This window comes from Rhinolophus sinicus, linkage group LG04 (assembly GCF_036562045.2).
Source record: "Rhinolophus sinicus isolate RSC01 linkage group LG04, ASM3656204v1, whole genome shotgun sequence".
Taxonomy (NCBI): domain Eukaryota; kingdom Metazoa; phylum Chordata; class Mammalia; order Chiroptera; family Rhinolophidae; genus Rhinolophus; species Rhinolophus sinicus.
The window spans coordinates 140,544,542-140,801,645 of NC_133754.1; the positions used below are offsets into that span (position 1 = coordinate 140,544,542).

The 257,104-nt window shown below is 41.4% G+C and overlaps 1 protein-coding gene, 2 non-coding genes and 1 pseudogene across 9 annotated transcripts; 1 reads left to right on the plus strand and 3 right to left on the minus strand.

Moving 5' to 3' along the window:
• Window positions 1-3,079: 3,079 nt before the first annotated feature.
• LOC109446319 (protein SET) lies at window positions 3,080-40,567 on the minus strand (annotated as a pseudogene).
• Window positions 19,821-19,927, plus strand: LOC141571466 (U6 spliceosomal RNA). The gene has a single exon (XR_012496194.1). It is a non-coding gene; the product is annotated as a U6 spliceosomal RNA (small nuclear RNA).
• On the minus strand, window positions 39,721-225,358 carry KANK1 (KN motif and ankyrin repeat domains 1). 7 transcript variants are annotated; one of them, XM_074330512.1, is made up of 14 exons: window positions 225,206-225,273; window positions 211,918-212,007; window positions 163,601-163,726; window positions 95,578-95,697; window positions 64,718-67,393; window positions 53,088-53,285; window positions 52,340-52,448; window positions 50,796-51,038; window positions 49,290-49,377; window positions 46,796-47,015; window positions 44,318-44,460; window positions 43,467-43,667; window positions 41,346-41,444; window positions 39,721-40,750 (listed from the first exon to the last, which is right to left on the minus strand). In XM_074330512.1, the coding sequence occupies exons 4-14, from the start codon at window positions 95,612-95,614 to the stop codon at window positions 40,688-40,690; spliced, it is 4,077 nt and encodes a 1,358-aa protein (XP_074186613.1). In that variant the 5' UTR covers window positions 95,615-95,697; window positions 163,601-163,726; window positions 211,918-212,007; window positions 225,206-225,273; the 3' UTR covers window positions 39,721-40,687. The 7 variants fall into 7 exon arrangements, with proteins under 7 accessions (XP_074186613.1, XP_019585743.2, XP_019585764.2 ...); XM_019730184.2 differs by lacking the exon at window positions 211,918-212,007 and having other exon boundaries at window positions 225,206-225,358; XM_019730205.2 differs by lacking the exons at window positions 50,796-51,038; window positions 211,918-212,007 and having other exon boundaries at window positions 225,206-225,358.
• TRNAI-AAU (transfer RNA isoleucine (anticodon AAU)) lies at window positions 213,659-213,732 on the minus strand. The gene has a single exon. It is a non-coding gene; the product is annotated as a tRNA-Ile (tRNA).
• Window positions 225,359-257,104: the final 31,746 nt, after the last annotated feature.

Consider the following 257,104-nt stretch of genomic DNA (forward strand, 5'->3'; position numbering starts at 1 on the left):
GATGATTAGTGATGTTGAGCATTTTTTCATATGTCTATTTGCCATTTGTATGTCCTCTTTGGAGAAATGTCTCTTCAGGTCCTCTGCCTATTTTTCAATTGGGTTGTTTGTTTTTTTGTTGTTGAGTTTCATGAGTTCCTTGTATATTTTGGATATTAGGCCCTTATCGAAGGCACTGTTTGCAAAAATCTTCTCCCATTCAGTTGGTTGCCTCTTTATTTTGTCGATGGTTTCTTTTGCTGTGCAGAAGCTTTTAAGTTTCATATAGTCCTATTCATTTATTTTAGCTTTTACTTCCATTGCCTTTGGAGTCAAATTCATAAAATGCTCTTTGAACCCAAGGTCCATAAGTTTAGTACATATGTTTTCTTCTATGCAGTTTATTGTGTCAGGTCTTATGCTTTGATCCATTTTGAATTAATTTTGGTACATGGTGACAGATAGCAGTCGTTTCATTCTTTTGCACGTGGCTATCCAATTCTCCCAGCACCATTTATTGAAGAGGCTGTCTTTCCTCCATTGTATATTTTTAGCTTCTTTGTCAAAAATTATCTGTCCATATTTATGTGGTTTTGTTTCTGGGTTCTCAATTCTATTCCATTGGTCTATGTGTCTGTTTTTCTGCCAATACCATGCTGTTTTGATTATTGTAGCCCTGTAGAACAAGCTAAAGTCAGGGAGTGTGATACCTCCAGTATTGTTCTTTTTTTTTAAGATTGCTTTGGCTATTCGGGGTCTTTTGTGGTTCCAAACAAATCTGATGATTTTTTGTTCTACTTCTTTAAAAAATGCCATTGGGATTTTAATGGGGATTGCATTAAATCTGTATATTGCTTTGGGTAATATGGCCATTTTAACTATGTTGATTCTTCCAATCCATAAGCATGGAATGTCTTTCCATTTCTTTGTGTCTTCTTCAATTTCTTTCAAAAATGTCTTACAGCTTTCAGCATATAGGTCCTTTACATCCTTGGTTAAGTTTATTCCTAGGTATTTAATTCTTTTTGCTGCAATCGCAAAAGGAATTGTTTTTTTGTATTTCTTTTTCTGAAATTTCACTGTTAGTATATAGGAATGCAATGGACTTTTGCACGTTGATTTTGTAGCCAGCAACTTTACTGTATTCGTTGATTGTTTCCCCGAGAATAAGACCTAGCCAGATAATCAGCTCTAATGCATCTTTTGTAGTAAAAATTAACATAAGACCCAGTTTTATTTTACTATAAGACTGGGTCTTATATAATATAACATAATATCATATATCATATCATATCATATCATATCATATCATATCATATCATATATAATACTCTGTCTTATTTTACTATAATATAAGACCCGGTCTTATATTAATTTTTGCTCCAAAATATGCATTAGAGCTGATTGTCCAGCTAGGTCTTATTTTCAGGGAAACACGGTGACAACCAGTTTGTACTTCTTAATCCCTTCCCCTTTCATCCATCCTTAATCCCCCTCCCATTTTAAGATTCCTTGTAATACTGGCTTGATGGTATGAACTCCTTCAGCTTTTTCTTGTCTAGGAAGCTCGTTATCAGTCCATCAATTCTAAACGATAGCTCTGCTGGGTAATCTTGGTTGTATGTTGTTGCTTTTCATCACTTGGAGTATTTCCTGCCACTCCCTTCTTGTCTGCAAAATTTCTGTTGAGAAGTCAGCTGCCAGTCCTATGGAGGCTCCCTTACAGGTAACTAATTGCTTTTCTCTTGCTGCTTTTAAGATTCTCGCTTTGTCTTTAACCTTTGGCATTTTAATTATGAAGTGTCTTGGTGTTGGCCTCTTTGCGTTTATCTTGTTTGGGACTCTCTGTGCTTCCTGGGCTTGTATGTCTATTTCCTTTACCACATGAGGGAAATTTTCTGTCATTATCTTCAAATGGGTTTTCAATTACTTGCTCTGTCTCTTCTCCTTCTGCTACCCCTATAATGCTTGATATTGTTCCAGAGGCCCCTTAAACTCTCCTAAATTTTTTGGATTCTTTTTTCTTTTTGCTGTTCTGGTTGGGTATTTTCTGCTACCTTATCTTCTACATCACTGATTGGATCCTCTGCTTCATCTAATCTACTGTTGGTTCCCTAGAATATATTCTTCATTTCTGTTATTGTATCCTTTATTACTGACTGGTTCTTTTTCATGGTTTCCATCTCCATTTTTATGCTTCCTATCTCTCTGTTGAAGTTCTCCCTGAGATCAGTGAGTATTCTTTTGTGTGTGTGTGTACACATTTAGTTTTATTGTAGCAAAGCCACTTGTACATTTTTAACGTTTAAAACTGAGCATCATCTTTCCTTTCCAGTGAAACAAAAAGAAAATTTAAAAATAAAGAGGAACAAAATTATAATAGAGGATGTCAATTCCGAATAAGATCCTACAGCTTCTGCTGATTCTCCCATCGAGTGGCAGGGCTCAAGTCATCATTAGGAGAAAATTTTATTTTAAAAGTGTCATCTTAAACTGCAAGGATATCTGTTAAACATCACAATTAAACATGCCAAAGGAGAAGCCATGTTGTCAAAATGCCCACTTAACCCACCCAAACATCTCAAACTCACCCTTTGCTGACCTTCTATAACCCCATTTTGTTTGTTTTTTGTTTTCTTTTTTTAAACAAGAGAAAGCAGACAGATACATGTTGGTAAATGCTAACTGTCCATATTCACATAGAGACACAGTGTAATCTCTGAGCCCAATATACAGAGAAAGGAGGAAAAAAGCTAGAATTCTATGAACTACTACACAGGGGCCTAGCACCCTCCAGCTTCCAGCAGAGCTAAGGGAGCCGCAGGTTTTTCTTTTTCTCACAGAGCACAGTGGTGTTGATTCCATAAAGACAGGAAGGGATAAAAATGAATTTGGAACAGAAAGGGACAGAGATTCTTTTCCCAATGTATTCTGCTGAAGTTATTTCCCCCCAAATAAGGTGAGAACCTTGGTGTAAAGGAGAGAAAAGAGACCTCAAAAACAGGGTGACTGAGCACAAGTGGGAAAAAAAACAAAAGACTGCAACTTGCTCCCAGGGACTGGAGAAAATTTAAAAAGGTTGGAATCTATCAATGTTCTATTAGTCATCTTCTCCTTCATCTTCCTCTCCCTCATCATCATCTTCATCTTCTTCACCTTCCAACCTTCTTCAATATCTTCCAACCCTTCCTCTTCTTCATCATCATCATCTTCTTCTCCTTCCTCTTCTTCATCATCCATGCCAGGAACCAAGTAGTACTGTAGCGGATTTGGCCAAATATCATCTTCGATGACTTCTCCTCACTCATCTGCACCTGCCTCAGCATGATCAGTAAACCAGGTAAAGAAGCTCTCTGCTTTCTCATGCTGTCTCTTCCTGCTGGCTTTATTCTGTTTTTGACTTGAACGTTTCGTCAAATCCTTTCCAGATTTCCATTTGATTTCAGTGGACTTTGAAGATGGATCACCACTCTCATTCAGATGAAATTCTTTGGAGAGAACTTTATTTTCGAAGTAAGGATTTTCGTCAAAATAAAAATCTGTTCTGTAACCTGATTTTATATCTTCAAATTCTGTCACTTCAACTCTTGTCAAATAATGCAGTGCTTCTTCGTCTTCTTCCCCAAGCAGTGCAGACACTTATGGTTGACAAATGTTGTTACCCCAAAATTTGGGATTTTGGCAACCAATTCGGACCTCTTCTGAAAAAATGGTTGGCAGAGTTTGTTATATTTCTGTTCTACTTTCAAAATCTCCTCACTGGCTTGTTCATTAAGTCTGTCTGTTTCATTTTGTACTTCATCAATATGTTCAATTGCTTCTTGCTGTTCTTTTTCTCCCTTCAGCAAGTCCAGAGAGGTCGATGTCTTCTCTGGCTTGGGGGCAGGAGGCAGTCTTGGTTTCTTCATTTGAGGTGGGAGTGAAGATTGGCGTTTGGGGGCTATACTGAGGAAAGTCAGAGAATGAGATCAAAGGAGGATGAACGTCAGGAAGAAGCTGAGAACTCAGTGAGCATTCCCATTACCAGTGTTTGAAACTCTGCATGTGATAGATTGCTTATCTCCGTTTTGCTTAGTTCTTTTTCTGGAGCTTTGTTCTGTTCTTCCATTTGGGACATGTTTCTTTGTCTCCCCATTTTGGCTGCCTCCCTGTGTTTGTTTCTATGTATTAGGTAGGGCTGCTATGTCTTCCGGTCTTAGTAGCGTGGCCTCATATAGTAGGTGTGCTGTGGGGTTCAGTGGCGCAGTCTTTCTGGTCCCTTGAGACATGCACTCTAAGGGTGTCCCTTGTGTTGGTTGTGTGTGCCCTCCTCTTGTAGTTGAGCCTTGGTTGATAACTGCACAACAATATGAGGGACTGACCCTTGGGCTCACTGGTTGTAAGGACTGGGCTTGACTACAGTGGAAGGGTTGTTGTGCAGGGATTGATCTATGGAGCAGGATCTGCCTCAGCAGGACTCTGGTAAATGCCCAATCTGTCCTTTGGGTGTGTCATACTTGGAGGCAGCTGGGTTATGCTCCAGCTCGTTTTGAAGCTGGCCACTGGGGGCACCAGCCCCAGGACCACCTTGGAGGGGATCCGCTGTAGGTCAAGTTCAGCCACAGCCCGTGCCCAACCCAGGGTCACCCAGCAGGAGCCACAAAGAAATCTGCAGGTGGCTGCCATCGCGCTGTGCTTGGAAGTGCCTTGAGAGGCCAAGCTGTGAACCAAGGCTGGCTGCTGCTAGTGCCGACTCAGGGCTGCTCAGCTAGGGCAGCTCAAGCCAGATGCTACTTGTCTGGGTTCCTCAATCCTTTCAGAGACCCTAGGAAAGTCTGCAGCTTGAACCAAGACAGGCAGTCTGCACAAAAAAAGCCACCGAAAGTGGCCTGGGTATGCCACTTTCGGGCAGGGTTGTGTCTCGAATCCCCAAGGTGTGATGAACGAAGGGCGGAGACTCAGATATGGTGGCCGCCTGTGTCCCCATACAGGGAAGGGGGAGGACTCAGCAAAGAAATAATGGCCTCCCCTGTCCAGGAGAAAGCTGCCTCTCCAGCCCCTGTCCCAAGCCAGACAGTTCAATTCTCCACCAAAAATCCCTGCCACCTTTCCAGCTGCTGCCCCAGCCCTGGAGCTCAGAGCCAGTGATTCCGTTGGTGGGTAAGTCTGTGCAGTCCCTTTAAGAGGAGTGCCTGTGAGTGCAGCTGCATTCAGTGTCACTCAGTCACAATCTCCGCTGGTTTTCACAACCAGAAATTATAGGGACTTCTCTCTCCAGTACTGGAATCCTGGTCTGGGTGGGACTGGGATCTCTCGCTCCTCTGAGGAATGGGGGGCAGACCCCCACAGCTGAAATATCTGTCCCAATTGTTACTGGTCATACGTGGGTGTGGGACCAGCCCGTTCCCATCTCTGCCCCTCCTACCAGTCTGGAGGTGGCTTCTTCTGTGTGTCCTTAGTTGAAAGGCTTCAGTTCAGCTTGATTTTAGGCAATTCTCAATAATGGTTATTTTGTAGATTAGTTGTAATTTTGATGTGGTTGTGAGAGAAGATAAGCACAGCGTTTACCTACTATGCCATCTTGGTTGTCCCCTCCCTCATTGTGATTTTAATTTGCATTTCCCCAATGACTAATCATGTTGACCATGTTTTTATGTGCTAATTAATTATGCCTTCACCATCTTTGGTGAAATATCTATTCAACTAATTTGCTCATTTTTTAATGGGCTTGTTTATCTTTTTATTATTGAGTTTTAAGAGTTCTTATTCTGAAGACAAGTCCTTTATCAAACACATGATATGCAAATACTTTCACCCAGTCTGTGACTTGTTTTTTATTTTCTTAATGGTGTCTATGGAAGCATAAAATTTTTGAATTTTGATCAAGTACAATTTATCAAATTTTTTCTGTTACGGATGGTGCTTTTAGGGTGTTGCAGCTTAGAACTCTTTGCCAAGCCAAGGGAAGACCTGCTTCATACAGTTGGAGAAGGGAAGATAAGTTGCTTGCTATAGGAGGTGACATTTCTATGTATTGATGTGATTTTAGAAATAGCTTTCTGAATGCTGTTTGAGGTATTTGACTATATATCTGATGAGAAATCATTTAGATTTGGTAATCAGTTTATAATGAGAATAAGGCTCTCCTGATGCAAGTACAAGCCTCCTAATTCTCACCTACTTCCTGGTAGCCAGCTAACTGTAGGATCAAGAAGTCTTACGTGATTTTTAGGGGCACAGAGAAGGTCCTGCCTGTACAAAAGTTTTCTTCACTAGCTCCTTACGGTACCTGAAATTTTTACCTTTGAGAGTCATATGTTTTGGGTTGAAGCAATTGCTCTGCAAAGTGCTTGGTGAAATTGATCTTGCATAACATTTCATTGAATACGTACCTTGTTTTTCTAAAGGATTGTAAACTCCAAGATGGCTGAAATCATATTTTATTTGTGCATGAGTTTTGAAATTTGGGCCTCTGTGTTCATAGTCTGTAGAGCTCTATCTGTGGGAAACGCAACCTGGGTTGATGGTATGTTCTTGCTTCTGCTAGACACCACCAAGGGTGTTGACAGCCCAGAAACACTTCTTGGTATTAATATATATGAATGGGGGTTCCCAGCCCTTACAGCTAGTATAAATTACAACACCAAAACTCTGTGAGGACAGGTTTGTGGTTACAAATGTTCATGGAAGATATTTTCCTTACACCTTACCCCTGCCTCCAAAACCAAGGCCCAGGTACACAGGCTTCCTTGTCATCTTGGCCAAGGGGTGTGATTTTTCTAGTCCATACTTTATTCAGGTGTATCCTTTTAAAAGCTCCAGCTTTCTGCTGGGGTATCAATTCCAACTCAGTTTTCAGGGAGAACCAAAAGGCTGGTGTCCTAGTCCTGTGACAGTCTTAAAAGACAAGCCCCTGGGTCACAAAAATAGGTACAACCCACACCAGGATACGCAAAGAACCCCTTCTCTTACTCTCAGTTTTTTAGCTTCTTCTTTGTTTTTGACCTCTGGGGAAACGTGCATACTACCCAAAGCAACCTAAAGATTCAATATAGTTCATATCAAAATACCAACGGTAGTTTTCACAGAACTAGAACAATGAATCCTAAAATTTATATGGAACCACAAAAGAGTCTGAATAGCCACAGCAATCTTGAGAGAGAAGGACAAAGTTGGAGGTCTCACACTACCTGATATTAAACTATCCTACAAGGCCATAGTAATCAAAAGAGCGTGGTACTGGCATAAAAATTGACACATAGATCAATGGAACAGCATAGAGAGCCCAGAAATAAATCCACACCTATAGGATCAATTAATCTATGACAAAGGAGGCAAAATATACAATGGGGTAAAGACAATCTATTCAATAAATGGTGTTGGGAAAACTGGACAGATACATGCAAAAAAATGAAACTAGACCATTTTCTTACTTCCTTATTATCTTGTCAGCTATGAATTTATAGGATATTTATAACATATTATCCAGAATTTATAAGTCTTTTGTTGTGGGAAGTTGTTCAAAGCATCTATCCTGCCATTCTTTGGGGAAATGGAAATCAGTCAAGAACCATGTTTTTATCAGCCTTTGGATTTTCCTCAATATCCAACACAATACTTTTATACAGAGGCTAGTGGCTTAATCATAAATAATGGTTGTATGAATGTCTGTACTATTCTCAAGGGAAAACATATGATCACGTGAAAATGGATTTGTGTATCACAGCTCAATTTCAAACTGAAGCCAAATTCGATCTCCTAAAAGAAGCAACGCATGACAGGGGAGTTTTAATGGAGATTAGGGAAGCAATGGAGGAGCGGCAAGATTGAAAAGCAAGGGGAGATGCTCAGGAAAGCCCCCAGGGGCGGGGGTGGGGTTGTCAGAAGACCATCACTGGAATTCAAGGTCACTATAGTTCTAGAGAGGAGCTTCTGTCAACCCTGTCCCAACTTTTGTAATTTGGAAAGTTTCTTGAGTATCACTTTTCCATTCATAAAATCTCTAAAAGGTTGGATAAAAAGATTTAGCCATGTGTAAACAGAAGTTAAGCTCTCTTTTCTCTACTTTTTTTTTTTTTTTAAAGAGAAAAGAGTCCTTTGGGGAAAATAGGAAGAAAAATAAATCCCAGATCTTTTCTCCATATTTTGGGGAAGAGAGTCTTAGAAAAGACAGCCATGTTTATTCACTTTTAATAAATATTTGTTGGATGCCTACTAGGTGCTGGGCTCTGTGCTGAACACTAAGGCTATAGCTGTGAAACATGGCAGACAGAGAACTTGCTCTCATGACACATAATCATAGAAATAAATGTGTATGTACAGATTGTAAGGAGTGTTAAGAATGAAAGTCCATTAAAAGATGTGGTGACAGATTATGACCAGGGCTCAAGGAGGTTTTCTCTAGGGAAGTAACTCTATGTAAAGACCTGAATGATGAAGCCAGGTAGTCAGGCTCAGAGTGTGCAAAGAATAAACGGTTACAGGGAACAGCATGTGTGGTTTCTCATTAGTAACACTCTTAGTAATATTTGCAGAAAATACTGGAGCTTTTGCTTCATTATAATAAGACTTGACATTGGGTGGCATTTTGTGGTTTACTGAATGTTTTCCTGAAGTGGGGCAGTCTTGCGTCATTATTCCTACTTTTAAGATGAAGGAACCAAGGCTTTGAGTTGTCCAGTTACCTGCCCAGCTCACATATTTTAAAGAGGGATAGAGCTGGAGGCAGTGTTCTGGTTGTTTAAGTAGCTCATGTTTAAAAGGAAACTTTCAAAGTTCCCCATAAACAAGCGGGTTTATTTCAGGCAGCAGTCTGGCAGCTCATTTGACGCGCAACAGAAATAACTAGCAGTTTCTTGAAATAAATGGTGTTTTGAATAGGACAGAGGCTCAGAAGGAAGAGGTCCTGGCTGTAGATTTAACTGTAAGTCATCATCATAAATATAACTTGTTTCATCAAGGCTGTAATAAGGTTCTTCGGGGCAGGATGAACTAAGGGGCGGCTGTGGAGGGAGCGTGCAGGTTTGGCTGTCAGAAATTGAGTAATGCAATGTTAGTGCTACAGCTATTGACAACAGAACACATTTCTATGGAAATTACTTTTAATGTTGAGTTACTACAACTTAATGGACACATTTTTTTTTTTTTAAAGATTGGCTAAAACCAAGAACACAAACTCCTCTTATCGTTCATAAAATTAAAGATGGGACAGCAAAAAGGCTGGAAACCAACCTAATCAATATAAAACACTGTGTTGTGTCTTTCCTCTTGTTGCTAGAGATGCTTAAATATGTTCTGCACAAGGGCCTAAAGAGTGCTCCTCACCTTTTTTTGTTCATTATCACCCCCTAGGAGAATATTTTAATAAATTTAAACCAATTAATTAAGATTTAAAAAACAAATTATATAATATAAAATATATAATATATCATTTCATTTCATTTCATTTCTTCTTAATGAGAGAAATTAAATATGAAGGGATAAGATTTTATCAGATAGGCTTTGAGTTTAGAGTACCACAAGCCATTGTAATACCTAGGATATTTTTGTCACCCAAGAACCAATTTTCACCTGTTCTCCTATTGAAAATTCATGACCTAAAAGAGACACAAAGAAAACACACACACACACACACACCATAAAGCTAAGTTATCCCATGGTCTTTAAAGGATTATACTAAATGGAACTCAAATGGTCATCGTGCTGGTTAATTTTATATGTCATCTTGGCTGGGTTATGAGGCCCAGTTGTTTGGTCAAAGACTAGTCTCGATGTTGCTGTGAAAGTATTTTGTAGATGTAATTAATATTTACAATCAGTTGACTTTAAGTAGATTACCTTCCTCAATGTGAGTGGTTCTCATCCAATCAGTTGAGGGGCATAAAAGCAAACACAGTTTTCCCTAAGAAGGAATTCTGTTTAAAGGGTATAACACAGCGATACTGTGGAAGTCTCCAGCCTGTTGGCCTGCTGTACAGATTTCAGGCTCTCCAACTCCCACAGTTGCATTGGTCTCTCTCTGTCTCTCTATCTCTCTGTCTCTCTCTCTATCTCTAGCTCTATCTCTAGCTCTATTATCTCTATCTCTCTCCCTCTCATTCTCTCCCTCAGCAATATATATGTTCAAAATCATCTTGATTTAAAAGCAGAAAAATAAAATTGAGTATCTTTTATGTGATGGTTATTTACTATCATTTGACCCTTATAATAATGCTGTGAGATAGGTAAAATCGCCTCCATTTCATGGATGAGGAAACTGAAACATGAAAAGTTTAAGTAAAACTTGCCCAAGTTCAGGTAATTATGAATTGACAGGACCAAGATTTGAATCCAGGACTTCCTGACTTCAGAGCTCGCTGCTTTCCATACAGCACTTGCCCTCAGTGGACTTCACATAGCTCACTGATTGCAAAGTACATGGTTTCAGCGGGGCTCACAAACCAAAATGCTTCCTTAATATAATCTATAAGTGCTAATGATCACAGAACACTTGGCCAATACCGCAAGAAGTGTTTTGCTTGCATTATTCAACTAATCTTCATTAACAACCTTATGAAACAGATACTATTACTGTTCACCCTTTATAAATTAAGAGGCTCTGAGAGGTTAAGTGCACTCAGCTTTTAAGTAACAGAGCTGTGATTCTCACCTGTCTCTGTCCCCTCCAGTACTCGACTGTCACCATCGCAGGAGAGAGCTTTCTCTGAAGTTGTCCTTAGGGTCTAGGCAGAGTTTGTCCTTGGGCCCATATTATCTCCCTTTCTCCTTCTGTTCCCCTCCTGGCTTATTCTTCCCAACTCCTTTGTTCCCATTCCTCACTGCAAAACCCAAATTTCCTGGCTAAGGGCTGGGAAGCAATTTAATAAACAGCTGTTATTGGTTTGGAATTCCTATCATTTGCCTTTCAACAAAGAATACCTGGAAACCCAAAACCATGACCCACAAGACAATTCCACTGGGGGTGGGGGAATTTCAGCTGGTGAGGGAGGTGTTTGGAGGCTGAATTAGGGCACTGATAGGAAGCGGATGACAGCCTCAGGTGGGGAATGGAGGGGAAGGAACAAAGGGACAATTTACAGAGGTGTGAGGAGGGCTAAGAGACAACAGTTTGAAGTGATGCAGCACTTCAGGGCTGCCAGCAGGAGTCATTACCACCTTGAAGAAACAAGGGGAGGAACCCAAGAGAGTTGCTGCAGCTGTGGAGAGGGCTGGTAGGGGCTGTGCCTTCAGCAGAGACCCACTCACAGCCAGCCTCTGGTCACCCAACAGGGAGAAAACCAGGGAAATGAATTCTCCTTCTTGCCTTTCTGCTGCCCTCCACGGTGGTATGAGTGCTTCCCATGGACCACACCCGAACTGAAGCCAGAGGGTAAGGGGGCCTGCTCATGCTGTCCTTCTAGGCCAGAATCCCAGGACACAGAGCAGAGCGGGGCCGAGAGGACAGGGGTCCTGGAGGGCAGTGCTAAGACCTAGCATAGTGACCCTCTGTGACAGGTGAACACAGGGCCAGTTTCATAAATGAAGTGCACAAGACACCACATTGTTCTCTGAGTGGCTGACAGAACAGCGAAGGGCCCAGGCCATGGAGCTAGACTGCCTACCACTTCCTACCTTGGTGGCCTTGGACAAGTTACCTGAGCTCTCTGTGCCTTAGTTTCTGTATCTATAAAACGGGGATACTAATACCTACTCACAGGGTTGTTGTGAGGATTAAATGAATTCTAGCTCTTGAATAAAGTCAGCCTCAATTAGCACCACCCTTCTCACATTCCAGGGTATAGTCAGGTGGAAGGAAGCAATGTGCCCCCAGGATCCTCAAACGCAAGAGGGGGAGACAGGCACACCAGCCCTTAACAACACAAAAGTGAAGTTAGCTGTCAACCAGGAAGGACTCCGCAGAAGAGGCTAAGTCTGCACCTGGGGTTGGTCAGAGGCGGAGCCTTGAGCAAGTTCTTGCAGAAGAGATGATTTTCAGAAGGTCCTTTTTACTAATAGAACCACAGCTCACGGCCAGTGAGTATCAGTTGATAGTCCCAGGCCTGGAAGGAAGGAAAGGAGGAAGGAAGGAGAGAAAGGAAGGAAGGTAGTCCAATTGAGGATTAAAGAGATGAGATTTGTAGACTGCCAGAGGCCAGGAATCAACCCACCTTGAAATCGGCACATGACTAAGCAGTGCAACAACAATCCAGTAGGTGGCATGAAAGGCCATTCATTTGGAGGAACTTCCATTCCTCATTGTCTTTTTTGATACTCAGGGAATGGTTTTTTTTTCCTTTTCACTCCCCTCATTTAACTACAAAACCTTATCAAAAGGTAAATCCTTATCAAAAGACACACTGAACAATGAAAACATCATTTTTCTTCTCCCTTTTCCCTCAGGGTTTTCTGGTCAAAATTCATGGCTTCCAGACATTTCTGTGTACCTACCATCCATGTTACCAAATATATGATAGCCATTTCACTAATAGAGTCATGAGAAGTTTTATACAATGTTAGATTTTTTTATATGAGATTAGTTTTTTAAAAAAATATCAAAGCAAGCTACTTACAATTGATAACAATAACTAAGCCCTTTCTTCAAAGCCAAATGCAAGTATGAGCCCAGCGTATTTACAGAAAGGTTGATTTACGTTGAGATGAACCTTCTAAACACAATTTTCATCACATAGTTTTCCAGAAGAAAGATAAAAAATAGGATACTTTTCCATGATTTAATGTGATCAGTTTCTCTTTGAATGAGGTCTAAAGTTTCCCAAAGCAGATGCAAATGTTCTTACTTTCTTTAAGATCTATGGAGTTGGTTTACTAAGGAAACAAATGATGAATTTATCACAGTTTGGAGTATACAATAGGACTGGTCTTTTCATGTTCATGTGAGCATGTTGAAAGGAAAGGTAAATAATTTAATTGTTTTTCATTATGAAATAGAATAATACTATAGAAAACATAAAAAAAATATTAAAAAGAAGAGAAAAAAGTCACTCTTAACCCATACTATTGCCTTCCTTTTTGATGTATTGCCGTCCTTTTTCTTATGCATATTTTCATTCGTTTGTAGAACAGATATTCCCTAAGTTCTATTCTGGGATCTGGGGATATCATTTTAAACAATAAGCAAAGCTTCTGATATCATAAACAAGAAAAGCCATAAAGGAGTAAGTGAAATAAGGATAACTTCCACCCTTCACCAGCACTAGGGAGAAAATAAAACCAACCGATAAGGAGACAGGAGGTCTCTTCTCTAGATCAGGTGCTCAGGGAAAGGCTCCCAATGAGGTGACGTGGAGCGATGACCTGACTGTCCAGGAGGGAGCGAGCAGGTGAAGAGAGGGGAAAGCACATTCCAGGCAGAGAGGAGCATGAGCAAAAGCCCTGAAAACCAGCTGGCTGTGTGAGGGACCAGAGGGGGCGCTGGGTGCCTGGAGCACAGTGCCAGACGGGAGAGAGAGAGACAGATGTGGTCAGAGAGGTAGGCAGGGGGCCACATCAGGAGGCGTGGGCAAGAGCGAGGGACTTGCTGCTGTTAATCCTTGTACACACATTTGTAAGAACACGTTTATCAGCCTGATTTTTCCCTGTGACATTACTAATATACTTTTCCTCACGTCATTACATAGACTTCAAAACCTTCACTTAAAATCAATACATAAAATTCCATCAGGCAGATCTTTAATAATTTACTAGTTTCCCCGTGAACAGCATATCCTCTTAACAAATACCCCCGGGTGGCAATATGTCCTTATTGCAAAATTATCTCCTTTGAAATAAGTTGTTTGATTGATATTGGTTGCAGTTGTTATTGATTTAAGGTAGACCTTCTTGTTTCTCTTAAAGAAGTGCATTTGCAGACACTATGTAACTCAGGACTGGGCTTATTTACATTTTAATGAAGTAAAGCAGAAGCAAAGGTAGACACTTCTGTCATTTTAAGACTAAGCATAGTGACGAGGAGCAATGCAAGAAATTCATAGTGATCTAGTCTTTCAGTTTCTCCCCATCTGAGATGACATTTCTTCACAAAAGGCTAAGATCAGGAACACTGTTGTCCCAGAGGCAGGCAAAATAACATTCGGAAGCCAGTGAGATTTGATCTATACTTCTACTCAGCATTGAAACCAAGGACACCTAGCAGTGCTTTGCTTAGAAGTAGAAGAAAAGAGTAAAAAGTGGTTTCTCTGGTCTGCTCATGTTCTGTTAGGTGATTAAAAATAATGCTGCTACTATAGATGCTGGTATTTTCACAGTCCTGTGAACACAATTGTTTTAGAGAACTTCTATCAGGAGCTTAATTAGTGACCTGTAAGAAAGAGCCGGGTTTTTGGCATTTGGACATGTAAGTATTTTGCACCCTATCTGAGAGCTGACCCCTGTCTAGAAATGACCTGTGCTTTTGTTATTAGCTTTGATTTAGTTGTTATTTCTGACCATGGTCACCCCAGGGCTACTTAGCTGATATGGTAGCCGTACAGAGAGCCCAAGAAAGCAAATGTGTCCATCATGGAGCCAAAAATTCTTTGCAACTTAGGACCACTCACTGAATAATTGTGTGCACAGGACACCTGCAGAAGCGAGTCTGCTTGTTTTAGCAGCTGCACAGCACCTATTTTACATTTTTGGGATATGTCTTTACTATCTGACAATAAGCTCATAAGCTCATTGTAAAACTATATCTAGCATTTTATTGTTAATATAAATTATAAATTCTCCTCTATGCCATTTGGGCTTCAAGTTCGAGTACTGGAAAAGATGTGATAGCTTCTCCGAAACTGTTCATTTTTATAGGTGAGGGAACAGAATCCAGAGAGATTAAAGGACTCACCCAAAGTTACTCAGCTAGTTAGTAGTTAGAGTTTTGTTTTGTTTTTTAACATATCTGATATTATTTGTCTTTATTTATAAATCAGCTTTGTGTAGAACCAAGGCCAGGTTCATACTAGCAAATTTCAATGAGCCATCCAACCATTTTCCCCTAAAATAAAGCAAAAATATCTCTTATGCGTTGAACTGTGACCCTCAAGAATTCATGTGTTGGATGTCTAACCCCTCTAGCCTCTAAAGGTGGCCTTCTTTGGAAACGGGGTCATTACAGGTATAATTAGTTAAGATGACGTCACACTAGATTAGGGTGGTCCCTAATCCAATAGGACTGATGTCCTTATCAAAGGGGGAAATGTGGACGCAGACATGCACACAGAGAGAGCGCCATGTGAAGACAAAGTCGGGGGGGGGGGGGCGGATGCTTCTACCTGCCAGGGAACAGCAAAAATCGCTAGCCAACCCACAGGAGGTGCAGCGAGTGGCGTGGGACAGAGCCTTCCCTCACAGTCCCTAGGGGGACTGACCCCGCCTCTGTGTGCCCTCTCTTGATCTTGGACTTTCAGCCTCGAGAACTGTCAGGCAATATATTTCTGCTATTTAAGCCTCCTACTTTGTATGCAACTCTGCAAACTAACACCATACCTATGCCTGATGGTTGTCTAATGAATTAGAGGAGCTAAAAAGAATGTGATTGTCCCTTTGGAAAATGTACAAGAACCCTCATTAAGTCCAGAAACACATGATATTTATATCAAACCAGTTTGTGGCTACGGACCTGAGTGTCACAAATCGCCAAATGACAGATTATGGTTTTCTAAAATCCTATTATTAAAGCCTGTGGGGTTTCTGGAGACTTTGAATTGTCTGACCTGACCCCACCATGGTGTCCAGACAACTTGTGCTACCCCATATGATGCTGTCGAAAGAAGGTAGGGGCTGAATTTAAGCATCCTGGTTAATTCTTTGTATTTTTATAGGTTTTTCAAGTTCTCACTTGACTTCTATGTGGTCAAGTCCATGATAACAATTTTAAATTTTGTTTCTTTTCTTTCTTGAGAGCTATTCCTTTGTATTATGGGGAAAGTCGTATTTCTGTTCAATTATTTTACATCCTTCTTGCCTAAGTTATCATTTCCTTTGGTTGTCCTCAACTCATCACTGTATAACCATGCGTAGTGGTGTTATGGAGGGAAGTGAGAGGTGGGCAGCAACGGGGACACTCACCCTGAAGGGAGGAAAGCACCACTTGCAGGAGCAGATAAACCATCCTTCCCTTTCTCAAGGCACTACAAGGAGGTGACCCTTAGGGGAGACTGACGCTTGGTTTACATGACAAAATCTCTCTTCTGAGGACTCAACCTGAAAGTACAAAGTCTCAGCACAAAGTCAAGTACAGTATAATCTCTCAAAGCCTTTGTTCTATTAAAGGCTATTTACCCGAGTTGGCAGGTAAAAGTATGGCCTGGAGGTAAAAACACTGAGGGCAGCAAACGAAAGAATTAGTGCATTGTTAAAATTAGATTTGTTGTTCAAGCAAGCGGACCACTGCCTGTTGGGGCTGTTGAGGGCAACTTCAGAGGTCTCCAGCCAAGAATGTGGAAAGGGCCAGGGAGGGGGTGAGGGGCCTTACTGCATTTCAGCAAGAGCCCTTCTGGCACCCAACTCCGTGTTCTGCTTTGGCAATAGCTCAGGAAGGGGTGGATTCACTGTGAGCGTGGCAGCTCCAGTCCCTGTGCCCATTGCCTCACCTTTTGTTTTTTTTTCTCTTGTTTGGCTGTGAAAATGATTCTGGTTATCAGACCGCCTCAGGATTTGGTCCCTGGAATGCCTTTGCTTCTCAGAAAGCAAGGAAATTACCAAGAATTACAAAAAGGCAAGTCAGAACCATGGCATTTAGAAAACAACCATATTACTCTGCCCAGTGTGGCCTTTGGAGGGGAGGAAATAATTGAATCAGTGACTTTGAATACTGCACCGCTTTGCATGACTCATTAAACTGCTATTTCCAACACTTTTGCCTCATGCGGTAAGAATGATAGAATCCTACAACAATCTATACATTTAAATTCTTTATATATCTGAAAAGCCTTGTGATACAACTGCCTTCAGATGTGAGCACAAACATCAATTGAAATACAAGACAGTCATAATAGAGCTAAATTTGATAAGCCACTCAAGCACGACCCAGGCGGCCCAGACTCTTAAATCAGAAAGCACAATTAATTGCTACTCTTTTATTTATTATCTTTAATCCCTGATTGGATACAGTTGACTTATTACTTCCTGGGATGAGGCCACCGCATAGGCGGGAATGAATAATTTTTGTGAAGCAATTTCTTTGTTACAAACCTGGGCTCAGACAATGTAAATTCTAATCATTTCTTTCACAGCACAGCGCCCTCTGAACTTGGAAAAGGCATTTATTTCTCCTTCCTCCTACCCATAGTGGGCAGAAAGTCAGGCGTTATCTAGATTTTGGAAGTCACTGGTCTTTTTCTTGCCCTTACTAAGGAATTGACATAATCCCCAGGGACTCTTTCTCAACTCCCTAATGGCTCATTAAAGACCTATATTATATTCAAAATAGTACAACTCTTTCCTGCGTGAATGAACTCTTTCCATAGCCCTCTTCCATGCCACCGCCAACATGGTTTATTCATTCCTATTTGTTGATCAAGGTCCATACCTCTTTCGAGATAAGGATTTTTCACTTTGAACTGTTTGTGGTTTTGAGCTAGGCCAACCTAATGAACCAACGGGATTTGACTGGAGGGGCACTAGGAACCATTTTCCTTCCTGTTTATTCAACGGCTTCCTCCATTGTTTTGATGTTGCCTAAAATTCCACTGTTAGGGATTTTATCCTTTGTCTTGGTTCCCTGGTAACACATGTATTCTCATGGGAAGCGTAACACTTTAAGCATTAACAGTCTTTCACAGTGGAGCCTGAATCAGTTCATAGAAATCTATTCTGAGAGGAGGCCATGCAAAGGAATGAGGAGAGGAGTATGAAGACTGAGGGCAGCAGTGGTGGGGGAAGGGCCACACGTACTGGAGAGGCCCAGAGAGCCCACAAACAACCCTTAACCTCTGATTGAGACAGAATTGGCTCTCATGTTGGGAGAACAGGATGAGCACAGTTTGGGGGGGATATATATATATGTATATATATATGTATATGTATATGTGTATGTATACGTATACGTATATGTGTATATATAGATATAGATATAAATATTTCCCAAGATGCTTTTTTATTAAAAAGAAACTATTCTTGATTATAAAAGTCATTGACGCTTGTTATACAAAACCTCATAAAATATGTAAAAATATAAAAATGTTCATAATCTTAGTTAGCTCTATCTAATATTTTGCTGCAATTGTATGTAATTCATATCATGTTTTATGTAAAGTTGTTTTTTATTCTTTCTCAATTAACATTATGTTGTGAGCATTTTTCCATGGTATTATTTGTGGTTATATAATATTCTGTTATTTATTCAAGCACTTTCCCATCAGTCTTTGCTGTTACAAATGCTCATAGCCAATATTTACAAATCTTTCTAGGTCCTTTTCTAAATGGCTTATGTCAGTTAATTCATTCCATCTTCACAAGACCCCAGTGAGGAGGCACAGGTATTATTCCCATTTTAGAGATGAGGGAACAGGCACTGAGAGGTAACGTGTCCGAAGTCACACACTAGTAAAGAGAGGATCCAGGATTCAAACTCTGGTGCTTGGCTCTTAATATTTGGCTGTGGGGCTGGGGCTGTTAATATTTCTGCACAAATCGGATTCTTTTCTTAGGCTAGGTTGCCTAGGTGTAGCATCTCTTGGTCAAAGGTTCAGGAATATTTTTAAAGCTCTTGAAACATTGCTAAGTTGCTTTCTGCAAAATTCACTCTTTGGCAATGAGTTTCTATTTCCTTTCCTTCCTTGATGTTTAAAACAAACAAACAAAAACAAACAAAAAAGCAAAAAAACAAAAAAAACAAACCTCAAAACAAAAAGCACCTGTGTGGCTGTAGCTGAATGGCTCTATTTACATTTTGTCTCCCATCCCTGAGCAGCCAGCAGGAGGATCCTGGGAAACAAAGGTTAGTCTGCACAGGAGAGCTGAAGTCCTTGAATTATGGCAGCTTTGGGGATTTCTGAAAGCACATTTAGATCAGGCTCATCCTGGGCCTGGCCTCCCCGTTCCCGTTCTTTGAGTTGCCTTGGATATGAGGTGAATTATCAGAGTCACTCCTTGTGGGATGGTATTTTTTTTTTTTTACCACGGGTCAGGGAGTCAATGACAGGAGTATCCCCCCAGCCACTCTATCTTCAGGGCACTGTGTGTGCACTGGGACACTGGCATTGGGAGGCGCGCTTCAGAGTGTCCTCCCGGGCTGGCCTGGAGCCTGAGCTAGGAATCCTGGACATTCACTTGGTTAGTTATGTGTATGTTTATTTGTTTTTGATAGAAAAGGCTTTTCAATGATTCAGGAGGAGATTGGTTAACTGAATTTTGGAATATACATTCAATGGAACGGTATAAATGAGGTAGATTGGTATGTACTGGCATGGAAAGATGCCCAAAACATTCTTTTAAGTAGGAAAAAGAAAAAAAGAAGAAATTACAGAACTGTACCCATCATATAATCCCATTTTAGAAGATGAATAGAAAAAAGATTTCTCTAGAAACTGAGATGGAGAGGGTTTAGTGCCTTCCATTTTCTATACCGTGCATGTTTATATTCCTTGAAATTTTCAGTGCATATATATTAATTTTAAAATCACAATTGACCCTTGAACAACATGGGTTTGAATTGTGTGGGTCCACTTACACATTGGTTGTTTTTTTATTCAATAAATACCTGGTCTGTTTTGACCCGAGGATGGGTATCCAAGGATGTGGAGGACTGACTGTATGCATCGTTCTGTGCCATTTTATATAGGGGATTTGAGCATCCTGGATTTTGGTGTCCTAGGGGGTCCTGGTACCAATCCCCCACAGATAATGAGGATCAACTAAGTTTTGGGGGAGTCAAAAGTTATATGTGGGTGCTCACTTCGGCAGCACATATACTAAAATTGGAATGATACAGAGAAGATGAGCATCGCCCCTGCACAAGGATGACACGCAAATTCGTGAAGCGTTCCATATGTTTTTAAAAATCTTAAAAAAAAAAAAAAAGACAAAAATCCTTTGAAAAAAAAGCAGTTATATGTGGACTTTCAACTAAGCAGCGGGTAGGAGCCCCTAACCCCCACATTGTTCAAGGGTCAGCTATAATATAAAAGCAACAGAGATTTTATAGTAAGGTAGAATACTTGAAATATAAAATTTTAAAATATACAAACATATAAACTCATATTTACAAATATGGAAAATATAAAGAGAAGCAAACGGAATCTAAGGGAATCTAGTACAATTAGTACAACAGTACTAATTGAACACGTATTTGGGGAATGGACATATATTTCTCCCCTTGTGTTTTCTAAATGTTTGGTAATTTATAACTACTGTACACTATTTATAAAATTTAAGTGAAGATGTAATGAAAGAAAGTATGAAGTCCTATTAAAAGTAAACCCCAAGGCAAGTCTGAAAGGAAAGGATAGAATGTGGAGTGGCAGTTAAGAGTGAATCCTGGGATCCAGATACCTGGGTTCTCCTCTAGGCTTACTGTGCGATCTTGGGCGAGTCACTTGGCCTCCCTGGGCTTCAGATTATTCAGCATGGAGGTTCTCCACCCTGAGTGCACATCAGAATCACCTGGGGAGCTTTGAGAACACTCTGTGTCCTAGCTTCACCAGAGTGAGGCCTAGACAGCCTCCCAGGTGATTGTGGGGAGCAGAGAAGCGTGAGGACACTGACCAGCATGAGCTCAGGGAGGGTCAGTTCACCTTGCCTGGCAAGTCTCTCAACAAGGCTCTGAAGCGACTAGTCATTTCAACAAGTTAAGTCGATGTTTATGTAGCTCTTGGAGAAGAAAAGTTTGAAAGACACCATGTGGCCAGACCACCTCTTGGTTTTGAAAAGTGGTTGCTCTTTGCTCATAATAACCACTTTCCATGGGGATTTTCACTCGGCATTTGGGTGTAAAGAGTATGCATTTTTAAAGCTGTCCAAATGCCTATTTATGCAGCAGAGCATAACTCCTCTCTGGATAGGCTGCTATGCTTTATCAAATAAATGATACACATTTAAAAAACTGTCTGAAGGGGCATTTACCTGAGGGACTGTTATTGTGTTTGGTTTATTTATTTATTATTATTTTTTGAGCCCTTATGGTTCATTGGGTAAATAATATCTTAAACAATTTTTAAATAAACATGCCTAGCGAGATGCTATTTTATCAATCTTATCCACTCTCATATCCTTCAAAGAGGGCTCTTTTAGGTTGTTTTTATTTAAAATTTCACATTAAGATACTTTACCCCCCCAAAAAAAAAAAAAAAAAATCAACTCTTTAAAAAACTGAGTATGAAGCAGACATCTGTCATCTAACTTTTTTTCCCCTTTGGTAGATAAAGACTTTCTTACAATTTTACTTTTTCTTCTATGGGGCTACTTCAGTTTCAGTGCTAAATTCAAGACATTTTTGCCTTTGCAGCAATAGACCCTAACCCTGTTCTGCAGTGAACATTCCTGGTTTGATTATTTTTGGAGAAGGTGGGGAGATTGGGACTGTTGCAAAACAAAGGGGAGTTACTTAGATAGGATTGTGAAATGGAAGTACATCTGGTAGGACCGGTGTGTGTCGGCATGAGTCATGTGACTCCTCTAAGACATAAAGCAGGAAAAACAAAACATGATGAAAAAAAAAAAAGGGAAGGAAAGAAAGAAAGCCAGGGACAGAGACTTGACATGGAGATCTCAACTGAGAGAGGGGAAAGACTTACAAGAACGTTTAGTGCATAGGTACATAAGACCAAAAACCTAAATGGATCCGGGTCCTTTGTTGCAGACAACAGAATCCACTCAAGCTACTTTAAGCAAAAAGGGGTTCACCAAAGGGTGTTACCTGATTCACAGAGTCTCCATGAAGGCCATACAGGCTTGGAAATTATACACAGGAACAATGCAGCCATAGATAGTGCAGCCGGGAGACATGAGGAATCAGGCCTTAAAAGAGTGGTTCTCAAAGTGTGTTCCCAGACCAGCAGCATTTACATCACCTGGGCATGTAGTAGACATGCAAATTCTCTGGCTTCACCACAGACCCGCTGAATGAGCAACTCTAGGGAGGAGGCCCAGCAATCTGTGCTTTAACACATTTCCTAGGTGATGCTGATAGACAACGAAGTTTGAAAAGCACTGGCTTTTGTATGATTCCAGCAGACGAACCATGGCTGCTGCTTTCCACTCTCTAGCACCTGGGAAACTAGGGACTGGATGCCACAGCAGCCCCAGAAGAACCAGAGGCATCTGCTAATGTGTTTGCCAGAAAGTCTCAACCCCTTGAACCCTGCCTCACATTGCTCACTTCCAGCTCAGGGACTCCTGTAAGTCAACCTCCAGGTAGAACCAGAACCACATTACATGCTAGCACCCTACCTGCAAAGGACATGGAAAATGTAATTTAGCTTTCCAGACTACAGTGCGGGAATAACACAGAGGCGACTGCAACAGATGTTGGGAGAGCCAACCTTTGTTATCTGCATTAACCTGCTGCTCCTGTGGATGCCCAGTGACTCTCCACATTAGCTAGCCTTTTCCAGCAGAGAGGGGAACCGCAGCTCTGGCAACTCCACTCTAGCCACTGCCTGCAATCCAGACTTTCCCCAAGGTTCAGAGAGCCTTAACTCAAATATAGTCTGGGCTCACTGTAACTGTTATAGAAGAATGACAGAAGTGGCCTTTGGTTGAAAGAAAATAATTTCTGAGTGGGATCCAAGACAGCAGACTAGATAAATGCTGTGCTTGTCTCATCCCATGAATACATCAAAATTACAACTAAATTACAGAACAAACAACCTGGAGAACCATTTGAAGTCTGGCTGAACAGAAGTCTTATAACTAAGGATATAAAGAAGCCACAATGAAACTGGTAGGAGGGGCAGAGATGCGAAATGGGGTGGCCCCAAATCTCCGTGTGGTGGATGAAAATTGGGAGGGATATCTCGGCCATAGAGATTACCCACGGAGGAGCAAGGAACCCCAGCCTCACAACAGGCTCCCCAGCCAGGAGTACTGGTGCCAGGAACAGGAGCCCCCACATCTGTCTGTGAAAAACAGTGGGGATTCTGACCATCTGGGTGGGACCAAAGGTTGCGGGAAACCCAGGTGTCCTCTTAAAGGGCCCAGACTCGCTTACAGGCACTCACCCTGGGCTCCAGCAGAGAGATGGTGACTCAGGGGACATTGGAGACACACAGGGAAAGACTGAGTTGTGTTGCTTCAGGGCAAGGACTGGAGGGACAGTTGCCATTTTCCCTGTGTGAGGTCTTCCTCCTGTGCAGCCAGCAGGCAGGCGCCATCTTTCCTGTGTTGAGCCCACCCCCACAAGAGCCAACTATGAATCTGATTGGTCTGGTGAGCTCTGCTGGGATTCCGCCCTACCCAACTCCCCTAATGCCTGAGGCACTTTCTTGGGAGCAGCCGGCCCCGCCCACATTGCACTCTTTCTTAGAATACTATCCGAGTCCGAGGATGCCTGGCAGGCAGTGACTGGCCTCCGTGTGCGCTGAGACTTTTGCTGAATAGCTCCAGGCTCAACCTGGCACCAAACCAGAGTATACATTCACCTGGTGACCACAACTCTTCCTACTCTAGTGACTCCCTGAGACTCTGCTCCCCCAACTCGCATACCACATGAGGCTTTATCAGTGGCTGAAACTTAAAAGAGCTGGCAGGTGGCAGCCAGCCTGGGTGTCCTGGCTTTTTGCAGAGCTGCACCAGGTCTGGTACTGGTGGCAGTCATCCTCTGTTCGCAGTGTGGCCTCTCCCATTGCCTCCAACTTTAGCACAGGCAGCGAACATCCAAGGATCACTTTGTAGCACTTACCAGGTAGTCCCTGGCCAATCACAGGCAGTGGCTGACCTGGGTCTGCACTGGAGCTCTTTCCAAGATACCCTAGAATCAATATACCTGGAGGTTGGCTTCAGACCACAGCAGAGCACTGACCAATTAGCTTCACAAGTGGACACACAAAGGGTGGTCTCAAGAGGCCAATCACAGGCAGTGGCTGACTTGGGTCTGCACTGTTGTGACAAATCCCACTCAGTGGGGTAAGCCTCCTGCACAGCAGCCCATAAGCTGTGGATGTGGCCAAACCCCACAGCCAGTCAGCTTGAGGGCCAATCCTACCACGGACATGCCAATGGCAATCAAGGCTGAACTACAACAGGAGGGAACACACAACCCACACAAAGGATACTCCTGGAACACCAGAGCAGGTGACCAGGGAGACTATGCCAGGGCACCTACTACATAAGGCCACCTGGCCAAGACTGGGAGACAGAGCAAATGTACCTAACATATACACATATAAACAAACACAGAGAGGCAGCCAAAATGAGGAAACACAGCCCAAATGAAAGAACAGGAGAAAACTCCAGAAAAAGAATTAAACAAAATGGAGGCAAGTAACCAACCAGAGACAAAGTTCAAAACACTGGTTATAAGGATGTTCAAGGAACTTAGTGAGAACTTCAACAGAAAGATAGCAAGCATAAAAAGAGGACATAGGAATGATAAAAAAGAGCCAGTCAGCAATGAAAAATATAATAACTGAAATGAAGAATGCACTAGAAGGAATCACCAGCAGACTAGACAGAGGATCAAATCAGTGATTTGGAAGACAAGGTAGCAGAAAACACCCAATCAGAACAGCTAAAAAGAATCCAAAAAAATGAGGATAATTTTAGAGACCTCTGGGACAACATCAAGCATAACAGCATTCACATCATAGGAGCACCAGAAGGAGAAGAGAGAAAGCAAGGGAGTGAGAACCTATTTGAAGAAATAATGACTGAAAACTTTCCTAACCTGGAGAAGGAAATAGACATAAAAGTCCAGGAAGCACAGATTTCCAAACAGGATGAACCCAAACAGAGCCACACCAAGACACATTATAATTAAAATGGCAAAGATTAAAGACAAAGAGAGAATCCTAAAAGCAGCAAGAGAAAGGCAACTAGTAACTTATAAGGGAGGCCCCATAAGACTGTCAGCTGATTTCTTAACAGAAGCTTTGCAGGCCAGAAGGGATTGGCACAAAATAGTCAACGTGATGAAAAGCAAGGACCTACAACCAATATTGTTCTACCTAGCAAGGCTATCATTTAAAATTGAAGGACAGATAAAGAGCTTCCCAGACAAGAAAAAGCTAAAGGAATTAATCATCACCAAATTAGTATTATAAGTAATGTTAGAGGGATTTAAGATGGGGGTGGGGGAAGATCAAAATTATAAATAAAATAGCAATAGCTACATATCAATCAACAATTACTTTCAATGTAAATGGATTAAATGCTCCAATCAAAAGACATAGGAGGACTGAATGGAAAACAAAACAAAACTCTTACAGATACTGCCTATAAGAGACTCATTTCAGATCGAAAGACACACACAGATGGAGAGTAAAGGGATGGAAAAATTTATTTCATGAAAATGGAAATGAAAAAACAAAAACAATAAAGTCTGGAGTAACAATAATTATACCAGACAAAATAGACTTTAAAACAAAGGTTATAACAATAGACAATGAAGGACCCAGTAATCCCACTTCTGGGTATTTGTCCAAAAAAACCCAAAATGTTACTTTGAGGGGACTGTGCATCCATACGTTCATTGTAGAGTTGTTTACAATGGCCAAGACATGGAGACATCCTGGGTATCTGTCAATGGAAGAATGGATAAAGAGGAGGTGGTACATATATACAGTGGAGTATTGCTCGGCCAGGGAAGGGAATAGTTTCTTGCCATCTGCAGCGGCATGGATTGACCTGGAGGGTACTGTGCTGAGTAGAGTATGTCAGACAGAGAAAAGCAGATGCAATATGATTTCACTTATATGTGGAATCTAAAGGACAAAATAAACAAAAAAAAACAGAAACTCACAGATACATAAAACATGTTGATGGTTGCCAGATGGGAGGGGGGTTGGGAGAGTGGGTGAAAAAAGGGGAAGGGATTATGAAGTACAAATTGGTTGTTACAATGTAGTTATGGGGATGTAGAGTATAGCATGAGGAATATAGTCAATAATATTGTAATAACTATGTATGGTGTCAGATGGGAACTAGACCAGTCAGGGGATCACTTCTTAAATTATATAAATGTCTACCCACTATGCTACACACCTGAAATTAATATAAAATAATATTGAATGTCACCTGTAATTGAAAAAATTTAAAAGGGGGGAAAAGAAGAAGGGAAATAAGAGGTTTAAATTTCCAGGTATAAAACAAATTAAGTCTTGGGGATATAATATACAACATAGGAAATATAGTCAATAATATTGTGATAGCATAGTATGGTGTCAGATGGTTGCTGGATTTATCGTGGTGATCTTTAGGTATATAAATGTTGAATAGCTATGGCGTACCCCTGAAACTAATATAATATTGTATGTTAGCTATATTTTTAATAAAAATCTTTTAAAAATTATAGAAATGAGAAGGATTAAGGTAACCCTCAAAGCAAAATTCATCCTGAAATGTAAATAAATGTTTAAATTTAAAAAACGAGTATGGTTGTTTAGATGAAACATTGCAAAAATTTCTTACTAAACGATATTTTAATTTCCACCTTTTGGGGGGTAAAGAAATGAGACCTCTTTAAATTCTGTTTTTTAAAATTTACCGGAGGGTAAAATATCTGTCTTCTAATTATGGAACAGGAAGGAAATGCAAACTCATTTTATAGGAAAGAAGTCTACTTGGATGGTGTTCTATTTTAGCCTCACAGTATTTTAGAATGCTAGTACTAACACTCGAAATCATGTTGTGTTTCTAAACTGTAGGCTAAAAATAGGTTCATCTTGATACTGCCAATGGAGTGAATAAAGTTAAGGCAAGAGTACAATCTCGTGTAGCTGGTCCAGGGACTCCTCTTTGGTCCCTCACGTTACTCAATATGCAGCATGGTGTGTCCAGTGGCCTACAAGAGGAAATAATTTTGCCATTTTCCGAAGTGTAGAACGTGCTTTCAAAGATGAAAAATCTCCCACTTTAACCATAATGAAGTCGGAAGCATTCTGCTTTGTGTGCCATCACAACTGGTCATTTACAGTTTCTTAGTGGAAAGAAACACTCAGCAGAGCAGGAGTCAAGCTTTTGGTCTAGTGAGCAATGAGGAAGAGACTGAAGTTGTCAGCAACATTATGGAAAGGGGGCCCTGTGACAGTGAAATACTTTCCTGCCCTGAAACTCAGACCAGCAAGGGAGGTCAGTGTTTTGCCTGTTTAGCCCCTTATTAAGCTGATTAAATCTCCATATCGATTGGCTTCTCTCCAGATGAGTGGAAATATTAAGGATGAATTATCCTGATGAATCCCGACTGTCTACTGATATATCTACTGATCTGGACGAGGCCATCCATTGTAACCCTTGTGGGGGATGGGGCATGCTTCCCTGCATCATACACACATTTCCTTGGCGAAGAGACCAGTGTTTGATGATCAGACATGGGAGAACCCAAGGAGCTTGAGCTCTCTGTGGAACACACGGGGAGAAGTTATGAGTAATAAAGAGGTGCCATGGGTGCTTAAGGTTAAGAACCCTTGTGGCAGTTTGGTTTGGCTTAGTTGGAGAGTATGAAGGAATGGGATGGACTGAAACCAAAGGACAGAGGAACCTGCATCATGTCAGATCATGGAGGATGTCAGGGGGCCATCAGGTAGCTTTCAACAGGCAATAATATGACCACACTGAACGGGGGTGGAGAGACCAATTAGGACACTCTCTCAGGAATCCAGGAGTGGTGCCCTGAACAAGGCGACTAGCAGTGGGAGAAGGGGATGGACACGAGAGCTGCTAGGGAGGTGGAACTGGTGGACGTGGTGACCACCTACCGGTAGCTAATGGGATTGGATGATGTCATGCATGTGACCTGCTTAGGTCAATATCGGGCCCACAGGAAGGAACTGATAACTATCAGGGGCTACTGTATAGGAGGGCAAGAGCGGAAGCTGTTATAGAGGAGGGGAGTGTGAAATACATGGGAATGAGCGGAGCCTTGAACATTCTACAGTGCAACCCGGGGCAGTGGTGGCATCAGTTAGTCCAACACTCAGAGGAACACAGAAGCGAATGAAGCCCCGCACTGCCTCCCAGCAGATCCTAATTCCTGAGAAGACCTCCTTCCTCCTCACGCCCCAAAGAGAGACGCTGTCAATTCCTCAGAAAAACCTTCCCACTATCCAATGGGCTTCTTTTTTCTTTTTTCCCCAACAGAGCAACGTGCTGAGGTTCAGCACTGTAGCAGACAATCCAATCTGAATCTGGACATTTACAGCCTGTCACCCACTGGCCCAACTGTTGTCCATACTCATGGGGCAGCTTGGAAGACACAGTTTTTGTGTGAGTGCTTGTGTGCTCTGGGGAGAGATGCCAGTGAGTGAAACTTAGAATGAAAAACAACTCTGACCTCAAGAAAAAATGACCTGACCCTTAGCAAAATAGCTAACACTTCTAGAGAGTACCTGTACAAGTTTACGGAAAGGTTTCACAAGCATGAGCTCATGTGATTTCATCATCATTTGCTTTTCCAACTATAACAGGATTGGAGAAAGTAGCTGTGGAATCTCTTTTGCTTCCATTCCAGAAGTTTCTCTCTCCCTGGTCAACACATCACATGACATGAATGTAACTAGGACAGGGTTGTTTGGTGTTTATGTGACTCTTCTGAGGTCTGCACATAACTGGCAGAGTGCTGTAACCTGCAGGTTTTGCAAGGTTCCCCTTTTCACGGATACTTTCTTGCCCTAGTTCTGGACAGGGTCTTGGGTTTCACTAGAACTCAAGGATGCCCATCTATGAAGACTTCTGGGCAAGGGAGAGTATCATGGGAGCTACTTACAGAGGTGGGTTGAAAGGTGTTTTATTGAGTGAAGAGAATGCTTCTGGAACTGTAGTCTTCGATCTGTGGCAGAAAAGCAGTCCCTCTGTTGACTGTATCCCCCTGATTTCTGTGGTACCTTACTTCTGATGTAGGAGACATTGGTTAATACTGGTAAGGATGAAGGGAAAACATTGAAAATGGCTAGACACACAAAAAAGCAGTACGTGTGTGCCCTGTGCCCTTTCTTGCTATTTTAGTAGCCTGCGGCTTCCCCAATGAAGAGGCAGAAGCCAGCAAATCTGTCGCTTTAGAAGCACACCTTGAGAGAACCTTAATAAAGCTACAGCCCAATGTGCTGTGGCAGGTAAATAACTTCTGTTCTTGTTAACGGATCAACTTAAGTCCTTAAGACTTACTGGCTGAAACTACAACCTGGAGAACTCAGACAGCCACACCACAAGGACAGAGCGCCTAGGGCTCAGACTTTCTAATAATACATTGTCTCAGTGGTGCCTGGAAATTAAATGTCCTTGTTTGTTTTACTGGAGACAGCAGACCTCCCTCCGATTTCTCCCTTCTTTAGGGTAGGAGTGATTTCCTCATCACTTGCTTTTCCAAGCATAACTGGCTTGGAGAAAGCAGTTGTGGATTCTTTTTGGCTCTTATTCTAGAAGGTTCTATCTTCCTAGTCGATGAGTCAAATGACCTAAATATAAGTTAGGCAGTCTTGCTGGGTGCTTGTGTGTCCTGGGGCCTGCAGGTTACTAGCTTAACCCTAACTGTAGTGGCTGGTGGCCTGGAGTGCGAGACTCTGAAGCATATGGAAAACTAAGCAATTGTACTTTCAGTAGCAAGGGCATCCCGAGTCAGACTTCTGTGTCTCTAATTGATAAGAGTCTATAATGTTTTAGGGAACCGATTCTGGTCCTGAAGGATTTTCATTTACCTGTAGTTATTAGATGATCCTGGTCAGGGGAGATGTCCCACGAGACCCATGCAGTTTAGGGGCCATGGATGTTTGCATACAAGACAGGGGAAACTCAACTTGCAGTTTTTTTTCCCCCTAGAATAAACTTGTCTTCCTGAGTTAATCTCAGAGACTGATTTCCTGTCTGGAACTCATATCTCTAACATTAAAAACATAATCCCACTGTGCAGTGTGGCTTTGGTGAAGACTGCCCTTCTCCCTACAAGAGGAACAGTATGGCAGACTGAAAAGTGCAGGGGCTCTGGAGCTGGCTTCTTGGCCCGGTTTTATCACTCAACAGCTGTGTGACCTTCAGCAAGTTACTTACCCTCTCTATGCTTCTGTTTTTCTCATCTGTAAAAAGCAGAACGTGATGGCGTAGAACTACCTTGTAAATTTGTTGAGGAGACAGTGAGTTAACATGTGTAAAGCACTCAAAAGAGTACCTGGTATGTAGTGCTATACAAGGATTTATTATTTTTCACTATTTGAAACCAGAGCAGAATGTGAGGTAAAAGGGTGTCGTGGCAAAGCAGGATCTCAGTCGCCTGGAGTAGTGACGAGAAGGCTTGGCCTAAGAGGCAGGAGACCTGGTCTCTCTCATCAGGCTTCCTACTAAGTAACAAGGCAACTCTGAGCCTCTCAGAGCTTAGTTCCTTCATTTTAAAATGAGGTGGTGATAAACCAAGTGTCCATCAAGAGATGAGTGGACAAACAAAATATGGCATATACATCCAATATTATTCAGCCATAAAAAGGAATGAAGTTCCAACACATGCTACAGCATGGGTGAAACTTGAAGACATTGTGCTAAATGAAATAAACCAGACACAACAGGACAAATATGCACGATTTCACTTATGTGAGATATCTAGGAAGACAAATTTATAGAGACAGAAAGTAGAGCTGAGGTTATCAGGGGCGAGAGGGAATGGGAAATGAGTAGTTATTGCTTGATGGTTGCTGTATGTTTCAGTTTATGAAAAGTGTTGGTAATGGATAGTGGTGATGGTTCCTTAACAATGTGACTACTTAATGCCACGGAATTGTACACTTAAAAAGTTAAAATGGCAAACTCCATGTTATATATATTTTATCACAATGAAACATAATAAGGAGAAGTCAGAAAAAGATAGGGAGAAATAAGCTAACTTTGAAAGAGAAAGGTACTTGCAATGAACTTGGAAACTTTTATAGTCCATGGGGTCATAAATAGGGGTTACCAGAAGAAAAAAATGAGGTGGTGACATTAACCTGAGTCCTTGCCAGCTCCAGTCTGCTGAGGTAAACATCCCTTTTCCTTTAGAACTTTCATGCCCTTTGTTTCCTTCTTGGCACAGCTCAGGATAAATCTCCCCAGCCCCTGCTGTGCCCACAGCACCTACCTACCCTTAGCTCTACCTGCCCGGCTTTCCCAGGTGACTGCATCTCTACTTGCTTTTCTTGTGTGTGGCTGTTTGTTAACTCTGTCATTAGCCCCTCAAGAACAGAGACTTTATCTTCTGCTTTTGCGCTGTCCCCTCCCCCCAAGTCCCTGGCTCAGAATGAGTCCAAATAGGTGTTTGAAGATGATTCCTTGCCCTGAGGACCTACAACTACAAAGGACCTGGTTGCGTCACGTTCTGGACCTGGGTTTTGCAAACTTTTTAAAACTTCTACTGTACCCACTGATCAAATACACCTTATCTTGTGACCCAGAACACACACACGCACACACACGTCAAGTTTCATGAAATGACATCATCACTATATGTGGTATAATCTAAGATTTCCGATTTATTTGATTTTTAAAATTTTAAAAGTGCTTGTAGTTACATTGATTTTGTAACCCATGACTTCCTGTTTGAAAAAACACTGGTATTTGATGACTGGCTCGCCCTTGGGTGTGTTCACTGCTGGCCGCAAGGGGGAGCTGATAGGTCAGGCTGTGCGGAGGAACCAAGTGAACTGTCAAAGTGCTTAGAGGAATTGGAGGAAGCAGTCAGTGCTAGAGGGGACTTCAAGATGCCCGTAGAAGGCCCCTCACAGAGGGACCAGCGGTGCTCATTCAGAGACTATATGTTTCCTGGTTCATTCTCTACTGAGGGAACCATTTAAATGCGGTGTTGTGTGCTGATCGTTGGATTTTGGGCTCAGTACTTGGACCCTCTTCCTTGGAAGCAGCAGAACTCATCCATTTTTGCACAACTGCCCTTCGGATGTGACTGACCACCTCGGGACTTGCCGTGGACACCTTGTAGAATCTGCCTCACTGTGCAGAAAACCCTACTCTGTGCCAGGCACCCTCCTCTCCATCTCAGTAAATGAGGCTGGTTCTACTTGTTAGTTTGGTGAGGGGCAAAGTGGAGTCCCTAGAAGGGAACTGAAGCAGCAGCAGAGCCTGGTGATCTTGAAACCCACGCACAGAGGAAATCTCCGTGGCGTCGAAAGCCAGAGCCGTGGCCTGCCCTGGGCTCTCTCCCTGAAGTAAATGCCAGAAGTTGTCTATTTTAGCCCAGCATCGCTTTGGTGTCTGTCAGGGACAGACGTGGCAGGGAGACACCACAGGCCATCAGGCGTCTCAGCCTTCCTCTGTGAGCACAGGAGGATCAGGCCACAGGCTCATTAACAGCACCAGCTTCAGCGCTTCACAAACTGTTTGGTAGTTAACATAGTCCTGACCCATGTTCTTCCCATTCACTCCACCTATTCTCCCATCAGCACATTTCTCAGGCTTGACTGAAGTGATGACTGCAGTCTGCTTCACCTTTCCAGTAGGATCCGGGAATATATGCCTCAGGAGTTTGAGATTTCAGTAGACAGCAAGCCAGAAGGGTTATTATGTCCTCAAGCAATGACGAATCCTTTCATTTCATCAGCAAGTGGCAAGTAAAGCGCTCCATTCTGCCGATGCCCACACCCCCAAGCTCAGCATTCATACCCCTCAGCACGGCACAAGCAATGTCCAGGCTGCATGAGCCTCACTGACCACCTAGACATGGGAGCAGTAAGTGCTTACTGTTATGTCACAGAGGCTTTGAGGGATGTGTGTTACACAGCATTATTGTAGCCGTAGATAGCTGACATGCCCACTTAAATATCAGAGAATGATACACCTCTGAAAGAAATGACTAGAAGCAACTTTCACCTTCAAATAAAATGGGTTCCTGCAGATTGCTTCTTCATTGGCATTGCCTGGAGCTGAGAGCTAAATATCTTACACTCATCTTCAACTCTAGATGTATTTAATATCATGGTAGAAACCAGAAATTGAGCACAAGAATTGAAAAGTTATTTTTCATTAGGTTGGTACAAAAGTAATTGTGGCTTAAAAGGTTAAAAATAATTGCAAAAACCACAATTACTTTTGCACCAACCTAATATTAGGCATTAAATGAACAGGTGGGAGAAGCAAAGCCAAGAAGTGATGCCTATCTATATTTCCATTGACTTCAAATCCAGGACGTCCCTACCCAGATGGAATGGGTTGTTTGTACCAGTTAATATTTCTCATATTGGCATCTGCATAAAACTCCTATACATGTATAGGTCAATGTATGTACAGATCATTGAAAGGTCATCTCTATAAGACTTACTGGTGGGTGATCACACTGTTTGGCTTCCCTAATTTCAATGTGGATTAGAAGCACAGATAAGATTCTGCAAAACAAATTCACAAATCCAAGTCTGTTGTGTTCTAGCAATTGTAGGATTACTGGCCTCCTAAACTGGAGTCCTTAAACTCTGACACATAATGGTAAATAAAAGTACTCTGTTTTACCTACTCAAATATGACACAGCATACGGCAAGTTTTTAAGATAGGCAGCAAACTTCTGGCTATTTGGTAGTATATTTGGTCATATATCCTGACGATGATTGAATGAAGCATGTTGAGGGACTTCATTAAAGTTCTTCGGTCATTCAAGGTCTGCCATCGATCAGTGTCGGCAAGTGTGCTCTCTGAAAGTGAGTCTTGTCTCTCAGAGATTAATTTATAGGTGGGGGAGGATATAATCAAGTTGCTTCCAATTTCCCTGTGAAACACTGATGGCCCCTCCCTTTTCTCACTCATCTCAGTTCACTCTCTGACTCCAGAGTCATGGACATGCCCTACTTGCCTTTAGGTAGGAGAGCCCCCAAGTTGGTTTCTGGTCCTATGGGCCCGGGGCCTTCCCTCACAGATGCCTCTGTCTCTTGGATGTTGGCATGAGCATCCAGAATGACCACTGTCCTGGCTCTGTAAAGGGAAGCCACTGTGTGCCTCTGCCCGATGGCAGAATAAGAACATAGAGACGGAATTCAGAGGCAGCACAGCTGAGAGGATGGCAAGGCACCACACCCTCTCCTCTGTGCCTCACAAGGGTTTCAGAGCTCAATTTTTAAATAAGTATTCAGGAGAGAGTGAGCAGACACAAAGAGAGACTCAGTGGGATTGGCATGAATAAAGATTTCTTTCTTTCTAAGTATAATATGTGGGTCATTTTTCTTACAAGACTGCTATGATTCAAGTCAAGTCCTCTGGCCAAATTCTAAAACCCAATTATGGGTAAATACAGGATTTATAAACACTTGATATATTATACAAGCTGTAGAAAGAAAGATTTGCCATTAAACAATTGCATCTTTGTAAAACTCAGTTTTTAAACTGGGGAGCAGAAGGTCCACAGTGAACAGGCTAACTGTAAGTTTTAATCACTGGATACTGCAAACAAACAAACAAACAAACAAACAAAACCCCACAAAGATGAAAGAATACAGACACTAAGTATATCCACCCATCAGGTACTTGTAGTTGAGATGAGATAAAGTCTATTTGTAATACTCCTTACGATCAAGCAGTACTAGTTCTCAAAGTGTGGTCCGTGGACCAGCAGCATCAGCATCACACCTGGAAACTTGTTAGAAATGCCAATTCTTGGGCCTCTCCCCAGACCTAGGGAATCAGAAACTCTGGGGAGGGGCCCAGTAACCTATGTCACCACAAGCCCTCCAGGGGATTCTGATGTACACTCAAGTTTGAGAACTACAAGTTGACAAGATACAATCTGCCTCACAAAGCACATAGGAAATGGATTTCCTTCCCAATGAGATTCAGTCCTTAGTGCCTTAAGGCATATATGTAAAGGATTACCTTCTCTCCTGTGCATCTAGGACGGAACTGATATGTACCATCCCTGAGAAAATTAAGAAAAGTGTCATTCAAATACTTTTCTATGTTCTGTGATGGAGTCCCCAATGCCACTGTTCTTGCTGTCCACAAATCACCTACTAAGCCATTTGTTTATAGCAGCACCCACTACCTAGAATCAATTTCTATATCAATAAAGAAAACCTACATTATGCCATGGTAACAAATCACCTGCAAAATTCCCCAATTTAACATAATAAATGTTTATTTCTTGTTCATAATACACCTGTAACATTGGTCTGCAAGGGAACTCTACTCCATGCAGTCACTCAGGAACCCAGGCTGATGGAAAGTCCATCTCATCACTTGCTTTCATGATTGCCATGATGGGGGAAGAGGATGGTGAACTGCACACTGGTTTTTAAAGCTCCTACAGGGAACTGATACATGTCACTTCCACTAATGTTTCATTGGCAAAGCAAGTCATATGGCTAAGCCTAACTTCAGAAGTAGGGAATAGTACCCAGAAATAGAACTGTGGAGTATCTGAGAACAGCTGAATGACTATTATCCAGCCATGGCCACAATACCCATCACGTGCAAAGCTATTAACATTGAAAAAAAAAAAAAAAAAAAAAGGCAGGGCCAAGAGTTCCAGTTTTACATTTTTTTTCGTTCCTATTGACCTTCAAATCAACAAAATCTAAACCTTCCACGCAAGAAAGTCCTCTTTGATCAAATGTTTTCATTTTTTAAATGAAAAAAATGGAAGTTAAAATACACAGGAAAGTGCACAAATCCTGAGTATACAATGTAATGAATTATCACAGAGTGAACACAACAGTGTAGCTACCTCAATATTAAGAAACAGATCACTATCAGGCACTCACCAGCCCCTCGGGCTCCCTTCCAGTCATCTCCTCCTGCTTTCCTAATGGTAACATTCTCCTGACTTCCAATACCATACTTCAATTATGTTTTTACACTCATTCATTCTACTATGTTTCCCCGAAAATAAGACCTAACCGGAAAATAAGCCCTAACATGATTTTTCAGTATGACATCCCCTGAACATAAGCCCTAATGTGTCTTTTGGAGCAAAAATTAACATAAAACCTGGTCTTATTTCTGAGGAAACATGGTACTAGTATGTTTCCGCCAGGCACCAGAACTTCTCAGTCTTGGCAGGTGATATTACAAATCCAAGCATGAAAGCTGACCTTAGTGAGCTTCGTATCAGAATATTGGCTTTTCTCAGGTGTGCAGGTGTGTATGTGTTTGTGTGTATGTGTGTGTGATATTTTGGACAAAGTTGGGTCATGAGCTCTCTGAACTCTCAGGCTCTCAACCAAATTAATGAATATTCTCTTTATTACCTGTTTATTTAAGCACATTCAGTATTTCATAACAGAGCAGATGGGATCATAGCCAGGATATCTTTGCTCCCTGATACATAAGAAAGAAGTAGCCTGCCCGGCTGGCACTTGGTCTCCTACGGCCAACCTTTATATAGCGTTCACACCATGGGCAGCAAAGCACCTCCTGCCCACCTGAAGCTCTGGTGTTTTCTCTATCTCCCTATCATATAGCCTCACCCTTTCAGGTGGGTCTAGGACTAGGTTAGCTGGGTCTTCCTGAGCTAGGGAATAAAGAATAAGTATAAAATGTATTTTGGCCCACATACAAGATTGGCATTTGGTCTTAGGAATATTCCTTTGCAGCTTCCATTATCTGAAAATTAGGATTATAGTTCTCATTTCTTTACCTATTAAATCATCAAAGATTTTTATGGAGAGGCAGTGGTCAGCTGGTTTCCTTAAATGCTAGCTCCTCCCTAAATGTCCTGAAAATCAGACATATCTGTACAGTCATGCACCCATAAAACACGGTATTTTGCTTTCCGGCATCTCTACAAAATCCCTGCCAGAATCAGGCCAGGTGTCTTGGGACACTGTTAGAAGTGCTGACTAACTCTATCTGTCCCATGTAAAGCGCTGATTGTGACTTCCCACTTCCTGCCCTCAGGAAACGGGCAGAGTCTTCGGCTGGGAGGGAGTGCGAGTGTGTGTAACTCTAGGACACTGGCCAGCGACTCGGCCACAGCCTTTTGTGGTAATCATCTTCAGCAAAAAATATATTTTTATAATCAGCTGGCTTCTAAATTACAGCCATGCTGAATAAGAACAGGGTAAACATATGATCAGTAATTTCCTTATGGCAGGAAGTAGAATTAAACAGTCGTTGGCCAAGGCCCAGGGCTTTAAAAAATTGTACTTTCAGTAAAACATAAAATAGAAAACTATCTTTATTCCAAAGCCAAAGCAATGGGTCATGACCTTCTTCCTTCATGAGGAAGTGGGGAAAGAAAAGATTAACCTAGGAAAACACTCCAAGAGTTGTCTGCCTGCTCCACCTCTGTCACTCACGTACTGGCCCACCTCCTCCTCCCGTCCCCATAAACATAGAAAAATGGATCTGTGGTAGCCATGGTTCTTAGCCTTCTAGAAACGACTACTCCAGGAGATGCAGCAATGTCACCGAATATGGATAATTACTACACAAAGATTATGTTGGCTCCTTATACATCAAAGGTAAAAGACTATGTTTCTTGTTTTGTTATAGTTCCCACCACACCTCACTTATTTAGAAAAGAACATAAGGGTAGTGTCTCATAATTCGGGAGTAATAAAATTCTCAGTGTGGACTGAAGGCTGGGGGTGCTCCTTAATGACACAGGTTCCCAGACCTTAGGAACCAGAATCTGTAGGGTGGGGCCCAGAATTCTCACCAGCTCCCTCAGGAAATTCCTATGCGTGCTGTGAAGGGAAAAGCTCACACAAAAGTATCACAAACATAAACATCTGTGCTTGCAGCAGGCTTCCCTCAAAAAGACCCAAGAGGATTTCCAGAAAGATTATCATTAGTGTGCTCATTATTTCGAGGGAAAAAAATTCAGTTTTCTTACCAGTCAGGGAGAAAATTGTTACATCGGAGTATCGGTAATTTACAGGTAAGGACCCAACTTTTCATTTATTTGGGGGATTAGTGCTAGATGGTGTGTTCTGGGTAATTTTTTCCAGAAGCAAGACCCCACCCCCTGTGATAAGTACAGAGTTTAGTCCATTTAGTCATAACAGGGGCAGGACAAGTTGTCAGTTTTACTTTCTTAATATTAAAGCCTCAAAGTTCCCACTACTTTATTCCTTTTGACTAGGGGTGGATTTTGGCCTTCAGCTTCTTAATTTCCAGAGAAAGGGTGTCTGGAAAAGTGGCTCTCTGTTACTTAAAGGTTTAGCCTTCTCTTCACATAAGCTGAAAATAAAACAAGGAGGCTCCAGCCCTCTGCTGGCCTCTCTGGGGACCTTGCCCAAGCATCCTGCCACAAATCCCTTTATGGATGTGTGCTTCAATAAATTGCAGCTGTACATGGGGAGAATCAGGCTGGTTTATATAGTGTGCCAAGATCCCAAGATAAAAAGCATTCAAAGTGCCCAGTGTCAGCAGAGCAAACAAGGCACAAGGCAGCATAGGTTACCCAGAAGTTAGATGCGTATTGAAGAAGACCTCACTCCACGGTAAAACAAGCACTTGTCTTCTTTTGCAAAATTTAGCACCAGAAATCTGAAATGCAGCATGCAGATGTAGGAATTCATTTTTGTCACGCCCAACAATAGCAATGCCTTCCTTTCTCCAATGGAACAAAGCCAATTCCCAGGATCACAAACCACCTGAGGTACAGGCCTCCTTACTCAAAAGGCATGCCATGCCACTCAGGAGCAGAAAACTCACAGCCCTGCTTTTTTGCACACACAAACACTCTTCTGCTTTAATTTATGGTGCTCTTTCAGATCTGAAGGAACTTGGGCTCGAATAACTATCTGAACTGAAATTTGGCCCAAATCCCAGAGCTAGCAGATCTGTCCTAGGGTGAAGGGTGAGGGGCGGTAGGCGGGGAGGGCCCAGGGTGGGGGGGAGTGGGATGCCCATGATGCCAGGTAGCTGTGACCTCACTTTCATGGTTCATAGAAGAGGATGGCCCTTCTGCCCCAGAGGCCCCCGGCTTGTACTGGGAGAGCATCGGTTACTGCTCCAAGTTGGCCAGAATTGCAAGTGCTGCTTTTCACAGCTCCTCCAAAATTCTCTAAAAGATGCAAACCTGTGAGCCTGTGAAACAGGCTTTCCAGTGCAAGCATTGTGATGACACACACACCTGCTCGAAAAACCTAGTCTCTGGCCTTTTCCTTGAGCTCAATAATGAATGAATTAATGAAAGGCAAGGAGAGGAATAAGGGAAAGAAAGAAAGGTTTAAAAAAGCCTCAGTGATTTTTCCAAAGCACCTGGCTGGCACAAATGACCTGGGTTAAAATCCACCATCAGCAACTCTGCTGAAACACCTACTATGCATTTTGGCACTGTGCTTCTTCATTTTAACGATATTGACTCAATCCCCTTTACTTTTTAAAAAGGACTTGAAAACAGGTGCTACTGGGCCAACTATCTGGCTTCACCTCTCCTTTCTCATCACTACAGGTTTCAACCAGTTACCCAACCATTGCACCCAAAATTAGAATCAAGGACTGCTGCTTCTGCACATGAGAAAAGTTCACTCATTGCCTCCCCTTGGAGATTACCTGTCTGACGAATGGTTTGCCTAATTAACTTCAGACTCATGGTGTGCAGCCTGAGTGATGAGCAGAGCTGTGGAAACAAAGCAGTGCTCTCAGAAGATGTCTCCTCTTGTCGGAGCACAAGACCAGCAGGCCGGGCAGTCACCCTCCCTGTGCAATCCATCCATCACCTCATGCGGCCACTGCTGTAAGGCCTAATAGGACGGGGGCAGATAGCTGCCAGAGATGAAGCGGGGACAAGTAAAGAGCTTAATGAAAGTTTATTTTGAAAATATGGCAAGAGTCTAAGGCACTTCAAACATTTAAATACATGTAAGACCAAAGTAAGTGTGACACGGTATAAAGGAATCCATAAATATGTGGAGAACTACACTATGCTTCTCTAGAGGCAAACACATAGCCGATTCCTCTAACACAATTCAACCTTTACCGTTAGAGTTGTGCAATTATTAATAAAAATATGGTACTATGACATGTAGTTCTTCATGTCTTTTATTACCATGGAATATAAAAGTTGAAAATACTGTTGTCAATTTTATATAGATACCTTTTATATAAAAAAAAAAAATCATGTAATACATCCACCTAAATAAAACCAACTGAAGAGATTTCCTTTTGTAAGTTTATACTTCTTTAGAGTCCCATCTTTTATTTTTAAACCAGAAACCTACCAGCCCAGGCCTAAGTTGCTGAGCATCAAAGTCACCTCAACTTACTTACTTTAAAATAATAAAGACAAAAGAAAAACCGACAAAACCATCCTGGAATGGAATTTTCGAAGAGCTTTCCAATGGTTCCACATTAGCAAATGTAAATACTTGTGGAAAATTTGAAAACACCATGCCAGCGAGAACCTGACACTTCTCAGAGTGGTGGCGGGGGAGAGAGGAGGAATAGAAGTTGCCCGTTCAGGTTAGATTACAGTTTCCTACAACTGTACATAACGGAGCAGAGACTCAACAGCAACAGCGACTGGGGTCAAGTGCCCTCCACACAGAGGGAAGATGGCCAGAGCGAGGCGGTGTGTGCCCACCGGCCATCTCCTGCTGGCTCAGCTTCCACTGTGACAGCACCAGCCTTCAGCCTTGGCATTGCGCATTCTGTTTGCTGGTGAGCTCAGGCACAACACATATACATTCAGTATCTGTCACCCCAACAGGAACAATTAGCAGCTTAATGGTGGCATGGAAATGGACGGCTATTTGCACATAATCAATCAAATGAACCTCGGTGGGTGGGACCAGGAGATGTCTTCCTTCCAAGCCTAGGGGTGCCCTAGAGACCAGGAAAGGAAAAAAATTGGGGGTTAATAAGAGATCTCAGGCAGATGTGTCCTCTGTGACCTAGGAACTCTGTCCACCATAGCTGACAACCACCCACGAGTGACAGCGAGGAGAGCTGGAACACAGGACACAGGCCCACCAAGCAGGAGCAGCTCAGGTCAGCTGGGCTCAGCAGTGCCACGTCCAGCTGTCCTGCGAAATCAACTTCCCACTAAGTGTGGACTCTGGGGCCACAGGGTCCTGCTAACACTATCTGCGTTAGGAAAAATGCTAGGAATGTGGCGATATGTATTCATGGGCTCAGGATGCGCCATTTGGATAATTCTGCCCAGAATAAACCCTTCATGGGCGCGTCTGAGTGTCTGTCTCCTGAGGACAAGTCAGGCATCAAGTCTCTGCTGCTCTAACCATTAGCACTCCTGGCCTTCTGGGTGGGGTAAAGATCGTGAACTCTGAAGTTCCAGACTAAAACTTCCGTTTTCAAAATCATCACAAAACCCGCGTCTCCCATCAATTCTCAGAGGAAGGGGGCCCCCCAGTCTGGTGGACCGCAGCCTGTTCACCAACGCCAAAAGCACGACACTGACCGGAGATTGGGCCTTTGCAAAGTTGACGTGGGCATACAGAAGGACAGCGATGTCCTTGTGTCCTGCTTCCAGGGCGATCGAGAGCGCGGTGCTGCCATCCTTAAGACAAGAAGAATACGCCAGGTTGGTTAGATCTGTCAAACTTCCAGAGAACCAAAAGGTGAAAAAGCAAAACACCCTCCAGTAATGGACAAGGTTCCCTGAATCTGGCCATTTGCTCAGTCCTTTAGGGAACTTTTCTGGACCTCTATGTACTAAGCCCTAAATACAAGGATGGATGAGGCACAGCCTCCACTGTAAGGAAATCACAGTCAAGAAAAGCATCACCCATTCGTTTTGACTTTGCCTCGCAGGGTTAGTGCGCAGGTCTGCAAACGGCACATTTCCCACAGAGGAAGGCTGGCTGCTGGTGAAGAACTTTTATTCAACCACTGTGCCCACCAGCAGGGGGCAGCAGATGACGGGGGGGGGTACGGACGGACAATTTTCATTCTTATCATTACAAATGAGCAGGCAAGTCATGGTCTATGCTTTGAAGTCCTGCCATTTGCCAAAGATCTCTTAACCTTTCTCTTGGGGAGGGAGCTGATCCTACAGCCATAACCACCCCTGCGAAATGCCATGAGGAACACTGATGTAGAAGCATAGGGACGCACTAAACCTGGGAAAGAAAAATTTTCAGTTAAATGTTTGGTTTCCATTAAACTGCAGGGATTTAGATAGATATAAAGGCGCATCAAGGCAAAAACTTATTTTCTGTCTTGGAATAAGGACTCCGGTTCTGTCACTAGCAGCAGGAAACAATTTGCATGTGGTTTGAATTTTATGGTCCCTCTCTCCCACTCTGTGAATTCTGGGAGGCCAGTTTTCTTCCGGAGGCCACTTGGATGCCCTCCTACTCCTTTAAGAATAAGGAAGCAGGCAATTAACGGAGGTGACCAGGATTTCTGGAAGTCACTGTGGCTCTCTGGCCTCTTATTACTATATCTGCAAGCTGTTCATTGCTGAGAGAGGAGAAAAGCAAACAAACAAGAAAACAAGACACACGAAACACAAACTATTCTTAAGGAAAGATAGGAAAGGTAGGTGGAAAACTCCCTCCGCTCCAGAGAAAGGAAGGACATCTGGTACAACCGCAGCTCACATGCGCCTGGGGAAGTCGTGGCACTTGCAGAAGCCATCAGTCCCTTTGTGCCAGCAAATCCCTGCACTGGTTTGCTCTTCCTGTTGGCATGGACTCACAGGGCTCTGAAGTGTGGTGCAAAGGAGGACGTTTTCCCTCTACCTTTTTAGTATTTTGAGCTGAAGGAAGCTCTGGTTCAAAGCCGTGTTCCACTTTCAAAACTTTCAAAAACAGAACCAACCCAGCCCGACCTTTACGACCTTTGGACTTTGGAACCATATCACCATCACTCCAGTGTTAGTTCCTGTGGCTTCACCTATCAGTGCTGCTCCACTTTGGCCTGGAGACAGCAGAAGGAGCAGCTTTCCTTAGAATGTTTCCCAGTCAAGGGGATTATTTGGGAATGGGGACAGACTGGGAACTGGGAGAGGAAATTAAGAGTCTCAGCAGGAGTGGGAAGAAGCCATGACAATCTGGATGCCCTCACTGATGAAACATCACAAATTAGTCACTCCAATGACCTCTAGTGAAGGGGTGGGAAAGTGCTTCGCTGCAATAACAACGCTTCTAGACACCCAATAATAACCCCAGTTTGTAACGGCTAGTAATCCAGATTTCCTGTGGACCAGACCTGGCCCTCTCCTTAGCGGATTCAGAAGCTGCCTACACTGAATTTGAATCTGTACTGTAAATCTGTTTATTCCCCTTTAGTCTGCTGGTTCTCGTACATGCCCATCACCTTCTTCCTTTAGTAAGTTTTGGGCTGAGGCCTATGTATCTTTCTGTCTTTGGCTTTAGTTAACGGGAGTGTTAGCTGGCACACAGTAGATACTGCCAAGCTGTGCCATGACGGGAGGTGGCCTGGATGACAACACAAATCCTCAAAGAGAATCAAGGAAGATTTGATCCCTCCCATCCCCTTGCCAAGCAGCACTCGCAGAGCTCCCTCCCTGTGTCCCTGCAGGCCCTGGCGTGGCGGCCCTATGGAGACAGCTTACGTTGTCCTCCAGGTGGCCGTTGCAGCCTGGCTGGGCCAGCAGCAGCTTGACGATCTCCACATGCCCGTGCTCGCTGGCACACATCAGGGCGGTGGAGCCCTCATCGTCCTGGATGTTGACATCAGCCCCACAGGCCAGCAGGCCCTTAACCATGTCTATCCGCCCATGACTGACCGCCAGCATGAGGGCCGTCTGTCCCGCCTGTGGGAAGAAACGAGAGCCGACTTAGAAGCACATAACAGGCTGGCAAGGTGTGGCCCGTAGTGGGGCTGTGCTGGGGGGAGGAGAGCAGGGAGCGTGATGACAGAGGGAAAAGGGGGACAGGGAAGTACTTGGGGCCGGGTGCTGGTAGGCACAGAGCAACCAGTTCCTTGTGAGCCATGAGCTAAGTCAGAGCATCAAGCCATGAGTCAACGTCTCCCTTTAGCTTGGAGGATTTGTCTCATTATATCAAGGGGCTGGAAAGTTCAGAAGATGGTTAAAAGTCAAACTGAACCCATGTGGGGCACTCGGTGCATGAGGACACTATGTACAGAGACAGTCAGGCAGCACCTGTCACCTTGGAGATGCTGGGGACTCCCAGTCACTTACACGCAGGCTGACCTGCAGTTTCTGTGCACACTGCTCCACACGGAGGCGACACAGGGCAAAGGACGGAGAAGTTCCCAGTGCGAAGGTAAAGCCAGTATTGCGTCAGTGTGTGTGGTCGCCTAGGATGGCCAGGTAGCCACACGGACCTGGCTGGGCCAGTGAGTAGGTGTTCAGTGGTGGGAAGGGTGGTGTGGGAAGCTGCGCAGGGCAGAGCCGCGTTAGCGAGCCTGAGCGTGAGCCTGGGGAGCAGGCGCACTCACCTGGCTGGCCTTGGCGTTTACGTCCCCACAGGCGAACAGTTCTTCCACCACACGCATGTCCTTCTCTGCTTCCACGGCGGCGAGCGCTGCCAGCATGATGGGGGTATACCCTGCCTTGTTCTGATGATCCACGTTACACACGTCTGCAAAGACACGAGTCTCCTTAGGGAGAAGCCAGCTCCTAACACGAGCGGAAGGTATGGTGTTTGGAAGAACCCAGTGAAGTGGCCTTAGGCGGTCCAAGTATGGGAGTGACTTGGAAGGAAATGTGCGAGATGTTACTATACCAAACAAACAAAAAGCAAGAGGTGTTTTGTTTTGTTTTGGTTGTTTTCTAGTTCATGAGGCGAGAAGCAACAGTGAGTTTTCATAGCATGTCTTATTTGCAACTGGTGGTTCAATTGCAATAGTTGGTTGGCCTAGGAGGTTGCTCTATGTAATGGTTGCTGTGAAGAATAAACAGTAACGTGGGATTTAGACATTAATCTGTGTTTAGGAAATCACTGTTTTGAAGTAAAGAAGGCAGTGAGAGCTACAAGTGAAAGAGATTTGAAAAGGCTTGTGTATGGAACTCTGATATGGCGTTATCTACTTATAAACCATTACTTAATCTGAGACCCTGTGGTTACTAATCTGACGTGTTTCAGGCCCTCATAAGCAGAATTTCAATCACATGACACCTACTCTAGGAATTGCGGTTTGAGAACAAATGCAGTAAAGTCCCCTAAGAAACTGCCAGGGACTAACAGACCCTTACAAACCTAACCTTTTCTATTCCTGTAATTTTTAAGAGGTTTTCCGGGGCTAAATTATCCTCCAGGTATTTTTAAATTCCTTCAGCACTTTCTAATGAAATGAAAGGAATGGAGAGTGCAGGAAAGAGTCTTTTTATGTGTGATCAAGTACAATTAAGATGTTCAGGATGTTTCCATCATCAAGAACGAGAATAGAAGGTAACGTGAAAACTTTCCTTTAGTTTTAAAACAACTGTACACAGGGACATACGGCATTAACAACAGTGCATATTTTTTAATGTTAAAAAGGAAAAAAAAGAAAACGCCGTGTGATGTAGAAGCAGACATCTGTGACGTTCAGTTCTTCACAGATACTGCAGTATTACAGATTCACAAACACACTATATTGAGTCACCATCTCAGCCTAGAATGGTGAGCAGTAAAAAGCTGAGTAAATCCAGAAAAGTGATTAACCAAAGCTATCCAACAATGGAATGAAAATCATTTAATTGACCCAAATATCTTGCCCACACAATTTTTCCAAGGATAGATTAAATTGCTACTTTCAGGAATAATCCTGAAATCTTGTTTTTAGCTTTCCTGGATATTACCCACGTCTCTCTTTACACAATAACTTGAACTGACAGTATCACCAACTTTGTTTATAGTCTGAAAAATGTGAAGGGAAGGAGATTTGGAATTCCTTCCTGAAAGATGGAAGCAGTTTTACTCTGACACAGCACCTACACAGGGAACAAGCAAACTTAGAAGAGAAAAAAGAATAAATCTGCTTGGTTTCTTCTCTGCATTAATCCAACATCCCCAAAACAGAGTAGAAAATATTGGACAGTTGGGTCAAGAAGCAGTATGGGAAAACTGCACAATTTTATCTTTATATTCTAAATTAGGTGTTCTCATTAATTAGACAGTGGTAAATTCTGTATCAGTCATATACTAGAAGTGAAAATAGGCTATTTCAAAAATAAATGTGATTTGGGGACTCTATGGACCGCTCCATTTTAATAAAAAGTTGAAAGCTCACTATTTTGCAAAGTGACCCTTGTATGTACCACTCCCTCACTTCATGTTAAATACATCCATTTACTATATTCTGGGATGGCAGGTCCAATTATCCGCAACAATTTTCACTATTGTCAATGCTATGGTTCAGCTATAAGAATAGTACTTTCTTCGCTCTATGCTGATTTCCCAATAACTGGGTGTAATTCTGGCGGGAATGGGGATGAGCCTACCATCACCTGTTACAGTGGCTTTGCTTGGTCCCCGTCTTGACTAACTGCACAGCTCCATGAGACCGTTGGATGGAGGTCGCGGAACAAGCACAAATGGAGCAGCCCACAAACACCAAAGCTATGACTCCGGCCCCACACACAGTCCTCTGCCTCCTGAGAGCGAACCCACCAAGCCTGCTTGATTCAGCTGAGGAGGGAGCATGAGTCATGCTTATTACCAGGGATACACCTCACTTGAGTGCAGCTGAACTGGAGCAAGAATATCCTCTAAGTCTCCTTTCAAAACAGATCTGGAATCTGTGTCACCCAGTTTTGTTTAAATGTCAAGCCTCCCACGATGAGTCAGGAACGATATCCTTGCCACATCATGTGGAAAAGCAATGAGAAGGATTTTAGGACTGTCACAGAGTGAGGAGTGGATTGACCCAGCATCTTCGAGGTGAGTCACCACTTGAGTGCTGTTAGAGAAGAGACCGGGACAGCCAACGTACCAGCGTCCAAGAGCAGCTTCACAATCTCGAAGTTGGAGTGCGACACGCTGTAATGGAGGGCCGTGTTGCCGTTGCCATCAGCCATGTTGATGATGTGACGGAGGACATCTGGGGAGATGGCCTCAAAGGCAGCTATGTAGTCCCCCACCATGGCCGGAATGGCTGACTTCTGACTGGACACGCGGAACCACTCGTGCTGGAGGGTGTTCAGACAGAACCTCTGCCAAAACACCGAGCAAGTGGCCATTAGTTTTTCTATTTATAGACTTTCTGAGACCTAGCCGAAAGCCCAAGAAACCAGGCCTTTTATAGTCAAAGTGTATGCAGTCAGAATTGGCTCTCAAAAACAAGTAACAAAATCCAGAGCTCTCAGAGAAGCCTCACACTCCACACTGGACCATCTCTCCTGACTCTAAGCCACAAACATATTCTAACTTCTCAAAAAGAAGCCACGTAGCGCTGTGCAAGAGCTCTACCACGGAGGTTCAAAGTCTGGCTCTGCTACTTATGAGCTGTATGACTCTGGGGAAGATATTTATTCTGGGCCTCAGTGTCATCAGCTGCAAAATGGGGACAATAAAAATACCTTTCCTTCACAGCGTTTGTGGTGAGAACAATGAGGCCAATACATGTAAAACCCTTAAGCATAGCTCTCTTACTGAACTATTACTATTATGTAGTTATGCTGGTCTTGCAAACGATTTTCATAGTAATTGGGACAGAAGAAAATACTCAACCCACACTTAATTATGTTGTTTCCACCCTATCCAGACCAACCTCAACTGCTTCAACATTTCCACAGCACTAGGCTAGGGAGACCATAAGCATGTAACCAACTCAATTCCCACTCCTATCCCAAATACAAATGTTCAGTCATGGAGAGGGAATAAATAGCACAAATTACATTTCCCATTAGGATTATCTGCCTTCCATTGCCAGCCCTACTTGCTTTCCCTAAGGGTGTGGACACATGAACATGGCATGTGTTTTATGGATGATCAGGTCAAACTTGGACCATGTGGAGGGAAAGGCAGGTTGGGCATAGCCAGTGCTGGTGATGGGGTAACTACCATGTTTTTTTAAGGGCTATCTTTTATATGAGTTTACCATTTATTTGTGCTTTGCTTGCTCTTTAAAAGTTTAAGAATATATCAGAGAAAGATGCAAAGCCTATGTCAAAAGCATCAGAACCCAAGAAGTCCTCTGTCTATAGAGAGGTGGGATTGGGACTGTAGAGCGTCTATCTCTATTTTCCTTCTACTGATTATTCAGTTTCAGCCCACTCCATTTTATTTTTGGTCACTCATGAAAAGGGTCCTGATCAAGAAAATAATTCATCTGTTTTATTTTCTTCTGCTCACTCTTGTACATATTCAGATTTCGATTTCTATGGAGTTTTCAGATGGAAGGAAGGGAAATTATGTTATCTGGGTGCCCTACCTCTGTTACTGCTAAACAGTCAATGTCCTGTAGTGTTATATGGCCCCGACGTTCTGACCATTCACATGATCACTACTCTTCACAGCACAAAACTTTAAATACTTTTTCACTGAATGAATACTCAATTAACAAAAATGTTTGGTTTCGTAACTCTATAACCTTGTGAGCCTGATAAACCAACTTTCTCACTAGCTGCTGACTTCAGTTACTCAGCATAAAACTTCATATTAAATCTACTGCTAATATGCAAAACTTCAGATGCACAATACTATCTAAAATAGCGTGAAAAGCTACATATCCTCAGTGAATTTTCTCAATGCACTGAACAGAGTTGCCAAGCACAGCGTTGGTCTGACCTGTGAAAGAAATCACCCATCGAAACTTCACCAGTGCATGAGAAAGCGACATACTTGGCAATGGTGTCAGATTCACCACTGTCAGAGAAATACTTGTCTGTCCTATGTTGTGCCATTCATGCTTACTATGGCAACCATGTAATGTCTTTGCTGTTTGCTTCTGAATCTCTCAAACTGTGAGAAGATGACAAGTGCAATTATTTCCATGTTTAAAAATAGTGGCTGCCTGCATTCCACATCAGAACATAATATGCAGTTTCATAATTAAAACAAATGCTGACCTTGGCCCAGATAAGTTTCTTTTAAAAACATATGCTAACTTAAAAAACAAAAGGGATTCTGCTCCCTGGATCACAAGGTTTTGTAAGCTGAAGCAGAACATGTAGAAAGGTCACAAATGACTGCAATTAGCCCTCTCTTCCATGTGCAAGTCAAAGCCTCATAGAGGCACCACCCCCGAGAAAAGTACAGGGTGGGGAAAGGCTATCTGAAGTTGGGCCTGAGGGAAAGGGTCACAGTGTGACCCAGTGAGTGGGGCAGCTCGCTGCCCACTCTGCCCACACAGGCTAGAAATAGTTTGGGGGAGGAGGCGAGCATGCTGACAACAACAGCTCAGAGGCAGGCTAGAGCTGCCTTGACAATGGTGCTCACTCAGGCATTTTGCACAGATTGGGGCAGTGTCCGTAGGTCAGACTCACCATATCCTTGCTGGTCAAAGCTTTTGGGTCATGTATATTATTTTTCAGTAAGTTGCATGCAGACAACATCTTTTCACTTAACTCATACCTAAAGGGGGGAAAAAGATAAAAAGAAAGAGCTCATGATCAGCCACAAAAGGAAAGGTATTTTTATTCCAAACTCTATAGCCCCTTCAAAGACAAAAGGCCCCAAGTCGACCTCAGCAGGTGGTACAAGGTGATCGCTGGAGGTAGTCCAGGAGCCCCTGGGCATCCAAGGACTGGTGCTACCACGCAGAGCCCACGCCTCCAGCCTCAGAGCTCAGGTATTTTCATGAGCATAGCTTTTGGCTTCACCAGTTTGACCTTTATGACATTATGGACATTTATAACATCTGGAGATTTTTCATTCCTTTTGCTCTAAGTTCTTAAAAATATTTTTTACTTTTAAGGGGTTGAAGAGGTCTGCATTACCACATAGCTGTTATGCTGACCCGTAAACCACACATCTGAACTCACATTTGGTGACTCAGGAAGTGTTTGTTTAACCCACATACAAATAGAAACTTAAAAACCAGATGACATATGATATATAAATTATATTTCAATAAAGCTGTTAGAAAACCCAGATGACAAGATATTGAGCCATTTAAAAATACTTGGAAACATAAACTAAAAACACTTACCTGTGTTAATGCAGTTAAACTTTCATTTGCCAAATTAAATAGAGGTAAGTTTTCTCAAATGTTCTATTTATACTTCACACAGTGAAAAAACATACTGAAATTTCCATCTGTTCTATTCTCTCTTGTTTTATAAGCATCGATTCCATATTCGCTAAAAGTCTTTAAAATTTATTTCATTTTTAGGTAGATGTTTCAGCCAACCAGAGTGCTTATTGGATATTTCAGCTGTTGTTTACGATATTCCCAAATCCATTCTTACGGTGTTCCCACTTACTCAGTGAGCAACAAAATATAGACATGTGACTGATTACATCGTTTTTTACAGTAAATGTGATCTTTGGTTGAGACCAAAAAACGGTTCCTCTCACACACAATGATCTTGTAATAACAGTACTCACACCTGTATCAAGATGAATCGCTAATAGTAAAATCTGAAAACTTAAAAGGAATGTGCTGGTCACAAAACATTCTACCATGACTTCAAACATAAGGTGGGTTGTTCAAACAAGGGACACTTTAGTGGCACTTGAACAGTTCTGTGGATGGTGGCTCCACATATACCATTAGATAGCAAATAGTTAAAGAAAATAAAGGTGATCAGATATCAAGCCTTTCTTTTCGCCACTGTAAGAGATGTAGGCGTTACCCCCATCTGCATCTGTACTTATCTGCATGACTACAAGGTGTACATATCTCTGAGGAACAGAGTTTAGCTTTCCTTTGGAGATTGGAAAGACCAAACAAATGGATAAAACTGTAAAATCTCCTAACTGGCCAAATATATTCCCAAAGTACAATAAATGTGGGAGGGGTCAGGGGAGGGAAGGGGAATGTACCACACCTCTCTCTGATTTCCACCTTCTCAGGTTCACATTCTTGAACCTGCATTTCATCTTCCACCCTGGCAGACTTGCAACCTTCCATATTAACTGCATGGTGCCCTTCCGCCATTCCCCGAGTGTCTTCGTCCTCCTCTTCCTCCTCCTCTTCCTCAGGAGGATACTCAATGACATCACACTCATCATCTGACTCGGAAGAAGAGCTTTCCTCTGAGCTGGAATCATCACTTGAAGTTGTTTCATACCTAGGTGGCAATTGGGAGTTCAGGAGATGCAAGGTGTGCCCATAGAGACCCAGTGACAGAAATGTTTATGAAGGGAAAGCGGCTGACTGACTCCAGAAATTTCACCAGTGGTTTCAGACCCTGCACTTAGAAGTTCAAAGTAAAGTCTATTTAAAAGCCTGGTGGTTTTGAATGGGTTCTGAGTTAAGAGCGATAACCTGGATTGTCAATTGGTATCATGTACCACTTACAAAAAGGTATATACTGGGGGTGCCAAAAAAAATGTATACACATGACTTGTATTCATTTTTTGATATTGGTATATATTGAGAATTACAATTTTAATACAGTTTTTTCCTTTCTTAAAATGTGTATACATTTTTTTTGGCACCCTCTGTATATATACTATACAGAGAGAGCACCTCCTCTGGATTAGTATAAATCAGAGGAAACATCTTATAAACCAGGTCTGCAGTTGTTTACTTTTTTCTGTTCCTTTCCCCCCCCTTTCATTCTTCCTATTTTGTTCTATTAATTCTCCCAGGGTCAAAGTGAACAGATTATATAAGTAACCAATAGCTCCTCTTGTACATGTCCTGCAAAAGCTTCTGGGCCACATCACCCAATAAAACTTAAAATATCTGGAAAACAGTCAGTGTTAAGTTACATCTCTGTGGTACACTTTACTGTAAACATGATCTCAACTAACTTTGTCCTCTTGCTTTCTTGCTGAGGCCATGTATCGGGTGAATACATTGCTTTGATTTAATTGTAGGAGGACAAACAGGCCTAGCTCTTCACCTGACCCAAGCAGAAGAGAAGGAACAAAGAACTAATACACATTCTATTTAAAAAGCAAAGAACTGGTGGCATGGCTAGGCTACTCTTTGTGTGAAAAACCCTAAAATTTTGTAAACATGAAGAGCCAAGCAAAACAACCCATTGGATGACTACCACTGGCCCATGAAGTTGTGCTCTCAGTCTTTCTGTTTGTGTCTGAGTTCTGCTACAGGTAAGTATAAGTTGTCCAACGTGCAGGAAACCTGCTGCTTTTGTTGAAGACTACTTTTTTCAGATCAGAGGTGAGAAGATGTAAGTGGTTCAGCTTCATCAGGTATCCTTTCAAGAGTGACACATCCTTAAAGACAGCAAGAAGAGGAGAGAAGAGAAGCCCAAATGCACCTTTCTGAGGAGGCAATCTTCCATCACCAAGATGTGCAGCATCCCACACTAGGCACCTTTAAATATAACTTGAGTAGGCAGGAGGCAAAGGAGATATAGACAGATCATGTATAAACACTAGGAACACCATCTTTCCTTACCCTCCATTAATGCCAACAAACTGAAGATTCTTTTTTGCTCCATTTGAATCTTTGTTGCCATCTTTCTTCTTCATGATGGACTTCAATGTACTTTCATTATTCGTACATACTGTGAAAGAGTAAATCAAGGTGATCAAAATTAACATAACTCATACAAGTTAAGTGAATAGGTAAGCTTTCTTCATGTACATTTTTTTTCATTCATGTAAGTATAGATCTTGGTATGCGTATATGAGGAACTTGCAAAAAATCCATTGGAAAATCGCGTGCATGCAAAGAAAAATAATTCAAAGTTCCGTTACTAACGTTCTTTAACTGGAAAAGAAAAACGCTTAGTACTCCCAGACATAACAGCAGTGACACCTAGCATTTGCATCAGACTTTACTGTTTATAAAGTGATGCCGTGTCTCATTTGATCTTCAAAAACCATTTAGGCACTGAAATAGGAATTATTTTTGTTTTTCTTCAGTTGAGATAATCTGGAAAAAAATTATGCCTACGAGACAGTGGAAGAGTGAAACGCTGTTTAAAATATTTCATAATTCACAAAACCAGGTGAGCTTTATTAAGGGGATTGCACAGCACTTTCTTTAGTATAATCTTAATAAGGCTCCTCTAGGTCTCCCTCTAACAACTGTATATTGTTCTTCCAGGTCAATGTATAAGGCACATTGACATTAGACCGAAATACCGGCAAATGCTGCTCCCAGAATCCCGATGCTGAGGACTGTGAGTGAGGAAAGTTACCGTAGAGGCCAGAGGCTATCTGGTCATCTGTCAGGTTCACTGGCGACAGCGTGCTTTCCTGCGATGGGCAGGTATCTTGGCTGTTGATGGGCTCCCCTTCAGTGGACCCCACCTCTTGCTCATGATGGGATGTATGGGTGTTTAACGGTCCTCCTAACTGAAGGCCTCCACACTTACAGGTGAACGCCAGATGATTTCCTGTCAGGAAGGAGAAGGGTGTAGAAGTGTGTGATGCTAGGACAAACAAAATGAGCTAAACGGTTTGAAAAAAAAAAAAAAAAAAAAGATTCTTGCAACTCATCCTTTTCTCAAGTACTCTCCCTACCCCCGCGCCCAGTGTTTTCTTTTTGTGTAAACGGCACTATTATCAAAGACACCCAAACTCAAACCCTCAAGGCCTCCTTGACTTTATTACCACATCGGTTCTGCCAAGGCTTGTCATTCTCACCCCACAGGGCCTCTCTCTGTTCTGGCTGCTGTAGCTCGTCCGGACCACCAGCGGAGCACCCTGACTGCCCTGCTTCCTTCCCTCTTCCAGGGCTCAAACACTGCTGCCGAGCAACACTCCTGCTCAGCTTACATCCTAGCCTTACTCCGACAAACACAACACCTGAACCATCTAAAAAGCTCCCCCCACTCAGGAAACAGAGTCCACACTGCTTAGCCAGATATTCTAGATCACCTGCAATCCTGCTCCGATTTACCTCTCCACTTTTATTTCCCACCATGCCTGTGGTCCTTTTCCATCCCAATAGATGGAACGACTCCTGTTCCTGACAGCTCACCTTAGCTTACGCCCTTTCCTATCCGGCTTGCTCCTCCTTCCCAGCTTCACATGGTCAAACCTTCCCATCATTCCCTCTTCCGAGCCTTCCCTCACCTCCCTAACTACAAATAACTTGCCTTTCTCTGAGCTCTCACAGCCCTTCCTTCATACCCTCTCACAGGATCTATAATACAAGGTACTAGATGATGTGTGTGACCACATTAGACTCCCTTTTACTCTGTAAATATTTTAAGGGCACCAGTTTTAATCAACTTTGTTTCTCTCACCACATTTACATTGCTTTGTTTCTCTCACCACACAAGATTGCTTTTTCACATATTAGGTACTTAATATTTGTTCACTGACTGAAACAGAAAAATTGGACTAAGTATTATGCAATTAATGTATGTAGGTATATACAAATTTTCAATGTGGCTGACATGGAAAGATCTTTACAATATATGGTTAAATGAGAAAAACAGATAATAAAATTCTATGTATGGTATGGCTCCATCAAAAACACTTTGATATGCATATACACATACATAAAAAAGTTATATGGAAGTTAGGTGATTTTAAATTTTCCTTGTATTTGTCTTTTTTTTTCTGTGGTGAATATTGATTTAACTGTGTTCAAAATCACTTTTTAAAAATGAATAAAAACTCTTTGACTTAATTTGATTTCTAGAAATTTAATCCTGAGGATATACAAAAAGATATAGAAGGATGCTCATTGTTTCCATGGGTAAAACAATAAAAGTGGGCAGATATCACAGAGTGACAGTAAGAAAATGGTGAAATAAGCTCTGGTACATTTATTCAAAGGAATTCCATGCAGCCATTAAAAATGTTGATATAGGTGGACATTTATTAACATAGAAAGATGAACTTACTGTATTAGTGAATTTTAAAAATAGGTTATAAAATAGTATGGACAAAACAAATTTATTTTGTAAATAATTATATTTATATGCATACATATTAGAAAAAGTCTGGAAGGATATAAAACAAACCTGTTTAATACTGTTTTTCTAAGACTAAAAAAATATAGGTTGCTATAATGTTTTTCTTCTTTACATCTCTATTATTTTTTAAATTACGCATTATAAGCATAAGTTACCAATACAAAAAAAAAAAAAAAAAAATTAAACCTACCCACAATAATGTGATAAGAATTTGACCACAATTTTCTTTTAAAGAAAAGCTTTGAAATCCCTCGTATCCTTAGAAGAAATGTAAGTACTGATTATATTTTGAGGCAATCAGAAGAAAAAGAACTGTTGACAGCCTCTAAAACTGTTCTCTTCAAACTGTTCATAAGAATCATCTGGAATATTTGTTAAAATGCAGAATCCTGGCACTTGCTGCCAGAAAATCATTCTATAGATCTGAGCTAGGCATTTCTGACATCTCCCACTGACCCATTCACAAGAGAATTTGATGCAGATAGTTCACTTTGGAAACTACTGGTCTTAAACAATGACACCGTAATAAAAAGGGTAAAGGGAGGAAAAAACGGTCCAAGTGAGGCATTAGAGATCATCTGAGTTTTCTCATATATCCAAGCTAAAGATTCTGAAGGCCAGGGAAGTCCAGTGAGTTACCTGAGGCCACAGGGCTGGACTAGAACCCACATTTCCTAATTCTGTGAATGGCACTTTATCCATAATGTTCCCTCCTCTAGTTGTGCAGGCAGAGGGAGCTCCCCAGGTAACTCTTTCACAGATCTACCACCCTCCTCACGTGTGACACAATGCTGAATGCAGCTGTCCAAATAATACTTAATGGCCCCATGACCTGATGTGTCCCCTTAACAGCAAATATGAGATGTCTAAAGTGCCTCTGACTTACTTTAAGCAAAACAAACAAAGCTGGGCATTTATCTTCACTTATCTTCATTCCTCCTTCTCCAAGTCCACTCAACATTACTTTGAAATTACTACAGTAACCTCTAAAAAGTCTCAGCAGTTAATCCCCAGTGCCAGAAAACTCTTCCTAGAGAAACACTTTCACTAGGCATTTTCCCATTCAAGAACCAACAATGACTTTTAAAATGCAAATACATTAATAGTTTGTATTATTATTGAAGCTTTAAACATATACAAAAGTAGACAACAGTATAATAAATCCCTGTGTACCCATCAATAGCTTCAACTATGATCAGAGCTGTCTGCTCTCATTTATACTTCCTCCACCCACTCACACTGGGTTGCTTTGAAGCAAAAGCTAGAGATTCTATCACTTTCACCCATAAATATTTTAGTATATGTTCCTAAAACAAAGCACTCTTAAAAAATAATTATAACACTAAGACTAACAAACCTAAAAAAGAGATAATTTCTTAAGATTATCACACATCTGGTAAGTATTCAAATCTCTCCAGTGGTCTCTTAAAAATTTTTTTATAGTCTTTGAATCAGAATCCCAGTTCTATATTTCCACTGCTGGCTATGGCTTTTGAGTCTTTTAATCCATAGCTTATCTTTCTTTTTAAACACGGCTTTAAAAAATAGTTTAAATTGAGGTATAACTTATATACAATAAAACGAACATTTTAAGTGTAGAGTTGGTGAGTTTTGATAAATGTATATATATATATATATATATATATATATATATATATATATATATATATATATGTAACCACCTCCCTAACTAAGATACAGAATGAACATTTCTAACAACCTATCAAATCCACACCACCCCACCCTCCTTTTCCCAGATAATCTCCCCACTCAAGGGCAACCACGTCTCTTCACTATAGCTTAGTTTTGTAAACTAGGGCTTTTTAAAGCGTTTCCAATCAAGGTCCAACCCCTCTAGCAGGCATTTGAGGGTCCTTTTTGATGAATGTGGATAGATTCTTCTTGCCCATGGGATTTTTTTCTGCTCAAGTACTCCTACCCTCCACTCATTAAGAGTGGTATGGTGACTTAATTACGCCCACTTTTGTGCCCTTCTTTACTACATGGTTCTACAGGCCTGGAATTTCAGCTGCCTTTGCCAGTTAAACTGTACCCATACTCTAATCAAGACTTGGCCCCAATTCTCTTTCCTCTATAGTTTTTTTCCTGTGATACGATTCCACTGAGATCTCATTTCCCTCATTGTCCTGACCAAAACATATCCTGCCCTCTGTTTTCTCAGTATAATGCGGGTCTCCTCGGTGAGAATGTAAGCTCCTTGAGTCCCTTCATGCTATGTTCCTATTTGGTGCCCTCTTCAGTGCTTAGGACAGCACGAGACAATAGGAAGCTTTTAATAAGTGCCTATGTTATGATCTCACTTATATGTGGAATCTAAAGAACTGAATAAATGAGCTAAGTAAACAGAAACAGTCTCAGAGATATAGAGAAAAAACTGAGGGTTGTTAGATGAGAGGTGGGAGGGGATGAGGGAGAAGCGGAGGGGATTAGAAAGCACAAATTGGTAACTACAATATTGTCATGGGGATACGAAAGACAGTTTGGGGAATATGCTGTTAAGGCTTTGTAGGGTGTCAGATGGGCACATGTCTTATTAGGGAGACCACTTCATGGACGGTGTAGATGCCTGATCACTGCACTGTACACCTGAAGCTGAAGCTGAATTATACTGTATGCCAACTATAATTTAATATTTATATAGTCATGGGATATAGAGTTCAGCATAGGGAATAGAGTCAATGGAATTGTAATAGATATGTACAATGTCAGGGGGGCAGTAGGTTGGGGTAGTGGGTTGTCACTTTGTTTTGTGTACCTGAAACAAACAAACAAACAAAATACAGTGCCTATGTAATGCAACTGAAAGTCACGGCGATTCTGTTTGGGCAACTAGCAGGGCAAAAACCAATATTAAATGTTAAACTAGTTTTCATTCACTAAAATCAGAGGGAATCTGTCACTTTTATTGCCAGAAGATGTTTTTCAGATGGTACTGAAACTCTGGCTGGTGTTAAATGGCCCATAAACAATTGTCTGAACTCAATAAGACCCATCGTAGTTACAGGGCACACATAAGATGACATGTGCACCAGCATGAGACTGACAAATGACTGCTGTATTTAAGTAAAACACTAGAAAAGTATAGCCAAGAAAGCCAGAAATAAAGTGGCCAGGAAAATTCAATGGTCTCAAGCCTGGCCGCCCTTCAGAATCACCTGAGTTGGAGACAGAGCCGTAAAAAAATAGATGCAATGAACTGCCTGCAGGTAGGCCCCCAAATTAGCATTTTTCATTTTTAAAAAAGCTCCCCAAGTGATTCTAATGAGCAGCCAAGGCTGAGAAGGACTGAATTAAAATAACCAATATAAAAATAAAACTTGACTGCTGAAAACGAGAGTTTAGACTTCCATCTGGTTTCAATCCATCAACTTGGATCATGTGAATTCTTAGGAATTACTGGTTTCGTTTACAGCCCTGGACCGCTAATGGTAGAAACCCATGGCAAACAGTAAATACCACCCAAACCATATGGGTAAAACAACAGGATTAACACAAACCACCTTCAGAATGCTGGCTCTCTGGCCTACATGCTCAAAACTCCCACCAGGTGGCAATGCTTTCCACAGTCACCACAGGGGAATTAGTGAACAGAGCAGTGGGCAACTGTGCAAAGTCTTTGGTCAATAACTCAAACTAACAATTGCCATGAAACCAATAAAGCATGAGCCTCATTTTACAAGTTGACCAGATTAGTAATAACTAAAAGACAGCAAGTGACAGAAATCTCAGTGTTTTGGAAAATAACCTTCTAAGCATTAATTCTATTTCTCAAGTGCAGTTAAGTGTTTAATATATGGATAATTATACTAGCTAAGGCAAACTATAATGAAAAATAAGTAACTTGAAAACTTCTTTTGTGTTCTTAACTTCAGAAATGTTATAAGCAAACTATTTGATAAGAAAAATAATTCGATGAAAACTACAAGTAGAGCTGGAGGAGTTTTAAAGAGATCACCTTGTCCAGTTTCCTCTGAGGTGTTTATCCATCAAGAATGAGGATTTGTTGTTGGTATGTTGCAATGTGTTTCTAAATTTGTTAGAAAGTTGATTTTTAAAAGTATATTAAAATGAATTTTAAAAGTTTCTCTGTTCCCACTTTCCAACTCTTCTGGCATGCTAACCCATATTTTTGTTTATCATGTCAAGTGCTTTCTGAAAACACAATTAGGAATAGTGTGGCCAGCTAATGAACCATGTTATTGTGCCAAATTTTCAGCTAGACATTCTGAGTTGATTTTTAAAGAATATCTAGCTTGCTTGTCAAGAAGAGATAGGACTGAAATTCCTGAATCATTATGGACGCCATTTCAATCACTTCGGTATTTTCCCAAAGTATAACTAAGAATTCTAAAGGATCTGAAATAATACATCTAGTTTTTCCATAAAGAAAAGGGCTTGAGCATGCATTCGCCCTTTTCAGCCCACATGTTGGTTTGTGTTCCTAGGATCGCCTCTCAGGGAACACTCCCTGAATGCCAACGTGTGTAGTCACCAACATCAACAGTCAATTTAAACTGGATATTAAACACTTCAATTTCTAGGGCCATTTTAATATTTTCCTGGGAAAATGCCGGACAGCTATGATGAATGTATCTGACAGTGGGTACTTAGAAATTAAAAGGCAAGAATCAGATTCTCCTTCACTACAACCCCACCCACATTTAATTACACACCATCCCAAGACAACCCAGAAAACCGACACTGACAGGCTGCATTAACTAAAGTCGGGTTAAGCAGATGTGCTCTGTGTTCCCCTAAATACAACTACGATCCCCCTCTCCTCCCTAAGCTGCTCTCCTCCCTTGATCTCAGAGGGCTTGACCTCTGCTGAACTCTTCAAGCACTTTTCTTTCTGCACATTCTTTGATGGCTAACATGTACCACCATAGGATATTATTCGTATTTCTGCTACACGTCTTGGCTTCCCACGTTCTTCAAGGTATAGACCACTTTCTATCTTTGTTGCAATACCACACTTTGCATATAGCTGACCAACTGACCTGTATGGAGAAGGGGACAGACATCTTGACTGCGATATGAATGACTTGCTGTTTGGAAGAATAAACAGCTGTAGCCATCATCCACTATCAACAATTCCCTCTGTCATTTATGACTGGACATCCAGGAACTCAAAGCCATTTCAGTTCTCAAAAACCACCAATCTCCATGCGTTAGCCAGAAATGAACTACATGCTTTAGGATTCATTCATAGTACAGGTGTCAAAGTAAACTTGCGTATTTTTTTCCAGAGTGCACACCCACTGAAAATGATAATGTATCAGTTTAAAAAGAGGAAAATTTTCAAACAAGTGTCAATTCAAGGGCTCACAAAGGCGGTGAACAGATTTTAAATTTTGTAAAAGATTTTTCCTCAGGGCTGAAGTACTTTTTCCCAAGGTCTGAAACAGATGTCTTAGATCTGTAATATCAATCCCTCTGAGGGTCAGCTATCCCTTTTGAGACTGGTGAAAACTATACACTTTCTTCACATAAATTCCAGACACAAAACTGTTCATGAAACTATGGACCCCAGGTTAAGAAGCCTCATCCTAAGGCTGTTTAGTCCAACAGAATTTCCCTGAAACAGGGCCTGGATGTGCCTATGGGGTGGTTGGTGGTGACGGTAGGTGGCAGGAAACCAAACGATTTTGGGTAAGTTCCCCAGCTGATCCTGATGGGCAGCCTGGTGATAAGATACTTTTACAGAAAAATTCTGCTGAAAGGGCTCCAAGCAAGAAAAAATCTAATCCACCCTTCTCATGACACAGGAAGACACGGCAGCCCAAACCCTCCCTCTCTGAAGTGAAACTCCAAGTTCCTTTGCAGCCAATACCAGGAGTCAGCTCTTCTGACTTCCAGGTCAGCAGGCCTGCCACTAACTCCATCATGCCACTGTACACTGCATTATACACTGGAATATACATTCCAGAAATGTCTCGTTTGGATTATTTGGATACTCTTGCAGTATTTATCAAAAGAAAAATTGTGATTAAAAAATAGGTACTAGGACAAGTAAATGGTAATTATTTGAACTAGGAGAAAACTAACTAGAAACGGTATTTTGTAACGATTTTTTTATTTCCCTGCTTTTGCTTTGGCTCACATCTCTGTCTACAAAATTGCTTTCACAGTTATGGGAATGACTTCAAGTTCATAAACTTTTTAATAAGCCCAAGATAACTAAGAGTACAAATATGGAAGCTGATTTAAAAAGCAGTTCTTTTGTCTGAGAGATGAATTTTCTCTAAATCATGCGGTAGGCAGTTAAGTTCCACTGTTAGAGTTTTGTTTGTATTTTTTCAGAGACAGTTATATACCTTTAGAATATTTGAACCTCCAAGTCATTGGTCTAGAATTTTCTCTCTTCTCTTTCCTCTTTCAGAAGGAAAAAGAAAAAAAAATTAACCCAATCCTCAAATCAAAGCAATCCGATTGATTTACAGGAAGAATAAACATTTTTTTTCCTCAGGTTTCTGTGAAAACAGAAACTTATTTCATCTTACCTTTTTAATTCCATGAAACAAAATATTAAATACATGAAACTCCAACTACCAGGAAAAAAAGGACTTTATAGACCATCAATGGTCACCACCAAATTCCAGCTGCATCAAAACTGTGACATTGTCTCTAAATCCTGGAAAAATGTTTGTGATGTTTTATGTGAAAGATACATTATAGAATATGTATGATTCAACTATTACTTTAAAAAAGTGTGTCTCTAAAATACAGACCCACACACATGGGGTTACCCCATAAGAGCATGACGGAGGCTGCCACTCTTTAGTTTATGCTCTTTTGAATTGTTAATTTGTTATGAGCACATACTCTAGTTATAATTTTAAGAAAATGAATAGGAGTTTAGGCATTGTGATGCTGCTAAAAATAATGCCTTTTTACTAAAAATTGATACCTTCAAATTTTCAACCCAAGGCAAATTGAAGGGAATTCTCTAGTTGGACACTAATACACTTAATTTAATTGCAGCTTCATTTTGAGCTTTCCCACGGAATCTGAATGACTCTGAACTGAAAATTTATTGTACTTCTTGTTTTCCCATTTTTATCTATGTATTTCTTTCTCTGGATACAATTGTTAGTTGGGGACGCAAAATAATTGGTGGGAAAAAAGTGATGGCCAACCAGAATTAGGGAGATAAAAGTTTGGATTGAAAACAAAAGATCATTTGTACAATTTCTGTTTGGCAATTTGCTCCATATCTACATTTTCATTTCTGGAAGTACTAAAAACGGCAATGACCGCCAGCATTTATTGAGCATTTATACTCTGCTGCAGACTGTTCCAAATGCTTTACTCTTATTAACTCACTAAATCTTCATTTCAACCCTATGAGGGAACAAAGACAACTTGTCCTAGTGGCAGAGAAGGAATTTGAACCCAGAATGCCTGGCTTCAGAGCCCAAACTAAGCTTCTTTAAAATATCTACTAGGTTAACATAAGCCATCATTTATATGCTCTTTTTGGTAGATGTCAAACCCAAATTCCCTAGCGTTTTACTTGGGGAAGAAAGTTTGCAATGAATCTTTCTATATTCCAGTATGTCTGTTGCTACAGAAATGCATGGAACATTGTGCGTGAGCAATATTCTCTATTGTATGGTGTGCATAGTAAGCCACGGTGCATTCTGACACACCTTTCCTCTTCACAGCTGGCAGGCACTGAGACTCTCTACCTCAACTAGATCAAGCTGCTTTCCTTTTCAGTCTATATAACCAACACCAGAGCACAAAAATTCAGTATCCTGGGTTGAGTTCGTAACCAAATTCCTTCTTCATTAGAACGTTAAAGCACATGTTTAAAACACAAATGTCATGTGAATTACAGAAATACTTGAAAGTGGGTCTTGTGTGCTCTGAGAGGGAGCTGCCACTATGACCAAATAATTGCTATTAAAAATATTTATACTTCTGTTCATGAATACTGTAGGTCTCATGCACTTTAGCTGATTAATTAGGTGTTCACTTGCAGGGTCAGATCTAACCAGCGATGTGTGGAATGTCAGCGTTACTGGAAACAGACCAAAAAACACTGTACCACGGCCAGACAAAACTTTCTCCCTGCTCTTGATGCTCAGGGTGTCAGGCAGATTACTCCAATGTTTCAGCTGAATATTTCTGGCAAGAATGTGAAATAGAAACCCCCGTTTGGGGAGGAGGGAGAAAGGCTGGCAGGAGAATGCTTTTATAATGGATGACCCACTGCACCATCTGTGGCTGGAGGTATTTAAGAGTTTTATTTTGACTTCACTATCTGACATCATGATTTTAAAAAAGGAATGGAAACAGACATATTCTTAGTTACTTAAGACTTTGCTTCAATCCACATATCATTTTGATGCTATTTATTCTAAAACGACTCTCCTGTGCATTTATTAGACTCCTTTGATTCTAAAAGGCAAAACCCACATATCACATGTCATGGTGATGTTCATTTTTTTCTTCTATAATAAGCTACCTGTTCCACAGTACAGTGACTAAAAACTAATATTAATTCAGGATTGACAGTGGAAACCTAGGATGACTTATATAAAAGAAGTATTTTGGTCCATTTTAACTGCTGCCCTTTTAGGCGATAAAGGGAAACAGAAAGACTTTGAAATTTTTGTTAATGGCTTACTTCCACTGAAGTCTATCCTGCACATTTTCACCTTACAATGAAATTTAATGCACACTATACAAATCATCTGAAGCATTTATATTCATTTTCTAGCCAGCATTTGGTCAGAGGGGAGAGTATGTTGGTAGCAGCTTCCCAAACTTCACAGTACAGTTGAGCATGTCAACAAAGGAAACAACACTAACGCCACCGGCACCACCACCAATGACAACACAGGCCCCCTGTGCCCTCTGCGTGCCAGTGATCGACACACTGGTGACCTTACAGGAGGGGTGTCCTTCTAATTCCCATTTCATAGTGAAGTGGAAAGTGACTTTCCTTCCCCAGGTCATGCTGGAACCCAGTCCTAGGATGATATTATGTACTCTCAGACATACATGCAACTGATAGTGAGGCTTGCAGGGAAATATGTCATACCATCTTCCAGGGGTATTTCTCCATTAGCTTCAATTAAAAAAAAATAAAATAAAATAAGGGTGTGAGCAAGAATTGCAATGAGTAAGGGCCAGAATGAGGAAGACAAAAATGCAAGCACCTATCCAAATGAAACGTGGGAAAGGGCTCCCTTCTGTCGGAGTTCTGGCTCAGACAAGCCTCCCTGGACCACCCTATCTCAAACTGCCCCCATCCCGACCACCACCACTCACTGTTGCTGTAACTGGAGTTCTTTTCTTCATAGCACATATCACCACCTGACAAATTTTAGGTCTACTGTCTATTGCCTGTGCCTCCAACTGGAATGTAAGCCCCATGAGGACAGGAGCCTATACCTGCTGTATGCTTCCAACAGCAGGAATTCAATCATTATTTGCTGCCTTAATAAATGAATTCATGGAGTCTCTCTCCTCCCTCATAAAAGTTTTAACTGAAAACATTTCACACCAGTATTTTTTATTGATAATATACTGGTAATTGTGGTTACAAACAGTGAAGGACTTTCTGCAAGCCGTGCTATATGACATGAGCAAGTAATAACTAGAAGACATCCTATCAAACCGGCAGCCCCAGGAGACAGCCGCTAGGCCAGCCAGCACTAGTTTGCTTTTCTTCTTCCAGCCTTAGTCCTCACACCAGACAATAAGAATCAGCAGAGTTGACTGCGCTTTTCATTCCACCCATTACCATTCTAAAGCTTTCTCCATGGTGCCCACAAATGGTCCCAACATTTAAAAAAGGCTTTACCTCCTAGAAATACGTTGCCCCCACACTTCCTCATCCCCAGGTCCCTCAGAATACCACCTACCTGCAACTTTATCCAGACTCATTTTCGGGAAGTCAGGGTTCCTCAGCTCTTCAGTGCTTGTAGACTTCATGACAGAATTGATAGATGACAGGGTACTGATGAGCTGAGAGTTGAGAGAGCCAATCTGTGAGTGAGGTTCCCCAAAAGCTTCTGCTAGTTCACTGTAGTTCTCAGCCAGCAGCGTCTGCTGTTCCGCCAGCAGCTTCTGGACAAGCTCAATGTAGTGATCCAAGCCGGTCATCATGCCAGGGGCAGCCCGGGGCTGGGAGCGCTCCACAAACTCCCCTACAGACTCATCCCCAACACCTACACTCCTCCTGCTGGCCGTCAGACCCACGGTCAACTGGGGAGGCCCACAAGCTATGGTCCTCATTTTGAGACCAACCAGATAGTTGTCATTAATACTTATCTGCCCCACACCTGACTCTTTGGTCTTCACGGCCGATGGCCTGTCAAACCCAGAACTGCCCGAGAGCACCGTTCCAACTCCGATGGACCGCATCTTGGTGGAGGAATTGACGTCCTTGACACGGCCTTCTCCTACAGCCACTGTCCGCGTCTCCACAGTCTGGGTGCTGGTCTGCTTGTCCAAAGTGCAGAGGGATGTGTTGGTACAGGACTCTGTAAGGATGGCCGTCTCGGTGTTGGTGAACTGGTTCACTTGTTCCAAAACTGTGCTGGTGTGCTGGCTTGCGGTGTGAGGCACTGCCATGACGGCAGCTTCCACCTGGCTAACAGCCTCTGTGTTTACGCTCCGGGAGGTGCACTCCTTTGGAGAGCAGACAATCACATCGACAGAACAATCTCCACAACCGATAGACCGTACTTCTTTGAGATTCAAGTTGGTCTTAAGGAGTGTCAGGTCGTTCACAGACTCCTCTGTGTTGCTGCCTGTTTCACAGACACTGATTTCCACACCCATGCTCTTGTCACACGTCTCCACAGACCTCCCAGTACATTGGTCGCACATTTCCACCCTTTCCTTAACAATCCACCAATTCATGGGCAGCTCGGGCCCCACGACTTTGTTCGCACAATTAGGCTGGCAGGAGATGCCTACGCTACTTGTTTGCACAGAGGTCCCAACACACGTGTCAGCTATATCCACATGGTCGCCAACCATTTGGTCTCTCATCTGCACCACTGCCTCCACCATCTTGCTGAGAACAAGCGGCTGGGCCATTATAGCTTTGTCAATTTTTTTCCTCGATCCAGCAGCCTGAAGCTCTTGCTTGAGTTTAGTCATCTCTCGGTCATGGGTGGTTTCTTTAAGCTGTACTTCCAGGCGGTAGATCTTTTCCTTTAAGGCTTCTATGGTCTGCTGTTGCAGCTCAATTTCTTTGTCAGCTTCGGTAGTCACTCCAAGCATGGCTTCTGTCACTCTGACCCCAGAATTCCTCGTCTCAATGACTGTCCCTACAGTGGCATCCTTACAGGACCTGGAGCCCCTGTGGTACACAACAATGTCACTCATGTTCTCATTGGCACCCACAGCCACCGACCGGAACTCTGGAGGCCGACACTGCCCGTTCTCCCTGAGCTCTGAGGAGGCCTCCGAGCTGCTGTCCTGGATCTTCTGCTCCAGGGCCTGCATGTCGGCTGTGAGCTGCCGGAACTCCTTGATCCTCTGTGTGCTCTGCTCTACACTCTCCATCTCTTCCTCTTCATAGTCAATATATAACTCCCTGCCACTTATCCGGGCCCTGGCGCGCTGTTCCAGCTGGGACGCGTTCCCGGCACTGTAGGACCGCTTCCTCACACCACAGACGTCATTCTGGGATGCAGCTCTTTGGTTTTTCAGCTGTGAGGCCAGCTGTCTCTTCTCCTCTTGCAAGACAGAGATCTTTACCTGGAGCACAGGGATGGTTCGCACCTGTTCCTCAAGCTCCTTCAGGCGTTTCAGGGCAATGGCCATCTGCTCGCGGATGTGCTGCAGGTGCATGGGGCTCACGTTCGTCACTGGGGTGGAGATCCCCGAGCTCAGGGGGCTGTGGTGGATGGAGCTCCCCATAGAAGAAGTGGTGGCAGCAGCTGGGGCGTAACTACCATAATCCCCGTTGCCTTGGTATCCATTCTGAAGCTGGTGCACGGCAGAATTGTGGCTTCCAGAACCCATAAAGGAGGAGAGAGAGCCCGTGGAGCCCATGCCTCCAAAACTGGCCAGCCTGGGTCTTCGGAACTCGCCCGGTGTCACCTGCATGGTGACTCTCTCCTGTTCCAGTCTTCTCCGGGTCTCCATCAGTGTCTTGGTGACATGAAGGTTGTGCTTTGGGAGTTGTGGTGAGGGTGGTGGCAGCTGTCGAGTTTCTGGGATGCTAAGAAAAGTGGGTGAGATGTCCAGAGGGGCAGGCGGCCTTGGGATTGGAGTTGATGCAACTTGGCTTCTGGCTAGGAGGAAGCTGGGATACTGCTTGTTGTCATCACTGTTGGAGGATGAGAGAGATTCAGTGGAAGTCCACACACCTTGCTGGCCAGGTGTGGCCCTGCTTTCTGGGCATGGCACAGAGGGCTTCCGCCTCTTCTGGATGTTCAGTTTCTTGATGGTGTTTCCTTTCTGTATGTCATCCACATACTTGAGGAAATCTAAGTCTAGTTGATAACCATAGGGAGTCTCCACAAAATAAGGATCTTTCTGTTCTCTGTCATGGTCTCTATTTAGATCATCACCTGCTTTTCCTAAAGGAAGAGAGAGAAGATAATAGTTTAATGCCATGTAATACACATAATGGTAAAAACTAATATTCGTGTACGTTGCAGTATGGCAAGCGGGTGTGATTTAAGAGTTGACAGACCTATGTTCTAATCTTGGATCTATAACTTAACATCTGGGCAATTTAATAAACCTCTGGGAACTTCAGTTTCCTCCTGAGTAAAAAAGTGAAAATACAAGCATTTAACTCATAAAGTTGTTAAAAGAATGTAATGACATAATGATTTTAAAGAGCCAAGCACATAGTAACTCCTTAATAAATACTTTTTTTTAAAAGAATGCATTAAAAAAGACTTAACACCTGAAACTAAAATAATATTTTATGTTAGCTATTGTTTAATAGAAAATCTTAAAAATATAAAAATGACTTAAAAGTATTTTCAAATAGGCAATTTCTTTGGTTGTCTCTAATCCCTTGAAGTATGGAGAGCAGTCATTAAGACTCCTATTTTATGAAACGTATGGTAAAGCACAAAAAGTGAAAAGTTTTAGAATAACTGACCAAGTCAGTGCAGATTCAGGAAGCCTGGGACATGAGTTCTCCACCATGTCCCAAACTATGCAGCCTTTCCCAATGGTGGCCAAGCGGTCCCAGTGCCTGATCACCTCCGCAAGACCACAATTCCCCTTGACACCTTCCTTGCAGAGAAAGCTGGGACACGGGATGATGAGTGATTAACTCCAGCGGCATGGGTACAAGAACACGGAGGACAAACTTCAACTTTTGTGTCTTTTCGTTAAAAACAAAACCAAGCCCTGCGCCACCTAGAGGAAAAGTTTTCTCCACTTTGATTTCTTTTGGACAAAACATTCACTATCCCAAGAATACCTTGTTTTGTGTTTGTGGGGTCTGCAAACAGATGCAAAGGAGAATGAAAGTAAGGGCAAGCCTCTATCCAAACACTAGATCATGTAGCATTCCGTAAACTACTTCTGTCTCAACCAAACATTTAGAAAGGAAACACAGGAACCTTTCAAGGCACAGACCTTACTGCTGACCTGAGCCATGCATTTCAAACTGAAAAGCAAGGCCATTTTGCTTGTTTCAAGTGTAGGATTAAGTAATGAGAAGCTCTGCATTTTTAGAATTATGAAAAAGACCCAAAAGCAGTGAGTGAAACGCAAGCCATCAGTACTCCTGCCCCTATCCTGGGTATAAAAACCCACCTGATTGCTGTCAAGGTCCAAGTACATCCAGCAATTTGGGTGGCCTGCCTGCCCTTCCCAACCTCACCATTGCTGAATGTTTATACCTGATAATGTGAATGCTCTGAGTAAAGCTTTTGCCTCTGTTTGCCATCTTTCCTCTGAAATGTTGGAAAGAAAAGTACAAAAAAAAAAAAAAAAAAAAGAAAAAAATGATTGCTAAGCAGAGGAGTAAAAAGGCATGTATTCTTTGCATCCCGATTTAAAACCATATTAGACTGTTCCAGCTGTTAGAATTTAGGCACTAGATTTCAATTCTAAAACGTGTAAAAGCATTCTATTAGAAAGACGTGCATGGCACCAATCATTTTCTAGCCTAAGGAAGGGTGAGCTGATGAAGAGTGCTTATGTCTGGAAATTTGTGCTCATACTAATAGAAACTCTTACACCTTCTCTTTCCTTTTTAACTCCACATGGACAATACGCTCCCTCAAAATACTCAGCCAGAGCTGTTTCCAGGGCTATCTAAAATTCCACAAGCAAAGAGAAACTGCAGGCTTGGGTGTCAGACAGATCTCACAGACATCAGCCACGATTCTAAATCTGGCGGCTCTCGACCCTGCGGGGTCGCGGCTCCCAGCCGGCCTTCCAGCCATTCCACGCAGGCCACGGAGAATTCCGCCGCGGAGATGAGGCCCCGGCGCGCTCCCCGCCCGCCCGCCCGCCCTCCGCACACCTACCAGGCGCCCGCGGTGCTCCGCGCCTGGCCCGCCCACGGGCACCGCACACCAGCTCGCCCGCAGCGCGCTCCGCCCGTGCTGCTGGGACGCCCTGGTTCTTCACCCCATAAGGAAAGGAGGTTCAGCATTCGCGTCAACTTAGCCGGGCCACGCGCAAATACCATAGGCCGAGTGTTCACCAATGAAATCTCCCTCCGGCTGTGGTGACACCACCCCCAGCACACTCAGCTGTTCGGCATTCCCTGCTTTCTTAGTGAAAACAGGAAACCAGGATCCTTTGAAAATGTGTGTTCTTCATTCCAGTGTTGCCAGAAGTAAAAATAAAGCCAGCAATTTAACCATCTCCACAGAGAGGCTCTGTCTGCGGGACCAGCCACTTCTTCATGAAAGAGTTTGTGTTCTTGTGTGGAAACTAAGCAGTCTTAGCCCTCAGTCACCTGAGGAAGTTAGAGGCACAATCGGCCCCACTGTTCTCTGCATGTTCTCCAGGTCCCCGGCTGGGCCCCGTGGTTCCAGAGCATTGCAGGAACTTTCTCAGCACTTGGCTCCTAACCCGTGATAAGCAGTTATTCTTTAACAGTAATCTCAAGGGAGCCTTTGCCATTGATGAAAGTTTCTTTAAATTTTTTTAGACACCTTTCTCTAGTTACTAAAGGACATGTTTGTAAAAAAAAAAAAAAAAAAGACATGTACAGACAATTTAAGAAAAAAAGCCACTCATATCTCACCATCTAGTGGCAACTCTTAATATTTCGTGGCAACTCATTCTAGGTTTTTCTGTCTATTAAACATATTTACTTTTCCCACTTAAGCAGTTTCAATAGGAAAGTGTAATTTTTATCTATTTCCCTTCAAACAATCATCCGAGTTTAGAACACCACAAAATACATTCCAGTTTTCAGTGAAGTTTGTTGCATATTAAGTTATTTCTGACGTTTACAAAAGGCATGGGTCACGAGGAATTACCCCCAGATGGACTCTGGACTTCTAAATCTGGGAGTCAGTAAAAGTTAGAATTTTACCATGTCAGGCCTGATGATTTCCTAGTACTGCTGGAATCAGACTATCCTAAGGATTTCTAATCCAAATTTTATGCTCCAGCCACTAAAAAAGCAAGCTATGTTCTCAAGGTGTCATTTTTACAAACAATTGTCCACAGTATGAGCTGTTCTATAATTAAGTAAAGATACACAGTGTCCTTATTTTTTTATCTCCTGCTTTCTAGTGTACCTTTACATACATTAACTCAAATATGGCACTTGTAAGGCCCTGACTGTTTCCCAACTTTCTCATGTATGTCATCCTATCTCCCTAGGTGAGACTGTAACTATCTTGAGAACAACACACTTAATTTTTAAAACATCCTTCACTGCTCCCCCTGCCCAAACATACACAGCTATTAACAAGATGCTGGGGACAAAGCAGATGTTTAAAAATGTTTACTGAAGGAATAACTGAATAGACAGTATACCATTATGAACTTTAAAAAACATCGCCACTGTGGAAAGCATTGCTAGTTCTACGTTAGTATTACGGACAATTCTTGCATAATGCTGTTCCCGTGGTTATCTTTAGATCGTGGAATCATGGGTGGTTTTTATGTTGTCCTTTATATTTGGTGAAGTTTTATAACACATAGACATTTGTCTTTTAAAAAATATGATTACAAGAAATCACTGTTTGGAAAGCAAGAGGAATGTACTGAAATCAATTCTTTAAAAATTTCACTTGGGAAGGGGATGAACAGGGCAGCCATGACAAAAGACGGCTAGATGTTCCACAGCTAAACATAGGGAGTTCTATTCTTCCACACGAATAGAACTCCCTATGTTTAGCTGGGCAAATAGAAAGACTATATATTTCCCTAGCCTCCTTACTGTCAGTATGACCAGAAGTGGAAATGTCATGTAGCAACCTCCAGAAACCTTCCTCAAGAGACACAGGAATAGGTCTATGACCTCCTTTCTTCTTTGTTCCTTCTTCCACCTTGCTGCCTGGAATGCAGATGTGATGCCTGGAACACTGGCTGCTATCCTGGACCATGAGTTCACACAGAGGGATGGAGGAACAATGTGCTGAAAGGAACCTGCGTCTCTCAGAGTTTTGTGGATCAAAGCTACTATGCTACTTCTGCAAAGCCTACCTCTACACCAGGGGTGTCCAGACTTTTTTCAACGGTTTTCACCGAGGGCCATATGTGGTAAAATACACAAACAGCCAGGCCACTCACTCGAGGTGAAGTACATATTGCCTCACCTGGTTTATTTAAGTAAACTAAATATATTTTTGGAATTTGTTGCGGGCCAATTAACAATGGATTGTGAGCTGCAGTTGGCCCACAAGGCCGCAGTTTGGACACCCCTGCCCTACACTTTTACGTGAATGAGAAACTTTCATTTTGTTTAGCTATTGTATGTTTTAAGTCTCTGTTACTTGGAGCTAAACTGAATTCTAATGGATACAGCAGTCTCTCTCCCATGTCTCTACTCTCCCACAAAAAAATTAAGACCAGATTTTTATAAGAAGAAAAATGCTAAATAATAAACTGGGGAGATGTTACAATAAAACTTCTTTATTACAAATATTTTGATTAATTCAAGAATAATTAAGGAAGCATAAACAAAAACAGTTTAAAACGTCTCTAAGTAGCGTATGAGGAGACTCTTAACTGCCTAAAAGTCTTTTTTTGACTAACAGAGCTATGCCTGCTTATACACAGCCAAAAACCACTGGCTATATCTGCAACTGGAATCATGAAAGTAACAGCTTCCAACTAAACATTCTGGAATCAGAGGGCTGTCCCTGGTGTTTACAAGAATTTTCTGAATGTCTGGAAATCCAGTGGTGGAGACTGCTCCTGGCACCACCTCTACCTTCATTATATAGCATTTACTGAAAGCTTAATTGGGTGCAGAAAATGGTCCTATTCAGTGGAATGAGTAGGAGGAAGGATTTATAAGAAATAAAATGAGGTATAGTCTAGCTGGGAGATAAATGTCAAACACTCTAAACATAACCCTAATTGAGATCAGTTACAAAGGCATATTATCAACACGAACAATACGATAGTATGTGAATGAGTGATAGAAACAGAATGGAGTGACCCAGGAGATGAGTTCTGACGACAAGGTAAGTGATGACAGAATAAAAGGGAAAGACAGGTAAATGGTGGAGAAGAGCCAGGGCAGAGCCGGTTGGTGCAGCTCAAAGAAATATGAGGTTAGAAGGGAGAGGGATGACTGAGTACAGAAGAGGCCACCAGACTCGGGTCCTGGCCCAGGGGAATCTTGCCCACTTAGTCACTGTTAGATTGCACACCCGTCTCCGTGCCAGGGCTTAAAACGCATCAATGAAAATTGTCTTGATAACTGTTTGTGGATTAGACTGAATGAAGTAGGGAAAGAGATTAAATTCAAGGAGACCATTTAAAATGTTATAAAATCCCCAAGTGTGAAGTGAAGGCCAAATGAAAAAACGTATTAATACACCCAACTTATATGTATAATTACTATTGATAAAAAAGCTAGCTTAGTAATATCTATCTATCTATCTATCTATCTATCTATCTATCTATCATCTTTCACTTGTTCTTTACCAGGCACTGTTCTAAGAGGTAGGGACACACTGTGAACCAAAGAGACAAGGTCCCCACTCTCACAAAGCTCAGAATCCAGTGAAGGGTGTGGTGCATGGGGGAAAAAACAAACAAACAAATAAATAAAATGCAAGGCAGAGTGAAGCAAAGAGGTAGAATCACCAGAATATATGCTGGTGTTAGGGTATGTGGACGGGCCGCTAACAGTGGGCCACATGGCTTCTGGGCTTGGCATCGTCACTGAGCTGACCGACTTCTTAGACACCAAGGGACTCAGAGTCCCTCTTCCCCTTTCTCTCTCCTGTCCCAGTCTGCAATTTGGGGTAACCAAACACCAAATGTGACAGTATGAACTAGAGACAACTCCCCCTGTGCAGACCAAATTCCCATGTGTTCAGACAGAAGGTGAAATCAACAAACTGGTGGTAATTCTACTCTTCATTCATATATTTACCACCTGGTAAAACTTAGTGCACTAGTGAGAGGGGCCTAGTTTATGGTCTAAAGAACAATTTGAAATTTCCTTGCAATTCTTTTTGCATTAACAAACTGAAAGGAAGATATAAATCATTTTCATTTAGGTTCATAAAGTGTTATATAATTTTAACTTTTCAAGGAAACTAAACGTACCGTCCAAACAATATTTAGTTTGATAAGACATAAAAATTAATGTACTCACTGGGAGGTGGACATTAGATAGCAGGAAACTAGTCAAGAGTACTGACCTGCTAGGGGTGATTCTCAACAGGGGGGCGCTTTTGCCCCCCAGGGAACATTTAACACTGTCTGGAGACATTTTGGGGTGTCCTAACAGGAAGGGCTGTGCTACTGGCAGCTAGTGGGTAGAGGCCAGGGAGGTTGTGAATCCCACAATGCACAGGACAGTGCCCTCCCTCCCCCAACAAAGAACTATCCAGTCCAAACGGTCAGTAGTGTTGAGGCTGAGAATACCTACACCGAAGACAGTGAGCGGAGTAAAAAATTCACATGCAGCAATTGAGCATTTGGCCATATAAGTTGTGGACTTCAGGGCTTCCATTTCTCAGGGGGACCCGCACATCATGCTCGAGTGACAGGGTGGTAACCATGCTACTTCTGAGTGAGAAAACAATAACTACTTTTCTACACAGTCTACCACAACGAGCCATTCTTTAATAGGAGCAAAACACATTGGAGGTTTCTAAACTAATGTGTCCTGGTGGACTTTTAAATGACTGAAACTTCGATATTAGTATTTTATCTATTAATTAGGGTACAATGATGCCTTTGTTCTGGTTTCACTGCTGCACACTCTCGGCCCAATTACTACCGACTAACGGTGCCATGAAAAATAATTACACCCATGTGCCCCAACTTCCACACACTCTTTATGTGTGTTTTCACCATAGTCTACCTGACTGTTGAAACTGAAGAACTTTGTTAATCCCCCTAAGTAACAGTACTGCCTCCTCTCACATGAAGCATAAAGACTTGGCCACTTGAAAGTGCTGAGTCACTCCCCGAGAATCACATAATTATCACAGCTTCCACACTGAAACGCAGCAGAGTGTGCAAGCATCCTGCTGTTTGAAGCAGTGAAACATATTCCAAATCAGCTAAGGCTGAGACGCAGAAAGAAGAAAACACAAAACAAAACAGAACAAACAAAGCAGTAGGATGCACTCAGGGAGAGAGGTAAGTTCCCACGACGTTATTACTCACAGTGTGAAAGTAACTGAATTAGCCAATCAGCTTTTCTAGGCAAGGACCAGTGGGATACAGAAGACAGCGAAGTGGAACAGGTCCTTCTAAACAGGTTTAGCAGGAAAGTTCTCCAGATGACACTGTTAGCATTAAGACCTTGAGACCCAAGGAGCCTCCCTGTGCCAAATCTACGTGAGAAACACGATTCGTTAGAGAACACACGATACAAAGGAGAACGATGAAAGTGTTCCCCATTCTGTTGTAAAACAATGTATGCTCGAATGGCAGGTGAGAGTTTTCTGTTGCTCTTTCATTTACCAAAGCGTATTTTTAAACCTTCTCTTTTCCCCTCCCAGCTAACAAACCCATTCAGTCATTCATGCAAATAATGAGCACCAACTAGGTGTCAGGGCCTGTTCCATGAAACCTCCACTCCTGTTCCCCAGAGTTATTACTACCTACCTGATTTCAACTAAATCTCTCATCAGGTTGCAGCTGTTTTAATCAGCCACCCAAACGCTTTGTGCAAACGAAATGACAACAGTAAGGAAAGCAAAAGTGTATGCCAGAAGTTCACCGGAAATATCAGGCTAATTGACATGTCATATGCAGCGTAACTGCAATTTTTACAAGCTTGGTTTGTTTACATGGCAACGTTATAATGTGGTATTGTTTCTCATATCTGTAACTCTTCATAACTCCTTTTGACTTCCCCCCTAAATCTTTAGATTTCCTCTCACAGCTGATCTCATCTCTGCTTCTTTCACCTGTCCCCACAGACATTAACCTGGACACTCTCCCTACATCTTCCATCGTCTCCCCTCATTACCCGTTTTCCATACTGGTTCCCACATTCCAAGTCTATTCCTACACCCCAGAAAGGGAATGCTGATATAGGGAAGATGCAGTTATCAGACTGAAAGATGGTTTTATTCTTTCATTCAGTAAATATTTACTAAGTATCTATCATGGGCACAACACTGCTAGGAGGTAAGCAAATTGGACACAGAGCCTGTCTGGACAAACTTGTGAACTACAGGAGGAGACAGACAAGTGGATGCACAAATAAATAACAACTGTGGTAAGTGCGATGAAAGTAAAACACAGGAAGTATACTCGACTGGGCAGGGGCCCCACCAGGGCTGGCATAGGGAGTGTTCTGTCAGTGCTGTATTTGTAGAGTCCACTGGGAAAAGTGTGTGGGGGGGTGTATTTGGTGGCGAGACTGGGATGGGAGAAATTCAAGGCAGAGGAAACTGCATATATAAAACCTGCCACTTTTAAGAACTGAAAAGGGGGTTGTGCATGGTGACAAGGAAAGCCTAAAGTGAGGCAGAGAGGGGACCAAGCCCCGGGAGTCAGGTTTTTGGTTCTTAAGTGCATTGGGAAGTTATTGAAGGGTCCAAAGCAAGGGAGTGAAGTGATCAGATTTGCATTTTAAGACGACTGCTCGGGCTAGAAGTTGGGTATTATGTATTAAAATTCTCTTCATTAGGTTTTCCATGGATTGTTCAAGTCCCCATGAATTTTTCTCTTGGTATCACAACTGCCTTTGCACAGTGTGAGTTTTCCTGCCTCCACTAGATAGCAAGTGCTAGCCATCGTGTTAAAACCACCAGAATGCAGAGCCTGCCTGTGGTCTCTACGTACCCCCGGAAATACTGAGGAGACCACTGAGAAGACCTGACAAATCTCAGCTTCTCTGGGCTAAGCCGGACACAAGGGTCAGGTCTTTGGACCTGTCGCCCAGGGCTCTATCCATGACCTCCTTCTGCTACACAAGAGAAAATATTCTTCTTTAAACCTATGGATGACTCACTGCAGAGAAAAATGATGGGATTTCTTTTTCTGAAGGTCATTAAAGTATGATAAATGGAATCTGGGAAGGACAAGTGTGGCATGAGTGAGGTCGGGAAGAAAGGGCATTTTGGGGAATGCAGGCCCTTTTGGACATTGAGGACATTAATTTAGGATATTGAGATGCAGAGCACAAACTTGCTCTGTATTTGAAACCAGGATGGGAATAGCAGGCATGGAAAATGTCTGTGAAGCAAAGACAATGTTGACCCTGGCAGCCAGCAAGTGTCTCTGTGGAGGAAGGAGAGAAAGACGGCAGCGTGCTACTGCCAACCCTCACTGCTCCCTGTCCTAGCCCAGACTTTACCCATGCCTAACCAGAGGACCAGGTCTGGGGGAACATGGGCAATGCACCCCAAACATGCAAGACATCTACCCATTAGATGGTCTCTGACAAGCTCAATTTTGGGTCAGTTTGCCTTCAGAGTCACCAGGGTGTTACTGTCTGTCTGCCTGACAAGGCTCTTGCTACAGGTGACCCTTACTGCCTTGGGGCACATACAAGATGTAGAGCTCAGATAGGTGCTGCCTACTAGCCAGTGTTCTGTTGTCAGCACACATCAGATTAACTACTTAAAGACAGTGCCAAGGTTCTTTTTGGCTCAGAAACTCTCTTTTGGGTTCTCACTGCTCAAATCTAAGATAATTAGAGCATCAAAATAATATGATTAATGATAGTAAGATTACAATCCAGTGAATAAATGAGGTATCGGTGAGTCCACAAAGTTATAATAAATAAATACCGTAGAGTGCCAACTAATAAATAAAGAACGAATTATGGAAACAGGAAATCACCATTTAGCAACTATTATAACTGGCTGATTTAGGCAGGAATTATCAATAGATGCTAAAGGCTAGTGGATAGAGACTTCCTACTGAGGACCTGGTCTGGTCTCAGACTACTTCCCCAAAATGCTTATCAATCACAAAGGGAAAAATGGTGACTCGCCAGTGCAGAAAGCTGACAGATAACCATATGGACCAGGTGATTAAGGCTAACTCACGTGCCCCTGACGTCACGCTCTGAGAAGAGCATAGCATCATTTCTGTGGAGTTCCTGCCTAGAAGGTAGGGCCTGAGTCTGGAAACGTCAGTGGATCCTATCTGACAGACAGCCTACAAAGTAATAGGTCTCTCTTTTCAGAACTGCCAAAGTCATGAAACAAAGGTAAGACTGAGACTGAGAACTGTTCTAGATTAAAAGAGATTAAAGAGACATGACAAATGCATGTCTTTACATACATACATACATACATACGAGGTTTGACAATTAAGTTCCCAAACTTATTACAATGATGTTAACCTTTTTTAATATCAGAGGGATTACTCATTATGAATTTGTACCAACTGGACAAACAGTTCACCAAGTTTATTATTTGGAGATGCTGAAAAGGCTGCATGAAAAAGTTAGATAACCTGAACTTTTCACCAACAATTCTTGGCTCTTGCATCATGACAATGCACCAGCTCACGCGGCACTGTCTGTGAGGGAGTTTTTAGCCTGTAAACAAATAACTGTATTGGAACACCCTCCCTACTCACCTGATCTGCCCCCAGTGACTTCTTTCTTTACCCGAAGATAAAGGAAATATTGAAAGGAAGACATTTTGATGACAGTCAGGACATCAAGGGTAGTACAATGACAGTTCTGATGGCCATTCGAGAAAAAGAGTTCCAAAATTGCTTTGAAGGGTGGACTAGGCACTGGGATCGGTGCATAGCTTCCCGAAGGGAGTACTTTGAAGGTGACCATAGTGATATTCAGTAGTCAGGTCTGTAGCACATTTTCTAGGATGAGTTCGTGAACTTAATTGTCAGACCTTGTACATACATACGCACAGAGAAATGATGGAGCAAATGTGGTAAAATGTTAACCACTAGGGAATCTGAATCTGGATGAGGGAGGGTGTGAAAGTTCTTCTATACATTTTCTCTCAGTTTGAAATTATTTCCAATAAGTTATATTCACACACAGCCTCCCTTCACTAGTGCCATGGGTGTCTGTGAGGTGGTGAGAGCAGCCAGCCAGTCACCAGGGAGCACAGCCAACACCCCACTGTTGCTCTTATGTAAATAAAGGAGCCTCTTTTTTTAGAAAATCAGCGGCTAATGTCTCTGTTCTCCTGTATTACATATTCTTTGAGGAATTTTACATTTGTTTGAGGTATCCCTGGAAACCTGTGGAGCTTCTCAATGATTAATCTTGCAGATTGATGTGCCAGGAGCCCCACTAGAGAGAATGAAGTCTAAAAGCTCTTTTCTGTGGCACTAAAAGTCTTCAACAATGTTGCCCCAATCCAGCACTTTCCAGTTTCCTCCCATCCCGCACCTTAACCTACCAGAGCTACTTTCGAGCCTTTCTGCCTTTGCTCATTGTTTCTTCCATCTGTCAGAATTAGTTCTTAGGGCCCAACCCAAATATCCGATGCTGATAAAGTCCTCCCTTATCTCCCACCGCTCGGTCCTGGGAAGAACTGGTCCCCTTCTTCCCTCCATTCTCCTGAAACACTTTGCCTGTACATCCTGGAAGCAGACACATACATGCCCATCTTCCTCTAGCAGGCTGTGGGCATCATCGGGGCAGGGACCAAGTGGTGTTTTTCTATCCCTCAGTGCACAGCGTGGTGTTTGGTACACAGCACACTCACCGTCTACCTTACCTAAATGAAAAACCCCCATGTCTCGGCATGTACCCATCATCCTGCCACTGCTCCTTTCCAGCTGTTGGCAAGTTAGATTCTGTCTCAATTGTATAATGACCTGCTTCGGTGTGCTGTGGACCACTGAGAACGCTGCCTACGGTCTCCTATCATTACCTACTATTATTGGCTCACCCTGTGCTGTCCGGTGAAGCACACAGCTGGGGCACACCAGAGAAGATCCAGAAGATCCAGAAGATCCTTTCTCGCCCTTGCTCCCCCCACCCCATGAGGCCAGGCTTTGAGGCGTTTATGATACTTGTTCAGAATCCATTGAGTTTGCTAAAATCTTCAGGTCTACATTGGTTTCTGCTTCCTCGAGAGGATGAGGGAGCTGCTGGCTGGGCCCTGCAGGGGAATGTGCGTGCACACTGGGGCTCGGGGAGTGGAGTGTGGGCGCCGGTTAGGTGTAGAGGAAGCCCTACTCCAGCATCAAGTATGCATAAAACAAAGCAAAAGTAGACAAACATTCCCCAACCTTTAAAATTCTATTACGGCCAAATTAAAATATATCCTTCTCACAATAAGAGGACAAAGGTATGCTCTGATTTTTGTGAACAATCTCATTGTCCCAAGAGGAAAAGCCTTCTTTAACACACTGTGCAGAGAGAGACATGTGCTTTAGAACCACCAAACACCTTTCCATGCAGTTGTCCAGAACGGCTTGCCTAAACTGGGGGAAGGTATAATTTTCTGTCCATAAAACAAGAACAGGAGCTATAAATATTTCATGGGCAAGCAATGGGCAGCAGGGGTCTGGAATCACACAACGCAGCAGCAGCAAGGTTTGTATGCAGAAAAAGAGGGGGTTGGTGGGATTCGACGGTTTCCAAAGGTTGCTTCCAGACTATGAGTCTTTGACTATACTTTACACAAAATTTCCTAACATCTCATGCTATGTGATCAAGTGAAGAAAGAAATTAATTGCAGCAGCTGTCAGACCAGATGTTCAGGCTGACAGAGCCCGAGGCCTTGCTCTCTTCCCCATGCCATTCGGCAGTGCTTTTTCCAGTTGCACCGTAACGACTGGCACAACCTCACGATCCCCAAATGCAAGTTCCCTTTGCTGTATCATCACTTCTACTCTGGGCGTGTCTTAAGAGTCCAGAAGCCAGGCTGCAGGTGAGCAGTCGAGAGGGAAGAAAGTGGAAAGGGTTATTGTTCCTGGGAATGGAAAGGGCTATGTCCTGATAAAGGGCCCATTGTATTAAGGAGGCACGAGACATTACAGAGGCCTTGAGGTTTACACAATGGCCCTCTTCTCCAGTGCTCAATGCCAACTACAAGATGCAGTGACTCTTTACCCCAAATCTGTCTGAATAGCCATTGATGTCACAGGCTTTCCAGTACTTGCTCTTCACCAGCTGAGGCAGTGCTGCTCTCCAATGCCCACTGTCCAATTTAAAGAATTATTGCTGAAATATAGCCTAAATTTGCCATGCATGCACAGAGCAGAACTAGCTTGGGGACTAAATAATGTTTTTAAACTTTTTTCAAAAATAACATGCTTGTTATAAGCATAAATAGGAAAATGTGCCAGTTCAAAGGGGAATTTTGTGAAAAGCAGAGAAGGAGCATAAACTGGGACTTTGGGACAGAATGGATTTTTCTAACACAATAGAAAGATTTGGGGGTGGGTGGGGAGGGACTGAAGTAATTGTATGAATCTCAGCCCTTATTTTGATTTACAGTGTTTATATAAGAAAAAGAAACCAGCTTTAAAGCACACTGAGCAGTTCCCTATTAGAAAAACTGAGCTGAAAACAAATAACCAAAAATGGATTTAGCAACAAAAAAGAAAGTTCTGGAATTTAAGTAAAGTGTAAATTCAAAAACCCAAACCTTAGCACACACGTACAACCTTTTACTCCTATGACAATGACATCTTTATGTTAAAGCCACAGCTAAGGCTGAAATTTTTACTGAACCAAAAATCACGTACTGAGCTATCCTTTCTAGTTTGTAATAAAAGCAAATATTTTTCATAACATACAGAGCTTGAGTTTATATTTCACCAACCCCCACCCAGAACGTCACACCATCCTCTATTTTTCTTTTTTTCAGGACTTCTTACTTACCCACCCAGAAACAAAATAACTGATTTTCAGCAAGCAGGAAGCCAAGTTTCAAGCATACTTCCCTCGGCATTAAAGAGACTACACTCATTAGCAGGCAAAGAGCCCAGGAGCTGCTGCAGAGAATTTATTTATACCCATTTGGAATTTCCTGACCAACTAGCAGCCTGCTGGCCATGGGGTTTAATTCCAGGACTCTCTCGGTGTCAGTGAGACAGCAAAAACTACCAACCAAGTAAACTGCTAGCAAGGATCTTAACAACAACAAAAGAGGTGAGGACAGGCCTTTCCCATGCCCCTTCCAATTTTTCAAACAAACGGTCCTCATAGTCTTTAGACACATGAAATGCTAACTTAGAAATGCAGCTGTAAACCTGCTAATTCTAGGAAGAATTCAGATAGAAAAGAAGCAAATGTTTCCCTATTCTTCCCGCTGACTTACTCCCTCCCCCTGAACCCTCTGGGGCTGGGAAAGGTTCCCTGTTATAATTTGAGCTCTAGCTCAGCAGCAGTCTTATGAAGGAAATGATTCAGTCTTATGCTGAACCCAGTCTGGGCTGGAGGCAAGTGGTTCCTTTTCTTGGTGTAGTCTTATTCAATGCAACATGCAATTTAAAAACTAAAAACACTCCCATTTGTAAGCCACAGACCCAACCCCCTTTTTTTTTTTTTCATATTCCCTTAAACATTTTATCCAAATTAGATCAGGTGACTTTCAAAGACACAGAATTAGTTCCCAAACTAAGTACATTGTGTTTTAGGGTGATAACATCTTTGTGCATGCACGCTTTTGTTTCTGGTTTAAGAAATTAGTAAGAATGATTATGTCCCTCTAAGGGTTTAAATTAATCACCTTAAAAAGAAAGAAAAAATCTTCCATTTAAACTTATTCTTCATCTATGTCTTAAATACATTGGGTAATTGTGATTCTAGAGGAACAAGATTTACTGAATTCTGTCTACAGGGCAAACAAGCAAAGCCAGTTCTAAACAAGAAAGCAGAGATTAACAAAGATTACGGGTGACTCTAAATGGCCTGCTTTGTCAAGTTCAAAACGGGATAGCTCTGTGGAGAGAGGCAAAGTTTGCAAGAATCCATTGGATTTGCCTAGTTTGACTGGTTTATTTTAATGCCTGCACACATGGCATTTGCTTCTTATTCCACCCTCCCGGTCCACACCTGGTGGCTGCATGCTTTAAAAGTGATTATCCTTGGGATGGGCATTTTTCTGTGTGAAGCTATAAAGATTAAACTTTTGAAAACGATGTGGGATTCATTTTGAGTTTGGTTTATATCAAATAAATAAGCTGATTCAAAGGGAAATAACAAACTATGATCAAAGCTTCAAGTGCCGGATACTATGAAATACAGGGTCCAAATAATTCCAAATTATTTTACCCAACGACACCAACATTAAATAAGAGATCTGAGTTAGGCCTATTTTTTCTTTTATTGGGGGACTTATGAAAAACTTTATTGAGATATTTACCTATCAAAATTTACCCATTTTAAGTGTACAGTTTGTTGAGTTTTAATAAATGTATACAGTTGTGCATCTAACACCACAATCCAGTTTTAGAGAATATCCATCACCCTAACAATTCCCGTGGGCTTCTTTTATCATTTGCTTTTAACAGAGAAAATTTCTTCTCTGTACTTCTGAGAAAATTCAAGTATTATTCAGTCACATCACTACATTCCGAGGTATTAATATCAAAAGCCTTGTTCTTAAGAATTAAACTGAGGAAAGCATCAGAATGTAGTGTTTCTTAATCCTGCAAAGAAAAATCCCGCTAAAAATTTATTTTATGAATATTGTGTTCTGGTAAGAATAGAGCTTATTCTATAAAGCAGTTGAAGATAATTATCTTGTATGTGTGCTTCTACGAAGGTGAGGTCTAGCAGAAAAAGTCATTGCATGCAAATAAATGTCTAGTCCTCTTATTGAGGATGACAAAGGTTAGGATGGGAGAAGAATTAAAACTAGGAGCTCCTCCTGCCTGGAAACTGTCAGTCACAAAGGTTCCCCCGGCAGGAGAAAGACACAGATGTCTGCCTTGACTTTCCCAATGTATGTACAAAAGCAGCAGCCAAATGAGGTCTGGAAGGATGAAGATGTATGTACTCAAGGCCTTTCCTCCGATGGGTGGAGAGGAGGCAGAAAAGGTGACTCCCGGTCAGAGGGGTGACGATATGAACATCACCTTTGCCATTCAAGGTGAAGGTGCCAAGGCTGGAAGTCCCAGAGTAGGCATCCCATGCCACAAGGTCTCAACCCTACTGCTCAATTGAAGGGCCTAGGACCGTTTTTAAAAATGCTGAATAACCTCCTAGCCCACCCTAATGAATCAGAATCTCCTGGGGTGGGGGCCAGGGGCATCAGCAACTTTAGAAGCTGAGAACCTCAACCTGAAACCAGGCAAAATATGCAACTCAAAGTGTGTTTTTCCTTTGGCTTAAAAGAAGCTGAGAGCCAAATTGAGGGTGGCTCTTTAAGCAATTCAGGTGCCCTCTCAGGTTCCAGATCACAAGTTCAAATGCCTTTAGAGTCTAGGCCAGTCACTGAACAGAAGGGGTCTGGAAAGAGTTGGGGGAGACCAGGGAGACCTGTCCTCTCCAGCTGACTGTGGCCCTGGGAACACCCAGTGATGCCAGAGCTCTTCACTTTTCAAGATTCCTGAAGAAATCTGTATTTTTATATGAAATTACCTAATTAAAAAATTGGCAATTAATGCAAATTTTTAAAAAGCTGTGGGTTGTTCCAACAGAACACACTCCCAGGCCTCAGCGTGGCATCCAGCAAGGACTTCACGGAATATATCCGGGATCCAATTTCATGTCTGTTTCCATCCCTTTCCTTTCCCCATTTTCTAGGTGGCCAACTTTTTCTATCTCGTTTTAACCTGCAAGAGACTTTGTTGAAACAAATTATAAAACAAATCTGAAAAACAATTTTAATTCTGGTGCCTATTAACTTAATGCCATATGTTTAAATTTAACCCTTTTACTACTAAGATGTTCCATGAGAAAAATGAAGACAAAGACATCTACCAAAACAACAGCCCAGGGTCCCTACCACCATGTCTCTCGCAGGGGCGAAACCTTCATGTGCAAAACCTCTTGCCAGAAGGATTCATCTTAACAAGAAACAGATTGAAAGCAGGACGGCCTGCCGTCACTTTTAAGGAGGACCTGGGTTATAGCTGCTGGATTTGAGACTTTGCCCCCAACCCCTAAGGAATTCAATTACTGTATCGTGCTTCTTTATTCATCTTCTCTTAGACTTGTGATGGGGTGTGACACCAAAAGCTGGGTGTCTAAGGTGACTGCAATGAGGGAGAAAAGTTGGCCTGGTGCCTTTCCATGTCACCATGGCTCCTCCTCCACCCACCTCCATCACAGCCTACGGGGCAGACAGGACTGGAAGATGATTACAGGGACAGGTCCAGCAAGGGCTTCCAGCTCTTTCTTGTCCTGTTAGGTGTGTACAGCTTTGGGTGTCGGAAGAGGACTCCTCTGCATGCCTGGATTAGAAGGATCTACTCCTAAACTTAATGTAAGAGGACATTTTCCAAGGAGAGGCCACAATCAACATGAGGCGGGTGTGTCCCAGCGGAGGTGTGAGATTTTAGTCAGGAATTAGGAAGAGGATGCCACAGATGATGGGTCTATCTTAAAAAGTCAGAAAAATCCTGTCTTCATTACACTTAACGAAGTGCACTTCCCCAAACACATTTAAGGCTTAATACTGGAGTCGCAATGAATGTATACACGTTAGGCTTACTTTAGAGTATGGGTTGCCCCAGGATTATTGCTTTCATCAAATTTAAACAAGAGACTGTCTCACAACATGTTTTCATCTGAGATTGGAAATCAACATTTAAAAAAAACAAATGACAAAATGAATTGGAGCATGAAACTAAATAGGGAATTAAAACTTTAGGTTACCACAAAGACGATGAAGGTTGTAAATAATAACAAGGACAGTTTATTTCTTCCCATCTAAAAGGGGTGACAGATCTGTAGAGATGGTCCAAGATAACCGTGGGAGAGAAGGAAGGCAGACCAACCAGCCACACCCCCACGGTAGAGGTTCTCATTCATAGTCTCAACCACCCACAAAACCAGACTAGATAACGATCTTGGGACAAAGGGAACTGACTGGAGCTCCACCTTCTCTCTCTCTGGTTGGGTTGCTAACGAGCAGAGAAAGGAGCAAAGAAAAAGGCCATGGAACTAGAAAGAACTTTCCAAACTGCCTCTTACAATAACCCTGGACAACCACACTGCAGCTGGTTACCTCTCGCTGGAACCCAAGGCATTTAACAGACAATACCATTTTAAGCCTACCTTAGAGCACATGCTCGAAAGAAAACAAATACTACAACTTCCACTTAGTAGGAGGTAAGAGGAGAAGACAGAAAGCATGTGTCACAAAGTGAAAGCCATGTGTTCATTCACAAACAATATCCAGGTGAACAGGTTGGAAGAAAACTGCAAAGTATATAACAATATAAGATTGGCCATTGGCAGAGCTCAATTCAGTCCCACGGATTCTTAAGTGGGCACTGTGCCTGAGTTTCACTCTGCATTAGATGCCCAGTGTTATGCCAGCACAAAGTAGGTGTGCTGCAAATATTTGTTGGTTGAACGTTGAGCATGTTGACTCTACGTTGAGTACTAAGCAAACCATGATGGGCAAACCAAGATGAAGATGACGTGGAATCTTGCCTCTTAAAACTTACACATTATTGAGGCACACAACCATAACTCTTAATTAAAAGCAAGTCATGTTAACTATTTAATAGAATATAAAACTCTATAGGAATAACGAAGAGGAAGGGGTGAATTCCCATTGGGAGTATCTGAGAACACTTGTTGGGAGGGGGCAGAGAGGAAGCGGGACTAGAAAGAGAAGAGGGCTTATTATATTAATAGACATGGGAAAGACATCCAGGTCAAGAGAGCAGTGCTGTGAGCAAAGTCACCAAGAGGGGAGCAGAGCATAGGGGGAACGGGGGCCAGCTGCTGAGATGGTACAGATGCCCCCATTTCTTTCACAACAATTTGGACAGACCTGGTGCCTTGCTACCTGGAGCCACGGAGAGCTGGGGAGGCCCATCATGATTTTTACAGGCATCAGGACTGAAGAAACAGAAATAGAGCCTGATTTCTGTCAAAATAAGGCCAAAATCAACAGTTCAGAGTTAAGAGAAGGGAACAGTTAGAGATTAAAGTTAGTGAAAGCTAAAATGTTTGGAGTGACAGAAAAAAATTACAGGCATATAGAAAGCTCAATGATTCTTAATCTTGCCAGCCATCCTTAACAAAACAAAAATCACAAAGTAGTGAGAAGAAGGCAAAGAAAGACCAACTTTCACAGGACCTCAGGCTTGGTCCATTACACAAAGGAGGAAAAACAGCTGCCTTTCTGCCAAATAAATTTCTGTGCAGTCATTTAAAAGTGAGCTACTGAATGAATGAACTCACTGAATTGAAGTTGTTCTACTGGGTTTTGTGTCACTCCTCCCGATAGTCCCCAAACTGTGCCCGATTTATAGTCATCACTATTTGGAAAGTTTACTTTTTCATCATCAGTGTCCTGAGGACAGAACACCAAAGAATTAATGCCCCAGAGGAAAAGCCCCAAGCTTTAAGCCCCCTTTACCTTTCTGAACGTTTTCTGGTCTCGGATTTCTTCATTTAAAACTCGTATCATGAGGTGGCGCAAGTTCCAGCTGCTGTGCTCTAGTGCCCAAAGAACGTGTGCACACCCCTCCAGAGGAGCCACAGCTCCTGTGTGCGTGTGATGGAGGAAAGTGGAGAAGGCAGGGCTCAGGGCCTGCTGGGATTCCTCACGGGACAGGCTGACAGGTAACCAACCACCGAGCGTGTGATACGATGTGACCGATTGCCCTCACATTGCCAAACAGCTGTCCCTAGGGCAGATTTGGACGCTGTGGAAAGCGTAGTGCTAATGGAAAAATCTGGTGGCACAGGGCTTCGGTGTTTTGCAATTTTTTCCTGTAAGCTGCATTGCTGGAATGGTTTGACATGCAAACTATTCCCTCCTCCCCTCCCGGCCTACACACTTCCAGGTCTCCACCCTGGTGTGCTATAAAAATCAGTGTATCATCGGGCTGATTCACCCCTTGAAGAGGCGGAGTCCCAATGAGGGTACATGCTGCATAAAGCCGACAGGTATTCTGCCGCCTCTGCCAGACCACGGGAAGACAAATCAGCCTTTGTCCTCAGTTGGAAGGGAACATGTCAAACAGGCTGCCTTGGAAAAACATTTCCCTGGTGTGTCCCTGATGTGAATGAAGCATGCCAGTCTATTGATCTGAAATGCTGAGGAAAAGGAAATAAATGAGCAGTCCCTTGGTGGGTATATGGACTTAGATGAGGGGGATACTGAGAGAAGGGGGGCAGTGAACTGCTTTGAGTTTTAGTTAGAAGAAAGCGAGAGCTGATGCACATAAGTTTTTAAAGATATGAAGCAGTTGGGCTCATGAATTATTAGAAATATCCTATCTCTCTCTCTCTTTTGCATTTCTAGTCTGGGAATAGTCTCCTGTCTTTCTTCCAGGAGACTCTTAAATGTGCCTGCTGTACAGAAACACTAAAAATGCCTTGGCCTCATGGACAGTTAATGCAAGAGAAAAGGGCACTCAAAAAATGGGCAGGGATGGGAAAATTTGGCAGGACAAGCTGAACCAATGTTTTCACAAAATTATTTGCAAGGCTGATGGGACTTATCAACTAAACCAAATATTGTGAGACTAAACTCAGAAAATCACATGACTAGCTCTTGATTCTAACTAACAGAGATCATGGCCAAAATATGAACGAATCCTTGGAGAGAAACCATTTCCAATTAAACATAATCATGAAAAGGACCTAAAATAAACTTAGTACTTGTGACTATTAATAGCAAATGGCTTTCATAAACTACTACTCTAGTACAAGCTCCTTTAAATATAAGGTTCATATGGTGAAACTGTAACCATGTCCACCACCTTTTGATCCATCTGGGAGAAATGTCACGGGTCACTCGAATCTGGCTTGTCACAAACAAGACGGAGTAAGTAGTACAAAGATTTAACTTCTAGGATAAGGACAAAATCCCAGGAATCCAACAATTTGTCCCTTGGTCCAGTTTTTCCTCATGTCTATAGTTCTGTTTTTCCTATCTGTTGGTTAAAAAAGCTTTCTGCGTATTATAGAATATTGTTTCATCTGAATTTTCAGCCATGGCTTGCTTGCTCCAAGAACTGCTAGGATTAGAAATCTGGTCACTATTAAAAAAAAAAAATCCTCAAATTAGCGGCATACTTATTTTTAAGTTGTGAGATCACTACGGTTCTATACACAAATGGCCTGCATTATTTAAAAACTTCTTGTTTTCAGGCTAATGAACTGCAATCCAAAAGCAAAACCACGCTTAGCCTCTAAAACATGAGCATATTTTCTCTAAAGCATATGGAAATGTAAATCAGTTATAGCTCACTCCAAAAATATCCAACAGAGAAGCCAAGAGAGGAAAAAGAGAATCATCATTTTCTTTCTTTTTTTTTTTTTTACTTAGAATTTCTACAACCGTTTGAATGAATCTTATCAAAGCTGATTCCCTGATTGGGTCCTCCTTGAGGTTTTTATTAGAGAAGTCTACTCAACGCAATTTTTAAATCTGTTGCCAAAAAAGAACAAGAATTTACTACTTCTGTGAATTTGAGAATGATGCTAATATTTTTCATGCCAGATCAAATCAAACAGCCTTTTATAGAAAAAGACCCCAAAGCAGAAACTAAGAGGGTGAGTCACTCACTTTCCAAGCCCATACAAACCTTTCTCAGAAACAACACAAAGGAGATGAACTGGAATTATCCACGACACAGGAAGAAGGCAAACCCTGAAAAAGGAAGCTAATGAGCTATACTTTTGATGGGCTCAGCTAGCCTACCCAAGTCCTTCAAGAGAGACAGGAAGTGCATAATCAGACATCAATGCCAATACTCACTATGGGAAGTCTGCGGGTGAGCAGGGCACAGGACATTCAAATCCTTGGAGGATGGGCTGTTTTAATCCTTTGCCTCCCTAAGCAGTCTCAGAAGGACAGCAACAGCTTGAGTTCTTAACACAGTGAAATCTCCCTGTTAGGTTCTTATTTTGTGTTTTTTCTTTCTTGTTGGCATCCACAAAGCTTCTGGGCAGAAATCTCCAACCAAAAGGGTATCTCTGCCCACGAGCAGGAGTCCAGAGTCTATCCTTCCTACACTCCAGTAGGCTGGTACTCACTGGAAGATAAATCATTCTTCCTTAGCTCAGCTGGAGAGCGAATCGCCTATCAGAAATCTGACGCTTAACCCATTACAACTCGCTCAAAGCTTGTAAGGTGAAGCTGGCTACAGGTTAAAACCTAAGCTTTAAGAGTTTGTAAAATAGGCAAGCCCCAATCAGGGAGGCACTCTTCACATCCTCTCCAGGGGCTGAATTCTGGGGTTCTGATTATATGATTAACCAGACAGGCAAGACTCCAAAACCCAGGGCTTCCTATTTGTCGGGGGTCTTGGCATTTTAACAGTTAACAAAATTCAAATGTAACTACTTCTGACTTAAAACAACAACAACAAACAAACCCATCTCCTCAAACAACCATCACTCCAAGAAAATAAATTATTTCATTTATAAACTTCAGTGTGAAATTAGCCTTCAATAAACTAAGTTTCTTTTAAATTTAATCTAATTAAATTCAATTATTAAACACATCAAATAATAGGATGAAACCGCAGGATGTACTAAATGCATATAAGGCATTAGATACATTTGTTAATTTGGCAAATATGAGTCACACTAAGAAAAAAAGAATTTACCAGCATAACCTCTATCACGGAGGACATTTTATTTTTAACCATTCTACTTTTGGCTTTTATGAATTTTCTGAAATACATACTTTCCCCTTGATCTGTTTAATCAGAACTTCACAGACATCACATCTCTGATTTTTAATGTCAATAGAAGGCCTTGAACAAAGGAAAAAGACTCTCCATATTGAACCTCTGGCTTAGTCATTAACCAACTATGAGCTGGGCAAGTTCTACTTTGTCATCTGCAAGTAGGGAAGGGAGGTTGGACAAGTAAAATCAGAAAGACCCTCTCCTCTAGCTCTTATCTACGTTTTCAGGTTGGACAACTTTGTTCTACCCTCTCAGCTCTTCTGATACACCACTGAACACACCACTTATGGGAGAATGCAAAGCACCGCTAGGAACACACATTTCATCCTTTTGCAAATGCAATCAGGAGACCCTGGGTGGTCATGGAGGGCACCCACACACTAAAGCAGCCCCAGTTTCTAATCAGCTCACCCTCTACCTTTGGAGCAATGCTAACGTAGACGACAGGTCCAGTACTCTCCACCACAAACACACCACCTCTGCTGTATTCCGGGACTTTCTTTACAGGCGGTCTCAGAAAACACCAGGTTGGTTCTCGCCAGACCTGTGCACACTGATCTTGTACTTGACAAGCAGCATGCAATTCTTGCTGTCCGCAGTGAGCTCAGAGTTCTGTTTGAGAAATGCTCCTGCCCAGAAAAAATATTGACACAACCGAGCGTGGGTTGCACTGCACTGCATTGCAGCGTTCTACCTGTCCTGCGAGGAGACTCTGGCTCTGTCTGATTGACCAGGGCTTATCAGTGGCCTTTGAACCTCATTTCAGATCATCATGGAGACAAAACCAGGAGCCACATAACTGACAAGGGTAGCAAGATTTTATGAAATGTATTATATTAATTTAAAGTAACCAAATTTCAATACCATTCAATAAGGACTTTAAATAAGCAAATGATGTATCTGTCTGGAAAATACATATGTCTATGTAGCCTGTGAAAGAGAAATAGCAAGAGGGGGAATAACTACAACGAACTAGAAAAGGCAAGTGTTAGTAAAAATAAAGATGATGATTCAAGGCATAAAAAGTCACTCCATCGGGCTCATCTGTTTATTTCATTTAACTGTAGACTCAGGACAGCAGTACAATTCCTGCCACAATGTCACAGCATCTGACAGGGCCTGGCATGATGGCACCTGTACAGGGGTTTATGGATCAGGAGCTCGTGACAGAGACAGCAGAACAAGAAGGACAGTGATCTCCTCTGACATCTGACCAGCACTTTCCATCTTAAAAAGTGTTTTGATGGCTATTGTTTTATTTTTTTTCTCACACCAATCCTATGAAGACGGTAGGACAGGTATTATTATCTTCATCTGACAAATAAGCTACTTGTTATTTGGCTTCTAAGGAGATTCTAAGCTCTAATTAAAGTTTCACAACATTAATTAGTGTTTCAGGAGGTATCAATCCATGCATCCAGTTTACAACATGATTCCGAAACTTGGGAAAAAGTAGACTGTCCCCATCTCTAAACGCCACAGAAATCCAGCTGTAACCAATAACCCTCATTACTTTCTAGTTAGCTATAAGAAAAAAAACAAACAGTCATGATCAATGTACGGTGCTCATAGGAACAAATAACAAATGACATCAGGGTACTCTTAGTAATAGAAGAATAAAATGATTTAAATTAATAAAAACAAAAGTGGACCAGTCAGTGGAAGTTGGATGAAGGATCTGGTGAAAAAGAGACAACACTGACAAATGACTGATATTGACAGGGTGGATGGTAAAAAACAAGATGCCATCGAGGAGAGCGACACAGGTAGGGTGCCAGGGTTAGCAAATAAAAGCAGAGGACACCCAGTTGAATTTGAATTTCAGATAAACAACAAATACTTTTAAAGTATAAATATGTCCTCTTTTTCATCTGGATACTCTGTCCACAGGAGACCTCAATGTCCACTAGAATGTGAGATCCTTGAGGATAGAGAGTTTTGTCCATTTTCGTCACTGCTGTATCCTCAGTGCCCAGAACAATACCTGGCACAGTAGAGACGCTCAATATGTTCCATATACTAGTAAAGATTATTTCTTAAGTTAGGTGGTATGGACGTGGATTCTTTATATAACCTTTATGCATTTTGTGTGTCTGTAATGTATGGTAATACATTTTACAAATTATAGTATTCACTAACTGCTCTTACTTTCAAATGAGCATCTTTTACCCAATCTAACTGTAGGATTCAATGGAGAAGTCAGAGCATAAAAGGACTTGTGACTCGTTCCTTACTCAGTTGAAGCTCTAAATCAGGGGTGTCAAAACTGCGGCCCGCGGGCCAACTGCAGTCAGCAATCCGTTGTTAATTGGCCCGCAGCAAATTTCAAAAATATATTTAGTTTACTTAAATAAACCAGGTGAGGCAATACGTACTTCACCTCGAGTGAGTGGCCCGGCTGTTTGTGTATTTTACCGCATATGGCCCTTGGTGAAAAACATTTAAAGTTTTGACACCCCTGGTCTAAATAAACAGGGACATGATTGTGGGGTGATCAATCCTCAGATGGGTTTTGCAGTCAAGGGCACAGCATGGCTGGCCGTGCATTTCTCGGATGCTCTTCTTTTACCTCTGCTTTATTCCTAAGACCATGAACAGTGTTTCTTTTGCCAGTATCCTGACCCCACCTTCATATGGGATTTCTCCCCATGCTCTATAGTGTCCAAAGCAGTGATTTTCCAGGGGAAGGGGTGGGGGGACTCCTTTTGGGCATATCTAGGGGGAGTAGAGTTTTAAAAAGCATATTTAATATTATATTTTATCTTTGGAAAATGAAAAAGAACATACAATTTACTCTACCTTTAAAACTTCTACGAAACTACCCAAATAATTTATCTTTTTCTCCCGGGAGAGATCAGTAATCAGCCTTTGTTAGCTGCCATAAAGGCTTCTTTATCCCATCTCCATCTGGGGTCTGTAAATGTTCTTATGTTAATTACATTTCAAAATAGTGTATTTATAACCGGCATGCATTTTTGCATTGTTTGAGTTTGGCTTAAAAAAAAGACACACACACACAAAAAATAGGCAGGTATTCCTTTTGTAACACAAAGTGGGAAAAGAAAAGGTGAAATAATGACTTTTATAAGTACAGTCTCAACTATGTGAAATATATAAAATCTAAATACTATATGGAAAATGAACAAAACATTTACATCTTGGTGGTGATATTACAAGCAATTCTTTATTTTTTTTAGACAATACTGCACGTCCATATTTTAAAATTTTTCTATAATGAGCATCATATAAGTGCACATATAATGTATGTATGTTTAGAAATCTCTCTCTCTCTCTCTCTGTATATATAATTAAAGTAATTATATGTGACTGAGCCTCTAATCAGATTTGCTTACTGGTCTACAGACGTCATGGTAACAAGAATAAACAAAAGCCTTCCCTTGCCTGGTCCAGATACCTGTCTGCGTTAACACCCCAGACCCTGATGCCCAGAGGTCACAAATTAGAGCTTTCCTCTGCATTCAAACTCAGTGCCCAGACCTTTTAGGCAGGACACCAGTTGATGAGGAAAGGTTATAGCTGGATCATCAGACTTCAGAAACAAATTGAAAAGGGACACTCTAGGACAAGTTAAGTTGCAAAAGGAATTAGGGACAAACGGGGTAGGTACCCAAAAGCTTGAAGACAGGATTCTGCCAGACACTGTAGAGCAGGGGTGTCCAAACTTTTTTCAACGTTTTTCACCAAGGGCCACATGCGGTAAAATACACAAACAGCCGGGCCACTCACTTGAGGTGAAGTACGTATTGCCTCACCTGGTTTATTTAAATAAACTAAATATATTTTTGGAATTTGCAGCATGGCCAATTAATAATGGATTGTGGACCTCAGTTGGCCCGCGGGGCCACAGTTTTGACACCCCTGCTCTAGAGGGTCGAGTCTGAGGCCTGAAAAACTCCAAGCCCCACTTCCTCTGAGTGTGTGAATGGAAACGAGGGCAGGACAGGGAAGGAGATCATAGCATAACAGGAGACTGAAACCCACCCACTCTCAAGAAATTTCACAATGTTTCCGTCTCCTCCCTTATCAAACAAGTCATAATCCTGACTTTTCTCATGTCACTTAGATAACTTACTGAGCGTCTCTGTGCCACCACATAGGGATGACAGTGGTGGTGGTGATGATAATAGTATAATCTTATAGGGTTACCATGAGGATAAAACAGCAAAGCATCATGGGCACCCTGGTACATACTAAGTGCTCATTAAATATTAGATATTGTCACTCATTTCATTATTGACAGTAGCATCTATAATAGGCTCAAGAAATTGGGCACTAAGAAGGACAAGCAAAATAACAGACAAAATAAACAACTGGGATTTGCGTTTGGTTTTGGGCAAGCGATGGCATTCTTGCCAGAGAGGGTACTTGCAGCTGAGATTACCGAAACAAAAAGTCACATCCATGGGCTGGGTATGCCCACTTCAGCGTTCTCTTCCTCCTGCTGTGGCCTTTACAAGTGCTTTTTTACAGCTTACATACGGCATTTGTTCTATTAATTTCTCCCAAATTTTACGTAAGCAATATTGGAGCAGATATGTAAACCATATACATCTCTAATACAACCAAAGTAGGAATCGAAAGAGAAGTCTTTAGGATTCATAATATGGCTTGTTGCACATTCGTCTCTGGGAAAGTCACTGTAGAGAATATGTGTTTCCTTTCCCTTTGTTTAGCTACATCCAGCTGCTTGGAGGTGGGTACTAGGAATTGGTTTTAAGCACCCAAACTCATTTCCTCTCTCATCGCTCTTTTGTGTGTGTGTGTGTGTTTTGTTTTTAACAGTCCCCACCAGTTACCCTCACCCCAAAACGAGGACCTGGAACCAGAGCTCGCACTTCCTTCCCTGCTACCAGCTCACCCTACTTTCTTCCTTTTAGGACAGGAGTCCATTTTCTGGACTGAGAATTAGGTGCCAGACTAGGGACTTTAGGGAAAAGATAGAGCTTTAGAATAGCTGTCCAGGGAAGGTGGGAAGAGCCTCTGGTTGGGCAGGAAAGTGCAAGAGGAGCATACATTATACTTGCATCAGCACTCAGGATTTTACATTTATCTTTCAAACTTCAATAGAATTGACTTAGGTAATAATTTACCTACCTGATTTCTCTACATAAAGACTGAAGATAAAAGCAAATTCTCTGAGATTAACAAAATAAAACACAACTTCAATAGATAGAAAATTGGTTTTTAAATCCTAGTTATCTAAGCAACTTGCTATCATCTATCATTTATTAAAAGAAAAATTAGAAATTAGTTTGAGTAAAGACATACATTTACACACTTACATACACACACACACTCACACACGCACACACACACACACACACACACACAATCTCTCTCTCTCTCTCAGATCTCTCTCTCCAGAACATGGAGTTACCTGAGGCACAGCCATTAACCTTTGTGGTATGAGCCATGCTGGCTTGAATCCAATGACAGATCCAGAAAGGAGTGAGGAGTCATGCAAATTTTATGCATCAAGTTCCCAAACGCATTCAACCTGAAACAATAAAGAGAGCCCCATCAGAATGGATCATTTAAAAATACGTACAACACTAAATCTTAGGCTTCTGTTTACAAAGATGACCGCTAATGGAGAGAGCAAATCCGCGTGGGGAGTGACAGCCTGCGGATCACGGTGGTGGCTGCCCTAGACCCGGCTATTCCGTGTTACGGGAGTAACAGGCCCACAGACGCACCTGTAGACAGGCACGGAAAGCCGGTCTCTACACAGAATACTCTTATGGGAGACAAACTGGTTCTCCAGAAACGTGACTTTTTAGGAAAGTGGTCTTCAAATACAAATGACCTCCTAAACGTGTATCATTATGCAGCACTTCACAAACTATTTTCGGTTTTTAAGCTTATCCTCCCTTCCGAATACTGGTTTAATAGTTTCATTTACTCAGTTGCAATTTGAAAGTAGTCGTTGTACCAAATGTTCACCTTTTTAAAAAAGATGAACTTCATGTGAGTTCTTTTGGGATATCTCAAGTCTTCTAAAACACAAATCTAATTCAGTAAGTACCCCTCTTAAAACAAAATCTTGAGCATCTACCATTGTCCTGTTGGGTAAACTTCAAATGACGCAGTTTTGAAACTTCAGGGTTCACGTTGGCCAACACACTTTTATATTGATTCTCTGTTTAAAAGTAACTGAGGGCCGGCCCGGTGACTCAAGCGGTTAAACCTCCGTGCTCCTAACCCCGAAGGCTGCCGGTTCGATTCCCACATGGGCCAGTGGGCTCTCAACCACAAGGTTGCCAGTTCGATTCCTCGAGTCCCGCAAGGTATGGTGGGCAGCGCCCCCTGCAACTAAGATTGAACACAGCACCTTGAGCTGAGCTGCCGCTGAGCTCCCGGATGGCTCAGTTGGTTGGAGCGCATCCTCTCAACCACAAGGTTGCCGGTTCGGTTCGACTCCCGCAAGGAATCGTCCCCTGAAACATACGAACGGCAACTGGACCTGGAGCTGAGCTGCGCCCTCCACAACTAAGACTGAAAGGACAACAACTTGAAGCTGAACAGCACCCTCCACAACTAAGATTGAAAGGACAACAACTTGACTTGGAAAAAAGGCCTGGAAGTACATACACTATTTCCCAATAAAGTCCTGTTAAAAAAAAAAAAAAAAAGTAGCTGAGATTACTACAACATGACTTATGTTACAATCACAAAATTTAAAACAAATGGAACAAAAAAATAAACAAGAAAAAGAACAGGAAAGAACATTGCTCCAACCTTTGCTTTTCCAAAGATGCCATCTGAAAAATGCTGGCAAGGAAAGCAAACCATGGTACGGATAGAAATATTCCATGTGCCCAAATTCTAAGTCTTAGATCCACAAAATAAGAAGAAATTGAGCTCAACAAATTCCAAGCTCAGAATTAAAGTGTTAATTCAAAAATCCACATGACCTCCCAACAACAGGAGAATGCTAATAACATAGCCACATATATTGGAATCTAAGCAGCCAGTGGCTGCTTAGATGTCAGTACATCATTTACAAATTTTTAATAATACAGAAAAATACTTAAAGTATGTCGATAAAAAACTGTATTCTATCATAAACCTAATTTTGTTAAAAATCTGTATGTACATATTTAGACATTTATTTAAAACAATTAGAAGTAAATACACCAAAATGTTCATTACGATTGCCCCTGGGTAATACAATTACGGATGATTTTAGCTCCTTTATTACTTTTCTAATAATAATTGTTAAAAAGAAACATTAGATACTTCCTGTCAATTTTGGTTTTATTTGCTTTAAAATGCACTGGAGAAAGGAAAAAGTATTTTAAAAGTGCCAGGCAAAAGGAAACTACCAGACCACAGTCATGGAGATTATAAGAGGTCAGAAATATAAGTAAATAAAAAGGAAGGAAGAGGAAATGACTGATGGCTTTGATCACACAGAATGAAAATTTCTTGCTGCTTAGCTAGTGAAATTTTCCTCACTGTTTGAATAGGTTTGCACCACAGTTCCAAGCTAAATACCGTGAAAGCAACTCAGTGCAAACTCTAAAGGATTGGTGTTATCCAGGCTGCTTCTGAGAGGTGTGCTCTTACAGTGACGACTGCTCAGACACCAGCAGCGTCTCCATTCTCACTCTTCCACGGGTGGCCTCCAGGCTCCTTGCTGCTCCCCAGTTTCTGTCTGGCAGCATACCAGGAGGGCAGGATGGCTCTATTCTATATATGTGGCAATCACCTGACATTCTGTTGGAAACAGGCATTGAATGTCCCCGGAGAGCAATAACCTCTGTGCAGTCAGAGCTAGCTGAGTCAAAGGCAGGCTTTAGCGATAGAGTGAGCATTATATGTAAAAATAGGAATGACTGTACATGTTTGATAAATGTAGCTTTGTTAAAAAAAAGAAAGAAAGAAAAAGTGGGGACTGGGTGGACTGAAGGAGGAGGAATGGGGATGTGAGGGGGCAAAGGAAAGAAGCCCAGCTTCTGGAATTATTCAACTAATTATAGTTTCAAAAGCCAACAACAACAAAAACCTAAGTGAAATCCCTATTTACTGGTGCCTTTCTAGCCTGGTGTGTTTGTATTCTTGCTTCATAATGGCTTGTAAATATCACCATTGAAACTCTTGAAGGCAAGCAGAAGGCAAGAAGAAACAAGCTGCATATGTTATGGATGCATGAAGTATGTGTCAAGGTATTTGGATGGAGATGTGCCCAGAATCTTTCCAGTCAAGCTTCATAAACTTTGGTCCAAGGTTCTCCCCACTTATTGGACCTCTTTCACCCAGCAGCAGATCTTTAACTCAGATTCAAATTGGTCTCTTTCACCCTCCGGCAAAGTGAACAATAAAATCAAAATGAGGGGGAAGCCTAAAATTAGGAACTACAAGCATATCAGTGGGAAAATAACAAGTCATCCCTATCACGGGACATGGGTCCTGGCAGCGTTTGTGCAAAAAACAAGTTTTATGTTGTGTATCGATTTTTCTTAGTTATTGTTCATGCCTGACAAGTGGTCTCAAATTATGAGATTCCGTCTTCTTAATGACATGCAGATTCTTGGGTCAGTGCATTGTATAAACCAGACAAGGTTTGGCCATGATCCATTCTCTGTTACAGATCAATAAACTGCTTCTTTTCTCCCACAGAGAAGACTGCAAACCAGTAAATCTTAAATGGTACAATGGTGGCTTAGTTCTGCTTACTAAGAAAAAGACGTCTTCGAAAGGATTTAGGAAAATATGTCAATTGAGAAAATAAAGAATTTATCTTCTTCTTCTTATTTATTTCAAGACACCAATTTGCATTGAAGAACATGTTAGTAGCTCCCCAATGCAGAGAATAATGCAGACATTGCAATAATGAACCCCATAAATACTTCCCATGAGCTTAATACAAAACCAGTATGAAACACAGCTCACTTGATCTTTTCTAAGAACACATCAATGTAAACAAACAGATGAAACTGAGATCTGATATGACACTGCCAACCAATCAAGTGCCGCACTGTCTTGGTTAGAACCAAGATAATGATGACAGTGACAGCACTGCTGATGACAGCTCGTATTTCTTGAGCTCGTACTATTTGTTATTGAAATCTAACATGTAATATACCCTAAGGTGCATCATTATTGAAATCATTGATTAAAAAAAGATACTGCTGATTAAATGGTGATGAGATGCTTTTCAAAAAATTACATTAATTGTAAGACGCATCTTCATTTCAGAAGTGTTAAAATGTGAAACTGTGCATCTTAGAATGGGTGAAATTGTTACATTCAAGGCACTTTTTAAAACATTTAACAGTTATAACCTTACTTAAAACTCCAAACAACCCTATGGAGGACTAAAATCCTCTCTCCTCCTTTTATAGCGGGGAAACTGAGGTCTGGGGAGGTTTAGAACTTGCAGCAGTCTCTCTGCTAGTACGTGATACAGCCACACTCAGAGCTAAGCAAGTCGGGCCCTAGAACTCATGGGCCAGCCCCTGTGATTGTGTGACTGAGAGTGAGGGCACTTATCACTTTAACAAATAAGAGCGTACACGCATAAACGAGCGAGGTCCTTTTCAAGGCAATCACGTGAGGTATGTACAGAGGGTGCCAAAAAAACGTATACACATTTTAAGAAAGGAAAAAAAAACGTATTAAAATTACGCTGATGGTAACCACTTTAAGCACCTCTTGTGATCGCAGAAGTCAAATGTGACTGGTATTCATCTTTGGTTATCAGTATATACTGAGTATTACAATTTTAATACAGTTTTTCTTTCCTTTCTTAAAATGTGTATACTTTTTTTTGGCATCCTCTGTATATGCTTATTGCAAGGATGCTTTGCTCAAATCCTTTTTAGATAGAAAGTTATGTTTTCAAAATTTTATGTAATATATTTTAAGGCAATTGTATTTTCCACTTTATTCCTTGAGCTTACGTGTTTAAGAACTCGAAGAGGTGCTTCTATGACATACAAGAAACGTCTCAGTATTAGACCGTCTCACTCTCTCCTAGATTCCACATGATACTAGTCAGCTTATCAACCTTGTTCCTTACACTCTGCTATGAATGTCATGTGACTCTGGCCAAAAATTAAGTACTTTTTCAACTGGAAAAAAAATTTCCACCACGGAGGACATGTGGGAGGCTCTCAGTGGAATCATAGGAGTTTCAAAAGTAGATGGAATTAGGGCAGTGTAATTAGAATAAGAACCTTGCTGCTCAAAGGGACAATTATGACAGGAGAAACAACAATTTTGAAAGTTCTGGAGTCTCTTTTATATCACAGGATGCTTTTCTTCACTTAATAAAACTAAGGAAGCAATATAAATAACTAGTTAAAATCTGGAAAAGACAACATGCAAAAAAGGATCATTTATTATCTCACAATCCTAATATAGCTATTGTTATCCCTAAGCTATTTCTTTCCCACATATCATTTAATATATATGTATATTTTAATTACCCTAACATGTTTTAAAGACCAACGACATTCTAAAATTTGTACCAGCCACTATTTGGGAGACATACAAGTACAATACACTAAAGCACTGAGCTATTCTAGTGCTGGAAGCAGACAGAGACACAACACAAGGAGAAAGCCTAAAAGTGTATACACAGGTCAACTCCAATCCATAGAAAGGTGGTCTTACTTTGCCCCAAAAGGGTGGGTGTGGCCAAAAACTGTGTTCATAAGCGACCACTAGGCTTAAGTCATAAAAGATGGAAGGCATTCTAGGCAGAAGGAATAGCACCTGAAAAAGCACAAGATGAGAAAGTACACGATAATACTAGCGCTGTGGTTAGAGCATGGTCTGCTTCTATGTGGGCTTAGTGTAAATAAAGTGAATTGACCGAGAGAAAGATGACATCAGGAGACTGGGTGCTAAAGAGAAATCTAAAGGAAACAGATTCTACCAAACAAACAAAACAGTGAAAAACCCACACATCAACACAAACACACACATATTTTTACCCTAATAAAAAACGCAAAGCTCATTTATTTCTTTAGTCAGTCTTTCAAACCGACATTCAAAAGCCTGTCTATCTTACTGTACACCATGTATGATTGCCCACATATTTCTGTCAATAATTTAATTAAAAGTTAACTTAATTAAAGGTATGTTTGAGTGCAAACTCTGGCCACAGTTCATCATCAGTTTATCTTCCGGTGATTTCGAATATTGGCTCCTACCACAGGAATTGTGGGGTGTAATATTAACCAACTCTTGGTTATTTTGCAACCAAATTATGTAATTATGACCCACACCATTTGGCCTCCTCAAATACAGCAGATACTTTTCTTGATATGAGTGGGATATAGGTGAAGGAAAAATCTCAATGATCAAACAAGATCTAAATTAAAATTTTACCTGGACTCTTCTTTTCATTTATAATGTAGCAAAAAAAGATTGGGTTTTGCCCATGAGAGATACTTTCTGTGTTTGTTTAAACGGTTATGTTTTCAAACTTATTCCTTGGAGTAATATATTGAAGAGGCTGGACGAAGTACTTACACCACAGGAACAAGTTCAATTGCAGACAATGAAGAGAAAATATGGAAGAAGCCACAGTCACTAATTCATTCATTCATTCAACAAGTGAGTTCCTATGATGTGCCAAGCACTGTTTTTGGCACTGAAGATGCAGCAGGGAACAAAGCAGACACCCACTTTCCTCCTTCCCCCAAATCATCTAGAGATCTGTGCTATGGGCCCAAAGATAATGTAGGTCAGAGTGTGCTTAACAGATTAGCTGTACTTTGAAAGGCAATTTCTTACTTACGTTTTCTGCCTTATTGGAAAAGAGTTCCCATGTTACGATCTGCGCCCTTGTGCACAAAAGTGGGCAGGGGTGTGCCTGGCTCTCCTGCAGACACTCTCTGCCCATCCACATCTACTCTACACCATGAAAGTACATCAGTATCTTTCTACTAACAGTGTGCAAAGGGCAGTGCTGCCAACAAACGGGTTAAAACCATCTCAGAGCCTGCAAATACTTTCAAAGCCCTTCACTGGCTCTGTTCCAGATGGGTTGCTGGGACCCACACAGCTTCCTGAACATTTAAAGAAAACTGATGCTGGAAGATTTTCTTTCCAGGAAATTTTCTGTGATGAAAGTTCATCAGATCATAACAACCTAGGCTGAACACTATCTGCTCTTCTGCAAAAAAGGGGAAACAGACTGTCGGGAGAAGAGCAGACAAATAAAAATTAGTACTGAAACTATTTTTTTGTTTGTTTTTTGCCACCTTTACATTTTCTGCTGACTTCAGAGGAAAGTAATTTTATGACTCAGTATAAGCACATGAAATAGTATTTATTGAACTGCTTTGGTTCATCTCTAAAGGGCTTGGGGAAAACAGACCACAGCAGAAACCGAATCCTTGATTTTATAAATTTGTCCACACTAATCAAGTCTTGCTCTCACTTAGCAAGCATCCTACAGGGGACAGTTTATGAATTAAAATATCAATGCTTTTGCCTGTTCAAATATTAAAGAACCAAAATGTAACAGACACAGATGTAAGAGAAGTAGTTGAGTGTCGTTTGAAATGTTTTTGATCATTTCTTATTTAAATTTAAAATGTGCAGTTCTATTTACTGCGGTTGCAGATATTTTCCCTTTCATTCTTCCAGGATTGGATGCGATTCCTCTTAAATTGATCAGTACCATTGATGACGGACAGCTTCAAGGCTGCCTGGGACTGTCACTAAGTAAACGGGACCAGAATCCATTCTAAGGTTCTTAATCTATGGACAGTGGTTCTCAAAGTGGGATCCCCAGACCAGCAGCGTCCGTCCACAGGATCTTCTGGGAACTTGTTAGAAATGTAAATTCTCAGGCCTCTCCAACCTCTGGAATCTTGAACTCTGCAGGAGGGGCCCAGCAGTTTGCATTTTAACAAGCCCTCCGGGCGCCTCTGCTGCAGGTCAAAGGTTCTTAAAACCACTGCCTTCAAAGATGAGTTAATGGGGAAAAAAATAAGTCCTGAGGCCGCAAGAACCAGGAATATCCTCTGACGTTAAGAAAACGGTACCAAGTGATTTAGAAAACATTCGCCAGGAAGCCTTCCTTTTTCCCATTCATTCAAAAAATATTGATTGGGCACTCAGCATGTGACAGGGTCCCTGCTGGGCACTGCAGGGATACACAAAATAGAGTCAGTCCCTGCCTCCTTAGGGCTTAGAGGCAGGAATTACATACATACTGACACAATCACACCAGCAAATTAGGAGCAAGTTATGCTAAATACCATGATAGAGAAAAAGAAAACAAAAACACGTGTTGCCTGAGAATAATGGAGGCCAAACGCCTTAGGACTAGAGATGAGGGTATGGAGAAGCACGGGAGTGGGTGATCCTTACAGCCTTCTTTAGGGGAATGACATGGAAGGTGAGACTTGAGGGATGGGGAGGAGATAACCTGGGCGTAAGAGAGAGAAGAATGATCTAGGGAACAGCGTGGAGCCCAGAAACAGACCAACCCAATGCTGCCACTCGATTTTCCACAATGGCCGAGAAAACAACTCCATCAAGGAAGGAAAGTCTTTTCAAAAAATGGTGCTACAGCACTTGGCTATGTATAGGTAAAAAAAAAAAAAAAAAAAAAAGCCTTGATCTTAATAATTCATCACACAAAAATTAATTCAAAATGAACCATAGTCTTGAATGTAAAACAAAAAAACAACTATAAAACTTTTAGAAGAAAACAGAAGATCTGCAAGACCTAGGGCTTAGAGAAGAGTTCTAGACATAACACCAAAAAAAGAAGGTTGATAAAAGTAAAAATTAATAAAGTGTTCTTCATCAATTAAAAAAATTAAAAACGTTTTGTTTTTTTCTGTAAAAGGATGGTCTGAAGGCTGTGGAGCAGGATAAAGCTCTATGTATGTGAGCAACTGAGTTTATTAAGAGAGGGAAAGTGCAAATTGGGCTAAGAGGAGAGCAGAGGCTGGATTCTGAGATTTGCTGGGTCTTGTTGGCCACAGGAAGGTGAGTGAGTTTTATTCTAAGTGGAAAGTAAAGTCCTTTAAAGCCAATGAGTAACATAAAATAAATGAGCTTATTTCTCAGTAATTTGTTTACCATCCTTAAGGAGAGGTAGGTCAGGGCTTCCTTAGTTACATATCTTGGCAAAAGGACTCTGGACTTTTCAGGAATGGTTTAAGACTTCACGTAGAGAATTTTGCCTTGAAGATATAACCAGCCCTTTGATATTACATTGATTTTCTTAGAATTTTATTTTCCACTGTTTATAGCAGAAAGCTCAGTTACACATGAACAGAAACTTCCCAGATGTTCTTATGTTTCCCCAGAACATACAAGTTCCGACTCATTTAAGAGAAACTTAAAAGATGGTAAGTGCCCAGCCCAGGAGGTACTTTGTAATTTGCTGCCTGACAAAATTCCCCAAATATTAAACTGTGTTATCGATATAGCATATGCACTTTGATTGAACATGGTTATGGGAAAAGCTGGAAACAGAAACTGAATCCAGAGATTTTAAAAGGTAAAACTAGTTTTACCTTTTTACCTTACTTTACCTTTTACCTTACCAGCCACACTCGAGTTCAAGTTGCCCTTCACGTCATACAAGCTGTTCCAGCAAATCTTGAATGCTGCTTTCCTTTTGTTGAAACAAATCTCACTTAAGCTTTTCCCTTTTTAATATAGGAGACTCAGAACATTCTGTCCTGCTGGGACAAGTACACTGTTTTCATGACTCTGCAAAAGTCCTGCTGATCTGATATTCCTCTATCCTTGCAAGGCAGGGCATTTCCAGGGCGCAAGGCTGGGGACACTGGCATCTGCCACAAAGATTTAATTTAAACATAGGAAATGGCCGAAAACCTTTGTTTCCTGCCAGTGTCCCATTCCACTGAAGAAGGATGCTTTGGATAACAGCAGCGTGGTGACAGCATGACGAATGGCAAGCGACACCCAGGAGGGAGAGCCTTGTCTCCTGGTCAGCTTCAGATGCGAGAACCCCTGGGGTCATTCCCACCAATTTCAAACAGTCAACACCATCAATCACATACACTTCTGCCATGTTCAGCTGGGAAATGCAACGGGCCCGGGAAGCGGACTCAGCACGTGGGACTGCAATTCCTTCCTCCTCACGTAGAGGTCCTGCTTCTCCCTTGCCCTACTTCTCACTCCCCCCTCCAAAAGGCTCTGACAGCAATGTCTCAACTCCACCACACTAGGAGAGTGCCAGGGGATGGAACTTGCCAGAGAAAAGGCTTCACCCCTAACCCAGCACAGAAAGGTTGGGTTCAAGCCAGAAACACAGGCTGAAGCCATGCCCCAAGAAGGCTGCAATCTGACAGCACAAGAGCCAAATGCCATCAGGTCCTGAAATGAGGGCCCTGGGGCATTGCTGAGCACTTGGCCTCCTGTGAGACAACACCTGAAGGTCTGAGTCTGAGACAATGAGGAAGCTGGGAGGCAAGATCCCCAAACTCAGAACAAGGAGATCCAGGCAGATGGGGGGGGGGGGGGGGGAGCAGAGGGCAGCCTGTTAGTATCTGTGTGTCACACTAAAGCAAAATTCATCCACAAACATTTGTTTGAAACTACAGGTAGGGGATAGGGAGAAGCAAAACCAAAACTTTCTATCCATCAAGGGAAGGTCAATGTTCACTAAGCGCAAAATATCTATTATGTCTCTCACTTAAAGTGTCTGCATCTCATTGACATTGCTTCTATTTGTTCTGCACTTTAAAAAATAAATATTAAAACTATGTGTTGATAGTTAGTTACATGTGTTTGTTAACACCTTCGAAAGCCCTTTGCTACTCAAAGGGTGATACCGAAGCTGAGAGCCGCAGCATCCGCTTGACTTGTTAAACAAGCAGAATCTTGGGTCCCACTTCTGACCTATTGATCCGAATTTTCACCCGAACAGGATGCCCAGGTGATCCGCATACACAGTGAACTGTGTGAGGCAGTGTTTAGCCCTGTTTTCCCCCTCAGGCCTGCCTCTTCCTAACCCATTTCCTTCTATGCTAGGGACCCACAACCTTGGCTAATTATTGAAATTACTGTCCAGGCCCCACCACAGACCTATTAAATTACTTTCTGGCGTGGGACCCAGGCAGAAGTATTTTTCAAAGATCTTCCAGGAAATGCTAATGTGCTACGAGATTAGACAATTAAGTTCGCAAACTTGTTGCAACGATGTCTCTTTTTTTATATCAGAGGGATTATTCATTATGAATTTGTACCAACCGGACAAACAGTTAACCAAGTTTACTTTTTGGAAGTGCTGAAAAGGCTGCGTGAAAAAGTTAGACGACCTGAGCTTTTCGCCAACAATTTGTGGCTCTTGCATCACGACAATGCACCAGCTCACACGGCACTGTCTGTGAGGGAGTTTTTAGCCAGTAAACAAAGAACTGTGTTGAAACACCCTCCCTACTCACCTGATCTGGCCCCCAATGACTTCTTTCTTTACCTGAAGATGAAGGAAATATTGAAAGGAAGATATTTTGATGACATTCAGGACATCAAGGGTAATATGACGACAGCTCTGATGGCCATTCCAGAAAAAGAGTTCCAAAATTGCTTTGAAGGGTGGACTAGGCTCTGGGATCAGTGCATAGCTTCCCAAGCGGAGTATTTTGAAGGTGACTGTAGTGATATTCAGCAATGAGGTATGTGGCACTTTTCCTAGGATGAGTTCGCGAACTTAATTGTCCAACCTCGTGTGTTTGAGAACCGCTGGTCTATTCCACTGATTCTCAAAGTGTGGTCTGTGGACCAGCAGCATCGCCATCACCAGGAACTTTTAGAAATGCTCCTTCCTTCCTCCCTTCCTTTCCATTTCTTCCATTCCTTCCACTCACACACACTCAAACTGTGACTATGCTTATAAAAAGGGAATTCAGTAAAACGTCAGATGTTCTCAGAAAGCAGGCATTCTGGTATCTCTTTTGCACAATATATTTGGCCCCTGAAACAAAAATATTTGTTTTTCAAGAATGGCTTAGAATTTACTTAAAAATGAGGATGAATCCAAGAAGATACACTTCTAAGGAGGGTGGGGTTACCGGGTGAAAGCATGCACAGAGGATGAGGACACTCTGGTTTAGAGCGATAAATAAATTTCACTGTCCCCGGGTGGTTTGCAGGGCTTACCCAATAGCACGAGTGTTTCCCCAGATCTGATTACACAGCATCCCAAGACTTTCCCCAGAGATTCCGATCCAGTGAGTCTGGCATGGAGTTGAAATTTATATTTTTCACACATCTCCCCAGATGATTCTTGTTATCAGAGAAGTTTAGAAAATACATTGCCGTATGGGACTCTTACTCCCCAGGTCACCGTTTCTCAAAGTGTGTCCCTGGACTAGCAGTCAGCATCACCTGGGAACTTACTAGAAATGCATATTGTTGGGCCCCATCCCAGACCATTGAATCCGAAACTCTGCAGGTGGGCCCAGTGGTTGGTTTGTTCACAAGTCCTCCAGCTGATTTGAAACCCGTGGCACTAGGCCATTTTCCAAACTCCTCTTACATTGTTTCAGGGGAAACCACCTGCTCTTATTCAAACACTTAGTTTTTGGTGAGAATCACAAAGAACTGCTGGTCTCCTCATCTTGGGCCTCAGCCAGTGTCTTTCATTTCAATTTGGCCTCGAACTACCTCCAGGACTTGGGGAGAGTTCCTTAAATACTCCGGACCTCTGATTCCTTGTAGCTAAATTCGGACAGCCCTAATGACACTTCCAGGCATGGCAGACGTTCTGTGACTCTACTCGTCTAAATCCTGGGCCCATGGGAGACACAAGGCTCCCCAGGGCCCTTACTGGCAAATACAGTAACACTGCATGGAACACTGGGTATGAGTCAGCTGACACGGGCCTTGCCTCGCAGGCCCCAGGCCTGTGGGTACTCCTGCTGCCATAGTGATGACCAGCCAGAGAATTCCCAGGAGATGCTGAAACAGTGGCACCCAGGGTTTCTCCTCCCACTCAGCTCCTAGGGGAGTGGCTTTTCCCCAACCCCTTTCAAATTAAATTACCTCTCCCCACCCCATGTAATAATACTACATTTTTCAATAATCAAGTGTTAAGAGAGAAAGTTAAAAATCAGCTATAATTCCACTACTATCAATATTTTGGTGTTCAGCTTCCAATTCTTCCCTGTGCTTACACACACACACACACACACACACACACGTATACAAAGATATTGTTTCCAATTGTGTTACTTTATAACTTTCAACATCATATTAATATTATAGCCATCTTTCCAAGATAATATGTATATCTCTCCTTTTTAATGCCTGCAGAGTATTCTGTTTCATATTTGTGCCACATTTTATTTGACCTTCCTTTATTATTGAATGTTTAGGTTATTTCCAATTTTTTCATACCATGTTTCCCCGAAAATAAGACCTAGCCGGATAATCAGCTCTAATGCATCTTTTGGAGCAAAAATTAATATAAGACCTCGTCTTATTTTGCTATAAGACCGGGTCTTATAATGTAATATAATATAATATAATATAATATAATATAATATAATATAATACAGGCTCTTACATTAATTTTTGCTCCAAAAGACGCATTAGACCTGATTGTCCAGCTAGGTCTTATTTTCAGGGAAACCGGGTATTACAAACACTTTGAGGAACACACTTTTACATATAGCTTTGTGTACCTGCCTGATCATTTGCTATGGATCGACTTCAAGAAGTGGATCTTTGAGATGAAAAGAGAGTCTGTACAGTCTGATGGATAATGTCAGGTCACCCTGTAGAAAGGTGCTAATTTAAACTCCCGAAACAGGATGGGAGGGCCAATGAAACCAGAATCCAGACCTAAGTTCCCTGCTTTTAATACAGTAAACACACCCTCAAAACAACGGATGGAAAGTTCCCTGTATCCAATCAGTGTGCTTTCATTCAGTTTGGGTCCAGTTAGCAATTTCAGGAGTTCAACATTATGTCTATTCTTCATCCTTGGCTCACAGTCATTTATATTTTATAAAACCCAACTCTGAACATTGTCTCTGTAGGAAACGTATAGAAAACTTGAATTCTCTCATCAGAAGTCTGAGAATGAGGACTCCGTGACTAACGTCCATTGCTCTATTACTCACTACACTTCACAGGGCTCAGTGTGTAGGCAATTAGCCAGAAGGCAGATAGGAGTGCATTCCAGACTTCTGTCCTATGTCTGAAGAGGTCAGTGTGTCGACAGAACACTCTTAGTCGAATACACACAGTTGGACCCAAGCAGTCCTTTACCCTCTCAACAGATCTGTACTGCACGTACACACCCCCAACACAAGCAGATGCTTAGAGGAAATGATGGTTAACCACGGAAGACAGCTCCAGCTAGTGCTGCCACTGTGAGGCCGGATTCCTTAAATTAGTATTACAGAAGCATAACTTAATATGGTCAACTACAGACTATATAAAAACAATATATTTTTTGAAGCTATGAAACTGTGGGAGTCATAAAAAATAATTTTCCTCCCATCACGTAAGTTCTTCCAGCGGGGCTAATAACCAAATTAACATGAGACAGATTCAGAGGAGAAAATGTCCACAATGGATCACAGAGGGACTCGCAGGGGTGCCATAAGAATATGAGACCCAGGAGGCATCGGCACTGGAGGCTCACTTACCATTTTGGACAAAGGAGAAGGAGGGCAGGGGTCTGGAATTTCAAAGGGGAAGCAGGTAATTCACAGGTAGATAAGAAAGCAAACATGAGGTACACAAATTCTTGCTGGGCCACCCACAAACAATGGGACACAGAGGTAAGTGGAACAAACAGGTTTTGCTAGATTTCTCTCCAGCTGCCCATTTAGTTTATATTATGATGCTGAGGTGGTGATGGCTCCCTTCTTTTAAGCAGGATTTTCTATCGGAATTCCTTTAGGCAGGTAAAAGGTCAAAAGTTCTTTCTGAGTCTTCTGTTTCTTCATAACCCACTTAAAATCAACATCCCAAAAGGCATATATTGGGGTAGCAAAACTTTGGTCCACCTGACAACAAAATAGAGTTGTTGTTGTTTTTTTAAAGAGAGAGAACCAGGAAAAAATACAAAAATACAAAAAAATACAAAAAACATGTATGTCTACTAACACACACGCTTATTTGGGAGGTGCCCTTACAGAAAGAAAACCACATTCTTAAAGTAAAAATAGGAACATATTATATATAGTGTTGTATAACACTCTTATTTACTATGCTTTAACAATCTAAAGGGCTCTGAAAACCCTTTAAATTCAAATCCTTCTTTTGCAGATGAGGACATTTTCTGAAACAACAAAGGTTAAAACTGCCAGAAGAGACAAAGGCACATCACAGTTTTTCCCCTATGATGGAAGCAGGAGGGAATAAACTTGCTTTTCTGCATCGGCTCTAGTTCCCTTTTGATTTCCTTAGTCTCCTCCACTTTCTCCTAGCCGGTAATAGATAGAAAAGGAGCCATTTACTGGAATTCCAAGTCCATGAAATGTGTGTTTCTTTATTCTTTGCATTAGCAGGAACACGGGGCCTCTGAGGGGGATACCTTGAGATTTCTAAAGAGACTGGAAACAATACTGAAGACTGTGCTTGCGCTCATGTCTCACTAAAACACAGCTCCTCTTGACAGGCCAGGGTCCTGTTTGTCTCTCTCTAACACGCCTATGGTGCAATAGTGACATCCAGAGTCAGAGCCCGTTGGAGCACACATCTTTCCTGACCACTCACCGTTCCAGGTGTGGCCTGTGGTCCACAAGCACCAGCATTCCCCTGGAGAGGGTCAGAAATGCAGAACCTTACGCCCTCGACCCAGACCTACTGTCTTAGAATCTGCACTTCAACAAGAGCCCCACAATAAGGTGAGACGCACTGTTTTAACAGGGATCTTTACACCACTTTTGCCTCTCTGGAAAAGTAAAGGGGACAGCAGGACGATGACCCATTCCATTGACTTCTTTTTATTTTCTGACCTTTCACTTGCACTTCACAAGACATCTTTTGAGCTCATGAGCACAGAGGCCTCCCCCAAACTCCAATACAGCTGTCAACAGGGAAAGGCAGAGATATGCATTTGCTCTTAACCAAGCATAACCTGCACTGCATTTGTTTTCAAACTGCCCTGTTATGAAAACACTAAGATTGCACATACCAGAACAGTGAGGCATCTCCTTGACCTTTATACAGTTTTCATATTAGTGCCGGCAGGAAGGGACAATTTCATTCCATTATATTGGGGATTGCAAGCACACACAGAGTGGCACCTTCCTCCTTGCAGACTTTTCTCTCTTTTGTGGACCTTTCAGTCTTGCCTTCTCATTCTAAAGGGGAAGAGGGTGTGGCAGACGCGCTGCAATGTAGGCCTGAAACTCTAAGCTGCATCTTACTCATTCCCTTGAGTCTCACCACCAGAGCTGCATAGATGGGGAGGGACCACAGACATGCTTTACATCCCCCCTGGTTGGCTGCCTTGGGTAAACGACGGTCAAAAACAGGAACGTTGCCACATCAATGTGTAGGCCCACAAAGAATGAAATCCTTGATGGGCCTTGAAGAAGGAATGTCAGGCTTCAAGCTCCAACAAGCCATGCTAGAATGAAAACCGCTGAAGTGTCAAAGTTACTGTTCTGAGCCAGTGTGGACAAACATTTGATTTAGTCTTAACAGCTCATTAGGAAATCTGCTGAGCTGTGTACTGATAATCAGACACGATGGCCTTAAATCTGTAAGCTGCATTCCAGGAAATGGTTGGATCAAGTCCATAGTCTGTAAGTCAGTTCAGTGGCTGAGGTCAGTTATTACAGGTCTTTACAATGCCACTAATTTGCTGGCTCTTCAGTTCATTTTTTCATTTTTGTTTTTAAATGCCTTGAGCCAGGGTGACCATATAACTTACGGTTCAAATTGGGACACTTTTGAGAGTACAAAAAATGCTAAATATGACGGGATGCTGGAACAACAGGCATAACCTAGGATGGTCCCAGGCAAACTGGGACATATAATCTCCCTACATTTAAAGGACTAGCAGGAAAAAGAAAGATGAAGGAGGGGAATAACAATAAATAGAAACACTAGGAGATTGTTATAAAAACACTCTAGAAACCAACTATAAAACAGGCATCTTATATACATCCCAATGCATGAGGCTCAATACACTTATATTAATGAGATGCAGTAAAAAGGCACTGTGGATGTAAAGAAAGGTTGACAGTAATATGTGATGTCAAACGTGCCTGAGCTACTCCCCGTGTCATCACCACTTAGCATAAAGGCCAATAAAATGATTTCTAGAAGTAGAGGCTCCCAGTAATACAATCTCATTCTCCTGGGAGCAGCATTTGACACTGAAGTTCATCATTTCCCTTTACCTTGGGTCTCGTAACTGGATTATCTAAATGGTTTCGGGATACAAATTATTCTAGCTTCTATTTTAAAGCAAACAAGACAACTGACACATCCACAGCTTTACAATTTTACAGTGTTTTCACATATATTATCTCAGCTAAGCCTCAAAACAGCTTCGTGAGATACTTTTCCCCTGGAACAGACAAGGAGACCGAAGCTCAGAGAAGTGAGCTCCACTCGGCATGTGCCTCTGAAATAGTATTTGCGGGGCTGGACTTTCCCTCCCCGCACGCTGCTCTTCCCCACTGGGCTTTAAGCTTTGCAAGTGCAATGATTATGTGATCCTAGTTTTCTGAGTATCCAGCACTCAGAGCCTAGGATAGCCAACGTTCAAAATTATTTTTAATTAAGTACAAATTTTTTTTGAATGAAAGTATGAATTCCATAAGAAAAGGAACTGATAGATTTCTATTCCTGAGAGAGAGAGAGAGAGAGAGAGAGAGAGAGAGAGAGAGAGAGAGAGAGAGAAAATAATCCTATTAGAGACAAATGAAAGAAACAAGGAATTTACTACCGGTATGTAGTTAATACAGATCAAGGAGAAGAAAGATCCAGAAATGGTGGTCTCTAATAGGTAGATTAGCTGTGTGAGGTGCCTGTGAAAGCAGAAGGTTGAAATGTACTAGATTGACTAAGATCCTTTAGTTTTAGACCTGATTTCCTTAAACTTCAACAACAACTCTGTGAAAACACTTTCCCCAAACCACTCACTGAAGGTGTTGGATTGGGGCTGGATTTCACGTCTCTGCTACATGTAAGTGTGGGCAAGAAGAAAAACTGAGGTGGTTCAGTATTTGTTTTTCGGAGTCAACAAGGAAAAAATAGCTTAGAATACTTCATAAGATCATGGCAAGAACTTTTGCTTCTAACATGTCCCTTTCAGTGCTTCTCCTCATTTGACACCACAGGTGCATACAAACAACTATATTAATGGTTTTCTCTTTAAGACCACTCCCTTAAAGCAAACTGAAATGATTTTTAAAAGAGAGAGAGAGTAGGAATTAAGTATACTTTAACGGGGAAACAGTTGTGTACACTAAAAGACTACACTTGTTTCCTATAGTTTTCATTAGAGACCTGACCAGTGCCAAAAATAAATAGTTATAATGGATTAATTAAGTTGTATAGAAAGGCAGAGAAAAACCCAGAGGTATAAAGTGATACAGTCTTATTAAATTGAAGCTCCTGTAATTGTTTATGTCTCATACCTCATCAGTTCAATCTAAGTGCAACACAGCATACTTATTTACTCGTATAATGCCAAGAAGTATGATAAAACATCATTATGGGATCACGGACATGTCTACTCAGTAGTACTTACCTGTCTAGCCACTCTGTTTGGAACACCAATGAGAATAGAAAATAATTAATAAATAAACTATCAAAACTATAATATCCATGAACTTAGCTTATATAGAAACCCTAAATCCATGGACAATTCACTCTCCTTTCACATATGTTTCTATTAAATTTGCTTATTTGGGTTTTTTTTCCTTCCAATGGCTCTGATGAGATTATAAGATCATAGGATTGCTTTAGAAAGTCATAGTAATGCAAAGGAAAATTCCTATCGCAAGGGAAGAGATTTAAAAATGATGTTTTTAAAAGCAGGAATGTTGGGGCAAATAGCCCTATAAATGGTACAATTCCTAGGGACACTGTTAGTATTACAGCATAATACAATGATAATAATTGACAAAGTAAGACAGACCTAACTTACTAAGAGAAGCTTCAATTATGTTCAATGTATTGTTTAAGAAAGCCTGTACGTGTGTAATCAATTTCACAAAGTTTTCAAACCAAAATGGTTCAAGTGAGAGAGGGACAGAGAAGACAAAATTAGAGGGATAAATCCTGTGCCATCTGGAAAGCGCAGCTATCTGGAATAGCTTATGCTCTGATGGGGAAACAGAACATATATTTATACTACAATTTATTTTTAAATATTTAAAAAGTATTTTCTTGTGGTGCCTGGTAATATTCCTATTTTCCAAAGGTCTGTGTAACTACCAAAATAGATATCCTAAACAAACCTAGAAAAACATAAAGTAAGACAAAGGGGCAAGCAATGACATTATTAGGTGCCGGCCCTGCCCTGAACTGTTTGCTCCAGGGGTCTACCTGCCATTGTGCTTTAGTCCTCTCCTTATTCCTACACAAGTTTGATCTAGTGCTCAGCACAGAGTAAGTATTCAATAAATGCTTATAGAAATAAACATTTAATTTTGTGGCCAAGTCATATCATTAAGGCCAAAAATATAATCTGTGGTTAAATCATGAAATACAGGCCAATGTGGTTATGTGGATTTTTAAACATCAGGGATTTCATTTCTTAAAAATGTGACCTTTCTTACTTATTTCACTGATTATTAATTTAAGGCCTGCTTCTTAAATGCCTGAAAATACCAGAGTAGAACTCAACTCCTTTTTACCCAGGTTAATAGTAACTGATGCTTCTTTTCAAAAGTAGCAGATACAATAATAAAATCACAAGTACTTCTCATCATACTAGTAACCACATTGATTTTTAAATCTGTGCTTTGTTTAATTGCTTTCCCAGAAGACAACGGAGTTCAGTCTCCAGACCTAGCAGGTCAGGATCTTCTTTACTTCTGTGTCCTGTATTTCAGGGGTTAAAACGACTGGCTTTACTACAGACATCACATGGAGAGGAACCAATGCAATCACAGTAAAGAACGACGCACATGCTATGTGCACACGACACATCAGACACTGGACTAGAATATACATTTTCCACAGGCAAAACAAATCAAAGCTAAGTCTAGTTCATGTATGTTAAAATCCTTTGCTTCTAAGCCAAGTTCTCATGGGAGAAGTCCCCTAGAATTTGGACCAAAATTTTCAGTGGACAATAAATTAAACAAACAAAAAATATATATTGTAGAAAGGATCTTATGCGGCAAAAGAAGCATTTAAAAGAGTTAATTAATATTGAAAGTTTTTCTGAGATAGTAAAAGGCAGATCTTAAAACAACTGTTGTAATAGTCAAGAAAAAGGTATTTTAAGGCAGTGGCTTTGAAAAACTTACGAAAGTAACGGATGTGTTCATCAGAAAATGCCAATATGCGCGCGCGCGCGCACACACACACACACACACACACTCACACATGCACATCTACATGAGATTTCAAAGAAAGATGGAGACAGAAAACTGTCACCCCTCCCCCCACCCTCAACAAATCCATGGTTCAAAGCTTTTGTTTTAAAGCGAATATTTTTCCAAATTGTGATCTACCCAGATACTTAAAAATGGCCTTGCGATCACTATTTTTACATTTCCAAACAGGCTTTCCTCTTGTTTTGTTTATAAAAAAGTTCATAACATATTAAATATGTAGTTATAAAGTAGGCCCCAAAAAGATAAATTTACTCAGTTATAGACAGACATTCAACAAAAAGATCTTCTGTAACACCATGGATACTTACCCTCGCCGTCACGTCGACAATGGCTCACTGAGAAGAAGAAAGGCTGCCAAGGAGAGGCACAAAAATAAAACTCTCAAAATACCAAAAGGAAGCACTAACTTTCTTCCATCTATAGCAGACGCTCACTAGATGGAAGAAAAAAAAGGCAACAAGTACCTATTTACTGTGAAGGACATAGAAACATTAATTTGCCTTTAGAAATTCAAATAAATTTCAAGTCAGAATTACCTGCCACAATACAAAGTTCTTGTTTAGCTTGAATTTTTCTCCCTCTCAAAGATGGCAAATTCTGTCAGTTGGCCATTCATGAAAATGCAAACCATCTCTCAATTCTGGTGTCTGTGTACACGAACTCGGAATGGGAGGCAGGAAATTCACAAACGGAAGCTTGTGCACTGCTAAGATTAGCAACAATCAAACACCTGTTCAAAACCAGACCTGCCCATTAACTCCCCATTCCTCTTTCCAGATTCCAGTTTGCCCAAATGTAAATTAATTCAGAGAAGTTGCTGTAAACATAATGTCTATTTTTTTAGGTTAGAGGAGATAAGGAAATAGGTCTTAGCATGTTACACTTAAAGAGAAAGGCGATGCTCTCACACTACCTGTGTAAAGCACAACTGAGGTGGCTTGAGGACACCTCTGTTCCAACTTCCTTAAAGTGCTGCCCTATGCTTTCAACTTCTCTGTAATCTCATGCTCAGGACACCCTGATCGCTGCTCCATTTGTGTGTTTCTGATGGTGGTGGTGACGCTCTTATTAGCCACGTCACAAAACAAACCCATCTCTTGGAAAGGATATAAAGAGTATGAACGAAAAGGTAGGATTGCCAAGATGGATGCTCTACGTTACTTCCAATGACCAAAACCAACACGTGATAAGGTGGATTCTAACACAGGAAATAAAAATTAGCTAAAAGACACATGCCCAGACTACCTCTAAACATACTGCACACATCTAATTACATTAATTATCACTTCCAGGGGGAACCTGGTTTCTTACAGCTGAATTTCTCACCATGTCAGGGCGTTTGCCCACACAGGACTACATTTTTCAGACCTGAAGTATCATTGCTGGTAAATGGGAAATCGGTTTGGGCTATCACCACGGCTCTGGGCAACATCTATTAAAAACATGACATCAAAATTGAGCACCCCCTTTTAAAAATTTCATTCCAGCATAGGCTGACAGCTTACAAATGCTGATGTGTGTCCCAGAAAGGAATTTCATTCAAGTGGACTTCCCCTGCCTGAACAGTTAAGATTAAGTAGAGTGCCAAGAGTTTTATACTTCACAAAACATAGGATAGGTGATGAGAACTTGTGGGTCCCTAACTCCAGGGAGGAGTTATTCTAAAATGAAGTTGTGTACAAGGAGATCTGGAGACCTGACACCTGGAGCCTGAGACAGACACACACACTCACACACACAAAGGCTCACACACAAGTAACAGGCAGAAGGGTGTGGCACTATTTGGTAAAATCATCCAAGAACAAATCTGCATATGGAAAGAGGTGGGCTCTTGAGAAAAGGATTCCTGCCAACGATAAGAATGAGATAAAACTTAAAGGGAGGTGTATGTTTAAGTAACATAGAGTGGAATGTAATCCCAGCTCAAGTAAATGACAACTTGCAGACACCTGTTGAAGCAAAACAAAGTGTTTACTGTCTTATCTCCAACGAGGAAAAGTGTGTCTTAAGAGTGTTTTTATGGAGCTCCTTAAGGAATGTAGGACTTACACTGAGACATGGTTTGTTATGTACAATGCATTTTATGAAGCTTGTAAATCATTAACCTTGTTTAGGTGAATGTACTAAAATACGGAAAAATAAATGTAGTCAAATCCATTTGCTGTGCCTTAGATGAAAAGGAGTCAACTGTCCCTAAATTGTGGACATTGTTATGTCCCTTTTTCTACCTGTTCCTGGCAGTGGCACAAATGGAATGGCAGAGAGAGGAATCAATCCATGGAGATGTCGTAAGAAGAGATTTTAATACTCATGTTGATTAGAGGGTCTGAGGAATCTACAGAAGAGAATTATAAGGAAGCAAGTGCTTCTTCAGTGGCAGAAGTCAAATTCAACAAGTGTATGGAAGACAACAAAGTCAATCTATCTCGAAAGAATGAACAACTTAAAGTTGGCCCAGAGCCTGGGAGTAAAGAATCAATACGTCCATTGCCAAATATTCTGCCTCTAGCTGACAAGACACATTGGGACACTTTATAGAGCTGGTGCCAAAAATGTAATTTGAGTACCAATGGTCAGAAAATACATATCTGAGACTCTGTATGCATGCTTCTCCTGAACAAAACCGGAATATCCTTGACCAAGTTATAGTTACTTTCTTGAAATGCAAGATGGTAGTAAAGAGAGCAGAAACTCAGAAAAGGTGTAGGAGAAAACAGAGTGGCTCCTATTGTACAAGTGAGACTTCAGCCCAGGCGGCTTGACTGACACCGTAGGTAAGAAAGGCAGTGGGGGTGGGGTGGGGGCTTGAGCGTGAGCTCACTGCCCATCCCCATTCGGTTGAGTCCTGTTTGCAACTAGCCCCTGGCACAGAGGGTGGGTTCATCTGCAGTTTCATTTTGGAGAGGCCAGGGTTCCAGACAGTGATACAACACTGATACCTTTCTTCATGATACTGGTCTGGCAAAAGAATCACTGGAAAAGGAAGATTCTATAATACACCCTGAAAGTATTAAGAGGTTTAGGAAGTTAATGAAAAGCCTCACATGATTACAGTGTAGGTGGAGAAGGAACCACAACAGCACACTTCTTGGATGCGCAGTGTCTTCACCTACCCGTAAGGATGGAGCACACAGCTAAATTAACCTGCTCCCCAATGACTGCTGTGCATGCGCCTTAATCACCACCTTTGATAAAAAACCTCTGGATCTCCATTTTCAGCTTCCCCAACAGGTACCCTGCTACATCAGCTAGGATCCAGAACAGTGTGCATCTGTATGTGACCTGGATGCTAGTCTCTCACTGCTGCAGCCACCTGGACACCCAGCAGAGCAAATCTGAGGCCACACCTCAGGGTGGAGGGCCGAGTGGAATGACAGAATCCATCTCTTTGATGATACTGAGCCACTGATTCATCAACCCCTACGGCTACACTCTGGATTACGTTATGAAAAATATTAACTTTCTTTATGTAATTTCCCATCCGTTCCTATTTAAACATTCCTTTTTAAATCTGTAGCATATTGGGGGTCCTATTACGAAATATTCTGAGGACCCACCACTAGGAAAAGTATCTAAAATGCATTATTCAAAGTGTCATCATTAGTCACAATCAAATAAATGTTTAACCAGACAAAATGGGTTAAATGGGTGCCACTGTACTCCACATTTTCTAAACAAAGAAGGAGTTATCAGAGACAAAGGAAGGCAAGCGAGACAATAGATCAGTCAACAAGTCTCAAACAAAACCTAGCACATCATTGTGTAACGATAATAAGAATATCTGCTAGTGTCTGAAGGAAACAGAAGACCTGGGATTAGCAGACTTGAGAAAGAATGGGGCTGAGAGGACCACTACCGTGTTTCCCCGAAAATAAGACCTAACCGGAAAATAAGCCCTAGCATGACTTTTCAGGATGACATCCCCTGAACATAAGCCCTAATGCGTCTTTTGGAGCAAAACTTAATATATGACCCGGTCTTATTTTCGGGAAAACATGGTATTCCAATTAGCCAGGATAAAGTATTTTTGTTTTGTTTTGTTTTCCTGATGAAAGTGAAATTAAGGAGTTGTTGGAATGGAAAAAAGTAGAAATTGTCTAAAAGGGGCATATAACTGGATAAAATAAAACACTAAATAAAATATTCCTGAAAGGTACAAAGGTTTGAACAGGGGACCAGAGAAGGGCCAGGGAGTCTGAAGTGGCTTGGTAAAAGACTGTCTGATGGAGAGAGGGGGGGAGGGGGTTGGGAGAGGGAGAGGGAGAAGGGGAGAGAGAGAGAGAGAGAGAGATAGAGAGAGAGAGGCTTTCTGGGCCTCAGGAAGGTGGAAGTTCCATTACGGGCTTACAGAATAGAATGCACAGCAGGTATACTCAGGATCCCAGCAGAACTACTCTGCTGACGGGAAATGAATGAGCCTCCATGACACCCTTAGTGCTGCTGAACGCTGGCGGACAGAGGGGAAATGAAGGGATGCTTAGAATCCTTCCAAGTGGGGAAAGGAAAAGGGGAAGGTGGATACTGAACACACAAGAAATAAGCACCTAACTTGCATGGCTAGACATGTAAACGATGGAAAACGGTAACATATGGCAACAACCTGGACAAGAACCCTATAAACTTGAAATAATCCTGGTAATTCTCACCAAGAAGGGTTTTGCATATGGAGATCTAAACCCAAAGTTCTCAACTCGCTGCCCATTAAAATTTCCCGAGGAACTCCTAAATCCCACTTTATGAAAACAGACCGGGCCCCACTCCAGACTGCTCGACACTAAATCTTTGAATATGATGCTTGAACATGCCTATTTTTAAAAAGCTCCTCCAATAATTCTGATGTACGGTGAGGACTGAGAATCACTGTCTGAGAGTATTAGAAAAAAACAGTGAAACTAAGAATATCTGAAGCCTATACCGTGTTTCCCTGAAAATAAGACCTAGCCAGAATCAGCTCTAATGTAGCTTTTGGAGAAAAACTTAATATATGACCCGGTCTTATTTTACTATAACATAAGACCGAGTATAATATAATATAATAAATATAATATAATATAATATCAGGTCTTAATTTTTGCTCCAAAAGACTCATTAGAGCTGATTGTCTGGCTAGGTCTTATTTTCAGGGAAACATGGTATGTACCACACAGAAATTGTGTCTGTGACGCCTTATAAAAGGAATAAAAACGGGATGTGAGTGGATGAAGAAAGAATATTAATAAATTGTGAATTCCACTTTTAACTTTTCTTGTGCTGCTAATATGGAATTCTTATTTTTTTAATAATAGAAGGGATGGATATTTTAAGGACTGGTTCTAGTCTCAAAGGGGCTTATTCTAAATAAGATGTAAGAACATTTCCTTCTGTGGGTTATATTAGTCTTAATAGCATTTTCGGGGAAAGGTTTGCACAAATAAAGCCAGGGTCTGTGGTTTTCCGAAAAGTACACTAGGGAATAGAGAAAGGCACAGCCATGGCCCAAGGACCAGGAATCTAGTTGGAGATGTGACCTTCACACAGGTGCCAAATGAGCAGAACAGACGGTGGCCTAGGGCAGTTCCATGAAACAGAGGGAACCCGGGTAAGGAGTGGGGGTGTGGGGAAGAGGAGGGCTAGGATTTGGAGGGTTTGCTGGTAGGCAAGCACGAGGCATTATAGACTCACCAGAATGGCTGGGGGTGTGGAAATGGGATACACAGTGGGATGTAGGGAGGCCCTGGAGTCCTGACGGGTGACTTTACATCTGTTCTGCCCAGGTTAGTTACCATAGTAACCTCATTTCCCTTGCCAGTGACTGGTTTAGAAAAGGACATGTGACTCGAATCTGGTCAGAGAGATGTAAGGCAATATTCTCTAGGACACTTCTGGGGAAGGTTTCCTCACTCCTAAGGAGACACACAATGCCCTGTCTGGATGTGATACGTGGCACTTCTATAGCCATTCTGCCACCATGTAGAGGACACACTAGCAGATGGTAGATAGCAGAGTGGTGACAGCAACAACCTGTGCTTCTGATGATAGCACTAAGCCAACGATGACTCAACCTCAACAGCTGCTCTCTGGACTTACGTTGTTAAAAAGACGATCTTTCCTTATTGCATACGGCAATGTGATTTGGGATTATCTTGGGGTTTTACCTGCACCTAAAATTATTCAAACATTAACACTGGAAAGGAGTTGGATTGAATTCTTGAGGCCTCAGAGGCTGGGTTTTTGCACAATCTGGATTTTGCACTATGGACAAGGAGAGTTCATTAATTAAGAGTCTTGTAAGCGTGGCACTGTTGGCAGTAACCTGAATGGCAGGAAAACGTGTAATAAATCAATATGGACTTAAGAGTCCATAAAATATTTCATTCCCTAATTGTCTTATGGAACACTAAAAATGAGTATGTAAAAAGCCAAGATTGGGCAGAGAGTGGTACAGAAGCTCATAATATGTGGAGGGAAAGAGCCCTGTTGCCCCGGCCTGTTTAATGTGATAGAATAAACACTCACTTTCATTATCTTCTTTGATGAGCCACCCAGGCCTCCTCCTTGTGCTAATCAATTTGAAGGTAAACCCTCAAAATAGCTCATCAGAATGGGAACGTCCCTCCCCCTTCTCACACACACAGAGTCCGGGTGCAGCTACAGAACTCATTGTAAAGCCCCCATCCAAAAGGAAGGCCGGGCCCTGTGCCCTGATGGCTGCTGAACTTGCCTAGGAAACTAGGAGTTGTAAAAAAAAATTACCAGCTGCTTTATTTTGCATGAAACCTCCATCCACACCAGTTACAGTACATGTAATAAGTAATTATCTTTTCCATGCTCCCAATAATTATATTTTCTAACCAGTTTTTAAAATATTTCCCATTTAACTCTTTTAAGATTAACAATACAATTATTAAACCATTGATTCCTTTCATCTCTCCTCTTAGAACCCCCAAGGTAGAACACAATTATCCAGACAAATAATTATATGCTGTGGATGTATAGGCCCAGAGATCAAAATCTGGAAGCATGGAATTTCAGTAATACTTTTGGCCAAGAATATCTAGAAAAACTGGCTGCCGATATTTGATGTTAAAGGAAAACGTGAAATCTGACTTCAACAGATAGCAATTTTATTGCGATCAATACTTTCTAAGGCTTGACCAATAACTAGTCACCTTAACTTGAGGGCCAAATACCTCCTCTTGCGCATTCAAATCTCTATTAAGTGACTACTAAGGGATAGATACAGTGCTTGTCCCTTGGAGACAGGGATCAATGACACAGCCACTGCACTCATGGGACAGAGTGATGGAAGGGGAAGTTACGATGACATACTGTAATTTAACTGTATGTTAAATACTTATCCTATTGATGTGAGCTGAGAACTACAGAAACATAGAAGATCAGTAGATAACCCAAACTGGGATGTGGGAAAGGGTTATCAGAGGACATCACTCTTGAAGGGGGTTTTAAAGATGAGTAAGTTGGCTCTGAAGGGGAGGAAGTGGAGTGTTCAAAGGCGATATGTAGCAGATGTACAGGCAAGAAGAGACCGCAGGATGGGGTGTGTGTGAGGGAGCTGTGGGAAAGTAAATATGCCAAAGCTGGATGACTAAGGGCTTTGCATGCCAAGCCAAAGAGTTCGGATTTTATTTTACTTATTTATATCTTTATGAAATTTATTGGGGTGGCACTGGTTAGTAAAATTATATAGGTTTCAAGTGTACATTTCTATAACACATCATCTATATATTGCATTGTGTGTTCTCTACCCAGAATCAGTTCTCTTTACATCACCATATACTTGATCCCTTTACCTCTTCTCCCCCCACACAAACTGTTGTCTGTGTCCATGAACTTTTTGTTTGTTTGTTGCTTTCAGTTTTATATCCCACATCTGAGTGAAGTCATATGGTTCTCGATTTTTCGGTCTGACTTATTTCAATTAGCATAATCTCAAGATCCACACATGTTGTCACAAATAGCAGTATTTCATCTTTTCTTATGAATGAGTAATATTCCGTTGTATATATGTACATCTTCTTTATCCAATCACCTATCGAAGGACACTTTGGTTGTTTCCATGTCTTGGCCACCGGAATAATGCTGCAACGAATATAGGGGTACCTATATCTTTACGGATAAATGTTTTCAGGTTTTTGGGGTAGCTACCCAGAAGATGGATTGCTGGGTCATAGGGCAATTCTATCCTTAATTTTTTGAGGATCCTACATACTGTTTTTCACTGTGGCTGTACCAATTTACATTCCCACTAGCAGTGTATGAGGGTTCCTTTTTCTCCACAACCTCTCCAACACTTATTACTTGTCTTGATGATAGCCATTCTAACGGGTGTGAAGTGGTATCTCTCTCATTGTGGTTTTGATTTGCATCAGGGAGTGTGATACATCTAGCCTTGCTCTTTTTTCTTAGGATTGTTCTTTTTTCTTAAGATTGCTTTGGCTATTCAGGGTCTTTTGCAATTCCATACAAATCTGACGATTTTTTGTTCTATTTCTTGAGTAAATGCCATTGGTATTTTTTATGGGAATTGTGTTAAATCTGTATATTGCTTTGGGTAATACGGCCATTTTACCTATGTAGATTCTTCCAATCATGAACACGGAATATCTTTCCATTCTTTGTGTCTTCTTCAATTTCTTTTAATTATGTCTTGTAGTTTTCAGTGTATAGGTCCTTCACATCTTTTGCTAAGTTTATTCCTAGGTATTTTATTCCTTTAGTTGCAATTGCAAAAATAATTTTTTCATTTTTTTTCTGAAATTTCGTTGTTAGTATATAGGAACACAATGGATTTTTGTACATTTTGTATCCTGCAACTTCACTGTATTTGTTTATTGTTTCTAATAGGTTTTTGATGGAGTCGTTAGGGTTTTCTATATAAAGAATCATGTCATCTGCAAAAAGTGACAATTTAACTTCTTTATTTCCAATTCGAATGCCTTTTATTTCTTTCTCTTGCCTGATTGCTCTGGCTAGGACTTCCAATACTATGTTGAATAGCTGTCTTGTTTCTGGTATTAGAGGGAAAGCTTTCAGTTTTTCACCGTTAAGTGTGATTTTAACTGAGGGCCTGTCATATATGGCCTTTATTATGTTGAGGTACTTTCCTTCTATACCCATTTTATTAAGTGTTTTCATCATAAATGGCTGTTGTATCTTGTCAAGTGCTTTTTCTGCATCTATTGGTATGATCATATAATTTTTATACTTTATTTTGTTTATGTAGTTAATTTGCAAATGTTGAACAATCCTTCTGCCCCTGGAATGAACCCTATTTGTTCGTGATGTATAATCTTTTCAATGTATTGTTGTATTTGATTTGTTAGTATTTTGTTTAGGATTTTTGCATCCATATTCATCAGAGATATTGGTCTGTAGTTTCTTTTTTTTGTGTTATCCTTACCAGGTTTTGGTATTAGGGTAATGTTGGCCTCATAAAATGAGTTAGGAAGTACTGCCTCTTCTTCAGTTTTTTGGAAGAGTTTGAGGAGGACAGGTATTAAATCATCATTGAATGTTTGGTAGAATTCACTAGTGAAGCCATCTGGTCCCGGACTTTTGCTTTTGGGAGGTTTTGGATGATTGTTTCAATTTCCTTACTGTTGATCAATCTATTTAGGTTTTCCAGTTCTTCATGGTTCAATCTAGGAAGGTCAAATATTTCTAACAACTTATCCATTTCTTCTAGGTTATTGAATTTGGTGGCATATAGTCCTTCATAATACTCTTGTATGATCCTCTGTGGTATCCATCATTAATTTCTTTCATTTCTGATTTTGTTTCTGTCTTTTTTCTTTTTCTCTCAGTGAGTCTAGCCAGGGGTTGGCCAGTTTTATTAATGTTTTCAAAGAATCAGCTCTTTGTTGCATTAGTTTTTCCTATTGTCTTTTTGTTCACTATTTCATTTGATTCTGCTCTAATTTTTATGATTTCCTTCTTTCTGCTGACTTTGAGTTTCATTTGTTCTTTTTCTAGTTCTTTAAGATGTAACGTTAGGTTGTTTATTTGGAATTTGTCTTGTTTCTTGAAATAGGCCTGTAATGACATAAATTTTCCTCTTACTACTGCTTTCATAGTATCCCAATAATTTTTATACAATGTATTTTCATTCTCATTTGTTTCTATGTATGTTTTGATCTTTGCTTTTATTTCTTCTCTGACCCCATCATTCTTTAGTAGCATGTTTTTTAATCTCCATGTATCTGTGGATTTTCCCGCTTTCATTTTTCAGTTGATCTCCAGTTTCAAAGTATTGTGGTCAGAGAATATGGATTTTTTTTTTAAAGCAATGGGAGTCATTTAAAGTCACCTGAGCTCTGAAGGCACAGGATTGGGTTAATTTTTAGGAATTATTGCTCCAGCTGAAGTGAGGTAAATGACTTGCCCAGTGGAGGGGGAATGTGGAAGCAAGGAGATGCCCTAGGAATTGTTCCATTATAGAAGTGCACAGCAGTGACTGGGATCCCAAGGAGCTCTGGGCTGGAGGCACAGACCAGGAGCAGAGCAGTGTGAAATTGTTGAGCCCTCGGGTGTGGTTGACAATCCTCTTGGAGAGAGGAAAGGAGAAGTCTTGAATCTTGGGGTGGAATACTGTGGAGACCATGGGAGTCTCCTGGTTCCTTCTGGCTGCCCAGAAGGAAGCTCCATGAATCCTGTGGTGTAAGTCCATAAAGAATTTCATTTTTGTGTAGGCCACATAACTTTCATAAATAATTCTGTTTGCTGGGCATAAATTATACTGTATATTTAATCTGTTTCCATCTCAACTTGTGAATTCACGCATGCTCTTTGTCTCAAAGCAAAGGAGGAAGGAAGTACTGGTGGATGGGTTATAAACATCTGAACACCGAACAGAAACAACAACAAATACCTATACATTTGTTCCCACCAACCAGCCACATCCTGACTGCCTTTTTGTTAGACAACCTTCAAGAACCAGATCTTGTCTAAGTTGCAGCCTCTTTCACTTCCCTTTTCTCACCTTTCACCTGAAATGCATCTATGCTTTCAATCAATGACCTTTTATTCCTATCATTAGTCCCTTTGTTGTTAAAATAAGCTCTCATATTCCACTAACAGATGAGCTAATATAGACAAAATACCTAGTACAGTGCCTGACATATAGCAGGCACTCAGTAAATAAGATATTATTATTATTGTCTGCTGTTTATAACACTTTCCTCGCCCAGATCATAGGCCTTTGGAGTCCATTAGCCCAATTCTCCTCTCCACTTTGTTATACCCATTCTCTCTATAGACACATAGGAGGTGTTGTATCTCCAACTCGTTTGTACGGTAGACTGCAATATGAAACACTGTAACTGAGTAAGAAATGAATAGCTGTTCAGGACCTTCACTGGGAGAAGAGAGAATCAGGTATCCTTTGTTATTCGTATTTCCTTCCGAGAACAATGCATTTTCTCTCAGGACGTGCACTTGTATACTTATAATTTGTCTATCATGTGCCTCATAGGAGGCACAAGAATAGTTAAGTTACTAAATCAGAAAATGTCATTGCTTTTCCTAGCAACTCATCTGAACAGATGGCAAATGTTTATTTTTAAGGCTTATTTCTGTATTACATATAGAAGTATTTATTAACATTGCATTTCTCTCACGTGTTTGCAAATAGCAAGAAACCAATTTAGGCAGCTGCCAGGAAGGCCGGAGGAAGGAGAGTGAATGGTGATACACTCTGGTTATTGTCTTAGCCGGTGAGCAAGCCTCAGCCTGGGGGACGGGGAGCAAGGAACACCCACTTATTCCCCTGCAGCCAAAAAAGGCTAAGAAAGGCAACACCAACAGCTGTCCAGAGTGACTCTTACCACATAAAACCATATTTCATCAAATCTGAGATATTATCATCACAAGATGGGCAGTATTTCATGTACTACTGAGAAAACAAAAGCATCCAAGATGGGGAGTTGAACAGGGGAGGCCTACATGAAGCTGGGTGGGGCACCAAAAGGCCACAAAGAAATAAGCCTGCCATGTAGAAAGGGATGGCAAGGAGACCTTGGAAGGGGCAGCGGGAAAGGGGAATCTCCCCCTGAGGATTTGAACCATAAGCCAGTACCCGGGTTTGCATTCTGAATTGCTACCACTAAAGTGGTCCAAATGCCTTCATGCTGGGACTCCAACAAACCTTGACCTTAGGTTGGTAGTGCCCCAGGTGACCAGTGAGGCAAACTCTCAGGAAAAAGTGGACTTCAGTGGTGACAATAAAGTGCATCCCAATTTCAGATACATTACTACACAAAAATATGTGCATCTGGGAACAGAAATACAGGCAACTCCGCCCACTATGAGGACCAGCCTAGGAGTTATGCAGGGTCTGCAGCTGAGAATACCAAAACCAAGCAATATAGAAACCAAAATCCACAAAGCAAGATAGGGTCCAACAGGTGACCAACTACAGGGAATGAAAGCACACAGAAGACAGGTAGGGTGCCAGAACTCCACAGCCTGGAGCAGGTCCAGACAAGCGGGCCGGACCTCGGGCGAAGCCTCTGTCTGCTTGTTTTTCTGGTTTCAAGAGTGTGGACAGAACCTCTCCCGGCTTCAGTTCCTCTTCAGTAAAATGCAGAAAATACCTTCTCTAGGATTACTGAGGAAATGAAACAAGCAACTGTATTTTAAAAGTGTTTTATATGTTACAAAAGCACTGTGCCAATAAAAATCATACTGATTATTCTTGAGATAAATATTCTGAAGGGCTTCTTTAGTCAGATCCTGTTTTCTAAATTTTTTGTGTATAATTTTCATTTAGCAGAGGGCTGTGCATCAAATCCTTAGTAAGTGAATAAATAAATATTGCTGACTTCTGGCCTCAGCCCTAAATTCCTGAGAGCTCGTTACCACTACCGCTGAAAGTGGAAAGGGGAAAAAAAACAGACACAAAAACACCACGCCGGAACATGATGTAGTTATGCTTAAACAAGTACACGGATACCACCTATCCACCCCTGGTCTTCCTGAAACTCACGTCTACAACAAAATCAAAATACTAGCTGGGATGACATGATGTTTTCACAGCAACAGACTGAAGGCAGGTTCCAGGAGGCAACTTTACAATGGAATCAAAATCAAACAGGACCGAAGATAAGCAGCTTCAAAATGGGAGCGTTGTCCATTACTGGCAAGACCCTCAGCATCATCAAAGGGCATCTTGGCGAGAAGAGACCGATGTCTAGATCTGGACTAGCCTGGTGTCTGCTGATCAAGCTTATTAACAGGGATCACTAGGGAAAGGAGGTCATTGCCAAGGCACTCACTTGAATTAGCGGAGACGTGCTAGGCTGAGAGTGAGAAACGGGGGTTGATGATGAGGGCTTCCATTTCCAACCTGAGAGGTCCTGGCGGCCTATCGCCTAGGGAGAGGAATGGGGGGGCAATGGAGACTTGGGGTTACCCAGGCTCTGTCCTCATCTGTCACATGACTCTGCGTGGACTTGTCTATAAACTGAAGAGTAGGGCAGGGTAATCTAAAGTACAGTCTGTATCTCACACTTCATAATTTTAGATATCTAAGGATATCTAAACTAATTTTAGATATCTACTCTGGGCTGTTCATTCTCAGTTGCCCACTCCTCTTTCTGGCAGGGAATAAGGTATGGATGCCAAGGAAAGAAAAAATCAGATAAATAAGAATGAATACAGACAAAAATAGCTACACCGAACAGTAAAAGGAATAAGTTGGAAAGAGAAGAGTTTGGAAAACACTGGTATACGCAGAGAATGCAAGGAATTAAAGGAGAGCTCCCGAAACTTGCATGGGATGCACGAAAGTTTCTGAAGTAAGTTAAGGGTGGGCATCAGAGGCTCAGGATGAAAACGATAATTTTGGGCAATGGACAGCAGTTAAACTGGGAAATGAACTGAATGGTAGGAGATATGAGCAGTCTAGAAAGAGGGCCAAATTCTCAGAGTCTTCAAATACACAGCATCACCTCCAAGCCAACATACTCAGGAGACTGGTCATGTTAAAGCAACATGTTTGGCCAAACAGGCCTGAAACTTCTTTCCATTCATTTTGTTCTGAACACATGTTTGTATAACCCTTTTTCAGTATATTTCTTCTAGGGGGCTATTTTAGTTAATAAACCAGGGAGAGGCAAAGTCTTGTCCAATACACTAATTTTTTAAAAGTGATTAAACCATCTCAAGTTCTGATATCTTTTTGACATTCCATACAGAAGCAGGTATCCTAGAAATATAGAATTTTTAACAATGGATAATTATCAGAAGGCCCAATTTACAAGTTTCCTGTGGATTAAAAGAGAGAGGAACAACAACAACATGGAGGCCTGAGCTTTGCCCAGTAATAAACAAATTTTTCTGGGAAACTTGGAAACAATGTTTATTTCACCTCTGTGGGGATGTCAGCCTGAATTTCTGCTGGACTCAAGTTCTTAAAGATTTAAATGTTTCCTATTCTCAACTGTTGGCTTATAGCTAAATCCTTAATGGTTCTTATCTGGAGACCCTACTTAATAAAGATTTAGGAAAATGTACTAAAAAAGTGTTTAAACAAATCTTCCTCGTGACAACACTCTTTCCTCCATGAGAAAACTGGGCTTTTATTGCAAAACTGCAGGAGTTTGCTGCCATAGAAGAGACACTTCTGTGGGCTCTGTGGGGTCTACCCTGGACGTTAATAATCTTAACTGCAGATAACCTTAGTAGCACCTTTCAGAGCCCAGAGCACCTTACAAATGACAGTGTCTCAGGCATTTGTGTTCGGTTCCATTGCCATTGTGTAATTTAGAAATTAAGGAATATAAACGTTAAATAGTTTTCTTAAAGGCATAAAGTAAGTCCACGTCAATATTTAAGCCTTAAACTAAGGACCGTCTGGATGCATACCCCTCAATTCCTACTTAGAGACAGGATCTCATTGGCTTGGTAAGAAGCTTATTTTGTTTGTCTTTCATTGCATTTTTAAAGGAGATATTGATTTGTTATTTTTAATGCAACTTTTAGGATGCTGCTGGCAGCTCTCCAGGTACATACTAGATTCATTTGAAATTTAAGCAATTGCTTATACATTGATTATTTGCTCCCACTGGATTTTAAGCTTCTTCCAGGGAAGGACCCGATGCCTTATTCATCCTTGTAGCTGTCTTTCCTCACACCTAGAGCAATGCTCCATCACACAGAGCCCAAGAGAAGCATGAAGTGATGAGACATACAGGCAACTAGTCTCATTTTGCTCCAAGGGAAGTCTTTTCCAGAGACTAAAAACACAAAACATCAATTCCAAATAATTTTAAGCAGATTTCCTGTATTCCTCAACTGGCTTAAACTAGACTATTCCCTTATTCCCTTCTTGACATACCTTATAAAGTCCCATGACACAGCAGGGCAACAAACGCTCTAAAAACAAACTGTATCTAGAAGCTTAAAGAAGGTTTGGAAATAATTTTAACGAAAAATAAACTTCATATATAAATATGAGTAAATTTCATTTTTTAAAACTTATGATTCAGTATTTCTCTGAACATCATGCAAAATTTGCACCCTCTCTCTCTCTTCAGAGCAAGCCGCTGATGTACAGGCCACCAAGGATGCAGAGCAGTGGGTCATGAGTCAAAGACCCCAAGGATATGGTCTCAGTTCTGTCATTAAGAATCTATGAATAAGCATCTGAACTTGGGCCAACCATGTATGTACCTCTTTATATATTCTTTCATTTTATTAACCTCAGAGGACTATTGAAAAAACTAATACTTTGATCTATACAATGTTTCCAAATATGAAATTTTATACAGATCCTTACACTTGTGTAATGAGCATGAGTGGTAAAATAGGCATTTACAACTAAGATGTTACTGTCCAGAAATAACCATTCAACAATTTGTTGGAATCCCAGAATTATTTTAATCTTCCCCTCTACTTTTCTATACATACTTGTTCAATTTGCTAAAATGTACATGTATTATTTTTACTAAACCAATCGTTTTATTATTAAAATGCAGATTTTGAGTAAAAGAAAAAATGTCAAAAATAGGTTTTAGACAAATTAAGACCCTCACGATACTGATAAAAGTGCTGACAGGATCCACGGGTCCATGGATTTGAACCAAGTTTGCTAAAAAGTATGAGCGACAGAGCCTCAGTATTTCGAATAGTCCCCGGGGGATTGGACACAGGCTTTGATGCGGGCCAGTCCTTCGCTGAATTCTCAGCTCTGTGACTAGTTGGCTTGAGACTTGGGATGGGCAGTTTAACCTCTCTGAGCTTTCCTTACCTGCAAGAGTGCCTAAAAGCATACTTTGCAAGGTGATGATAAAACGTGAAATCATATGCACAGCACCCAGCACACAGGGGATGTCAGTGAATGCCAGTGGCCTGCATACAAGCAGACGCTCGGCCCTCCGAGATCATATAGAATGCCATGTAGTAATCAGATGGCTACCCCTCTGCCTCCTCCACCAGGCTGTACGAGCTCCTGCAGGGCAAGCATCCCCATTCCTAGTCCAGCTCCTAGCCCAGCTCCCAAGTCAGAGGACTAATTCAATAGGTCTGGGGTGAGGCCCTGGCAAGTGTGTTAAAATTAAAAAACAAAAAACAACAAAGAACTCATTGGAAATTCTGATGATGTACAGCCAAGGTTTAGACCCACAAACCTAACCTAATATGGTAATCCCTGTGCTCCTCAGAACTAAAGAGGCAAGATGTTACTCAACCCAATAGGCTCATATTTCCATACCAGAGACAGGAAACCATAAATAATTTGGCTAATTTTACTGGAGAGAGAATTGTGCAAAAGCCCTGTGACACATTGAGAGGATTCCACAGAAGCTTGTGCACGACTGGGAAAAGACAAATACACCTAGGAAACCTCTTCCAAAAGTCTTTCTAATTTTCGCTTGTAGGGTCTCCCTCCAAACATTTAAGGAGCTTCAATACTAGGTTCAGGAGCTTCAAAATGGTTAAAAAGCAAATGAACCTAAGAGGGACACTTTTAGCTATAATCTGCTTGTCTTATCAGGAAGAGCCTGTCATTTATTCTTACAAGTTTCCTAAGGTGGTTTTTTGGTTTGTTCTCTTTCTCTCCTTCGTTCCAAGAGGCTTAAGCAACACCAAAGGTCCCTGGGACAAACCAAACATGTGGCAGAGCATGTTTCTTGTCCGCCATGCCTGAACTTCCTCCCTCCACCAGCAAGGGCTTAGCCCACATGTGATGGGAAGGTCAACAGCAAGATGCCCCATGGGTAGTGAAGGAGAAAGTGGGCTGGAAAGCAGGATTTGAGCTGCACTTGTAGCAGGCTCTGCTTAGGCAAGAAGAGGACACAACTACTGCTCTTGAAGAGATAAAGAACAAATCAACTCTGGCTGGAGAATTTCAATTAGTCATGGCAAAAAAAGGAATGGATTTTCATCTTTAACTGCCTAGGACTGTTGTTTCTTGAAGATTGAAGGAACAGAACAGATTTATCAGGATGAAATGATTGAGGCCTAAGGCCTTTAAGTCTTTTGTTTTTGTTTATCTCAGTATAATGGGCCACATGGTCGGAAATCCCTGTGTGGACTCAGATTCTTTTTTGTCAGGATGAAGGGAGAATTTTCAGCCTGCTAACATGGTGTCTGATAGCTGTCAATTGTTCAGTTATCCTTATCAGATAAGTGCCAAAAGTCAAATTCTTAAGTGGACTTGAGGTAAGGCGCCTGAAAACAGGAGAGAGTGAATCAAACACCTTAGATTTCTGGTAGGAGGCATTCTAAAAGCATTTTGGCAGTTTAGCCCTTAAATGAGGATTCAGATAAACTAGATGGGAGAAAAATGAGAGAATTTGACCCAAGAAGCTTAACTCTGGTAAATCAAATGATGACTCATTTCCCATCTGGAATTTGATCAATTCAATTAGCAAACTGGTGCCCTATATTCAGGTCAAGAGTAAAACCGTTCACAGGACTGTAGTCACTGAAAAAAGAAATGCCATTTCTTAATCCTTCAAACCGTGTATCCCTAGTTCCACTCTATTCCATTATTTAATCAAAAATTTTTTTTTCTTGCAAAGCATTACTTGTTGCTTGCTCACCTTGGCCCATGAGGAGGTTTTAGGTGATGGGTTGTTAAAGGGTCAATGTCCCATCCCGAGAAAGGGTGGGGAAGGAATGGGATGTGGTTAATGACCTGAGTAACGGAGAGTAAGAGTGTTTCAGAAGACACTATTGCCTGAACCAAGTCTTCTGGCCTGCCTAAACGTGAACTAGATAACTGAGAAGACAACAAAATTTAAACCAGCTCAGTATATCTGGAAAAACAATCCCACCTGAGGAAGATTCTGTCTGAAGTATTTTAAAATTATAGCAAATTACTAATATTTTAATACATTTTAACATTTTAATATGGGAATATATTGTATATAAAACCTTTGAAAATTACAGTAAGGTTGACTTAAGGAAATCTGTGTTCCGTAGCCTGTATGCACCCCACAATTCAAAGGCAAAATTGTGAATCATCAAATATTGTTACCTACTCTATCCCTAGCTGAACACTGTAAAGCTATGGTGATATAGCAGTAACTCATTTGATTCTAAAAGAATGGCAAATTCAGCTATTCTGAACTTACGATGTCAGCTCTTCTTTGTGTTAATACACATTTTCAAAAATTAAGTTGCTGGGCCAACCCAACCCAAATCTGATTATGTGTTAAGGGAAAATTACATATAGCATCTTGTCCCAAGGGAGAACTTGCAATGACACCAGCTCACGTCTGCTGCGGAAGCTTTGATTACGTCCTACCTTGTTCTCTCCTGCTCCACCTCCCACCCAACTAGATAAGTGAGATTACGCATCTTGATACCTCTAAATGCTGTATGGCTTGAAAAATAATATTTATAAATACTATTCTAGAGGCACGGATAAGACACCACTCCCGAGCCCCCAAATTCAAAAGCACTGTACATCTCCCCTACTCGTTTCAGACAAATATTGACTCTGAAGACAAGAACTGAAGATTCAGCCCTACAAAGAGGCATCTAATGGACTAGGGTGAGCGTATCTTTAAAAAGAGAGGCTTGCATCTAGTTATGGCCATTTTTTTCTCCTAAGGGTGCTATGGATTTTCACTAACAGATAGTGTCACTTAGTGGACATTTAAAAATACTTTCTTAAGTCACAATGTAACCGAGTAGACAAAGATTGGTCACTAATTCCCTACTTCTCTCCTTCAAGTTTATTCTCTATTTTAAGGTGGCAGGTAAATTTGTTCAAACTATTAGGAGCCACAGATTGTACTAGGGATAATAGGGTGGAGCCAATTTTGCCTCAAGACAGATATGAGATGTTAGGAGCCAGAAGATAAAAGATTGCCTCCCCACCCAGTTGGGCACAAGCTTTCCTACCGAATCAAAGCATCCCTTCCCAGATAACAAATTGGGGTATTGTGGTTGAAAGATTTTTTAAAAAGCTGAGCAACATCTATCATTCTTTATCATTAAAAAAAAATAAAATTCATGGATGCCTATACAGGTGTGAAGCAGTAAATCAGGTGCCAGGAATGAGCATGATGTTAAAAATTGCCCTCTTTGTGTAAAACGAATTACAACGTCCTGGTAAATATTTTGACAATGAAACAGTACCTGTTTCTTGCATTAAATATGTGATCTGGAACTGAGAACACTACTTTTCTCAATGAATGCCACAGTTTTACACCACAGGGGGTTTAGATCTGTCTATTTTATTCTTGGAAATATTGTTTTTGAGCCAAAGGAAGCTGAATTCCATGGGTAGAACCAGTAGAAATAATCCTCAGGATGAAGTCTTGTGTGCAGGGTGGGTAATAGGAGGCAGGTGGACCAAACTTATTTCTTTGATAACTGCCTACAATACGCTTGGCATCCGGAGGGTGGTTCCATAAATACTGTTGACTGACAAAAGCCAGGATTCATTTCTTCCTCCACTCTGCCCACACCCTCTTTCTGTAAGATATTCCATTCTATAAATATGTGTTTTCTTTTTGACAAGAGTGATAAGTTTTAAGTGAAGCCTACTCCTGAGAGAAATCTGAGCAGGAAAGAGGAAAATAGAACAAGTAATTCAAAGTGCGTATAGGTATGTGTCAGGAACTGGCCCACTGATCTGAGTTTCTGCCAAAGAAGATAGGTGTGGAGCGTCAGCCTATCTGCCTAGGCTGATGGTGAGAAAAACAGCCCAGGAAGCAGTTTTTCCTTGTCCCCCATCCTCCCCAGCCAGACGAAAGAAGAGTAGCTGGCTTCTTATCATCATTGAGTAGCTGTAACGGTGACACTGGGGGCTGTTCCTGCCAGGCTGGCTTCTAGCCAAGAGCAAAAGTTAACTTTTAAAACTAAACAGACATACCCACATGAGCAAGCATTGACATAATTTTTTTTTTTTTTTTTGGAGAAAATGAATAAGGAAATAAAACTCAGGATCTTAGACGTTTGCCATCCCCCATTTCTTCTTCCTGATCCTTCCCCCCAACTGATTTCATTTACCTTTTGAAAACAAATGTGTGGTTTTGAAAAAGAAATGTCTAACAGAAAGCCAACAAGTGACAGTTGTAGGATATAAATTATTAAATGAAGACACTGATAGTTGATGAATTAAGCCACTGTAAAATAACTTTAAAGATAGCTCAAATATATCATGATTATTATGTGTTACTAAACATAATTAGTAAATTTCTTGTAAGAAAGGAAAAAAAAAATAAAATCAACCTAACTGACCCACCACCCACTTATGGTACTACATTTTGAAAAACTGAACAAAAACTACTCTCTTTCAGAATATTAAGATCATGCAGCGTGGGAAATCTACATGTGGTAGATTATAGAGAGGGTGCCCCAAAAATGTATACACATTTCAAGAAAAGAAAAAACTGTATTAAAATTGTAATACTCGATATATGCCAATAACAAAAGATGAATACAAGTCATATGTATACACTTTTTTGGCACCCCCGGGATTAATATTCATCAAAAGGTCCTGCCCCTTCCCAAGGGGTAATTACATATCCGTACCCTGTTGAACTCAAGCGTGGCCATGTGACTTGCTTTGGGCCACGGCCACATGACCACGTACCACATCTAGGAGCAAGCTTAAGGAGCTAGTCTGGAACTTCACCTTGTTCTCTTTTCCTGCTCTGCTCTGGAGAGTAGCAATGATGCAGATAGAGGCCATTCCATCAACAGACTGAGGCCCACCCAGAGCAAAGCTGCAGCTGACCCACAAATACAGGGACATACAGGACAACTGGGAAATCAATCTTTGTTTTGAGAATCACTGAGATTTGGGGTCATGTAGAAAGTTACTATCTTGACTGATATTGAGTGTCTTACATAGGGCACTTAAAGCTGGGATGGATGACAGGACATATTCAGAAATTCAATGGTGAAATTCGGTAGGTATCAATGGACTATAAATTAAATATTTTCTTACAGGGTGTGGAAACAAGCAGTTTTTTGCTTAAATGACAGCTTGGATAAGTGGCAATCAAAGGTTTTGTAAATTAAAATAAAGGTCTGGGTTATGTAGTTTGATAGCAATTTAATCAGCATTTAAAGTATCTAGTCTAACAATCAGCACGAGATCTGCCATCTTTAATCCAGTTGCTCCTGATATGGGCAGACAGAAAATCAACTAGCGCCTAAGGAGTCACTAAAGCGATGCCAAAATAGCTTCACGTTTGTCTCCATGATATATCTTGTAATAAGGTAGTTCTAGGGATAAAAGTTAAAAGCCTGGTAACCCAAACAAGTCCCCAAGAGGACCTAACCCTTAAAATTCCATCTTGCTGATTGAACCCTTTTAGTATTCTACAACATTTCTCTATTGAGATTCACTCAAGGGTGTGTGTGGGGGGTGCTAGCCTGGTGCAAGGTAACATTGGAATGATGGGTGCAGAAGACTCCCTGCTGCTCCTGAACGTGACAGACTTTCCTTAGGCTTTTGTGCCTGAAGAGGCTTGTCTAGGCGGGAAAATGGCATCAACTCAGCTGCGTAACGTTCGCTGTCAGTTGGCATTGCCTTTGGACCTTGGCATACCACAGATCAGAGCAGGCCAGCATTCTTCCAGCTCAATTCAGCGGTTGTTTTCCCTCTTCTCCCTTTCATTACTCATGGATGTTTCGATAGGTCAGGTGCCACTTGGGATCTCTCCTACCCGTTTTTAGATAACAAAGGCAAGACATCAAATTTGCTCCTAATGGCTTAGACATACTTTATGGTGATTTAACCTATATCCAGAAGCTGTTGGTAACTGCACCAGTGCAAAGACCAACCAGGGAAAGTAAACTGAGAACATGTCAATCAACCGAGGCTTTACCTAGAGGATATACAATGGACTGGCCCTGTGCGAGGTGCCATGAGAACAGACAGAAATCCTAAGGTCCAGGCCTTAAGCTCAAGGGACTTTTGAAGGCTAGTTGATGAGAAAAGAAAAAGACAAAGGAAACAAGATTACTCCTCTTCTGAACTAGTACAATTTAGACATGACTAGCTTCCGGGCAGGTGAGATTAGAAAGGGTCAGAGAACACATGCAAGGTTTTCTCCTACCGAATGAAATCTTTAGGGGAGGAAAAAAAGAGAAGTCCCGCAAAATGAGAGCACATATTTTGAAAAATGGGGTATGTACCAAATTCAGTAACCAAAAGTACCCTCACAGGGAGATCTGATCATAAATTCCTAACTGGGCAGGTCATGGAGGGGAGTCACTTCCCAAGCCTACAACTTCTTTATAAAATGTTTTTCAGTCCAGTCCTGCCCACTGTTCTTATGCATCTAGGTTAGCACACCTTTAAAATGTCAGATGTAATCCTCTTTTCCAGACCCCTCACAGGTGTAACCACCCTTAAGGGAGCACATAATCTTGTTAAGTGCCGTGTAATCCAATCTTCTCCTTGCTTTCTTCCACCTTCCTGTAACCTTCCTTACGCTCCTTCCTTAGTCCCAGATGTATAAATGAAACTGCCAAACTGTCATTCTCCAGAGCATCTGAGATCTTGCTTCCTGGCAATGTCGTCAGTTGGGCTCAAATAAACTCATAAAAATTCTCAAAAAAAAAAAATTCTCTACAGGTTTGGACATTTCTTATATGGACAGTCTGATACCAGATTGATTAAAACAGCAAAGAATACAATCCAACCCTAAGTCATTTATATATTAATAATTTCAATTAAAATGCAAAAAAAAAAGATACTTTAACGATGTCAAGGAAATGATACTAGAATTCACGTGAGGAAAAAAATGGTTCTACTTTTCACAGCAAGTTATGTAAAAAAGGGCGGGAGAAGCAAGGTGGAGGAGAATGAACTATCTGGACATGGCTTGTATACTAATACAAAAACAATAAGGAATACAAGAAAAAGTAACTGATACGGTAATATTAAAAGTATACCCTAAAATTGTGTATGCATAAGTTTATATATGTAAAAACTGTGTTTATGCAGAATTCATTGGAATCAGAACCCATAAGTAAATGCAAATGAGTAGAAGTTTAAGGCGCCGGTGTTGTGGTTGTGATTTTTTAAAAAATATGAAGTTATTAATGTACAGTCTTTCCAAGAGATTCTGCCCACTAAATTGTACGAGTTCCATTATGTACACCAAAAGCTCTTGTCCAGCAGAGCTCCACCCTCCCGCTCCTTACCCCTCCAAGGAGACACACAGAAATTGTGCGTTACTGGGTAGTCACAATGATTGCACACTTCTGACACGTAGAAGTCCCCCAGGACAAGAGCCAGGGATGCAGAATCCCCCGCAGCCCAGGGGACAGTCCCACACAATGAAGAACTGTCCTACACAGAACACCAGCAGCACTGCTGTGAAGAAACTAACTGCCTTGTGGAATAGGATAGAGATCTATTATTCTATGACTTCTCACATACTTCCCAAGATACACTATAAGAATTCTAAAATTCAACCAAATACCATTAATTTTATACCATTATGATTTAAAAATGAATCTACCTTTTTCACACACACACACACACAACTATGAAAAAGTATGTAATCTCTCCTCATTGATGGAAATGGGCAAAATAATTTTACATAAATAGAAGTAAATCATTTCCTGAGAGGTCACATTGCCTTGATGCTAGACATGACAAATGAGCAAACACTGAGGGTCTAAGAACTATCTCCACTTATTAAACACATTTTTGCACCTTATCAATTATCCCACAGGTAGTCCCCACACTATTATCCCACAGGTAGTCCCCAAACATTTGTCAGTAACTCCTAACCTGTGACAGTTGAAGGATCAAACAGAAAGTGGCCGGAAACCCTGCTGCCTCTGGCCTGCCCGAGAGCTGGGAGGTTTGCTCCTTGGGAAAAGCAGCCCTCTGGTGTCACCCAGACATGCTTGCAGCTACTCTGTATAGCCCCTCCTCCCTGGCCCTGAAAGAAAATGGGAGGAGGAGATGGAAAATTCTCATTTGTGTAGGTTGTAGATATGAGCTCCTGTATGTTCCATTAGGTTTTCCTACTTTTCCACATTTGCAGTACTTAAGAGATTCATGAGCCTATTTAATTTCCTAACAGGCTGTTGATACTGCCATCTAGTGAATACAGTCCTTTTTACACCAGAAAGTCACAGAAATTTAAGAGCTCACGGGCCCTCTATTTCAAAGGGAGAGTTCGGGAAGTATCTCATTTGAAGTATTACTTATTTTACATTGAGAAGACGAAAAGGTTACTAAGAGAAAGTTATGCCTGATTCTCCTATGTAATCAGCCAATAGAAATGAGCACAATCGGATCATACAAGCAAATTCTATTTCCCTGTAAAGTACCGAAGCTCTGTTTTACCTCCAGCAATCGCTGGACTTCCTCTCAGTGTGGGGTTGAAGGCATGGCCCACTTGTCCCACTTGTGCAGTACTTGTGTTTTTCCTGAGTAACTAGTGAATCGAATCTTAAAGACTCTGTGAACTATGTATCTGGCCACGATTCCTTCTTTGCCTTGACTGCTGGAGAACACAGAGCCAAATCAGTGGCTTTTTTCCAGAGTTATTTACAAGACCTTATGCAATACATGCTATCTCTATTTTTACTTCTGATTTCTTCTTCTTGCTATTTCTCTCTGTACCAATATCCTCACCCACTGATTTTTAATTTTACTTTGTATAATCTTTTAAGCCACCATAATTTTGTTTCCTGAAACAAGACTGGGTACATATAAACAAAATCCATTATTGTTACTTGCATGATGCTCCTGCTGGGACCCTGACCATGTAACTATAAGTAGACAGATGACAAATATCACAGGCCATGGTGATTCCTGCCTGAGGTGACTCTTAGGGGTTCCCTTTCCACTTGTTAACTCCCCATTAGCAGAACTGCTGATGGTCTAAACTGCGGTTGAAATTACGGCCATCATCAAAGATATTGTCACTTATAATTGCTGCCTTCTTCACACTCCAGTACGGCCTCCTAAGATGTCTGGTCAAATGCACCTTGTTCAGCTGAAGAGACCGATTCTTTATTTCCCATCCTATAAAACCACTGTCGCATCATGTTTGCACTTTGTCTCATTTCTGAATACGTGAATTATATATTTAAATTATAAATTTTTTTTTAAAAAATTACCTTGTTCAAGGGCAGAATTTAAACTGTTATGGCAACAGGCATGAGGACAACAATACTGAAATCCCAGCGGCTCTCCTTTCTCCCTCAAGAAACACGTAGGACAGTGTAGGCTGCTTTATCACCGCTTTAGCCTACATCGGGCTTATCTAATAAGTCCTGCCTACATACTGCTGAGCTCCATTCAATCACTGTTGTTTAGATAATGACACACAGTGAGAGTTCCTCACTGGGACCTCTCAAAAGTCATATAAAAAATTCCCTTATCTCTAATAATTGGCTGTTTAAAAACTACAGCTTGTAAAAATTATAGTCTCAACCCTACACCCAGCAGTCACAACACGTGACTCTGTGTATTTTCTCCAGAACTGCCAAAAGCACGAAACAACTAATAATTTCCTATGAGTAGAGTGCAGGAGGTGTGGGTGGGTTGGTGTGGGAGGTATCATAAGTAGTATGTGTGTTCATTATGCAAGTAAAAGCAAATATAATTTTAAAACATATTTTTATATGTACAGGCATGTGCCCACAAAAGTTAAATAGTCAAGGGGATAGACAGCTGAAATCTGACTGGGAGGATAAACTATCAAAACGGCTTGGGAGGTGGGTGAGTGGGGCCTGCTGGGCCAGGTGTGGGCGGGGACGGGCAATGGCCTGGGCACCTCAAGGCTCACCTGTGCTCTCATGTTCAGGAGCTCGAGCCGGGGCCAATGATGTGTATCTAATTCTGCTCCGGCCCTACAAAAAGTTCCTTGAGCTAGAGTTTCCGGGCGGGAATTCCTGCCCATTCTCAGGAATATTTTCCGCCTTCCCGTTCCCGAATCCTGAGATATAGACTGTTTTCTGTTCTACATGATGAATCATTTCCACAAAGTGATGGCCGATACTACCAACCACCTGGGTTCGAGGAGCTGATTTTCCTCATTTCCCGACCAAGTTTTCTCGGAATTTAGGAACAGGAAAGTGAAAAAAATTCACGAGAACAGGCGGGAATTCCCGCCCAGAAAACCTACCTGGGGCCATACACATGCCCTCCGATCCCCTCTTGGTTACTCTTATTGGCTTAGAAAAGCTATAGGAGAATCCAGTGATAAAAACAGAGGCAGAGTAGACAGTAAGTATACAGCATAAATGGACTACCAACAAAAGTACCCACAGAAATCTCAGCTAAAAAAAAAGAAAAGAAAAGCAAGGCTGAAGTGATTGTCTCAAAGGATCTCATTGTTTTTAAAATGAGCCTGATACTATAAAGGATCTTTGTAACTATCTCTGACCTTTTTCTCTGAGATCAGAATTCAGGATAGATAGTTCAGATATGTACCTGATACTAAACAGGAAATAATATGGTACTTATATTTAAATTTAAGATGTATTTAGTTATAGTTAATGATCTTATTTCTAAGTTCCTTTTTCAGTCAAGTAGCTTTCGTTTCTATTACTGCAGTTTTAGTAACATGAAGAAGTAGAAGGTTTGTGCCAATGGACATTGTTACTAACTCAGTAAAATCCTTGCGCCTCCAGCTTTTATTCAGGTTCTTCTAATTTAAGGAAAGTACAGCCTGACTGTGAAACAGTGCAGTGAGACAATGCAGTCAATGGAAAGGTAGTTTTTGGAGATGAGAATGACTTGTAACATGAAGATACAACTACTGCTCAACACAATAGAGCAGCTTATCTATGAGACTAGTCATTACTGTTTATTGCTTGGAGGAAACTAGCCAAGACAGTGAAAGAGGGTAAATTTCTTTGATAAATGGAACATCTTTTATATGTCTAATGTATATTATAAAATTCTAGTCTTTGTTGCATTCCTTCTATTCCCACAAATGTATTAAACATTCAGGGTTTGGTTTTTTTTTTGGTGTTTTTTTTTAATGCCTAGGAAATTAAACGATGGTATCATCTGAAAGTCAGAGAATTAGTCTCTGAGGTTCTGAATTTTAGACATACTCCTATCTAATAAGTAGACACTCTATTTTATTAAAAAGTGAAGTGAAGCATAACTTCCCTCAGTGGCTTCTTTGTTTGGAATCCAGCTTCTGTGCAGGGAGCAAGTGCTAAGACATGCCTGAAAAGCATGACAGTCAGGAGACATGGGTCTCGTGGTTTTTATTCCGATTTCAGTCATCACTTGAGGCCTCCACCTCTTCCCATCTATGTCCTAGACACAATCTTGAGGATAAGTCTAGACACCCAGTTTTATAAATTGGAAAACAATGCACAGAGTCAGTGAGGAACTTGGCCCAGGGAACAGGACTCGGTTCAGTGGCAACTGTCTGGGACTTACTAAAGGACTCCTGAGTTTGCCTGTTGTTTTTATAGGTAGAAAGCTGTGGACTGGGCCCAATACTAGCAAATGGAACTCTGGGGACTGACAGCAGCTAATGTCTCTAAAGGCCAGAAAACCACCGTGCGTGCCATGCCAACCTTCCCTTCCAATGCGGGGGCAATGGAGACAGGGCAGGGGGAATGGAGACAGGACGGGCGGGCAGAGAGAGAAGGTAATCTAATTATACTCAGGCCAGAGTAGCAAAGTGAGTGGGCAGATACAGACACGACACAGAAGACACTCCTTTCAGAGACAAATAATTCAACATAATTGAATGAAACTACCAAATAGGAGAATACCATTATTCTTCTGTGGGCTCATGGAGGAAATTAACACATTGGTAGTGGTCTTAGATAATGGCTCCTTTCCCTCAGCTCTGCCACAGTTCACAGAAAAACGGAAAGCCCACAGACGTGATTTCTGCGCCGGGCCTCAAAGATGAAATCAAGTGTCAAAGACACTCAGCTCACAGACATGCAGCAAAAAGCGTGTTCGCTTCTTAGCACACTTGAACTGCCTCCACTAACCCTCCCAGCTTTCCAAGTCTAGTCGTCACTCCGGGGCCTGGAATACGCAATTCCTCTCTTATCTACAAGGATTCCTCAATGACCCTTAAACGTAGGAGAGCTGGGGCCTGCTGGTTCCTGCCATCTCCGGATCAGAGACAAGGGTGCATGGACATCACTTAACATTATGTGACTCGGGAGACTGCACTTTGTCAAACCAGCTGTTTGTAAACCAACACTGAATACCTCCACCTCTTGTCCAAGGAGGGAACTGCTTGGATTCCGTTTTCAAAATCATACAAATAACCCAATATTTCACTTGACTTTTGAACTATATAGTACACTGGCACCTCTTCCACCTCATTCCACTCATCAGAGCCCTCTTTCCTCATTCTATCCAACTTTTCCTTAGGGGCTCATCATGGTTCACTTGGGAGAGTGGGACTGGGGTCCCACAGAGAACTTTTATTTTATTATTATTATTTAAAGATTTTATTGGGGAAGGGGAGCAGGACTTGATTGGGGAACAGTGTGTATTTCCAGGATTTTTTCCCAAGTCAAGTTGTTATCCTTTCAGTCTTAGTTGTGGAGGGCACAGCTCAGCTCCAGGTCCAGTTGCCGTTTTCTGGTTGCAGGGGGCGCAGCCCACCATCCCCTGTGGGAGTCGAACCGGCAACCTTGTGGTTGAGAGGACGCGCTCCAACCAACTGAGCCATCTGGGAGCTCAGCGGCAGCTCAGCTCAAGGTGCCATGAGAACTTTTATTTTTACTTTATATATTTCCATACCATTCTAATTTATTAAGATGATTATGTATTATCTTTATAATCTAGAGTCTTTGATAAAGACTCTTTCCGCAAATCAAAAAATGATCATACCTCTGACCTAGTTATTCTTGTAAATTTATCCCAAGGAAATTATTACGGCCTAAAGATTTCACTACAATGATATCTAAAGTAGCAAAGAGTTAGATACAGCTATATTTTTAACATAAGAAAGATAGTTCATAGATTATAATACATTAATGCAATTGAATATTATTTATCATTATAATTATAAAGGCTTTTTGTAAATGAGTGGAAAACAACTAAAGTAAAAGTAGTATTCCAAATAAAAAGTTCACCACATAAATAACATATAAAGGAAAATATATAAGATGTTATATTAGAGTGGTAGAATGTATATGCAATTTAAATATTTTATTGATTTTCATTAATGAATAAATATAAAATACTTGCTAACCAGCGATCTGAGGACAATTAATTTTGCCATAGTTCCAAACTAAGATATTGACCTACCTCTCCTTTATTTAGAGTTAACTTTTTTGGAATGTATAAGCTTTCCTAAATTTTAATGAAGGCCACTAAAGGAAATGAAAGTACCACCAATGGGTTAAAAGGCTAACTTTGGCCAAAGAATCAATGTCTGTTATATTTATTTAAAATGGACTTGAGGAAGCGATCAGAAGTTGAAGGAATTCCCCAAGAAGTCACAAACGAATCCATTTAATTTATAAGCTATAAGCTTATCAAAGTACTTTCTAAATTAAAATACTCTCATAGTAACACGAGCAGTTTCATAACAAGGTAAATTTATTCTAGTCAAAGCCAACTGCTATATATGTGGATGGTCTCCTTTGAAAATATTTTTTATTGTTTCAACCAACTTTCTGAAGGGTTAGAGATCAATTATTTTTCCCTGCAGGTTCTCAGAACCTAAGGATTTTCAATGATCTTGCAAAGGCTCAAGTCCCAATGGGTAGCTGGGAAAGAAAGGACAGGGGCAGGTCAGCAGTGACCAAGAAAGCTAACAAGAAGCGTGTGTGTGTGCTCATGTGCTATTTCCCATGCTTCCATCCAAGAAAACGCTGTATTGAAGTGATGTGTATGAATGCATCCATTATGCCTTATCACCACCGCCTTATCCCACTCAAAGTCTTAACACTGGCTTAGTTCACCTCCCTTGGAGACAATCTGGACCATCAACTGGGGTGGAGGCTCTTAAGTAACTTTATGAGTTGGCTTCATTTAGGTAGTTTCTCAGGTGTGGTTCAACAGCCACACCCTAAAAACTGACAACCTTTTATAAACAGTTTGTCAAGTCTGTTTATCCTCTTGGCTTGGGGACAGACAGACTGACCAAAGTGGCCTGGGTGATAAGTGCACTATTCCTGAAGTAGAGCCTGCCCGTACAGCCCACCTGTGTCAACTTCAATCCTCTTGATAGTGCCCACATGCAAATGCCCTCAGCTTAACCATCTTCATCTCATATGATCTAAAACAATGACGTTTTTCTATTTATAACATTGGTCAGTAAAGATTATTAAAAAGCCAAAATATTTCTTTTAGGTCTTTAAGAGAATACACAAACATTAATAAAGGAGAATTGGTCTATTGTCACGTAGAATGTGATAGACATCAAAAGAAGTCATTATTACAACTTTGAAAGTTTGATACTCTTTCCCTCAAAGATTCCATGATATTGAATAAATCTCTTTCTCTCACTCCCTCTTACACACACACACACACAAACACACCCATTTTAAAACACACATTTTAAAAAGGAAAACAAATGCTATATTGCAGACACGAGGTAAGGGGGCCAGGAACATGCAAAAGGATGGTTATGGTGCTTCCTAGAGTTCACCCTAATTTCAACACCACATCCATTTCAGTATTTTTTCTTTGCCTAAAAATCCTTGCACCCTACCATGATATCCCCTCCTAGCACAGTAACTAAGAAGATCTAGGAAAGAGAGCAGTTACAGAGATTTTTACAGCCCTGGAAGCAAATTCTTCCAGAACTCTAACTTCTGGGCTGGGTGAAGAGAACAGGCTGGCCCTCCTGGACTGGGGTGAGGCAGGTATGTGCAGCTGATCCTGGAAAAGGGTGGAAGCAGGAATTTGCACAAGAACCAACAAGCCCACAAGAGAGGTACCCAATCAAACCCATGCTTAGCAGACTTAACCATCTGTTTTCAAGTGGCTTATGATGCACCCGATTTAACCTTAGTGCCATTCTGAATGACCCAACAGCATGCAAAAAAAATTAAGGAAGATGAAAGAGGGTGCCATTTACTAATTACCAGCCTAAAACCCAGTTTTAAAGAATGACCCATGCAAACTCATAAAATTTAAATTCAAATCCCAGCCCCAACATTTTCCTTGGGCATAAAGCATTTAAAAAGAAAAATCTGAGTGGACAACTACACTTCACCAGTTTCTTAGTTTTTAAAACAACTCAGTAGCAGCCTGTCTCATCTCATCTAAAGCCAGTAGAATGTAAATCCATGAGAGAACGGACTTTGCTTAAACACTCACTGATTCTCACCCTCCTTTTCAGCTGCAGGGGTCATATGAAAGCAATGACTTACATTGCATCTTTTATATATATAATATACAGTATATTTAAATTACATATACCATGGTATATATAAAATTCAATGTTACGTACCGGAGAAAAGTGCCAAGGTTTTTCTCCCTCTATGGTCTGTTAAAAAGGAAAGCATGCTCCCCCTAATCTGGTAAAATTAGTGGAATGGTTAAAACCCAGAACCAGAATTTAGTGTGTGGCAGAGCTTGCTGAACTACCACCCCATCTGATGGGAGGTCAGACACAGGGCTTGGTGCTCCCCCCCGCCTACAATGCCATCTGGGGCACAGAGAAAAGTTAATCCTGTTACCATTCCTCTTTTCCACCCGGGTCACTGCCTACCCCCACTACAATGACGCTCACTAGGTAGTTGTCCACTTACCAAAGCACGTTACCGTACCATTCTGAGCACTGTGGCTCTCCAGCACGCTGTTCATTCCCCCACTTACCAAAGCACTAAGGGAGAGTGGGCCACTGGCGAACTCTCCTACATTATCCCCCCTTTCCCTGCCACTGTGCTCAACATTGCTAGCCTGGGCCATCCCACTCGCTGCCCCGGTAAATTTGATCATGCTTTTTTTTCTTTTTTTGAACTCAGAATTTTTCTATGGCATGATATTCACAGCCATTCACTGGTCTCTCGCCAATGCTTCAGCTGCAGAGGAAAGTTTAAACACTAGTTTCCTAGTGGTTCATGTCCTCTTACCCCTTTGTGCCTTTGTCCAGGCTGATCATGATCACTCTGCCTGTCTTGGGAGGGCTTCCTGTGCTCTTCCTCCCACTCTTTAAGACCCACTATAGGCATTTCCTCCTCCAGGAAGCCTTCTTGGATGCCCCCTACTAGTTTTAGATATGCCTTCCCTGTGGCTCTATAGCACCCTCTGCATAACTTCAAAGAGTTTAACGCACTATCGAGGATTTGTTTTATTGTTGTTGTCGTTTATTTTGGTTCTTTCTTCACAATGAATCCATTAGTTTCCTTGGCGGATGAAGTCTTCTTTATTCCAGCACTGGCCTATCTAGCACATAACTATTCTCCGAATGCTTGATCCACGCACGAATAATTGAATGAGCTGGAGTTTGCTTGTACAGATGATGGTGATACTTCCCACATTTTATGTAAAACGGCATACTTCTATTCTTCCCTTTCACCACTTGGGAATCAGATATTAAGTCTCCCTCATAAGACTGGTCTATAGAATCACTGTTAGGGAAGATAAAAAAAAGTGACTGGCAAAGAGGAGGTAAACTTCCAGGAGCATACGTTCTGTAAATGGCATGTCTTTGCCACCATTTGTATCATTCATTTGTAGTGTACTCTTTCTAAGACTTATTTAGGACACATCCTTATAGCAAGATACTTCCTGGCAAAATGCATTTCAGACTTATCAGATGGGCCTCACATACTCTGGCCACAATACTCTGAACTGCGTCCTCCACTGCTTAGAGTTTAATTTCCCCGGATTTGTCATTCTTACTACTACTCATCCTTCAAGACCCAGAATCAAATTCCATCTTTCCGAGAGCCTTCCTTGATCACACTAGACATAAAGCCTCCCGCATTACTCAAATCTCTAGTAGCACTGTGTGTCTCATTCGTCTTTGTTTCCCGCCACAGCATCTGAGGTCACGCGTGGCACATATACAGCAGATGCTCAAATATTACCATAGCAAGAAAGACATGTTCTATATATCCCTTTGTATTTATAATAGGGAAAAACTAAAAACAAACTAAATGTCCAAAACTGGGGGGACAGCTTAGCAAGAACCATGGTCCTTCAACACAACAGGATATTACGTTCCTAATATAAATGATCATTATATGACTTCTGCCCATTTATGGAAATAGCCACATAAAATAACGCAGTGTGGAAAAATACACAAACGGCATTAAGAACTGTGGCCCCATTTTTTAAAAATTTCTGGATGCACATTAACAAAGCAACTTGGAGTTAAATAAATCAATTTTACGTTAATTCACATTTTTTAGCTTACATTCCTAGTATCACGACACCCATCTTAAATTCTCCTGTATTTAATATGTAGCCAATTCCGTAGCTTTACTACCTCAGAAATCATTTAAAAGTGTCTCCAATGACCCATGGCTGGGAATCCTCTTAAATGCTTTCATGTAACATTGTTGTTTTACGTCCAAATCTCAAAAATGGACTCAGAAGCTTTGCTCACTATTCCATACCTACCTGAAACACACCCTAACTGAAACCACCAAACCATGTCATACAAAAAGCCTATCCTCCAAGCTGACCTCTGTAGTCCTGAGTTTTGTTAAGAGTAATGGATTCAGTGAGTAGGAGTGTTAGGCCAAGCAAGAAGGGCAAACCAATCAAAGAGGAAAGAATAAGAACCAAAAGGGGGCAGATGGAGATGGTCTCTGTCATTCTATAACTGACCATTATCTGGGGCCTTCCCCTCACAGCAAGGAGGGCAGAATTCACCCCCTTCCATGAATACTGCACTCGGGTCACTGAATCCAAATGTTCTAAAACAAGGAAATTCTAATAACAAGACATAAATCCTACGTCACAATGTATCTGACTTCAGGCAGGCAGGCTCCAGTGTGTTCTACTGATGTCAATTCCCCCACATTTCTAAGAGTCTACAAATGGCACATATTTTTTTCCTGCCATTTCACTTCTTAGGTGTGATTTAAGATACAAAGTGGTAATAAGATACTTCCCAGCACCAATAAAAACCAGAGCAGGAGTAAACTGTCTCTTACCAACATGGCTGTTTCTTCAATTGTTTGATAGCACAATGATGAGAACTTCCTCTGAAAGATTAGTTGTAAGTGAATGGTTCTGTTATCCGCCTCAGAAGTATGTACAGTAAATACAAAATACTCTGACAATTAGTTTTCCGTCTCATATTCTAAGCAGCACTCACATGAAAGTCACGGTTTTTTAAATATTTATAGCCAAATCGTCTTTCAGTGTTTATTTGTTTTGCTGTGTTTATGATCTCCATTTCTTTTCTTAGCCCAAGAAGGGAGCTTTCAGATGACATAAGCTGGCTAGCTCCTTTAAAGTCCCAAATCACAGCAAAACCCTCTTATATCTTAAGCCCAACACCTCTGACCCCACTTGTCCAGAACCTGTAGGGCAGGTTTTTAATTATACCTCCAATGAAAATCCATCTTCCTCCTTTTCTCAAGACTCCCTTCTTCCCAAGAAAGAGCTCATCATGAGCCTGGTATAATCAGAAGCTCGCATCTTAGAGACTTAGGAAAGATAAATGGAAGGGAGGTTGGAGTTAGAGCTTTGTATTTATACCAGATAAGGTCTCAACTGCATCATTTTGTTGGGCTTCCTGAATCCAAACTCCATACAATGTCACTGCATGCAGGGTGAAGTCAGGGGCTTTCACGCTGTAAGTCAAAGCAGTTACAACTGACTCATGTTCATTGTCTATGTACTGTCATGTTTCACTTTCTCAGTCATTAAATATTATACGCCATCAGCCCAAAGCCTGACGTTTCCACTCAAAGAAAGAAAGTCCAAGAGAAAAGTCATATTCAGCTTTAAGGAAACACATGATTTTATCATCTGGGAGCAATTACTTTGCCTCATAGCTAGTATTTTATGTCTAGAAACCAAAAGACTGGCAATAGCTGAACCCAAAAAAACTAACATTTAAAAATACTCTCAAGTATTTTAAAAAATTTTTACATACTTTGAACGAAAGGCAATCATAAAGACATTCTCATCTTTAGGACGAGGATAGCCATATATGATATGGAATGAGCACGGACCTTAAAATCCGAACAGTTCTCTGACCTACTAATTGCAATCTTGGGTAAGTCATTTAACCTTCTGAGCATTGCATTAGGCTTCCAAAAAATTAGGAGGGTTCCATTAGGATTGAATTAGATGGTATTTGCAAACTGTCCAACACAACGTCTGGCATATAGTGCCCATTCAATAAATGGTTATTATTAGTATCATTGTCGTTATTTACCACGTCTCCAGGAAAGAGATGGACTAAAGAACCAGAATAATCAGAAAAATACTTGTTTGGTGCTTTGACTATTAGCTCTAACATTTACCTTAGACACTAATGCATTTGTGAGCTGGTACTCCAAAGTCAAGATGCTATAGGATGAGATGGCTTTTTGCTGAAATCAAGGGCCAATGACACTCTCCTCAGCCATGCCTCCTCAGCCATGACTTAATTAAAAAAAAAAAAAAATCAAGCATGGTAAGTTCAAAATAATTTGGGAATTTTTTAAAAAGAGAAAAATTTAAACAATTGCATTTATTCTTTTAATTAATAATAGGACACATTAATACTTACTAATAAGGAAAGTACTCTGTTCTAGAATTATGAAAATATAAAGAAGACAATGATTGATGCAGGAAGTATTAAGAGTAAAGAAATACTAAACGTTAATGTGGTATCTCTCTACATAATTAGAGTCTACAGACACCACGAACAAGTCTTACACTATTAATCTTTAAATTCAATGTAAGACACACAAGCTGTTCTTAGTAAATCCTTCTGGCTGAGTGATCACACAACGATTACTTCTCAAAGCTACTTCAAGCTCTTCAGGACCTCTTATTGCTGGCAAATACAATTTAAAGGTCAGCGTCAGCAAGCCATATTTGCAAAACATTACAACACTAAGTTTTACTTGCCAGCTGGGGTTTGTAGCATATGGTACCTAATCCCACCCCCAAATTAAAGTGTACTGGGGTAGGAAGAATATGGAAATTTCTTACGAAATGCCAAGTCAAGAGCAAAATGCCCTTGAAAAAGATTCATCTTTTAAATTCTGATAGAAACCTGCTCTTGCATTTATATTCTGAAAGAGGAACAAGAGACTCTTTCTCCATATATAAGAAACAGGGCGTCAAACCTAATAATGAGTTTTGAAATAGAGCAAAATGCTTAGGAAGATCATTATCACTGTAGCTGAATACAATTTGTAACTATTAGGATCCTACCAGTCACACACAGAAATGCCTTGACTTCAATGCTTAATTATCACAGAAACTGCTAGCCACAGAGTTGAGATGTAATAATAGAAATATGAAAAATTACGAAGGAAAAAAGAATTGCACTAGAATTTTATCTAAGCAAGATGTATTTTGCAAGAATTAAAAGCAGCAAAAGAAATTACATTAGCTCTCCAAGGAAAAGAGGTTCTCAATGTTTACAAGTAATAAAAATATTTCATCAATATCCTCTGATTGTAAGACTTCATTAACAAAATTATAAGACATAAATAATTTATCAAAAGTTTTGTGCTACATAATAACCTATGCAAAAATAAAATTATCTTATTATAGGATGATGTTTGTATTTAGACATTAACTAAAACACTCTAATAGGTATACATCCGATAGTGTGTACCTTCTATAACAGATGATCAAAAGTTATTCTCATTATCTTAAAATATGAAATGGACTAAAAATGAGAGTAAAAAATCCACGGAAGGTTATTAAAAGAATGTTAAGGATATCTGAATGCTAACAGAAGCCTTTCAATATAGAAGCACTTTTCCACAAAAAAGTTAACCCATTTCATTTACCTTCAAAATACCTATTTGTCTACAGGCCTCTCTACGTGCATTGATTTTTAACAACCCACCAATAAGTGGCCTAATCAAAATGATTTTACACCTAAATGATCTATTCCGTAACAGTATCAAGGGGAACTTTCAGTCCTGCTACACTCATGTTCAGAGGGAAGAGCTCGCTTTAAAATTGGTGGGAGACAGAAGCAATGCCACCCACATGTGCACAGCTAACACACAGATATTGGTTTCTAAATACCATTCTCCAATCAAAGTATCCAGGCTTCTTGAGGGAGTCATTGATTCCAGGCCTAGGGCAAGGAAAATGTAACAAAAGACTGGAACATCTGGGGGTGCCACAAAATGAGTAAGGATGGGAACATGTCAAAAGACAGTGGGGCCAATCGGAAGGAACTCCCAATGGCCAATGTTGGAACAGTCAGAGCAAGAAAATAAAATCATGGAAGAATTGGATAAGAACCCATAGAATAAAATAACTATGCTGGGGTGTGTGTGTGTGTGTGTGTGTGTGTGTGTGTGTGTAAGGATAGCTCATGCAAAATCACTGTTAGGTAAACAGTATAGTGATAATTATTGTAGGCAAGATCTACCAATGAATGCTAAAATCCGTGGGTGAAAGCTTGAAGAGAAACGGGATATCTGCATAGTCTCAAAGTATCTCCCCCCAGATATTTACTAATTACAAAGGGAACAGTCACTTTATAGCGGAGAAACCCAGGAGAAACTATGAATCAAGTGATCAAGGTGAGCATCACCATTAATAAGAGAAATCAACAGCAAGTAACTACTCAGCCAAAAAAAAAAAAAAAAAACCACAACCAAACATATCATCAGTTTTGTGGTATTCTTCCCCAAAATGCTTAACATCAAAGTAAATATTAGAAAACATCAGTAAAACCCAAATTCAGAGTCATTCAACAAAATAGCTGACCAGTACTGTTTAAAAGCATCAAGATCATGAAAGATAAGGAAAGACCGAGGACGTGTAGAAGTCTAAGGAGACAGAACTAAATGCTATGTGGATCCTGGAACAGAAAAAGGACATTAGTGGAAAACCAGATGGAATGCTAATAAGGTCTGTAGTTTAGCTAAAAGTATCATACCATTCAATCTCCTGATTCTGATCATTATGCTATGATTATGTAAGATGCTAACACTGGAGAAAGCAGGCTAAAGAGTGTATGTGAATTCTGTACTATCTATGCAACTGTCTTCTAAGTTGAAAATTATTTCAAAATAAAAAGTTAAAAAAAAAAAAAAACTGATGGCAAACGAAAGCAACTATGGTTACCCTTATCCCTCACTTCCATTTGGCTTTCTTTTCTTTGGGCATTTTACAAAAATTTTCCTCTGCTTTACTTAGTTAACCATGGAAAAACATAGAAAGGCGTGAGACATTGAGACTCAGACACATAGAACGTCACAGTAACTATCTCAAAAAACTGAATACGGTCTACCTTCTGGAGCTTAGTTAAACTTTTCAGTTGGTCCTGAACAAAACAGAGTCATTAACTTTAGAACACATTAGTCAATTCCCATACTGGTTTTGGATGGTGCCAAAAAAAACTGGGTATTCACAGAATCTGTCAACAAGCAAAAGATCTTTTGGCATAATATCCAAAGCTATTTAAGAATGACTGCCAGCAACGGGTGGGGGGGTTAATGAAAGACAGGTTAGCAGTGGGGTGGGTAGGTAGTAGAGAGAGAAAGAGAAAAAAGCCTACAAGGCACATATGTGCTACTAGTTGCTATCTCACTTAACAATATTAAGTTGAAGTAACACTACATTTAAAAACACCTTGTTTACACAGCTCATAAACATACTCAAAAGGATGTTACTATTTATATTCTACTTAAATTATTACATGTGTTACCTCACTGTATGAGAATAAAAAGCGTCAGACACACACTGTTCTTTTCTCCATTTTTTCCAAGCATTTAATCACTCACTGTGATGTTCTTAGGTAAGAGTGGGTAGCATCCATGACCGTTAATAAACGGGTAGTTAAACAACAAAAACAAAACAAATACAATCTCTTGCTGTCCATCAAAAGGTAATATGTGCATATTTTTTGCATCAGCAATTCTACTTATAGGAAAGTATCTTTAAGAAATACACGAGTATACATTGATATAGGGACAAGAATTGCTGCATTGTTTATAATGAAAAAAGCTGAAAACACACTAAATGCTCATTAAAAGAAAACCCTTGAAGTACAATACATCTGTATAATAAGGTACTATCTGCAGCATTTAAGAGTAATAAGGTAATTCTACATGTACTGAAACAGAAAGATATTCATAATCTATAATGAAGTAAAAAATAAATATGTTAAAATGTAGACAAAGTATATTATGATTCTACCCAAAGGAAGAAAGTATATTTGTACATATAGGCATAGAAAATATATGGAAGAATATATATCAAACTTAACAAGGGCCACTCTAGGGAATATTTGGAGGAATACTGGGGTTCTTATTTGCTTTTTAAAATAACCAGTAGAGATTAGTTTTTTGACTTAAAAAAAAAACAAAACTGAAAATAATGAATAGGTAAGGGGCGGCCGGTTGGCTCAGTTAGTTAGAGCACGGTGCTCTTGGCAGTGGGGTTGCTGGTTCGATTCCCTGAGCTGCGCGCTCCACAGCTAGATTGAGACAACTACTTCAACTACTTGACATGGAGCTGATGGGTCTTGGAAAAACACACTTAAATAAATAAAAGTTAAAAAAAATGAACAGGCAATTTTGTTTCTATACACCAGAAATGAACAATTTGAAAAGAAAATCAAGAAAACAATTCCATTTACAATTGCATCCAAAGAATAAAATACCTAAGAATAAATTTAATGAAATAAGTAAAAGACTTGTACACTGAAAACTGAAAAACACATTGCTGAAAGAAACTAAATAAGACCTAAATAAATGGAAAGACATCCATGTTCATGGATTGGAAGTCTTAATATTGTTAAGATGGCAACAGTACCCCAAATCATTCACAGATTCAATACAATCTCTATCAAAATTCCAACAGTCTTTTTTACAGAAATAGAACACTGATCCTTGAATTCATATGAAACTGCAATGGGCTCTGAACAGCCAAAACAATCTTTGAAAAGAACAAAGTTGAAGGACTCATATTTCCTAATTTCAAAACTTACCATAATGCTACAGTTATTGAAAGAGTGTGGTACTAGCATAAGGACAGACATATAGACCGATGGAATAGAGCTAAGAGTCCAGAAATAAACCTTCATATATAGGACCAACTGATGTTTAACAAGGGTACAAAGAACATTCAATGGGGAAAGACAGTCTCTTCAATAAATGGTGCTGGGATATCCGCATACAAAGAATGAAGTTAGACACACAATATGTAAAATTAACTCAAAATAGATGAAAAACTAAATAGATGAGGGAAAAGCATAAAATTCTTAAAAGAAACATAAGGGTAAATCTTACTTATTTTGAAGAAGTCTAACAAATCAATAACAAAAAGAAAAAGAACCCAATTTAAAAATGGGCAAAGGACTATAATACATGTTTCTCCAAAGAACATATACAAATAGCCAATAAGAACGTGAAAAAGTGATCAACATTATTAGTCATTAGGGAAATGAAAATCAAAACCATAATGAAACAACCACTTCATACTCATATGACAGCTATAATCTAAAGAAAAGAAAAGAAAAAAGAAAAAAGGAAAAATAATGAGTGTTGGCAGGAATGTGGAGAAATTAGAACACTTACGCATTGCTGATGAGAATGTAAATGATTCTGTTGCTATGGAATATAGTTTGGCAGTTTCTCAAAAAAGCTAAATAGAATTACCATATGATTAAGCAATTTTACTTCTACGTATACACCCAAAAAGATTGAAAAAGGTGAATCAAGTATGCATACAACCTTATTCATAGTAGTGTTATTCACAATAATCAAAAGGTGGAAAAGACCCAAATGTCCATTCATGAATGAGTGGATAGACAAATCACGGCATGTCCATACAACAGAACATCACTCAGTCATAAAATGGCTGGTACGTGCAACAACATGGATGGACCTCGAAAACATGCTATGTGAAAGACGCCAGAAACAAAAGGTCTCACACTGGGTGACTTATAAGAGATACGAGATTCACATGGATATCTCACACGTTTACATGAGATAATCCAGAACTGGTAAATTCACAGATACAAAAAGCAGATTAGTGGTTGCCAGGGCTGAGAAGGAGGGAATAGGAGTTACGGTTCAGGGTTTTCTTTTGGGGTAACGAAAATGTTTCAGAACCAAATAGAGGCAGCAGCCTGTGAATGTACTAAATGCCATTGAATTATTCACTTTCATGTGAATTTCATCTCATTAGAGATAAACACAATTAAAAAGAAATAACATACTATAGGTAAGACCAAAACCCCAGTGTCCCACTAAGTGACTTCACCATGGAACAGTGAGGCGGTGGTACCAGGGCAGATGGAAGCCTTCTGCATCCAGGTGGCCTCTCTGTGGAATACTCTGGATACAGAACTCTTGCCAGAGGAAAAGGAAACATACCCCACACCAGGGACTGTAAATGAGCACCGGCCCCACTGAGGGCTCAGAGGACAGTCAGCCTGGCTGCCTTTACTCTCCTTTCTATCCAAACAATCTACAGCAACGGACATTCAAAGAAGTGCCACGCCCTCCTTGCCAGGTGAGGAAACTGAACCCTGGTTCTCACATAGGACCCTGGGTAGAGACTCGGAAAAGACTTACTGATTGGGTATAAAAGTTGTTTGCTACCATGTTACCAAAGCTCTAGAAATGAACATTTCTCCTATTCCTTCAGCACAGATCTGCTCCCAAGTAACCTATCTGGAAAAACACTGGAAACAGCTCTAGAATTGCTTTGCAGTCTATCCTTTGGCTCTTGTTCTTTCTGTGGTGTAGAGTCAGGAGCAGGGGTGGGGGCACTCCCGCAAAGGCATGAAAAGTGTCCCCTTCACACTGCTTTCCAGGCAATAGAAATTCACACCAGAAAAAGCACTGTCCGCTTAGCCACTTATTTTCTGGGTCACATAAGTTAACTCTTATTTAATCCTTGTCCCAAACATCACATTTTAATGTAAGCTATTTGTTTTGGCCATTTCAATGTGATTTTTAGGAAACAAACACAAGACCTGCAGGTCAAAAGGCAGCTTTTCAACGCTTCTCAAAATTAAACTGTTTCTGTAATAATGGATAACATGTACAATTTATATATCCGTATTTTTTAATTCTCTTGATTGGAATAAAAAGGTCAGCATCAATACAAAGTGGCTGAATCAAAAGAATTTTATATATTAAAGGAGGCTAGAAGAAGAGGGACGCAAATCTTAACTCTCCAGATTTTTATGTTCAATTTTTTCCAACTTTTCCTCATTTTAAATGTCATTATTAAAAATGATTAATTTTTTTAAAAAATTCTAAAACGTAATGGTTGAAACCCCATTCAATATTTTTGACTATTCAAAAATACCTACACTTGTGAAACTGAGTTTAAAGGGGGCAAAAAAACCCAATCATGAATTCTCTACTTCATTTCATTGACTCCTAAGACATTTTAAAAAATATAAATAAGCTCAAGCTTATTAACAATTTAAGATTTTAAAGTAGTTCTGCTTCACTTTAATCCTCGGCAGGGCTGATCCCCATCATTTCATCAAGTTCTTGAAATGAGACCCCTACGTTCAGGGGGAGGATTTAGAGACTTACAAAGTCAAAAAGAAATCATAACTCCTGCATTTTTAATCATCCATCCTGCTGGTGTATGATTGACCCCATAATTCCCACAAGAAAATGAAGAAAATTTTGAGGAACGAGTTAGTCTCAATGTAAATCTCCAGCCAGCCTCTGTCAATCATGTTAGCCTTTTCCCCCATTAGCCTTTCCCAACCTCTTGTCTGAAAACTACACTACGATTTAATTGCTTTGTGACTTCACATTTTATTAAGAGGCAGAAAAACATAAAGATCTAAAACAAGAAGAGGAGCCCACTGCCGTAAATTGTCCCTTAAGCAATGAAACTTGCCTCTCTAGTATAATAAGGTGGGCACTGTGAAAAACCCTGACAGGGGCAATTCTGCATTAAGTCCAGAGCCCCCATTACTTACAGAAACCTTTACAGTTAGTTCTCGGGACTGCAGGCCCATAGATCAGAAGCCAGGCCAGCCAGGCCTCGCATGCCAGTGTGAAGGGCACAGCCAGGTGAGTCAGGTGAGTCCCTTTGCCCTCCACCCTACTCCACCCCCAATTTATTTCCTTTCTTTCTTTTTATTATTAGTTTCCCTAATTTATTTTCTATTCTCATGGATCAACAACCAGAACCACAACAACAAGAAGGCAGAAGAGAATGACAGGAGACAAAGTCATGAAAAATTCTGTAACCTGACAGCACCCCAGTGCCATCCTGTTTCCCTGAAAAGCAAACTACTTGTTATGTAACCCAGTACAAACAATGTGCAAAATGTTCACCCTCATGAACTTAGAAGGATTTTCTCCTTTGCCACTCCTCTGGCTTCCCCTTTTAAGTCCTCATTTCTTCCTCTGTAGCGAGACAGAAATCATTATCAGTATACCACATTCCTGAATGTGCCCGAGCCACTGCTCCCTGGAAGATTCCATCCAGCGATTCGCATAAACTAAGCAGGGCTCGATAAAGCCCTGGGAAAACACCAATTAGTGACCTCTAAGAGGCGGCCAGCCATAAAACAAAGGCTTCAAGTGTTTTTAAAACCCACTGATGTGTATAAGAAAGTGGGTTTATGACATTGTTCCAAAAAAGCATGCAAGTATGTGTGTGTATGTGAAGATCTAATATATTTACTAAGCATTGAAAAGTCTAGAAGAATATACAGTACACTCAGCAGTGGTTATATTAAGGGGTGGGCCAGAGGGTAAGATGCAATCGTCAATTTTTTTCTGTATACATCTTTTATGGCTTGACTATGTGACAATGGGTATACATTATTTTTGTCATTAATTTTAATTTTAAAAGTTAAAATATTGGGAAGAATCGTGACCAATTCTTCCAGACCAAAGATTAGAATACATGATCTGCCAAAGCATTTCTGTCCCTCATCTAAATGCAAGAGGCAGTTAAGAAAAGTAATTTAGTCATTGGAATGTTGAAATTTTCAGGTTTCAATAGTTTTTTTTAAAAAATGGCAGACAGAATATCTAAAAGAAGATTGCCCAAAATGTCTCGCAGGTTTAGCAGTATGAGAGATTGCACAAATGGAACAAGTCCCTAAATCGGTAACACTGTGTCTTCCTTCCTCTCGGAAGCTAGGCCGTGGTAGGGGACCCAGGAGCAGCTCTCCCTCTCATGAGCAATTTGACTCATGTTGATGAACCGTTTCTGCATTTACTGTTTTCAAAAGGACTACCCAAGTACGGAAAAACAAATGAAAGAAACAAAAAAATGTCACAGTTCCTAAGGATAATAATGTAGGTTGGAACTCTCTGTAAAAGAATCACAAAAAGTGCAATTGGCTACTCATTAGGGGAAAAAATTAATTTTCATTTGTATCTAAAACCACACTTGAAACTAAGTTTCATACAGATGAAATATACTGTGAAATGATACCATCAAACTCCAGTCAGAAAATGTAGGTGGAATTTCTATGTAATCTTGTGGTTGGAGATGTTGATATTCATTCATTCTGCAAACTTCCTATGCTAAGCAGCAGAGACCTAGCTGTGGAGTCACAGGCTACAGGGGGAAATAGAAAAAAGAAAATATAAAATAATTGCTTACTGATACATACTCAAAGGGGGAAAAACCAGGATTACGAGATCGAGAATACTGGCGGGAATGGCCAATGTGGGACAGGACGGCACTGACTGAGGTGAAATTTAAGCCGAAACCTGCGAGTGAAAGGCAAACCACTGATGGCCACTTCTGGGAAAAAGGGTGGTTTTCTAAGAGCTTTGCATGAATTAACGCACTTAGTCCTCCCAACAACTCTGAGATAGGTACTATTACGATGACGATTCTGATGCTGCAATGTCACCGGTGAGGAAGAGGTGAGGAACTTGCCCAAGGACACAGAGCTAGAGAACGGGAAAGCCAAGGGACCCCCAGTAGCCTGTTCCAGAGCTCTCTTTGGGAACGGCCTCCCTGAATGCATCAGCCACAAGAAAGGGGCGTGAGCACAAGTATGTGTGTGGTGAGGGTGTGTATGCACACACATGTACAAACATGTGTTCCAAGCAGAGGAATAGCACTTAGAGAACCTGGGGGCAGGAAAGAGATTGGCATGTTCCTGGAAAGGAGGCCAGTGGGGCTGGAACAGAGTGTTCTAGAGTGAGTGACAGCAGTGAGGCTGGAGAGCAGGCAAAGCCAGATCATGCCTGGCCTTGCAGACCCAGGTGAAGGAGAATGCCAGGGCAGGCTTAGGCAGGGGTGTGGCCCAATGCGATTATGCTTGAAAAAGGTCACTCTGCTGTGTGAAGAACAGATGCAGGGGGATAATACCCAGGTATTCCTGCTTCCCAGTCTGTCTATGTAGAAGCCAGAGGGAAAAGATTTGACTTCTAGACCTGGGGATCTAGACCTGTACCTCTTCAGTTCATCCCTGTCAGGAAGCATCGAGTACAGATGTACAGTTGGAGAGCCTAGAGTACACACCCCACTCTGCCACTGACCGTTTCCATGACTAAGTAAGCTAGTCGCTGTAGTCCGCCAAGTCAATTTCCTCCTCTGTTAACCCAGGTTAGTAACAGCTGCTCCACCTCCCTCACAGCTTACGGTATGAAGTGAGGACGAAGTGAGGCCGTGTGTGAAAGTGCTCTGTGAGCTTATAAAGCACTTAAACATTCTAGTTATTCCTGTTACTACTGCTTCCTCCTTATCCTTGACCGCTGGGCATCAACGGAGGCCGGGATGGTTATTTGTGACCTTCGGGTTGGTCACTGTGTTCACACCAACAATACTGCAATGTCAGCATTTTAGCTTCTAGTGTGAATTGCAAACTTGGTAATAATCATATTTCATTCAAAACAAGGATAACCTTTGGTTTTTTAATTATACAAGCATGGACTTTTGGAAAGTAACAGTAGCAACCAACAATCAATGAGCATGTAGCATGGATCATGCATTGTTTACAGTATTTTACATCAACTATCACCTCACATCACTACTGGAAAGGTTTTATTACCATTCCCATTTCATTGATGGAGAAATCAAGGCAGAGGAATACAGTCGTGATTTGAATCCAGGTGTCTAGTTCTAGAACCCATGATTTTACCCACGGTCCTGCAATTAATTCCTTTAGTGACAAAGTGAGGTCTAGAGCAGACAGAGAGAAGCCAGTCAGGAGGCCATGGCCCTAGAGTATTAGAGGCAGGGATATGGACCTGAATAAGGACACCTGGTATCTTTTAAAGAGGCAAACAGAAGTATTCCAATTGCTAATTACCAAGGCTGCTGAGGGGTTAGGGTGATCAGGCACTTCCACAGACTGCTAGTAAGAGTATAAACTGGTATACCCTTTTGAGAAGACAATTAGCAGAGTGTATCAAAACTGGAATGATAAATTCCCATGTTCCCACTAACTCAGCAATGCCACTTGTACTAATTTGTCTCAGGGAAGTCATGGGATGTGCACAAAAGACATTCACTACAATGCTATTTCTAAAAGTAAATGCAAAAAAACAACAACAAATAAATCTCCAAGAAAAGGAGATGGAGTAGAGAAACCATTGCATACCAAACGTAAGTGAATACTGTGCAGTCATTTCAAATGATGCTATAGCAAAAGAAACAAGCATTTTGATAAGGAAAAGAAGTGTGCAAAAATATCCTGTTGGTGTAGGCTTTGGTATCTGACTACTTCAAATTCTGAGTGGATTTTCTAAATGTGTGAACATGGGAAAGTCGTTTAATTTCTCTGAATTGCAATTTTATTATGTTTAAATGGGGATAAGAAAAGTAGCAACCTCACAGGGTTGAGACAGTTAATACATTAACGTATGTAAAGTGCTAGGTACAGAGCCTGGCATGGAGCAAGCATGTGATGTCCCTCATTTGCAAAAATCTAGCAAATTAAGACATACGGCTGACACATAATTACAAGTATTTGTAATACAAATATTACAAATAATGCAGTAAAATTTTACCAGTGATTATCTCTGGAAGTAGAATAAAAATTTTTCTTTTAAATTCGCTCTATTTTCTAGATGTTCCTTACTTGAATAAAGCCAGCAATATTTTAATATTTAAGTATCTCCATTTTTTTCAAGTAGCCTTAATAATACTCCTTTCAACCTACTGATTTTTCTCTAGTATAATCCACTCTATGCATATTGTATTTATAGAAATGAGGCACTTTCTTGATTTAATCTGGAGTAATACATTTCCCCCTTTATTCTTCCGAGTCAAACAGCTTGCTCTTATTTCATCCTGTAAACGTCTTTTCTGCACCCTTATATATATTCAGACTAGGAGCGCTCTGAGGGATTATTAGAACATAAAAAAAGGGGAAAAGGATGGATCAATGTCTCTAAAAATGCAAAGGTAAAGGACACAAACATGACAACTTCATCATAGGTGTATAGGAATAAAGTATACCTTACCTCAATTATGTAAGGCCAGAAATTACTGCAGTAAATATTTCAACTCCACGGACAATTTCCTAGTGTGGTCAAAAGATAGAAGCAGTTCAATAGTTCGGCAGTCCATCCAGTACAGTGACAATCGTTCTGAAAGAAAAAAGGCTCGTTGAGAGAAATATGATAGAGCAATACTCCTTTTCTAGGCTCGAGACCTACAGGAGAGGGAAATCAATTACGAGAGACAGCTATGCAGTTCAGGAATCCAAGTACAGTTAAGTCATATTTCTGGTGGGGTGGGAGGGGCAGACCAGAATAAAAGAGAACCTAGGATAACAAGCAGATGTGAGTCTCCTTTGCTGTTGGGGTAACTCAGCATCCCATCAAAGGGCTGGTTCCTCACTGCCTTTCATCTTCACTTCCATTACTGTTCACCATGGGCTTGTCAATATGTACATCAGTCAGCTCATAAATACCATCGGTTTTTGTATTTTGGTATCTGTCATTTCATTCAGACCACTTCATAAGAAACGAATGGCCTTTCTCTTAAAATTAGCTCCATTTAGGATTTTCTCTGTAAATGGCAGGTCCCTGGGATTACAACGGTCGACTACTTTCAAGTCATCCCTCTCCATCCTTTATTCCGAGATCAATTCACTACCACTGTCTCTTGAATGGCCTACCATTCTCTGCCTCTTTCTCACTCCAATTCACCTCTGCCAAATTCTTTGGCACCCCTACCTGTTTACAACAGCAGGCTCTAACCTGGTCTCTCTCTGCAAATCACCACCTATCCACTCTCTCCTGCAGAGCAACTGCTTTCATCCTATTATTACCTGTATAACCTTGAATGGGTCCCCTGTCCCCTTGGGTCTCAATTTTCTTGACTGTAAAATGAAGAAGTGGTTTCAATGTTCTCTAACTTTATTGTCCTTTGAAGTCAGATGTCTGTGGACTTCAAAGTTGGTCCAGGAATTCCGCAGAATTTAGGCAAATTATATTTCCTCAAAACTCAGAGTGTTTGTTATATATAAAATAGGAATAATATGTAAGAATAAAAACTGAGTCTTGTGCTTGACATATAGCAGGTACTCAACGAATAATCATTCTTATCTTACCTTACAGGATACCGCCAATTCTGAAGTTCTCTGTTCTTCTAATTTCCAAATCTAGCATTCTCTCACATCCCTACTCATGGTGGTGAAAAATTTCTCTTCCATCAAACAAAACCTCCTCTGCTGGCTTTCAGGTTCTTCTATAATCTAAATCCATTTATCTTATCTTCCTCCAATTTCCAACAAACACCTTCTGTCCTAGTCCAAAGAACACATACACCCTGCTTTTGTACCTATCATTCCCCATACAAGATACAGCTTTTCTTTTCCTCTCTGTCAAGGCTCAGCTCAAGTTCATGGCCCTGAGAAAGCCCACTTTCCAGAAAATTTAGCCCTCACACAGTGTGTCTTAATGGTATTGCCCATTGTTTTGTGTTTATTGAGCTTAGTTGTCTAGTTGGAGAGTCTATTTGACTATTTGAAGTTAGTTTTTCCTTTCAACATGGAACACATTAGAGTTTTTACAAACCTGGTATTTTTGGCTCTGGAAATTTTTTTTTTTTTTTTGAAATTTACAAGACTTTGTACCTTGAAATAAGATTGTTTTATCAATTCCATAATTTTTGTTTGTGTGGAAAAGCTCATATAAGGAGGCTATTCCATCATCAAGGAGACCATTCATAGACAATCTGTGGTCTCTTTATGGAGCCAGAAGATACAAGGTGTGATCAAATAATACAGTGAATGTTTAAATTTTAAAAAATTATTACAGTAAAAGACACATTGCTGTTAATTCCCCTCAAAATACTCCCCCTCACTTTGAACACACTTATGCCATCATTCTTGCCACTTTCTGAAGCAGTTCTGGAAGTCCTCTTTTGTGAGTGTCTTTAGTTGCACTATTGTGGCTGCCTCCATGTCCTGAATCATTTTGACTTTGGAAAAGAGCCAGAAGTCGCATGGTGCCAGATCCAGTGAATAAGGTGGATGAGGACACACCATAATGTTTTTATTTGACAGAAATTGCTGTATACCAGAAGGGATATGTGACATGGAGCATTGTCATGATGGAGGATGATTTCCAGCACACTTTAAAACACACCTTCTCTCAACCGTAGCTCATACCCAACTGACAACACGGAACAAGTTGAAACTTGTCACACACTGTTACCACAGTTCAATGCACTGCTTCCTGTATTGAAGATCCCTGCCTTTCCGTTGGATGGCACTTGGCAGCGGCTTTTACCAGATTTTGTGATCACAACGAAAGGCGCTGTGTCACACATCGCTTCTGGTATGGCAATTGCTGTCAAATAAAAATATTATGGTGTGTCCTCATCCACTTTATTCACTGGATCTGGCACCGTGTGACTTCTGGCTCTTCCTTAAAATCAAAATGACCATGAAAGGGAAACATTTTGAATCGATTCAGGACATGGAGGCAGCCACGACAGCCCAACTAAAGATACTCACGAAAAAGGACTGCTAGACCTGCTGCAGAAAGTGGCAAGAACGATGGGATAAGCGTGTTTGAAGTGATGGGGAGTATTCTGGGGAGGATTAATGGCTATATGTCTTTCACTAAATAAATTTTTTAAATTTAAATATTCACCGTATTTTTTTATCATAAGCTCCAATGTCTGTAGATTGTGTGTCAAAGTGAAAGCGTTCTAATTTCAAAAAGAGCATTTTATGACCAAACTCCTAGCAGCAACAGGGATGACTCACAGTGGGAAAGACTGTGCAAACTTTTACCTTCAACAAAGATGGTTGAAGCCTCAAGACTAAATAAAAATTCTAAGGGGAATGATTAGAAGACAGTGAAGGATGAAGGGAGACAGAGGTAAGAAGAACAAATGAAGGAGACACAAAGGTGGTTACAGAGCCAGGAGAACAACCAGGAGAGTGGAGAGGCTTAGCCCAAAGAAAGATGAGTGAAGTCAAGTGCTGTGGATGGGGACGAAAAAGATGTCACCGGATTAAACAATTAGTAAGAAGGTTACTGGTGACCTCTGAGGGCAATTTTCTTTTTATGTTTTTAGATTTTTATTTAAAAATATAGCTAAAATACAATTATTACATTTGTTTCAGGTGTACACCATAGTTATTCAACATTTATATAACTAGAGAAGTGATCACCATAAGCCCAGCAACCATCTGACACCGTACTATGCTATCACAATATTATTGACTCTATTCCCCATGCTGAATATTACATCCCCATATTTGTTTTATATCTGGAAATTATTCTCCTTCACCTTTTGCCCCCTTTTCTAATTTTTTCAATTATAGTTGACTCTGAGGGCAATTTTTAACAGGGATGGTATAGGATGCAGACTGCGGGGGATTGAGGAGAAACTGGGAGGGCAAGTTGAGACAAGCAGAGGCTCCCAATCTAGAACTGTGGTTAGCAAGCCAAAAGGTTTGTGCTGGTCATTTTCTACCCTGAAGTTCACCTGACACACATAACAGCCCAATAAAAGCACCTCACCTCACTCTTCCTCCCTTGCTCCTCACCCCTCCATATACACCACAGCTCAACTAAAACTAATTGACTGCACATCTTACCAACCTCTCTCTCCCAAACAGCACCCTGCGTGCCTGGTTTTGGTTCCCCAAGAAAGCTTACAGAACTACTCAACATCTATATCAAGTCTGAACATCTAAATTATATTTTCCTCCTTTAGGTAAATTATATTCATTTAAAAGAGAAAAGGAAAGCAGACACTAAAGTGTGTCAGATCAACATAGCAAAAATCCAGATTCAAGTCAGATACTATATTACTACCTCTGGGTAATTTACATAATTTATGCTGAATTGTCAAAAAGATAACTTTCAACAGGTTTTTCTTCCTTCAAAGTACTGATTGTCTTTTACTGTAAGTTTAGAAAAATCAAATGTGAATAAAGAAAAAAATGTAAGCACTATTAACATTTTAAAAATCTCCTTCCACTTTGGTATGTATGCATGGCACATTTATAAACATAACACACAAATGTGTAAGCATAATTTTTATTAAACGTGAATCATATGGTATTATTTGTAACCTGCTCTTCCTGTTTATTGACAGAAGTTTTGTGTCACTTCATAGTCTTCTATAGCTTTATTTTTAATGACTGTACAAAAATCCATTTTAATAAATCCCCTTGAAGCATTTAAGTCACCTCCAAGTTTTGATTATGTAGATAATAGTGAGATGGACGCCTTGACCAGATCATTAAGTATTTGCTGGGGATAAAGTTATGGTTCAAATTTATGCAAAACATATGGATATAATATTGTCGATAACTTGCCCTACAGAATGACTGACCCACTCTATGTTCCAGTGGTGCATGAGTGGTATATGAGTAGTACAATTCTCCACACTCCCTCTAAAGCTGTGTAGTAGTATTTTTTAAATTCATCTATTTTATAGATTAAAAAGGTTTACTTTCATTAGCATATCTCTGAGATTGAACATTTTTTCACTTTTGTGCACTTCTTGTGTATGTCCTTTATTTTTCTGCTACAATGTTCATGTTACTCATTTGTGGTCCTTCTTTGTCTATCAGGGATATTATTAACTTGGTACCCTAATAAGGAAGAGGAGATGGTATATTAATTGGAAGCCTTTGGCTACCAGGAGCAAAACCCTTCCAAGCGTATCAGAGCATCAGAAAGGCTCCTTATCATAAGGATGCAGAGGTATCATATCAGGATAGTACACATGAACTTTGTCTTTTGTGTTGCATGCAAATAGTTTCTTCAATTTTTAATTTTATCTCTAAGACAGAAACACCACTACTTTGCTGGTCTATTTTGGGGATCACAGAAAATACAGCTAAAGTCATGACTGGAAGCAATCACTGTTAAAACAAACAAAAAATTGCTGTTACTAAGTAATTACTAAGGCGCTGTATTCTTTCAGTCCTTACAAGGAGCCCATTAGGCAGGTGTTATCATTCCTCTTTTACAGATAAAATGTAATAAGCATCCGTAGTTAGTAAGATTAAAATTAGCTTTTTTTTTTTTTACAAGTAAGCTTTGTATTGATCCTAAAAGACTGGGTAACAGAATTATTCCCAGCTGTGTTTTTAGCAACATTTCTTTCTTAACAGGAATCCCAGGGGCTACTCCAATCTCTCTACCAACAGTTAACCAGGTTACTAGCTTCTATGCGATCCATTCTTCGAAGTTTCACATTATTAAACCCTCGTCTTCTCTTTCTATGATGTGTCTTGACTATGAAGTGCCATTCTGGTAACAAGAGAAATATTTCTGTTTAGGAACTAAGGCCACTTTACCAGTCACTACAAACTCAAGCCCATGACAGATACTTGACTTTCTAACATTCCAAATATCCTTAAAGGTCCTTCAGCTGCTTATACGTTAGTGACGACTGTAGTAACAGTATACACATGAACCTATGCTTTGTCAGGGGCAAAGCAGCACTGTGCTGTATAAATATTTTAGGTACAGCTTATACTGAAATTCTAGATGAAGAGGCATTTACAGGTCCTCCGTAATACGCTGCTTGCCAAAGATCGCATTTTTTAAATTAATGCTATGTGCAAGCTTTACCATCTTTTATGAGATTCCCCTTGCTTTAATCCTAAGTATATCCCCCAAAATGTTTTTATTTTTCATGCATTAGTTCTGCTGTGGGCAAGGCAGCATCAGAAATAAAGGACGGTAGATGATGACTGAAACTGGCTGCACTCGCAGTTAGTCTAACCACTGAGAACCTGAGGGCAAACGTGCAGAGTGTGTGACGGCCAGGTAGATGAATTGCTTTGCAGGAATATTGATATAACTAAATTATCCATCACTGGAAAAGGGAAAATGAAACCTCTATCCATGCTTTATGAATTCACTGAAGATTTATAGAAAATGCTTAGGAATGTGAAGGCCACTCTTCTGGAATACACAGGTCTCCAAAGAGCTTTAGAAACAACCAAACAACAATACGTATCTCTACTCCCCCTGCCAGTATGGGGTAGGTGCAGCCACCCACAAATCAGGAGCCATGAGGAAGAGAAGGTGATGCCTCGAGGTGGGGCTCTGACACGGGCCACTGATGCTTTGATGCTGCCGGAGGAGGCAGAGCTGACCACAGCGCCTGGATGCGGCAGGCACTGGGGATTTACTGACTCTGGGGCAGGCGGCTTTCTCAGTGAAGTTTTTTTCTCTGCACTTTCCTCATTCATGTGATAGAGGGCTCTGGCTTCCCTGCTTCAGGGAGGCTGTGGTCAGCCTTCCTTAAGGAGAACAGGGTTTGAGAAGAGAGTAACAGCCCCCAGACTAAGAGGAGGTTCTTGGAGGAGAGTGAGTGTGAGACTTCGAGCGGCAGAGAGTCGCACCTCTGGAAGCACCAGAGTGCCACCGCCCTGGAAGCACCCTCAGATGTGCAGGAGACCCAAGAGAATGGCCAGATGCTGGGTGTCTTTAATTGTGCTGCCGTGGCTGCCTCGATGTCCTGAATCATTTTGACTTTGGGGAAGAGCCAGAAGTTACACGGTACCAGATCCAGTGAATAAGGTGGATGAGGACACACCGTAATGTTTTTATTTGACAGAAATTGCCGTATACCATAAGCGTTGTGTGACATGGAGCAGTGTCATGATGGAGGATGAAGTAAACACATTCACAAAAGAGAACTTCCAGAACTGCTTCAGAAAGTGGAAAGAACGATGGGTAAGTGTGTTCAAAGCGAGGGGGAGTATTTTGAAGGGGATTAATGGTAATGTGTCTTTTACTGTAATAAAGTTTTTTTATTGAGACATTCACAGTATTATTTGATCACACCTTGTGTATGTGCATGTGTGTATGTATGTTCAAAACTGTGTGTAGTCAATTTCTCCTCCTGTTTTCAGCCACAGACATTTTGTTAAATACGCAGTAAAACCCCAAGAGTTTTGAAAGTGCGTTGCTCTCAGTCCCTCCCCTTGGATAGGGGTGTCACCTTAAAGACTGAATTTTTAGCATAGCTGGGGACTACCCTTCAAGCAAAAGTTAAATATTATACAGAGGTGGGAGACAGTTGTGTGTAGAGTCCTAACAATTTTCTGACTGATACTTGGTAGGGCTTGGAATAATTTCTTCAGTAAACATCCAACTACAGTTTCTTGAAATGGAAAAGAACAGTCATGTGCTTCAGTGTTCTCTTATCCCCAAAGTTTAAATGAGAAACATCTTTACTTCCCCAGAAAATTATCATAAAAGGTACCATTAAAAACAACAACAACAAACCACCTACGCCTCACGCCTAAATGCAGTGGCCCTCACATGTCAGCAGAAAGCACGCGCACGTTGGGGGGCTTGCTGAAGTGGATTGCTGGCCCTCAGCCTCGGAGTTTCTGAGCCTGGGATGGAGCCCGAGATTGTACATCTCTCACAAGTTCCCAGCTGCTACTGCTGCTGATCCAGGACCACAATTTGAGAGCCAGTGTCTTTACATAACCAGAAAAGTGAGTTTGAAGACAGGGCATGAGCTCTTTAGGAGAAAACACAATCTTTGTGCTACTAAGATGAATATTCATTCAACAGTTGTTTACCAAGCACTGTACCTTAGGTACAGGGAATGTAATGCTGTACAAGAAAGACACGGTCCCTCCCTTCCCACATGCCTGAAATAAAATTACGGTTCCAGGAAGAAGCACCGAGTTTAGCAGGAAGCTTCCGATCTCTCACCCCAAACTGCATGCCCCGTGAGCCAGTGCATAACTCCCACAATGAAATGGAGTGTTAATTCTCAGTGACCAACAGTCAAAGAACCGAGACAACTGGCTGGGACTGCTGTTGGGGCTGAGATTACAACTGGAAAATGAGGCGGTACCCCTGCGGCACAAGGAGCACACGATTGGCACACACGAGATGGAGGGGGGACTGAACGCAGGAGACCTCATGGAAAGCCAGACACAGTGCCAGGCATAGCAGAGGCCACTGAAATATGAGTTCCTCTCCTGCTCCCTTACCTATCTTCTGCCTTCATGGAAAGTCAGGTTCCGGGGGTCTCCAATGAGACTGCCCCCCTGCTTCTGACCTGAGGTCAACCCTCAGCATTTAAACTACACAAACAACGGTGGAAAGACTATCAAGAGAGTGGTCCTCAGACTTTAGACTGCATCACAAAGAGGTGGAGGGCTGCTTAAAAGCACAATTGCTGGGCTCCCGAGTTTCACTCAGTAGGTCTGGCGGTAAGGCCTAAACATGTAAATGTCTAACGAGCTCCCAGACAGCGCTGGTCCCGGTACCATACTTCGAGAACCATTTGGGAAGCTTATCCTTTGCCATTAACTGGAACACTATCTTCTCTAATTCATTTCTTGCATAAAATGGAAGTCTCTCTTACGTAAAGGATTAAGAATGTGGTTTTTGTCAACAACCATGAGAATTACCTCCAGCAAGTACTGTACTAACCTTCTCTGTGCTTTAACTTTCCATACATAATTTGAGATTACCCACCTCCATAGTATTGCAAATCTGATGGAAGGTTATTACTATGTAATTTCAAAGATGTTACCAAGTAACCGCCACTGCCCTGTGTTTCAGAATATTGTTGAGTTCTTTAATTGAAATAATTTGTAACATTTAAGATCAGAGATCACCAGGCAAGATGGAAGAAATCTTAAAAAAAAAAAAAAGACAAAGCCTAGCAAATGTTAGCCTTCTCAAAATTCAGAATAATCTCGAAAAAGATGCTTTTGATTCTCCCTTGTGAAAAAAAAAATTACTTCAAGTTCCACCATATGTAGAGAGACAAAGCAAATACACACATTTCCATTTAAAATATATATATAGACACTTTAAAAAAAGAGAGTAGCAGTACTTTCAATAAAGAATTATAAAATATAAAGGCTTCTTCCTTGTTGAGAATAGGATGGCACGGTGCTCATTCCAATATTAACCATCACATAAATGCCACACTTCATTCTAGAAAAGAAAGAGTGGGAACAGAGGCCAATTTCCCCAGGGTGCCCCCGTCCACTGGGTCAAGCTGTAAAATATGCCAAGGAAATGTTCTCTCAAGCCTCATTAATTATCAGAGCCCAGGCTCTGGTGTTTCAGCACAGGCAGCTGGCGTCCTGCCCAATCACCGGCCTACTGCTCCTTAGAAGTGATGGAATGTTACAGGCAAAGAACTTCTGTCACCTTTCCCAAGAGAGGAGTGGGTTTGACGTGGGCCTTTCCAATAATTGCAGCCCAAGGCCAAGGTGAGATGATGCTAGTGATGCATCCGTGACTCCTACTTCTGTAGGACAAGACGAGCCCTTCCACTATCAAGACAAACCCAGGTTACCGCGGCGAGCATCCAGGCAGCACAAAGCAGAGGTGGATGGGCAGAGCCCCATGCATCCTCCAGCGGGACCCCCTCCAAGCAATTCCTAGCCGTCTCCTCAGAACCTCTAACTGAGCTCGCTTCACTTACAAAAACAAGAAGGCCATTGTTCACCTATAGTTAACCCAGTCTGATAGTAAACATTCTCAAAATGTGTAGCATCTCCACTATCCAGTAATGTAGGGAGATTGGCCATGCTCCATCATTCTTACCACAGGGAGGGAATTCCTGTCTTTGCATTCAGGATTTTTAAAGCAAAGATCAATTAATCTCAGGGGAGAGAGAGGAGTGAGTTAGAGAACACTGTCAACCATTTAAACATAGTCTTTAAAATAAGAACAAAACAATGCCTGAGACTTCTATAATCCCCTCACTTTTCTCCCGAGTAATGGCTTATGTTACTTCTGGCTGTTTTCTTTTGTTTTTTAAGTTGTCCTGATTTTTATTAGATAAATTTAAAGACTGGCAAGGCAGCAATTTTAATTTATTGATTCAGGCTCTCCACATTCACAAATTATCTTTTATTCTTTGATTGTCAAGATTGCCCCTTGGTAGCAGTGTTAACTCATTAGGACGTAAAGAAAGCACTTGACCAATTACTGCAGCAGCATATAAGCATCATGAATTCTGCGAGTCAGACTCTCCTCCAGTAATTAAAATTTATACCAGTTCAACTATTTTTCTCAAAACATGCTGGAAAGAAAAGATAACTGCCTGTGAAACCTAACAGTTCCTGTATTAGGACTTATACTGTGGTCATATTTGACAAGATGGCAAAGAATGAAAAAGCAAGTCCTAAAAGGATCTGCCACTTGATACAACCTTAACATGTTCTAGACCAGCAAGAAATCATATTTCAGAAATTTTCAACTGTGTTTCCCTGAAAATAAGACCTAGCTGGACCATCAGCTCTAATGCGTCTTTTGGAGCAAAAAACTAATATAAGACCGGGTATTATATAATATTATATTATATAAGATCCGGTATTATATTATATTATATCGTATTATATTATACCTGGTCTTATATTAAAATAAGACTGGGTCTTATGTTAATTTTTGCTCCAAAAGACGCATTAGAGCTGATGGTCTGGCTAGGTCTTATTTTCAGGGAAACATGGTAATAGAAAGACAGAAAGAAAAATACAAAATAAAAAGCATTAGTCAGGAATGCAATGCTTGTTAAGATTTAGCAAAGGAGATCGCCTTGTGGCCAGAGAGCCTATCTTGGTCACTGTCTTATTAAACATGTGTTCACTCTTAAGTGAAGCACGTCTTTTTCCTTACCTATTAAAAAGAAATTGGCAACCTACCTCATTCAACAATATGCAATCTCCTTTGCCAAATCTTAACAAGCAATGCATTCCTGACTAATGCTTTTTATTTTGTTAGTATATTTTCCTAGGGTCGGTGTTCAGAATTTTCATTTAAGAAGGGCTCCAACATCAGAAAAAAATCCATCAACATGTGTTGCCAAAAGAACAATATGTAACTTCTACATTGCCACAACCTCTAGCAATGGTCAACAATCCCCCTGGTGAAGGTTTTCTCTGGCTCTGGCGTGTATGTAGCTGTATCAAGTGGCACTGTTTGCCTTGGTAACAATGCCTTTTCTTGTGGAGAAGACACATGATACCACCTTGTCACACAAAACACCCCACAGAGAAGCTGGTACAGGATGGAGCACGGCAGCTGGGGGAAAGAGCACCAGAACCATCCATGCCCCCAAGAGCCGGTCTACAGGGAGACAGGCACCCACACACTGCCATGGCCATGAGGGTGGACACTGGTTCCCTCCCCCCTTTTTTTTTTTTAAAGAAATCAAATTGGCAAAATGCATCAAGGACCTTTAAAGTGATTACAGTTTTAAAAAGAAATGTAATTTCTGACCCTATAATTTTACTTCTAATAATACACACTAAGAAAATAACATTGAAAAATAAAACAACCCATAGATTTAGACACAAATACATTCACTGCCCAACTATTAAAATAACAAAAAGTCTGAAACAAATTATTATTAAATTATTACATAGACATTAAACACATTTATGAAGTTTATTAAAATTAGGAAATAGTTTATAAAATTAAATGGAAACTGGATATGCAGGTAAAGAGTTTATATAAAAATATATAAATGATTGAAATACATCAACATTTTAAAAGTGTTTGTCCTTGGTCTAAAAACAGTTGTGGGGGACTGACTTTTAACATTTCTGAAGCTTAAATGTGGTGAGAATGACTAAGATAATGTGTTAAAATGCTTATCACTCACTGTCCCTGGCAGGTAGTTCGTTAAGTAAGAGAAATGTAAGCTCTCCTCACACAGGATCACCTTGTACTTCACACCAGACCAATCTGTGACTTTAGTCAAATTACAACTTCTGGACTTTGTTTTCCTCTCTGTAAAGTGGGAATAATCACAGGTACCTCAGAGGGGCATGAAGATTAAATTTAAACAAATGCAAACTGCTGAACTTAGGCATTCCATAACTGTCAGTTCTCTTTTTCTCTCACTTTAGAAGACTATAAAGTTTGTTCATGCTGGACAGTTTTGAACCAATTTGAAAAATTAACATTAAATTCAATGCCATGTGGCCACTTAATGTTAGAGAGCCACAGGCGCATACTCCCACGAGAAGGTCTGATGCTGGCAAGCTCATGGATGGCTCTAGGTGGCCAACAGGCTTCAAAATGGGCCAACACTGCACCGAAGTTCTAGTAGGGAGGGACTTAGAGTGTGTTTTTCAAAAGAAAACATTCCCAAACATATGCTTTACTTATATGGCACTATAAACTAGGAAATGCTGCAGGAGTTTTCCTTGGTGGCTTCAACCTATGCAGAATGGATTTAGAAGAAAGGAGTTGTGTTTGGCACAAGAAATCTTTAAACCCCTGTATTTACAAGGCTGAATGAGAGCACACATGAAACCATTCATTCCTATTGCAAGAACTAGGCTAGATCTTAAAGATGGAGCTACTACCATGTTTCTCCCCAGTAGTAACTAGACAGTAGCGACTAGACAAGAAAGGTGGATGGGTGGGTGGGTAAGATCTTCACAGGAATAAATGGCCTCCAGCTTTCTGGTTTATTTAAATTACAAAAACTTTGCTTCATATGCCTAATGGTCTTGAAAAGCACCTAGGCATGATTTTGCAAAGGAAAAACAGAGGAAGTCAGACTTTGGTATCTCTTCTGCATCCATAGACATTTGTGTAAGGTGAGGCCAGTCCCCATTTCAGCTCTCCAGTCCCCTTCTGCATGAAGCTGTCCCCGAGCAGCTGTTTGTGCCACGTGACTTTGTCTGCCACTTGTCCTAGCCACCCATGGGGACCAGAGTGGCTTTCCAAGAGAAGCCAAAACCAGCAGTTTTATCAAAGAGATTTGTATGAGTTGACCTGGCATAAGGTGAAGAGGATCAAACGATCCTGAGTCTCAAGAATCTGAATTAAGCATGGAGAATGCTGAACAGTGAGGGCGTCTGCTAAAAGGGTGTTAGGAGGTGGGAGGGGAGCCACAAAAACCAGAACTGGGTGTCAGCCCAGATAAGGAGGAGCACAAAAGTAGGAATGAGCAGAAATAAACATAGATTGTGCTTTTTTAGAGAATAGCTAATGTCAACATGGAGCTATCATGGTCATCAATACATTTTAAAACATTGCTTTTCATCTTTCTTATTTTAACATTGCTATTATGTGTGCTTTATATGATCAGCATAAACAATCTGAGCGTGTACTCTCAATACAGACATGTTTGTGTATATAATAAATGTGTCACTTTTGAGAACACGCGCTCAAACTGTTTTCTATGAATGGGGACATCTAATCAAAAGTTTAAAGACTTCTACTTTGACACAGAAAGTGCACGTTGTATTACACTGGGAGGCAGAGGTGAGAAGACAGGATGCCAAGGAATCAGTGAAAAAAAAACAAACCTGTCCTCTAGGAGCTCACAAATCATAACGTGTTACAGATAAGAAGAGAACCTGCGATTTTATCAGGGCTCCAACAAATATGTATTTAGCACCTATGAGTACCCTGCACTAGTCTAGGTATTTTACATCACTTTCTAGTGACACAGCTACTATAGATCAAATAAGCTACCAGGGCTGAATGGAATTTGTTGGGTCGGTGGTCCCTAAACATTTTTGGACCATAGACTAATGTGATTCTGATTAAAAGGAAAAAAAATTGGAACCTCTGCCTAGTAAAACACATATAAACACATACTTCTGGATTTAATTTCACTAACACTTCTTACCTAAAACCCTAAGAATACGACCCTGATGGTTCTACCTCCTATTTGAAAATACAGGAACATACATAGAACCACGTAACCCTAAAATGAAACGTTGTTTGTTTCAACACTGAAAGCACTAAGGAGGTTTATTCATTAGCTTTTCTTTTCAATATCATATTATTAGTGGCAATGAGAGAAGTCCCATCAGAAATAAAATAACACATTTATTCTCAAACGCAATGCATGGAGCTGACAGACTATCACTCCAGTTACACAATGGCTATTTAGAGCTCTCAGTTCATAGAACATTCACAGTTGAAGACCAAACACAATGCACAAAGAACAGAAATACAAAGTTGCTATATTAGGGACGTGAATAACAGAATTAGCTTTCTGGTAACAGAGACTTCCGTGAGGGCAGAAATAAAATGAACAAAATTACTTTCTATTAGTGGTCAGTAAATGATAATAAAGTCTGACAGAATATTTCATCAGTTGTTTGTTGTTTTTTAATGGTTTTACACAATGGAACTATAGTACACAGGTTTGGTTCATCTTAAACAAAGAAAGTACTTGATGTAATCCCTTTTCCATGTGATTACAAATCACCGGAAAATGCACGATCTGGCTATCAGAATGATTCGACGATTAATGGATCTCAGTTTCCCCATTTGTAAGGTGTAAATAACAGTACTTATTCTACAAAGATGAGAAGCACACATTTTCAAGAGGGAAAAAATGTTGTTCTATGTCAGTTTAGCCTATATTCCAAACATTTTCTTGCATTCATTCAACAAATATTTAGTGAGTTGCAACTATGAGCCAAACATTAAGACAAAATCAAGGTAACTCAGATCCAGTTTCTTCATCCATTAGAAAGATTGAAGACTGAACATCCATTAGCCGAATGTGACAGCTAATATTTCCACAGTGTTTTGCATATTACAAAGCACTAGCCTACATGTCCTCTCAGGTAATCCTCACAATAACGCTGTGAGAAGTCCTGATAATCGATCATTATTCGTCACATTTTACAGGTGAGAAAACTGAGGTTAGAGAGGCCATGTGGCTTACTCCAGCAGCGAAGCTGGACTCCACTCCCCTGATGACATCAAGAGCCCATCTCCTCTCACTGGAGTTAGGCTCTGGGTCATGAGGATAAAACATGTGCGAAATCATTTGGAGGTCTCTACGAGGAACATGACCTAGAGCAGCTTTCTGCTTGTTCCTATCCTCCCCAGAAGCAAAGGTTACCCAGCTCTAGAAGTGTGCAGAAAATGCAATGTACTTAGTTTGGAAAAGCCAGACATGTCAGTTATAAAACAGTTAATGTGCCAGTTGTTACCTGCCATGGGTCCCGGGGCTGAATGACCCCTTGGCTGTTTCTGTCTCACATGCAACCTAACAGTACTGAGCTGCAACCTGACATACATATGCCTCCCTTCACTGGTTGATTCCTACAGTGCTTTTTGATTACAGAAATCTTCTGTATTATTTTCCTTACAAACTCGTAGCGATTAGTTTGCTACAATATGACTGACATGCTAAGACTGAAACATGACATCTCCAGATAAAATAATTGTCTGGTTCTACGTAAAAATGTTCATGACATTTTTGAAGGGATTTTTTAGATAACTGTCCAATATACAACCCACTGCCAAAATCCTTTCCACAACTTGGGGTAATGCAACTTCTTTAATACATCCAGTTCTAATAGTAAGGCAGTTTGGCAATAAAAATCAAAAGCCTTAAAAAAGTAAAAAAAATTTAGAAAGGACTAACTTTGACCTAGCCATTCCACAGCTGACAATCTGTCCTAAGGAAGTAACTTGACAAGTACACAGTGATGAAGGTATTTCAAAGACATTTATGATATTAAGAAATTGGAAACAACCAAAATGACTACCAGTAGGGATGATCTTAATAAAATAAGGGTGCACTCATAAAATGGAATGCTATGCAGCCATGAGAAATAATACTGTAAATATAAAGCCATAAATATGAACATGAAATTAACGCCCATTACATTCGGTGAAAAAACACAATTATACTAAATAGTATACATACATGATCCCCATTTTTTGTGTGTATACACAGAAAAAACTTTTAAGTTGACACAGAAAAGCATGTTCTTCTATCTGAAAGTTCCAATTCTCCCCCTGAAGCTGAGAAATGTTTGCTCTCCTTCCCACCCACAGGCCTTCCAGCTATTCTAGTAGGGCAGTTTGTAGCCCATTTACCTCCCCACTTTGCCATCTTAAATGGAGAGCTCAGAACTGAAAGCAGGCTCTCCGAGGCAGCCTGGCCAAGGCAGAAAACAATGGGATGACTATCTCCTTTGTTCTGAATGCTGTGACATTAACGCTGCCGGAGAGGCCAGCCATGTCCAACACTTGGCTAAAGCCGCAAGTCGTTTTAACACGAGCTGAGACTACTGACAGGTCTCCCTATTCCACAAACACACAACAATTTGTTCCTATCCTAGGAATAAGGAAGTTGCATTAAGCAGAGTTGAATTCCGTGTTTCCCCGAAAATAAGACCTAGCCGGACCATCAGCTCTAATGCGTCTTTTGGAGCAAAAATTAATATAAGACCTGGTCTTAGTTTACTATAAGATCGGGTCTATAATATAACATAACATAACAAACATAACATAACATAACAAATATAATAAATGTAATATAATATAATACCGGGTCTTATATTAATTTTTACTCCAAAAGACACATTACAGCTGATTGTCCGACTAGGTCTTATTTTCAGGGAAACGGGGTTGTATATTTGCTCATGTTGATCACCATCAGCTTTTTGAAGCCTTTTTCTATCCTGATTTCTGACATCCAGCTGGTTAGCTTCCCTCCCATCACAGGGACAGACGCAAATGTGATCCACCATTCTTTATCAAAGACCATTATTTCAAACTATTCATTTTGGAAGGACTATGCAAGCCATTTTATGATAATTTTAAATATTTTTTTATAATAACACACATATGGCTATGTTAAAAATAGAATACGAAGTGGATTCATCTTTGTGCAAAAAACATGAGATTTTTCAAAGACATCTAGCTCCTGGTTATGTTTCCCAAGTCCCCTGAGACCCCGGCCCACAATCAACCTCTGCACTTTCCACCTCTCCAACAAAACAAAGCAAAACAAAAAGTATAAACTTTCCTCTTTCCTCTTCTTTAATGGAAAAAACGAGACTAGCATTGGCAAGGTGCAAAATCAAATAGTTGTCAACCCGCGACACCTATGGAGCTTATAATCAAGTCCATGTTCTTCCTATTTATCTATAAAAGGATCCTAGAAAACATAGTCCAACACCTGGGTTTATTCTGATATCCCCAACAATGACATTACGTAAACTGTCTCTTCAATAAATAACTGACTTAAAAAAGAAATGAGGTGAGTTTAAGAAAGGCTTGTCCTTGGGGAACCCATGCTGGCTTCTTACAACTACCATAACCACTGCCTCTTTCCTAGGTAATCACAAATGGATCCCTACTTCCCTCTGTTTATTCCATTCCGAGATTACTTCTTAATTACTTTTTTTTTCTCTTTGGAAGACACTGTAGTGGGTCTATGGGAGACAAAACAACGAGTAAGACAGAAGCTTATCTTCTAAGAGGGAGAGAGATGACACACATCCAAGTAACTCCAACACAAGGTAAACAAGCTTTAAGAAAGTTCCAGGAACAGGGAAGCACTGGTTTGCAGGAAGGCACAACTCGACCCTACCTGCTGGGACCACAGTGCGTGCTATGGGCAGCCATGAAGGTAAAAATAGGGCACATGGCAGAGAGCCACAAACATATTTGACCTAAGAAGACTCCAATTTTGCCAGGGAATCACCTTAAAGCTTTCTGGGCCAGACCTGGAAAAAGCTATCATTTATTCAGAAAATTAAAGTGTTTTCGAATTCTGACGAACATCTGCCTGTATTTTTCAATTGTTTTGGCCTTTCTCCTGTCCTCCAAGATTGTCAACAGAAGCCTACAAATCAGAAAATATTATGCCCTTATACTTTCAACAGCATTTTAAAGTTTACAAAGCATTTTCAAATGGATTACTGCTGTCCAGACTTTCTAAGTGTGCTAAAGTGTGATCAAATTGGGCTTGGACACGCCAACTCAATTCAAGTCCCTATGTATTCAGTCATCTCCCTCAGCCGAGGCATCCACCCATTTTTACTTACATTTGTTTTACCCTTTCCAATTAAAAAGTCATCATCCTTGAGTCTTCTAAGCTTAGAAAAAAAGCAAGAGAAATCACACGCGTGATAGTGTTGACTGTGTAATTAAAAACTTCAGTGCACGGATAAATTAAATGGATGACCACTGCAAAAATATTGGCAAGAACTTCTAAAGGGCTACTACCTTTGATTTTTAGAGAGTGTAGCATAAATCTGTAAGACCATAAAAACAGACTAGATAATTCACAAGAAGCTGACAAATCTTTGGAAAAAACATTCAATGCCAATGGGCAAGCTACCCCAAAATGGCTTGTTAAAAATACAGTAGGAGATCCTCATTCTTCACGGATTCTGTATTTGCGAACTGGCCTACTCACTAAAATTTACGTGTAACTCCCAAATCGGTACTATGGTCATTCATGGACATGTGCAGTGTGGTGAACTATTTGATTCCCTCTATACACACAGTCCCCGCTGAGGTCAAACAAGGCCACACTGTGTCTTCTTGTTTCAGCGCTCATACTGTAAACAAGTGTCCTTTTCAGTTTGCATTTGTGCTTTTTGTGGGTAATTTTGTTGTTTAAAATGGCTCCCCGAGCGTAGTGTTGAAGTGCTGTTTAGTGTTCCTAAGAGCAAGAAGGTTGGGATTTTCCTTACAGTGAAAACACATGTGTTACATAAGCTTCATTCAGGCATGAGTTATAGGCCATAGGCACTCAGTGCAGTGTTAATGAATCAACAATATATATTACACAAGAAACACACATACTCATAAAACAAGGCTATGTATTTGATCAGTTCGCTAAAATGTTATGACCAGAAGCTCACAGGAAGCTAAGCTTGTTTTTCCATCTCTAGGGGCAATGGTTCAGTATTCCCTAATTCAGTGTTCATGTCAATTTACAGAACATAAACTACCACAAATAATGAGAATCGACTGTGTAACGGTGTGGGGGAAGGGGGGTTTCCTCTCAATTTTTCTGCATTCCTCCTATTTCCTACAATGAGCAGTTTTGCTACCTCTGGGTCTCCTATTATACAACAACTTCAAGTCCTAGATCTCTTCTTTCTCACTCTTCTCCACCTGGAGGCCTTTTAAAACATTTTTCTAGCCTTTTCAAAGGTGTTGGCCTGTTCTAGACTTGGCCTTCTCCGCCTCCTCTCACAGCACCTGACTTACCTTCTGTACCCGGTCCCCTGACATTCCTAGCATCTTTTGCACAGGTACCTTTACAAAATAGAGTTCCTCAGACAGTTACTAGGTGGCCTCGGTGACTTCCTGGGCAGACTTCTGTTTTTCCTCACCCAAGGATCACGTTACTGTCATGAACAGTCTTATATACCAGAGTCTGTGGCCATCAGATCGCACCTGTATTTTTGCCTAATTGTTTGAAACTCGTGTTCCAGTACCCACCTTGCCCCAAATCTCCTAAACTCTAGGATGCCATGAACATTTTCCCTACTGACATTCAAAGAAACACCTGGTAGAATCCTGAAACTCCACATTCATTTTTCCATTCATTTGCTTAAACTTCTATTGTGGACGACTTCAAACACATACCAAAATGGAGCGAACACGATAATGAATCCAGTGTACCCATCACTAAGCTTCAACAATTCTCAACATTTTGCGAATCTTTTTCATGTATTCCCCTTCCTGTTCTTGTTTTGTTTTACTTTTGCTTGAATATCTTAAAGCAAAACCAAGATGATGTCTCTTTTTCACCCATCGGAACTTCGGTGTCCACTTATAACTGATGAGGATACTGTTTTTTAACATAAACATGTACCAGTATCGAACCCCAACAAAATTAACAATAATTTCTTTCCATCACTGAGACCTTAGTCCATACTGAAATTTCTGTGATTGTCTCAGAAAATCTTTCCACAGATCATTTGTTCAAGTAAGAATTCAAACAAGGTCGTTCATACTGCATCTCATTAGCTGAGACCATATTTGAGGCTACAGCAGAGCTTAGAACAGGAGAGGAGTTTGGAACAAGGGAGGAAGAGCTCATTCAACTAAAAGAATTAAATTGGACACCTAGCACACAAAAGTGGGAATAGAAACAAAACTAAAACTAAGCAGACAAGTCATGAAACAGAACACTAGCTAGAGAGAAAGCACAAAGGAGCTAAGAATTTAATTTAAGTAAGGAGAGTAATTGGATAAATGATTGAATTATCTTAATGGAACAGGGCGTTAGATTTAAAAATCCTACTTTGGATCAATCAAATAATGAAAAAACAGCCATTAAAAAGGAAAACCTGATAGTCACTCTATTTAATTTCCCAAACCTGAGTTTCACAAACACCTTTTTACATTATGGCACCTTCATAATTATTCTATATGTTTAAAATGATCTAGGATATAATAAATTTCTATTTGATTTCATAAGAGACCAAAATGAAATAAACCTAAAATACCATATAGGGTACATGACATTGGGGCAACCAACAATCTCTATCCCCTGGATTCTTATCCAGTTCACTCAACATATTCAGAAACTTTATTTTTCTTTCAGAAAGAACATGAATATGGCCATACAATTTATCAGGATGATAGCTAACATTACAGGTTATTTATATGCCAGGCATTCTACACCCACACAAGATAGGTAATATATAGTTTTCATACATATTTTACAGATGTAGAAACAGACTTCATGGGTAAATGACATCGTCAGGGTCATGTCTAGTAACTGGCAGTTCTGGGACTCCAAAACTGGCCTAGCTAACTCTAAGCCTAAGACTCAACCCACACTCAATCAGAGCGGAGCACAATTAAGAAAGCAGGGTTTCTTAATTAAGCATTTCCCAAATGCTTCATTGGGAATCACTAACCTCACATGGTATAGATACATACAGTACATACATACAAACAGGGAATTTTTTTTTTTTTTGGAATTTTTTACATAAGCAGTACATGCTCATTAATTAAAAAATAAGAAAGTGAAACAAAATAAGCTCAATAATAAACTGTCACAAGAGTTTCTTGAGGTTCATTATTAGAAGTGGCTCCAAAATTTCCCTTTCTCCTTAAAATAACTTACTAAAATGCTCAGTTACAACTTTCGCTTTCTTCCCCCCAAACTAAGTCAAAACAGACTCTAGAGAAAGAAGGAATAACTGCAACTTAGCACCCCATCAATTCTGCAGTAATATTTTAATTAGAGTAGTATTGAAAAAGTAGTTGTCTTAAGTATAGCTCTGAAAGTCTAATGATTATTTTAAATATGACCAGTGATGTTTGTCTACAAACAAGTTAATGATGTTATTATAATATCATGAAGGTTAAAAACTGTGTTTTTGTTGTTTTTAAATAGAAGGGTTTGTCAGCATCTTTATCACCACTAAAAGGTAATTTTAGCATTTCAAAGGAATTTTTTCCTAATTGTATTTTGAAAAACATATTTTCAAAAACATTTATGCACTGGGAACCTACAGATCTTGTTAAGTCAAATATTTCATATGCCAGGACAAGCCTGGACACATCAAATCTGAAAGTATTTCTTAAAGGCTAAACTACCCTATGTGATTTAATTTCCAACCAAATAGGAATCTTAAACTTTTAGGTGAATGCAGCTAATTCTTAGTCACTGGAAACAGAGAAGGAGAAACACATAAAAGCTTTTGGCACTAAAACATCCCAGGGTAAGGACAATCTCTATAATACACACGTGAGAACTAATATTCCACCTCATTGGTTTCCGAATCCTGATTTGCTTACTCATTTGACTCACTGAGTTCAGCAGTGTGAGCAACTGCCACACGCCTAGCAGAGTGGAGGAATTTAATCACTGGAGAGTTAACAATGAATACATCTGGCCTAAGTCACATGGCATCATGCACATGCTGTGGGGGAGGTGAGGCAGGTGAGGTGACCCCACTGTTTTCCCAATAGTGGGGACGGCTCCATGGAGTTACTGTACCACCCTTGACCCTGGTGGGCATCAGGGCACCGTTCTGCTTTGTGATGTGGATGTGCTCTGAGAATTGCAAATGCTTTCTCAGGGACTAGCTTACTAGCCCATCTCATTTCATTAGCTCTTATTACTTTTCCCATATTAGTGATTCTCAAAGTGTGGCGCCCAGACCAGCAGCAGCAGCATAATCTGGGAACTTGTCAGAAAGGTAACTTTCCAGCCCAATCCCAGCTCTCTTGAATCAAAAAGTCTGGTGGCGTATGTGTGTGTGTGTTTGGGGGTGGGGGGGTGGGTGAGAGGCCTCAGCAAGCTGTGTTTTAACATAGCCCTCAGGAGATTAGGGTGAACATTACAGTTTGAGAACCACAGCTATAAATGATATTTTGAAAGTGGTCATTCATTGCCATTGCCATCCTATTAGGGTTTAATTCACATTAAACCCATTAAGAGTAGTTCATTGACCTTCCAATATTCCTATGAAAGTAAATTCAAATAGAGGGAAGCTTTGAATTTACCAAAAGTTCAAGGTAAAAGCAGTGACTCATGTAAAAGTTCGCTTCCATTTGTCTCATACACAGTCTCTAGCACAAAATCCTCACAATACCTTATATGACAATATTTCACTACATTGCTCAAATTTACTCAAGCTCCTATGTTACAAATGTTCTCAGCACGTGAGGTGACGACCAACAAGTGCCTAAAACAAACTTGATTTTGAAAGCAGAACTGCATGGGGCTGAAGAGCAGGGACCCTGAGAAGGGCTGGGTACAAGTCTCAGTGCTGTCACTTTCCACCTTGGAAAACTCACTTATCTGCAGTAAGGCTCAGTTTTCCTGAATGTAAAATGAAAGTTACAGTACAACCCACTCCTAGAAGAAAACATGGGCAGGAAGCTCCTTGACATTGGCCTTGGCAATGATGTCTTGGATCTGACACCAAAAACAAAGGCAACGATAACAAAAACAAACAAGGGGACTACAGCATGACCTTCTCACAGGGAAGTCGTGGAAATCAGGGTCAAGAGCATACTGGATGGCCCCGCAATTCCACTTCTGGGTATTTATCCAAAGAAATCCAACACACTTATTCAAAAAGATATATGCACCCCATGGGCACTGCAGCATTACTTAACAACAGCCAAGATATGGAAGCAACCTAAGTGTCCATCAATAGACGACTGGATAAAGAAGAGGTGATACATATATACGATGGAATACTACTTGGCCATAAAAAATGAAATCTTGCCATTTGTGACAACATGGATGGACTAAGAGGGTATTATGCTAAGTGAAATAAGTCTGGGAGAGAAAGACAAATACCGTATGATCTCACTTATATGTGGCATCTAAAGAACAAAAATAAACGAACAAATAAAACAGAAACAGACTCACAGATACAGAGAAGAAATTGATGGTTACTAGCTGGGAGGAGGGTTGGGGGGCTGGGTGAGAAAGGTGAGGGGATTAAGAAGTACAAATTGGTAGTTACAAAATAGTCACATGGATGTAAAGTACAGTATGGGGAACACAGTCAATAATACGGTAATAACTATGTGTGGTGTCAGATGAGTACTAGACTCATGGGGGGGATCACTTTATAAATTATGTAAATGTCTAACCACTATGTGTACACCTGAAACTATTAAAATAATATTGAATATCAACTATAATTTAAAAAATAGTTATGCGGATATAAACTACAGCATAGGGAATATAGTCAATAATACTGTAATAATCATGTATGATGTCAGGCAGGTATTAGACTTACCTGGATGATCACTTCATGAGGTATATACATGTCTAATCACTATGCTATACACCTGAAACTAACATAATATTCTATGTCAACTACAATCAGAAAATAAATTTTTAAGAGTACACTGCCTGGCACAAAGCAGTCCTCAACACACGATAGTAATTTTATCATTCTTAGCTGACAAAACCACTCCATTTTAAATACTTCTGAACATATTTAAATCTCTAGAAAGTAAAGGTTGTAAACATCTAAATTACTTTCTACAGAAAAGCACCTGATAAATGATTTTTTAAGTAAAGGTGACAAGATTACCACCACGTTCATTCCTAACAAAGGATCCCGTGATTGAAAAAACAGCTCATTCTACAATAAAAGCAGTGTACACAATATCTAACCGCAAACACCCTGATCAAGAGAAAACATTTCAAAATATTTACTTTAAAGATCCGAGAACTATTAAGGGGGAAAAGCCAAGGCATAGTACAGACTTGCGCAGATTAGTCAAGAATGTGATTAGAGGAATTAAAGAAATTACGTTTTGGCAAGACTGAAGAGAAGGCAGGCATAATTCCAAGTTTCTACTGGTTCATTCAAATGCATACTTCCCTTCCTTTTTACAGCTGATAATTTCACACACATTTTATATTATAATTAAAAGATCAATAAACCACATCGAAAGAAACCTTTCAGTTAAGAATCCTTTAAATATGTTCTGGGTTAACATGAACATCATTACCAAATATTGCTTAACAAATGCTCAGGAGATGCCTTATCTTCCTGCAGACCTGGGTATGAGACCTGGCTTGGCCCTTCACCAGCTAGCAAGCCTTGGGCAAGTACCTGATCTTCCTAATCGATCTCCCTGCTTCTACTTTTCCCTTCCTGCGCCATCTACCCTCCTACAGCAATCACAGGATCCTAATCTGATCCTTCCTACCTCAGGGCCTTTGCACAAGCTGTGCCACCACTGCTCCCCTGCTCAGAGCATCTATTCCCAACCTTTGCTCAGCCAATTCTATTAGTCCTTCAGTTAAACACACTTTTAGATCAGTTAAGTTTTCAGACATGCCATGTTATCAGATGAGAAAGTAAATTCTTTCAACATTTTTCTGGTTTCCAAAAGATAACTTCAGATTCAAAATTCTGGGACTTGTGCTTATAAAACCAAATAACCTAGTATACTGAATCTGGTATTAAATAGCATTGTGGATAATGACTGTTTCTCCCATCTAGTCAATCTGGATGAAAGAGGGAAATAGACATATGTGACTGTTTTCCTGCCCACCCTCCCACCCCTCCCCCCAACTTGCCTTCATTCTCACCTTATCTTTCCACCTTTATTGTAACCTGGGGAAAGCCCTAGGGAGGGGGAGAGGCTTCAAGGTCTTATCACAATCTTGGACATACTGAGCCACACATGTGGTATTAACCACAAACTGCCATCTTCATCCATTTCCTTCAATTTCCAGTTTTGCTTTATTCCCTGGCCCTTCGTCTCTTTCCCAGCTTTCCCTTACTCTCTCCCACTCAGCTTCTCTGAAGATGTGGCACACCTGAAGATGTGATATGGCAAAAAGAGGGCTGGATTTAAACTCAAGATTCCTGGAGCTACATTCTCTTAGAGAAACCTTTAAACATATAGCAGAAATTTATCCTGGAGTCTGGGAAAAGGGGAAGGAGGATTAAAGAAAGTTAAAAGATAGTGCAGGGAAAGAACAGAAAAAGAAACTGGTGTCACGCGGGGTCTCAGCTCCCGCTCCCCACACAATAACACAGGATATGGTGAGGCCAAAAAGGAACACCCACGGAGCCATAGGTAGGGGAGTCACACCACTATATTCTCACTGGCGGCTGGATTCACACGACATGCGACCTGCTGTCCGCTTTTCTGCCAACCGACAGACTAGCTAGCTGCAATCCACCATGCTAACTGCAATCTGCTCTTGCTAGCTCAGCCACCATCTTCTTGCTAGCTCCCATTTTCCTGCTAGCTTAGCCACAGCAGTTATATTAGTGGCCAATGGCTCACTGGTTACAGCTGATGGCCATCCAATCACAGCTGATGGCATTTACTACCTGAGCCAGCACCTTTCCACGTGAGGCCGAGAGCCTGGAAACTGCACTCCTGGCTCTGCCCCACACTGGATAAAATGGAATGGCAGACTCTGGGCCTTTTTCTTATAATTAAGCCACGACCTCTCACAACCCCCAGAGAGCTGGAGTTGAGAGCCTGTGTATCTTCTCAGGCATACAGCTACTGCCTCCCACATCTGAAAGAATTTAATCTGACAAAGGAGTCCAGGTTACTTTCTGATGATGGTATTCTGAGAAGATGACCTCTCTCTTTTTTCTACTCTGCCTGAAAAAATAGAAAGATCTGCAGTCAGCCTTATGCATGGATATGGGAGAAAGAGGTAGCTAGCACCATGTTTTAAATAAGTGTGGGTTTTTTGGGTAATAAACACCCTAATGGTGGTCATAAAACCCAGTTAAAGATTGGAACTTCTCTTTAAAATTACCAGGACCTAAAAAGATACTAAAAAATATAACCTTGTGGGGAACCACAGATTAAGTCTGCTTATTTATCCCACATGCAGTGTGTGTGTGTGTGTGTGTGTGTGTGTGTGTGTGTGTGTTTTCCAAATAGGAACTTGTTATTCTGAATATCTGCATCCAAGCCAGTGTTATTAAAACCACTGACATTCCAGACGTTCCCCCATGAGAAAGCAAGTCCTCGCTCCGAGAGTTATGTGGAGGGAAAAGACCAACACCCACGGAGGTAGTCTTCCCGAGGGAACTTTCTGAGTCAGAACTGTGTGTGTGCCATCCCCAACCCCAATTAAGGGTCACGTTGCCCTCCAGAAACTATCAGAAGATGAAAGCAGTCCCAGGACGAATCCTGCTCGCTTCCTCCAGACAGACAATAGGCAGCCACCTGCTCGGGGATTTAGTCACCAGCTTCTGAGTTCCTATGTCATGGAGTCACTGCCGCTTGTAGCCCAGCGGACAAGGAGAAGAAAGAAACAAAGGAGCCAGGTGGCTGGGGCAGAGGAAGGAGTGGGGTGGCTTCTCTCTCCCACCCCCACAATGCAGCAGGGGGCTTGTGGAAGCCAGGCTGCTCCCCATGGCAAGCTGTGTGCTGGAATAGTGAGCAGGAATAGGAAAAGGAAGGAAAAACAGTTCTTTCTAAGGACTACCCAGTCTTTTATCTAAAGGAACAAAAACTGCTAAACATGCAACAGAGCCTGCCTTGAAATACCGTGTATGGAGCTTTCTTTCCTCTATCGGTTTAGTTCGATTGTGCCATGAATAACAACTTGCCAATTCTCTTCACAGATAAAATGGAGAACCTTAAAATAAAAGAAGTCAGCCAAAGAAGGAGGCAGAATCAACTGTTTACTAAGTAACACACCCTTTCCCTGCAGGGCTGTGTGGGGTTAGGGAGGCAAGTGGCCTGCAGACACCTACGATAGGAAGTCAGGAAACAGACCTGGCAGAAGGGTTTTGATGCGGCATTCTCCACTCCCTCTAGGAGGCTATGGAACTAGAAGCTTGCGAGAAGAACAGTCAAATTAGAATGGAAGAAATAAAATCAGAGAACAGAAAAGATGAAAATTCACATATGCTTCCTTCCCTTCTGGTTTCCTGTGGAATAAGTAGAAAAAGAAACTTCTTCGGAATTATTGGGGGAATTAAAATGGAAATATTAATTTTACAGGATCTCACCTATAATTTCATGCAATGTATAGTTCTTTAAGCAGACTATAAAATTCCTGTCACTTATATAATTACACTTAGTTTCCCCTTCTATTTTACTTTGCATAAATATAACATGGTCATTATAAACTGTTTTAAAATCCTGATCAGAAAAATTTTTTTAATTAAATTGCTACAACTCCAAACACAAACTTTACCACTGTTAACATTTTGATATAAGATTTTATATTTTTTTCAATGCAAACGCAGACATGTAAGTACATGTAAGGTTAGTTGGGAGAGGTGTTTGTTTATAAAAATTTCCTCATACTACACATACTGGATTTTTTTCACCTACATTGTGAATACCTGTTCGTTGAAATAAATGCAAATTTGTTTGCATTCTCTTTTTAAACATTATCGGCAAATACCTCTGCTATCTACCGTTCAAATATTCCTGGCAAGCCAACAGGGCATCTCTGTGTACTGCTGAGGGTTTAACAGCATAGGAAGTACCAAGTTCACCAGCAGCGACCACAAAATCAGGTCTGACAAACCTTTAGAAAGCCCTCCTGGGTTAACAACTAAGGGAACACTAAGAAAGGAGTTTGGATCTTTTCCTAGATAATCTTCTGGTTGCCTGAAGTGAGAAAAACTGTTAGTAATCATTTTCGTTGAGGGCTTGCAATATGGTTTAGAATGACTGTTGATATTTATGAAGGTACAATGATTACCTTAATTAGTTTCGCTTAATTATTTATCCAAAAAAAATTATTCTTTCTTCAAGGAACTATCATAAAGCATTTTTTAATACACATAATAAAACAATTTGGCCAAGCCAAAAGAGAAATGAGAAATAGTTAACAATAGATAACCATATGCTATTGTGGTTATGAAGAAAGATGATAAATTTCATAGTATATAACACTTTAAGAACAGGATAAAAGTTTTATCACTATTTCCCACAGTCCTGATTAAGGAATAATTTTACACATGTAAGATGATCTTGAGAATTTTCTTAACTATATATGATCAAAGACTTTTGCCAAAATTGGAAATAAGATTTTACAACAACATTGTTTCATCTAAAACTTCTTGTTTCCTGCCCACCACCATTTTCCCCTTTCATAATATGGACTAGTCCGCTACAGAAATGTAACAGCTACAGTGTGCTTTACTATTTTGTGGGGTTGGAGACTGAGTTAGGCTGTACGTACACAGATACACAAAAAGCACGCTTGTACCATTTGTTTAATGGTACTCACCATGCAAAAAGAATTCTTGTCATCTGCCACCCTATCTTTTTAAACTATATGAGAGAAAATCGAATAGAAAGGAGTCTAAAATAAAGAGTAATTTATTCAGAAAGAGCTACCAAGGCATAGCTCACTTTCACCATGGCTAGCAGCTCATTTTAATCTATCTCCACTACCAGCATTCCATTCTTAACCACGTCCTGTTCTTAAACCACCTATTCTCACTGTCTTGAACGCAGTCTTTGCCGACATTTAATATTAAGCTTGGTTTCCTTCTTCCAAGAGGGTAAGATTTACCCATTGTTGCGGCGTAAAATATTCCTGAAAACAGAAAAGGCAACTTTGCCCTTCACACTCACCCAGGACTCTCTGAGGCTCTTCTGTGAAAGCAAGTGCTCCCCCATTGACAATAGGTTAAAGTAAATTTTCTTGTTCATTGGACCAGGACACTGTCAGTCTCACGTCAGAAGGCTCACAAAACTCAGCCAGCACCCTTCTGCACCACACAACACACAGATGACCAAATGAGCAGCCAGCATGTCTGAGACTCTCATGCTGCAACTCGAGAAGGCTGAAAAGGGACACCAAGAGAGGGAGCTGCTAATTAATTCTTCCCCTCATCAGCCCGTTGTTCAAACGTTTCAAACAACAACTGATCTGCGGACACAGTTTTGACATTGTTGAGATAATGACTTGATTTGTTCCCAAAATGCTGGGAGAGCTGCTGCAACCCTATCTGGTGAGAACCATTTGTACTCTTTTCTTCTCGAAGCCAGAAGCAAGGCTTGCTTCCAAAGACAAGGAATCTTTCCTGTCTTTTTTCCAAGCCTGCCAGTCAAGGGGCTGAATGACCAGGCATGAAAGCCCTATCAACCTGATGCTGAATTACATATGCTACTTTAGATTAGCCAAAGCAATGTCCGTCTCTTGGCTGCCAAAACAGAATTTCCCGACCAATGGTATTAAAATACAGATGTCATACAAAGAGCTCAGAAACAGAAATGAGGACACCAGGTTACCTCGCCTTACAGTATTAGGGGGCGGGCTGGGGAGAGTGAAATGGCTAGAGGACAATAAACAGTTGAAGAGCTACAACGTGATGAATAAGAATTACATGGTAGAGAGGTGAGGAGGCAAGACAAAAAACGGTACAAAGGAAACTACAGTAACGTATATAAGGACACTGTTCTCAGGCCCACCTTCAGCTACCACCCTCCCATACTCGCTCTTCACAGACCATGATCTTGAAAGGTTCACCTACGTACAGCAAGGTTTCTCAGCTTTTGCACACTTGACATTTGGGGCTGGATAATTCTTTGTTGGGGGCTGCCCTGTGCATTGTGGGCTGTTCAGCAGCATCCCTGGCCTCTGCCCACTAGATCCTGGTTCAGTTGTACCAACCAAAATGTCTCCAGACATAGTTAAATGTCCACTGGGGGTAAAGCTGTCATGGACTGAGCACTGCTCACTAAGCCACCATGCGTGGGGGGGGGGCACAGTTGGCACCAGCCAAGGCAGCATGTGGGAGCTGGAGTCTCATCTATGGTCCATGCACCAAGTCAAACACCCAGGGGCTGTGCCCACCCAGAGGGGGCACACCTTTTTCTAATGCCCTCACACGGCCCGCAGAAGCGCTTATCCAGTTCCACAAACCACCACTCAGTTCTCATAGTATCACAGGATTGGGCCTTGGTAACTGTTCCCTCCTTGAAATGCAGGTTTCCTCCGAACTCTCTGGCCATCCCTCCTCAGTCTCCTTTGCAGGCTGCTCTGCAGGGTTGGGCCCTAAGCCCCCTCTCCCTCTTTCCATTCCCACCCCTAACTTGGTGGTCTTATTACCTCACAGCTGTGATGACCATCTATAAGGTGGACAGTTGCAGAACCCAACTCACTATGCTCTTTCTCTCTTTTCTAAACGTTAAATGCACACTTCCAACTGACATTCCCCTTTTGGTATCCCGCCGACCCTAGAACTCAATCTGTCTAAAACTGAACCATCCTCCTCCCCCACAAACCTCCTAGGCTTCCTCTCATTGAGTAGTAAGCAGTTGGGCCTCCCAGAAACCTGGCACTGTGCCAGACGCTTCCCTCTCCCCATTCAGTCAGCTCGCAGAGATCCTCTCCTCTCCTAAATCTCTACTCTGTCCACCTGTCTCCAGCCCTGAGGTCCCGCCCTTGCCCAGGCCATGATTTCTCTCACCTGGGTATCACTGCAGGTACCTCAGTCCTCAGGCCACCCCCAAGCTGGAGGACATTTTCCAACCCGCACTTCTAACATCACAACCCAGCTTTAAACTCTTCCATGATTTCCCACGACCTTTGAGCTAAAGTTTAAAATCTCTTAACATGGTTCACCAGGCCCCTACCCCCACACACACCCATACCCAACTCCACCCTCCAGTTTGAAATCACACACTGAACTGTCGCTGGTTCTGAACACAGGATGCGCTTGCCCATGTCTGGAACAGCCTCTTCCCCATATTTGCCGCTTCACCTGGCTCACTCCACCCACCCAGCAAGTTTCAGCTTAAACATCTCTGACCCCCACTCATGATCCCAGTATTACGTGCCCAGAATAACCTACAATGCTGCTTCAGAGCACTTATTCTGCTGATTTGTCCAATTGCCCAACTAAACATGCTGCATCTCCTCTTCACCACCCATCAGCTTCAACCTCACTTATCCCTTCAGACAGAGCTGGCTGGTCCCTCGAATTAATTGCTAATCTCAAATTTGTTACAGATAAACATCAATGCCAAATATAAGCACCAAGACTACAGACTGTCCCTGTCTGCACCAGGAGCTATGGTGATAACAAAATCTATAATGACATGGAACTAGCTTTCAAGAAAAATATCAAGGTGGGGAAATAACATAACATGAAATGTTACACTTACTAAGCAGTATGGTATGTCTACAGATGCAAATTAGTAAACACAACCTCAGAAAATAGGTAGTTAGGAGATGTAAAACTGAGAAATTGCCAGATGGAGTAGAGACAACCTGAAGTCTCCTTCTAGAGAAGGATCTGGACTCAGATTTTCATGGTGGTGAGGTGCAAATTGACAGGCACAGCAATTAATGAGAGAAAGGTCAAATTTTGCAATGATCCACTACTTCTTTAATCAGGTGGACTACATGTTTTTTCTTCTTTAAGTGAAAACCTTATAAACTGTCGCTTGCTAGTTTTCCAGTGGCACTGACAGCATGATGTGGAAAGGTGATTCTTTGGTGGCAAGTCAGAGCAATCTGGGCTCATCTCCCTCCCTAAGAAGATAAGCAGCAAAGAGTCCCCGGATGAAGGTGAGAGAGAGGGGGGGGGGGAGAGGGGGAGAGGGGGAGAATGAATGAGAATGTGGGGGGGCGTCAAACATTAATTTTCTCAAAATAGAAACAATTGGATAGAAATACTAATAAATAGGTCGGGTGGAAAGTTAACTTCTTTGTTACCTCTTATTGCACTTCTGTACGTGACATTTAAAAACTGTAAAAAATTCAACTAACAATCTTTATAAGTATCATTTATGAAGTACTTACTCTGCCAGATGTCTTACAAATATGCCTTTATTTGATTCTTACAGCTATCCTCTGAGGGGAGTATTTTCATGTCCATTTTACAAATAGGACACTTGAAGCTCCGATTTGAACACAGGCACAATTCTCTGTCCAATCTGACTCATAACCCTATGTTCTAAACTGACTCAGACAAGTAACAGGCCAAGAAATAGCTTTTGCCAAATTGTACCCAACTGTAGAAACCCACCTGTTTGAAGGAACTTTTGTAGGCATCTATAATTAAGTCTGGAATGTTCCAACTTGAACTAGTTGCTGTCAATTTGGTTTTTAAAATAGCTCTGGCCTGAGGCGAGAGATGCCTCTTAAGTACTTCAGATGTTTTGTCAGGTCCTGGAGTAACCTTTACTGAAAAGCTGGGAGTTCTTTCCTTCTCCTTCCTGGAGAGCTGAGAATAATCCCAGAATGTTTAAGATTGATTCCTGCATCTCCTTTATATGCAAATTTTTACAAAAAAGGGAGGGCCTAGGCCCCTTGGAATGCACACCATCTCCTAATCAGTTGTCTGGGCCAAGTTGACATTTACTGAGCATGTATTAAGTGCCAAACACTTTGCAATTCCATCTCCCTAAATACAATGACCCTAATTGGGTACTTTATTAGCTCCACTTTACACAAACATAGAGGCTGAGAGAGGTGCAAACTCCGTGTTCTTTCCACTCTTCACACCCTGCTGATTCTGCCCCAGTCTGCTGCCCCCAAGATCTGTCCTCAGAGACCAAAAAAGATGAATACCTTTAAAAACGTGTGTGTTGTGGGGAGAGAGGAAATCAACCCGATTGATAAACATTTGAGCCAAATAAAGGAAAGATGCTGTGATGTGTGAGCAAATAAAAGGAACGGACCCTCTGAGAAATTCAATCTAGGCGCAGTGTTAAAGACACATCTAAATAAGTGAAAAAACAGGAAATGGTCCCTGTAAAGCAGGGGTGTCCAAACTTTTTTCAACGTTTTTCACCAAGGGCCATATGCGGTAAAACACACAAACAGCCAGGCCACTCACTTGAGGTGAAGTACGTATTGCTTCACCTGGTTTACTTAAGTAAACTAAATATATTTTTGGAATTTGCTGTGGGCCAATTAACAATGGATTGCTGGCCGCAGTTTGGACACCTCTGCTGTAAAGGCTTCTCAGCCTCGGCACTTTGACGCTTCGGGCCAGATGACTGTTGGCCATGGGGGCTGTCCTCTACATGGCAGGTGGTCAGCAGCCTCCCTGGCCCAAAACCACTAGATGCCAGCAGCCCCCTCCCCTGAATCACGACAATGCAAAATGCCTCCATTGTCAAATGACCCCAGGGGGCAAAATCACCCCCCCCCAAAGCCCCCTCAGTCCAACTGGTCTAAAAGAGATTGGTGCTGACCTACGTAGGGATGACTGGGTCTTTCAGGGCCTCATCTTAGGTACACGTTTTCAGAGTTCTTTTTCAACAAATTAAGACATGAATCAATCCAATGCAGAATTATAATCTTTAAAAAAAAAAAAGAGCCCCCCCCCCTCAGTTACCTGTTCATCAAGGACATCAGCAGCACTTAATAGACAGTGTTTACATTCTCCCAGACCTATGGTTTGCTGCAACATTAATTTACCCCATCCATGCTTTCATCTTCTAGCAAATTATTTCCTGAGACAAGATGTAACATGTAAGGACCCTACAGGCGAGCCAGCTGTCAGAGCGGAACTGGCATCAAATTCCAGGTGGTGAGTGGAGAGGGGGCTTCCTGTCCTCCCCAAAGGAACCCCACTCAGTCACACACCAAATACCACTGAGGGGTCCAAGTTTCCTATGAAAAAAACAGAGGTTCGACCTGCAATGCAGCTTAGCATTCTGTTCAAAGGAGGAAAAGCCTTTTAGGAGGTGGCTCAATTGGACATCCCAGCACTACTATTTCCATTCTGAAAGGTATTTTGTTGTTGTTTAGTTTTATTTCTTAACTTCACAGTAAGGAGGAGAGTCACAACCCAAGGGGTCTCCTCGCTTCTATAGCTGTTTTCACTAAAAGAGGGAAGCTTCCAGCCTTCCCACAGCTCTTGCTCGTCTCGCACCTGTCCTGCCAGGTGTGTGCTGCCAGCCAGATGGAACAGATGAGCCCTGAATAAAATGCTTGTTGTATTAGAAGCCGCACGCTTGGACCATAGGAATGCTGGTTGGAAATGAAGACCAGAGACTAATGTTGCTATGTCCCTTATGTCCTACCTGTGTGGGAGGCAGACTAACACACACACACACACACACACACACACACCATGATGTCCAAGTTCCAATCCCTAAAACTATGAGGATATTAGTGTCACATGGCAAAAAGGACTTTGAAGATGTGATTAAGATTAGGGACCTTAGCGATGAGAAGATTTGCCTGGGTTATCCCGGTAGGTCCAAAGTAATCGTATGAGTCCTTGAAAGCAGAGAGGCTTTTTCTGGCTGGGTCAAAGAGCGAGGGATGGATAACAGAAGAAGTAGCAGGAAAAATCTGAAGCATGAAAGGGACTTAAGTCGTCACTGATGGCTTTAAGATGGAGGAAGGGGGTCAGGAGCCATGGCCTGCAGGCGGCCTCTAGAAGCTGGGGGCAGCAAGGACATGGATTCGCTCCCAGAACCAGCCCTGCCCTACCCTTGATTTGATTCTAGTGAGTCTCGTGTTGACCTTCTGACATACAGAACTGTAAGAATACATTTGTATTATTTTAAGCATTAAATTTGTCGGCTTTGTTATAGCAGGAATAGAACACATACAGATTTTGGTACCTGGAAGTGGGGTACTGCTGTAAAAATACCAAGAAATGCAGAAGTGGCTTGGGATTGGGCAGTGGGTGGAGCCTGGGAGACTTTTGAGGAGGAAGGTAGAAAAGTCTAGATTGCCTTGAACAGAACAGACCTGCTCATAGTCATACGGATAATGAGGACTCAGAAGGAAGTTAAGAGCTTGGGAAAGAAAACATCCAGCGCCGCAGAGAACACCTACATTGTCAAGAGCAGAAGAAACCACAAACATGTCCATTGTACCCCATTACAGCAAGAACATGAAGCCTCACAGTGGGGAAAGAGCCCTGACAACTCAGGGTGACATCTCTGCTGCCAGCAGCTCTGCTGCACAGTCCATCTCACTTTATAGCGAGTAAGGCTGGTGTCTGTGGAATGCCACTTCATCCGAGCCACGTGACCCGGGGCAGACAGTCTCTCTGGACCGCCCTCGGGGATGACCATCGCACCATCTCACAGGCTGGCTGTTACGGGGCTTCAAGGAGGCCATGCATGGACAGCCCGAGTACACAGCAGGCGCTCAAAAAGGTGACCGATTTTTTCCGACCTCGTCTACAGGGAAAAATGACTGGAGAGGAACAGATCCTCCTTTTCTCCCGCAGGAAAACATGTGCTGAGTCTTCCCTAGGGAAGACTTGGGGCCTTCGCATAAAAGAAGGAAGCAGAGTCACTGCGATATAAATCAAGGCAAGATTTGGGGACTCAATGGGATGACCTAAAATCTAAGGGACAGATGAACTGAGGCCTGGGGAGGGTGCCCTCGGCAGCAGAGCAAGAAAAAAAGGAGGGGGAGTTGTTTCTCTGGGTGACTCTATTACTGGCAACTTGCCAGCTGCAGTTTGAGAACATTGGGCAGTTGCCATTGTCAGTGCCAAGTTGGACAGGAAGTGATGCGACTGGGTCCCACGGTCCAGAAGCCAACAGGCGGGGGTGACGGGGGCACCCTCAAAAAAAGACATCAATTCTCCAGCCTGCCTTCCTACCTCAGCCTTCCCCCTCCCCCACCGCCACCCATCTCCACCCATGGAATTATAATACACATCAAAAATTAAAAGACCACAATTGTTCCCACACTGGCAAGGCAAAGCAAAATATTACTGAAACTCATAGAATCTTCTACTTAAGAACAAGAGATTTTTTGTTTGTTTGTTTGTTTGTTTCTGATTGTAAAATTTGTTAGGTTTGGTACTTTCATAAGGTTTCCGGGAGAAGACATCATGGAGACAAAAAAAGGCATTAAAAGCATTTGAAGATCTTTTCTCTTTACATCTGTAGCCTTGACTATAAATTATAGTAGTTCATTCCACAGGATTAACAGTCAACAGTTAAATGTCAGCCAGCTGGCTACTGCATAACTAATAACTAACAGGGGTGGGGGGTGGGGGAATCACCTTAGAAATGATTAAAACCAGATGGTGAAGAATTAAATCATTCTCCTCTACTATGTTTATAAGAATATATGTCTGCCTATACAGTAGGCATTTTCTATTTAAAAGCTGTACTTTCCCCCCTTTCTTTCTTTCTTTCTTTCAAAAATATCACATCTTACATTATTTTCTGTTGGTAGTAAAACCCACAGCCTCTGCAGCAATGTGATTAAGGCACACATTTTTACGGGCAAAGCACATGTACCCACTGAACACAATAATGCTTTCAAACAAGAACAAATCTCAAAAGTTCTTCTACTAATCCCATTGTTTTGGATTCACAAGCTAGAAAAACCTACATTTCTGCATTACATTTTCTGAATTTCCACAAGTTGGGTAGGTCTAAAGGCCCATTCTTCATCCTCCCACTATTTATTGTTCAATGTTCTTCCCAAGCAAACCCAGATATATTGGCCGTAATCGAAGCAGATGCATTATTTGGGTGCATAAGACCACGGAACTGGATCTTATCTGTGCCCACCCCTTCCCCCTGCTCCCCACGCTGTAATCCTCTGCTAACTCCTCTGAATAAAAAAAGCAGAGTGGTAAAAGGGACTGGGTCACTTATATTCTTCTCCTTGTCTCAACCCAAATCTGTAGAATCTGGGAGTGTCAGCCAGTGAATCTCCAGATCCTTCTAAAAGGATGATGTGAGCGCCTAGTCATTTTGTTTTGCTTTTCATAAACATGGGAAAGGGAGGTATGGCTTAGAGACAGTTAGGTAATAAACTTAGCTACTGAAAACAAATTCCAGCCTACTTTTTGAAGAGGAAAACAACATACTGGCTAGGAACCATTCAAAGCTCATATGACCTTGGCATCTGCCTCAGTCACTCTGTCAGGAACTAGGAATGCCACCCGGATTTGATTGACTAGGCTGGAAGAACCAGTCTCTGTTATCCCTGACTTCTTACCAGGCACACGTGCCTTCCAGCAGGATGGTCGAGACACCTGAATGCAATCCAATAAAAAGTATTCGGCACTCAAAGAAGTCAAATAATTCAGGATTGGAAGATCTTACGAGTGAGTGTTTTGAAAGACCGGTATATATGGTATGTATAAAACTTTCCATTTTACGTGCCTCTCCCAAGGGCATGTGAGGGCTCCCGCACTAAGTACTCAGACTGTGCCAGACACTTCAAATGCATTATGCATCGTTTGTTCTGTTCCTTACCAAGAACCCAGTAACCGAGTGCCTCATGTCTGTCCTACAGAGGAGGACCCCGAGGCTTACAAAGGTTAAACACCACGCCCAAAGTCACAAATCGGCACACCTGACCTCCTAACCCAAATCCATGCTCTGACCCCGGGATTCACATCCAGGATATGCCACGATTAGCAGCAGATTTTTCAAAACAGCTATGAGTCCTCCACACTGCCCTGAGGGGTTCAACAAATTTCACTGACAAAATTTCCTTTTTTCAACCACCTTTGTTCAAAACATAGGAAAACTTCACACATCCAGCGTTAGCCTCTGACGGGCACGAAGTGACAATATCTCCCTGGTGCTGGTTGGAGAGCAATGTAAAAATTCAAAAGTGCACCTTCTTCTTCAAAAGAGTCCCCATCGAGTCACTTCACTGCAGGACACAATCCAATTCCAAAACTGTCGTGACCAGCAACTGCGGGTGCCAGATGCCCCCTTATCTTCGGCAATTTCCCAACCTCAGAACTCAGCCCGCTCCTGGAGCCCTCCTGCAGCTGTGTACACAAGGTTTATTTATACCACAACCGCCAGTTTTGTTTTCTGGCCAAGAGATAAGAAAACCACGGTTGACTGAGATGCCACTGTTGGTAAGGAAATCTCTAATCTACTCCAGAAATCTGGAAGTGCATTTTTTCACTATAAACTCAACAAGCTTTACCCACTCCCCAGATGTTCCAAGATCAGCAATTAAGACTGCATTTTAGTCCCAGGCTTAACCAGCAAACTCTGTGCTCCAGCCAAGTAGCTCTGTGAAGACTTTCAAATAAGCAAGGTTTTGCTTCTGAGTATCAACTATGTATCTAAACATAAAGCAATTAGACAAAGTGAAATGGTGGTTGCCAGGGCCTGGGGGAGGGGGAAATGAGCAGTTAGTGTTTAATGGGTAAGAGTTTCTGTTTAGGAAGATGAAAACGTTCTGGAGATCGATGGTGGTGATGGCTATACAACAGTGTAAATGTACTTAATGCCACTGAATTGTACACTTAAAAATGGTTAAAATGGAACCACCAACAAAAAACTTTCACTAACATTCAAGTAAATGCTTCTTTTTTGAAACCTCTCACAAAGGGAAATGAGGCCAGAGCACCTTTTAGAACAAATCACTGAAAGATCGCAGGCCCATTCGAGGCACGACAGGGAAGACTTTAAACACAAGTTTTAGGCCCAGAGCTCCTAAAAAAAGATGAATGCTCTCGAGTTAATTTTTAATCTGTATATTTATACACTGTACGTCTAAGTGGAGCCAAAGTCCCCTTACAGGCTTCTGAGGAGGGGACTGACCACAGGGGCTCACAGCAGCCCACCATAATTTTAGTGTCCTGTTATGGACTGAATATTTGTGCTCCCCTCCCCCCAAATTCATATGTTAAAGCCTTAACGCCCAGGGTGATGGTATCTGGAGGTGGGGCTTTCAGGAGGAAATGAGATTTAGGTGAAGTCAAGAGAGGGAGTTCTCACGATGGCATTAGTGTCCTTCCTTATAAGTAGAGAAAAACAGCGGAACTCCGTGTGAGAACCAGGAGAAGGCAGCCTTTGCAAGCCAGCAGGCTCTCACAGAACCCAACCATGTGGCGCCTTCATCTTGGCTTTCCCAGCCTCCAGACTGGGAGAAATAAATGTCTGTTGTTTAAGCCACCCAGTCTGTGGTATTGTATAGCAGTCCGAGCTAAGACAAGTCTACTCCAAATTATTAACCTGTGCTTGCACTTATATTGAATTAATGGTTTAAATTCATTACCATTGGGAGAAAAACGGTTTTCAAAATGACTCATTCATGAGCATGCATTTTAGGCACCACAGCTCAGGTGGGCATCTAGACACATTCTTTCTTGGCGTCACAATATAATATGGCAACAGTCTGGCTCACACAGAGACACACACAGAAGTGGCAACTGTGTTTTCCACTTGATGGGCTATTTCAGAGGAACGCTGAGGAGATGCCAAAGGGCTGTCATGGTTCAGAATAAAATGGTCTGTGGTTCACTGCAGCCTCTTTTCTCATTGCAGACAAATGAAGTCTTTGCACTGAAAGAGAAAACCCATGCTACTGCACTCCAGTTGACTACTGATGCTACATTTTTACCACCTCAGAATGAACTAAGAGTTGCATCTCAAAAGACGCGGAGTCGGCACAATCCAGTATCATCATCCAACTCTCAAACTTGAGTTTTGCTTTGCAATTATTGACCTATTCAATCATTATTTTCCTCCCGCAAGGCTACATATTCTGATGTGCAAGCCAACCTTGATCCCAAAGTAAATAATTAAGTACTTCTTATCCCAGTTTTGGTGTCTTGTTCCTCCCTCATTGGGGGGAGGGGGGTATAGTAAACCTTGAGTTAGAAAACGCTGACCTGTACCAACCTAGGTCAGTGTATTTTTTTTGAATTACATAAAATTCTTATTGGTTTCCTTTAAATTTTCAATAATTCATTTTAAAAATTGTATCTTTAAATTTTTTAAATTAAAGTTTGTTGGGGTGACAACTGTTAGTAAAGTTGCATGGATTTCTGGTGTACAATTCTGTAATATACCATCTATAGGTCATATTGTGTGTTCACCACCTGGAATTTGTTCTCTTTCCATCACCATATATTTGATCCCCTTTACCCTCATCTACCACCCCCCTTCTCCCCTAAATAATTCATTTTAAAATGACACTGCAAAATTGGTGGTTAACATCAATAACAACAATAAAATACAATAAAAATTAAAATGTAATCCTCCCTAATACAAAACTACACTAGAAAAACATTAACAATTAGAATACTGTTACAATTAAAACATGAATAATTAGGCAGATCAATAGAACAGAAAAGTCAAGAAATGGATACACAAGCATGTGTGATTTGATACATAATAAAAGTGGAGTTTCCAAAGGGGATACACGGATTAATAAATAAATGGTTGGGAAAACCAGCAGTCATCTGAAAAAAAGTAAATTGAGATCCCTACTTACCAAAATAAATTCAAGATGGATTAATAATTTAAATATAAAAACTGAAACCAAAGAAATACCAGTAGAAATTCTGGACAATTAAATAAATAAGCAGCTGATAAATTCGTCTGCAAGGAGAAATACAACATAATCCAAGTCAAAAGACGAACAATAAACTGGGAACAACTCCAATTCTTATCATAAATAGAGCTTAGATCCCTTATACATACAGTGACACAACTTGGTAGTAATAGTCTAATAACAAAGGATAGAACAGTTCACAGAAAAGCTCTTATATAATCATGAAAAGATGTTCAACTCCTATGAGAAATGCAAATTAAAACCACATGAGATACCATTTTTCACTTATCAGATTGGCAAAGATTAAGAAGTTTCATAATATCCCATGCTGGCAAGGACGTAGACTAACAGGTACTTTTGTACCTTGATGGTGAGAGTATATATATTACCACAGCTTCATGGAAGATAATCTGGGGCAATATCCATTACAAGCACAAATGCATATAGCTTTTCAGCTGGTAAGTCTATATTTAGAATTTTATCACATGTGAGCAAAATAATGTATATACAAAGCACATGCCTTATAGCATTGCTGCAAATAGAAAAATCAATAGGAAACTGATTCAACAAAATATGGAGTATCTGTGAAAAAAAAATACTATGTTGCTTTGTTTAAAACTATAAACATACACGAAAAACTGTACCTATACAGAGGAATCTTAAGACGTATAGTTACATGAAAAAAGCAAGATGCATAACAATATGCAAAGTCTGTTACTATTTGTGGTATTTTGAAGAGGGAGAAAAATATGTAAAAAATAAAATAAAAAGGGGGAGAATGACAATACACACACACTTTTTTAAATGTATGAACAGAGTATCTCTGGAAAGAGGAACACCAATTACCTCTGACTGTGGTATCTAGTGGCAGGAATTGGGAGGCTTTTCATTTTACCTGTTTCTGTCTTTTAAATTCGAGCCGTGTATTACCCATGTGAAGATAATTTTTAATTCAGCAAAACATGTGTAAGTAAAGCTGAAGATATTCACCAGAGCAAAGAATAAAAACACAACACCTAGAAACTAGAAGATAAAAAGGAAGACAATCAGAGGATTGCTCCAGAAGGACCAATATGTGAAAACAGGAATTCACGCAACAGAAAAAAGAAAAAGTTATCAAAGACAATTCAAGAAAATTTTCATTAACTGAAAAACATAAGTTTCTAGATTGGGAAGGCAAATCTGCGTTCAGAAAAATAAATGAAAACAGATCAATCAGAATACTTGGGATAAAAAAAAAAACATCCTAAAAGCTTTTAAAAAGAAGAGAAAATTTTAGATAGCAATCTTTTCAAAGTTCTGAGGGAAAAGGGTTTCCAACCTAGGACTGTATACTTAGCAAAACTATCTGGGAAGAAGGGGGGAGGGACATTTTAGACATGCCAAATCTCAAAAAATTTACCTCATACATAATGTTTCTCAGAAGCTGTCGGCCAATGCTCTCTACCAAGGTAAGTGAGCAAGAGAGACCACTAGGAAAGAGAATGCCATGGGATCCAGGAAAGAGAAATGAAGGACATCTCTGGGTTGATGGGGACACTTCAAAAGGCATACGTACCTTCAGAAGGAATGGATCAAACAGATAACTACCCTGAGGTTTTCAACATAAAGACAAGAGGGTTAGGCTTCAATTTGGGGGTGAACCCCTGAGAGGCACATCAAGCTAACAATTATTAACTCTGAGTGAGAACAAATTATATGAGGAAGGGAATATTCAAATTACCCGACCCAGCTGTGAATTATTTTCATAGTCACAATAATATAAACATATACTAATCAAATAAAACTATAATATTAAGAAATTTGAGGGGAAAAAAGTACTGGCATAAGTTACAAGATATATTCTCATCTTCCATAGTATGAAGACAATAAACATCCAAATTTGGATTTTGAAAAATAAAAAAATTAGAGTTATAAGCATGCTTTCTCAAAATAACCCCGGTTATTTTCACAGGTCTAAGCCAGTCAAATGTCAGCATTTTCTGATAGTTCAACAACATTAGACGAAAGATAAACAACTTATAAGTAGTTACCTCTAAGGGGAAGGAATCAGAGTGGGAGAGGTGGGGCCAAGAGCATTGCTTTCATTTACAAATGTGGCACAAATTGACTTTTTAAAGTACACAAACACAAACACATAAAACATTGTTAAAAGTTTTCATAGAGTTGATATTCACGGTTTTTCACACCTGAGACTCAATGATGGGCTAATTGCACTGCATAATAATAAAAGCCATATTTCAAATAACATCTAAGAACAGTCTATGGTTTTTAGGCCGACTGCTGCTAACCCGTGTGTTAGGAGAAACGCCTCAGACTCAATGCCCGGATGATCCCATTCCTCAAAGAGTGAAGGATTTTTCAGATTTTTCTCATGAACTTGGTCATTTTCATGATTTTCAAAGGACTAAAATTACAAAATAAAACCAGAATTCCCAGTACTTTTGTGTTTTCTAACACTTAATTCTTGTGAGAGATGGAATTAGGGATTTGTGGGGGTTTGTATGTAGAACTTAATTAAAAGCAACAGCAATAGGAAACTGAACTAATCTGTAAAAACCAATGGCTTTAGGAAATCAGATTTCAAAACAAACTAAAACGCCTGATCCTTGGGATGGCAAATCCAATTTGTTAAAAACTAGTTGTGCAGTTTCTGAGGAGTCATTCTGAAGCCCCCAAGTCCAGTTCTAATGGACGAGCAGCCGCCACAGAAGTAGGGAAATTATCAGAACCCTTTGTTGTTTGCCCTCCTAGATCCCAGAGCCCATGCCTGAAGTAGAGTACATCATTTACTAGGGACATTAATTTGTATTTGGCCAACTCAGAAATATGAAATTCTAGAGATTTTTGTAAGCATCTATGTGACAGAATTTGCTAAAAACACCTGATTTCAAAAGAGAGCTCTCCAAAAATGTCAGGCAAAATTGAAGTTCCAGGAAGATGTTTAAGATCACGGCTTTGGCTACCCTCTGCGTACCCCCAAACGAAAAGCACACACTAAGACACCAGTCCTTATGTGTCCAGACTGAACACCCTATCATTAATTTAATCCTTTTGGGTTTTCGCCAATAATCCCTTTTATTGAACAGTTGCAAGAAATTCTTCCAAGGATATTGTGTCAGAAATTAGGGTCCTTGGGTTTCAGAAACAAGAGTTTGGGATTGACAATAGTAGTTTACAAGTACATTAATATTTGTACAAGTATAGTTCAATCAAAGAAAAGCCTACAGAAAGAGAGCATATTGCTGTTTCAAAACACTGATCAAACCAGTAAATTGCAGACTACCCGAGACAACCGTGCTGACCTGGCTGAAGCTCAAAAGAAAACCAACTGTAAGCTAAGGCAAACAAATCTCTTTAATAATCTACTTCTCCTTTGTAGAGTGGATTTGAACTCTTATGCACTATTCATTCTCAAAGGTTACTTGAAGGGTCTAAAGAAAATGCACAGTTATTGTAAAAAAAAATAAACAAAAGTAACTACAGAACAACTTTTCATCAAGTGAAGGATCGGGAGAGGGAACGGAGGGTCAGGGCTGTATTAGTTTACTTACAAATGGAAGCAAAGAGTCACTCTCAGAATTGAGCATAAAACAGTTTCTGGCATCCGGGTCACCAAAGCAGAAAAGGAAATATGAGTTATACAACTTCCACAACTGGGGGGAAAAATAAAAAGTCCCTATTCATCAGGAATACAAATGTTTTCCTAACAGTGACTTGAAACATACACTTCCTCACATGGGGGATTCTGAAAGGCATAGTAAGTAAATCCTCATCAGCAGTTCATTCAACAACAAGTATCTGTTACGTTAAGTGCCTCCTACCTTTCCAGGCTCTGTCCTAGGAGTTTAGCATATACCGCGGGTGCCAAACAGGTGTATACAAATGACTTGTACTCATCTTTTGTTATCAGTGTATATTGAGTATTACAGTTTTAATATAGTTTTGACCTTTCTTAAAATGTGTGTACATTTCTTTGGCACCCTCTGCATATCAGCTGACAAACAAGATAAAGATCCCAGGCCTGGGGAAGCCCATATTCTACTAGAGTAGGTGGACAATTAACGATAAACACAATACATGAATTACATACTATAGGTTGGTGCAAAAGTAATTGCAGTTTAAAAGCTTAAAACTAAACGCAAAAACTACACTTACTTTTGCACCAACCTAATATTATGCTATGGTACAAAAGAAAGAACAGGACTGGGTAAGGGAGACCAGGAGCGGTAGAAGGCAGATTGTAATTCTAAGTAGATACCGTGTTTCCCCGAAAATAAGACCTAGCCGGACCATCAACTCTAATGCGTCTTTTGGAGCAAAAATTAATATAAGACCCGGTCTTATTTTACTATATATATATTATTTATTTTAATATAACATAACATAACATAACATAACATAACATAACATAACATAACATAACATAACATAACATAACATAACACCGGGTATAATATAATATAATACCGGGTCTTATATTAATGTTTGCTCCAAAACATGCATTAGAGCTGACTGTCCGGCTAGGTCTTATTTTCGGGGAAACACGGTAGTCTAGGTACTGAGTAAGGACTCAGCATGAGCAGGTTTGGAGCCGAGAAGAGCGCTGCAGGCAGAGGAAGCAGACAATGCAAAGGCCCTCAGGGGACGCACACAGGCAGGTTGGAGGAAGGGCAGGGAGGCCAAAGGAGAGGGGGAGACGGGTGAGTACAGGACTAGAAGTTGGAGAGTAAACAAGGGACCAGGTCAAGGAGCCACAAAATTCATTGTAAAAACCTTTCCTCTTATGGAAACAGAGCCAACAGAGGGTTTGAGCAGAGAAGTGCCACCATCTGACCCGTTTTTAAAAGATCACTGTTGAGTGTGGACTGCAAGAGCAGAGCAGGAAACTAGTTATGACAGTGTTTGCCCTTCTGCCAGTTCAATCCCACCCTCAGTCCTGGGCCTGGAGAGCAGACCCCATGGCACCCCAGGACCCCTTCCCCATCAGCAATGGGCCCAGAAAGAGACTCCAGCCCTGAGTCTGAATACAAGGGACAGGGACCCGAGCATCCCCCTTAGCATGCACATCTGCTAGTGAGCACTAAGGGGGACAATGGGAGCACAGAAAGGAGTGGTACCTAGTGCTCTCTCCCTCTCCCCCCCCCCAGGTACTTCATATAAGCAGGATCCTGTTAATAATTTGAAATGCACCAAGTAAGCATAATACTAGGGGTGCCAAAAAAATATATACACATGATTTGTATTCATCTCTTTATTGACTATTACAATTTTGAGTATTACAATTTTAATACAGTTTTTTTTTCTTTCTTAAAATGTGTATACGTTTTTTTGGTACCCTCTGTACATGTATTTATATCCAAACTCATTCCAAAAAGGGCTTCAGACAACTTTCAAAGCTAGATTGAACTACATTTACATTAATTTTAAAAACAGAAAAACGTACTAAATTCAGAACAAGGGAAATACAATGGAACAGTAAATGAGGCCTCAATTAGTTAGCAAACATGACTATCATGAAGTTCAACATGGTTGTTTAACAGTGGGTCTAAATTTGGCCGAAGCAACATGGAAATCACAATCTCTTATAAAATCCATACTGTTCAATCAATCAAATATTTTCTCAACAAATGTCCCAACATTGCTTGATACGGAGGCTTAGGGCAACTTTTCTTCAAAAAAGGGCAGCTGAGAGACACAGCAGAGGTGGAAAAGTATGAGAGTTTCTTGTGTCTGTTTCTTAAACTATTTCCCATCCCTCAATAATGTAAGCTGAGGACATAATGCATATTCATTCAGTAGAAGAAATTAGAGGAAAAAGTAAGTATGGCATTTTAAGTATCCGATATTTTGATGGAACTACTGTGCAAAATCCTTTAGAATTTCATGAATGAACACTATTTCTCCAAAACAAGTTTTCATTCTTAGTTGGGGAAGTTGAAGTGCTTAGAAAGAACCCAGAGTGCAACATTCATCACCAATCGAGGGTTGGTCTACCTACTAAAAAAGTCAGTAAAGCAGAAACTTGAACATTCTCATAAAAATTACAGGACCTATCCAAGACTTCTGCTTAAACAGACACGCCCCCTTCACACAAAAGAGTGTGAAGGTGAACCTACGGAAATGGCCAAGATTCCCCCCACCACTACACCAAAAAAAGTTCTGAATCTCCTCAATATATAAATGGTGAATAACCAATCAAGGCAATGAAGGTCTATATCTCACAGTAAGAATAGTGGCAATTTGCTATCTTTCTTTATAAAGGATTCTGATTTTGTACTTTTTAAAGAAGAGAAAAATTTCCCAGTAAGGAAGCAACAGCTTCCAGTAAGCAACAGCTCAGCAATTTCACTTTTGAAAGAAAAATACCAGGGCATATTTACTAAGCCCTAATCAATTTTAGTTTTGCCAAAACCCCCCATCTCTACCCTTCCCTTGACAGCACCACCTGCCTTTTTGGCTGCCAAGACCGTATTCATTCAGGCAATTAAAAAACAAAAACCAACAATGTGTAAATGAGATAGCAGCAATATATGGAAAATCAAGAAATAGGGCCGGCTCGGTGGCTCAGACTGTTGAAGCTCCATGCTCCTAACTCTGAAGGCTGCCGGTTCGATTCCCACATGGGCCAGTGGGCTCTCAACCACAAGGTTGCCAGTTCAATTCCTCGACTCCCTCAAGGGATGGTGGGCAGCGCCCCTGCAACTAAAATTGAACATGGCACCTTGAGCTGAGCTGCTGCTCAGCTCCCGGATGGCTCAGTTGGTTGGAGTGCGTCCTCTCAACCACAAGGTTGATGGTTCAACTCCTGCAAGGGATGGTGGGCTGCACCCCCTGCAACTAACAACAGCAACTGGACCTGGAGCTGAGCTGCGCCCTCCACAACTAAGACTGAAAGGACAACAACTTGACTTGGAAAAAAGTCCTGGAAGTACACACTGTTCCCCAATAAAGTCCTGTTACCCTTCCCCAATAAAATCTTTAAAAAAAAAAAAAAAGAAAGAAAGAAAAGTCAAGGAAATAATAAGAGTAATTTCTTGATTAAAATACAGATCTAGATCTTTGAGAAACAATGAGTGGAAAGTCACCAAATTGTGGGTACAACTCTCCAGCATAACAGATTAATCAGTCCTATACGAAAATTAGACCCTGTTTTCCACATCTAGGCAGATTTCTGAAGCATAACCCTTTCAAAATAAAGATTTAATAAATTCTAAAAACTCTTTCTGCATCAGCATACAATCCATTAATCCTCTTTGAATTAAATATAGTTTTCCATTGTGGCAGATTTTGTTATTTCAATTATTTTCTGCCCTCCCCAAAACAGAATTTACCTCCCATTGTCATGTGACTTAGTATCTCCCGATGGAAGAATTAATTATACTTCCCTGCCCCATTGTTGGTAGGCTTAGCCATGTGATTTGCTTCAGCCAATTGAATGTGAGTGGACCTGACTGACATTCAAGCAGAAGCATTAAGAGCCATGAATGGATTGGTCATTTCCATTCTTACCCTTTCTTACTCCCATGAGATTATATCCCAGACTGGGTGGCTCACTCAGCTTGGATCTAGAGTAAAGAAGACCTTTGGAGCAGAGCCATAGCTGTCATGTACAGTGAACAAGAAATTAAAATCTATTGTTTTAAGCCCTTGAGCATCATTTAGTGTAAGCTGAGAAATGAAACCAACACCCTTTAAAAAAATGTTTTAATATTCAATGGAAAAATACATACTTGTAGTACCCTAATGAAGGCAGATGGACATGTAGGTCGTACTCTCAGTGAATGTTCATACAAACCATCTCCATAATAAATATAACAAACTGAAAATAATATCTGTATTTTTCTAATTAAACTTTTTGGCTTATAAATATGTGCTTTAGGGGGAAGGGATGAAAATGTAAGTTACCGACCTTTAGAAGACCTTCTTGAGAACAATGGTAGGTTCAAAGAAGATAAGGCTCAACAGCTCACCCTTCCACAGGCATGCAATTAATCTCTAACTGATGGGGGGATAAAACAAGAATCAAAGTTATAAACTTAATTGACATACCAGTCTCCCAGCAAAACAGGGAACTGTAATTGCCTGGGATTTTATGGGATGTAGAAATCATTGCCAAAAAAGTCTAGATTAATTTTAGCTTTTTGGTATTAGTCCCTGCCCGGAAATCTTACTAATATAAGATCTGATGATACAAATAGTGTTTCAAATGATTGACTGAAACAGAACTTGATGAAAATTACTAGAACTCTCGATTTTTTTTTCTAGAAGCCGAAGAAAAACAATGTCCAGTAAAAGACTCTCACAGCTACTCTGATGGAAATATACATGAATTTACTGAAAAACTTAATTTCTAAAGGAAAAACATTCAAGACCACGTCTGGCAAATTTGTGATGAGCTTTTGGCAAGCTGGCAGTCCAGAGAAACTCAGAGCAACTTATCAGGACTAACCTGACAGGTTGTCATTTCCAGAGGCTGTGGTGTGTGTCTGTTTTAATTGGAAGGGAACAAATGGAAAAAAAAAAGAAAAGGTACAGGGAGAAGGTGCCTAGTGAAAGGTCAAGGGCAAAGCTAACAAATCAGATAAAGGCATAATCCAGGTCAAGGTTTACAGATCATATACATTTTAAATCTACAGTTTAACCAAGAGACTGGGAGATAGAGAATGCTATACTCTGCCTTGAAATGTCCTGAATCTGGGAGCCCATGGTTCTCTCCACCAGGATTAGCAAGCCCATAATAGATATCAGAAAGGCTTTTTGCACTGGGAAATTCAAATCAAGTTAGGAACAGTATTTCCTATAATTTGATACAAAGTTATACCCAGAAGGTGTCAATTGTCATGAATTTGGGAAATTAACGCCATCATTTCAAAATGGTACAAGGTAACAATAGTCTTGCCTCTGCAAGACTAGTTTGTAGTGGATGTTGGTAAAACCAGAGCTCAGGGAAATTTAGCAAGTTGTTTGGGGTATCATGTTTGGAAGCAGACATGAAAGCCTGATTTTGTTGGGAGGGAACAAAGAATTTCCTGGGGACTTTTCCCCCTGCTCGAAATAATGGCTGGGGAAAAAAAAATGGGAAGAAGCAGACGTTCAGCAGGAGAACATGTGGTAGGATGGCAACCACTTCCTTCCCACACGTTTCCCTTTCTAGAAAAATCCACCCATCCTTAGCCTTGGCTGCTGTTTCCTACATGACCCCAGCCTCTCTGGCCATTGCTCACTTGACCACAGAGGGAAAAAGGAAGCATACGTTAAGCCAATCAGGAGGGAGAGCGAGAGGGCTAGAGAGCGTGAACGATAAGGTATAAAAAAGGAGTTAGGCTTGGAATGGGAGGTCATGAAAAGCAAGGGCTGAGCTGCCATTTTCTACCACCTGTGAGTTGAAGCAGAGAAAGGTGGTCCATAGAAAAAGCTAAGGAACGGTGCAAATGCCGGAGAGAAGATACCATGAGTGCCCCCAAAGAAATCATACTCATAACTTTAGGTCCTAACTCCCCAATTCCCAAGAGGACTGGCTAAGCTCCTAGCTCTTGGGTTTCACTGTGTTTCACTCTTTTTTTGCAGCCAATAAGTCTTACTGGTTTATTTTAAATTGGGTTTTTTTTTGTTTTTTGTTTGTTTGTTTTTCAGGAGGGCGCAGCTCACAGTGGCCCATGCGGGGATCGAACCAGCATCCTTGGTGTTATTAGCACCACGCTCTAACCAACTGAGCTAACCGGCCACCCCAAATTTGGGTTTATTTTTAAATGCTTGATCTTAATCATCTTTTTAAAGAATAACATACAAACAGTAAAATACAAATATCTTAAATATTTATCATGATGAATTCTTACAAGGAACACATCCACGTCATCAGCCACTAGATCAGACAGAGGACATAACCTGGACCCCAGAGAACCATGAGGCCCCTTCCCAGTCAATACAGCTCTTGTACCGCCCCTGCCCTAGTCTGTCACCATCAATTATTTTTTGTCTCTTTTGGAGCTTCATAAATGAAACCATATAATAGGCACACTTGTTTCTGACTGCTTTTATTCAATATAATAGCTGAGACAAGTCGTGTTCTGTGTAGGAGTAATTTGTTTTTTTTTTTTTTTTTTTAATAGCTGTGTAGTATTTCATTGCATAACAATACCCACAATTTACCCATTCATGGATATTCGGATTGTTTCTATTGTGTTTCTATTATTCCATTATCAACATTCTCATAAATGCTTCTGGTGCGCATATCCCCTCATTCCTGTCGGGCATATATAGTGTCTAGAAGTGTAAACACTGAACCACATGATATGCATTTGTTCAGCTTTATAAATAAGTCCAAATAGCTTTCCAAAGTGGTTATATCAATTTACACTTCCACTAACAATGTATGAGAGATTGAGCTTTCTGTATCCTCATTAATATTTGGGTATCGGGGGGTTTTTTTGTTTTTTATATTATTTTAGCCATTTGAGTGAGTATATTTTGGTATTTTATAGCAGTTTTAATTTGCTTTTTCCTGATGATTGATATTGAATGCCCCTTTTCTCTTTTTTAAAATTAGGCTATTTTTCTTATTTATTTGTAGCTGTTCTTTACAAGGCCTATGCTTGTTGGATATATGGACGACAAATATCTTCTACTTTGTGATTTGCCTTTTCACTCTTAATTTGTAGTGCTGAATGAAAGTTGTTCATTTTAATGAACGTGAGAACAAGCAAAATAACCCATGTTGCTGTGAGACACACGCGGAATCCTCTAGGTCCATCCAGCCACTGATTTAAGGAACATTAAATTGTTAACTTGTTAACTTGTTAAATGTAGGGCTCTGGCCTTTGCACAGGCCTTGGGCTATAAATACAATGTTACCATCCTCACTTCCCCAAAGCTTCAGACACAAAGAATCACCAACTTCACCAGGAGTGCCCCTATAGTTTATCAAGTCTATTTATGCATTGTGCCCTGGAAACATTGTTATAAACGGTGAATGGCTTGTACTGCCAGCCCATAAAAGTCCCACAGCATGCTTCCAGCACAGCTCAGCATAACCAGCAGCCGGGTGGAGTATTTCCCAGAAGAGATACTCAAAGCACCAACTGGGCTCCCAGAGACAAATACACAACCTCAACAACTTCCCAGCAACTGCCCATTATCTTAAACAGCCAGTGAAAGTTTTCTTGGCCTGAGGCAGCAGGAGGAGCAACAACCTTCTCAAGTGACCAGATTTCCACAACGCTCAGCAAGGCTCACGCTTCCCACCGATCATCTCAGCTCTGCTGTGTGCACCCCTCCCTTATCCCTGTGTTACAGGCAGAGACACATTACTGTGTTCTTACACAGCTTACAGACAAGGGCGAACGACGGTGCCATTTCATGGAGTTGGGGCTTCCCCCTGGACCCCAAAGTCTGCCTTTGCCCTTGTACTTGCTCCAGGGTTCTCCTTCCATCCCCTGTGCGCTGCCTGAGATCACAGCCCTTTCTCCGCTCCTGTGACCATAAGCAAACAAGACATCTCTTTTAAGATTCTTTTCCAGGGAGTTTTATAGTCAGGAAATACTATATCCTGGGTGATCCTTCCTTTATCTTCCCTTGGGACTCCTCCCCTCCTCTCCCTCCAAACCGAGACACACTTAAACACAACGGTATCACGATATTAATGTTTCATTACAGACAAACAGAGGCAAAGGAAACACATGCCTGGCAGGAAGCAGCAGAGCTGAGATTCTAGACAGAGCACAAGAATGTGACCAGTGCCTTATATTGAACCTCAGCCCTTCAATACGACCTGATCAAAAATAAAGGTAAGAAATGGGAAAGAAAGAAATGCTCTGGGTCACTGAGGGGCAGGGAGAGAAGAGGAGACGGGAGCATGGATTCAGCACCACCACCCCCACCCCCAGCCTGGGACCCAGGCTTAAATACAGACATCACCTGTGAGTGACAGCTGTAAGTAAGGACTCTAATGAGGGAAACAGGTGAGCACAGTTGTTTGGTCAAATTGGGTATGAGGCCGGAGGTTCACAACACTTTTTCCTTTGAAAGAAAATGATTCACAAACCATAAATGCTTGAAGGTATTTAAGACCACAGTGTCTACCCCTTGATCAGCAATACCCCTAACATTTAAGGGAAGATGGAACATACACACTGGATCGTACAAAGCTAGGTTGCATTCTTAAAGAGGCCTGCAACCTTTAAAAAGAAAAAATTGGGAAGAGAAAATAAGTGCCCTAAATAGAAGCTAAAGGATGAAATTTCAAAAGGGCAACAGGAAATAAAACAAACTTAACACACCAAATCATACATTAAGTTGCATAAAAACTACTCATTTCATTCTCTAAGAAATGGCAAAAACTTTTAGCACTGCCACTGAAGCTACAACGTCCCACTTAGCCCTGTGTTGACAACCACCTTTCCTTTTTTCCTTTAAAAATTTTACACCAAGAGCTCAATTTTTTTTTTTTTTTTACATTTTCACATGGAAATTTAATTCCTGGCCAACTACAGAGTATGACTAAGCCAAATTCCCCTATAAAAATGTCACAGTGAATGGCAAAAATCAATAGATTGATTTAACAAATTAGAAAAGTTGAAAGACAGCATGAGCAAACTTCCGTCTTCAAATATACTGAACACCTTAATTCTTAGAACCCGTAGAACTTATTCATAAACTTCTGTTCTTTAAACTTTTATTAACTCTTGAGACGTATCTCCCACCAAATTATAAGAAAAAAATCCCATAAGAAATGAATTTTATAGCAGGGAGAAAGAGAAAAGCTGTATCACTTTGAAAACGGCTATCAAGTCTCCAGATGAATACTGTGCCTGGCCTACCTTTTCTATTTCACTGTGCTACAAAATAAAAAAGAGTTCAGCACTTTCTGAGGTCCTCATCTTCATTAATCTGGGTAATTCAATAAATCGCATTTACCCGATTGGCTAAAACATGACAACAGATCATAACAAATATTGGCTAGAATGTGTAGCAATTTGAACTCACATACCACTGTTGAGAATAAAAATTGATAAAACCTCTGTGGCAGTTTCTACTGCAGCTGAACCGTGTGGCCCAAAGAGTCCACTTTCAGATACATACCACATGTACATAATACACCAGAAAACATGCACAAATGTGTTCATGACAGCACTGTTCACATTGGTCCAAAACTGGAAAGAACTCAATGTACATCTCCAGTAGGATGGATAAACAGTGGTACATTCACACAATAAAGCAACGAAAACGAACCACAGCCACATAAAACAACATGGGCCAATCTTACAAACATAACCTGGACAGAAGCCAGACACAAAAGAGTACACATTCTGTGAGTCTACGCGTATGTGTATAAAGTTCAAAAACCAGCACAAGTAACCTCTGATATTAGAAGGCTATCCTTTGGGTGAGAGTAGTGAGTGGAACGGGATATGATGCAAAGATAATCAGCTTGGGTCTATGGCTCTGTTTTGGGGAAGGGACATGAGGAAGTTATTTGGCTGAAAAGTGAGTCACAGCATCACATAATAGGGACAATCCCAGCCCCTCAAAAAGGCTACTCTTAAGCAGTATTTTTTTCTCTTTTTAATGGGAAAGAGCAGCTCTATTGAGAAGAATATGAGAGAGAGAGACAGCGAGAGAGAGAGAGAGAGAGAGAGAGAGAGAGAGAGAGGCAGAGAATATGGATGAATTCAAGCTTGATTTCTATTTTTGCTCTAATTGTTTTTTCATGTTTTCCCCAAGGTTATAGAGTGAACTAGTCAGAAGTACCAACAGAAATCTGAACAAATTTAACCAAAAATGTAATGCAAATATCAAAATTTTACTTTTGCCTCTAATCAAGCCAAAAATTATATGAAATAAATATCAAAAGGGGTTTTACCTGCAATACACAATAAACGTAAACCAACAAGAATAGAGGTTCTTGTGTGCTTCTCAGGGGATGAGATAATTATACAAAGGGATTAGTATGTCTTCTGAGAGTTAAACTAAGCCCCATCGCTCAATTCCATTAACTAAATGAATTTGGAAAAAAAAAACAAAAAAACCCTTCCAACAGAGCTATAGGCTTTCTGACGCTGTTTGAAATCTATAACTGTTTCCAATCAACTGATTGCTTCTGTAATGAACAAAGCATGAGAAGATTTATCTCTGACAGATGATCTGTTTTAAGCTTCTTCATCAGTGAGAATATCATTTGCTTCCAGCATCCATACTTTAAAACGCAAAACTCCAGGAAGGAGAAGACAAACAAGTATCTGAGTTTAAAAGCCAAAGAGAAAATAAAAACTGTTGGATTAAGTCGCCAGCGATGCTCACGCAGAGGACATGCTCCCATAGTGGCTGGAATGTTTTACCAAGAGCCTCGATGTCAGGCTTCCCCTATTCACGACAGTTCTGCTGCCTCCCAAACACACATGTACACAGCACAACAAACCTGGTTTTCCACCTCCTCCTGGCTGCCTCAAGTAAGAAATGCTATTTAAAATTATAAGCGTAACTGGAAAAAGAGAACTAAAAATCATAGAATTAGGCAATAAATATTACGAGGCAGAGTGTAGAGAAAAAGAAGAGAGGTGGGAGGTAATGTAAGTCCCCCTTCTTCCTTAGCAGGGTGTTAATAGCTACTGTCCAACTTGTGAAATCAAGTATAGACTGTGGCTGTTTAAAAAGAAGGCTGAAAATTCTTGGACCCTCTTCCCATCATGTGGTAGGTCTATGAACCCCGCCCCCTTGAGTCTGAGCAGGCTTTGTGACTGCTCCAACCAATAGAACTTGGTAGAAGGGAAGTTATGTAACTTCTGAGGCTAGGTCATAAAAGGCCATGAGGCTTCCAACTGCTTCGGGCAAGGTGGTCACATCTTGAGTTAATGGCATGTGTCAACATGAAAGGTATTTTGGGATGAGATTAACATTTTAATCAGTGAACCTTGGGTAAAGCAGATTGCCCCCTCTGCAACGTGGGTGGGTCTCATCCAATCAGGTGAAGCCTGACTAGGACAAAAGACAGGCCTCCCCAAGCAAGCCTTCGGTCTGCATCTGCGCCCCTGGCTGTCCTGAGGCTGCAGGCCCACACGGCCAGTTTTGGACTTGCCAGCCTTCATACTCATGTGAGCCAATTCCTTGTAACATAAAACTCTTTCTATAGACACATACACATCCAACTGGTTCTGTTTCTCTAAAGGACCCTGATATATATGAGTACAGTCCTGCACCACATAAGGATGTGTCAGTCAACATCAGATCGCGTATACAATGGTGGTCCCAAAAGATTATAATGGATCTGAGAAATTCCTATCACCTAGTGACATCGTAACCATCAGAAAGGTGTAGCACAACACACCACTCACGTTTGTGGTGAGGCGGGTGTAAACAAACCTATTGTGCTGCCAATCGGATCAAAGTAGAGCACATACAATTCTGTACAGTACGTAATATTTGATGACGATAATAAATGACTACGTTCCTGATTCATACAGTATTTACTATGCTATACTTTTTACCGTTATTTTAGAGTGTACTCTTTCTACGCACTAAAAAAAATGTGCTGTAAAACAGTATGCCGTGTTACGTCAGCAGCAGCCTCACACACCTCGTGATTACTTTGTCTCTTGATTGTATCATTTTCTCTTGTGCTTGATTTAATCTTGTGTTTTGGATAGTAACGTGCTGTACAGGTTAGCCTAGGAGCTACAGGCTGTATACCACACAGCCTACGGGTGTAGCAGGCTATACCACGTAGGTTTGTGTAAGTGCACTCTTTGATGTTCGCACAATGATGAAATTGCCTAATGACGCATTTCTTAGAATGTATCCCCGTCGTTAAGTGAACATGACCGTACATGGAGGAATCTGGGGGCCTTCTAGGTAGTCTAACTATCCAGGGCCACCATGGGGAAGTTACCATATGTGGGTGCTCTGATCGACAGTCAACACTGAGCCCAGACTTCCGGCCTTCCCCTGCCAAGGCATATGACACAGGAGCAAAGCTTTCTTGGTCCCGTGAAAGCCCATTCACCAGCTGGGTACCACTGAGACATCACAAGGAGAAGCACCAGCCAAGCCCTGCCTGAATCCCAGACCCACAGAATCCATAATGCCGTGAAATAATTGTGTAAGCCACTGTATTTTGAGGGAATTTGTTCAATGATAACCACCAGAAGAACTAAAATCATAAATAGGTTGTCAACAGTTAACACACCTAAGAAGAGACTGTACTCTAAGCTGGAATCAGAGAGGAGTGATGGGTTTTAGTTTTCATTTTAAGGCCTCCCCTCCTTTTTTTGCATTATTCTAGGTGCAAATATAACTTCAGAAATTTAATAACACTGTATTGTATAACTGAAATTCGCTGAGGGTAGAACTTAAGTGTTCTCACACACAAAAAATATATATATAGTGATGGATGTGCTAATTAACTAGATGAGAAGAATTTGATATATAAATAAAATCACCATCATGTATGCTTTAAATATCTTACAATTTGGTCCATTATACCTCAATACAGCTGGGGAAAAAATAAACTTTAAAAATTAAAGTAACAACAAACATATTTTGCACATACTGTGTATCAGGCAGTCTTCTAAGTATTCCATGTGTTTTAACTCATTTAATCCTCACAATAATTCCACGAGGGGGGGCGCTTTTATTATGCTCATTGTACAGATGGGAAGTTGAGGCACAGAGAGGTTCAGTAACTGTGCCAAAGGTTGCACAGCAAGGAGCAGAACCTAAATTCAAACTAGTCAATCTGAGTCCAGAGCTACATTTGCACAAAGATCACCAGGCTGGTTCAGCAGTCACGAGCCACTGGACAAAGGTACAATCTCAAATTGCCATTCACCTGGGTCTCCGAGCATGTGACTCACCACACCTATCATGTGTCAAGCACTGCGGGGCAGCCTGGCTTCTTCAAAAGCTAGTGCCTACACTGCAATGCCCTTTATTCTACTCTCCACCTGGACACAACTTTCAAGGCCCAATCTCCCTCAATATCACCCAAATCTCTCCACTCAGCATGAATTTCTCCATCCCCCACATTTCCAGAATGAGCCATTTGTATCACATATGTCCATCCTTCTGCCTCCTACTACAATTCTGTATCTTTATATCTCCCCACTTGCTATGAACTCTGTGAGGCTCTTTGCTCTCAGTATTTTTTCTGCCTTTATATTAGTTTGCTTATTTTGAGTATCTTCCAGAAAAAGAGATGGTAAGGAAACACCATCATCCCCATTGTCCAGAGTGGTCTGTGCACCATTCATCGCTCCCCTTGAGATGGCTCAGTGGTCTCTTTTCTTCAAAGACACCTGCCCCCTAGCCAATTTCTAAAGAAAGGCTCCGTAAAGCTCAGCGCAAGTCTTACTGTTTAGAGAAGCCAATCCTATCTAACCAGACAAGAAAGACCTCTTTTGACTCAGAACTCAGACAAGCACTCAATATCTGTTAAATGAACGAAACACTCCTTTGTCATACGTAAGGATTCTGCCTAAGTGGTATCGTTCATTTTTATGCATAATTTCTGGATAATAAACTACTTAATGGTATGATCCTTCTTATATTCCCTAAAGCTCCTGGCTCAGTACCTCTGCAAAAGGAATCCTATGAAGACAAATAGTACGTGATTGTAAGTGAGATTACAACAAAAGTTCCATTTACGCTATTTATCAAGAAGATATCAGGGGCAACTTCACCATTATTTTGAGAATTGCAATTTAAACCGGTGAGACACTTTTTCACAAATAACATATTAGCAATTTAAAGATTTTTTTAAATCAATTCTGCACTAGATTCGTGGACAACTCAATACTGCGGTAGCAGTTTAACAATAAGCATCCAGCATCACCAAAAGGAAAGTCTCTAGTTTATGACATAATCCAAAAGAAGTGGAAAAAACTATATGTACAAAGATGATCGCTGCAGCAATACATACTTGTAAAACTATAAAAACGAACACTGCTTCCAAGTGATGTGGGATTATTAAATAAAAATATACCCATGGGATTGTGGACAGGTACAGGGATTAAAAAGTCATGGAGATTGGAGCAATATTAAGACATAGTGTCAAGACATAAATAAAATACTAAATTGAACATTAGGATTATGACTCCATAAAAATAGGAACAGACATGGAAAAGCACTGCATTTGAACACAACAGAAACGTCAGTCTGCTGAGACGGGGCAACTTTGGGCCACCTTCTGTCCACTTGCCCAAATCTCTGTAGGTCTACTGCATTTGCAATTTAAAGAAGGCTAGGACAGAACTCTCACTGCTGGTAGAAATATAATCTATACAACTACTTTGGATTCTGTCTGGTGGTATCTTCTAAACTGAACGCTAGTTTAGAACTCAGAAATTCTACTCCTGATTATTCGTATGTACCCAATACAAATGTGTACTCACACACGCGTATCAAGGCATGCACTAGAATATTCAAAGTCACACTGCTCACCATTGACAAAATTTGGAAACGACTCAACTTCCAGTCAACCCTAGAATAGATAAATTGGGGTGTAATCATGCAATGGAATCCTAGCCAGCCATGGTAATGACTGAACTATAGCCACGTGCACCAACATGGCTAAATCTCACAAGCAATAATGTGGAGAGAAAGAAGCCAGATATATTTAAAAAAAAACCAAAAAACATACTCTATGATACCATGTAGACAGAGCATAAAAACAGGCAAAACTAATCTATGATTGGATTGGAGCAAGAGCATGAGGGGCCTTCTGCAATAGGGCAGTATTCTGTTTCTTCATCTTGGTGCTAGTTATAAATTTACGCTCACTATGTGAAAATCTGACATACTGTACACTTAAGATTTGCATGTATGCTATTGTTCAATTTTTAAATTATTTTTTAAAATGACATAAGCCAAGCCACCCACACAAGAGGCATAAAATGTCCTGTAACATTTGAAACCAAGTTGGCTTCTTTATTTGATTGGAGAGCGGAAGAGAAGTGTGGCGGTTGTTGCGTCATTTTCTTAGCTTCAACTCTGCTCACTAAAATGAGATTTTTAAAACATGCACAAATAATCCAGCAAATGCCTGAGTGAAGTATCTGTTAATTTTTCACTGAAACCCTTTTTGCTGCTTTTGCATCTGCTCATCCTATAGCTACTCCATTTTAACAGACCTCCCACAAACACTCCCCTTTCAGCTATTCTGCTGTCCATCCCCAAATCCTTGAATTTCCTTCAACTACATACCCTTTCCTAGCCTCCTCCTCTCTGGACTAGGGGGTTAATGCCTGAGCACTTCAGCTCACATGCCTATTTGTGGGCAGATGCTGATACTCACAAAAATGAACTAAGTCTTGAATGTATTGATTCTAGTAGCCTTTTGCTTGTGGTTTCATTCTTTTGGGCCATTTTGGATGATTTAAAACTATTTTTAAATCTGCAATCCTTTTTTCCCTCTAACATCTCCCTCCCCCCAACACACACAGAGGAACTACTTTTGCTGAAGCAGAACCTCAAGTAGAGTGATTTGTGGGCCTGGCAATCTAGAGCGCAGAAAGTGTCCCAAAGCACCCCTTTGCCCTTTGGGGATAAATGCATTCCTAACTTGTGTATCTTTAAAGGGGGCAATTATTATTCCACTGGGGGCTTCTCCTCCATCCTTAGACATTTTAATCTTGACATAGGGCAGCCCACACTTCATTTTCCCTCCACTGCCACAGCGGCAGCACCTTTCCCCAAATCTATTAACTGAAAAAGGACTGAAGTTAATAATTTGTTTTCTCATTGAACCTCTACCTTGGGAAAACTTCACCTTAAAATGAGGGAGTATTAGGTTGGGGAGGGGGAAACGGGGAGCGACTGCTAATGGGTAACTGCTAATGGATATGGATAGGCTTTCTTTTTGGAAAAAAATATCTGGAATGAGACAGTAGTGTGTAACTTTGTGAATATACTGAAACCACTGAATTGTACACTTTAAAGGGGTAAATGTATGGCATGTTTATTATATCTCACTTTTTAAAATAAAAGGTGCGAGTGCCCAACTTTTTTAGAGAAAGCTGGGTGAAAGGAACAACTAGCAAGCAAAATGCTAAGTACCACCGAAAAAATCAAGTTGAATAAACTCATGAATTAAACATGAGAAAACAAGTCCTGATTTCAATCCAGCTGAGTGAGGGGAGGGCAAGAAACTCCACAATTATCGACCTGGATGATTAACCTTCCCTATTCGTCTCAGCGCTCTCGTTCTGATATATTTCATTAATTAATACAAGAGGAACCTCCATGGAGACTATGTGCAGAGAGCGAGCGCTGGGGGACGCCACAGATTGTTTTTCATGCGAGTTAACTCGGCCAAAGCCCTCACCCCGGAGCAGCAGAGCTCTTGCTGACCTGCATGCAGGACGCTCCACGAGGAGTTGCCTCTGAAAGTCCCACCGGGACCCAGGTGGGGGAGGATGAACGGTCAAGGGGAGGCAGCTGCCCGGAAGGCAGAATTCCCTGCGTGTTTGCTAAGGGGCATGTAGAAGGGGCCGTTAAGGGACCAAATCCGCTTAAGGACGCTCGCGCCCTCCTTCGACCTGACGCCGCGGATCCTCCAGAAGCCCACGCTGTCCCGACCCGGTTCGGCGGGGTCCGGAGGCCCAGAGCTCCCACACCCCTCTCCCACTTCCCGGACCCTCCAACCCTGGCCGGGGCCATCTCCGAGTCGGCTGAGGGCGACCCGAGGCCACCTGCCGCTCTGGGACAGAAGGATAAAGGGGCCGACCGCCAGTCTGTCCTGTGGAACAGAGCAGAGAACTTCACCGGGACACGTCTCGGAGAGGGTCTCTCACCCCATCCCGCACTGAAAAAGGGCTCAAGGTCACCCGTCCCCTCCCTCCGCCCGGCCCGGCCCAGACTTTCCCGCTGCCCCGAGCCTAGCGCGCCGCGCTCCGGTCCACACGGGCCGAGCCCCGCCGCCACAGCTCGCGCCAAACCCAGGCAGCCGCAGAGTCCAAGCAACCTTTCGGACCCGGTCTATAGACCCGCCCTGAGGCCGACGGGGCAACCCGGGCGAGCCGGCGTCCGCGGGGTGCCCTCCACCCTTGCCACTGCCGCCGTGCGCCCCCGGCGCGCGCCAAGTTTGCCTGGTTGGGCGCGGAGGCCCGCCCGCGAACTCCGCTGGGTGTGTGCAGTGAACGATGGAGCCCCACACCCCCGCGCCCACCCCATGGGGAAAAGGGTGCAGCGTAGCACCCGGCTCCACTCACCTCCAGGCGCACCTCCCAACCTGCCGCGCCGGGCCGATAGCTCAATGGCTCCGCCGGGCTCCGGACCTCGGTAGAGGGGCGGGGCAGAGGGGGCGGAGCCAGCCCGGCTTGCCAGCGCCAGAATTAAACCCCGCAACGCACAGCATCCACCTGGGCCCTGCAGCCACCGCACCGGCGAAGAAATCGGGGCAGAATGGCAAGCCGCAGACGCAGGGTGGGAAACGACTGTGGCTGCGTCCCGGAGTGGGGCAGGAGGGAGCCCCAGGAGGTTCCTGAGACCTTCGGGGACCCGGCTCTCCGCGGAGCTTCTTTGTACCGCGGGCCGGCCGGCGGACATGCCCCAGTGCGCCTGCGCGTGGCTCCAACCCCACCGTGCCCAAGAGGCACCTTCGCGCACCTCCGCCGCAGCACCCCTCCCGCGGGCCTCTGCACGGCCAGAACCTCCCACATGTTTCTTCTGCTCACGTGTCTTTACTTTTTGCCCCGGAGGGAGGGAAAAAGCCCACCCCCCAGTGAAATTTGCGTCAGTTCAGATCTATTATCTCTGGCCCGGAGGCGTCCCTGGACGGCGGAGGGTGGCATGTTAACACTCCGCCCAAGTGCCTTTTGACCGCTGCCTCCCTCCACTCCGCTAAGAATTTGCTCTGCGGCTGTGGGGTCGGTTTCTGATACCGGGTGAGAGGGGGACTCGGGAGAGTGCAGGGCTTTCGTTTCCTGCAGGTGCCTGGGTGGGACAGTTTCTGGGGTGGTCAGAAACCTCCCGCCGTTCCCTGGACCCGCATTGTATCCTCCGTGTGTTCTCTCCTGCTCGGCCTCAGGGCAGAGGACATCCTCCGTGGAAAGGAGAGGATTCAGAGGGTGCAGACGTTCGTGGGACTCCAAAGAAGACGCAGGGCCCGCCTCCGGAGCTGAGGACCTAGCTAAGACGTCAAACACTCAATTCAGAGCAATCTCACCAGATGCAAAAGAGATTGAGTCTTCTTTCTAGTTGAGGATGGTTTGAATAAACTAGACAGGAGGACCGACTTTATAAAAACCAAGTAATTACCAAGATAAACAACATGCCAACTCTCACTGATTTTCTTTGGGGAGGGGCTCCCCCTAGCTCTCCAGCATTGCACACACCCATTAGGGCTTTACCCAAGTCACAATATTTTTGCAAGTAGGCTGAAGTGATGAGTCATCAAATCTCACTATGTGAAATGCTGGCCTCTGAGGAAAAGAGCCTTGAAATCAGTGCTTCCCTACATGTTGGTGGCAAAGCACACCTGCAAATTTCTGAAATTGATGACCCCTGCCTATTAAAAGGACAGGCAAAGGGCAGCTCAAAGGTTCTGAGGGCAGGAAATCTTAATTTTAGTCTCAGCTCTTTTGCCAGCTCACCGGGTGAGAATTAGCAAACTCCTCCTGGGCCTCAGTTTCTTCATCTGTAGAACAGGGTACATGGATTCAGTAGGTTGTGTCTAAAATCTCAACCCCCAATTATCTATGAATTTATTTAAAAAAAAATACTTCTTCCCAAGGTGATGAGGGGTAAGGGAGAATCAGACGGCTCCTGCATACACAAAGTATCCTGCACCCTTTATTTCTCCTTCCTTACATTTAGTAAACATTTATTTAATAGGGCCTCAAAAGTAGGCAAACCTAATCAATTAAAAGTTTATGGCAGATTCTGAATTTTCCATGGATTTACATTTAAAAATTTCATTTTTAGTAATTTTTCTAGTGAGACACAATTCACGGATACAATACCACATAAGTTAATCTTTATACAAGTCAGTGACTTTGAATATATTCACAGTTATGTAACCATCACCACTAACATCATTCTTGTTTAAAAAAACCCGTTATCACTATCATCCAATTAAAAAACCCTTTGCAGTCATTCCCCAGCTCACCCACTCTCACTCTTAGCTCCAGGCAACCACTAAGCTACTTTCTCTCTCTATGGATTTGCCTGTTCTGGACATTTCATAGAAATAGAAACACACCATATGTAGCCTTTGGGTCTGGCTTCTTGAATTTAACAAATTTAACATCCATGCTGTAGCAATATCAATACTTCATTCCTTTTTATAGCCGAATGATAGTCCATTGTATGGATAATACCACATTTTGTTTATTCATTCATGCACTGATGGACATCTTGGATTTTTTCCACTTTTTGGCTCTTAAGAATAATGCTACTATGAATATTTATGTACAAGTTTTTGTGTAAACATGTTTTCATTTCTCTTGAGTTTATATCTAGGAGTAGAATTTCTTGGCTAAATACTAACTATAATTAACTTTTTGAGGAACAAACTTTTTCAAAGTGACTATACTATTTTACATTCATGTTATGAGGGTTTTAGTTTCTCCAAATCCTTGACAATATTTGTTATTGTCATCTTTTGGAATATATATATACATATATCTATATATATATATATATCCTAGTGCGTATGAAGTGGTATCTGGTGGTTTTAATTTGCATTTTCCTAATGACTAATGACATTGAGCATCGTTTCATATCCTTATTGGCCATTTGTATATCTTCTTTGAAGAAACGTCTATTCAATCCTTTGCCCATTTTTAAATTGGTTTATGTGTCTTTTTATTGTTGAATTGTAAGAGGTCTTATATCTGATAGGTGGTAGTAGTTCTTTTCTGATATATGATTTGTAATTTTTTTCTCCCTCTGTGAGTTGTCTTTTCACTTTCTTGATAGTGTCCTTTGAAACATATATGCTTTTAATTTGATAGTCATATATTTTTACAATATAGCATAAGCTAACACTTATGTTATAAGCTAATACTTAATACTTTTTCATACTATAAAAGTAATGCATGCCCATTACTGAAAAAAATATAAAAAGGACAAAGAAAAAATAATCATTTATGGGTCTATCATTTAGATATAACCACCGTTAAGATTATAGCAAATTTCCTTCAGGCCCTTTTTTAACACACATTATTTATTTATTTGATAGCACCCTTGGTTCCTAATGAGGACTGTCTTACTGGCAGCATCCTCATACTCAGAACCTTTTCCTCTCCCTCCTTCCCCATCAAAACTAATTTGTCCTGTGTCTATTCCCTGTGGATTCAGTCCAAGGGTGTCCAAACTTTTTTCAATGTTTTTTACCAAGGGCCATATGCGGTAAAATACACAAACAGCCAGGCCACTCACTTGAGGTGAAGTACGTATTGCCTCACCTGGTTTATTTAAGTAAACTAAATATATTTTTGGAATTTGCTGCGGGACAATTAACAATGGATTGTGGACTGCAGTTGGCCCACGGGCCGCAGTTTGGACACCCCTGAGTTAAGCTAATCTAGTACATTAATAACGAACATGTCCATAAGTTATACAAACTTTGCGGTTAAAGGGCATCTTCTCTGGTTCTGAGATACACCCTATCAGACCATTTGCATGGTGGACCTTCATGTAATACAATTAGTCATGTGCCGTATACTAGGAATTGTGTGCAAATACCAGCAGCCAGCTCTTTACCCTCCCTGAGCCCTAAGCTCCTCGTCCAGCAGATGGAAATAATACCACCATGCCTGCTTAGCCTCCTCCCTGTAAGGATCCAACCTCGCAGAGTGAGTTGGACCAGAATAGGCCTTGGGGATGGTGCAGGTAGGACTCTAGAACCCTGAATGCTCCGTACACTAGGCCCACTCAGGTATTTGGCAGCAAGGAGATAAATCAGGAGAGGGTGAGGAAGACACTCAGGTAAGAGGTCACCAAAGACCTACCAGACCTTTGGGGCAGGTAGAATTAGGGCAGGCCCTGGAAGTAATTTTCTTCCTCATACTCTTCATTTCACTTTTTTTATTTTTGAACAGTGGATACCACAGTTATCATGGAAAAATTTAAAAACGTATTCTCATTCTCAAATATTTTAGAGATGTGAGGGTAGGGGTTTTGTCTGGCTTTATGCCAGAGTATTAAAGATAATTTGTGGTGGCAAGAATGTGTGTTTGGGGGTGGGGGGGCAGGGGATGAAAGAAAGTGCATGTACAAACCTGAGTCACAACTGAGTCTCAAAGAAAAAGTAAACTGGGGAGCAAAGAAGGATTGTGTAGTCAAGACAGCTGGAGTCACCACTGGCAAATCCTTTTCTACTATCAACCTCACAGGGTCTAGAATTTACTAAGGAAAACTGTGTGTTCCCTCACCCTTGCCTAAAGTCTGACTGCTACTAAGGAATCTTCTTTTAAAGGAACATTTATTAATATTACAAAATGCTACTGTGTGTCTCACAAGCTGTGGCTTCCTCTTCCAAAACAACGCTTCAACCTTGCCTTGTTGGAGAAAGCTAAAATAGAGACACAGAACGGCAACGTGGTTGTGGTCGGCTCTGCTCCTTTCTATATCCCAAAGCTCATACTTTACATTTCACTAGTTGGTTTGCCACTTAGTTATAAGCATTATGAAATTTAGGAAGTGGATGTCAAATCTAGTTGCTGCCTGTGTCAGAAAACATGTAAGATAATTATCTAAATCTAGAAAGAAAAGAGGATCTAATAAATTTCAACCTATAACATGATAGCACTGACACTTGTGGTTCATGGAAGTAACTATTTGAAAGGTAAAGGACACATTGATTCAATTGCTGTAGTTATTTCACAAGTAAATTAGAGTTCAGTTTGCATTCAACCGAAGCCCTGTTTGAATACATTTTATATGTTACTAAAGGACATAACCCTAGTTCAGGAAATTCGAGCTAAAGAGTGATCTTTATTCAAAATTATAATCTTCATTGTATCATTGTTACGATTATAAAATATTTATAGAACATTCAAAAGGTGAATGGCATTCTCCTAGGATGCTAAGTGGAAGGGGATTATGTGTACAAGCCTGTCCCTGCAGACCCACTATATTTAGAACATTTATTTATTCAACAAATATTTATTGAGGGCCTACTGAGTTAAGCTTTATAAAGGACACAAAGATGAAGAACCTCAAGAAACTACCTGTCTTTTAGGGGAATTAATACCTGTACAAAATTAACTAACATATTAAACTTTGGCTTGAGAGAAATATAAAGTATTATAATTAAAACAATATACTTTTAATAATTGATAACATTTATCGAGAACTTACTTCTCCTGTGAGGCAGGCATGATTATTATCCACAATTTGTAAAGCGAAGATGGAGGTTTAGAGAGGATCAAATATCTTCCGGAAGCCAGTGTGCTAAGCAGTGGAGGTGGGATTCGAACCCAGGTCGGCAGGGTCCAGAGCCAGATCTCAGCGCTGATCACTTCCAGCTAAGAGAGCACGTGCATAACATGTTTTCAAAACATTATGTTAGTGATAACTTTGCACGGAGTCATTGTCACCGAAGCCTTTTCTCCCTTGGCAAGGAAACACAGACCTGGTGACCTTTTGACCTTGACCTCATAGCACCATTCTCTAACCCAGTAGTTTTCGAACAATTGAGAAGCCTTTTCATGGAACTTTTAATGGAAGGTAAAAATGAAGGTTCTCTGAGTGAAGCTGAATGGGGAGAGGAATGTTCCATGAGCGGTAGGGGCACTGAGGGGAGGGAAGCAGGCTGCCCCACATTTAATTGACGATTATCACAGCTGAAACCTAATAAGGAACAGTGATGTCAATACAACCTCAGTCATGTCACTAAAGAAGTGTCGACTTTTCTCCCCACTGGCAGGGCTGTGTCTAGCTCAAAATAGATGAACAGCGTGAGTCTGATGAGGTCTTAGAATTAGTCACGTTTAATGTACCTTGGTCTAGTAAGTGTAGCTCCCTTCAATATGAATTCTTTTTTAAATGTTAAAAGATGGCTTGTTTACCTGGCAGGCCTCAAAACCTTGTCAGGAAGGTAGGTAAAGTCAAAGGGTGAGCACCAGGACTGACCATGTTGAAGGAATGATGGCTCATTGCTCTTAGGATCTGGTTACGTCAGAGCCTTTAATGAACACTGAACTCAAAGGAGACCCGGGATGTATAACCTAGTGCTGAATTTCAACAAAGAAGAGCTTAGTCAACTTTTCTCTTCCCAGCACAATTGTATAGCCTGACAAAGCATAGCCAAGGGAGGGAGGAGAATGCTGAAAGGGGAGGAGGAGACACAGAGTCTGGGGACAATGGCATTAGGTCAGCGGTACCCTCTCTAAAATTTGGTTTTGCAACTTGGAGCCAAAGCAATTACTTACAGGATTTATTATCCTAAGGTTTTATTATCTGCTGTCATTCCTGTATTTCTCCAGGAAACACACAGAATTCTAGAATGTATTAGTAACTCAACAAATAAATTCACCCAGCTCCTTTCTACTCACTGTCTTAGGTTGGCCTAAAGGGCAGTTCACTTATTTAACCATGGCACGTGTGTAGTTATCTGTCCTAATCTGTGTACCTTGTGAGGGTTACACCCTCTGTGTTGTCCATCTTTTATGTGTTTAAGAACAGGGACCTAGTCTACTTAACTCTCAGTATTGCCCAGCTAATTAGCACTATTTTTATTGTGCCAGTTATTAGTTTGAAAACTGAAAGTAACTCAAATGTCTTACAAGAGGGGATGTTTGAGATGACGTGACATACCTATACGGAAGAATGCTAAATAGCCAGTAAAAATGCTAAGAATGTTGCAATCTGTTCGTACTTATGAAATGATTCTAAGGGAAAAATCAAATACAAAGTAGAGTGTATACACTGATATACACTGATAACAACTATGTAAAAAAATAAATGATGATAAACTATCAAGGATGAGCGGTGATTCTTAAAGATCAAAATTGTTAAAAATAGGTTAAGGTCCCATAAATTCTTTATAGTCAAAGTTAATGCAAACTTATATATATATAGACTATTGTATTGTATTAGTTATTTATTGCTGCATGAACAAATCGCCCCAAAACTTAGAAGCTTGAGACAATAAACATTTATCATCTCACAGTTTCTGAGGGTCAGGACAGGGCTGCTGCTTAGCTGGATGGTTCTAGCTCAGGGTCTCTCACGAAGTTGCAGTCAAAATGTCAATAAAGGCTGTTGTCATCTGAAGGCTTGACCAGGTCTTGTAGGTCCACTTCCAAGAAAGCTCTGACTCACATAGTTGTTGGCAGAAGGCCTCAATCAGTTCCTTGTCACGTGAACCTCGCCATAGGGGGCCTCTCCATAGGTCTGCTCATGACATGGCAGCTGGCTTCCCCCAGAGCAAGTCATAATTGGTGGGGAGTGGGGGCAGAGGGAAGAGGGAAGAGGAGAGAGGGAGAGACGGAAAGAGAAGAGAGAACGACCAAGACAACAGCTACAATGTTTTTTATAACTGAATGTCAAAAGTGACATTCCTTCATTCCTGCCATATTCTAAGGTCACGTAGACCACCCCTGAGACAACGTGGGAGGGAACCTTACAAGGGTGTGAATAGTCAGAGACAGGGATTATTGGTGACCATCTTGGAGGCTGGCTACCACAACTATTAAGACAATAATAAAACATTTTTGCTCAAAAGCAAAGGATCTGGTTATGTCAGAGCCTTTTAATGAACGCTGTATTCAAGGGAGACCTGGTACATATAACAGTGCTGAATTTCAACAAAGAAGGGCTTAGTCAGCTTTTCCTTTTTGGTTATTAAATGTACATTTCAGATGTACATTGAAAGAGATATTTCAAAATACCTAATTCTCCTAATTATAATTTTCAAGACATAATCACGAAATTTATTTCATCTTTTCTATGTGCCAAGCACTGTGCCAAGCTTTTTGCATGGACCTTCTCCTACAACTTTCACAACCCAAAAGGGGGCACTTTTAGTTGCCTCCTTTCACAGAGATGGAACTTGAAGCACAGAGAGTTTCGGTATGCTCAAGGGCACAGCAAGGAAATCAGAATGTGAACTCAGATCTATCAATTAAAGCACATACATCATCCCTGAGCTATACTGATTCCCTCCAGTCGCAGTTTTGGGAAGTAAGTCTGTAACCTATCCAAGCTTCACACATTAAGAACCATCATTCCAGGTAAGTAGTTCAGGATTTCCCTGCAGTCAGAGTAAATAAACACAGACTGAAAATTGGAGGTTCGGTCCATGGGGTCCTGTATCATGACTAAGACAATAATAGTTACCTGTCTTGAGGAGAGGTCGTCTATTGTCCTTCCCCTCTTGCCTGTCTCCACCCCAGTCACACTGGCCTCCTTGTGGTTCTTGGAACACTCCAGACCTGCTCCCGCCTTAGGTCATTTGTGCTTAACGTTCCTCTTCTCCTCCCCCAGGACTGGCATGGCTCCTTACATTACCTCCTTTCCTGAAATGTCACCTTCCCAGAGAGGCACACCATTACTGTGCTATTTAAAATTGCCACTCCACCACTATCACTTAGTCCCATCTTCCTTCCCCTGTTGTCCTTTCCCATATCACTCATCACCGCCAATATCCTACATCATTCACTTACTTACTATGCATATATTTCTCTCCCTATCCCAGAAGCAAGGATTTGGGTCTGTTGGTTCACTGACCCCTCTTTTATTCCGAGGATCCCTAACACAATAAACATTATATGAGGTCTGACAATTACGTTCATGAACTCATCCTAGAAAAAGTGCTATATCCCTCATTGCTGAATATCACTACTGTCACCTTCGAAGTGCTCCCCTTGGGAAGCTATGCACTGATGCCAGCACCTGGTCCACCCTTCAAAGCAGTTTTGGAACTCTTTTTCTGGAATGGCCATCATAGCTGTTGTCATATTACCCTTGATGTCCCAAATGTCATCAAAATGTCTTCCTTTCAAAATTTCCTTCATCTTTGGGTAAAGAAAGAAGTCATTGGGTGCCAGATCAGGGGAGTAGGGAGGGTGTTCCAATACAGTTATTTGTTTACTGGCTAAAAACTCCCTCACAGACAGTGCCATGTGAGCTGGTGCATTGTCATGATGAAAGAGCCATGAATTAATTGTTTGCGAAAAGTTCAGGTCACCTAACTTTTTCAGGCAGCCTTTTTAACACTTCCAAAACAAATTCATAATGAATAAATAATCCCTCTGACATCAAAAAGTTTAGCAACATCATTGCAGCAAGTTCTCAAACTTAATTGTCAGACCTCGTATACCCTCAACAATAAATGTGTATTGGGATAAACAATGAAATAACAATAGGAAGCTTAAAGTATGTAGTTGATATCAGAGTAGCTCAGCTGAAAATTTAATGGTCAATTTCTTTTCCTGCCATAGCTCTTTAAATTTGATGATGAAATTATCTAGACATTTTTGTCCAAATAGATGTTTCTAGAGAGAATTATTTCCTTTTAATCAACATTTACATTTGTTGTCACGTGTGTTCATTTTCTAACCGGAGGAGACATGTTAGAAATTTCTAGAAACAACAAAAACTCTAGACATTTAAGATACTTTTAACCTAGAAGAGAAACTAGGTCAGGACTAAAGCAGTTCCATTGCCCAAGTAATAACCTATCCCTCTGTACAGTGACCCTATAAAACCTGAATAAACATTTACCTTTGATATTAGAAAAAAGTCAGTTAAGCAAATGGCATTTAATAACGAATGAAATGAAAGAACTTCCTTTATTTATTTTGGATAATCCATTAATTTTTAGTATGTTTTGCTCCACCGACATAGAAGAACTCTATTGTTTGATAGAAGGTCAGCATTCAGTCTAAGTTGGCCCTGGTCTCCCTAGAACTATTAACTCCAATCTTGGTCATTTCAGAATGCTGATTTACTAATTGACAGTGTTTTCAATAAAGGTTTTCTTGACACTGAGTTTTTTTTTCTTTAAACCAACCAAACATATCAACAATAGAAATAACTGCTAAACTTGATTAGATACCTGCTAAGTGTTAGGCATCATATCTATATTACCTTTAATACTTTCTGCAACTCTACAGGACAGAGATTGTCGTCACAAAGCCCCATGAAGTGAAGCAATTTGTTTAGATCACACCGTCAGGACAGAGACTCAAACCAGGATTATCTGTTTGATTCCCAAATCTGGGCCAGTCTCAAGGTGCCACTCTCTGGCCCTAACCATCAGCCTAAGCAGTACCCTTACCTAATTCTCTTCATATAAGTGGCAGCAACCAAATATTGCATGGTACATATGACATTTACACAACGTAAAAAAAGTTTTACATTGTTTATCTGAAATTCAAATTTAACTGGATGTCTTGCATTTTTATTTGCTTAATCTGGCTACTTTATGTGGAAGGAACCTTGAGAATTATTGAATTGAGTGCTTCTTAACCAAGGGTCCTCGCCAAAATGATCTGAAGGGCTTTTTCAAAACATACATACAGGTTCTACCCCATATTGCATGATGACCCTGGAGTGGATCCAGGCCTGTGAATTTTCAAAATGTTTTATTTGTTCATCAAAAAATATATTTACGGAGCACTTACCCTGTGCCAAGTGCTTTTCTAGGCTTTGCAAACAAGCAAGAACCAAAGCAAAATTCTACCTTTGGGGGTCTTCCCAGGTGACTCCAAAACTCATCCCTGTTAAGAAACAACGGGTTAAGTACCCTCATTTTACAGATTGGGGGAACAGAGGCCCAGAATGACCACTCACAGAGGATGGAAAGGAGATAAAGTCTCCTACTCTTAGTCCAATAGTTTTTTTAAAAAATAGCTCTCTGCTGACCATATGTCCTCCATTTTCTAGAATACTTCCCTTTTCTTATTCTGTTATCTTTAAAATGACAATCTTTGGATTGCAAAATATGGTGGGAGAAGCTACGTCATTCTTAAAATAATACATTTAATACTGCTTGAGGCTCTCAACTTGTACCCATGCCACCAAGATTATACATGTCAACGGACAGCAGTAACGGAGAATCCTGACCCCAAGGGAAAGCCGCAATCGTTATTGGCGCTTCACTCTCTAGACAGCATAGGAGCAGCATTTTTCATATACGTTGACTTATACGCTCGCCCCATAACCTTGTGACCCAGATGGAAAAGATGTTCTAACTGCCCGTTACAGGTAAGGGAGCTGAGATCAGCTCCCATAGCCACGTACAAACAACTCATACGTGGCAGAAACAGGGCTCAAGTCCAGGTTTTCGCTCTCCACGTAGGAATAAAATAATCTGAAGATGAATGAACTGTTAACTTGTGTCTTTGCTTCCTCTTCCAGCATGAAAGGACAGCAGAGGTGGAAGAAACATGCTGTTACTGGTGCAACACTAACCTGCCTGCCTGCGGCAAAGCCTCTCCCTCCCAGCACCTCTGCCCTCTCCTCTCAGGCTTCACGTTCCCACCATACCATGGATGGCGGAAAAAAACCTCAACCAAAATGCACACAAGTTACCCATGCACCGTGTGCCCTGTGTGCCCCGCTATTTGTAGGGATTCACACAACCAGTTAACTAATTAGTAGTACTGAATTTGTAGGGAGTTCCTGGGCCCATGGGACTGTTTCCTTCAAGATGAATATGAAATGATACTGGGCCTGGGAAGAAGAAACCTGGAAATGAGAGCTAGGGAAAATGGGGCCTAGTTTGATGGAGAAGATGCTGACTTCTTGTCCAATTTGCATGAATCCCCAAGGCTGGCACACCCTTTATTAAGGAGTTAAATGCAAATTCCACATGAATTTTAAAAAAATAAAACTGGGAGGGGTTGCTGACATCTCTGCCCCCAGCCTCTAGGAGGTACCAGGCCACCTTCTACAGTGAGGGATCCTTGGGGGAGGGTTTGGAAGCCAGACTCCAGCCTATCTCCATCATCTGAAGGCTGAGCAGACTTGCCCAGAATAATCTGCCCAGGTCCCACCATCTGTTCCAACAACGCACACTCCTACCTGCCAGCACACTCATTCCATTGCTTTCCAGTTTTCTGCCACTCCCTTCTGGTCCAGGTTCTCCCGTGCCCTGTGGATGACACTTGATCTTAACAACGGTTAGAACTTGGGACAAGATTCTGGTGACCCCTGGATTTAAGTCAGTCTCAAGTACTGGTGCAGACCCCATATATTTACAAAACACATATTAGAGGTATTTGCAAGAGCGGCCTCCTAAACAGCTCTTCTTTCCGTCAACCCCTGCCCCCAACCATCCTATATACATCCACCAGCTGAATTTTCTAAAAGACCAGTCACTCTCCTACATAAAAATAAATTCATTCCCTTACATAAAAACAAAAGCCTTCCATAGTGCTGCCCTTAACCCCTTACTCCCCCCTCCCAAAAATGTTTATTCACTTGATAATCCCTGTCCTACCACATGGGTTAGGTAAGGAGCAACTGAGGCAATGTATGTGAAAATATTGAAGAATCCAGTATGTTACGTTCACATAGCATTTCACAGAATCTGAAGCATTTCACATGTTTCATGTGATTTCAAGATCGCAGAAGACAGATTTATGTTACTTTTAATATGAGTATATTTTGATTCGATAAATGGATTGTTAAATTCTAAGTCTTTCACTTTTTTGTCAGTTGACGGATATGAAATGTAAAATTTCATGTAAGATTATATTATTAAATGTCAAGTGCTATATCAACATCAATTAAACATCAATTAAGATGAACAAAGCAGAGCACTTACCTAGGTTTTCACCACAAGAAGGCATAAAAATAAGACTTTTGCCATGATTAGTCCTTATTTGCACGATGTATTGAGAAGGGCAGAATAAAGTCGTGAAAAGCATGAGCTTTTATGGCTGGAAATTAGTCGGATAAAAATTACTTTGTATAACTGAAGTGCCTATAGAATACGGAAAATATTTGGGGGGGTTGCTTTTTATTTTTATAATGAATGAAAGTTCAGGAAAAGGCAGTGCCTCAGAATGAAAGACCAACAGTACTCTGATTAAAAGCTGGTGTCAAAAAAAAAAAAAGCTGATGTCAGGTTAATTTGAATTTATGAGAGGCTGTATCGTGCACTGGTTAAGAGCACGGCCTCTGTAGCTGTCGTGCCCGCATCCAAACACTGACTGCTGCTCATAAGCCGTATGACCTTGGACAAGTTACTTAACCTCTTCAGACCTCAGTTTCCTCATCTGTAAAACAGGAATAATAATAATACCTACTGATAGAGTGGTTGTGAAAATTCAATGAGGTGATATGTGCAAAATACTTGGAATAAGGCCTGTCACTTAATAATTCTATAATGACAATAGATCTGAAGACAGGCCTTCCAATTTGAATATTCAGCTGATAAAAGTTTCAACTGCTCATTAGAGTCATTAGAGTGTGGTCCATAGTTTTTGGAGTCAATTAAAATTATTCGTGTTGTAAGAGATGGAAAACCCCAAGTCAAACTGGTTTAAGACAAAAAGGGAACGTGTTGCCTCATGCAGTTGAAACGTCCACGGAAGCACTGGCTTCAGGTTCAGCGTGATCAGAGCCTTAACCAGTGACCTCAGGGCTCAGTTTTTCTCCATTTCTTAGATCTCCTTCTGCCATTATTGCTTCATTGGCAGGTTCTACGTGAGGGTGCTTTATGGCCCCAGGCTCCTGTCATCTTACTGTAAACAGGCCAAGTCAATAGGAATGTGGGAATCTCTCCCAACCCTCGCCTAAAGTCTCCTTGCCACTGCAAATGGACATGAGAGCTCTTTTGGAGATTATGGAAATGTTCTCAAACCAGATTATTGTGATTACTCTTTAAATATACTAAAAATCATTGAATTGTACACTCCAAAAAAGGATGATTTATGGTATACAAATTACACCTCCATAAAGCCACTAAAAATGGATTTTCCTTGTGTCTTTTTGGGTCTGATAGGGTCACGAGGCCATTTCTGAACCTATCACTGGGTCAGAGGAACGTGATGCTTTGATGATTAGCCAGGCCTGAGTACCACACACATGCCCTGGAGACGGGTAATAAAGTCAGTTTCATCCAAAGCACAGGAACTAGTTGAGAATGGGAACAGGGTGTTGGCCAGCTGAAAATTGGGTTAATGGATTTTGCTTCCTAAGACCCAAAGACCAAAGTTGATCTAGAACCAGTCCAGGCTTCTAGGGCCTCTCTGACCTCACACACGGGCCTGTCATGGGCCAAAACACTGTCACATACAGCCTTGTGAAGCCTACCTTGCTTTTCTGACTTCTCCGTGGCAAATGCTAAGGTAGAATGAACCACATGCAGGATTGTTACTCTCAGAAATATTGACATTAGTCATCTGCAAATAAATGCAGGATGTCCTTTTCTCCTGGCTCGAACACATCATTATGTATTTTCTGCAGTACTGACTGATCTTGGGCGCTGCCCAGGGCTCACTGGGGCCCGTTGCAGGCCGGAGATGTGGGAGGAGATGTGTCACCTCTCTGTGCCCCACTCAGCAAGCCATCAGTCCCATGCTCCCTGAGAAAGAACCAGAAACGAATCCTCCACCTTTATTTTTTTGTCATTTTACACCCTTTATCTCACCTCTCACTATCTCTTTCAAACTTGATTCTCAATGCTTGTGACTGTGGGTCCAAAGGAGGGATGATGTAATGGATTAGAATGAGCTGTATGGCTCTAGTTTAACTGATTTTCCAGGGCACAGGGAGAGACAGTGCTGGAGGCTCTTCTTACTTTGTTGAAGAATGGCAACATTAAACAAAAGCGGACATATCCAGAGTGCTAAAAGTGGAAGCACTGCGCCGAGCGCTCTATATCCTTTGTTCTTTTAATCCTTACAACAACCTCAAAAGATGGATCATCTTATCCACATTTTGTATGTGAGGAAACTGGCTCCTAGATGTGAATTAGGGCAACACAGCTCGTCTGAGGTAGACCTGTGCTTGGAGTGGGGCTGTCTGTCTGTGAGGTGGGAACTTTTAACCATGAGCAGCCTGTCTGCGTCTGACAAGTCTGGATGTGGCCTGCAAGCCCCTTCACTGTTACGGTCAGTGTCCTTGACAGCGGAGGCTTCCAATGGAAGGGAAGAGAGCGTCTCTTGGCTCCTCTGTGGCAGAAGCAGTGAGGACCTGCTAACCTGGTTTTGCAAGGCTGAAGGTACAGCTCCTGGGGGTGCAAACCGATACCCCACTTGCTGCAGATGGGCACAGATGGATCTGTTTGGCCAGCACCCTATTGTTACGGGGAGCTGTTGTTATTGGGGCATATTCTCTCCAGTTCATTCCTAATTTCAGCACTCCTTAGAGCATTTTCCCAACTACTTCACACCTGTATGTTAGCTGTCTGACACTTAAAAGTATTTGCCTTTACATCGCTGAAAAAAAGCTGGCAAGTTGCTAGAAGTAGTTGCCCAGCCCCCTCCTCTACCCTGCTGTGTCAGAAGGTTTGAGTGGAAAATAGGAAGCATACACGTTCTCATGTAGCCAATGATGTATTTGCATGAAGAACTATACAATTCAGTCTCATTATGGGTCAATGAGGCTTTTAGGGGCAGGACCAGGGACATATCCATCATTGCATACCATTCCCTACCCCCCCCCCCCGCATTTAACCTAATTCTCCTACCAGCCCTATAAAGTGCACACTTCTATAATTCCCATTTGACAGGAGAGAAAACAAAACAAAGGCTTACCCAGGCACCATAACCGACCCGTTATTGCAGAAATCAGATCCCAAGCCTTGGCTCTCAACCACTATTCACCGCCTGCGTTCTCAGCTCTCCCTGTGCGTGATGATCACCTGGGGAGATTTTAAAAGGTACCAGTGTCCGATTCAAACCCAAATGAAGTCAATCTGAATCTCTAGGGGCTGGGGCTGAGGCATCCGTGGTGCTTGCATTTTTTAAAGTACCTCAGGCGATTGTCAGGTGGTGAGAAAGCCACACTATTTGAAGAGCTGCTGATACAAATTCACAAGTCAAATGGGTGCCTTGTCTGGGAGGTGGGGGATGCTTCCAGCAAATGACAGGCTGGCAGAGTACTCTGGGCTGGGGAGTGTGTGGCCATCCACAGGGAGGGTGCAGTAACAGGAGGCAGTATTGTGTGACGGTTAACAGTTGACAAAGATTTGGGTTTGAATCTGTGCCCCTCATGGATCCCTCTGAGCCTCTTGATTCATCACTAAAGAGAGGATCGTAATGGACCCCATGTTGAAGTGGGTTGTGAAGAGGCAAGAGAGGGCACGCAGGCACTGAGCTCAGCCCAGATTCTGGCTTCTTGTGAGCAGTGAGTCACTCTTAGCTACTCATGGCAGTTACCACACCACTAAGCACACGTTACAAATACCAAGTCGTTGCAAAGGCAAACCCAAATTCTGAAAAGTGTTTCTGTCTCCTCATTGCTGATCATCCAGTATTTAGGATTACCCTCGTCACCTGAGAATTGAGCTCATTTGCCGTGGTGGTGTAACATCGGGGTAACTAGTATCGGGGTGACTAACTGTCTTAGAGGTGGCCGACTGGCAGCCTGTTATAAGTCTGCCAACAGGCAGTGGGGTTGGGTGTGGAGCCAGCAATGGAAGGGGAGTTCTAAGGGCTCGGACTGCAGGTGGGGGGACCGAGCTAAGGAAATGCGGCCCTAGCAAAAGCTTTCAGTTTCCGGTAAGGAGGAGGTTGGAGGCTGGGGAGGAGAAGGACCCAGGCTCAGAAACGAATGGGTGACCGGAAGCCAGTTTTAAGGTCTAGGGAAGAAGTTGGGAGGTCTTTCTCAAGGATCCAAGGATCACCCCTTTCCCTCCAAACTTTTTGCCACCCCCTTTTTTTAAATGTTGTCATGCAGGGTGTCATGCGGGATCTCAGCTCCCGCTCCCCACATTGGAACACAGGATATGGTGAGGCCAAAAAGGAACACCCACGGAGCCATAGATAGGGGAGTCATACCGCTATATTCTCGCTGGAGGCTGGGCGAGACACACAAAGTAGGATCCACAATCCGCCATCCGCTTTTCTGCCTGCCAACCAACCCTACTTGCTAACTGCACTGCGCACTTGCTAGCTTAGTGATGGCAGTTATATCAGTGGCTAATGGCTAACGGGTAACAGTTGATGGCCAACTAGCCACAGCTGACGGCCATCTACTACCCAAGCCAGCACCTTTCCACGTGAGGCCGAGAGCCTGGAAACTACTCTCTGGGACTCTGTCCCCACACCTGTTCTCCCCACCTGACAACTCTACTCTCTGTTGATCTCAATGTTGTTCATCCTTTCAAGCCCAGATCAATCCTCGACTATTCTGCAGCTCTTTGTAGACCAATCTAGATGAAAGTTTCCTCTGAGTGACTACAAGCCTTGATGTAATTTTGCCTGGCATTGTTAGTTACCTTTAAATGAGCATATCTTGTTTAAAATTATTTTTTAGTTCCTAGAGGATAGAGATCCCATTTTATGTTTCTAGGCAACGTTGTCTCCTCACACCACAAAGGTTAGCACACGTGTTTGGCTCTTAATAGATAAAAGTGCATTATTTCCACATCCATCACAGGACCCAGAAGCCAAAAAAGGCTTAAGGATCTTTCAGTCCAGCAGTGGCAAAGCGTCTTCTTGGTCCACAGGCCAAATCCTGCAGAGATGTTTTATTTGGCCAGGTCAGTCCTTTTTAAAAAATAATATGAAGTTTGGGTACCTTTAGGTGGGGTGCGCCTGCCCAGTCCTGCGCTGCTTACTCCACTTCCTAAGGCCTATCATTTCCCACAATTTATCTGCCTGATCCCTAAAGGCATTTGAGTCTGTAAGCCCTAAGGTGAGTCCAGTGACCCACTGACCTTCCCCACAGCATCTCTAATCCATGGCTCTCCTGCCCATGCTTCCAGAGGCAGGGAGCATATGAGGAATAAAGAAAGACTGAGGAAATAAAGCGGAGTCACTAAATTGAAGCTGCCAAATTACTAATATCAAGTTGGCTGAGGCACGAAGAAACGATTGTATTCTTGCTTTAACTAGCCCAGGAACTTCAACTTTTTAACTCTCCAGTTATGCCTGGAGAAATATAAATAGATGTAGATTAGATATAGATATGTACATTCATATATTCTACAGCTAACCCTCTGATTACTCTCTGAAGGACACTTAGGAAAATGTTCACATGTCCTGGCCGCCTGGCATCCATTATCCAAACCACCGGACATCTGGAAGACGATCATCTCAGACGAATCCAGAGGATCAGAACACAGGACAGAGTCTTCTCAAGAATGGACTTTTTACTATAAGAACTCTTAGCTTTTCTTTCTTTTTTGGAACACCCTGGGTATTGCTTAGCTGTGTTTATGGTGTGCAAACCTTAAGACCTTTTAATAAATCTTACTATTTATTTCTAGCCAATGCCTCCTGACTTTTTGTGTTAGTTGATAGGAATTTTGTTCCATTGGTGGAAAGCTTTGACTAAAAGAGTTCTTCCTGAATAGAAATCATAATTTAGAGCCACCAGCTGAAATTAACCTGCTACAAATGTATTACTTTAAATCCTTTTGGTAGCTCACTATTTACTGTGGAATACTTTTCCCACTCCCAAGCATTCCATCACAAGATTGATATAGCCTTTTAGGTACATTTCCCAACTGGCTCTTTAGGAGGAAGACAGGGAACTTAGAACCACATTTGACTTTGTTCTGCAACTATGGTCATGATCTTCCCAAATATTCGCCTTTACTTTTGTAGCATATTTGCTACATGTGTCCATCCAACCTTTTGTACTTAAGCTTGAACTTTCTCAGTCATCTTGGAATAATCTTATGTCTGTCTAGCTCATCTAGTTGGGGGTAAATTGAGAGTCTAGGATGTACCAGCACCCCAGAAGACTGCAATTTGAGGATATGATAGATCTAAGTATCTCTTATCTCATATTGCCCCATTAGGCCTAGATAGTTTCACGGCTTTATGCTGCACAGAAGTTAGCTTGTGCCTGAATGCACAGGAATGCAATCCCAGCAATTATTTACTAGATGGAATGTGTTTTTTGTGTTTCTCTCTGTCTTAAGGGAACTCTGTCAAAGCTTTTGGTTCTAGTTTTGATGGAATGGATTATAGACCTGTTCTAACCTGATGAGTGGGAAAAAAATTCCATATTTTTCTGTTTTCAGGAAAAATAATCTCTATGTGAAAGGCCATCTGGAGAATTGGGTATGTAATAAATCACTGTTAACACCAATTACACTTACTGGGAGCCCAGTTATTTTCTTGCAAGTAGAGACAGGAGGATACAGTATTGGCTTTGGAAAACAACGTGTCATGAACTTCCTTGTGGGAGAGCCAAAGGTCAGAAAGACCCCAGACTGTTAGTCTGAAAAGAAAGGAGCTGCTATAGTGGGGAAATGGAAGACTATTTGGATTTTTCTCTTCTTCTGCATCTGTAGTCCCCACAAAAATCTAGTATGTTTTTTACCCTCTATAGCTTTTCTTATATACTTTTTGAAAGTATTTGCAGTGATCCACTGACCTTCATCAAGCTGCACCTTTACAAGTCAATGTCACTGCATCAACTTAAGTGGGTCACTTAACTCCCTTAACCTCTCCTTCCCCATTTGGAATTGCAGCTAATGGAATTGTACCTAACGTGGCTCACTAACCTCCTGGCACAGAGGTAATTCATACACATGAATACCTTTCTCTTGTAAGCAAAAAAAATTCCAAAGAAGAGGAAGTCTACATGCAAATACATTTAAATAGCATGTCAACAGCAAAATAATTAGATGCAATCTAAATGTTAAACAATCAGCTGCTTAAATCAGTTAAGTGTAGATATTAACCTTCTTCTATTAACAGATTCCACCCGCCCCCTGCCCCCCTTTAAAAGAGTGGAAGATGAACCCAGAAAGGGCCATTGTAGCCCTTCTTTTCCATTACACTGATTGGTCCACACTCAACACATGAGCCAATCCAGGTCCAAGACCTTTCCTTAGATTTTTCTGTTGAAAAGACTTTGTAGTCCCTTTCTGGTGGAGAGTTGTATGATTGAACCCCACATTTGCAGGTGGCGTGGCCCCCATGTGGAGAAGCCTAGAAGGAGAATGAGCAGTGAGGAGCTCTGGTGACATCAAAGCCCTGGCTCACACAGCTTAGGACCCCAGGGCTGCCTAGTTCTTGCAGTTCAGTGAGGAAACCCCAGTATTTTCCCATTAAATTCCCTATTTCCTAAGTTAGCTGGAATTGGCTTTATGTTACTTGCAACTGCGAGAGTTTCAACCAACAGCTTATGCAGCCATTAACACTGACCATTAGGAAGACCATATAGCAGCAGGAAAAAGTGATTTTGATCAATTTTGCCGATAGCACCATATAAAATATGTGAATGATGTGTTTCAGCTATTTAAAATAATCATGCATATGCAAAACAGGTACAAAAGAAATACCTTAAAGATGTAACGGATGTTTAGCGTGGTAGGGTTACAGGTGAATTTTTTCCCCCTTCATGGGGTAAAAATTTTACCAAACTACATTCAGTGTGCAAAGTAAATGAGGCTTATTTATTTTGACAACTGACCAAATCCTCATCAGCTTCCACTGCATCAACCATTATTAATTGTATCTTAGCCTCTGTGGTTAGAAAGGAGTTTTGGTTTAAAGAGTTATTTTGTTTTTGTTTTTCTTTTAAGGTAACTGGCTAATCTCATATTGTTTCCTGCTCTTCTTTCCAAGACGGTGCCTCAATGTATTGCAGTAGGAGGTGTGCGACCTTGTGGTGACAGGAGAGAGCATACTTTAGATCTGCACACCTATGATCCGGGTTGGTGTTTTGGACTGAATGTTTTTTGTCCCCTCAATTCATATGTTGAAGCTCTAACCCCCAATATGAGCATATTTGGAGATGGGTCTTTTGGAAGATAATTAGGGTTCGATGAGGTCACAGGGTGGGGCAAATCCCTTTAATCATGGGGTTAGTGGCCTTGTAAGAAGAGGTCTTACTCTCCCTTTCTGCATGGCTGAGGAAAGGCCATGTGTACACAGCAAGATGTTGGCCATCTAGAAGCCAGGAAGAGAGCTCTTACCAGGAACGGAATCATCTGGTACCTTGATTTTGTACTTCTCAGCCTCCAGAACTGTGAAAACATTAATGTCTGTTGTGTAAGCCACCCAGTCTGTGGTATTTTGTTATGGAAGCTGGAGCTAAGACAGCCAGTGCTGATGTTTTTAACAATGTCTTTGGGTACCTGGCTGGCTGAGCTGTTGGTGTCTGTGCTTGGGGAGACTGTGGCTTTTTCTGGCTCAGGGCTTCAGGGTCTTTCTTTGTGAGTTGCTCCCAGCCCCCACCTTGGCTTTGATGGCCCTGTAGACCCTTAGACCTTTCTATGTCTCAGCCACATCCCTCACCTGGTAACTGATGGGTTGGCCAGCCAAGTCCTTGCCACAGAAAAGCTAATTTTTGTGGGTTGTTTTCTTTTGCCACAATAAAAATGCTAATTTGGGGGAAAAGAAAACTTTAGAAAACACATTTGTACTTTTTGCTTTTGCTCACTTTGGCTTAGAAGTCAGACATTGATTCCAATGTTGCAAATTAAAAATTTCAACACACACACACACAAACACAAATCCATTAAATAAGTTGGTGCTTAACACACTCCTTAGCAAATGGTAAGCTCTCATAAAAAAGGCAACAGTTACTATTTATAATATTATTTCTATTGGTGTCCAGGAAGATGAGCATCTTTGTATGCACAGAGGAGAATTTGTCGTGGCCAAAATCTTGGTACAATTTGATATTTCCATAGCTGAGCAAGAAAATAGGTGAGGTGCTTTGTGAAGACAGGGAATCCTGGTTGAGATGGAAATGGGGTTGGCCTTCTCTTCTTTTGGATGGGAATCCGAGAGACCTGGGTTCTTGCCCAGGCTTGGCCAATATTGTAGGGAGGCCATGTAAGGTCTTCTCTATGGTTTAGTTTCCTTACCCATAAAATGGGGAGTTTGGACATCATCAGATGATTTCTGAGGTTTCTCCTAATGTTTGGACTCCTGGGCAAATTGTGTCCTCAAGAGACGGGAAAATCTAGACTGCTCCACGTATCTGCACTGTCTCCCTGATACCAGTGTCTGTCTGCCTTTTTTCTCCTCTAATCTCTCCCATGCTTAACCACAACTCATGGGATAAAGGTGAAGAAATATGGGAATAGAGAAAAAGGGAGATGGGTAGCAAGAGGGATCAACAAAATAGCAGCTGACAGAGAGTGGAGAGAAGACATAGAAATTATACACATACTTTTAGAGAAAGGACATGGGAAGCGGTAGGGGGAAATCAAAGAATGTTTACCTTCTTTTGCTCATCAAGTAAAACAATAACTGACGTTTATGAAGCCCTTGTCCTAGGCCTGACACCTTGTTGAATGTGTCACATGTGTTATCTTATTTAGTCCTCACACCTCTCATTTTATATGTAAGTGAGAGACTGAGGCTTACAAAATTCAGCAATTTGCCCAACATCTCTGTCTTCATCTGTCCGGGGTTCTATAGCAAAGTACCATAGACTGGGTAGCTTGTAAACAGCAGACATTTATTTCTCACAGTGTGGAGGCTGGAAGTCTGAGATCAAGGCGCCTGCAGATTCAGTGTCCGGTGAGGGCTGTCTTCCAGGTTACGAATGGCCCCCTTCTCGCTGTGTCCTCCCCTGGTGGAAAGAGAGGGAGAGAGCTCTGTGGGGTCCCTTTTCTAAGGACACTGATGCCATTCATGAGAGCTCCACACTCATGTCCTAATTACTTCTCAAAGGTTCCACCTCCTAATACCATCATATTGTGGGTTAGGATTCAACACATGAATTGGGGGGTGGAGTGGGGACACAAACTTTCAATTCACTGCAATCACGAATGAGTAAGAGGCAGGACTAGGAATTGAACCTCAGTATCTTTGATTCCAGAGCTGTGCTCATAAACACTAGTCCACACTACTTTCTTGCCCAGAATCTCCTCTCTGCTCTGGAATGTCATTATTTCGCTTCGGGCTGACTTAGCATTTCACCTTGATCACATGGCTGACCTAGTGTGATGAGTTCATGACCCACAGGCAGACAGACAGGCACCTTCCTGCACACTCACTCACCCCTTGATGACACTCTAGAAAATTCTAATAAAAATTGAAAGTCTCTTTTTTTGTTAGATGCCATCACACAGGGATAGCTGTTTCAGCTTCTTAATTAACTCTGGCTGAGTCTAACGTTGAAATCAATTCTTGCTCCTTCTGGAGGCGAGATCATTGCCTGGACACATTCCCAGATGACCACAGATGCCTGAGGTTTGTTGGGAGATAATACACGTATAAGGAAGTGTTGACTACCCCTCGCTAACCACATCAAAGTTGCTTGGTATCATCCCTATCGGAAAACCAGAGTAAGCCTCGTTGTAGGGCACTTCAAGGTCACCAGGATCACAGGAATTATGGGAGAGGATGACAGAGCTGGGATGAGACGATGCCCCATTCGGGGTCTTTCACAGGCTGACCCTTTCCCTGTCTGACATTTCAACTATGGCATTTGTGAGGAAACTAGGGAAAGACTGCATGAGATCCCCATCTAACAGTCTCTGGGGTCCATGCCCCTTCCCTGAACCTCTGTTTCATTGTAGGAATATTATACGGGTCTTGGAATGAGACAGGCTGAGGTTCAAATTCTGCCTGTGCCACTTAGTGACTGTGGAGCAGCGGGTCTAATCCCTTGCCCAGGAACCATAGGAGCCTCTCCTGTAAACTGCTCAGGTTGTTGTGAGACTCAGGTGAGCCAGCACACACAGCACCAGCGCAGGGCCTGGAGCACAGGGGTGGCCAGTCACTGAATTCTTTCCTCCTGTTTCAGTTATCTATTGCTGCCTAACAAACCATGAGTGGCCCTACGGCCTTTGCCCACTTGCCATGAGAGCTTCAGTGAGCTTTACTTGAATAACAACCAGGTATTTGCTATGGTTCTGCAACCTGGGTTGGGTTCAGCTAAGTGGCTTTTCTGCTGCTCTCACCTGGAGTCATTTATGCACTCATGCCTCCTATCAGGAGGATCAGTTGAGGTTGGAAAACCAGGATGGCTTCACTGCCACGTCAAGTACCGTGGCTGGAACAGCTGGAACAGCTGGAACCTGGTCGGGATCTATGTCTTTTCATGAGGTCACTCCACCTGGGGTGGCCAAATGGGCCAGTTTCATAGGTGTGCAATGTGCAACACAGGTGTGCAACAGGGCCCCACACTTAGAAGAGCCCCTGCTCAGTTTAATGCTCTGTGGCCACTGCCTTGAAGCCCTTAATGATTTTTAAACAAGGGACCCTGCAATTTCCTTCACTCTGGGTCCTGCAAGTTATGTAGCCGGTCCTTGTAGCCAGGTCTCTTTCCACAATGGCTCCCATCTCCAAGAGGATGAAAACAGGAGTTGGCAAGCTTCTTAAGACCTAGACCAGGACTCACACAGTATCACTTCACTGCACTCTACGGGCCAAAGCAATTCACAAGGCCACCCGGATTCAAGAGAGGAACAGAAAGTCTTCGTGGCATCGACCTCACCTCCATTTCCTACGTTCTGCATTCCCGGAGCAATCAGGTCCTGACAGCGCTCATTTGGTGCTAAGAAGCAGACATCTACCCATGCTGCCACGGTACCTCATAAAGAGAGGGATCGATGGTAGATCCTCACAGAAATGAGGTCAACCACACCTCAGGAGAGTAGGAAGGGGAATTAGAAACTCGGGTCTGAGGCTGTGCCTTGCCTCTCAGGGATCACATTGGTTTCCTTGGTGAGTCAGCTAAGGTCTGGGGGAGCAGCAGGAACCTGGCCACTCAGCAGGGACAACTCCATCTTCCAGAGGCCGTGGGCAGGGCAGGCCCGTGACAAGGGGCTGTGGATAAGGTGGGCCGTATAACCTGACAGAAATGCTGGTCTTTATCCGCTACTTATGAAGTTCCAATAATTATATGGAAGACCATGTTTAAAGCTTCTTTTCAGTCACATAAGGGCATTTCTTGCTACCTGTGACTGAAGCCAAGGGGGAGGAATGCATGGGGATTAGATTTCTTTTTCTTGTTCCTCGTGCCCAGGGAGTCCGTCCCGGTTCTTGTCGGCTGGCTCCCTTAGCCTCAGATGGCAATGCCTACCTACAATGGAGGTCTAGGAGAAAGCATCCTGTTACCAAGGAATGACAATTAACCTCATAGAACAGCTGAGAGAAGAAGGACCTGAAATTGTAACTTCATCTTACTTGACTCTATCCTCCTCCCGGGAAGATGGCGGAGTTGGGCTCTGAGAAGGCGGGATTCCTACACGGATAGGCCCCTCTTGACCTCTCTCCTCCGTGTGCCCTCACAAGGTCTCTCCCATCCTACCCCCTGGCAGTTCCTGCTTTCACACCTTCAGCCCAGTGTCCTTACCTCTTGGGAAACCCCATTTCTCTGCCCCACTACCTAACATAGTGCCCTTCCCGGATTCTTTCTTGGTGCTTTCTTGCAAACTTCAATATTCACACTGTCCGCTAGTGCTGTGGGTTTCCTGTGCCCAGCTTTGTCGGCTCTGACAGGTGAGGTTCCATCCAGAAGGTGGAGGAGACTTGGTGCGTGACCAGATCCCAGTGTAAGTTCCCACCAGTGTGGGCCGAGCTAGATTGTTTCCATTCATTACCTAAGACAGAAGCAACTTCAACCAAGTGAGCTTTAATATTTTCCAGTGGCAACACTATCTAGTGTTATTTGAAGAAATGATATTTCCTCTATTAACATGACTTTGACTAGCTCCTTGCAAAACGATAACCTTGGCATTCCTTAGCTGAAGGAGAATTTAAACTTTCCAGTGTCTAGTTTACATGACAAAAGCACTACATGAATTACTAACAGCTCTGTCTTAACTACCAACGAGGACGAGGACGAGGACAGCTGGCATCTACTTGGATAAGAACTTCCTGATCGTGAATCTTCTCACTGATAAAAACAGGGCTCGTTCTTGGCCTCAAGGGACTTCCAGTCAAATGGAGGGGACAGTTCCATACACAGAAAAAACTAGAGAGAGAAAGGTCAATGAGGGGTGTGTGGGACAGGGGAGAAAGTTTCAAGAAGCAGTGGAGAGTGGGGGATAAGCCTGCGGCTAGGTTCCAAGTTGGAGCTCAGGTGAATGGAGGGTGGGGCCCCTTTCACACTTCCCAGCTATGTGCACATACGTGCTCCCGCTGGCGTGGCGGTACTCTCAGTGCACAGACTGGGTCTGATTTCCTCATCTCTGCAGGAAAGGTGGGCCCACTTGCTCACTCAACTGTGTGAGTTTGCCATGAGAATCAGAGTTCAGGCAGGTGTCAGCCGGGGCACAGGTGGCGGTTCCTCTAGGGAGACTTCACCAGACGCCTCTCCCCACGACTTCCTCTCACCTTTCCATTTCAAGTACACATTTAGCTACAACCTCCTGGGTTCCTTCCTCCAGTTGGAGGGGTCCAGGAAGGAGATTTTAGGACTATGCCCATCTGCCATGATATTACCTTACCTGATTTCCACTTTGACTCCTTTTCCGCTTCACAACTGCTGAGGAAAAAGGCCCTGAGCCTCCCTGAAATCCTCGGTTGATGCTGCGCAGCCGCTCACTTTCCCCGTATCCAGCCACTCGCTATGGCATAGGCTGCGTCTGAATCAAATGCTGTAAACACCCCATGTTTATGTGTATCAACCCCCATGAGTGGTGTGTGCGGGTGTGTGTGTACTGCTTGATTTCGCTAAGCTCCATTTAAATCGCTGCACTTGCTGGGGTGCCCTTTCTTCGTTTCTCAGTGGATTAGGGCCACTGAGTTTCTTAATCAATTGTTGGGCTCCATACAATGCTCTTTAGAAACTTTTTGCTTAATAGGCACCTAGAGACATTTGTGTCCCGGCTGCAAAGTTGGAGCTGCTGTGCGTGGAGCTGGGGAGGCTGCAGACAAGCCCTCGCTTCTAAACAAACAGTGTCAGCTTCGTTGTTGCAAATTGGACATGGCTGCTAAATCCTCTATTTCTTCCTTATGACTATCAGGGAAACTTGCCTTGAATGGCTTTGTTTCAAGTGGAAGTCAGTGTGCTTTGATACCCGCAGGGAGCATGTACAGGCTCTGGACACAGGTGGGCTGTTGGAACCCGTGTATTTACCTCCCAGAGGACTGCACTGGAAACGTACTGCAAGTGAGAAGGGAAGCCAGGTCGGGTTGGGTTTCCAGGCGCCCCTGTGTGCCCTCCCGTTCCACTGATAGCCTTTCTTCCTTCTACCCCGAAGGCCCTGGCTGTTGGCCTTTGCCAGACAGCATACACTGGCACTGCAGATTGAACAGGCCTGGCATTTATTTTCTGGTAAGTTAGGCCTCTGTCCTGCCTGCACCTTTGGCCTGCTTTTGATTAACGTTGCCAGCAGCGGAAGCAACTGTGTGGAGGCTTGGCAAAACTCGCTGGAGCTGTCAATTGTAAGTAGTGCGACCTTACATTCGGAGCAGCACTTTCGAGTTTCCCAAACACATTCCTACTCATTCATTATCTCACTGGATTTCCTCAGCAGGTTGGAAGAAGGCAGAGCATTTCTTATCCCCATTGCACAGTGAAAAAAACCTAAACCTCAGAGAGGTGCAGCGGTTTGGCCAGAGTTGCAAGTCTAGAAAGTGGAAGAATAAGAAACCAGGACTTTTGGCAGTCATGATCTGTTTTTTTAAAATCTCACTAATAACCCTGACAATCTTGTTGGATGACAGAATAATTTGTTCATCCATGTCATGTTCTCTCATCACATAAAACGGTAAGGAACAGGAAAGCTAATTTCTCACCTGTATCCTTTAGAGCTGTATCACCTTGAAAATCCCTCCCTTACCTTGCTGCTAACGATTTGTATCTTCCAATGTGTGGGGAAAATAGTAAAGGTGAAAGCCATGTAGCTGTGAAGCTATGCCACCAAGGTCATCATCACATGGGAACTGGGTGGCATCATTCCAGGATGCTCTCCAGGGTGTGCTGCAGCAGCAAGGCCTTATGGGTTGGGAACACGGACAGCTCTCCAAAGAGTGTTCAGCCGAGGCTGTGCTGCATTTCTTCCAGTAATTCCAAGGCCCAAAACCTTAGTGACCTTCAGAGATCTGGCTTTTGAATCAGGCTCTGTGAAGTTAGGTTTAAAATTACAAAGAATAAGGTTTAGGATAATTCAAGGGAAAGCAACAGAAAAGAGGAAAAAAATCCTCTTAATTTTTGCTCACGTATCGATAATAGGTAAAGTCAAGAGGAAATGGAAAGCCATTCCTCTGGGGCCAATAGATGTAATCATCTGTCCTTTAGGAGCTGCTTTCAGACCAGAGCTACAGAAAAGTTAGTCTGAATGAAATCATCATTGATTTGCCATCTTCATTCATTATTTTGGTCCTTTACAAACATGCATTGAGAGCCCACTATGGGCCAGACACTGGAGCTCTGAGCGAAAACACAGTTTTGATGTTTGACTTTTTCCACTCAGATCTAATTTTATTCCATTTCCCTGTTGCCCTCAGCCCTGCAGTTCTGATTTCTGATCACTTACACCATTTTGACAAGACACTCCAGAGGATAAATCACTGGCACAGCAATACATCCTACCCCCATCTACCCCAGTCCCCACCCTTCTTCAGGATATAAGCCCTAGGTTCTCCTTCATATACTGCAGATGTCCTTCACCTTCCCTCCTGGGGATGGTCCTGCCAGGTCAGAGGTTGTGAACACGATATGAAATAAACTATAATCCTTATCTTGACACAAGTTTCTTCTTCTGAATGCCTTTTCTTTAAAGCAAAATGTCCTGCAGAGCTCGTGTGATATGTTTTGCACCCTTTCCCCTTTCTTCCTCCTTCCGTGAGGAACTACCAGGCCCCCATCCCTAGCCACGTGCTTTGACTTGATATTGGTCGCACTTCTAGTGCAAGGCGAGAAACTTGGTTAGCATGCGCCACTTGAATTAGTGAATCCAAGGAATTCCCACTGGGGATTCTGGAATACAGAACCTCTCCTCTTTGTGGAGCTTGGTGGGATGAGGTTGTGAGGTTGAGGACGGTATTCACTATAATGGATGAGCCTGGAACTTCTGGCGACCACGGCTGAAAGCCTGAGGATGGAGCCAACCAAGAGGAAAAATGGACCCAGGAGCTGTGGTGTGGGTCCTGAATCAAGCTGGGTCTGAACCATTATGACTTCTGTATTATTCTATTAAGTGTGCCAGTGAATTCAATCACCCCTTTCAATAACAATTTAAGTTTGGTTTTCTGTCCCTTAGAAGAGATTGCCAACTGAGAACTATCCTTAGGCTAGGGCTTGCCAAATGGTGTACCACGGCACACTGAGGTGTGGGGGGGTGGCTGGCTTAGAGGTATTTCATACGCTTGATCACGCCAGCCCTCTGGGGGTGACTCAGGACAGCCAGAGCTCCAGGGCTGCTCATTTCTACCAGCAAGTAGCTTTACCCATTTATCCCAGTGAGACAACAAATACAACATTTCAGTGCACCCCATCGTGCTCATTTTAAAAGGTGAAAACATGTTTAACAGCCCTCTGTTCAAAATGGAGGCTCTCATTCTCCTCCCACTGAATGTGGACTGAAGTTGGTGACTTGCTTCTGAAAACGAGAATTCGGCAGATCGGGGGGAGTATGACTTCTGAGGCTAAGCCTCAGAAGACATTGCCACTTTTGACTTGCTTCAATCACTCACCCTAGGGCAAGTCAGCAGTCCTGTCCTGAGGAAACTTATACAGTCTGGGGGGAGACCCATGTGGAGAAGAAGTGAGGTCCCCATCAATGACTAGCACCAACTTCCCAACATTACAAATGAGCCACTTTGGAAGAGGATCCTCCAGTTATAATCAAACCTTCAGGGGATGGCAGGTCTGGCCAACATTTTGACTGCAAGCTCTCAGCGAAGCCCCCTCTGAAGTCCTAATCCATAGGAACCGGGTGGGCTATTTACTGTTTATTGTTGTTTTAAGCTAATTAGTTTGGGAGTTATTTGTTATGTCTCAATAAATAACACGTACACCTACGATGTGTAAAAGATTGGAAAGTATCGCCTTAAGTCCAAAAGAACACACTGGATACCGTGGATATACCCTGCATTCTGGCATATGTTAGAACCTTTAGTTTTTATGGCAAAATGATACTTAGTCAATTGCAGCTTTACAATATTTGAGAGAACAAGTATTTAAAAATGCATTTCAGGCAAAAACAAAGGCTCCCTGTCTTTGAAAACATACTTGGAACCACAACGACCAATGCCAGCCCTAAACGGTTTTTGTTTAAAAACAAATCTATTGTCATGGAAAGGACTCCTTACTAAACAGAATTATGGCATTTAAGACAATGTGTGACAGTACAAACCCAATCAGGTCTATGCAGTATATTCATGTGTCATTTTCCTGAGATTAAGGGATGGTGACACTTGCATCCTTGACCTTGCTGAAGGCATGAAATTAATCAGAAGATTTATCCAATAATCTTTCACAGAAAAGTTTTCCAAAGTTAAATAAGGTGGTTATCATGGCATAATTGGGTTTCTTTCATTTTCAGGAAACAAAAGGCCTAATTTTCTTTACTCTTAGGAATGTTTAAAATGTTTCTCTCTTAGTTAGACTACCTAATCAGAGGACCTATGTCTGAGTTCTTTGATTATGCCATTATTTAAAAAAGCACAGCAATGCCTCCACTTTATATGTTACTTAAAGAACAACGGAATTATCTGGAATTGAGAAAAGACTGGGGTTAGCTCAGAAAGAGTATGAGCAGCTAAAACCAATGTTGGCCAGTCCACACTCCCCAACTCCACAAGCTTTACTTCCAGGTAAACCCACAGGCTCTGAATTAGAATTCTGTTGTTCTTCCTCTGGACTCTATTCCCACAACTTTAATGACCTCTATTCTGAGACCATAGATCAGAGATATCAAGTTATAAAAGTTGGAAGCTTCTAGAACTGCACCGGCCAATAGAGCAGCCACTAGCCATGCATGGCTAAGCACTTGAAATGTGCTTGGTCTTAATTGATAAGTGTAAAGTGTAAAATCTGTAAGTGTTAAATACGTACAACATACAGATTTCCAAGACATGGTATGAAAAAAGGAACACAACAATGCCTCATTAATAATTTTTATATTGATTGAATGTTGAAATGATAATATCTATCAGGTTAAATAGAATATATAATTAGCATTCATTTCACCTGCTTCTTTTTATGATTATTATTAATCTGGCTTGTATTATGTTTCTGTTGGACCATGCTGTTCTAGAAGCAGGCCTACTCGCCCTCATTCATTCATTTAGTCGTTTGACAAATATTTACTGAGTGTCTTCAGCGTGTTGAACACGGGGCTGGGGGATAGGAATGCAGCAGGGAACACAGTTTCTGTACTTGTGAAGCAAGTGTCACCCACTGCAGTACAAGAGAGACTAAAAAAAGATACCTTGTGACAACAGGTATTTAAAAGCAGGGGACATTTCGTCGGGAATATCCTAGGTCACTAGGATTACTAGAGCTCTTAGCATTAAAAGTCAGCCCTACATAACTTAGCACCTAAACCTTATTGTTTGAGGGCAGAATATAATAGCTGTTGATAATGATGGCCATGCTTGAGTCACTCAGGAAACGTTACATTCCATGGGGCCTGTTCTAGACTGCTGTGTATTATGGCTATATTGAGACAGGTTAGTTAGCATGTTGTTAGGAAGACAGGAAGGTCCCTGGTGAAATAAGCAAAAGGCAGCCATATCCTGAAACTCCAGGTTCTGGAATGTCTCCTTCACTCCAGGACAAAGATACGAGAATGCTCTTTGAGGTTAATAAATTATCTCATAAATCCCTTTTGGCCGGACAAAGGAGCAGATCTGATAGATAGGGATGGTTTATTTCATGAATCCCTTCAGGATGGGCAAACAGGACAAACCCGATAGATGAATTCCATTAGAAGGCTCCAGCCCCCTTCCCCAAGCAGGCCAGGGAAGGTATAAAAGTAAGAACTTTTGCCTCAGTCACTGGGCACTCCTGCTCGGGAGCTCTGGCCCTTTGCTTTCAATAAACTATCCTCTTTTTAAAACTCTTTGCCTCTCCTGGGTCTGTGTTTCCATTCTTCGGTCTCACGAGATACGATCCAGGCACTCACTCACTCAAAGGTCCCCTACATCATTTGGGGACGCAGA

Coding starts and splice junctions, on each gene's coding strand:
- KANK1 (XM_019730184.2), bottom strand. CDS start 95,614: ATGGCTCATACCACAAAGGTTAATGGCTGTGCCTCAG. Junction 44,461..46,795: donor GAAGCTGCTCTTGGACGCTG/GTACGTTGGCTG, acceptor GTGTCTTTGCAG/ACGTGTGTAACGTGGATCAT. Junction 40,751..41,345: donor TTGCAAAGGCCCAATCTCCG/GTCAGTGTCGTG, acceptor CCTGGTCTCTAG/GGCACCCCTAGGCTTGGAAG.